The sequence below is a fragment of the Halichoerus grypus genome, chromosome 9 (assembly GCF_964656455.1).
Source record: "Halichoerus grypus chromosome 9, mHalGry1.hap1.1, whole genome shotgun sequence".
Taxonomy (NCBI): domain Eukaryota; kingdom Metazoa; phylum Chordata; class Mammalia; order Carnivora; family Phocidae; genus Halichoerus; species Halichoerus grypus.
In genome coordinates, this window is record NC_135720.1 from 27,223,716 (window position 1) to 27,510,892 (window position 287,177).

At 40.5% G+C, this 287,177-nt stretch overlaps 4 protein-coding genes, 2 long non-coding RNA genes and 1 other non-coding gene across 20 annotated transcripts; 4 read left to right on the top strand and 3 right to left on the bottom strand.

Moving 5' to 3' along the window:
* Positions 1-425: 425 nt before the first annotated feature.
* LOC118539361 (uncharacterized) lies at positions 426-64,294 on the bottom strand. 4 transcript variants are annotated; one of them, XR_013441086.1, is made up of 3 exons: positions 59,926-64,294; positions 59,459-59,778; positions 426-917 (listed from the first exon to the last, which is right to left on the bottom strand). It is a non-coding gene; the product is annotated as an uncharacterized LOC118539361 (long non-coding RNA). The 4 variants fall into 4 exon arrangements; XR_013441084.1 differs by lacking the exon at positions 426-917 and having other exon boundaries at positions 54,550-59,778; positions 59,926-63,970; positions 64,051-64,294; XR_013441085.1 differs by lacking the exon at positions 426-917 and adding an exon at positions 54,550-56,013.
* Positions 64,295-64,390: 96 nt separating this feature from the next.
* On the top strand, positions 64,391-86,338 carry IFNGR1 (interferon gamma receptor 1). The gene is given in 8 exon segments (XM_036097857.2): positions 64,391-64,572; positions 74,394-74,508; positions 75,652-75,815; positions 77,338-77,507; positions 79,007-79,196; positions 83,149-83,276; positions 84,984-85,505; positions 85,508-86,338. Coding segments are annotated over 8 exon segments (1,407 nt in total). The 5' UTR covers positions 64,391-64,487; the 3' UTR covers positions 85,541-86,338.
* Positions 86,339-98,850: 12,512 nt separating this feature from the next.
* Positions 98,851-122,636, top strand: IL22RA2 (interleukin 22 receptor subunit alpha 2). Of its 3 annotated transcripts, none has more exons than XM_036097860.2 (5): positions 98,851-99,678; positions 102,912-103,047; positions 104,723-104,901; positions 120,269-120,438; positions 121,862-122,636. In XM_036097860.2, exons 1-5 carry the CDS (start codon positions 99,618-99,620, stop codon positions 122,009-122,011), a joined length of 696 nt encoding a protein of 231 aa, XP_035953753.2. In that variant the 5' UTR covers positions 98,851-99,617; the 3' UTR covers positions 122,012-122,636. The 3 variants fall into 3 exon arrangements, with proteins under 3 accessions (XP_035953753.2, XP_035953752.2, XP_077910798.1); XM_078054672.1 differs by lacking the exon at positions 98,851-99,678 and adding an exon at positions 99,728-102,336; XM_036097859.2 differs by lacking the exon at positions 98,851-99,678 and having other exon boundaries at positions 99,727-103,047.
* LOC118539363 (uncharacterized) lies at positions 110,063-185,074 on the bottom strand. 7 transcript variants are annotated; one of them, XR_013441083.1, is made up of 9 exons: positions 184,930-185,074; positions 177,990-178,049; positions 177,835-177,891; positions 124,911-124,983; positions 123,495-123,569; positions 119,619-119,771; positions 111,627-111,708; positions 111,312-111,377; positions 110,063-110,277 (listed from the first exon to the last, which is right to left on the bottom strand). XR_013441083.1 is itself a non-coding variant. In XM_078054677.1 (8 exons), exons 3-7 carry the CDS (start codon positions 177,853-177,855, stop codon positions 111,345-111,347), a joined length of 351 nt encoding a protein of 116 aa, XP_077910803.1. In that variant the 5' UTR covers positions 177,856-177,891; positions 177,990-178,049; positions 184,930-185,074; the 3' UTR covers positions 110,063-110,277; positions 111,312-111,344. The 7 variants fall into 7 exon arrangements, 6 of the variants coding, with proteins under 6 accessions (XP_077910803.1, XP_077910802.1, XP_077910804.1 ...); XM_078054677.1 differs by lacking the exon at positions 111,627-111,708 and having other exon boundaries at positions 111,312-111,373; XM_078054676.1 differs by lacking the exon at positions 111,627-111,708.
* Positions 119,611-119,774, top strand: LOC118539392 (U1 spliceosomal RNA). The gene has a single exon (XR_004919152.1). It is a non-coding gene; the product is annotated as a U1 spliceosomal RNA (small nuclear RNA).
* Positions 185,075-185,123: 49 nt separating the features above from the next.
* Positions 185,124-219,714, top strand: IL20RA (interleukin 20 receptor subunit alpha). 3 transcript variants are annotated; one of them, XM_078054671.1, is made up of 8 exons: positions 185,290-185,388; positions 187,811-187,974; positions 205,156-205,291; positions 210,708-210,886; positions 211,918-212,093; positions 212,635-212,779; positions 216,488-216,627; positions 218,823-219,714. In XM_078054671.1, exons 3-8 carry the CDS (start codon positions 205,215-205,217, stop codon positions 219,612-219,614), a joined length of 1,509 nt encoding a protein of 502 aa, XP_077910797.1. In that variant the 5' UTR covers positions 185,290-185,388; positions 187,811-187,974; positions 205,156-205,214; the 3' UTR covers positions 219,615-219,714. The 3 variants fall into 3 exon arrangements, with proteins under 3 accessions (XP_035953748.1, XP_077910797.1, XP_035953749.1); XM_036097855.2 differs by lacking the exon at positions 187,811-187,974 and having other exon boundaries at positions 185,124-185,388; XM_036097856.2 differs by lacking the exons at positions 185,290-185,388; positions 187,811-187,974 and adding an exon at positions 195,333-195,375.
* A 32,371-nt stretch (positions 219,715-252,085) lies between these two features.
* LOC144378951 (uncharacterized) lies at positions 252,086-262,432 on the bottom strand. The gene is made up of 3 exons (XR_013440892.1): positions 262,168-262,432; positions 256,137-256,195; positions 252,086-252,833 (listed from the first exon to the last, which is right to left on the bottom strand). It is a non-coding gene; the product is annotated as an uncharacterized LOC144378951 (long non-coding RNA).
* Between the last annotated feature and the right edge of the window lie 24,745 nt (positions 262,433-287,177).

A 287,177-nucleotide genomic window follows, 5' to 3' on the forward strand; every position in this document is an offset into this window, starting at 1 on the left:
GTCTTTTACTGTCAGATAGGAAAGCAATTTGTCTGGCAAATTGATCTAAAATACAGAAATGTCACGAAACACTAAATGTCACTAAACACGGTTATTACTTTTTTAATTTTCATGTAGATTATCTTGAATTTATTATCTAGACAAATATATTGTCTAAATATAGGAATAGTTGTATTTTCCTGTCTACTTCTTACACCCCTTATTACTTTTTCTTGTCTTATAACATTGGCCAGGAATAGAAGTGATGATACCGGCCATCTTTCTCTTGTTCCTAGCTTTAAAAGTAATCATTTATTTGATCTTTCTTTAGCTTTTGATCTTACAGGTTACTAGGAATCAATGTGTATTCTTACTATGAACCCTTTCAATCAACATTTCTTCCAAAGTTATTAAGCATTATATAAATTAACGTGCACGAAACAGCCTCATAGCAAATGAGATTTTAATTTCAAATAAAGCAAAACTGATGCATACTATGAGTTACCATCCTAATTCCTCCTCTGTTAAAAATTCATTTAGACAACCAGTTAAATTGATAAATGCACTCCAAATCTGTCAAAGGGTAACATAAGAATCATCTTCAAAGATGAAGACACATCACAATAAATTTTCCACTAGATTATAGAGCATCAAAGCAAATGGAAAAGCACATTATGATGCAATTGAAACCTTGTGTCAAATTTTGAAAATTGAAAGCATAATCTCTTTCTTCTTTCATTCTAAGTCATGTTTAGCTTGTTTTTTATTTGGGATTATCTGCTGTAAACTTTCCTTCTGGCTGACATTCCTGCCTCCCACTGGCATTGGTGGTACGGTGAGCCTCTTTCCTCCCATCATTTGTGATGATCAGCACATGCTCTTGTGGCTTCACGTTGTTCCACCATAACTCTTCACAAAACTACTTGCAGTGGCTACCCCTATTGAAAGACGACAAGAAATTAGAACACAACTCTAACAGACCAGTATTAAGATTGAATTAATGTTTTCTCTTCCCTAATAAAAATGTTTACATATAGTCTTTGTTTTAGGCTTTCCATTTTTGCATTCAAAAGAGTGAGGATGTTCCTCCCCAAAACAGGAAAAATGGATTCCATGATCACTGCTGGTTTCTTTGAGTCAGGATTGTATGATAAGGCATCCACTGGTACTGCATACCATTTGGAAACAGTAAAAAAATCTAAGGCAATTTTTAGCTAAGCTAGAAAATCGTGAACTTGCCAGAAACCTGTTTTCCTTCCCAAGTGCCATTCTTTCCACTAGACCTACGTGCCCAACAAAGCTTCAAGCCTGATTCAATTTGGGATCTGCGTCTCAGTGCCCACACCCAGACTGCATCTGTAGTTGCAGGAAATCTCAAAATTGAGGTGCTCAGAGATCCGGTTGTGGCTTCTGATGCTTCTCAAGGGACTTTCAGCTTCCTGTCCCACTTACAAGTACTTCACAGAAAAAATAAGAGCACATCCAGCCAGAATGTCTCAACATTTCCCCCCGAAGCTTCTCTGCATGTCTCCATTTCTACCACTCCTCCCTTCTGGCCGCAGGAGAGGAGATGCCTCTGAGTTGAATAACCTTCTCCTGACACCGTGAACCCCAATCCCCTGGAGACCTCCCTCACTGTATCTCCTTCAACACCCCTCTCCACCCATCCAGCATGTGCTCTTGTCCCTCAACCTGCAAGATTGTGTGAGCATCTTCCCATATTTTAAGAAGTCCTTCAGCAATCAATATGGCTCTCTCCTTCCCATTACAGTCAAATGTGACTCTGTTTTACAATCTCTTTTGCAGGCTCTTCTTCTTTCAACAAACCCTCTGGTGGCCTCCAGGTCCTGATCTTGGCCCTCCTATCAGTCTCTGCACTTCCGCCAGATCATCTTGTGTTCATCATGGCTTCCATCTCAAAGACTCAACACTATAACCCTACTACACACTTACCCTGACCCGCATATACTGCAAGCCAGCCCCACTCGAACTCTCCCAATTCAACACTTTCAAAGTGGACTCATGCTCTGCCCTGTACATCTGCTCTGCCTCTTGTACTTTTCCATGTTAGTGAGGGTCACCATCATCCTCCCTGGGCGCCCAAACCAGAAGTAGAAGTTGTCTGAACTGCCTCATTGCTCAATACCTGCTGAAGTTCTCCTGCTACAGCACCTCAGGGAGTCTCACTGGTCTTTACCCACTTCCTTCCTATTCATCTGGTTGCTCTATCACACTGTCTCCAGTTATTTGTCATTTCTAATGAACTTTATGCCTGATTCTCCTCCCTGTGTAACAAAGTCAAGTGTCAAGAAATGTAATTTTCTTCAGCCTCTATAAACTTAATTTCAATCAGTGTCAATTCCAGACAGCCTTGGTTATTTCAGCCTCCCTGACCCTGCCTCCCCCACCCAACTTTCCATAAGAAAATAAAGATATGCAGAAGAGAGTGTGCACTCTGGGGAGCATGGGGAATATGTGATCTCTCCCTCTACCAGACAGGATGTAGAGAAATTCCTGATGCTATCCTACCTGTCTATTCTTGCAACCCTCTCTAGTTTTCCCACTCCACACATGTTCAATAGAGGGAAATTCTACATGGCTTACCCCCCTCTCTGGGCTCTACCCAAGGGCACTGTGCTTGTGGGCTGCTCCTATCTCTCCAGGGCCACAGTTATGTATCCATCCCACCTTGAGGGACTCAGCGTGGGGCAAAACAGGGTGGTATTTGAGAAGTCAGAGAGCACAGCTCCTTCTGGACACACCCAACATCCATTAGTCCCCTTCTTACACTTTTTCTTCCTTAGCCCAAATATTCTTAACTACATCTGTGCAACAAGACTATTTTGGTCATCACTCACTAATCTAAATCTAATGTTTGTAAATAAACTTGATGTCCAGGGATATTTTAGGTTTATACTTTTGAGAGTCAAGAGCTTTCAGAGTTTAAAAGCCTTATTTCAGCTGTATCATTCATCCCCTGAGACAACAGACACCACTCACAATGGAGGAAGGGCAACATGTACAAGGAGGGAGGGAAGCAGGGACTAAAACCCCCTCTAATGTTTCCTGGCACATGATTCCATTGCTGGGTGCTGGGTTCTGTGTCTCTAGGAGCTCTAGCTCTTTGTTCAAGGACCAGGCCTGCTATCTCACATTCTACTTGACCTGGAAATTTCCAGAAATGGTACCCTTAGCACCTCCTCTACTTCACTCAGTACCCTTCCTGCTTCACCTCATCTCTCAAATTGCCTCCTCACCTTCATTTCAACAGTTACAGTCTTAGATCAACTAATTCACCAAGAAGGATTCCTAACTTCCTCCATTTTGCCCCCAACTTCCCATCCTGCATAAGACAAAACTGGAATTTCCAACCACAAATCTCATCACGTCCCTTTCTTGCTTAAATCCATCAGTGGCCTCATCACCTTCAGGGCAATTTGGGGGAACTCCTCAGTGCACCACAGAAGGCTAGGCAGTGGCTTAGTGTGGACCTCAGCTCCGGCACACTCTACCTGAGACACACAGCTGCTCTCAGTAGGGTCTTTAACTCTGTCTTCTCTGCATCATTTTATATCTCATTCCCCTTCTCGGTAAGTGCATAACCTCCCCCACCACCTGCCTCAGCACTTCACCACCTTCTGAACGCAGGAGAGAAGTCACTAAGAGCAATCAAATGATGATGTTTTTGATAAGCAGCCTTCCAAAGGGAACTGGTTTTATTTAGTCTATCAAAAAGTGGCAGAATAATCTTTTGTTTCCTTGTATTTTGTTTCATTCCCAGCTCTTCTCTTTTTACTTAGCTTAAGATGGCCACATTTTTTACAGCTTTCTAGAAGGGATGACATGGCCTATGTTTGGCTTTGGAGCCTTCCATACTCAGGTTCTGAAGAGACTCTAGGAGGATTACTGAGTTGAGAAAAGGGAGTGACACCAGGGAGCATGAGTGATCTTAGCCGATGGTGAGCCCTGAGTGTTCCACCCTTGGCTAGGTTTGGAAATTCTAAAATCAGGAGGACTGTGCCTTCCCTTAGTGGAGCTCAGCGGTCAAGCATCAGGCCCAGGATTCCCATGACCAGAAAAGTGCAAAAACAGAAAAAAGACCTGTGCAGCAAGTCAAGAGATCAACGCTAAAGCTGCTGCATTTCCCCCAGGCCCAGCGTGGCATGAGTGGGGCCACCGAAAGGCAAGAGAGGGCTTCCTGCTTCTAGAACGCTGAGGGAGTAGGGGATGTTTTCTTTGTGCCCTGAAGAAAATCAAGATGTGGCACACAATAAAGGAAGTTGGGGACACCCTAAATTGACTGACTTTACTTTCTACTACCCAAAGGAATGAGGCATTTTCAATGAAATCCATTTCCGTTGTAGATAAGGTAACTACCTGCCTGTTGTAAACCGAGATTCATACCTACACTTCCCCCTCCTCCAAATATAAACTGAGAAGCACTGTATCACAAATTTTTGGATTTGGGAGGGGCATAATATGCGTGATCTGATGGATTTGCCCTTGGGACCAGGCAAGAAGAAATGGGTTTAAAATGAGGCAAGAAGTGTTCCAGTTGGACTTGAGAGAGATTTTTGAGAGCATAGAGACACCACCAGAGAAAGGATGTGATAATGTTATTTTTAAAAGAGAAGACTGGCCTATAATCTTCCTAAGGTTGTAGTTCATATTTGCTTTATGATTAATAATGTACACAATGTGTGCTTTACTTTGGAGAATGAGGTTTGGGCCAACCCCACCCTGGGTCACCCCCACTTCACCCCCAACTCCGGCTGCTCCAAAGACCCAGTAATCTAACAACCAACCCCTCACTTGTGCATAGCCACAATTCCTTTGCTTGAGTCATTGGATGCAGAGAACACAAGGATTCTCTGCAAGTTCAAGTTTGTATACATGTCTGAGTAAAAGACTAAAGGATTTTCTCTTTCCCAGTGAGAGGGAGCTCTACAGTCATGATTATCCTTGCATTTGACCTGAGAAAAAGTTTTGGCTCTTCTCAAATTATCAACTCTTCAGTTTCTAAAAATATTTGACCGAGAGTAATTACTATTTTGATGATTTCAAGTCTGGGCTGGGTATTAAGCCCTTCTTGACAAACATCCCAGGGAGGCAAGGCTGGTGAAAAATTATTTATCAGTTCAGTTGCCTATGTCTCTGTTGGACAGCACGGAACAGAAAGGCCTTCTGTTTTTTAACTTTCCAGATACAGTATATTGCCACATTTTTATTCTGGAATGATGACGGTCTCCAACTGGAGTGAGCCTGGTGCCATGCTTCACATAGAATCACAGCTTGTTTCAGAAAAGTCCAACTTCCTTACTCTCCATTTAAAGAAAGCAAAGCAAAAGTTGCACTCTTTTTAACTGCTGGGTGTCAGAATGTGAAAGATCCAGGACTGTTGTAAGTTGCAGGAAGTGGGGAGAAAATCCAAAGAACATAGTCACGCGTGCGCGTGCGTGCGCGCGCACACGCACACGCACACACACACACACACACTGATTTTATGAGAGGTGGTGGTTACCAGGGGGCAGTATTTATAGCTCTGAGTAATTTATAGCTTTTAAATGTAATGTTATAATGCAAATAAAGTTTTTTTCTGCCCTAGTGATGAGCTCATGAATAAACCTGAAAAGGATGCGAGGCTGGCGGCTGAGATGGGAAGAGCAGGCTGGGAATGAATCAGCATGCGCCTGCTTTCTCCAGCAACTGTCACTACAACCATGGGATCAGTGCACCGCTCAGCATGAGGACTCGGGGCACGGCTATGTGTGACATGGCGATGAACAATTCCCATCCGAGGCAACAGACCAGGAATGCTGCTCAGCCCACCGTGCAACAAAAATGTATGAAATCGCATTAGCAGAAAAACAAGATTTCTGGGTCTTATCACAGAAAGGCTTTTTTCCCCTCCTAGATGAATGTTCACCTCTAATTGAACAACTGTTACCCTCTTTATTTCTACCTGAAAGTGGCTTTTACAACTCATAATTAAGGGCAGGATCTTTATAATCCCATCATGATGGAATGTCTTTTTAGTGCTTGAATACAGTTCATTAACAGGATATTTAGGGCTGTTTTTTTTCAGTGGTTAATTGGACTACAATTCATTTTCATGTCCTGAACATGCATTTTAAGTCTATACAAGAAGTCCATTTAGCTACTTTTTAAAACACATTCTGGAAGGCTGGAGTCCACGATCCTTGTAAAACAAACACTACATGAGACTCCATTTGTACTTGAGAGGAAAATCACAGCAGGGAAAATAGCTAACATCTAATCAGGTGTTCTCTGAATTGATACAATAAAATTGTTTTTACGAAAGAAAGATACTATACAGTATAATAATTTCCAAAAGTTGATGCTTTTTCGTTAAAAATGGTATAAAAGTTCTGCAAGAGTGAAAATGTAGAGTTTTCTCCAAGGGAACAGTGCGTATTACAGAAGCAGTGGGGGACAATACTCCTGAATATTCACAATAGACTTTTGGGGGATGTGGGGAGGCTTACGGGTTAATTTGTTTAAAATTCATGGCTGATTTTATGGGGGAAACAGTCTCTATTCTAGCCACAGGCTGTTACATTTGGAAGATTACAGATAGAAAAGTCAAATTAATGGAACCAAAACTCCTAGTTCTTCAGTATACTGAAACAAACCCGATCAGAAAGGTATCAAATGATACAAAGTTGCAATATAAACACGTCTTTCAATCCAAACAGATACTCAAGTTTTGTATACCCCACTTTTTTAGATTGCTACCCACTTACACCAACAGGCTCAGATCAGTCTTCCAGATAGAATTATGCTTGTTTTTCCCACAAAGACTCTAAAAGATCTTTTTAATCAAAATCCTTGCTCATATGAACGCTTAAGTAAATTAGTCCCCAGGTTAGCCCAGCACTATCTACCCTTCTCTCTCTCCCTGTCTTTCACAGTAACTCTCAAGCCCCCAGAAAATCTTCCCATCCATGGATAATTCCAGAGCTCCAGGATCTTTTATGGACTAGGTCGATAAACTAGGCTGGTCACAGGCCTTCCAATTGTAAAATCCTTCAAACTTCTTTTAAGAATAAATACAGACCTTCAGCTAAAAGACATGTTCCTGAATTGGATATTTATTTCAAAATTCTCAATAAAAGAAAAAATGATGATACTAGCTCAGTGTTATGATTTCTTTTAAGGGCAAAAAAGTCAATAAATCTAAAATTTGTAAAACTGTAGATAGATGTTATTTTAATAATTGTTTATCATCATATATGTATGAAAATGTATACGAATATATTTGAAAATACACTGGGACTCAGATTAAGTGATTTATCCAGTCTCTCAGTCAGACTAGAACTCAGATCTGTTCCGAAGGGTAGAGCTCTTTCTATAGCACTACTCTGCATCTGATGTTTTTTTATTTAACTTATTAAATTTCATATACTGTTATAAATTCAGCTGTAAGTAGAGTTCACTAAACTTCTAATAACCCCTTGAGTCAAACTGCTTACAAATGATGAACAAAAACACAAACAAAAAAAGCAAGCAAACAAACAAAACCCTATAAAATGAGTTTAATGGAATATAAAAAATAAAATTTTAAAGAATTTTTGAAGTTCATGAGCTATAGATTAAGAGCATGTTGATTTAAAAATAACTTACTTATGTTATTCTATTTACAACCCATTATGAATATAATTAGCTATAAAAATTTTTCATAGTAATTTAAACCTTTTGAAAATAAATTTTAAATAGAGTGGTATGCATTGCGAAGGTATACAGTGTGAATTTAAAGTCTGTGGTTTGAATGTGAAATCCATGGTATGAATTTCATGTAATTGAAGGAGTTTTGTTTGGTTTTACCTCTTGAATGTATTTTAATTAAAATAAGAATTCTGGCTATTTACCTACATAATTGGAGTATTTCTTTGTGTTAGTTATTTATATTTTAAGATAAATTTTATCTCACTATATCTTAATGTATGTTACTATTATTATATGTTACATGTTATATATAAAATATGTATTAATATATAGAGTATCCAAAATGAAAATCACTTAAAATTACCTATTTTATGCTGATAATAATCGTTGCAATGATTTAGTGTGAAATGTAGCACCACTGGTTTTATCTATGAGATTTACAGTTTTGTGAAGTATCTCTAAACTGAACTCAAATTAATTGACTCTGTGTCTTTGTGCAAATAAGCACATAGTTTTGTTTTATTGAGAGGATGACAAATGCAGAGTTGTGGTTTTTTTATTATTTTATTTTTAACCCTAGTAAATTAATAGTGATCTCCGCATCCAAAACTCCAATGACCAAAAAAATGGAAATCAGATACTTTATTAAAAATGTAAAAAATATATTTTGTGCCAGAGAATGCACAAATATATAAATGTTTACAAATTCTATTTTCAGTAAACAGCAATACATTTTTTTGTAAGTAATCAGAAGGATAAGAATCAAGCTATATCATTTTTACATTATTGAAGCATGTAGAAATCTTAATTCTGAAATCATATTCATGGATCAAATAAAATTTAATTTCATATAAATGCATCTAGAATTATTTTCATTTTACCATTTTATTCAAGATCTCAATCTTACATAGTTCATCAAGAAATAATACAAAATGATTTATGTTCCCTTTTACAGGGATTTATTTAAGAATCTCTCTGAATGCTGTTCATTCAGAGTTTTCTTTGAGTGCTTGACAAATTTATTTATTCTCAGTCAATGTACTCTAGGAATCTGCCCTTCGAATAATATTAATTAAATGTGACTTAATATTTTATCATTTTTGGTAGAAAATATCAATTTTGCACAATAATACAAATTTAAGTATGAATATGTATTAAAAAGAAATTTTAAATTGATCTAGTAAATGATCTATGATTAAATATATCAAACTATTGTTTTTTAAAAAGCAAATTTATTACAAAAGTCACCTTGAAGCATGTTTCATTTTGATTATAAATTTATCAAGATAGATTTTTTCCACATGCTTCTAAAATAAACCTAACTTCACTATATAAAACAGAGATAATTTGTTTTATTTCACAGTGGTTTTTTTTCTTAGATTATTTTAACTCAAAATGCATTCATAGTATTGATGCTGTGGGAAGTTCATGTTTACGCTATTAAGAACATTTCTGTCCGAGTAAGATACATGGATTATGTTGTCAAAGATTTTATATGAAGAATAATTGTTTACTTTAAAAAATTAGTTAACAATGATATTCTTAACTAAATGCAGGATTAATTTATATTTTATTTGTAGAAGACCATGATAATGCTGAATACGATCACAATTTATTTTATTCGTAATTTTAGTCTTATTGTGTTGAATAAAATATTTAAAATAACATTTCTAGTGCTTTGGGTATCAAAAATATATACATAACTACACTTTACTCTTAAAAAATTCCAGGTTTCTTAATCTACTTTAGTCATATTCAAGGAAAAAGTATTATATAAGAATAAAATTATTTTATTAACACTTACTCTAAAATATAAAATGAAAAACTAGTGAATAATAATTTTTTAGTGAAGAAATTCCAATCATGTTTTGATTATATTGTTAAAATGCACCTTAACAGGCTTTAATAATCTACATAGATTATCATTCTTTGCATATAATATGGTTATATACCCAGATCATAAAACAAAACAAAACAAACAACAACCCTTAGAGTTCACTTAGAGACATGAATGGATATAAAATAATATATTTTATTCACTTAGAGACGTGAATGGATATAAAATAAACATACAAATATCAATAGCCATGGGATGACATACAATGCCTAGAAATAACCCTACAAGATATAAGCAGGACCTATTTACAGAAAACTATAAACTTTTATAGAGCAATAATAAAAGGTAAGCTGAAAATGTGAGAAACACTTCATATTTATGGATAGAATAATGCAAGACTATAATTCCTCCTCAATTAATTCTTATATATTAATGAAACCAAATAAAAATAACATGGCAATGGGATTTTATCTGAAATGGGTGACAGTTTCCAAAATGATTCTGGAAGAATTAATAAACAAGAATAGCCTAATAATACTTGAACCAAAACAAGAAAAAAGCAATGTGTTTAAAAGTTTTATAATATTTCAATATAAGTGGGATGATATTATAAAGAATTAAGACATAGGTTAACAGAGCAAAACAGTTTGAAAAAATCCTAACATGTAACAAATAGGTGTATTGTGAAGAAGCATCATAAACAAATGCAAAAGAGATAGATAACTGATTCAGCAAAGACTTTTGGAAAATTACCTAATGAAGAATAACTGAGCATTTAACTTACACAATACTATGGATTTATTCAAGATCTTAGTGTAAACAATGAAACTCTAAAATACTAGGTGAAAACAGATGTGTCTTCTTAACTGGTATGAGGGTAAAAAGGGATTTTCTAAGATAAAGGCAGTGAAAGGGCTCATAAAGGAAAAAATGATGTAATAAAATTAAAACCTATGTGCATTATAAAAAAACAAGCACAAAACTACAAACAAAATGTAAAAGCAAATATTTAGTTGGATAAAAATAATTTTGACAAGAGGTAGCCTATCCTTAGTGCACAATAAAAGGTTCTAAAAATCACTACTTTCTAATAAAAAAGAACATGAATAGATAATTCTTGATTGAAAAAACATTAATTACAACAAATATATAAAGAATCACCAAACTCATTGCTACAGAAACATGCAATAGAGTCACAAGATATAATTTATAATCTGTACAATTGACAAAATATACTTTAAATGTTAATTCTCAATACTCACTAAAAAGGTACTCATGCATTATTTGTGAGAATGTAAATTAATATTAAATTTAAGAAAGCAAACTTACAATTATCTCAAAAATATTCATAGTCCTTAAATCAATAATTCTACTTCTAGTGAAATAAATCAGAGCTAGGTTCACAGATGTATTTGCAAAGATGTTTATTGCAATGTTATTTATAATAGTGAAAAGTAGAAATAATCAAAATGTCCAACTGTAGGTAAATAGTAAAATAAATCATGATTTATAATTCATGAATTTGATAGAATATTATGCAGCCATTATAATGATGCTTCCAAGGTGTATTTAAAGACTTGGAAATTTTTCATGATACAATGTTAAATGAAAATTCAGACACCCAAAAACCAATTTTGGGGGGACATCTTGGGGCCTGACTATAAAATCTTTATTTTAGTAACTTTCCTCCCTGTGTAAGTTACTATTAATGGTGTGTGGTACAACGTCATTCTCTAGAATACTAAGTGGAAGTAGATGCTCCCTACTTTTCATGTGAAAGTAGACCAATGTCTATAAAGAGTGACAAGTAAAGTTAATAATGATTCCAAAAAAAAGAAAGAAAGAAAAATCAGGACTCAAACTTGTATTTGTATAGTTACTTAAATAAATAAACATTACAAATGGAAATAAGCCAAAATATTGGTAAGCTTAAGTATAATTTTTATTTTCTTCTTTGTGTTTTCCAAATATCCTGTAATGAACTATACTCCTTTTATAGTTATAAAATTTCTTTAAATTTTTTTAAAGATATGACAACTTCATACATTGAAGTTATTGGGGTAAAAATTAAGGTGATATACCTAGACAGAAGATAAACAGATATAGACAGATACGTTGCTATTAGAGATACATATCCATATATCTCACAATATTGCAATAAACAGTTACATTAAATCAAGTTTAAATAACATTCATTCAGATGTTCATATTAATTTTCTGTTGTAAGGTAATGTGGTAGCTGCAGATGGCCATTGCTTTTCCCTTATGAAATGAGTTTTCATAAAATTTAACATGGGTTTAGTTCTCTACTAACTTCCTCCCCACCATTCATTTTTTTAGTTCATCTTTAAAAAAACAAGATATAAGAGATACATAACATTATGTAAGTTTAAGGTATACAACTTGTTGATTTGATACACTTATTTATTGCAATATGATTATCACCCTAGCTTAGCTAACACCTCTGTGATGTCACATAGTTATCAGTTTCCTTTCTGGGGAGAGAACATCTGAGATGCAGCTTCTTAGCAACTTTCAAGTATATAACACAGTATCCTTGACTATAATTGCAATGCTGTGCATTTGATCTCCGGAATGTATTCATCTTCCTGCAAGTTCGTACCCTTTGACCAACATCTCCCCAATTAAGCCCCCCCACCCCGCAGCCTCAGGAAACACCATTCTGCTCTCTGTTTCTTTTTCTTCATCTTTTGATTCTTCAAACTCTTTGCAAGCAAGTAGGGTATAAATAAATACAAACACTACTGTCATTTTCACACAGACTTGTCCCTGGGCTTCACTGTAATTTTCACTGTAAACGAACTTTTATTAGGCCTCGTGTACCCCCTCAGGAGTAGCTTCTGCGCGGAGTTGCCAACAGCGGACCTGGACACTCTGCCCGCCACCGTGGACTCTGCCCTCGCCGCTGCTCTGCCCGGGCCTGCCTCTGGGGTTGCGTTCTCCCAAAAACGTAACCGTTCGCACCACAGAGAAGCCTTTGTAAACCATTCCAAGGAGGAGGAATTTCCCAGGGAAGGAAATCAATAAACCATATGTATCTCTCCTTTCTGTGTTAAGGCTGGAGATGGTCGATATCACAGTTGGTCATTTTGTTAAATTGGTGACTATTTTAATAATGACTTCACCAAGAAAAGAATGTAAGATACAGAGTTAGATTTGTTGAAGTAGATAGAAAATACTCCCAGTGAATGTAGATTACTATTCAGAACCTACCTGGAAATAAATCATTCTAAATTGAAGACTTTCTTATCAGCAATTTATTTATAACCGAGATTGCAACAGAAACTTAAATGGTTCAGGCAATAAATGCAAAATGAATCATTTATTTATCAAGTTACCTCAATTTATTTGCCTCACCTTCTATTGCAACCCTGATCATTGCTGGTTTAGGGAACTGAGAAACGACTAGTATTATTCTTTCTAAGGTGTTTTTCCCAGTTTTCACAATTCCTGGTTAGAAAAAGCTTCATGCCTTGTGTGTATACATACGTGCGCGAGTGTTAACTCGAAATTCAAACATGTTGAGCTTATTATTTCTAATGGTACACAAGCAAAAGGCAGAATTTTTAAAAACTAAGTAACTATAACACCAGTAATTTTCTCACCGTGCTACACTTCAAGATTTAATGAAAACAACAACCTTTTCCAACATTCTGAATTAAACATGGCATCATTCTATATTTTAAAAACTTTTTTATTATCATCCTTTTTTGCAAGGGGATGGGAAATAGCTGTTTATTTCTATCTGCCAAATAACTATGAATTTATCATAAGGGATTAAAAAAATCTGCCATGGAGCAGATTATTAAATTAATAATTTAATAAATAATTTCACACTTAGTATATGATTTAACTCTAAACATTATACTGTACGGTAAGACCATTATCTCTGGTCCTATTGAACATTATTTTCTTAAGCAGACCAAATTTTAAATGTTATTTAGTGACCGAATAATTTGTTTTCAGTCGTTTATGCCATTTGCTTATCGAATAGGACATAATCTACAAGTGTTGATTTTGGAAGCGGGACTGAACTTTTAAACTTAATGAGAAGATGCCACCTCTGAAAAATATTAACTCCAGTACAGTTATGCTTATAGTCTTTGAGGAGAAGAGAGGTATTTGCCGTCTTGTTTTAAACAAGAGTATTTTACATTGAACTTTTAATGAAAATAGATAACATAAATAACACTTACTCTTACTATCATTCCCCTGATTTTAAGTCCAGGATCTAAAAGGTGGACGTGACCCAAAGTAGGTTGCTATGTTGCACTGACATCTGGTGGAGTAAAGCCGTTATTACAAGGTGGAAGAAGGCTCTCAACCTTTAGTTCCAACAATGTTAAAGCGGAACGACAAGGTAAAGATCGTCTCTACTCTAAGCCTGTAATTTCTCAGCTATGAAAACTGAGGCAAAGAGCAAGTAAATTTGTCAGAAACATTTCACAGCCTATGAAAATATGTGAAGTAAATACAGCCGTTTTCATGGTAAATAGAAATTCCATGTAAGAAACAGAAAACAAATACTAAAACAGAATACATAGAGTGATAAGGTATGCAGTATTCCCCCTTTTTGGCAGGAATATGGCTCTTCGTTACACTGCTCTCTCTATGTTTGAAATAAAAGGATTTTTTTTAAGGAAATGCAAAAATTGTTGAGTTAAAAAAATATGTTTCTTCCTATGATGAAGAACTTTGGTTTTTTAGTTTACCCCAATGTAAAAAGAAATGAGGGAGGAAAAGAAAAGGAACACTACCATTGCTTCTCGTCTATACGTATTTTAGCTGTCCTCTGAGATGGCATTTCTTAAGGAGGATATCACACTGAGTCAGACACTTCCTTCAGTTCAGATACTTTGTCTCTTAAAATAGTTCCTTCCTCAAAGAAACTTAAACATGGCATCACAGAAAAGAACAATCTTTTGTGTGGTTGTGCAGACATTGTCTCCCCCTGCCCACAGGACCTTTCTTCTCCCTGGAATGCACATCCCAGATGCTTGTGCTTCTCAGCTATGCTCTCCCCTGTCAAATAGCAGAAGTCCAACCGAGTAAATTTTAAAGATCTGATTTGCTTTATTGAATGACTCATCACATCTAGCAAGTAGAAAGAAGCTCTAAGAGGCTACAGAAAAAAAGAAAAAGAAATGAAGGAAGGAAGAGAAAGAAAGAAGAAAGAAAGAAAGCAAGAAAGAAAGAAAGAAAGAGAAAGAAAAGAAAGAAAGAAAAAGAAGGAGACTTTTAAACAGGACAAAGAAGCCATAAATCAAAAAAAAAAAAAAAAAAGGATTATTTCAGGTGAAAGGTCTATGTGGTAGATTACATCACTGGTACTGACCAGAAAATCCAGACTGACCAGTTAAAAGACTACATTCCCGAGGAAGGTTGAAATGGCAATTAGGTTAGGTATTAAGCCTCAGTTTGGTGAAGTGGGCTTAGCAAAAGTGACTCAGTTTTGGGCTTGTGTCTTTTCAACACTCCCCAGTGCTGATTCCTTCTTAGAAGCTCCTCCAAAGAGTCTTCCCTGCACTCTTCTCTGTCCTTAGTTCCTTTCATTCTCTCCCTATACCACTGACATATCATCTTCAATGTGTTTGTTTCTTTCCTAGACTGTAGGCAGGAACTCAGCCTATAACCATCTCTTTCCAGCCTAATGACTTCTGGCACATAGGAGGTGATCAATGACTGCCTACCAAATACACGTGGGCTCTGGTACGACCCCCACAAGCCTTGCTAACGTTTACAATGCTTCCATCACCTGGTATTAATTTCCCTTATTAAAATTATGCTTTGAAAGATTCGGTCTAGCAGAAAGCCTATATTTCTGAAGTAATAATAATTCCTTGGGCCAATTTTGTTGATCAAAAGACTACAGAGTTTCCAAGGCTCCCTGCCCCACTTAGGAGTTCCATCTGGAATGTATCCAGGAAATTCCAGTTAAGCACAAGTTTGTTATCATCTGGCCCAGGGATCTGGAGAATTAACAAGTCATAGGAATTTTCAGTAAAGGGGTTCTAGAAATTGAAGTAACTGCATCATTTGCATTACTGTCAGTTTTCTTAAAGTCTTTGCGTAATATCTTGATCAAGATATGTCACATACCATACAATTCGTAAGTATTTTTGAATATATGATTACATAAAGTATACAATTGAATATTTTAAAATATATCCTCAGATTTGTACAACCATCTTCACAATCTAACTTTGGAACATTTTCATCAACTCCTCCCCAAACCCACTATACTCATTAGCAGTCACTCTCCATTTCCCCCTCTCTCCCCAGCTTGGCCCTAGGAATCAATTAATTTCTTTTCTGTCTCTATAGATTTTCCTACTCTGGACATTCCATATTCGGGCATACCTTGGAGATATTGCAGGTTCAGTTCCAGACCACTACAATAAAGCAAAGATTGCAATAAATCAAGTCAAATTAATGTTCTGGTTTCTAGTGCATATAAAAGTTATGCTTAGGGGCGCCTGGGTGGTTCAGTTGGTTAAGCGGCTGCCTTCGACTCAGGTCATGATCCCAGCGTCCTGGAATCGAGCCCCACATCGGGCTCTCTGCTCAGCGGGAAGCCTGCTTCTCCCTCTCCCTCTGCCTGCTGTTCTGCCTACTTGTGCGCTCTCTCTCTCTCTGTCAAATAAGTAAATAAATAAAATCTTCAAAAAAAAGCTATGCTTATACTATGCTGTAGTCTATTAGATGTGCAAAAGCATTATGTCTAAAGAAGAAATATGCATACCTTAATTTAAAAAAACTTTTTGTTACAAAATGCTAACATGCGTCTGAGCTTTCAGTGAGTCATAATTTTTCTGCCGATTGTTTTGCTTCCATGTTGATGGTTACTGACTGAGCATGGCAGAGGTTGCTGAGGGGGCTGTCGCAATTAAAATAAGACAACAATGAAGTTTGTTACATCAGTTGACCCTTCCTGTCACGAATTATTTCTCTGTAGCATGTGATGCAGTTTCATAGCATTTTACCCTCAATAGAATTTCTTTCAAAATTGGAGTCAATCCTCTCAAACCCTGCAGCTGCTTTATCAGCTAAATTTATGTCACATTCTAAATCCTTTGTTGTCACTTCAACAATCTTCAAGGTATCTTCACAAGGAGTAGATTTCATCTCAAGAAACTATTTTCTTTGCTCATCCGTAAGAAGCGACTTTCCATTCATTCAAGTTTGATCGGGAGATCGCAGCAATTCAGCCCCATCTTTAGGCCTCACTTCTAATTCTAGTTCTCTTGCTATTCCCACCACTGTGGTTACTTCCTCCACTGAAGTCCTGAACCCCTCAAAGTCACCCATGAGGGGTGGAATCAGCTTCTTCCAAACTCCTGTTCATGTGGACATTTTGACCTTTTTTCATGAATCATAAATGTTCTTAATGGCATCTAGAATAGTGAATTCTTTCCAGAGGTTTTAAAATTTACCTTGGCCAGACCCATCAGAGGAATCACTAGGTATGGCAGTTACAGCCTTACAAAGTGTGTTTCTTAAGTAATAAGACTTGAAAGTCAAAATGACTCCATGACTCCTTACTCCACAGGCTGCAGAATGACTGCTGTGTTAGCAGGCATGAAAACAGCATCAGTCTCATTATACATCTCCATCCGAGCTCTTGGGTGACCAGGTGCATTGTCAATGAGCAGTAATATTTTGAAAGGAATCTTTTTTTTTTTTCTGAGCAGCAGGTCTCAACAGTGGGCCTAAAATATTCAGTAAACCATGTTGTAAACAGATGTGCTGTCATCCAGGCTTTGCTCTTTCACAGAGTTGATTTAGCATAATTCTTAAGGGCTCTAGAATTTTCAGAATGGTAAATGAGCACTGGCTTCCACTTAAAGTCACCAGTATCTTTAGCCTTAAATAGAGAGTCAGCCTGTTCTTTGAAGCTTTGAAGCTAGGTATTGACTTCTCCTCTCTAGCTATGAAAGTTCTAGATGGCAACTTCTTCCAATATAAAGCTATTTCACCCACACTGAAAATCTGTCTAGCATAGCCACCTTCATGAGTGATCTTAGCTAGATCTTCTGGAGAACTTGCTGCTTCACCCTGAACTTTTCTGTTATGGAGATAGCTTCTTTCCTTGAACCAACCTCTGCGAGCTTGGAACTTTCTTATGCAGCTTCCTCACCTCTCCAGCCTTCACAGAATTGAAGAGAGTTAGGACCTTGCTCAGGATTAGGCTTTGGCTGAAGGGAATGTTGTGGCTGCTTTGGTCTTCTATCCAGACCACTCAAACTTTCTCCATATCAGCAGTAAGGCTATTTGGCTTTCTTGTCATTCATGTGTTCACTGGAGTAGCACTTTTAATTTCCTTCAAAAACTTTCCCTTTGCATTCCCAGCTTGGCTAACTGGCACTAAGGGCCTAGCTTTTAGCCTGTCTCAGCTTTTGACTTGTCTTCCTCACTAAGCTTAATCATTTCTAGCTTTTGAGTTAAAGTGAGAGACATATGACTCTTCACTTGAACACTTAGAGGCCACTGTAGGATTATTAGCTGGCCTAACTTCAATATTGTTGTGTCTCAGGAATAGGGAGGCCCAAGGAGAGGGAGAGACAGAGGGATAGCCAGTTGGCACAGCGGTAAGAACACACACAACTTATCAATTAAGTTTGTGATCATGGGCATGGTTAGTGCCATCCCCAAACAATTACAATAGCAACACCAAAGATCACTGATCACAGATAACCATCACAAATATAAAAATAATGCAAAAGTTTGAAATACTGCAAGAGTTACCAAAATATGACACAGAGACACAGAGTGAGCAAATGTTGTTGAAAAAAATGGCACCAATAGACTTGCTTAATGCAGAGCTGCCATAAACTTTCAATTTGTAAAAGACTTAATATCTGCAAAGCTCAATAAAGCAAAGTGCAATAAAATGAGGTATTCCTAGAAATGATATCATATAATAGGTAGTCCTTAGTACCAGTTTCTTTTGTTTAACATGATTTTAAGGTTTATCCACACTGTGGCATGTACCAGTACTGTATTCTGTCTGTTTCCAGATACTATTCCACTATATAGACACACCACATTTTATTTATCCATTCATCTATCAGTTGATAAATATTTCGGCTGTTTCCAATTTGGGCTATTATAAATAATGCTGCTTCGATCACCAATATACAAATATTTATGTGGACATATGTTTCCATTTCTCCTAGATATACATAGCTAAGAGTGGAATTTCTGGATAATATGGTAAGTCTATGTTTAACTTCATGAGAAACTGCCAAACTGTTTTCCAGAGCGGCTACATCATTTTATAATCCCACCAGTAATGTATGAAGTTTCCAATTTCCCCACATCTTGTTATTGTCTTTTTTTAAAAGCCATCCTAGTAGATGTGGTTTTATTATTTCCCTAATGATTAATAATGTTGAGCATCTTTTCGTGTGTTTCTTAGTCATTTGTACATCTTCTTTAGAAATACTTATTCAAATCGTTTGATCTTTTTAAATTGGGTTGTCTTTTTATTGTTAAGTTATTAGAGTTCTTTGTATATTCTGGATAAGGTCTTTTATCAGCTATATGACTTACAAATATTTTCTCCATTCTGCAGGCTGTCTTCACCTTTTGATGGTATCATTTGCAGCACAAAATGATAAACCTCATTTTTGACAACTTCTTCTTTTTTCATGTTAGTAAAACCACCACTTTGCCTTGAGCTATATGCTTATTCAAAACTAAAGTATATTCAGGCAAGTTTATGATTCACCTTGTCTCTGGAGAAATCTTAAAACTTTTTCGGGGAAGTGGTCAATTATTTTCATAGAACTGAAAAGTCCTTGCCTCTCATCATTTGAAACACAAGACTTTCTTTTCTTTTAAGATTGCCCAAGCCACATTGCAAACCTGTAATAGCAGCTTTATATTTTAGAATTTGAATTTATGAAATGTTTGGGAAAGAGAACAGACTTGACTTCTTGGGGCTGAATTCCTTTTTGCCCATCTCTTCCTTTTACACAAGAATTAAATTAATACTCTTAACTCTAGGAAACAAACCAAGGGGTGCTGGAGGGGAGGTGGGCGGGGGATAGGGTAACTGGGTGATGGGCACTAAGGAGGGCACTTGATGTAATGAATACTGGGTGTTATATGCAAATGATGAATCACTAAATTCTACCCCTGAAACTAACACTGTATGTTAAGTAAGTTGAATTTAAATAAAAATCTTTTTTAAAAAGAATTTTATTAATAAATAATTTCCAACAGTATTGTGAGAAAAACTAATAAAAGTAATTTAAGCAAAGTGTATCTGTACTCCATTCTATTTCAGTAATAAATAAGCCTCCTGCCCATCCCATTTGAAAACACTACTCTGAACTTGGCCGTAGATGCTTCCTGAGTTACACGAGTGGAAACTTTGCCAAGAACAAACAAAACAATGGAGTTCAAAACCAGAGAATGTCCCGATTATTTCCAAAACCATCAGAACTCTGAATTTCATCATCACATGGAAGTACAAGAGCAGAAGTTCAAATTTTGAAGTTAAACAGACCTGGGTTAGAATTCCACTAAGCAGCCCTGTTACCTTGGACAACATGTGAGAACAGACCTATAGTGTGGGTCTTAGCTTCCTCATCTACGCTTGTAACTGCCTTCATCCAGGCCTCACCAGCTGCACCTGCAGAGGAGGTCACATTAGCAGTAAGGATACGTACTTCCTTGGCAGTTCCCTCCAGCTCATGCAGGATTTCTGGTTCACTGGAAAGTTCATTTTCCTCCAGTGCTTCACATGTGCTTACTTGGAAAAAAAAATTAGTTCCACTCGTAGGTCAAGAGCACTGTCTCTACTCCACTTCGCACTGTGGGCGCGCTCCTGTTCTGCTCCCTTGGGTCCACAACAGGCCTGGCGGACGCTTCCCCAGTGAATACGAGATTGCCTATCAGGTCGAGGACTGCCAGGTGCTCGAAAGTATCCTGGTACTTGATTCTCAAAATCCCTACCCTGATCTGAGTTTCTATCTTGTTCTAAGGGCAGGAAGTCTAGAGATGTGGGTTTCCAAAGTGCATAAAAATCACCTGGTGAATTGTTGAAAATGTACACTACTGAACCCCACCTAGGTCTCTCAATTGAATTTCTGTGTTGAAGGTCCACAGGCCACCTGGAAAACACCTCTCTTGCGTAGGGCTGATCTGAAGGATGTCAGTCCCTCTGAAGCATCCACAATATGCCCCAGAGCCATTTCTGCCCTTCCCTCCCACAGCAGGGTGCTGTCCACACTCCAGCTTAGCCTGTGAATGGTCAGTCTGTAAGCAGTAGCCCACCTAGCTCAGGCTCTCAATTGATTAGCCATGATAAAAATGTCCCTAGGTAGTGAGTACTTTGAGGTGTCAATGGATGGGGTCCTGGATTATCATCATTTTCTTTTTTTTTTTTCTCTTCCTATATTCCCTGGACCCATCTATTCACTCATTCTCTTGTAGCAGAAAACTAGCAGTTCAGAGAGACTTCTTTCTCTTTCTTATTCCCAATATACAGTTGTTCACAGTAGTCTGTCTAATCTCCTTCTTGAGTCCCCTAGAGATCTGCCTCTGCTCTCCACTGCTGCTTCAGCAACTGCTTTGTTCAGGCAGCACCATCTCTTGTCCAGACTATTAAGGCCAACCCTTTATTCTTCTCTCTGCCTTTAGTCCCTTCCTTACATTCAAAATCCAGCCTCTAGCTAGAGTGATCTATCAGAAATGCAAATCTGTCACCCCATTTCTCACCATCCCTTAAAGCAGTCACCCCTCTCATACTGTATACAAAATCCCAATATATTTTTTAAAGATTATTTATTTATTTATATATTTGAGAGACAGAGAAAGAGTGCACAAGTGGGGGGGAGGGGCAGAGGGGAAAGAAGAAGCAGACTCCGCGCTGAGCAGGGAGCCCAAAACAGGGCTCAATCCCAGAACCCTGAGATCATGACCTGAGCCAAAGGCAGACGCTTAACCAACTGAGCCACCCAGGCACCCTCTCCCCATTACCCCAGAATCCCAATATATTAAACTGTTAAAGCTGGAGCTGCTCAACTGAGGGAGACACATAAGATGGGTTGATAGTAAGAGGAGGAGGAGCAAGCCTCCATGTACCCACTCCGCCTTCCTGGATCTGCCCCACGTCTACCTACAACCCTGGCAGCAGCTCTGGGTGACCTCCAGAGAACCACTGGTCTCCATGGAACACAATTTGAAAAACCCATCTCTAAGAATAAACTTATAATTTCCTGTGTAGCAAAAAAGGACTCCAGTAACCTAATCTCCACTCACTGACCAGCCCCATCTCCTCCCATTATTCTCTGAGAGATACCCTATGCTCTGCAGCTGTGCTGATGATATGGTAATTACTAGTCACATGTGATTCTTTAAATTCAGGTTAAGTAAAATTAAATTAAATAGAAAATTTAGTCCTGCCATCAGTTAGCTACATCTCAAGTGTCAAGAGCCACATGTGGCCAGTGGTGGCCATGATGGACATCACAGAATAGAACATCTCCGCCCTTGCAGAAAGTTGGATTAGATGGTGCTGCTCTAGGGATACCAAATGAATTTCAGTTCCCCAAGCCATACACATTTTCTCACAGTCTAGCACTTTTGTACATGTTGTTCTCTTTATCTAACATCTTCTCCTCTCTCGTCTATCTGGTAAATTCCACACATTTTCGTCAAGATTCTGTCTAAAGAAGCTTCCCCTAAGGTACCTTCCCCTACCTTTCTAATTTCCTGTCTCATTCAGGGGCAACTTGACAAGGTTTTCTCGCTGATCCCTTGGTACTCTGAAATTCTTTTAATATAACACATTCCCATGGCTTTGTGATTATTTGCTTGGCTGTGTATATTTTATATTAGACCATGAACAGTGATATTTTAACTAATTTTTGTAACCAAAGCAATCAATATAATGAATGAGTTGTTAAAGGATGGAGAATGATCAGACTGTTATATGCAATCTGGGTGAAAAATGGGGGCCGTGGTAGGCAGCATAAGTCCCCTCCCCACTAAGAAAAGTCCACATCCTGAAGTCATGAATATGTTACATGGCAAAGGGGATTTTGCAGATGTTGACAAAGTTAAGGACCTAGAGATAGGGAGATTAGTATGGATTATTCAGGTGGGCCAATGTAATCATGACATAATCCTTAAAAGTGGAAGAGGGAGGGAGAAGAGTTCGAGTAATACAATGTGAGAAGGATTCACCTGCATTTGCTCCCTTTGAAAAGGAGGAAGAAGGCCATGCACCAAGGACTATGAGTGGCTGCTAGAAGCTGAAAAAGCAAGGGAACTAATTCTCCCCTAGAGCCCCCAGAAAGGAACAGGGCCTACCTGTACCCCCTGCTTTTAACCTATTGAAACCCATTTTAGACTTCTGACCTCCAGGACTATAATAAATTTGTGTTGTTTTAAGCTGCTCTGTTTGTAGTAATTTGTTAGAACACCAAAAGGAAATGAATACAGTGGAGTTCAGAAAGGAAGGGTGTTAGTCCAGAAAGAAAACATGTTTCACTGGGGGACTTCTCAGCCCTGGGACCCTGGAGACCCTGGAGAGAGAAGGGCCCACTGCAGCAGAGCAAGGACATCATCACTGACCCCAAGGCAGAGAGGATGTGTCCTGGGCTCTGGCTTTTGTCTGAGGAGAACGGTCAGGTGTGAGGATGGTTTTAATGCGGACTCAGAGTTGGTGATTTAGTACAGGCAGGAAGATACAATCTCTAGACAGGCCTGATGGTGATAACATCTAGTCTAGACTTTATCATCTTTGAGAGTGTAGAAAATGACAAATTTTTTTTAATCCCTGTGGCTTATTTATTTTGTAACTGGAAGTTTGAATCTTTTAATCTCTTTCACTTATACTTCACCAAATACTTTTTTAAAGCCCACAAGTGTCTAGCCTATTGCATAAATTAAATAAAAATTTACAGAATGACATATAAAAGACACTGTAGAGCTTCACAAGCAGAGTGGAAATTTTATTTTATACAGTGTAAACAGAGTAAGTTCTGTTATAACTGTATCTTCACATGCAATGGAGAACCTTCTATTCAGAGAAACTATAAATATTTACTATCTATTTCACAATCAGAGTTTCGATATGAATTGAAGTTTTCAGTGATTTTATTTCATTTTTGAAAAAGCACTTATCTAACAAATATCATTATTCTAGGAAGCATTCCTTTGGACACAGGAATGAAAAACCTGGTCACAGTCTAGCAGTGAGGACAAGGCCGTAAAGTACTAGCAGTGTCTTGAAGTGTTGAGGGCATGATGGTCACCATGTCATGCCTACCCTTGGAGAGAGGTTCACAAAAGGAGGTGATGATTAAACCATACCTTGAAGGATAAGGTAGTATCTGCCAGGCAGAGAAAGTGGGGTGGGGGTGGCTCTGGGAATATGAAGGAGGAGGGTGGCATTGAGGGCAGATATTACCCTGAGCCATGATTCTGGGCGTGGCTAACTCAGGAAACTACAGTCATTCCACTCTGAAGGGTCACATTGTGAATGCAGGGAGAGAGGGAGGTGAGGAGAATACCCTAGAAGGAAAGCGAAGGGCAAGTCCGGGAGGGGTCTTCTATCTCATGCTGCAATCAGGACCTCCAAATGGTTTTAAGCAAGGAAGCAACACATCTAGAGTTGCACCTTAGAAAAGACAAGCTGACAGCCATGCACCCAAGAGAAGGCTGGGTGGTATGATGAGGACACTGTGTCAATGGTGCCGGAATTCACAACAGATGGAAGGAAGAAGTCATATGCTTGAGAGGTTAACGAGTCGTAGGTAGATGGGTAAAAGCTCCAGAACCTGTTTATCAGTTTGCTTAGGGAGAGTAAGGGAAAGGTTTTCTGTCTGAATAAGAGAAGCATAGGGATGCCACTGAGGTAGGAGAAGCTTGATGGTAGGCAGGTTGAGCCACAGAGAGGTTGGTCCCTGTGTACCTGGCAGAGCATACCACTGGCAGTCAGATAGCTGTGCCGGACGCTCAGCAGAGAGCCCTGAATTAGAGCTATTGACTGGGGAGGTGCCAGTAAAAAGGCATCGTTGAAGCTATGTGCTGTATAATAACTTCTTTATGTTCATTAAGCTTAATCTTTGTAACAGTCATGTGACATGCATGCTGCTATCACATTTTACAGCTAAGAAATCTAATGTTTAGTGAGTTTGAATAACTTAGTTTACCCAAGTCACAATGCTTGCAAATGATAGAGCTGGAATTCAAGTCTAGAAGTGTATTCACTTTAATATTAGACAATATTCTTTATTATTAATCATCATTATTATTATCGTGTTAAAGGTGTATATTCTTTGTTTTTTTTAAATTCATCCAAAATTCAGATTTCAAATTAGAAAATTAAACATTGGAAGTAAATTGTCCAGAGAGCATGGACAATGAAAAACGTAACGGGCCATGATAGTAACAGAAGAATAAAATAGTGAAGAGGAAGAAGATGAGCTTACAAAAGATTCTGAGAATGAACAGTTAGAGACACAAGAAAAGAGCAGAGACATCCCTCCAAGTCTGATACACTCCTAAACTTACTCCATTAAAAAATCCGAAGTTAAAATTATATTAGACTATGTGAGGTGAGGATTCCATCTGCTCACTTGAATTTTTTCTTTCTGGGAGATTACTCATGCACTGTGCAGTTATATCACAATGAAAGGACTTAAATACCATGGAAAAATGACAAGATAAGATGAAAGAAAACAAGTCCTGGGGATGTAATATACAAAATGGTTACTATAGTTAATATTTTATTGTATATTTGAATGTTGTTAAGAGAGTCGATCTTAAAAGTTCTCATCACAAGAAAAAACATGGTAACTGTGTAATGATGGATGTTATCTAGACCTTATTGTGGTGATCCTTTTGCAATATATACAAATATCGAATTATTATATTGTACACTTGAAACTAATATAATGTTCTATGTCAGTTATATCTCAATTTAAAGAAAAAACTGACCTTGCACCTAATGCAAATGCCGTCCTAGATAATTGACAGTAGCGTTGTCAAAAGCAGATTTTGAAATACATCTTTCAGACATACTGAGCTCAAAGCTTCATCCCTAAATTTTCTCTAATCCCACCATCTGAAAGCCATTTCTCTCCTAGACAATGTCTGAATTTCCAAAACCGTATGTGTAATGTCCAGCTACGTATTGCATTTCTTTTTCTCCTTACTATACAGTAAACTAAGTCCGAGGATTTTTTTCATAGGTTCTTTAAGCTTGCCATAGTGTCTATCACAAAGCACCTAGTAGGTGCTCAATAAATATGAGTTCATTTATTCATTCATTCAACAAATAGAGGTTAAAGTGCCCCCCCCCCATGTGCGGCACTACATAAAACAGCAGAAATACAACTGCAGGCCAAATATTCATGAACCCCACCCTCCTGGAATTTCCTGGTCACTGGCAGCACAGACATTACTCAAAACATCACAGATACAAATAGAATTACAGTGTGATTTGTAATCAAAAGGCAAGGTGTGGCATTATGAGAATAAAAAATAGTACAAGTTATGACATTGTTCACATCCCAAGTGTACTACCTAATAGCCATGTTATCTTGAGCAAATGACTTAACCTTTAGGATCCACATTTTCTGAATATAATAAGATCTATCCTGCAGAGTTGTAAGAAAAATATATATAAAGTGCCTGACTCACAAAAGTTGTTAGTACAACTAAAATCCACTATTTTAATACTGTGATGGGTCCTACATCCTCTTTTTAAGAGAAATTATAAAACAACATACAAGAGACTCAAGAGAAATGAAACTTTTTCAGAGTTTTTTCAAAGATGGTAACAAATTTTCTTCCAAATATGCAAATTATTCATTAGTGTCACTAACTTAAGACACACCTAGTTAGGTAGGAAATCGTACTTAGTAAGCATTTGCCCTTTTGCTGACAGACCATTGAACTTGAAAACTTGGGAGGCCTTTTTCTCATCAAATAAGGGGTAAAAAGAGAGAAAAGAATTACTATCAATAGGGAATTTATATCTGCAATTTAATAATTTTTGTTTGTTTTAGCTTCCATTCTAAGAGACATTGTCATTAAGCTTAAGGAAACAGAATGCAGGAAGTAAACCCATTAACATGGCAGGCTGTGGGAATGCTCACTTCAGAGAGTTTTGTTATTAATTCAGTGCAGTTTTAGAAAAATTGCATAAGAGAAATAATTTTCCCCAATGTTTTATCCATATAGGTCCTGGCCTTGAAATTCCATGCAAGTATAAACCCACTGTCTTTTCTGAATAATTGACATTATACGGCTTTGTCTTCTATGATAGATGAAATTGGGTTTTTGAAGACATAGTCTTTGTTCACTGCAAAAAAAATGGTCAAACTTATTTTAAATTTTTATATTTTAATTTTTACTTATCTATTTATCTTTTAAAGATTTTATTTATTTATTTGAAAGAGAGAGAGAGCACAAGCAGGGGGAGCGGGAAAGGGAGAAGCAGGCTCCCTGCAGGCACCTTATTTTACATTTTTAAATCTAAATATTTAAACCCAAAATTTTCATTTCTTTATTTCATTGCTTTTACTAAAGTTTTAAAAATATCATATTATTTATTCCACCTCCATTTCTGGCCAAATGGCACATTACCTACTGTAGAAGAGGAGGAATAATTTTCCCTCTACCCTCTTAAGTTCTTGGCTGAGACACTCCGGTAGTAAAAGACAGATTAATAGGAGAAAAACAAGCAGAAATTTAATCGCATGTATACAGGAAAAAACTGAATAACTCCCCCAAATGTCCCAAGCCATCATCACCTTAAATACCATCTCCAGCTAGAGACAAAAGAAGATTAGAGGGTGGGAGGTGAGCGGTGAACAAGTAATGGGAGGTTATCAGGAAAAGTTCAATAAACAAGGGTATGGTTGTTAAGCAGTTTTAAGTTCCTGCCTTCTCATTCATAAGATTTTCTAGACTTGTTAATCATCTGTTCTCTTCCTGGTACAGAGAGGAAGACACTCTTACAAATGGAAATTTCCCTTATAAATGCAAATTTCTCTTACAAAAAGGTAACTTGTGTTTGTTTTTCAGAGCTTCTCCTGTTTCTGCTTTTTCTTAAAAATAACCATGAGATACTAAGATAATCCTTATGCCAAAGAGGTGTATTGGGGGGTGGCATATTCTGGTCCCTTTTACATTATAGAAGAAAAAAAAATCCCAGTGAAAAATAATTACATTAAAATTACATAACAAACATCTTTTTAGGGGCGCTTGGGTGGCTCAGTCAGTTAAGCGTCTGCCTTCGGCTCAGGTCATGATTTCAGGGTCATGGGATCAAGCCCTGCATCAGGCTCCCCGCTCAATGGGGAGCCTGCTTCTCCTTCTCCCTCTAAACTACGCTCCCCGCTCCCCCCGACTTGTGCTCATGCATGCTCTCTCTCAAATAAATAAATAAAATCTTTTTTTTTAATCTTTTTAAATGAATGGTTGGACATGTAGGACAGGTAAACAGTCCTTAGAGCCCCCAAGCAACAGAGTTAAGGTGGTATTTATGCTGAGAGTATATTGCTAATCCTGGTGGCCCAGGGCATCTAGTCTGGGGTTCAAATTAATCGGATTGAAAACCCCTGCATAAAGCAGAAAGGGAGGCTAAGTAGGGGCAAAAAACATTCTGCAGAGCTAGGTGCTAGGGCTAGTTGCCAATTGTAGCTGTGGAGCAGGAAGGAAAAAGAAAGAAGGAAGTAAAAAAGGGAGGAAGGAGGGCTAGAGAGAGTTTAAAGATACAGGAAAAGAAAGAAGGTAAAGAGAAACAAAGAAATGAAGGGAAAGGAAGGGAGAAGAGAAGAGAAGGGACAGGAAAAGAAAGAAGAAACAGTCTTTTCGGAAAAGTCCTACCCTAAACTGATGCTTACATGAGTTTGAGAATTAAAATTCAAGTAAATATTCTGTGTTTCCAGTAATCCAAACTGAAAACTTAGTTAAAAATCTCTAGGTTGGTAGAATGCTAAGGTTCTTCGCAGAACTAAGGGTATATATGCTCTCAGAGAATGCACTTTAAATCCAGATATCAAGGAATTCCCACAAAAAACTTTCCAGTGGGCATCGAGAAACCAAGCTACTATACACAAGAGTCGGCAGGAATAACAAACTTCAGAATAATACACAGAATGTCTGCTAATAATGGCATTATTGAATACAGGATATCAAATAAGTATGTTCAGTATGTTTTAAGGAAATAATAGAAGGAATTGAAAATAAGATGAAGAAATAAGAGGCTATGAAAAATGACCAAGCAGATTTGTGCATACAAGTGAGAGATTTCATTAAAGTGAAAGTGATGTAGTTTTTTTGGAGTAGTGTTGTTGGGGTCCAGAGCCCATGGCCATCTTGAGATGTCTTTGGTGCAAACAATGTGGTTTTATTAAAGCCTGGGGACAGGACCATGGTCAGAAAGAGCTGCCGCAGAGGCAGCCTGTGGCCTCCTGCCACCTCCTGCTGCCCCCGGGGGATTGTGAGGAGCAACTGATTGTATACCTTGGGGTTGGGGGAAATAAAGATAAGGGAAGTTGCAAAAGGACTTTCATATGCTAAAGAAGACTCACAGCATCCCAGAGGAATGTTATAATCTGCCTATCTCAAGTATTTGTCAATGAGCTGCAGGTTATAAGGACATTTAATTTTTTTTAAAGATTTTATTTATTTATTTGTCAGAGGGAGAGAGAGAGAGAGAGCACAAGCAGGGGGAGGGGCAGAAGGAGAAGCAGACTCCCCACTGAGCAGGGAGCCTGATGCAGGACTCAATCCCAGGGCCCCAGGATTATGACCCGAGCAGAAGGCAGACACTTTAACCAACTGAGCCACCCAGGCATCCCAAGACATTTAATTTTATCTACATTTCCTTCTGTCTTTGTTTCCCACATCCAAAGTACATTCTTGAGATGTGAGAGCGGGTGAGTTCAAGAAAGAGAGTTGTGGCCTTGTGGTGTGGGTTTCTGTCTTTTATTGACAGTTGTTATCTAAGGAGTAGAATGTTCATTACTTGGGGTGGGGATTTCTTGGAAGCAGGGTTTTGTGCTTTGCTTCCTTATTTGATCAGGGATTTCCTGTCTGGGCATCCCCCATGTTGGGTTTGTTTATTTTGATTTGGCTTCACGCGGAGTGCTGCCTGGACAGGCCTCTGTCTTTTCCAATAGCTGGTCATGACTTCCTTGTTGTTGGCCTCTGGGTATCCTGTTAGAACCTAACTAACTTCAATTTCACAAGAAAGATCTCAGATGGAAGACGGAATGGTGAGTGAAGAAAATGATAGGTAGCTAAATCTAGAGACTCATTGATTACATAAAATAATAATATCAACAATGTCTACTTTTTGCAAGTATAAAAATAGGACAGAACCAAAATACTGGATAAAAATAGCATTGAAGTTGGGAAAGTGGTAATCAGGGGACAAGCATTCTACGATGCTGGTGTTTAAAAGGAAGGTAAAGGTCTAAGTTGATATTTGTTAAGTTAAATATGAATGTTAAAATTTCTAGACAAGCTACCAAACATATAAAAATAGAATGTATAAAAAAGAAACTTTTTCAAACTGGAGGACATATGTTAAGTCCCATCAATACTTAATACCTAAGGAGGGCACATGATGTAATGAGCACTGGGTGTTATATGCAATGGATGAATCACTGAACTCTACCTCTGAAACTAATGATACACTATATGTTAATTATTTGAATTTAAATATAATAAAATTTAAGAAAATACTTAATTCCTAACCTAATTGCACTTTCAGCCTCTTCCAATAGTGGAATTTTAAATCAACCAATCGGAATTTCTTATGAGCCCTAGTGAAATAGTCTGCCTGAGAAGATCCCCTGCAATTTCCCCCAAGGAAAGTGACCTTGCCTGTAACAATCCTCCCTTTTCTTTTCTTTTTTTGCTAATAACTTTCTTGTCCCACCCCATTTCTGCCTATAAAATTATTCAATTTTGTGCAACTCCTTGGAGTTTCTATCTACTTGCTAGGAAGTATGCTGCCTGATCCATAAACTGTTGAATAAATCCAATTAGACCTTTTAAATTTACTCAGCTGAATTTTGTTTGACAAATGTATGATTTCCGAATTAGCACAGAGCAAAAATGGAACGTCGTAGGGGGAGACCTTAAATCAATGCATTTACAGAAGTTAAAAAGGCAAAACTAAACAATATGTTTTAGCATACATATTTGGTGAAACTGCATTTTTAAAAAACAAGAGAATGATGAACACAGAGTTGGTTGGGTCCTTAAAGGAAACATGACACACTCAAATTAATTTGAGGGGAATTTACTAATGGGATTACTTAGAAGGTAGGGGCAGTGAATAGAAAAATTTAATGCAGTATCCCATTGGCCGACACCAGCCGAAAACTGTAAGGCAATGGAGACTAGGTTGAGGCCATGCAAGTCAGTTAGAGCACAGAGCATGTGGGGCAGAGTGAACCAAGGAGGTCAAGGTGAAGGGCAAATTGAAGATATCTACATAACAAGGCTTTTTTCATTCTCCTTTTAAATCAGTAAATGTATGTTATTTATACCAGTTTATATACATAATATATTTTACAGCTTAAAAATGGGGAAAAATACAATAAAAATAATGTGGTTTTTTTTTTTTTTCATCGAAAGATTACTTTAAAAATGTTTCAAAAGTAGAAATGGGGGCGTCTGGGTGGCTCAGTTGGTTAATCATCAGACTCGATTTCCGCTTGGGTCATGATCTCAGGGTCCTGGGAGAGAGCCCGGCCTCAGGCTCTGTGCTCAGCGTGGAGTTGGCTTGAGATTCTTTCCCCCTCTCCTTCTGCCTCTCCCCAAAAAAATAAGTAAATGCAATCTTTAAAAAAAAAAAAAGAGTAGAAATGAAGAGCAAGGAAAGTAAGAAACATTGAAGTGACTAGCAATAGGCATTATTTTGCCTTTGCTGTTAGCTAGCTCCTTTACTTCTGTTTTTCCTCATTTGTAAAGAAGACAGCAAAATATTTTAAGTTGTCACGATCTCATTTATGAGATCATCTGGCCAAGAAATAAAGGTAATTTCCAAGTTTCTTACTGGGAAAAGTCAGGGATAACGCTTTTCATTTTCAGGGAGGGCAGTGTGCTGGCTCAAAAGTGGCAGATTGGGAATAAATTAGATCCCATTTACTGTGAAAATGACACAGAACATAGATAAAAATTAAATAAACAGAAAGAGACATTTTAAACATAAAGAAGTTCAGCCATCATAGAGAAAGTGCTTTTCAATTTTTATTTTAGTTTCAGCTGTCTGACTATTCTATTATAAAATTATATGCAAAAACATAATTCAGCAATAGTAATAACCAACAATTAGTGTGTATTCTTTGTCAGGGAGTGTTATAAATGCTGTGCACATATTAAGTCATTCAATCATTACTGAAAACCCACAAGGTAGGATTATTAGTCCCATTTTACAGATGAGGATACTGATTAAAAAAAAAAAGGGTTTTTTTGATTAAAAAAATCAAATCACCAGACAGTGGAGTTGAGCTCATGTTCTTTATGTCTGTGTCCCGGGAGCTGCCCCAGTTGAGCTGTGGGGGTGCCCGGCCTAAGTTCCATCCTTTCTGTCTTCTCTCCCAGCATCAGGGCACCCTTTGCAAGGGCCTATAGAACTCCAAGTACTACAGAGAATACAGTTTGAAACCTACCAACTTAAAGAGTGGGAAGCACATAAGAATGTTTGAGGGTATGTTAGAATTGAGGGTTTCATTTGATACTAGGTTTCCTTAAAGTCAAGAAAAACTGGGACATAACAAAGCTTATCCTGGGAGTTCTTAGCCTGTGGTTCATTGAAAGCTCTGACATCAAAGGTTAACTCTTGCACCTGCATGTCATCTAAATGTCCTAGACATCTGACCTATGAAATCAAGTTTCCCTTTAGCATCCAAGTCAGGAATAGTTGAGTCCCCAGCATGCTTGGTTGCAAAATCCAGTCTTTTTCTAGCTCCCTAGCAAAAGCATTCTCGGAATTTCCAGGCAAGCTTACAGGTGCCACAGATCATCCTAATCGTACCTTGCCACCTCAAGCAAACTCCTAGCTCTAGAGTGTAGCTCATTCCATCTGCAGATCATCTCTTGCCAATTTATAAGGATAACTGATTCCTGGAATCCCTGCCTTAGGAAGACTGAGAAGCATAATAATATTGCAAAAACATAGGTTAAGGTCTCAGACTTCAAGATCAAACAGGCCTGGGTTTGAATCCTGTGTGCTGTGGACAAGTTGTTTAAGTTGGCCTTTGTTTCCTCATCTATACAAGGAGGATTATAATATCCACTTAGCAAGTTTATAGTGAGAATTAAATTCACTAAAGCATGCACCTAGAACATACAATGTACTCTCTGAATGGTAGCTCTTGCTAGATTCTTAACCCCTTGCAACAGACACTTCTAAAAGGTTACAGAAAGCCTAATTCCACAGGACCATTTCTCATATCAACATTCAAGAATGCCAAAGACAGCAATATTAAGTTACATTAGTAAAGGCAGTTTTATAGAGAGTTACAGTAATTCAGACCCGATAATTTAATTTATAGTGATCTAATTGGAAAAAGGGCTAGAACTGAAATCTTACAAAGGATAAATGGTTAATATTTTATTTAAACTGATATGTTCTTGGGGCTCCTGGGTGGCTCAGTTGTTAAGCGTCTGCCTTCGGCTCGGGTCATGGTCCCGGGGTCCTGGGATCAAGCCCCACATCGAGGTCCCTGCTCAGCAGGAAGCCTGCTTCTCCCTCTCCCACTCCCCCTGCTTGTGCTCCTGTCTCTGTCAAATAAATAAATAAAATCTTTAAAATAAATAAATAAACAAACAAACAAACTGATACGTTCTCATGTATCAGGTACCTGAATGGCACTTTTTTTTTTTAAGATTTATTTATTTATTTATTTATTGGGGGCGGTGAGGGGGAGAGGGAGAGAGAAAATCAAGCAGACTCTGAGCTGTGCATAGAGCCCGAGGCAGGGCTTGATCTCAAGATCCTGACCCAAAACCAAGAGTCAGATGCTTAATGGACTGGGCCACCCAGGGACTCCCTGAATGGCACTTGTTACATGAGTTAACTAGGTCAACTCAAAACTGAGTTTTCTGGTGAATTCATAGGACACAGACATTCTTTGTTCTTACCTGAGACTAAATCCATAGTCTTAAGGTTTCAGATGTGTATGTGGCAAACTTTACTCCTTATTTGGAAATTATGGAGTACATTTTGCTTGCCAAGTAAATGAGGGCTTGATCCACTCTCGAAAGGAGGTAGAAAACAAGGGTAAAGAAAATTCACTCGCAAAGAGCACTTCTCCTTTTTCTTCCTAGAATATCACCAAGAAGGGCACGTGAATTTTCTTTAAAACAGGGTGACAGTTTTTGCCCCTTGATCAAAACTTCTGCATTCAATTTTACAAAGCTCGCTCACAAACAATCGGCATATTTTGGTCAAAATTGAGAAGTTAAAATGTTTTTGAAATAACAAATCCCAAACTACAACTAAGTGTGTTCAAGGATTTGGTCAAAATTCACCTGAAGTGATCCTTTTTTCTCTCTGAACAAAGCGTAACAGCTCTAGTACGAGGAAATAACGCTGTAATTACGGCATGCAAACTACTCGTGTCACTCATCTGAATCAATATTTATTTAGTGGTTATTTACTAAGTAGTTATGTGCTAAATTATACTAATTTAGGTACACGTATTATATTTTTCTATTTATGTTTTTAAAGCATACTTGTTCCTCGTCATGAACTTGGGAGTTAGGTGAGACAGGGCAGGTCAATGTTGCTACAAACGTATCTTAAGCAGCTTCCACCTGTAAGGAAGCAAAAACACATAAGGAATTCTAGTTCCTCAGAAGACGATGAATTAGTGTGAATGCCATCACTCCACCCAAGATTGAGCCCCGAAAGGCCATTGTGAAAAGAGAAAGGATAGATGAGAACAGCAAGACTTGGAGAAGCCCCAGGCAAGCCAAAAGGGGCAGGATCCTAGTGCTGGAGCAGAAGAAACCAGGGGACAGGCTGCTGAGACCTTTCCTGTGGCCTCTACTCTCTGCCCTTCGATCCTTGGCTGGATCATTACCAGCCAGGGTCCACAGCACTTGTCACATGAGGACAGCAGAGGAACCAGTTGCCATGGGGACAAATGGCAGCAGGCATAGGCAGACCAGCTGCCTCCAGGTCATTTATCCTGCAGCCCTGTCCCAACACTCCTGGGGGACAGGAGATGACAGTCCAGGCGAGGCGGCTTTGGGGAAAGGGCAGTGCTGGGCTGAGGCTGGGGGAAGTCCCCTGAAAGATGGGGTAATGGGAGTTGGGGACACAATAAACGGGACCTCACATCCGAGCTCTCCAGGCTGAGGAAAGTGAGCGTGGGGGCGTTCCTTCTTTAAATGCACTTGGAAGGGCAAAAGCTAGGAGCTGAGCCTTTGTCCCCTCCCCCAGTACACCAACCAGCTAAGGGCAATGCCATTAGCTTCCTGGGCAAATAATGAGACCGTAAGTTGTAAGCACTTCTCCCAAACTGATCCATTGTTCCTTTATATATCTTGACACTAATTTGATTGATGCATGTATAGTTGTCACATCTTGATCTAAGTTTCCTTTTTCCCCATATTAGTGCCTCTCTGACCTTTAGGACGTCTGTTGTCCTAAATTCTGTCTTAACCTAAAATTCTTATCTCAGCTTCCTTTAAGTTCATGTTTTCTGGGTATCTCTTTCCATTCACTCCTTTCAACTTTTCTATATGCTTATTTGCCACAAAATCTGTGGGCTTAGATCAGTAAGTTTGAGTCTTTTAAATATATTGTACTTTATTGTGCTAGAACTTTTTCTGTGGTCATATTTCATACTTTCTATTGGCCATACTTTTTCTTTCTTTTTTTTTTCTTTTATGCTTTTTACTAGATAGTTCAAACTTCTTGTTCAGAAATTTACACATTTTTTTGTCTCTCCAGGAAGCACCCCTTATTTTCTAAGATGTATATTTGTGTTTATGTTTATTTTTCCCTGTTCAATTTTCTTATCAAGATCCATTTGTTTCCCTTGAACAAGGTACTTTTATCTTTTTCTGCTTCTACTCCTACATCCTACTACTTCCCACTGCCTTGGTTTTACTTAACATTTGAATCAAGGATTGTTAGAGATTTATTTGTCCAGGGAAGGGGGTCCCTCTTTGTTGTTTTCTTTTAAGACCTCAGGCATCTTTAATTGGATTAATCATGATATATTCTCATCACTCTACATGACCGTCTTCAGTTTTTTAAAATGTGTGTGTATATATATATATATATGCATATATATATAAATGTGTACATATGTATGTGTATATATGTATATATATAAGTGTGTATATATATGTATGTATATATACATATATACGTGTATACATACATACATATATGTATATATACGTGTATATATGCATATATACACATTTTTTAAAATATAATGAATACCCATGAACCATCACCCACAAATTAGAACATTGTAAATAATCTATGTCTTTCTGTTTGCTCTTGCCATATCTTATCTCTATCTTCCCTCAGGGGGAATAGCTATCCTGAACTTTATGTTCATGCTTCCCTTGCTTTGCCTGTCTTACATTAATATATGTGAACTAAAAGCATAGAGATGCATGAATATTATGCTATGTAATTTTAGTTATTTTTGAACTTTATACAAAGGGCACTATAATATGTGTTGTCTTTTTGGCTTTGAACTGTTAATTCAACACTATATTCTTCAAATTCATTCATATTGTTACATGCAGTTGTACTTGATTCATTTCTAGTGTAATGTACTAATCTATTGTGAAAACATATCACAGTTTATTTATCCATTGTCTAGCAGATGAACATTTGATTTGTTTACAAATTATTTGCTATTATAACCCAAGGTTCTAGTAATGTTTTTTGTTTTCTCCCCAGATTCATAGCTACTGAAGTTTCTTATGTGCATACAAGTAGGAGTGAAATGGCTAGAATAGGTTATATAAATGTGTAACTTTACATGATAAAGCTACATTGTTTTCCAAACCATCACAAAAATAAGACATAACCCAACCATAATTACAATAAATGAAAACAGCTTAAACTCACTTATCAAAAATGGAATATCTCAAATTCAAGAAGCTGGGAGGGAGAAAAGTGAGTACAAATGAAAGAAAAACGAATAAAAGAACCATAGACATATTTAGAAAATCACAAAATACAGCAAAAAGGCAACAAAATATTAACAAAACAAAAGTTAATGTTTTTTGTCTTTTTTTTTTTTTTTAAGGAATGCATAAGACCACATCCCACAAAGACAGGCAAAGCAAGGGAAGCATGAACATAAAGTTCAGGATAGCTATTCCCCCTGAGGGAAGATAGAGATAAGATATGGCAAGAGCAAACAGAAAGACGTAGATTATTTACAATGTTCTTTCGGAAAAACTCGCACACAGGCAGGTGCCTAGCGGACCTGCTCAAGGATGTACCACAGAGAACTGTTCTTGGTGTTGTGGAGTCAGTCAGCCCAGGTGTCTGTTCCTGGTGGAACAGCTGGATGAAATATGCGGGAGGAATGCGATGTAAGGTTACGCAGCAGAGGCCAAATAGACGCATCTTGAACATTCAACACCTACTTATTATTTTTAAAAATCTCAAAAAACGAAGAATATAGAGCATTTCCTTAAGTGAGAAAATACCATCTTGCAAGAACCTCTAACATATACCCTACTTAATGGAGAAACTTTGGATGCTTTCATGTTAAGATCAGGAGCAACACCTCTATCATAGCTTCTATTGGGCTCAGGACCGAAGGCCTTAGCCAAGGTATCAAGATAAGGAACCCTGGTTTGAGGACTGGATCGGAAGAGGTGAAACCGTTATTGCTTGCAAGTGATATCACATTAAAAAAACAAAAAATCCTACCTAGTGAACAGATGGACGCTAGGAAATGACAAGATTTAGTAAGGTTGCCAGAAATGAGGTCAACTTGCATTCCTTTACCTGAGCTACTACCAAAGAGAAATGTAATTGAAAATAATATAGCAATAAAAAGGGCAAAAGAAGTTACATCTGGAGAAAAATGTAGAATTCTATTAAAGGACATCACAGATAAGCCAATTTAACATTATTAAGACGTCCTTTCTCCTCAAACGGATGGATCTAATGCAATTCCAATCAAAGTTCCAGCTGGATATTCTTGAAGGATGTAACAAACGGATTTCTCTTTTTTTTTTAAGATTTTATTTTTATTTATTTGAGAGAGAGAGAGAGAGAGCACAAGTGGGGGGGGCGGGGAGGCAGAGGGAGAGGGAGAAGCAGACTCTTCACTGAGCAGGGAGCCCAACGTGGGACTCAATCCCAAGACCCTGGGATCATGACCTGAGCTGAAGGCAGATGCTTAGCTGACTGAGCCACTCAAGTCCCCATACAACAAACTGATTTCAAAAAATATATATGAAAGAATAAAAGATTGTGCCCATCTAAAGCAGTTTTGAAAAAGTAGAGCAAAGTGAGGGACTTCTCTCTAAGAGATAATAAGCATACTACAAAACCATGGCAATGACTTTTTAAAAAGAGCACAGCAGCCGAATAGAAAGCTCAGGAACAGACCTTCTTATATATTTAAATATAATCAGTACAGAAATGATGGATCATTTAGTAGACAATGTTGGTAAAATTGGGTTTTTACAAGAAGAAAAATAGATTCCTACTGTACATCTGACATAAGGTTAGCTCCACATGTTTTAAAGAAATAACTATGAAAGGAAAACTATAAAGGGAACAGAAAAAATATAGGAGAATATTTTTGCAGACTTAAAGTCAGAAAAAATATTTTAAATGAGACCCACATACTGTAAGTCATAAGATAAAATTAAAAAAATGGATAGATTAACTTATATTAAAACTGAGGATTTCTTTCCAACAGTGAGTACCACAGAGGAGATAAACTCATTGGTGATAGAAAGGGAGAAAATATCTACGATACCTAAAGCCTAAAAGGGATTTATGTCTAGAATAGAGAAGGAATCTGTACAAATCAACAAGACAGGAAACAAAATAACTGACAAAGGATATGAAGCAATTTACCGAAGGGGAAATTCAAGAGGCTAACAAGTATATAGAAGACAAATCCTATTATTCCTTGTGGACATGCAAACTAAATGAGATCAAGCGCTAGGTAAATTTAGACAAATAAACTAAACATCAGATAGACAAAAATCAGGTAATCAAAAAATGTTGAGTTTTAGTAAAAACAGGGGGAAACAGGAATGATTATGCATCACAGGTGGGAATGTACTGTTGTAGCCATTCAGGAGAGCACACAGTAGTACTCAGCAGACCCCATGAACAGGCAGTCCTACTCCTGGGTATAGTCCTACAGGAGCCTCCACACAGGCCCACAGACACGGGGCTTGCATGCCGGGACACCTCTACAGAGCAGAAAGTGAAAAGCATTAAAGATGTCCAATACTGGGGGAACAGATGACTGAAATCTGTTATGTTTTTGTTATGAATGTCATGCTACAGTGAGATGGAATATGGAATATTGAGTTTTAAATGTAAGGAAAAAAGATCACTAGCATAATACTATTTAAATAAATTTTAAAAAACAGATCTATATGCAATCAGCAAGATATTTTGCAGGAAAGATATATCTACACATTTATATTTGTGTGTTAAAAAAAAAAAAAAACACCAAGCCTTTAGGACTAGCGAACCTAACTTGAGCTGCTACAAGTAAGAATCATGGTCTCACATCCAGCTCCCAGATCTGAGCCAGTTATAGATAAGGAGTCCCTTCAATGAAGAGGTGATAGAGTTCCCTTGAGGAATACCTTTTATCACTGCCATAATTATGCACTATCTTCAACAAAGAAGCATGTTGTCCTTTACCAGGGTGACTAAGCCCTGGGAAATTGGAACCCATTATTAGGCTGGATCTGAGCTGACCCCAATCACTATGTAACCAGAATCCCTCTCTGGTCCATCCGTCCAAGAGGTCAAAGAGGCAGATGAAAATGAAGTCTTGGCCTGGTTCGGTCTCAAATAGTCTGCAAACTCAAACTGTGATGGTTTCTCCAGGTCCCAAGTACCTAGTTCAAAGAGTTGTATCACATCCTCCAACCATGGAGTAAGGGATATTATGGTAGAAAAGACTAAACTAAGCGGAAACCCCTCTGACTGCCTCTTCCTTGGGAAATAACAACAGAAAACAATAGCATACCCCTAAGGAAATTACAGCAATCAGTTCCACTCACCATCAAAGGCTTGGAAAATGTAGGGTTGGAGCATGACTCTATGACACCCTCACTTGATTCGCTTGCCTGGCTTGTATAGGAGATACCCGGGTCCTGGAGAATGACTATTAAGTATAAATGTAATCACATGTGGAATGACTCTAAGTTAAGGTATTTTTACAAATGCGGTCTCCTTCCTGGAGCACATCAACTCAACTCAGCCCCTACCAATCACTGGGAGGCAGAGAGCAACTATCAGGATTTTCATATTCAGTGACAAATTTTGTGGAAGACTAGAACAACTCAATAGAGATAAGACCACTAAAGGCTCAGTCCCCCTAGGAACAATGGTAAAAAAAAACTCAACCAAATAAAAAAATCATTCAACCATACAAAGAATTCCAACCAGCTAAGGTGCTGGCTAAAGGCAAAGGGAACATGAGTGGGTAGAGGATGAAGAAAAGTATAAATATCAACTAACCTTATGATAATTTGCAGAAAGAAGTGTTAGACTACTCAGAATGTACTAGTTGCATGGTTGAGGAGGAGACTATTTCTCAACTCTGAGCATCAGTTATTTGATCTATAGGATGTAGGTTGAGGATAATCATACCTACTATGCAAGGCTGTTCTCAGGATTGCAATCACTATATTGGTATTTTGTACTTGGTAGGAATTGAGCACATGGTGGTCATCTTTTAGAGAGGCAGTCAGGTCTAGTGTAAGGTGATTAAGAACAGAGACTTTGGGGTCCAAACATCTGGAATCCCAGATGTTTACAGATCTAGGGCATGTTGATTAAGTTTTCAAAGTTCTAAATTTCCCTTTCTACAAAATGGAGTTAGATATGCCTATTGAATGGTTTTCTCAAAAATATTCAATTAGGTAGATAGGACACTTAATAATACTAAAAAATAATAGTTATTATTTTTATGAAGTAGAGTCCATTTTTCTTAAATCTAGTGGGAAAAACATACATAAGTAGATATGTTCAAGATAATGTGGTAGGTGGGGAGAGACATAGATGTATGATGAGGGGGCAGTGAGAACAAGCCAAAGTGAAGACAATGGAGATATTTAATGCAGTCTGGTAGACACTGTTAATGGATCTAAGTCCAGAAGGATAAAAGTAAATTTGCTCATGGTCCTAGACATAAGGAAAAAACTGGGCCTAAAAACCAGAACTTCTAACTCTTGCAAAAATGTATTTTTTTTTTAAGATTTTATTTATTTATTCGCCAGTCCAGAAAAGACACACACAAAAAAATCTTCCAAGAAACCAACATAGGTCTAGGATTTGTTCCCTCAAATATTTGAGAGTGCATACTAGGCATTGTAAGAATAAACAGTCCCGCACTGTCATCTCCAGCTAGATGTGAAGATCTTTCATAGCCAGTTTCCATCCACATTCCTATCAGCCTCTTCTAAGGGTGGTCAGTTTTCACAAGGATTACCGAGAAAAAGGTTGGGTTAGTGAACATTCTTCTTCTTCTCCTCCCCCCCTTTTTTTTAGATCATGACCACAAAAACAACTCATATCCTAGGAATAATGAGTCAATAATAAAGACTTCTTGGGGTGCCTGGGTGGCTCGGGTGGTTAAATGTCTAATTCTTGCTTTCAGTTCAGGTCAGGATCTAGAGTCCTGAGATCTGCCGAGCGGGACTCTGTGGTCAACACGGAGCCTGCTTGAGGTTCTCTCTTTCCCTGTCCCTCTGCCCCTCCCCCCACTCTCTCTCCCTCTCAAATAAATAAATAGTTTTTTTTAGAGACTTCTTTAGTAGCCGACAGAAAATTTATGTTGGATATCTTTCCAAAATCTGCACCTCATATCTTCTGAAATGAAAAGTTTCAAGAAGATTGAATAGGAGCATTTATACCCTCTGTTTCTTGACAACCATGGCTAATTAAAAAAAAAAAGTTCTCCCTATATAGGTCTCTCTATCAAATAATAGATAACAAAACAATTCTCCAGTTTTTAATAAAGGAACGTCCAGTGTCAGGATTAGAGGCCTCACTTTAGAAGCAAAGGAGACAAGAAAAATTGCCTGTCCTAGTCTCTGAAATCAGAGGAATGGGCTGCCGACCCAAAGTATTTCTCATTCAATTCTAAAGAAAAAGAACAGCTCAACAACAATTCAGAAACATGATAACTCTTCTCAATGCCCAGAAATTCCCGTTTTTAACCCATGCTTTAGGTTATTCAGAAACGTTTGACTCCTCATAACAACTTAGAAATTTCTTAAATGGTCAGCACAAATAAAGTATGTTGTGCAACTTCCCCTCAAACCACAATTATAGGATAAACAGTCATATCCTTAAAGGAGCAACTAATAGATTCGATTTTGAGGCTATGGAAAAGGGACACTACTTCTGAAATGTAGCTTTATGTATTTTTTTGATAAGGAATACTTTCTGTAAGTTACAGAAATAATAACTTATTTACTATGTGCAAGATGTTGTACCATTTTACATGGGTTATTTCACAATTCTTCACACAATTCTATGAAAAAGTTTATTATTATTATTATTATTATTATTTATTATTATCCCCTTTTTACAGGTGAGGAAAATAAGGCTTCTGGAGCAGGTGACTCAGCCCATGATGGTAGCAGTAGAAGCAGACAGAAATGGTCAGGTTCTGGGCATATTTTAAAGGGAAAGCCAAAAGCATATGCTGGTGAATATGATGTAGATATGAGAGGAAGAGAAGTCAAGGCTGATCTCATGATTTGGGGCCTGAGCATTTGGAATAAAAAAGGACAAGAGCAGGAGACACGGGTTGGGGATTATAAAGACCAGGAGTCTGGCTGTGGCTATGCGAAGTTTGAGGTGCCTGTTAGACAGCAGAACAGAGGTGTTCAGTAGGTAGGTAGATATGCGAGTCAGGTCCAAGGAAAAAGTGCAGGTCAAGATGTAAATATTCAGAGGTGGAGGCAATGAGGAGGAACCAACAAAGGAGAACCGAAGGAGCAGGCAGTGTTACAGAAGACCCAACAGGGAGTGGCATCCCAAGGTTAAGAAAAGAACAAAGGGACATCTGGTATGTCAATTGATCTATGTCTATTTTTGTAGTAAGTCAGTGAAATGCATCTGGAGAACTGCCTGACCATTGGATTTAGCAAGACGGGGACTTTGTGAAATGTGGTTTCATTTTGCTATTGGGATCCTTCTCCTTATCATTTAAATGTAAAACATCAAGCACATCAACTCATTTATATGCCCTCACACCAATTGTCAGCTACGAATTTAGCTTATCCTTTTGTCGTATTCATAATCATTCCTTTTTTGGTGGGTTTTGTTTTGTTTTGTTTTGTTTTGGTCATACTTTACCAAGACTACAACCTACCTCAGACCTCTGTTAGCTCAGGGCTGAATTACTGTGTACCCCCCAAATCTGTCTCCTGGTTTCTGGTCTCCTCTTCAGCAACGCATCTTAATTAGTCATCCTGGAACAAAGCTTTTCTCAGGGATTCCTCAGGCCCTTTGGTTCTTATCAGAAGCATACTAATGAGAAGCTTCTCTCACCTGCCTCTCCAGCTCAATGCATGAGTATGCCCTCCTAAAACATAGCATACCCCTATGTGTATCTGAACAGCAAAGCTCTGCCTAAACTCCACAGAAGAGAACCCACAATGAGAACCACTAGTCAGGATGATTGGGCTCCTCTATTTGTCATAATCTGATGGACTGATTTGGTCTCTTTCAATCTAAGAGGAAGTGTGGGAGACTGAAAAATACCAACACTAATTAACTGAGCAAAAGACTGGTGCTTTCCAATACTATTTAAGCCCACACACCTATTAGAGTGGTTAAAGTAAAATTAAAAAAACAAAGAAACTTCCACTGGCAAGGGCACTGGTGGGAAATAGGAGCAGCTGGAGCACTCAGTCATTGTTGGTGGGAATACAAAATCGTTTGGCTGACTCAGAAAATAGTTTGGCACTTTCTTACAAAGTTAAACAAATACTTAACATAGGACCAGCAGTCCCATTCTTAGGTGCTTACCCCAAAAAAACTACAACATATGTCCATACAAAATAACCTGTCAGTGGTGTTGACAGCATCTTTATTCATAATAACCCCAAACTGGAAACAACATAAATGACCATCAAATGGCAAACAGATAAACACATTATGGTACATCCCTGAAATGGAATCCTACTCAGGAATAAAAAGGACAAATTCCTGATACCCGCAACAACATGGGTGAATCTCAAAACATTATGCTAAGTGAAAAAACCAAACACAAAATGCTACCTACTAAATGGTTGCATTTATATGGTATCCAGGAAGAAGCTAAACTGTAGAGACAGAAAACAGATCAGTGTTTACCAATGGCTGGGGGTGGGGAGAGGGTATGAGTATATAGGGGCTTTTGATTTTGATGATGGAAAATATAATTTGATTGTGGCGGTAGTTACATAATTGTATAGGTTTGTCAAAATCATAGAACTGTACACCTGAAAGTGGCAGATTTTACTGCATATAAATGATACTTCAATCAACCTGATTTTAGAAAGAAAGTTCCATGGGGGCATGTACTTTGTTTTTATTTTTGTTTTTTTTTAGCAGTTTCTTTAAAAAAAAGAAAAAAAGATTTTTATTTATTTATTTGAGAGAGAGAGAGCACTAGCGGGGGTAAGGGGTAGAGGGAGAGGGAGAAGCAGACTGTCCGCTGAGCAGGGAGCCCGATGTGGGACTCAATGCCAGGACCCTGAGATCATGACCTGAGCCGAAGGCAGATGCTTAACCAACTGCGCCACCCAGGTGCCCCTGTATTTTTTTTTTTTTTTTAAGATTTATTTATTTATTTGAGAGAGAGAGAGGGCCCAAGTTGGGGGGGTGCAGAGGGAAAGAAGCTTGAAAGAATCTTGAAGCAGACTCCCCGCTGAGTGCAGAGCCCAATGTGGGGCTTGATTCCATGACCCTGAGATCATGACCTGAGGCAAAACTAAGGGGGGGATGCTTAACCTAGTGAGCCACCCAGGTGCCATTGGTTTTATTGATTGCTTTATCCCTAGCCGCCAGAACAGTAACTGGCACATAGTAAGTGTGTATGGGAAGGAAGGAAAGAAGGAAGAAAGAAGAAAGGGAGGGAGGGAAGAAGGGAGGAAGGGACAGAGGGATGGAGGAGAGAGAGAAAGAGGGAAAGAGGGAAAGAAAAGAGAAAGGACAGAAAGAGAGGGGGGGAAAGGAAGATCTAATTCTGAATTTTAGTCTGAACGTTCTTTAGATTCTCTAATGCAAATACCCTGGAAGTAATAGGTAACCCAACCTAAGAGCGCCAATTTATTAAACATTGGATTTCAAATTTCTTTTATAGCCTGAAGTAGAGGGTAAAGATTTATGACTTGAATTTTGAAACCCATATAGCCCTCTTTCCAATGTCTAAAATACAAATAAGGATTAAGAAACTACATACATTTCTGGATGAGATAATACAGATATAAAGCAAAAGAAGAAAATTTGCAATAAAACATTTTAAAAATTAATTTGGCATCAAAAAGAACACAGGACAAATTTACCTTTGCATATAACTGTAGAATTTTCTATTCCGATTGTTTAAGCGAGGAGTTCAAAACCAGTCATTTCAAGTTAGAATTCTCTGTACAGAATCATCAAAACAAACATGAATGAGTTCCAGGGGCAAAAAATAAAATCTGAATGAGAACCTACTTTAACCTCCTTTAATCAATCAGCGTGCTACGTGTCAAATTTCTGGTATAGGAAATTGAAGTGCAAAAGCAGGTTCTGTGTGGCCCCCAAGGTATAATATATGGAGGACACCTCAATTAGTAACAGGCTTAAAGAATAATAGCAGCCAAGCTTGCCTGACATAAGAGAAAGAACACACTGACAGGTGCTAGCAGCTTAATACTCTAAATAGCAATAAATGCCTTTAGAAATGATACCTTCCAAGATGTAGGTTATATCACTATAGAGTAAATCTTTGGTTTAAAATGGTGTTCACTTCCTCTGATTCACTTCTTTTGGGTATCTTAGGATTTCTGAATGCCCCATCTTAGAATCACTTGTTACTACCAGCCTTAGTATTTCAACGTCGGCTACGGATCGTCACTATGAAGTCTAGCCACCTCCCTTCCCTAGAAGTTACTTATTGTCTCCTATGTCAGACCCTTTCCCTCAGTCTCTGAGTAGAGACAGCAACCCCCTCCTTTCTAAGATGAAGTAGTAAGAAATAATACAAATACACTAATCATGGTTAACAAATCATACCATGGGACAAAGGAAATGTATTGATTCTGCAACAGAAAAAAAACACAAATGGCAAGTGAACAGGTGAGAAAATATTCAACCTCACTTGAAGGTTGAATGGATTCAATTTTGTTTTCCCATTAAGCCAGAAACCTTTCTTAGTGATATAAGAAGCACTATTAATAAGGATGCACAGAAAAGGCACTTTCATATGTTGCTTCTAGAAGTATAAGCTGATACAGTATTCCTGAAAATATTTTGGAAAATATTTATCAGGTACATCTAGAGCATTCAGATGGTTTGGCAAGTAACTTTACATCTAGATACCCACCTATAGTCAGAAGTGCAGGAAAAGAACCATGTATTAAAATGTCAACTGCCACATTCATTGGTTGGCAATTAAAAACAATCTTAAGATTCCCTCAGGAGACTGAGTAAGCACATGATGGTTCACTTATGGAATAAGAATACCTAGTCTTTAAAAATGATATTTATGAAGAGTCATTAATGAAAAAAATGCTAAAATACAATATTAAGCCAAAATAAGGTAGAATACAAAGTTGAATACTCAGCACTTCTTAGCTATGTAAATTTTTAGCACATTCTAGCTAAGATACAGATTTTTAAAACATTCCATATAAAAAGGATTAGAAAGAATAGCCAAAGTCTTTTTTTTTTAAGTTTTTATTTATTTATTTGTCAGAGAGAGAGAGCGGGCACAAGCAGGGGGAGTGGCAGGCAGAGGGAGAAGCAGACTCCCCTCTGAGCAAGGAGCCCACTGCCAGGCTCGATCCCAGGACCCTGGGATCATGACCTGAGCCGAAGGCAGCCACTTAACCGACTGAGCCACCCAGGCATCCCAAGAATGGCCAAAAGTCTTAATAGTAGTTCTCTATAGATGGCAAAATTATGCTTGTTATTTTTGTTTCTTTATGCTTCTCTGTACATTTTACGCTTTCTACATAAGAATGCATTGAAAATAACATCAAAAAACACTTCTTAAAATGATTGATGTTAGTGAAAGAAGCTAGACACAAAAGAGTATATACAGTCCAATTCCATTTATGTGAAGTACAAACACAGACATCTCTTGGTGTCAGAAGTTAGGACAGTGGTTCTTCTTGGGCTAGAGAGAGGGAAGATTGAGACCCAGTCTGTGGGAAGGGGTTTGGCATAGGAGGTAATGAGTAACTGCTAGGGAACAGAGGTGGCTAGACTTCACTGTGACAATCTATAGCTGACTTTTAAAAACAATTTTACTTATTTGAGAGAGAAAGAGAATGAGTGGGTGGAGGGGCAGAGGGAGAGGGACAAGCAGACTTCCCATTCAGCAAGGAGCCCGATGCGGGGTTCCATCCCAGGACCCTGAGATCATGAACTGCAGACGCTTAACCGACTGAACCACCCAGCTGCCCCATATATAACTGACATTTTAAAACTAAGACTGGTAATAACAAGTGATTCCAAGATTGATCATTTAGAAATTCCAATATACCTAAAACATGTGGAAGATAAGTCAATCAGGGGAAGTGAACACCATTATTAACCAAAGATTTAATCTATAATTATATAACCTTTTACATCTTGGAAGCTCCCATTTCTAAGCTCATTTCTAAACCATTTTTTTTTCTTTCTCTTTTAGGCAGGGAGCATGAGGGGAATTTGAGGGTGCAGGGAGCATGAGGGGAATTCGAGGGTGCTGTAACATTCCCTTTCTTCTGGGTCCTGGTTACTTAGTATGTTTGGTTTTTGAAAATGAATAATATTTTCTTATGTATGCTTTTCTGTGTGTATAATTCATTGAAAGTTTTTTTTTTTTTAAGTATTATAGTTCTCTTCCAGAAAGAGGCAAAATTGGATATTTTAAAGATCCTAGAAACCTTCATAAAGGTATGCCCAAACGTAACATTGTCCAATTAATCTATTTTCTCAGTAGAGATCTTAATTCATCCCACTACAACAAACAACCAAGTAAAACATTAACAGTTCAGACTGTGTGGAGTGAGAGTGAATGGAGGTGTCCATCCTTCGATTTCCCGGGAGATTTATTGTGGGGATCCTCACTCTAAAAAGGGAGGCAGAAGGAGAGTAGCAAGCACAAAGCAGTTTATCGAAGGGAACATAACCTCTCAAGGTGGGAGAGCAGGTAGGTTCCGAGGTAGAAGCAGCCTCTGGGTTGTTTGGGGATTGGATATTATTGGGTCTCTCTGAGCTGGGAGACGCTGGGAGGAGCAGTGGGGTGGTCTCTAATGGAGGCTGCTTCCAGTCATCTGGGGAACTCCTCCCACAGATTGGGAGGGGGAGTTTTTGACTCTACAGTGTTTGTATTGGAACCATCATGGCTGCCTTTCTCAATGTGGGGAGGGGGCTGTGCCCACAATGCAAATGTATTGTAATGAGTCTAGAGGTTACCCTGGGGCAGACATGGATGAGGAGAGTGCATGTTCTGCACCTGTGACTCTTAATCTGTCAGGGCCAAGGTCTTGGAAGCCACAAGGTCAGGATAGTGTGCTCCCAGAGCTTTTAACGTATAGCATATTTATCTATGTCCTTGCCTCCAGCTCATGTCTCCATCATTTCCCTTTGAGGACTTGGGACTCTGCCAGGGGTGGTCCTTCCGCTGTTCATATCTAGCTTCTCCCTAACAAGACCTTAATACTAACTAGTTCTCCAGATTCTTACAGATAGTACTAAGTACCCCCCAAAACATTTAAAGGCTAGCAAGAAAATGTTTAAGGGGCATACATGCACAGAAAAGAGTTATGCTATGAATTTGACTCATCTGTGTGTGTCTACTGGTGAGAAAATTCATTGCTCTTTCCTTCCGGGCCAGCTGATAAGGATGCCTTTTAGAACTCTTTCTTGCAAGTGGGTAGAATACTGAAGAAGAATAAAAACAGCCAAGCAGAAAAGGAAGACAAAAGTGATAAACCTCAGTGAGGTTTATTCAGTTAAGGCAAGACCTGAATGTTGGTAGGTAAGGACTAAAAAAATTGCCTTGTGAAGCATGTGTACGAGCACCTCTCGAGAGGTAGTCAATGAAGGGTGTGTATGGAAAGGAAACTACAACTCTGGGCATTTTTGGCTCAGTCAGTTAGGCCTCGGAGGCCTTTGGCTCGGGTCATGATCTCAGGGTCCTGGGATCGAGCCCCACATCAGGCTCCCTGTTCAGGGGGGAGCCTGCTTCTCCCTCTCCCTCTGCCTGCCCCTCCCCCTGCTTGTGCTCTCTCTCTCTCTCTCTCTCTCTCTCTGTCAAGTGGATAAATAAGACCTTAAAAAAAAAAAAAAGAACGTGCCTCAAGAAGAAGAAGGGAAAATCAAAACTTGAGGTCTGTTTTCCTCCCTTCCTTTGCCTATTTGTTTTTAACGTCAAGAAACTCATATCCTGGGGCGCCTGGGTGGCTCAGTTGGTTAAGCGACTGCCTTCGGCTCAGGTCATGATCCTGGAGTCTCCGGATCGAGTCCCGCATCGGGCTCCCTGCTCAGCAGGGAGTCTGCTTCTCCCTCTGACCCTCCCCCCTCTCATGTGCTCTCTCTCGCTCTCTCATTCTCTCTCTCAAATAAATAAATAAAATCTTTAAAAAAAAAAAAAAAGAAACTCATATCCTCCCGAAAAGTCCCCAAGATACAAATCTTTGCTTCCTCAGTCTTGAAACAATGACTCATCTGTTTAGTACAGTTCACCACTTTCCTACTCCTGCTTCCAAAGCCCTTTGATGAAAAGCAGACAAGGTTATCTGACAACATTTAAAGATAGGCCTTCTGCAAAGTGAGAGCCAAGGGGGTTTTCCTGAGAAAAGAGAGTAGCCGGAAGCATGCAAGAGTGCAAAGCATCCTAGACCCATGGTCAAGAGCCTAGCCTTCTGGATAAGTCAACAAATCACCTGGCTTGGGACCTTGGGAAAGTCAGGAGGTCTGCACTGCACTTACCGTGTCTACAGAATAAAACAAACAATACTGGTGCTAACTACAGCTGGTGGTTGGGAGAATTCAGTAATATAATGGCTGTTTAAAAGGGCTTCCTAAACTGTAAGGCAAGCAAGTTCCTGTTACTATTGTCATATGAGTCAGTACTGAGAGATGGCCCTTATGCGCAGGCCGATGGCAATGTGAAAAATTAAAAGGGTTATTAGATACAGTGCTAGACCAGGGCCCCAAGCTAGGCTTCTCCACGTTAGAATCAGACTGTAACAGGTGTCATTCTACCTGTAGCTGAAAGGCCTCATGGGTAAAAATCAGAAGCCATTGAGTGGCCTCTTCAACCACGTGCATGGAAATGGAAGAACAGTGAAATAACCCTCCCGAGTAGCCCAGGGTGCTCTCCTTGTCCCTGCTTCCTTTCTCCAGGCCCAGTCTTTGGACTTCCTGAGATGCCCTGGTATCCTTCCCAACAAATTCTACTTTTTGGACGGAAGTAATAAATAATTCCAAAGCTTCATGGTGTTGCAAAGAAGAGCAGGCCGAAGACCTGAAACCTCACACTTAGCCCAATGGAGTCATCATCAGTCTCAAGCACAGCAGGGACAGGCTGACTGAGGAAGATCTGAGCAGGGAGGACTGCTGAAAGAGTGAGGGAGGAATAACGTGGTGACAGAGGGCAGGCTGTTGCAGGATCCAAGCTGGAGAGCCTGAGACCAACATGGTGACCCCAGGTATGCAGAGAAGATGGCAGAAGTGAAGGATATCATCGTTTAGTCCCATAGATTTTAATATGAGCCATGTCTGTGATTTTAAATCTTCCAATAGCCACATTAAGTAAGTATAAGAAGGTATAAAGAAACAGGTGTAATCCATTTTGATAACATATTTTATTTAAATATATCCAAAATATTGTCCTTCAACATCTAATCAATACTGTAAAAATATTAATGATAGGTTTTACTTTTCTCTTTTGTACGGAGTCTTCCACAACCAGAACGGGTTTCCTCTTACAGCCTATCTCTGTTCGGACTAGCCACATTACAAATGCTCGGTAGCCACATGCAGCTATTGGCAAGTCTAGACTCTAAAAACATCTTATGATGTTTTACTCTTTATCTCGTTTCATAACCACAAAACTGGACTGGGTTTACAGATTTTTAAATCCAAATCCTCATCTCTTAAAAATAGATCGTATGCCCAGTCCATTTTTTTTTCAGATTCCTATACTTAAAAGAAGAGTCTGTTGACAGTAATTTGGACTAAAGCAATGCGATGATGCTTTCAACTATTCTAGCTAAACTACAGTTGCGGTTGTTCAGCAAACTCCCCAGCTCCTCTTCACTGCTGACTAATTAACACACACATTTTAAACCACAGAGTTGAGAAAACAAATCTTTTGAAGTTATGATGAAGTAATGATTAGAATTTAACACCTTCTAGAAAGGAAATTCATCGCAATTAGCTGTTTAAACTTCCAGGCTCTGATTTAAAACCTCCCCAATTTTTTCCACAGAGAAAGTGAGAGCCATTTTTACCATCAAAAGATTGTTATCACTGTACTTTCATTCCTTTTCCTGAAAGAAATACAAAAACAAATTTAATATCATCATCATGACAATAACCATTTTATAATGAAACTACTGACTTGCTGAAAATTTTGAGGCAATGGTAAGAGATAAATTCGAAATCTATTTCCCATGAGCTTGAGCACCACTAACAAGGGCCTAAGGCCTGGAGTGGGGAGGGGAGGTTTTCTCTTCATCCTCACTCAGTCGGAAAGGGGGCCCATTCACCTCCTGAATGTCCCCACTGATTTCCAGTTTTCCTGAGGTACTGTGCCTAGAATGTGTGCAAAAACTGTGCTGGACTCCATCTTCTTCCTGAAGTGGATTTTACTAAATTTTTGTGCTAGTCCCTACCTCCTTCCTTAGCCTACTCAGAGACAAGTACCCCCAAATGGCAATAGCAATAGGAAGACCCAGTTCTGCCCATATCATAAGCCAAGACCTGAGTGAGTGGGAAAAACCTATGTGCCAGTGGATGGTATTATCCTGAGAAAGTGCTCAGTCTATCTTCATATTTAGTACCTGTTTTGTCAAACAGTGGTCATCTTTTTCGAAGAGAGTAGTTGAGGTGGTTAATTTGATATATTAAATTGGTTGGGCCACAGTGCTCAGATAGTTGGTTAAACATTATTCTGGATGTTTCTGTGAGGATGTTTTGGGATGAGATTTCCATTTAAATTGGTGGACTTTGAGTAAAGCATATTGCCCTAGATGGGCAATAGGTGGGCCTAGAGTGAGGGGTGGGCTCTACTCTACCCAAAGCCCATGAATGCTATGCAGCAGAGGAGGGCCAGTATGGATGTTGCAAGAGACAACCATAATGTTCAGAGCAGGTCCTCACACTCTCCTAGCTTGGTCAGGAAGGCTAGCAGTATGGTCTATGAAATCACAAACTAAGCTTGGGAAACACTAAGCATGATTGTATAAATCAGGATTCTCCAGTAAAACAAAACCAGGAAGATGTGTGTGTGTGTGTTTGTGTACGTGTGTATATACACAACATATGTATATATAATATATGACATATTATGTTCATATACATATTATGTATACATGGAGAGAGGGAGAGACTTATTTTAAGAAACTGGCTCACATGATTATGGAGGCTGACAGGTGTAAACTCTGCGGGGTGGGCTGGCAGCCTGCGGTCCCAAAGAAGAACTGATGTTGCAGTTCAAGTCCAAAGGCCGACTGCCAGCAGAATTCCTTCTTGCAAGGGGAGGTCAGTCATTGTCCTATGAGGACTTGCAGCTGATTGAATGAGGCTCTCACTCATGGCCCAGCCCAGCTGCCTATCGTGGTTTCTCACACCATACTTCCCCCTCAGAGAGGTGTTCTCCCAGAGGTCTACTGCTTCTCCCTGTAACACCTCATATCAGTGTCTGTGTTTCTGAGTCCCAATGTCAGGCAGGGCTCAGGTCATCAAGAGGTTCCTAGTACTACATAAATCAGAGATGTGGCTCACCTGTTAAGGTTCCTCAACATTTCATGACAGTCAGCAAGTCCCCCATGTTGTGTGACCATCCTCAGCTTATTTGTTCCGTACCCTCTGAGGAGCTGTAGTGTGCGGCTTCACCTAAAACCACCAGCCAGGGTCTCAGCTTCTGCCCCACTACATAACCAAAGTCAGTGTCAGGAATGTCGGGATGGAGTGGGCTTGTGCATAGAGCGTACTGGGACTGAAGGCCAGAGAAAAGAGGAGGAAAACTGTTGATGCTGGGAAAAGAGAAAGGTGGCCTGTGATGTCTCACACACCGTCTCTGGGCCAAGCACCGCGCTACCCTGTCACACACATTTGCTGAATTCCCACATCTGCCCTGTTGAGGTGAGTATGACTATTAGCCACAATTCACCAATGAGGAAAACGAGGCACAAAGAGGCATACTAACTTGCCCAAGGTTCCAGAGCTATTAGATGGGACTGGGATTTGAACCCAGGCAGTCTGGTTTCCCACTCCTGTTTTCTCCAGCAAAGGGACTGAACATGAGCATGATCCTCTCTCTCTCCAGGATTCTACTGGAGACACACTGAATAATTTTGCCTCCCAGAACTCTTATGATTTTTCTGTTTCCATCATAACCATTCTTCTTCTTTTGATGTGATTTTTTAAAAAATATGCTAATGTCTCCATTTAGGTCATGATTAAATTGTTCCTCCATCTTTTGGCTTAAGGGATAGTGTTGGCTTCATTATATTTTAATTTTAATAAGCAAGCTCCTTCATATATGCAGACAACAGATCGGTAGTTGTGGGGGGCGTGGGGTGGGCAGAGGAAGTGAAATGGGTGAAGGGGTTCAAAGAGTACAAACTTCCGGCTATAAAATAAATGTCATGGGGATGTAATATACAGCATGGTGATGACAGTTAATAATATTGTATCTGAAAGTTGCTGACAGAGTAGATCTTAAAAGTTCTTGTAAGAAAAAAACTGTAACTAGGTATGGTGACAAATGTTAGCTACATTTATTGGGGTGATTATTTCACAATATACACAAATATGGAATCATTATGCTATACAACTGAAACTAGTAAAATGTTGTATATCAATTATACCTCAATTTAAAAAAAAAAAAAGCAAACTTTTGTTATGATCTTTTATCAACCTGCTGATGTACTTAAACCTGACACGAATGACTAAGGAATGGGGTGTGGTGGAGGTGCAGAGTTTGTGGGTCTGAGTGTGTTGGAGCTATAAAGGCAAAAACAGGGGAAACGCAAGCTGATGATGCTTACAGATTTGTTATTTGCATTCACTGAAATCTAAGCACTTTTTGTCAAAGATATCATCATTTTCTATTAGTCTATAGGAAAATAATACTTGTTAGGAAGGAAGAATTTCTTGTCCCCTTCAAGGTCCTTCCAGCCAGACTAAGAATCAAATTGACACAAGGGTGCCTGGGTGGCTCAGTTCGGCTCAGGTCATGATCCCGGAGTCCTGGGATCGAGTCCCGCATCGGGCTGCCGGCTCAGAGGGGAGCCTGCTTCTCCCTCTGACCCTCTCCCCTCTCATGCTGTTTCTCTCTCTCTCTCTCTCTCAAATAAATAAATAAATAAAATCTTTAAAAAAAAAAAAAAGAATCAAATTGACACGAGACAGATTAACAGGAGAAAATCAAATTTAATTTCGTACATATGAGGAATCCACATGGACATAAAAATTCCAAAGACATGGGGTGCCCGGGAGGCTCAGTCTGTGAAGCCTCTGACTCTTGATTTCAGCTCAGATTGTGATCTCAGGGTCATGAGATCGAGCTCCTGGTTGGGCTCTGCACTGAGCATGGAGTTTGTTTAGTTTCTCTCTCTCTCCTTCTCCCTCTGCACTCCACCCTGCCAACGCACACACACGCACACACACACGTGCACTCTCTCTCTCTCAAAAAAAAAAAAAAAATTCCAAAGGCAGTCAGGCAAAATGAGGTATGTATGTCATTCTGAAGTAAGGAAAAGGAGGTAGGATCTGGGACTTCAAATGGAAGGAATTCAATCCAGGAAAATGAAAGAGAGTAAATGGTAAACAAATGTTTGCTGGGCCTCTCAGAAACAACAGGACACGAAGGACTTTAATCAAACAGGTCCCTCCCTGTCTGCCACACCTAGTTCATGTCCTGGCATAGTTATTTATGCTGACAACTCTCTTCCTGAAACAGATCCTCTATCTAAATTCTTGTAGGCAGTTGTTCGGAGGAAAAGAGCTTTTCCTGACTCTGCTGGGTTTTGATTGCTTTTTAACTCAAAATAGTCTTCATGCCAAAGTGGCACATCTTGGGACGTCCTACCTTTGGCCCCCACATACTGTTAAAAATTTCTGTTTTATTTTCTCCACCACTAGTTTTTGGTTGCTGGATCCCAAGATGAGAATAGAAACTGGTTTTAAGATTTAGTTCAAAGGTTCCCTCCTCTTGTAAGGAATTTCCAGGTCACTCTCCACCTCTTTGAATAGAACTAACATCCCTTCTGTGTTCTCACCACAAACTTCTATTACAAGACAAAGCTGTACTACCATGTTTAAAAAAATTTTTATTTATTCATTTGCCAGAGAGTAAGAGAGAGCACAAGCAGGGGGAGCAACAGGCTCCCCGCTGAGCAGGGAGCCCGATGTGGGGCTCGATCCCAGGACCCTGAGATCATGACCTGAGCCGAAGGCAGCCGCTTAATAGACTGAGCCACCCAGGTGTCTGTGTAATGCCATTTTTGTTTATAATCCTCTGTCTCATAGCATAAGTTCTGTCAGGAATTAATCGTAGCTTATTCTTTAAATCACTGTGGCAGGGGATATCCAGAATATACACAGCTAATGTTTATCTACTTACCTGTCAGGCATGGGGCTAACCACTGTTCACAATGATCTCATTTAACCTTCACAATAATTCTATGTGGAATACATTATTCTATCTCTGCTTCACAGGTAATGAAAGTGAGGCACAGAGAGGTTAAGTAACTTGCCCATGGTCACATGGCTAATTAAAGGTGATGGAAGCATTGAACCCAGGTAGCCCAGCTTCAGAGGCTTCATGCTTGGTCGTTGCACTATGCAGTTTCTCTTCAAAACGTCTGATGATGGCCTGACTCAAGAAAAGACAACAGTCTTGATCACTCTTAAGGAGCAGCTAGGATTCTGTAACAAGATTAACGCTTTTCTACATGATAAATTTCCATGTAGATGAAATTGTTCCCTACACAATTTGAAGTGTCTTAGTCTGTTCCAGCTGCAATAACAGAATACCATAAATGGAGGGGCTTGTAAACAACAGAAATTTATTATGCACAGTTTGGGAAGCTGGGAAGTCCCGGGTCAAGGCACCAGCAGACAGCAGTCTGATGAAAGCCAGCTTGCTGGTCCATAGACAGCCATCTTCTTGCTGTGTCCTCACAAGGTGGATGGGGCAAGGGAGCTCTCTGGGGTCTCTTCTATAAGGGCACTAATTCCATTCAAGAGGGCTCCACCCCTATGACCTAATCACCTCCCAAAGGCCCCACCTCCAAATATCATCAAAATGGATTAGGATTTAACATATGGGTGTGTGAGTGTGGGGGCAGTAAATTATGTTCTTGGCCCTAATTAGGGCCCTTAATTAGGTTTCCTTGTGTAGAGGGGTGCTTCCCAACACCAAGCAATTCTGTCAGTAGCAGGGTATGACAGTTCAATTAATTGATTCCATTTGGGGGCTGAGGTTTTAACAACCAATATATATTTTTTATAAATTGCAATATTGCAGGGCGAAACATTCAGTTCATAGCAAGTAGTAAGAAATTATCCTTTCATTGGTTTGGTTTCTAATCCAAAAAATCATATTATAAATTCTTCATTTATACAAGCTTTCAATTCTCTTTTTAGAGGTCTAGATGATAGCACTTATACATTCTTTGATCAAACTACTAATTATGAGAGCTTGGCAAGGTATCGTTCAAGGTTAATTAAATTAGAAATGATACGAGGTAGAGGTTCCAAGATGGAGTTGCTTATGCTAGGCCAAGTCACCAACCTGGGGCTTAATACCTAACCTAACTGCAGTTTCAGCCTCCCCCAGAAATGTAATTTTACCAATCAGTTGGCAATTTTCTGGTCAGTACCAATCTTTCACACGGGCTCTCTCCATCCCTCCCCCCACCACCCCCAAGGAGGAAGAGAGAATCCATCTAATAAGACCCCCTGTCCTTTCCCCTAAGGGAATTTGACCTTGCCTGAAACAATCCTTTCTTTTCTTTTGCTAGTAACTTCCTTGTCCACTCTCCTTCCTATAAAAACCTTCCATTTCATACAATTCCTTGGAGCTCCTCTCTGCTTGCTTGATGTGGTGCTGCCCAATTCATGAATCGCTTAATAGAGCCAATTAGCTCTTCACATTTACTGAGTCAAATGTGAGGTAATTAAGACAGTGGGCCTGTGGTTCAACAGCAGAACAGCAGGCTGTAGAGAAAATTTGTATGTTTCTGTAGTTAATTTTCTGAGCAAATTTTATTGACCTTTGAGGTCTGAGCTAAAACAAGTCTGGAAGTGAGCTTATGAATGTTTACCTAATGAGTATTCCAGAGAGATTTACCTCCCCAGAGCTTTTTTTTTTTTTTTTTTTTTTTAATGTCAAAGAACAATAAACCCCTTCCAGGACCATGGAGACATCTCCTGGGAAGTAATGCTGGAGACTCCGATTTTATCCTCCCTGTGGAGGAATTTATTTATATCCCAAAGGGTGAGAACCCAGGATCCTTTTCCTTTGTGTTCTAAGAGAGACTTAGTTCATAATGGGAAGCAAAAGATTTCTTTTTGGGGCACCTGGGTGGTTCAGTAGGTTAAGCATCTGACTCTTGATTTCGGCTCAGGTCCTGATCTCAGGGTCATGAGATAGAGCCCGGTGTCAGCGGCAGACTCCTTGCTCAGCAGGGAGTCTGCTAGAGATTCTCTCCCTCTATCCCTGCCCCCTCCCCTCTACTCATGCTCTCTCTCTCTCTCTCTCCCAAATAAATATAAATATTCCCCTTCTTTATCCCTCAGAAGGGGAAGGATGTGCAGATTCATTTTGCAGGGAAAGCTGCCTTCCCCGCAGTAGTCACTGTTATGACATCTGGTTCTCATCACATTGCTCCAGGGGGAAGAATTAAGACAAAGGAGAGATGGGATGACTATTTGCTCTATGTAAATTATAATCTGCTCTGCTCTAGAAACTCTGCATTGGCATACAGGATAATATTAATAAAAACAGATATTAAAAACTTAAAAGGAATATATACTTTGCCTAGAACCAATACAAATAAAACACTGCTGACCAAACAAAACAGGTCTACTGGCTGAATTCAGTCCATGAGCTGCTAGTTTGCAGAAACTAGCATCAAGTGTGCACTGTGTTTGGGGCGATGAAAATAAAAAAAGGGAACCTCATTTAACATGGAGTCACAAAGCCCTGAAGGAAGAGCTCTCAGGAAACTGAAGAACCAGTAGGAAAAAAAAAAAAAAGATAAGAATTATTTTGACAAGGGAAGACATTTTTCACATAGCTATTTTATGTCCTGCTTTTAAGAGAAAGAAGGAAGATCCCTCCCTGCTCAGCAACAATGCACCAACCACCACTTGCAGCCAATGAGAAACCAACACAACCTTGAACTCTTGTTCTTCTCCAGTGAACTTTTGTTCAAAACCCTCACCAATTTCCTCCTAAATCCTAATAAAAGCTGCCCTTCCCTTTGTCTCTTTGGACTTGCCTATGGTTCACCAGAGCTCGCAATTGCAATTCCTTTGCTATTCCCAAATAAACCCGTTCTGCTAGTAAAATAACTGGCTATTTTATTTTTAAGGTTGATGGGAAAATATGCTGTTATATCATAATTTGAAAGGTACCCAAAAGATCCCTTTTCCCAGAGCAAATATTGTACTCTCTATGTACTTGTCAAGACCTCAAGACCTCCAACGTCACTGTTGCAAATACATTGTTTTGCTAGTTAGGAACTGTTACAATGCTAAAATATCTAAGGGTGCTAATCCTAAAAAGAGTTATCAAATGCTGATATCTCTAAATTAAGCTGCTCATCCATCTTTACCCAAAGGAGCTAAGAGCATCTGCCTGTGGATTATCCAACGGTTTACCTAAATGTTAGTCAAAGATCAAGGTAGAGAGAAGCCTTAGGCTGAAGCCTTATGAACCAGGGCAGTTCTAGGTAATTCTCAGCATGGGAGGTCTCTTAGTATGGAAAGAGCAGCAAGAGGGCACTGGGCATTGGTGTGGTGAGGGAAAGCACTTCAAGAGGAGGAAGCACTGAAAGAGGAAGCGGGAGGAGGCCCTGGAGACAAATTGCATGCTTCTTTAAGTCACTTGTTTTTTGTGTTTTTTTTTGTGTGTGGGTTTTTTGTTGTTGTTGTTTTTCCAGCCTCAGTTATGCAGCTAGTGTTTTGTATGATATGGAGAAATGTTTTCTAAAAGAATATGGTAGCTGTCCTTTAAGAGGCTGGCCACACATGGCTGGGAATTATGTTAAGTGAGCTTTTTAGGTTGACAGGGACAGAGACACTCAGATTACCTTTAGTGACGAGGGATTGTGGTGAAGATGTGCAGCCAAGTCAGAAGAGGAAACAGTGAGCCGTGAGCCAGTCCTCAGGGGCCACAGTAAGGGGACAGTGTTCAGGGGACACAGCCGTGCTAGCTGCTGCTGCCACCCTCAGATCAGGGCTTCTTGTTCTCCCCTCAAGGAGGGATCGTCCTTGCTTAGTAGTCTCAAGTTCGATTTTCTGTCCTTGAGTTTGTTGCTTTTTTTCATTTTTTTTATTTCTCCTTACCCCAGCCATTCTCCCTGCCATTGTGGTGTACATTCCAGCTCTCTCAAAAGAGATTCAGGTTGGCCTGACAGAGAGTGAGAAAAAAATCTCAGGTCAATTAACAGAAAACCAAACTGGCAGTAGCTTAAACCAATAGCGCTTTAATTTTCTCCTGTAACAAGCGTCCAGAGGTAGGCGGTTGCAGATATCAGTTCAGCTGCTCAATGCTTACATCGACTCCTCAGGGCTTTCTATCTTTCTAGTCTTCCATTTTTAGCTGTTGGCTTCTTATCTTCAATCATGTTGCCTCATGGTGGCAAGGTGACTGCTGTTATCATGTGTCTACATAGAAGGCAGGAAGATCGGGGGAGGGGCAAGGCTCGCAAGTTCTCCTGCGTCATCTATCACATGCTCTCTCACACACACACACACACACACACACACGCACATACTTCTGCTTGTGTCTTATTGACCAGAAATGTGTCATATGATGACATGTGGCTGCCAGGAAGGTTGGGAAAGTGAGTATTGAGCTTTGACAGCCTCTATCGTGGGAAGGCAGCAAGGCAGAAGGATATTGAGAAAGGTTATCAGCCATCAGGTAGTGAACAAGGTCGGCCACAGTCGACATCTTGCATGTGGCATCTATGGTAGGCAATGCTCCGAGACAAGCCATCTGCTAAAGGACTCTGCAGTCAATGATAACTGTCTTGGAGTAAGAGGTTGATCTGATATGATCAGATGTCAGCACGACAGCTTTCCTTGCACACAGCAGGGCAAGAACTAATAGTCCTCTGGTACCAGTATGATATACAAACGTCTAAATTCTCATCAGTGACCCAATTATAGCTTAGTCAACCATAAATTTAACTGTGTCTGCCACAACCCCACATCTATTCACAAGCTTGCTTTGTTCATTCATATATTTATTCAATAAATAATAGTGTAATGATGGGTGCTTATCTAGGTACAGGGGATATGGCAGTGAAGAAAATAAGGAGTTTACTTCCTAGTGGAAGAGAGAGAGAACTCATGCTCCAGTAACCTCATTGTTCTCTTTGGTAATGATTAGCACAATTTAGTACTTATATATTTGTGGAGAGAGATACATATATCTCTGCATATAGATGGTAATAAGTGCTATGGTGAAAACATAAATAAGTAAGAGGCAGTGTAGAGGCATGGGTAAAGTGTGAGAGGGTAAGGGAGCATTAGGTATAATTTATAGAATAACTAGAATTCAGAACTAAATGCTTTAGCCACAAACTTTTCAATCTGCTGCCTTTAAAGGAAAATGAGCAGACATTTCTGCTCTAGTGAAAAAAAGAAGGAAATACACAGAGCCAGGAGCCAAAAGTGCATAGTTTGTACTACACACTCAGTCTCTGTTCTCATTAGATCATAGTCTAATATCTTAAGTTATTTTATCTGGCCTATTAATTTCCTGTGCTGAGTGCGGCCTTACGAAATGCAGCCTTAGCTCCTGAGTGGCACTTCAGTTTATACTTGGCTTTGGAATTATCCACCTCTTACTCTACGTTGGTTTTTTGTTTTGTTTTGTTTTGTTTTGTTTTGTTTTGTTTTGTTTTAAAAACTCACCAGAGGATATAGAGGGACCACCATATATTTGGATATCCTCCAGCCCTTAGGCACAAGATTTTTACCAAGGCAATTGCCATTGCTCATTCGCCTTCTGTGTGGCTCTATAAGATTTATATATTGGAGTTTAAAGTATATTTTATTGATCATCCTCCTACCCTCTTACTAGCTTGTGAGCCCCAATGCCTCAGTTTTGTCCAAACTAATTCCTTCTTATTCTTCAGGTCATGGTATAATTATAACTGCCTTAAGAAAGAATTTCCTTAAAACTTAGACTACACTAAGTTTCTGTTTACTCTCCTATAAATCCATTGTTCTCCTTGATAAGGATTACCACAATTTCAGTATTTATTTATGTAACAGTTTGATTAAAACTTGTTTAATCCCTCATAGACTGTAAGCACCATGAAGGCAGGGGCCATATCTCTCTTACTCAGCTCCGTATCTCAATGTGTACAGGGTTATATATACAGAGTGGTGGCACCCAATAATATTTAGCAAATTAATAAATATCCTTAGTCTCCAAGTGACTAGAAAGGTGCCTCAGGACAGGTACTATCGTGAATCCTGATTATGAAGTTCTGCCCACAATCCCTTTTAAGAACTGATTTAGCCTCATTCCCCTCTTTGCTGTTGGGAGTACTGCTGGTAAAAACCCTTAACTATCAGCATTCTTTGGATAATGCCTCAGTTAAAGTAATGGAGAAGCCCAAATCATGTCCCCTTTCAGGGGTGGTTTGTATCCAATGACAAATCAATGTTGGGAGTTGAAGGGCCATCCACTCATACCAACTCATGATACCTCTAAAAGACTATCCCAGTTCCAAGGGGTCAGCTGAAGCCTTTGTTAGGATGACATCACAGATCAGTCTCTCCCTCTGCTCAATTCTATTTCTTCCACCTCCTTTCACAGAGGTTGATCCCAAGAGCACATAACAGCATGTCTTATGTGCTAACCGCCCCTGCAGAGTCGACCTCATGGGTAACCCACCCTGTGATGGCTACTAAAAAATGTTTACTTAACTGAATTCAATTTATTTATTCATTTATTTATTTGACAGAGAGAGACAGCCAGAGAGGGAACACAAGCAGGAGGAGCGGGAGAGGAAGAAGCAGGCTTCCCGCTGAGCAGGGAGCCCGATGTGGGGCTCGATCCCAGGACCCTGGGATCATGACCTGAGCCGAAGGCAGACGCTTAACGACTGAGCCACCCAGGAGCCCCTACTGAACTGAATTAAATATTATGTTCTGTCCTACTCCAGCAAAGATCAGTTCTTATTCATCCTGGCATTCTTGCAATGACTAGGTGCCTTTCATGTATGAGTGCTATTGTTTGAATGTTTGTGTCCCCCCAAAATTCATATGTTGAAATTCTAACTCCCAAAGGGGATGGTATTAGGAAATGTGGCCTTTGGGAAATGCTTAAGTCTTGATGGAAACGTCATGAATTGGATTAGCACCCTTGTAAAAGAGGCTCCAGAGAGCTCACTCCCTCTCCCATCATGTGAGGGCACAACTAGAAGTCTTCAACCCAGAAGACAGCCCTCACCTGATAATGCTGGCACTTTGATCTTTGACTTCAAGCCTCCAGACTTCGGGAAATGAAATTCTGTTGCTTATAAGCTACTCAGTCTGTGGTATTTTGTTAAAGCAGCCTGAACAAAGACAGTGGGCGTCATAAATACCAAGGTATTCCCCAAAACTTGGTCTAGATAGAGGTAAAGCATCCCTATTCAAAGTGTGGTCTTAGAGCCAATGGCACTGGCCTTCTCTGTATATTGTTACAAATGCAGAGTCTCAAGGCCCAACTGAATCAGACCAATTGAATTAGAATCTGCATTTTAACAAGATCCTCAAGTGGTTCATATGGTCATTGAAGTTTCAGAAGTACTGAGGTAAGAGATTTATTAATATAAAAAAAAGATCCTGTTAATAATTCCTTTCTAGTTTGTACAGCATCTTAACTTTTTTCTCCTTAAAATTTTGCTTAATGCTAGCATAATCATGCATTCCTTTATTCAACAAATACCAACCAAGTGCCAAAGATTTCAGGGTGATGGAGCTTACATTCCAGAAGGAGGAGAAAATAAACATCGATAGGCGCGTTATCAGAGCGTGTGGGATAAGGAAAGTGCCATGAAAAATTAGTAGGGCAGGATAAGGTAAGGTGAGAGAAGCTGGGTTGTGATTTCAAATTTCTGCAGAGCCATGATAAGAAGATACTTGAGGCAGGTGAGGTAGTTAGCCGTATACATATCTGAGCACAAGCCTGGAGTGCTCTAGGAAGGCAGAGGCCATTTGGCTGAATAGGAATGTGAGAAATGCAGAGTAATATGGTCAGGGAGGAAAGAGGGCAGATCACAGGATGAGAGGCTGCTTAATAAATCGCTACGTGATCCTTAATCACTGAAAAGATAACACAAGTTGCTTTTCCTCCAAGGATGAAGTAGTTCTTGGCCAAGCCAGTTCTATGTAGGCTGTGGAAGTCTGCACAAACCGTTTCACCACTGAAGCTTTAGTGTCCTCAAACACAAATGCAGGATTAGAGAAGGCATTTAGGGTTCTTCCTGTTCTAAACTCTCAGGCTTCCAGACGCCTTGATGGCGAAGTCTAACAGGGTTAAAGTAAGGATCGTGGCTCGGTTGCGGCCTCAGGAAAAGTTCTGCAACCCCTGAACACTGTAAAAACAGAAGAAGAATCGCGGAAGGTGTTGCCAAATCGAAAGAACCTAACCTTTGGATCCAAGTTCCTCATATACCTGTGAGCCCTTGTCATGACCACCGACTTTCACGCTCTTAACGCCTCCAGGAGCCCTTGAAGCCGGCCTCTCCTGGCCTTCCCGTCCTAGTCTTGCCTCCCAGCCAACGCCCGGTTTGGCAGTCCCTGTTCCCGTCTGCCCGCTCACGTCCCGGTTCCCAGCCGCTCACGTCCCGGTTCCCAGCCTCCAGCTCCGGGATCATGCCCTGACCACGCCTAACGGCTCTGTCCCCGCCTCCCCGTCCTGGCCCCGCCTCACGGCTCTGGCCCCACCTCCCTGCCCTGGCCCCGCCTCCCCGCCCTGGCCCCGCCACTGCGTGCACACCCGGCCTCCCCTTGGAGCGCTGGTTCGCTGGTCCGGAAGTGACGCGAGGCTCCGGCTCCAGGCTGGACGCCCGCATTCTCTCAGGGCCGCACCCTGAGTCAACCCCGGGCAGCATGGCTCTGCAACTTCTGCTCCTCCTCGTCTTGCAGGCGGGGAGCTGGGCTGAGATGAGCCCCGCGGATCTGGAGCTGTCTTCGGGTACGTCGCTCGTAGGGGGGCGGCGGCCGGCTGGGGATGGGACTGGGGAGGGAGTCGCCCGGGTCTGGAAGCACGGCCCCGCGGCGTCGCGTCCTCGTTGACCCGGGACCTAGCGCGGGGTTCCCGGAGCCCGCGGGACGTCTGCGTGGGCGGCCGCGGGGAAGGACACTCCTGGCGTCCGCGGTCAGCGGACTTCAGTTCCCTTTCTCTCGGCTCTTCCGTTGTTGCCGAAACGACAAAACAGCCTCTCGGTCTTCCAGTTCTTTTAATTCATTTTTAACTAAGTGAGTTTCTCGGTCAGCATTTGGACAGTGTGGCCAGCGCTCGTGACTTAAATATTTTTAGGGTAAACCCAAAATCCTTAAGAGAGAAGTTGTTCTCCCCCCATTATGAGAATCCTTAAGTGGCAGGGATTGGTCATCTTACGTCTAAGTCTGGCAGCCGTGCGGCGTGCACTCGGGAGCAGGTTTGTCAGGCTCTACATCTCTTAGCTTAGTTCCTCGGAGCTTGTTAGTTCCGCCTGCTCACTGAGATTTCCCCGGAAATAAATGCAGGGAATACGGTTTCCAAAGCTCGGTTGTCATGGTGATTAGGAGCCCCAGTGAAATCCGTGAATCTCTTCTGCAAGAGGGTTAAACCTAAAGCATCAGAAACCCCTCCGTCTTGAGTGCTCAGTATCCACAGTTAGCAGTTGCCTGGCAGGGGTCGGGGAGGCCCCGCCTTCTGCATCCTTGGCAAAATCTGGGTCCGAACGTCTATATTATGACTTCGTCTGTGTGCTCCAGTTAGGGGTGCTGCATTCATATCCACCTGTCCTTTGGCTTGCTCTTTAAGAGGCAAGCAGACAGATACTTAGTCTTTCCTTGGGACAGACATTGTTCCAGATGTTGAGAATACAAAAATGGTAGTTACTCAGTTTCTGCTTTCAAGGATCACGATTATATAGCTAACAGTTACTAAGCCCTAGGCACCGCTGTTAACTTATCACATCTCATTTTCGCAACAACCGGTATCTCCATTAATGGATGAGAAATCGAGGCACAAGGAGGTCTGCCCCGTTCGTAGAGCAGTCATTGCTACTCAGTAAGGGAGCCTGCAGTTGGGCTCCAAAGTTCAGGTTAACCGCTCTGCAGACTGCCATTACCTAGAGCAAGTTAGTCATCTACAAGGGCAATTGCAGTACATTGTGATAAGAGCCTGGACTTTCGCATAGGCTACTGGAAAAGCAAGATAGAGGTCCCTGGGTATGACCAGGGGAATCAGGAAGGACTTCACAGAGAAAGGTAATAACCCCAGAGTTGGAGCTAGAGGTACAGAGAGACTTGTGTGAGCAGAGGGAGAGGTGTGAAACAGCATGTTGAATTAGTGGAATACTCAGGGTTTCATTGTAGAATATGTGTGTGAGGATACAAGGGGAGATAAGATAGGTAGAGAGGTAGGAACCCAGTAAATGAAGTGCCTTGTCATGTGTAACAAACAGCAAAGGACAGCAACATAACATTAGCCAATATAGGCAAATTGGGGGATTTATTGGCTTAGAGAATCCAAGCAAGAGTTAGAAAGGTAGAGATACCACCTGGGCCTCAGAAAGCTGAACCAGTCACTCAAAAGTGCAAAGACTATTTCTTATTACCGACTCTGGGTGTGGACAGCTTTTCCTACTTGGCAGGAATCATGGATGTGGACAGCTTTTGGGCTTTGCATCTTGCAGCTTCCGCCATGCTAACAAAACCCCAGGAGAGGGCTCTGATTGGCACCCCTGGGTCAGGCACCAGCTTGCTGGGGAAGGACCATGTTGCGGGAGGTGGCGGTAGGGGAGTTTCCAGAAGAGAACTATTCCTGAAGGAAGTACAGGTGCTAGGCCACCGAAGTAAGGATGTTCACTCTACCTTGCTCTGCTTGGTGGGTGGTCAGTGGATTATTTGAAGAGGAGAAATGATTTTATGCGGGATCGGTTAGGCCATTTAGAAAGACCATTCATTCATCTTACACAATAGTTTGGGGGTAGACTCGAAGGAAGGAGGCCAGTTAAGTTAACTGCTTAAGTTGGGATGAGTCAATGAAAATGGCAGTTTAAATGCAGAAGAGAGGACAGTTTGAAGAACATTTAAAAGGCAGAGTCAGCAGGAGTTAGTGACTGGGTGTGGGAAGAGGATGGCTCAGATTCCTAGTTTAGGTAGAGCATTAGAACCATGTGCCATGCCCTTCTGAGTGCAGACAGGGTCCTCCTAAGCCAGGTACCCCTAGCTTGATTTCCAGCAGCCTGTGCAGAAGTCCAGGTTCTTACCACAATGTGCTGCAATTGGCCTTGTAGATGACTAACTTGCTCTAGGTAATGGCAGTCTGCAGAGCGGTCAAGAACTTGGACTCCGGAGCCCAGCTTCCGGCTCCCTACTGAGTAGCAGTGACCTCTGTACAAACTGGGCAGACCTCTTTGTGCCCCGATTTCTCATCCATTAATGGAGATCCTGGCTGTTGTGAAAATGAGATGTGATAAGTCAACAGCGGTGCCTAGGGCTTAGTAACTTAGCTACATAATCCTGATCCCTGAAAGCAGAAATGTTTGTATTGCCAACACCTAGAACAATGTGGGGCCTCTTGGGATTACACAGTTTGCACATCCTTGAAGCCAGCTCTGGGAGTAGTGCCTGTCTGCTCCCATGGGAACATCTACTGTGGCCTTTTGTACTCCAGCATTTTGTGAACACAAGTGCCAGTGACCCCCCCCCCGCCTTTTTTCAGTGCATTTTCAATACATTTGTCTAGACTTTTCAGTGTATTTCTCTAGCTTGTGTTGTGTTCCCTATGCTTTTAAAGTTAGTTTAAAGTATAAAGTCTCCTTGAGGGAACACCCTCAAGGACAACCTGCTTCTGGCCCTTGGCTGGCTTCCTTGTCTCGCTAGTGCCTGACATCGACTAGGCCCTCGGTGTGTTAGTTCTTACAGTGCTGGCTTTCACTGTGTGCTTGATCATTCATCTTAGATGAGGGAACCTGGTGGGAACAGGGAAGCAGGCAAGAGAACATAGTCAGTCTCTGCAAAGTCCGAGTGGTTGGGAATGTATCGTGCCACAGTGATGGGCTTTTGTTAGTATTTCTTAGTGAATGGATAGGGAAAATAAACCCATGTGTGCTGTCTAATAATCGGATATTTCGCTTTTCATCCAGTTTTACCTATAAAAGCAATATATATATATTTTTAAGTGAAGCAGTGTCTGCCTTCTTGCTGTTTGCTCTTCCACTCTGGGCATTAGTAATACTCAAGAGCACACTGTACTTTCTCACATAGACGTGGGGCTCTCAAGTTGCCTTGTCCACTGATAAAGTGGAGAAAGTCTCTTTTCCGATAGCCATTTCAGTCATGTCCATTCCAAAGAAATGATTTCCTTTAATGCATTGTTCAGATTTTGAAGAGGTCATCATATAATTGTGATAGTATAATAAATCAGGCAAAACTACTTGAATTAGATGCTTGTGAAGTCATCAGAAAATAATCATTTCCAATTCCTATTAATATATGGAGGTCATTTTCTTATTTTGTTGAACTATCACAAAAATGATGCCTAAGTAGCTTTTCTTAACTAAAACCAACAAACCTTTATAGACTGCCGAGTCTTTAAATAGCTTCTCTAAGCCTTTGTTCGTTCATCGGTAAAGATATGTATAATAATATCACCTCCCTCCTAGAATGGTTTGTGTTGGTTCGTTGGGGCATTACGTAACAATGGAGCACATTGCTTGTCTTGTAGTAAATGTTTAATCTACACATTAGTGATCACCATTCAATGATGTTCATTGTTACTTATTTTAACAAATATATTTTAAAATATTAAATTGTTGTGGTTGTATATGAGAGATTGTGGTGCCTTTAAAAAAAAAAACTCTAACATAACAATAAAAAAATTAAAAAAACAAAAAAACAAAAACAAAAACAAAAAAAGACTCAGGTTAATCTACAGGCTGACCAAGGTTCAATAAAACATCTTTAGTAAAAAAAAAAAAAAAAAAAAACTCATCCAAATCAGTATGAGAAATTTAAAATAGATTCAGCAACTAACTTGTTCTTCTACCTTTCCCCTGTTTTTCATAGACTGAAAAAGACTCTAGTTTTTCGGTTCCTATTTCTCAACCATTTCTCAACTTGGAGTGAATTAGTCCAAATGGGAATTAGTCTTGAGAAATGACTTCTCTCAGGGACTAGGTGGGTCTGGTCCCAACTAGATAAAATTGAATAAATAGGAGCACATATAAAAATCCTGCATTTTAGGTCAGAAAGTAGCTAAGCAGATGTTTATTGGATAAGCTCTAACTTGGTGGTTTGAGTAAAAGATCTGGGGGGATTTTAGTTAATTACAAATTCAGCATAAGCCACTATTTGATATGTCCATCTCTTTAAAAAAAGAGGAAGGAAAATATTTCATTCATGTCTGTTATATTCTGGGCTCCACAACTTAAGAGAGTGAGTGATAAAATCAGAATAAATCCTGAAGACAAACAGGAAGAAGAGAAGACTGCAGACATAGTAACAGTTTTGACCCAGCTAAGGAACTACTTTATGGAAAGTAATAATTTACTATTTTATTATTTATGATAATTTATTATTTGAACCCTTAGCTCTGAATCTCTTCTAAAGGTATAAGAAAATAATAGAAGTAGAAAATAGATTTTTGTATTCATCTCACAAAGTGATGGACGATTGAAAGCTGGAAAATATTGAAGTGTTTTAATGAAAAAACTTGTATGAACATTTGAAACATGTACAAGAATTCTCAAAATGTCTTTATTCATCTTAAATCTAGAAGACACCGCTGCTTGCTAAGAGAAAAATTTGGAAGGCATTAAGAAAATAACTATTTTATCAACACTATAAAACCATTACAGGAGGTGTAGATTGTGATCATAAATCTATTCAGAAAAAAAAATTGCAGAAGTCTTGGTTTGGTATTTCCCCCTTTTCCTCCCTGGATTTCTCATGCCATTTCTCAGTTTGCAATGAAAGAAGAAACCTTTGTAAACATACCCATGGCCCTACCTGCATCTTTCACTAGGGGAAAGGTGTTAGAGCTTTTCTCTGAGTTGTTCATTCACAAAAGGGTCTGAATGCTTTAATTTGGAGCATTTCTTTTTGAGCTGTAGTGTCAGATGGCTTAGAATGCCCTGACACAATTTGATTGCTGGCCCCTTTTATCCTTAGTCCTTTCCCATAGAGAGGTGGGTAAGCAGATTGTCGGATGGTGTCTGCAGACCCCAGAGCTCTGCTCTGGTAGATGTACCTATCTTTTATACAGCCTTTGTAGGCGATTATGTTAAAATTGGGGAAGAACTTCTGTGGCTGTCCCTTTTGTAGTAGAGGCACAGGTGCCCTTGGTGGTTATGGGATGGAGGACACGGGGCAGCCCGTACCCCGGTCATCATCCATGCAGAGGAAATCTGGAGATGTCTGTAGTTCCTTGCTTCACCAGCAGTTACAACAGAGCTGTTCTTTCTGGCTGAGGTTTGCTTCCTCACCTCACATACTGATCTTCATCAGTTTTTCTGTCCTCTTCCTTGCTCTTTTTTCATATCCTGTCTCTCCCAGTTTATCAAGAGGAAACGGTTGTAACCAGAACTCTCCTTCCCACCCCCCACCCCCCCGCATTGTAGAGTGTTATAAAAAACTGATTGTTCTTTACTGTGTTTGGTTTTGTTAAAGCCTCAGCTGTTCTAGAGACATTCTGAGAAGCAGATTTGAAAAGTGAATGTTTATTCTAGGTAGCATGCACCAAATAACGGAACTCATTTCCAAAACAACATGAGTTACAGAAAACTATCTGTATCATTTTCAAGAGATGGAGAAATCTGTAAGATTATTTGATTTGATGAGATACTCTAGTAGGATCTTTCCTTAAACTCCACAGATAATCCTTTCTCGCTATTCTACACATATTTTTATTGACATAGGTAAATTTATTTTGGATGGAAGTTTTCTGTAAGCCTTAATTATTTTAATTTGAGTATAAAACAATTTAAACTTTAGGTCACAAAATTCTGAAACAGTAGAAAATTACTCCTGTCTATTTATCATGTGAGTTTTGCAAAAAGTGACAAAGGTAGATGTGTAATAACCACATGGTTTCTCTTCTGGTAGTAGTAAAACCACAGGCTACATCCTTTGGTGTATATATTCAAAGTTTCTCCTTTAATAGAACGGTAAAGTCTGTTAGTATCCATTGAAACCTCCTCCTCCCACGACCTGTCTTGATTGCTTTGAAAGCTGTGATTTAAGCCCTAGTTCTAATCTAACCAGGTCAAGCTTTAACTTAAATTATGGGAAACATCATTTGATTCACATTAAAAACTAATCTAATGTGCACGTCTACTTTGTGGTTTTATAACTATGATTCAGTAACCTCTTCTTAAATGTAAATGCACTTTATTTAATATTCTATATGCCTTTTCCTCAAATACAGGAATCTCAGCCCGAGTCTATACAATTAAAAAGTCATTCCTTTTGGGAATAATTTTTTTTTTTAAAGAGACTTAAAAGGCAGTGAAGAACTCCTCATTACTGGAAACTGGAAGAAGGCAGGTCCTTGTTACCAGAGGCAGTAAGTTTAGCAACACTGTTGCCTTTGGTAACAGGAAGAGTAGGAAATGTGCCTGGTGAGCTTCTAGACCTAGCCCGGGAGGTTGCCAAGCAGTGCTGAAGGTGCCACGTGGTTTCTTCTTGCTTCTTGTAGTTAAAATTCAAGACTAGAAAGAGTAACCAAGAGAAGGACTGTTAAACAAAAAGGAACTAGGACCAGAAGGTTTGAAAATTCTCAGCCTCTGGAGAGGCAAAAGATGCTAAAGTTAAGAGATGGCTTTTGAGAGAAGTTCGCATTCATTGTGAGTTTTCTTAGCATCAGGTTCCTCTCATCTGGTTGAAAATAATGTTTATCTGTGTGAATATTATTATTTTTTACTAAAGATTTTATCTGAGAGAGAGAGAGCACACACACGCAAGCAAGCATGAGCAGGGGATGGGGCAGGGGGCCATAGGGATTGATCCCAGGACCTTGGGATCATGACCTGAGCCGAAGGTCAGATGCTTAACTGACTGAGCCACCCAGGTGCCCCTATGTGAATGTTATTTGATATTGATGTTGACTTGAACCTGGGGGATGAGGGTGGTGCCTTGTATTTCCTCCTCACAGACTATAAGCTGTTTGAGAGTAGGTCGTTTCATGAAGTTGAGGTGCAGACAGACGAAAACATATCTAAAGAAACCTAGAAGAAGGAAGCCTCAGTACACCCTGCTAAGTAAGGCTATGGGAACTCTACCAAAACCAAAAGAGAAGAATCAGGGCTAAATCTGCCAAGACCAGTGGTTTCTGGCTCACCTGCAAGGAAATTGCTTAGAGAACCAAAGATGCTAGGTCCCAACAGCTATCAGCAGTATTTCAGGAACAGTAAATAGAAAACTTGTAGGTGTCTGATCACTGGCTGCAGAAAGAGCATATTATAAGCATGTAGCATTTGAATCTGTGAGACATCCTCCCAGCTTCATAATCTCAACCTTTTGGCACCAATTGTCACATTGCTTTGATAAGTAGTTACAGAAGTTAGACAGTCGGGCAGTATCCAAAGCTATGTGGAAAAGCTATGAAATATATTGGTTTATCAAAAAAAAAAAAAAATCTGTTTTTAAGTCAGTTTTTCCTCCTAAATAATAATAAAAAATTCCTAAAGTCGTGAACATATGAAGCAGGGTTCCTCACCTTTAGTGCTGTTGGCATTTTGGGCTGCCAAAATGTGGAGAGCTGTCCTGTGCATTTATTAGAATACTTAGCAACCTTGGCCTCTATTCTGGAGATGCCAGCAGCAGCCTACCACCATCACCCAGTTGTGAGAACCAAAAATGTCTCTAGACAGTGCCAAATGTCCCCTGCAAGACAAAAATCGCTTCCTATTGAAAACCACTGATACAAAGGAAAAAAGTAACCAGAAAAGGGAGGAAAAAGGCAGTAGAATTTAATTGTCCACAAGTTCATATTTTTTCCCTAAATAATTCTGAATCTGTGTTCTGCCTTAAAAAGATAATACGAGTGTTAAATAATTGTAAATTAAAGCAATGCACCAGTTTGGGTTTGAATATTGGAGTTTTTGCTTTGGGAGAAAATATAGTAGGTGTTTCCTTCAACAGTAAGCAAATACCGTATGTATGTGAAATTAACACCTCACATATCAGATTAGGAAATCTGAAATGACTAATCGTATAGTCAGGAAAGAACCCACATTTCTTAATCTCCAACCCAGGGAATGTTTTTCTTCTTAGAGCAGTCCAGTTTATATAATCCCAAGTAATCATCATTATCAGCTGGGGAACTTTTATTTTTTTTACTTTTATATTTTTTAAAATATTTATTTGAGAGAGAGAGAGAGCACTAGGGACAAGTGCAAAGGGAGAAAGAGAATCTCAAGCAGACTCCCCGCTGAGCACAGAGCGTAGAGCCAGATGTGGGGCTCGATCCCAGGACCCTGAGATCATGACCTGAGCCTAAATCAAGAGCCGGATGCCTAACCAACTGAGCCACCCAGGTGCCCTGTGCTGGGGAACTTAAAAAAAAAAACCCACAGCTTTTGGCTCTCTCAGAGTTTTTGAGGCTGATGATATGTTTGCAAGTCACTGTACCTGACCGCATTGCCATTCATTCATTTATTTTCATTGTAATTGTAAATTACGTTTAATGGTTTTCAGATAGGTAGGATTGAATAATCTTGAAGTTGGGGTCATATCGCCAACTCTATATCTTCATGTGCATTCATAAACAAGGGAAGGAAGGGATGGAAAGAAGGAGGGAGAGAGAGAGAAAAGGAGAAATGGAGATGTATGTGTGTGAGTGTTTCCCAAGGGGTGGTGGACAGCAGCCTTTGCCCCTAAGCGGGGGAGTAAATGGCCACTTTTAATAACTGTTACAAGATGTTAAAGTGACTTCTGCCCATTCTCTCGTGTGACTCACAGCTCAGTAGACGTTTTCTTTTTTTTTTTTTTAAGATTTTATTTATTTACTTATTTGACAGAGAGAGACACAGTGAGAGAAGGAACACAAGCAGGGGGAGTGGGAGAGGGAGAAGCAGGCTTCCCACTGAGCAGGGAGCCCGATGTGGGACTCGATCCCAGGACCCTGGGATCATGACCTGAGCCAAAGGCAGACGCTTAACAACTGAGCCACCCAGGCACCCTCAGTAGATGGTTTCTGAAATGGTTTAAAAGAGCAAAGGCAAGAATATTGAGTGTGTTTTGTAAAAAGCCCTGCACACTCCAGAGAGCAAAATGTTAATGAAACTGACAAGGTGGTCGGCTTAGGCTTCTATTCCTGTGTTACAGAAAAGGTGCTGAGGTGTGTGATGATACCAGGCAGAGGGCTTCCAGCCTATAGGGTATTTTAGAATGAAATTGACCATCGCTAGGGGGTAGCCAGTTCTCCACTAGCCTTTGAAGGCGATCTGTGGTATCAAATACAGGAAATTCTAGTGATTAAATGAATTGAGCATGATTATTACAACAGGTAGCGAATTTATTTATAAAAACCCCTAAAACATAATAGGAATTGATTGCCTCTACTATATTTGTATTTCTCTCATACTACAATGTTGTTTCAGGAATTTAAAATGGGTCAGAACACTATACATTTTCCAATAAAATTAATTTTTATAAATCTCAATTTAAATAATTATGGTATTTGTCCTGGTGAATTCTACTTCAAAATACATATTTGGCTAACTAGGCTCCTTATAAAGTTTTCTAATATTAATATGAGTTTCTTACAATTGTCCATTTTACTTTTTGAATCTCTTACAGTGCCGATACCAACCAATATTAAATTTGAGGCCTATAACTTTAATACTGTCGTATTTTGGGACTACCCAACCATGCCACAGACCCCTGTTTTTACTGTACAGGTAAAGAACTATGGGTAAGTGTTACTCTCTCATCTTTTTTATTCTGTTTTTGTCTAGGTCTCTGTACTTTCCATAACTTTGTGTTTTTTCCCATCGTCTTTCTTTCCCATGTGGCAGAACTTCTTAAACTGCTTGTAGACTTCCAGAAGTGCTAAGGATGCAAATTATTTATTTTCAGAGTACTTCCTGCCTCTTAGTTCTTCTTCCCGTCAAAATTGAAGTAGAGGAGTCTAACTTTCAAGACCTTTTAAAAGATTTATTTATTTGAGAGAGAGGGAATGAGCGTGTGTGCATGCTATTAGGGGGCAGGGAGGGGGAGAGAGAGAGAGAGAGATTCCTCCAGCAGACTCCCCGCTGAGCAGGGAGCTCAACATGGGACTCAGTCCCAGGACCCTGAGATCATGACCTGCCCCCAAATCAAGAGTCAGACACTGAACCGACTGAGCCACCCAGGCACACCAGGAATTAGAGATTTTTGAAAGGCATGACAAATAAAACTTACAGTTCTGTATTAAAAGTAATGATGTCGGAGCGCCTGGATGGCTCAGTTGGTTGGGCATCCAACTCTTGGTTTCAGCTCAGGTCGTGGTCTCGGGGTCCTGGGATCCAGCCCCACGTTGGGCTCTACTCTCAGCATGGAGTTTGCTTGTCCTTCTTCTACTGTTCCTACACTCACACTCTCTCTCTTTCTCTCTCTCTCTCCCTCATAACTAAATAAAATCTTAAAAAAAAATAATGATGTCCTCTTACTTTCCATAGTGAATGTATTGTTGAATAGAAAGATAAAAATTTCAAAAAAATTTTCGACAAATGTCAGGAGTCTTTGTAATGCGTTAGATTCTGCAGTCAAGTAATGATTATTTATGTTAATAGAATCTAGAGTTATTTAAAGATCAGATTTTTAAAAATCGTATGTGGAATGTACTTTGTTCAGGTGTTGTATTTTGAATTGAGCCTCTTTATTGTAAAGGAATTTATAGTACTTCTAACCAGAGTTAGGACTTCCTACTTTGTCTGGCTTCTCCATCCTATTCTTGTTCAGCTCTTTCTCCCAGCTCCATGCTGTAAATGAAAAGCAAAGCAGAGACAGAGATGATCAAGTTTATATATTAACAGTAAAAGTTACGGTTGTGCTTCTTTATCCCTCTTTGTTTTAGGGAAGCGATATGGATCGATGCCTGCAATACTTCTCATCATTACTGTAATATCTTCTCTGTAATCAATGATCCATCGCTTTCTCTCTGGGCCAGAATTAAAGCTAGGCTTGGACAAAAAGAATCAGCCTATGTAGAGTCAAAAGAATTTATTTTATGTAAACAAGGTGAGTAGAACTTTTAAATTTGAAATGTTAACTTTGAAAATACTTACCCATGTCTTCTGTACGTATTTGCTTTTATTAGCACTTGCTAAGAGTTATCACAATGCCAAAGGCATTTCTTCCTCTTTCCCCAAGCCCCACAAAATAGGGCTAAGAGGTACCCCATCACTTTGCCACTTCTAGACCATTACAGTTCCACTCCCCGCAAGCACGGATCAGTGCTGCCCAGGTGGACTCTGTGGTGGCCTTCTCCCCGCTCTCCTCGCAACACTCCCTGCTGAGTTACACTCACTGAGGACAGCTCTCCCTCTTCCACCCTGTGCCTCGTCCCCAAGGCCTCTGGGAATTTTATATACCAACTTAATACATTAACTAATTTTAGATTTCTAGAATCTCCTCAACCCCAGTGATTTTTTTTAGCCCTTTCTCCTGCCAGCAGCGCATTCCTGTGGTATACCTGATCTTAGTTATCACCTCAAGCTCCAAAATCTTCATTGCCAATCCCCCTTCTCTAACTGAAATCCTACCCTGTAGCTCTCACACCCTCACTCGTGGGTAAAGAAGCAATTAGTCACTTGACTCCTCCCTCGTGTTCTCGGCCTTGTGCCTTGCCCTCCACCTTCACTTCCTTCCTTGTTCAGCCTCCACGCTTGGTTTCAGCCACCACGGCCTTGCTTCTGCTCCTGCTTTTCGGATTGTGCCTACTTACAGGCCCTTCCTCTACTTGGCTTGAAATAATTTTATGTCCCCGAGTCCATGCCTGTCATCTGTTAACTATACCAGCTATATATCAGATTGTTCCCATACAGATTTATCACGGGCATCCTGTGTGCTAGAAAGTATACCAGGCCCTGAGGATAAATTAGCAAATAAACATAGACCTGACTGGCACATAGTAAGTGTGCAATAAATACGTGAAGAGTAGGTAAATGGCTCACCAACAAAGTCTCGAGCATCGGTGACACATAATAAATATTTGTTGAATGAATGTCTAGTTTTGATTTGCACCATAAAAATTCATTGTATTTGGCAAACTTTCCTCAGAGCCTTCCTTCATGCCAGACATCCATTGGTATTGGCGATACAGAGAGTTTCAGTGAGTGTTCAAAAGTAACTAAAATGCCTTTTCTGAAACATTTTTTAGAGAATAGGTTTTCTTTCTAATCTGCAGACCCACAGAAAAAGGAAGAATTACTTAAGAGAGCTTCTGTTAGGTCAACGTTTTTTAACAGGATTCGTGACCCAACTGTTTACCTTTAGCACGAGAAGTGCATTGAAGCTGTTAAAGAGGAGTTTAGATAAAAATACTTCCTGCTTGAGATTAATTTAATATTTCTTTATTAAGGACATTTAGAATATCGTCTAGATCTTTGTGGAATGGTTTAAACACGGTTCTGCTTTAGAACAACCAAGCGAGTACGTTGATGGATTGATTTTGGAAGTTTTCTGGAACGTGCTATAAATTTCCAGGGGCAGTACTAATTCTGCTTCTTTTGGGTCCCTTCTCCCCTTCCCCCCCTCCCAGGGAACATCGGACCACCTGCAGTGGGTATCAGAAAGATGGAAAACCAAATCATCATTGACATATTTCACCCTTTAACTAATATAAGTGGAAGAGAGCCAGTACCCATCTATGATGAAAATAATTGTCACATATTCATGTACACGGTGGATTTGAGAATAAATGGAAGTAAGGTCGGTGTTTCTATTTCCTTCGTTCTGTTTTTCTGTTGCTAGCATAAGTTTTCTCTATATGTAGTGTAATGAAAATACAATGCTTATGAACACTCAGGCAGGACTTATGGATCATAGATTTTGCCTATAAATAAATGTTGTTGAGGGGAGTTGGGATTGGAGTTAATCACTAATGCTGGGCAGGTGAATACATTTAAGTTTTGTCTTGGCCTCATTTAACAGCATGGCCCTATTTTAGGATTTTAAACCTGTTTATTCCTATTTCTCCACTGGTAAGACAAAGATCATTTCAATCTTTTCTTCCTCATGGGTAGTGGTGTAAAATAATAGGAAGCTATGATTGGAATCCTTGTTTTTGAAAGAGAAAGTTAGCGGTTCTGCTGTGGGGATATACTTACATTCTGCACTGGTGTGCAGACCACACTTGGATTGGAATGATTCTGGTCCATCCGTTCTCCACAGCGCCACCATTGCTTTATTTAATCGTATTTGTCAGGCGCGTGCTCTGTGTGTTCCTGGCACCAGCAGGTAGCAGTGAACAGTACAGACCCCGCTCCGGTGCTTCGTGGATGGAGCAAAACAGAGCAGGGAGGGGGCGTGGGCAGCGGGGTTGGGGGCAGTAGTGATCTTCAGTAGGGTGGTCAGAGCAGGGAAGGTGTTACTGGACCAGGTCTGGAGGAGGGCAGGAGGTGACCTTCATGGATCTGGATGGGGAGAGTGTTTCAGACAAAGAATCTGGCAGAAGCACACTGGGCAGAGTGCAGGCGCAGATGAGGTCAGAGGTCACGGGGGGCCACATCTCTTGGGGCACAGGAGAGATTTGACGTTACTCTCATGAAGGCGTTACGTCTCTGGAACGATTTTAGCAGGAAGAGTAGCATCTGACTTAGATTTTAAAACATCACTCTGGATGCTTAGTGGAGTTGTCCTTCTGAAGTGCACATCTAACCTTCTTCCTTCACTCCTTAAAATCCCTTCACAAATCCCTATGAGCTACAAAATAATATCTAAATCCCCTTTCACGGCGTGGCCTCCCAGGCCTTCGTGATTTGGCCGCTTGTGTCCTTTCCAGCTTCCTGTCTCCCTCTTCTTTCCAACCTAAGTTTTATTTGTGCAGCGGTGAACTGCTTTTAGTTCTTCGTTCCCTGAAGGTGCCGTGCTGTTTCCCAGAACACCCTCTCCACCTTCTCTACTTGGGCAACTTTCTGCTCATTCTTCAGTATTCCGCTGGCATTTCATCTCCACTTTGAGTTCTCTTCTCACACCATCCACTGTTGGCACCTCTGTGGTTCGATCATTCCTGGTTCCGTGTAATAGTCCCTTCGCAGGACTCGTGGCTCACATTTCTTTCTGCTCTGGGGGACATTGCTGGAGGTCTGGCACCACTGTCCTACCTTCGTGTGTTCAGGGGCTCCGTGGCACAGGCGACGCATGTCCTTTGGCTGGTTGGATGGATGCTAAAATGCATTTTCAATGTTGTTGTTGTTTTCCCCATACAGACCACGTATAAAATGAAAGTAGAGAATGAAAATGATTGCAATGAGACTCAGTGCCACCTTGTTATCCCGGTGTCCTCCCTGAATTCTGACTACTGTATTTCAGCAGAAGGGGAATCAAAAGATTGGTCTGTTAAAACTGAGATGTCCAAAGAACTTTGTATTACCACTTCTGATGATAACCGCATGGAAGGCAAGTTTCTGCTGTTTTTTCCTAAATACAGGGAGGGATAACTGAAATAGGGTAATTGAAAAGAGGCAGTTTCAGTAAATCCCTGTTCTTTTAAAAATATTAAGTGGTTCCATTTCTCAGAGAAGTCCAAAGGTAAAAATAAGCTCATTTCTCAGGTATTAAGAGATCTAAAACAACCGATTTGGAAAGCTGTGTGATGATCTTTTAACCCAGGGAAGAAAGAAAACATAATACCTAAAACGCTATGCCTAAATGTCTGCATTTCAGGATTACACGTAGTGATATAAAGCAGTTTATTATTTCCTTATAGTAAGATGTTGTGTATCCATTAGAATGTTCTCTGTGGGGATGGTAAGTTTAAAAATTGAATAGCAGAAATATTCATTGGCATGTGTGACATGAACTGGACAAACACTGAAAATTAGTATCCAAAATAAATGTTGATAGGTTATGGGTTATTTTTATAACACTTAAAAATAATTTTGTTTCACTTTCTTTTCTTTGTGTGTGTAGGGGGGGATACATATGATAGAACTTTAGAACTGATATTCTCAAGTGGCAGGTACCTTAACAAAAATTTGGCCTGTTCTCTGCACTTACAAAATTTAAATGTTAATTATAGATAATTTATAAAATATAAAAAGCCAAAAGACATCAAAATTATCTGTAGTTCTGTCATCCAAATACTTAGTTACAGTTTGGGGTTTTTTTCCTCATCCCATTCTCTTTTTCTATATAGCCACAATCGTATTGTATAGTACATAAAATTTTATGTACTGCTTTAAGTATGTATTATAAATATCTTTACATTTTAATTCATATACTTTATTAATATTATTTTTTAATCTCTGTAGACTGTTTCATCATGTAGAATTTGTATTCTGTTTAATGTTTCCCAATTTGGGACTTCCAGATTATTTATGACTTTCTCTATGATAACATGCTTTGATAACTGTGTATATATATCTTTTCCAATTATGAGGCTGTTTTTAGAATATATTTTTTATTTATTTTAAAGATTTATTTATTTTAGAGAGAAGAGAGCACAAGTGGGAGGGGCAGAGGGAGAGAGAATCTCAAGCCGACTCCACGCTGAGCACGGAGCCTGAAGTGAGGCTCTGTCTCACAACCCTGAGATCACAACCTGAGCTAAAACCACGAGTCGGACACTTAGCCGACTGGACCACCCAGGCGCCCCCCAAAATTTTATGATACAAATATCTCCCTTTTTTGTTTTGTTGTTGTTGTTGTTTTTAAAGATTTTATTTGTTTGTCAGAGAGAGAGCACAAGCAGGGCGGGAGCGGCAGGCAGAGGGGGAAGCAGGCTCCCCCGCTGAGCAGGGAGCCCGATGCGGGACTCCATCCCAGGGCCCTGGGATCATGACCTGATCCATAGGTAGAGGCCTAACCGACTGAGCCACCCAGGCGTCCCGACAAATATCCTCTTGAGGAACGGGAATCTAGGCTGAAGAATTAGACCAAAATGTCTGAAACTTAATAACTTTTAGGCTATTATAACGAGGGTTTCAAGTAGTGTGTGACTTAAAATAATGCAGTGCATTATTATGCCATTTTTATGCCATTATTATGCCAATATCCCATTATGCCAACTTGCATTGTGTTATTTTGAAAAAATAAAATCCTAATTAATACACAAAATTTGAAATAATGCAAATGCCTCAGATTTATTTTTTTTTTTAAAGTCTGAATTATAAACTGGGCAGGTACTGTGGCCACATGGTGGCAGCACTGTGGCCCAGAAGCAGTATTCCCTGCCCACCTGTGCCCTGTTCTAAACACAGTGCTGTTGCGGACATTGCTGCTATGAACGTTGGGGTGCATATGGCCCTTTTTTCCACTACATCTGTGTCTTTGGGGTAAATACCCAGTAGTGCAATTGCTGGGCCATAGGGTAGCTCTATTTTTAAATTTTTGAGGAACCTCCACACTGTTTTCCAAAGTGGCTGTACCAACTTGCATTCCCACCAACAGTGTAAGAGGGTTCCCCTTTCTCCACAACCTCTCCAACATTTGTTGTTTCTCTCCCTGTCCATTTTGGCCATTCTAACTGGTGTAAGGTGGTATCTCAGTGTGGTTTTGATTTGGATTTCCCTGATCGCTAATGATGATGAACATTTTTTCATGTGTCTGTTAGCCATTTGTATGTCTTCTTCAGAGAAGTGTCTTTTCATATCTTCTGCCCACTTTTTGACTTGATTATTTGTTTCTTGGGTGTTGAGTTTGAGAAGTTCTTTACAGATCTTGGATACCAGCCTTTTATCTGTAGTGTCATTTGCAAATATCTTCTCCCATTCTGTGGGTTGCCTCTTTGTTTTGTTGACTGTTTCCTTTGCTGTGCAGAAGCTTTTTATATTGATGAAGTCCCAGAAGTTCAGTTTTGCTTTTGTTTCACTAGCTTTTGGAAATGTGTCTTGAAAGAAGTTGCTGTGGCCGATGTCAAAGAGGTTACTGCCTATGTTCTCCTCTAGGATTTTGATGGATTCCTGTCTCACATTGAGGTCTTTCATCCACTTTGAGTTTATCTTTGTGAATGGTGTTAGAGAATGGTCGAGTTTCATTCTTCTTCATGTGGCTGTCCAATTTTCCCAGCACCATTCATTGAAGAGACTGTCTTTTTTCCTGCTTTGTCAAAGATTATTTGACCATAGAGTTGAGGGTCCATATCTTGGGACTGGAGGAGATTATGCTAAGTGAAATAAGTCAAGCAGAGAAAGTCAATTATCATATGGTTTCACTTATTTGTGGAACATAAGGAATAGAATGGAGGACATTAGGAGAAGGAAGGGAAAAATTGGGGGGGGAATTGGAGGGAAAGATGAACCATGAGAGACTATGGACTCTGAGAAACAAACTGAGGGTTCTAGAGGGGAGGGGGATAGGGGGATGGGTTAGCCTGGTGATGGGTATTAAGGAGGGCACGTTCTGCATGGAGCACTGGGTGTTATACGCAAACAATGGATCGTGGATCACCACATCAAAAACCAATGATGTATGGTGACTAACATAACATAATAAAATTAAAAAAAATAAAAATAAACAGTGCTGGCCTCAGTTAGGGAGTGATTTTATCTTTGCTGTTGTAATAACTTCATTTTTTCCATATCCTGTAATAGGTGTTATACACGTGTTCATTTAGTCGTCATTTCCAGAGTGACTATTCCAAAAAAGTAACTTTGGAATAGAAATTAAAGGTAATAAAATGCCAGTAAAGAGGCCAAACACCACCATGATACGTAGAGTAGTGTTAATTTAGAAGAGAGGACTGTGAAAATAGAATACTGAAGATTGTGCTTTGAAAATAAAAAGCAGCATTAGAGCGAAATACACAATAGTGATGATAGATGTATGTGCTCTGAAACAGATCTTTCTTATTTTAAGTTATAATGTCTGGTTTGCATTTAAGGGCACCTAACTGCTGTGCAGCTTTCCTGTCCGTACGTGCTGTGTGTCTGTCTGTGTATCTTCACAAGTATTTGCAATCTTCAAATAAATATAAAATGGAACAAAATCCTGAGGAGTGGGATTAAACTATTTTAAGAGTTATAGTCATTGTCAGAATTTATTTCTGAAGGGGTGGATTTTTTAAAATTTTCTTTTGCCTTTTTAACGGAGAGGAAAGTGCAACCCTGGAAGCACCCTATGTTGGGGGTTTTAAGGAAATTGTTATGAAAGTCTGTTTTAGCCACTTTGTATCACGGAGGGATAGGTGCAGAAGGTAGAGAATGGCAGAGCTGGGAAGAGCCCTTTTAGTGTCTAGGACAGGTGTACCTAAGCTCTTTTCATCTTGCCCAACTTCTGTGGCAAGTGTTCTTTGCAACCCTGATCATACTAATTACCCAGTGAGCAAATCTGTTAAAGACTTCATGCTATTTCATGGATATAGCAGTATTTCCATCTTAATTCTAACTTGCGATTTTTCCCTTTTTTTTAGATTCTGTTTGGATTCCAATTGTTGCTGTTCTCCTACTTTTTCTAGTACTTATCCTGGTATTTGTCTGTTGTTACACTAAGAAGATGAATCCGTGTAAGAAGGAGAGCATCATGTTACCCAAGTCCTTGGTAACATATTTAAATATTTTTCTTTAATTATATACACTAAAGTGTTTATTTGGACCTTTTTGATAATTTTCTTAAATTTTTTTTAGGTAGAATGATGTTCATCAGCATGTCACCTATCCTAAATCACTCAATCTACCACACATCCAAAACCACATAATTTTTACTACACATCGTGTACTTTTTTATGCACGAAACAAGAGCATAATTGGATAAGTCTGTTAAGGAGCTTAAAGTTTAGTGGGAGAAGAAAAGTATTCAGTGGGTGTACAATGTTCAAACACAGAGGTTTACATCCATGCCAATGAGGACTTTGTCCACCTTTGGGGGATGGGGCTTCATTGTGGCCTTTCCAGAGGCAGTGATGTTTGAGCGTCTAGAGGGCAGACAGGAGTTTATCCAGGTACTAAGGGACAGTATGTGCTAAAGCCCAGCATCAAGAAAGCATGGCTTTTGAAAATCCTAAAATACAGAAACACCATTATGGTTGGAGCGTAGAAGGAAAGATGGCCACAAGTGAGACCAGAAATTTGGCATTTTTTTAAAAAGATTTATTTATTTATTTGAGAGAGGGAGAGAGAGAGAGACAGCATAAGCAGGGGGAGGAGCAGAGGGAGAGGGAGAGAAATCCTCAAGCAGATTCCCCGCTGAGCACGGAACCTGATGCTGGGCTCGATCCCAGGACCCCACGATCATGACCTGAGCCAAAATCAAGAGTCGGATGCTTAACTGACTGAGTCATGCAGGCGCCCCAGCAATTTGACCTTTTAATGTCAACATTTAAAAGCCTTTGTATGATGAAAAGAACATATACAGCTAACAGGATGGTAATTGTTTGAATGAAATAGGATAGGAATAATATCTATAACATGCAAAGGACACATTTCAATTTGTTTTGAAAACACTACCTTTGGTGAAGTGAATAAAAACTATCAGTAGTAGATAATTCATGTATGAAGTATAGTATTTGTCCTTACTAATTAAGGATAAGTAAGCAAGCACAAAGCAGCCTTGCAGTATGCAACTTTATACCTACTAGAGAAGGAAAAATAAACCTGAATATCCAGTAGTACCGGTAGTAGTAAAACTGGTGTATACTGGTAAAAGTAATACAGCCCTGGCGGGAAGGGAAGCATTTAATGGGTATAGAGTGTAGTAGTGCCGTAAATAAAGCCACAGCCTGTGACTTAGTAATTTTACTTTTAAGAATTTATTCTTTAAAAAAAAATCTTCATAAGTAAAAAGATACTCACTTCAACATGTTCTATATATAGTAAAAATTTGAAAGACTTCAAAATGTACTGTTGGAGAAATTACTTTAATCATCAGTATAAAGAAATTATATGAGGCAGTGAAAATTCTAATAAAAATTATAATTATGAAGGCGAATGGTGAAAATATTATATAAGTAGGTATACTCCCGTTACAAATGTAACGTGCATACGTGTGGAGGTAATGGAGAAAAAGCAACACATACTAATTAGATGGGGGATGACTTTTTAAAAATCCTAAAAACACTTGCACTTAATATAGTATATTTTCATTAAAAAGCAAGAAGAGGCAACCACCAGGTGCTATTATATTGTTACCATAAATCTGCCATTTAGTGGTATATTTCATTGTCCATTACCCTTGGACCATGTCTTCTTAAGGATGTGCACTTAAGTTTAATAATTTATTATTTTTAATCATTGGTTTCTCTTCCCTTAGCTATCTGTGGTAAAAAATGCCTCTTCAGAGACAAAATCTGAATCAAAATGTATATCACCCATCACCTACCAACCGATTGCCCCAGAAAATGAGCAGTTGTCTCCAGCAACACTTGGTACGCCCACTGAAGACAACCTAGGAAAAACGGAACACCGAGAAGACGTTTCCAGTGAAATAGAAGTGGTGACCACTGAAGAAAATACTTCTGACGTGGCTCCTGGTAGTCCTCTGACCCCAGGAATGAGAGAGAATTCTGTCCATCCAAATAGTAACCAGTCTGAATCCTGTGTCGTCACCTTAAACTCCTATCACTCCAGAAATGGTTCTGATAGTGGCGTTGTGGAATCCGACAGCTTCTTATCTGACTCAGAATTTCCCCCAAATAATAAAACCGAAATAAAGACCGAAGGACAGGAGTGCATGGTGCTGAGAAACACTACCACCTCCTTTGGTTACGACAAGCCGCATGTGTTAGTGGATCTGCTTGTGGACGAAAGTGCTAAGGAATCCTTGATTGGTTATCTAGACTGACGGCAGATTCCAAAGAGTTTTCCTAAGGGCAACGAAGACATGCCAACTTTGAAGGATCGGCTTTTCCCAAACAGGTTTTCCGCTTTGATTTCACGAAAGGATCATTCTTTCAGAAATTGTGTCTGTGTCGATATTAACCAAGTAAGAGTATCTAGGTTTACATAAATTGCCAAGAGGCTCCTTGGCACTGTGACATTTGGTCTGAAAACTGCAAAGGCTTTTGAAATTTTCCGTCTAGGTGGGCTGTTAGTTAACAGTGAAAACTCTTTTAAGAATCCTGCTTCTTATGATAGTAGGTGAGATACCCCAGGGTCCTTTCTAATCACTTCCAAGACCTAGAATAGACTTTTTTTCTTTTCTGTGTCTCAGCTTGGTATTTGTTTTTGGAACTCTACAGTATATAAATATATATATACATATATATTTATATATTTTTTAATAGAGCATGAGAGCATGAGTGGGGGAATGAGGGGCAGAGGGAGAGCGAGAGAGAATCTTAAGCAGGCTCCACACCCAGCACGGAATTTGATGCGGGGCTTGATTTCATGATCCTGAAGCCATAACCTGAGCCAAAATCAAGAGCTGGATGCTTAACTGACTGAGCCATTCAGGCGCCCCTATGTATATAGTATTTTTTTTTTTTTATATATATAGTATTTTTAAATGCTCACTTTCAGAAGAAATCCTGAAAGCTTTCCAAAATTGAATTTAAAATCTAATTCAAATCAATAGACTTAATAAGGAATATGTAAATAGAAACATGTAAATATTTTTCATGGAACATTTCATTTAGAGACTTGTAAATAAAGTATATTTAAAATTCATTTTTGTACTCATTCATTCAAGCACTCAGGCTGTTAACCTAGTATTTTTTATGCATTTGCCTGTTTCCATGCATTGAGACTATAGAATTATTTTCTAATTATTCATATCTAGTCTTTAAAACAGTCCTAAAGACAATGTAATCTTTAAAAATGGTCCTTTTATGTCTGTATTTTAATATTTAGCACTCAGTGTACAGAACACTGTTCCAAGCTGTTTGGGGAGGGGGAAAAAGAGCAGATTTTCTGTAGAGCTTGAGGATTGAGGGGTCCTCTAGCATAAAGACAGTGGTCAAAGCCATTAGAGTAGGTGGGAGCCCTGAGAAGCATGTGGTGTGAAGAGAGAGTCCCCAAAGAGAGGCAAGCCAAGAGTTAATTTCTATATTACACAAGGAATTCTTGGGAATTACTAAGAGGATAGTAATTTTAAGATTCAAATGAATTAATTGACCAAAGAATTTTTTTAAAAATACAACTTCTATGAGTAAGTTAACCAGGGAGAAACATTTCCCTTCACTTAAAAGTACAGATTAAAATGAGGTGCTATTTTATTCTATTAGTGGGGGAAAAAATGTAGTAGTAAATACTAGTGAGATTTGGTGAAACTAGTATACTCACTTATTTGGGAAACAGTGTCTTCATGGCTTTTTTAACTAATATATGAGTATATATATTTCATAAAAAAAAATTCTTTTCAGAATTTAATCTACTGTATGAAAATTATAAAAAATAAGACAAAAGCATACAAGTTAGAAAAGGAAAAAGCAAAAATATGAAAATAATTGAAATAGACAAGTTACTCCTCTCCAAAAGGATTGTGCTAATAATAGATACTCCAGCCACATGTGAATAGAGTACATGGTTTTTGTGCCCTAGCTAATTAGGATAACAGTCGTTTTAATTTCCACCAGTTGTATAGGTAAGCCATTTTAATACTTCTGTTTGCATTTCTTTAAAAATTAGTGAAATTGAGCATGTTTTATATATTAGGTATTTATATTTAAGTGCCTAATCTTGTCCTTTGTGCATTTCTTTGGGGGCTGTTTATTTATTTTTTTGACTGTATCCTTTGTCTGCCATGAATTACACATTTATTTTATAATTTCTTACCTCTTACCCTGCAGATGTTTAAAATGTTATTTTTTGTTTTTTAATGTTTATAAAGTCAAATTTATTCATCTTTTCCTTCCATTTTAAAGAAACTCCCTAGAAGATGCAAACTTCTATCCACATTTTCTTGTGTTATTTGGGGGTCATTGTTTATTTCATTTCTACATTTAATTCTTTTATCCCTCTAGTTTTTTCTTTTTGTATAAGCAGTAAGGTAGGGATCCAGCTTTATTATTATTTTGGTTTCTAGAGGTGCCATAATAAATTACCACAAACTTGAGCGGCTTAAAACGATGGAAGTGTACACCCTCACCATTCAGAGGCAGGGCTAGATTATATTGGAAAGCTCTAGAGGGATCCTTCCTTGCCTATTCCTAGCCTCTGGTGGTAACTGGCAACCCTCAGCTTTCCTTGAATTTTAGCTGTGTCATTCCAGCCGCTGCCTCTTGTCACATGGCATTCTGTCCTGTGTGTCTCCGTGTCCAAATCTTTGTCTCTATAAAGACACTAGTCATTGGATTGGAGCCTACTCTAGTTCAGTATGACTTCATCTTAATTTGATTGGATCTGCAAAGACACTATTTCCAAATAAGATCACATTCATAGGCACCAGGGATTAGGACTTTATATCTTCTTGGAGGACACAATTCAACTCATATTTTCCGTAATAAATTAGCCATCCCAATACTATTAAATCATCTAACTTCTGTGCTGATTTCAAATATCACATGTATCATATGCCAAATTCTCAGTACTTCTGGGACTTCCATTCTGTCTTTTCTTGTATTTATATCCTATTATTTATTTATCTATCTATCTTTCTTTCTTTATTCCTTTCTTTTTTTTTAAAGATTTTTATCTTTAAGTAATCTCTACACCCAACCTGGGGCTCGAACTTAGAATCCTAAATCAATAGTTGCATGCTCTACCGACTGAGCCAGCCAGGTGGCCCTACATCCTACTATTTTAATCATTCGAGCTTTATACTGGCATATTTTAACTTTCGAGGTCCTCCTTAATACTTTAGGTCAATGCTTATTGCTCATGTTTCTCCTCGACAATTGTTCTTTGAGGTGAACTATAAGAACGTTCGCCTAGTTTCTCCCCAAGTTTTGAAGTCCTTTGGGAGTTGTATTGGCATTGCATTTGCCCTATACAATGTTTAGGAGCACCTTATGTTTTACGAAGTTAATGTTCTTCTGCAAGAATGGGGACTATGTCTCTATTCAAGTCTTACATCCCTCATGAGAGTGTTATACTAAAGGGGGTAGGGCATTTCTTACTAAGTTTATTCCTTGGTATTTGATGTTAACAGTTTCTAAATGGCTGTTTGTAAAAAGCAAAAACAAAAACGTATTGTTACAGATTCTTTTTGGTACAGCCAACATCTAAACTTTCTGAGTTTTCAGTTGACTGGTGGTGCCGGTTTACACCTGTATCCTCTATACATAAGGATAATCTTGCCTTGCTGCTAATATTATACTTCATATTTTATTTCCTTGTCTTCAAACGTTGATGAGTTGGTATGGTCTATTTCCTTACAGCATTATACCTACTAAATTTTAGGTCAAAAGCTGGTGACTGTGAGTAAATCACTTAGCCTCGTGGGAGTCGGATTAAATTCTCTCCACCTTTTGGCTCCAAGAGTAAGTTTCTACTTACATTAACTGGTAAGGGGATCCTCTTCCCGCCACAGTTCTGCTTAAATTAATTTTTCTCCTGAATTATTAGTAGTCACCCAACACTCATTGCATCATTTCATGCCAAGTTAAAGTGTCTAAGACTGCTGGCTGTGTCACATTAAGATACTGGTTTGTTTTTTTTTTTTTAAAGATTTTATTTATTTATTTGTTAGAGAGAGAGAATGAGAGAGAGCACATGAGAGGGGGGAGGGTCAGAGGGAGAAGCAGACTCCCTGCCGAGCAGGGAGCCCGATGCGGGACTCGATCCAGGGACTCCAGGATCGTGACCTGAGCCGAAGGCAGTCGCTTAACCAACTGAGCCACCCAGGCGCCCAAGATACTGGTTTTTATACCCGAGAATATGAAAGGATGACTTAGATCATAAATTCCAGTTTAATAGGGTGATAAATAGCTTCATTTATGAGGTGAGATACTTGCTCTCTATATTTGCTCCTTCTCTGCCTCTAGATTCTGGAGTCAGACTCTTGGCCGTTTTCTAACTAGAGCTGCTAATCAAGAGTGAAGGGAGGAATGAATGAACAAAAGAACAAGTGTATAATTATTGAACTGCTTGTAAAAATACCCCACCACATTTCATTTTGCAGCACCCTGTGAGGAGGAATTGCTGTCCCCATTGAAGATGAGAAAGCATGACAGCACGGTTAGTGACTCGCCCAGTGACCGGTGGGATGAAGATTCTGCCTCCCGTGCATTTTCCAGGAAATCTCTGCCTGCTAGTGGTTGTTTGCAAGCGTGGTGGTAGAGAGATCTTAGAGTAGGAAATGTTTCCCAGGATGCTTAAGCTGTGTTAAGAGGCGATAAAGGAACGCCCATTAAAAACTAACGGGCTGAGGAGGAATTAAGCAGCTAGAAAGAAAGCTAGAAATAGACATCCGATAACTTACATGTGCCAAAGAGATGGCAAAAGGGTGGCCGGCTTGCGTTGAGTCTCCCATTAAAGATTAATGCTTCAGTTTAGGGGATGTTTTAGATTCTCCAGAAACCTCTGTAACCTAGGAACCACTGCGATTGAGTCCTCACTGTGTGCCCGGCACCCTGCTGAGTGCTTCCCTTGGGCGGCCTCATTGCTAAAATCCCATGTTACCCGTATTTCTAAGTGAAGAAACGAACGCTTGAAGAGGAAGAGTAGCCTCTCTGTCACATAGCTACCACATGCAAAGCCATTTTTTTCAGAATAAGGAGAGTGAGAATGGGATTGCCAGACTAGAGGCTCCGGGAAGGAGAGGGAGGGATCTAGAGCACCACTGAGGAAAGGGTTGAATGGCCCTTCTCTCCTGCTGGGAAAAGACTGAGAATGGCCTGGTACCCACAGTGGGCGGGGTGAAGTGCGTGGGCCCGAGCAACAGGTGTCCCTGACACTAACCCGCCCTGAGCTAGAAATTATGGCTGGAGAAGGGCGCTCTAAGTTCAAATCTCAAAGATGGATCAACTTCGAATGAGGATGTGGTCTAAGAAAAGTCTTCTTCCGGTCAATGTTTTTTCACCTACTGAGAGCCAAGGACGTACCGGTAGCCTCTAGTATCAAATATGTATGGGGTAGTGTTCCATTAAGAGCAGGGGCTCTGAAGTCAGACCCTTGAGTTAGAGCCCCAGCTCTGCTACTCACCACGTGCTTTGGAGCAAGTCACTTGGCTTCTCTTTGCCTTGGCTTACCCTGAAGCGGGGATAACAGCAGTACTTAGCACACACATGGTTATGAGATTAGCTCCTACAGCCCTTAGCGCAGTCCTTGCAAGGGCCCTATGCAAGCACTTAATAAAGATCGGCTCCCCAAGTGTGGGAGGGAACCAACATATCATCACATCCTCAATTACAAACAAACTGACGAGTATAATGAAGGAAAAGCCCAGGGTGCAGCGGCAGCATAACAAGGGGACCTAGCTGAGCCTGGGGATCAGCCTCTTGAGTGAGTGACATTTAAGCATAAATTGGGTGGTGGGTGCAGGGGAGAGCTAGTTGGGAAGAAACTACCAAACCTAAGAAACAATGAATGTAGGATCCTGAGCTGCAAATTTTATTATTTTTTTTCCATATTTTAACGTGCATAAGGATAGTATTTTAATTCAGCTTCCTTCCCGTTTCAAAATGTCCTCTCCTCCTCATAGCTGAGCAGTGCCATCAAGCAGAACCAGGACTCTCCCCAGGAAAGATAAATGGCTTTGTGTTGCACTGACCCAGATAAGGAACAACCAGAACAGGGGTGTCAGAGCTCCCCCCATCTTATGTTCCCAATCCACTACTTCAACATCGACATTTTATTATTAGTCTCATTTCAAGTTCTGTGGTTGAAACCTTCCAGTGGCTTCCCCTTCTCTCAGAAAGCATCCAGAATCCTTGCCATGGCTCCCAAGGCCTTTTGCCCCAATCACTGGGTGCCCCTGATCTCATCGCCAATACTCTGGCCCTTGCTCCTTCCTCTCCAACCACATGGCCTCTCGCTCTTTCCTCTGGACTTTGTTGTCCCTCTCTCAAATTGTGCTTCCCCCCTGTCTGCCTGGCTCCCTGCCTCCCCCAGCTCAGACCTCTGTTTACACAGCACCTGGTCAGCGCGGCCTTCCCTGCCCCACTCTCTGCAGCGGCATCTGCCCGGCAGTCTTGCTCCCCGCACCCTGCTTTGTCTCCACAGCACCGATCGCCACTGACGGAATAGTCGTGTGCCTGTTCACTGTCCGGCTCCCACACACACACTTTCTAGAATGTCAGCTCTGTGTGCACCCGCACTTGCCTGACCCAACGTATAGTTCCAGAATTTAAGACCGTGCCTGACACAGAGCAAGTTCTCAATGATATTTGTTGACTCTCAGAATTGTCTAATTCTCTATGCAGCCACTCCTATCTGGCTTATCATCATGCCCAAATCAGTGTTATTCTCAGTGTGCGTGTGTGTGTGTGTGTGTGTGTGTGTGCGTGTGTGTGTGTGTGGAGAGGAAGAGAGAGTATGTCTGTTACTGACATTCCAGAAAATTTGAAAACTTGTACAGAATTGCAGAAATTCTTGCAAACCAGAGCTGACTCAACCAAATATATGGAATAAATGGAATAAAGGTGTGGGATTATGGTCAGATGATAAAAATTAGACAAGTTGCAAAAAACCCCCAAACCCAGCTCTGATTTTGAAGGGTGTTAACCTCCCTGTCCTGTAACAGCTTGCCAAATGCAGTGACCTGGTTTTACTCAATGCTTCTCCCCGTGTTATGCCATCGATAGAACTGTTCCCATCATTTCCATAGTGCTCAGGTAGGGCCAGCATGGAAACCGACCTGAGTCCCTCCCTCTCCGGACCTGTGACACGCAGCATCTCCTCTCCACACAGCAGGATTCCTGCTTCACTCCTGCTTGACAGTTTGGGGAACATTATGGCACCTGTCCCAACTCACCAAGCCTGGAAGGAGGACTGATATTTATCATGGCTCCACTACAGGCGGATGTTTGGCAAATTTCTCTTACTGACCCTCCTCGACATCTGGTGAGGCAGGTATTACACAGTTTTTTCCAAGTGAGGAAACAAGGGCACAGGAAAGTGGTTTGTTTGTTTGTTTGTAAACTAGAAACCAAAGGGATATATCTTGAGAGTACAACACAGTAGGAACTCAGAATGTACATAAAACACGGAGGATGGCAGGGCTGGGGCCATGGGGAGCCACAGAGGCTGGGAAAAGGTGCACCTGAGAGGCTAAAGAGTCAGCCAAGAGCTGTGACATGGGAATCTGGACCCTGCAGCCTCGCCCAGGAGCCTCTGCTGGAGTTGTGTTTGGCTGACAGAAGGACACGGGTGGGGAGAAGGTAAGCACCCTCTGCGGTATTAAGGTGGGGCCCCCACCTTGGGGAATATGGGATTTTAGAAAATTGAAATGAAATTGACATACAACATTATATTAGTTTGAGGTATGCAACAGAATGATTTGCTGTTTGTACATGTTATGTAATAATCACCACAGTAAGTCTAGTTAACATTCCTCACCACACATAGTTACAAGTTTTTTTTTTCTTGTCATGAGAACTTTTAAGAGTTCTTAAGCAACTTTCAGTTATACAGTACGGTATCATTAACGCTAGGCACCATGCTATACATGACATCCCCCTTATCTCTAACCTTGAAGTTTGTACCTTTTGAATATGGGATGTTTAAATGGGTCCAGGTAAAGAATCCAGAGATCCCAGAAATCAGATGAACTTAGTCTGTGCTCTAGGTTTGTCTGGGCATTTGGGGGGATAAGAACCGGGCCTTTGAGTACCAGGATGGGAAACCCATGGCACGTGGATGAAGCTGAGACAGATCTAGTTTGAGGGATTCAAACTCAAGCTTTATCTATCTCCAAAGTGCAGGCTCTTCCCGGTTGTTTTTGAATATAAGTCATGCTTTAACTTTGATAACCAGGCAGCTCCCTCCAGAAATAGCCTTAGGTGAAGCTGCAAATACACTCTAATACTAATAAGTCATTTATGGTGGTTACTCACAATGCTACAGTAAAATAAGACAAGAATTCATTACTTCAAAATGCAAAAAGTACTTTCCTTACTCTGAGGTTCATGAGGATTTCTAAATTTTGTTTAGGAGCTCAGTGTACATCTTGTTGAATGGATATTACACCTAAACAGTTGTGTGGCCATATTTTATCTTTGTTCATGAATAATAAATGAATACTAATCCATCCTTCTGCCCTTCAATTCCCAGAAAGCAAAGCAATAAGAGGGGATTTCCAGCTGCACATAGTTGCGTAAGTCAGCATCTTCTTCTCTGGAAATCATGAAAAAACAATGAGAATTAAAATTAAAAAGTTTTATGCATGGCTCAGAAAAAGTGATCTAAATTGAGAATTGTTAAAGAAAAAAATAAGGAAAATATTCCACTTCAGAGCAAAAGACAGATCCCCTGGGATATATTTCAGAGTAAATTTCTAGTGTAAATTACTTGTATTGATATAAAATAAAGAATGAAACAAATATAATTGTACTTCAATAATAAATTTTTTTTTTTTAAAGCAGAAAAAGTGATCATGTGCATAAATGTCCACTGAAACCTTTATAACCCTATTCAAATGTTAGGGTTTTTGTTACTAAAGTTTTTGGGTCTTTCAAAAAAAAAAAGGAATAAAACAAATAAACATCTGACTCCCGGAGTTCTTATAAAAATAAACAACAAATGAAATAGAAGACAGTAGGAAGGAATTTTAAAAGGCAAAAGAAGATATGAATGAAACATGAAATCTTTTTAAAAAGTAGGAGGTGCAACTAATTACAAAATCTGGTTCCTTGAAAAAATTTTGAAGATAAATAACTAGCTGACTTAACTAAGAATAAAATTTTAGAAAAGGGAGAAAATATCATCACTCAAAATAGGAAATTATAAAAGAGAAATCACAGAAACAAGGGAAATCGAATATGGATATCATTAGGGAATAATTTGCATAACTATGCATATAAATTTAAAAGCATGAATGAAATGGACATTCTTCTAAAGAAAATACCATCTGTAGAAACTGAATCTAAAAGAGATAGAACATCTGAACAGACTAATCAGGAGAATTCAAATTAGAAAACTGCCAAAGAAATGCACCCCCCCAGTACGAACCCCATTTCCCACCCAGAGAAGCACCCAGATGATTGGTCAGGGAAATCTCTGCAACTGTCAAGAAGCAGCTACATCCCAAGTCACACAGATTACTGGTCCGGCTGGAGAGTTGGTAGTGGTGCCACGTGGTGTGGCAAAGCCCAAATTGTGTGTGTGTGTCTGAAGGAACCACAGTGACCTCGCAGATCCGACAGTCTCAGCCCCGTCTCATCAGGACTCGCACCCCAGACCATAAGAAGCAGAGAAGCATCTTCATGTTCTTGTGGCTTAAATCTTGTAAATTCCGGCCAGTTGCTAAAACACATTCCTTTTCATGGATTCACTAGCTATGCCGCAAGTGCTTACTATGTGCCCAGCACTGTTCATAGTGGAACAGTGAACAACACATACAATGTCAGGAGGTCACTCCTGGAGTTTCTATTCTAGTGGGGAAGATAGACAGCAAGAATAAAATAAACTGTCTATCAAATGATGATAGATGTTATGCAGAAAAATTAAGCGGACAAAGGAGATGGCGGCCAGATGGCAGCGGGGAGAAGTGCAGCCATGCTGGGTGGCCATGGAAGAATTCACTGGTAAGGTAATATCTGAGTAGACACATAAAGGAGGTGACCGGTGAGGCTCAGCATCTCAGAAAGAGCATGCAAGCAGAGGGGACAGGGAGTAAAAGATCTTAGCATGGGGATGAGCCTGGCATGCCCGAGAAACGGCAAAAAGGCCATTAGGGCCGGAGCACTGTGGGTTAGGAGAAGTGGAAGAGGTGAAGTAAGAGGTAATGGGGCCAGAAGGTCCACAGCCTTGTAGGTGAGTAGAAAAATATTGACTTTTATTTTGAAAGAGATGTGAAGGTATTAGAAGGCCATGAGCAAAGGCTCTGATCGAACATTTTGAAGAAACACTCCTGCTGATGCAGAGGACAAAGGCAGCAGTGGGGAGAATGGACAGGAGGCTACGGCCACAGACCGGGGAACAGATAGTAGTGGTGGGGACCCGAGTGGTTGCAGTGGAGGGGGTGACAACTGGGTGGATTCTGGTTATGCCATGGAAATCTTTCCAGAGTTGAAACAATGTCCAGGCATATGCTAGTGGATGGACATAATGATTGGATATATCCAGTAGGGTTTTCAGGGTCAGTAAAAGACCTTGGTCAAGAACAGTCAAAACAAAATCAGTAACATCTTTTAACCAGACCAATAGGCATGAAGAGCGGAAAGTTACCCTAAGGAAGCCCTCAGTCTTATGAATAGAGATTTTAAATAATGTATTAGTGTTCGTGGTCCAAAAATTAATAAAAACTAAACTTGATCAGATTGGTCATTGTGTTTATTGCATGTATTTGAACAATGAAGTTCCTTTTTTTTTTTTTTCTGGATTCAAGTCCATAAACTATTTTGAAATGCATGCCAATTATTTCCAGAATGCAGAACTGCTTAAAGGTCATGAGTATTATTCAGAGTTATTGAGGGCCTAGCGCATAACAAAGAACAAATAGTTTCCCAGTTATTGGTACTACGAGTATATGGTTCTCTCTAGGTCTGAGGAGGAGAAGAGTGGATTTCAAGTTATCATTGTGCTCTGTTAAATTAACTTTAGAAGGAGGCCTCCTGTTTACCAAATCATAGAATGAGGGAAAGAACCTGGAGCAGAAACCCAGTCCATCTTAGATATACTCTACTGAGGCAGTTTTTAAACACTTTTCTGAAGGAGAATAAGGAACATGTGGCCCTTCACTACCAAGACGTGGCTGAAGAAAAGGAAGCTGGCCCGATCAGGACCGGCTCTGCCCTCTGGTTCATCACTGCATCCCTAACACAGTGCCCGGGGATACAGCACATGCTCAGTAAACATTCATTTGAGTGAATCAACAATTAAAGGAATGAATGGCCAAATCTTCATTGACATTGTTCTATCCCTTTATGGAATAAATATTACAAGTGAAGAATAACACATAGTGATTTTATAATAGACCCCTTAGGTCAGCCAGACCTGACTTCACCCATTGCTTTGTCACTACATGCCGTAGAGCTGGTTAGGTTCTTTGAGCTTATGTCTCATTTTCTTCATCTGTAATATCAGGATAATTATACTGACCTCCTGGGCTTGTCCTGAGGATTAACTAAAATAACACATAAAAAGGATTTAACACAGTCCCCCATAGTTGTTAGTTCCTGTTACCAACACTAAAATGGCATTTAAATTACCAAAAGAAGTTTTATAAAGATGTCATCTTGTAGATAAACTTTTAAAGTCCTTTTCCTTTTGTTATGAAGAAGCTCAAATATATATAAAAGTAGAAAGTATAATGAGTATCCTTGTACCCAATACCCAGTTTCAATAATTATCAGCTTGTGGCCGGCTGGTCACCCTCTTCCTGACCCTTTGGATTATTTTAAAGCAAATCCCAGACATCGTGTCATGTTATCTGTAATATTTCAATATGTATTTCTAACAATAATAATAATGATAACCAAAATCCCATATCACACTTAAAAATAATTAATAATGATTTCTTGGTTAGGTGAATTGTTGGTCTCCGGTAAGCCACAGGGAAAAAGAAGAGAATCAGGTCTGTCCAAGGCAGGGGCTTAGGCAAGTTCTCTCCAGACCCAACACGAGGGAGGCACTCCTGTCACTGTCAAGGTGGACTCTTCCTGCTGATGAGTTAGAGGGGGGAGGGCAGGGGAGGAAGGTGGGTAATGAGTTGGAAGCCAGCATTTCATGCTTGAAGCAAAGTAGAGCAGACATCTCCAGTTATCTGTAATTTTCTTCCTTCCCAAAGCAAATGTATTTTCACTGGAAATAATTCTGTTCAAATTCTTCTGCTTCCAAATTGGTAGGATTTTAGGATTTAATTTTACCTTCTCATCTACCTGAGGCATCGTGGCAGAATTGGCTTTTAGGCAGATTATGATATCACACAACCAGAGAGCTCATTGAATGGTTACAGGACTGGTTTGGTTTCTGCAATTTAACATAGCACAAAAGTTCACACATCTTTGAGAGAATTCAGTTCTTAGTATATTCTGTGATCTTCTCCCTTCCCCTCTAATTGTCCCTTATTTGTTCTACAAAAGTCAGTAACCCAGTGGAAACCCTGATCTCATTGTCGGCTGCACTACTTATTAAACCTTGAATTAAAGTATTTTTCTTTTTTTCTTAACTGGAATTTGGGGTAATTGGGTTGCTTTGAAACAAGAGCTATTTGTGCAGAAGATATGGAACATCAGTAGTTCAAACACAGGTTATCACCCCTCTGCCCCCATTTAAAAGCCAAGGTTAATATGGGGCTCCTAGGTGGCTCAGTCAATTGGGTGTCCGACTCTTGATCTCAGCTCAGGTTTTGATCACAGGGTCGTGAGTTCAAGCCTCGCATTGGGCTCCTTGCTGGGCGTGGAGTCTACTTAAAAAAAAAAAAAAACACCAAAAAAAAAAAACCAAACCCAGGTGAATGCAAAGTTTAGAGCTCGCTGGGTAAAGTCAGTGAGTAAGTAGGTGTTGCTGAGACGTCTAGAAAACAAGGAGCACCAGAGGGTACAAAGGGAGCCTAAGATCTGTTGCATGTTTCTTCCTTGAAAGCCTTCGTTCGCTTCTGAGCAATGGAAATCCCACCTGGAGGAGATGAGGGGTCCGGTTCCAAAGTCGGACACAGCATGGCGGCACTGGAAAGCCTGGCGTTATCTTCACAAACCCCTCCATACCGCTCTGGCAGTCACGTCTACTTCCCTTTACAAGTGGGCTTTGGAAGGCAGGGGCAAAGTCTATCTTACTCGCTGCCGCACCCTTGGTGCTGAGACTAATCAGGCAGCAAATGTCTGTTCCATGTTACTGAGGGAAGGAATGAATGAGAACTGCTTCGCGGCCCTCCCTAGTACTTACTACAGAGGCTATTCTACCGAGGACTTAAAAGAGACTACAGAGGTATTTCCTCTTTTGACCTAAAAATCCTCACTAAAAAAAATTATGGCTTTCTTCTTGGGCTTTAATGTACAATTTTAGTGCCTCTACAAACATGTGGTTAAAAAAATGGTAAGAAAAATGAATATAATGAATCATAGGCAAAGAACAGATGACCTAGTTTGATCAGATTTCAAAGAAGATATGAAAAAGATAGAATGTAGCTCAAAATGATTGTCCTCCATATTCAACCTTTTAAGGACTCATGTAGTTTCACAGCTCAGAATCTTTCTCAGATGGCCGGAAACGGAGGGTGGGAATGGAAAAGGAAGAGCATTGGTTGAGTGGGGCCCCGGGGCCCACCATGGACTGGGAAGACAGATGAGTGGGGCAGGGAAGCCCTGTGGGGAGCCAGAGGGTGTGGAGGGTCTGAGGTATACCCAGGAAGTTAGTCAGAGAGCTTCCAAGAAGGGAGGAAAAGGAAGAACCAACCAGAGACCCTACCAGCTTGAACCACGGTCAGGAGCCCGGGTAGCGGTAACTGCCAAGAACGTTTCTCAGAGTCACTGTGCCAGCCACACGCTGGTGGCCGGCAGCACCTCTGCCTCCCAGGGCTAGATTCCCTGAGGGCCTCACGAGCTGTTGGATTCCCTCACCTTCGAGTGCCTTGCACAGTTCCTGCCCTACCCTGCCCTGCAGTCTGCCAATCCTCAGTGTTCTGCCTTTTCAGAGCTGACAAAGTCCCAGTCCCAACAAAAACAAGCTTCCACATTGAAGTGACTTACGGCAAATATTTTTTGAAGTGATTTCTATACTTTTATAATAACCCTAAAATAATAAACAACATAGTGTCTTGACAAAGTGAAATCGTAGTGGCTTCAAGGAACCATGGTTAAGCCCACGAGGGGATGTCCAGCATGAGGATTCTTCAGTTTCCTCTTCCGTCCAGAGCTATGCTCTCAGTGAGGGGACCACTGGTTGTCTGACCAGTCGCGCTCCAACCATGACGCCTAAACATTGCTTTCTAGGCTTCCTCATCAGTTTCTTCCCGACTGGTGTCGTAGGTAAGTGCTTCACTTCTTTTTAATTGCTCACGACTTTGTCATCTGAGTCAGCTCAAGGGACTGTTGGAAATGGCTCTAGTGCTTTTCTCGGCTTTGTCCAATTGTCAGCTTTCTTCTGACATGAAATGGTCAGAAGAGACATGGGGTCAGTCTCTCTCTGCAGCCTGCATAACTCCAGGTGGACTTAATAAGTAGCTACTAAAGAGGAGACACTCAAGAAACTTCATATTTCTTTTGCCTTCAGGGGACACTATAGCACAGTGGTTTTGAGCAGGCTCCTCAGCCAGACGACCTGAGTCTGGATCCCAACTCTGCCATTTACCATCTAGGAAACCTTGGGCAATTGACTCTACCCCCGCTGTGCCTTAATTTCCTCATCTGTAGGATGGGGATTATAAGTCACTGTGAGGATCACATGAGTTAATATATACTCAGTGCTTAGAACAGTGCCTGACAGAATAGAGACCATAAACTGCATGTGAGAATTTGCTGTTGGTCTTCACAGAGAACTTTTTAAGAGCAGAGAAGAACTTGTCACCCCAAGATACCTCTGATCAAAGCCATTAACCTCCCCCCCGTCCCCAGTTAAAGATAGGTACCTCTCAGTGTAAATGACTCGAGTAATGTTCCCAAGACAATACAGTTGCTCAGGGACTGATAACATAAAAGCAATTCAAGCCCTCATTGTTCAGAAATGGGTGTGGATTTGAGTAGACTCTACCTTTGGTCCTTGGCAATAGAAAGGACTCGTTTGGCAAACTATGGCGGGAATCCCAGTGCTGCCAAAATGATTCGGGGCTCTACATGTTACCGGGCCTGTAACTTGGGGCAAGAGCCACGATGTCCTTAAGCCTCAACTTCCCCATCTGTAAAACGTGCTACCTTATTTGGTGGTTGTGAATATGGGATAAGACGGAAGGCTTTCAGCACAGTGCCTGATACTTGTTTAATGTTCCTATATGTTCAATGGTCGGTGAATGCCACCCAGAAGGAGGAGGCGGGCACGAGGGGGAGAAAGAATATCCTCAGGCCCTCAGTGTTTTTCCCCACCATTAGCTCCCCTCTCTGAGGCTTTGCTCTTGGCTTCTGTGGTGGGTGACAGGCAAGCTCTGCAGTCAGATGCCTGGGTACAAAAGCAGCGTCAGCAATTTTGTCTGGAAGAGGGACACTGCAATGGTCCCTTTTTTGTCGAACAGCTGGGCAGATTGAGTTAAGGCAGGTACAGGGCCGCAGCACCTGGTACACGGTGATCTGGTCTTATTGTCAGAGGGAGCAGCGGTGCTGGTACAAAAGTGAGACAAGAAATTCAGAGACAGAGGCGCTAAAGGACATTGAGCTGACTATCTTCAGGGGTGGCAAATCAACTCTAGGCGCAGGCTCCAGGAGATAGTGTTCCTCACATCCTGACACTTCTGGACTTTTTCTGTACTACAAGGACTGATCTGGTCGTGATTTGGGTGAGCAAAATCAACGGCGGCAGTAGGCTCTTTCCAAGGACACGCCACCATTTGACACACTGAAGGAGTTCCAAAAAATAAAAATAAAAGCAAACAAAAACCAACCAGCCCCCTTCCTTAGAACATAACAAATCTTGAATGTTCAGAGCTGAGATCATAGGCTCAGAAATAAGTTCTTGCATCTCAATGATTTTTTGAACAAAGGCTTAAAGGAGGTGAAGAAAGGAGGTGTGCGGAGTTCCGGGGGGGAGCAGGGCCAGTGCAGGGACACACCTGGCGGGAGCACCCCCAGCACGGCGGGGCAGGAGACAGGAGAGCATCCTGGAGAAGGGGGGAGTCTGGTAGGAGATGAAGTCGGGGGGAAAAGACGAGGTTGTTTCCTGACGCCCTCTCCTTCTGCCCAACTTCCTATCCCTGATCGGAAAGGTCACACTTGTTGGTGAGGAAAACTTCACCTCTGCCCCATCTTAGGCTCTCAGCCTAAGTTAACAAAAAGGCAGGTTAACAAGAGAAAAACAAATTGTTCATTAACACGTGCAGTGTGTGTCGAGAGTGAGGAACGTAAGCGAAGAGTGACCCAGATGGCGGCTTAGTATTCCAGCTCATCTGGCATCTTCAACAAAGAGCAATACATTCACATAGAGCTGACGGGACACAGGAAGGCAGGTTTAGGCTCCCGAGGGTGGCAAACTGTGGTATGGTCAACATACGGGAGGAAACTGACGGAAGGTTTGTTGGCAGACTCCTCTGGTGCCCTCCTGGGCCGAGAAGCCTGTCTCCAATAAAAGGAGAATTTATATCTTGCCTTTAGGCAGAAAAGGGGGAGGGTATGGAGACTTTTCCTGTGTTTGTTGCTTCTTCATTGCCTTCAGCTCACAATATTTTTTTTTTTTATGTCTAAGAGGCCTATTTTAGAGTGACATGGTCTAGTTTCCTTCAGATTCTAGAATACAATTTTGTCAGAGTCTCTTGCCGCCACGGGACTGAATGCAGGTGAGACTGATCACCCACTCAGTGAATGAAGGAACGAAGCACAAGCCACGGACAGTACACACTTAGCCCTCTCCTGCCGCCATTAGACTCAAGATTCTTTTCAGGAACAGTGGGCCCCACCACAGGGCCTTGGGCGGTCTCCCCTGATAGCGTGGACGGGCTCATCTCAGCAATTATGCTTGAGTTCTTGGAGCCAGGATGCAAGCTGGTAAGTGCAGCCATTCAGGACCCAGGCAACAAAGGCTGATCACCTGGAATAAAGCCAGGTCAGCTGGGAGAGGTTGGGGGCCAGCAAGGCAAGACCCAGCAGTTGAGCAAGATCCTGAGAAAAGAGAAACCGAGCGCTGGGCTGAGGGCCTGGAACCAAAACGGATCCCAGGCAGAATTTTGCCTCAGTGTAGCAGTCATAGAATGGCTCCTAGGAAAGTGGGTGAGTGGCCTTGGTGTGGGCTTTTCATCTTGGTCATTACATTCCATCACCATCACGGAAGGGACAGAGAACACTGTCCCTTTCACTGCTATTTATTCCCTCTGGAGCTTGTGAATGGGGTGGGAGGATATCACGTTTTTACAGCCGGGAACACAGTCGTTCTGCAACTTGAGCGTGCATAAAAATCCTCACATTCAAGATTCAAAATGTTGACTGCTGGCTCCAGCTCTCCCATCTGCACTTCTAGCAACTACTTTAAGAACTCCTTATGCAAGCATCACACTGCAAAGTATTGCTAAGAACAATGGTGCCCGCGTTCATGTTCAAAGTTTTTCCTTCTCTTTTTATTTTAGAAACTCAGTCAGCCCACGAGTGTCTGAAGCCTCAGAGAGTACATTTCCAGTCTCGAAATTTTCACAACATTTTGCACTGGCAGCCTGGGAGGGCTTGCACCAGCACCAGCAGCATCTATTTCGTGCAGTATAAAACGTAAGCAGTTTGAGCTTCCTCCAGCTGACCGAGGCGGCCCCTGGAACTACATGCTCTAGAATGCAGTGGAGTGTTAGATCTTTTTTCAGTTTCAGGGGGGTTAAGAAGAAGCAGAGGCAGGGACAGGAGTGCCTTGTCTCCTTGAAGGCTGCCTGGGGACACAAAACGCACGATGATGTGCAGTCTGTGGGGGAGACGCTTCATCCCTCGGAGACCCGGCGCCGAGACCTTCCCAGCTGAGCCTCTGGCTCCACGGTGGAGCCCGGCACACGGTGGGCTCTCTACATATTTATCTAGTGAATGTTGGGAGCAAATTGCTTGGCACGTAGTAGGTACTCAACCAAGCTGATGCTACTGACCGCGGAAGAAGCAGCTATGGGACACATGGAGAGGAGTGTACAAAAGATCTTTTTAATTCAAAAGTCATTTTTGAAAACTTAGAAAATTCTTTTCAAAAACAAACGGCGCCCGTACCGTGCTGCGGCGTGCGCCTCGGGCTGCTTCTGGTGCGTCACGGCCAGATGCAGACGTGAGCGGCTCCTTTCCTGGATCGAGGCCTGGAAACAGAAGCTCCCGGTTTGCCAATGGCGGCTTTTCCCACTCATACATTTCTGGGGGTTTTTGGAGGCTCCTCCTTCTCTTCCACAGTTTGAGATGCTGGCTGAGAGATACTGACTGAGACAGAGATAGGACAGTTTTGCGTTCACGACTTTTCATTCGAAATTCAGAAAATCAGATGTAGCTGTGGACCAAAATAGCAATTCTTATTCCATACCCTCATCCATGTCTCTCTAGCACAGGGGTAGGTTCAAGGTCAGATTTGCCCATTTATTAACCTCTTGTTAATGTCACGAGAACTATTTCCAGAAGTTTTTCAGTCTTTAACTCCTGCTGCTTTTCTCAACATATTTTGCATAGCAACTGCGAAGTTTATGCATCTTTCTTTATACATTAAAATTTATGCAACCCCCTCTCCATTTTCAACAAAAAGATTGACAAGATGTGTTGTGTAAGCAATACCTGAGACGAAAAGTGGTAGCAACTTCTCAGAATCAGCCGCATTACTCAACAGCAGGCTGATGAGAAGTGAAGAAAACCACAGGGTTGAAACCTCAGAAGCATTAAGGATGTGGGAAGCTAGTACTCAAAAGTGGAAGTTGGTTCAGACACCAGAAGAAAATTTTCACTAAGTATTAAAAACCCCAAAACCCTTTTGCTACTGACGCAGAAGGTGTCAGGCTTGAGTTTATCTTTCAGCAAGGTAACGCTTTGATTAACAAGAATAAAATTAAAAAAAAAAAATTTTTAAGATTTTAAAAAATTTATTCATTTGACAGAGAGAGTGAGCACAAGAAGGGGAACAGCAGAGGGAGGGGGAGAAACAGGTTTCCTGCTGAGCAGGGAGCCCGATGCAGGACTGGATCCCAGGACCCTGGCATCATGACCTGAGCCGAAGGCAGACGCTTAACGGACTGAGCCACCCAGGCGCCCCAAGAATAAAAAATTTTTAAAAGATACTTGAGTGCAGCCGGAAGCTTTCACAGTGTTACTGATGTTGGAGGACAAAAATCCCAACTAGTCTAAAAAATTAATAGACTGAAAAAATGGAAGGCTCCTTCAATGGGAAACAAAACAAAACAACAACCCTCAGATCTTTGCCTTTTCTCTTCTATAGGTATGGACAGAGACAATGGAAAAATAAGGAAGACTGTTGGGGTATTCTAGAATTCTTTTGCGACCTTACTAACGAAACATCAGATATACAGGAACCTTACTATGGACGGGTGAGGACCACCTCGGCTGGGATCCACTCGGGCTGGACCATGACGCAACGTTTCACTCCCTGGTGGGAAAGTGAGTTCATGGAGTTTCTTTGCATTTGCTCTTCATGCCCCTGAGTAGCCCCACAGAGCAGGCCCTGTGCTTCGCTGAGCTTTATGGCATCATCTCGTTTGACCTAATTCTCAGAACAACCCTAGAAGATGGCTGTTACTATCCTTATTTTATAGCCCATGAAATCAAGGCACCGAGGCTCCAGTGCTTGGCCAGTTCTCGTGGCTTGCACGCCTCAAGTCAGGATTCACATTCTGCTGCATCTGACTGCAGAGCCCACAATCTAGCCTGCTACCAGACTGCTACCTCTTAGGAAGAAAAGTAGTTTCAGACAGCGGAAAAGGAGTCCTAAAGCTCTATTTCTTTCCTGAGCATGGGAGTGAAGTTCCTGACAATACACTTCAGAAGGATTTTTTGTTGAGGAAATTAAGACTTTTTGTCATCCCCCCAAATGGGAGACCAGAAGTTTGCTCTTATATTCATTTCTCAATGACATATTTTTTTTTCTAATTTAGTCATAATCCTAGAATAATATAATCTAAAATGTCAATTATAAAATAAACCATTACCATGTAAAAGAGTAGACAAAAGAGGAAGAGAAAAAGAAAAATGTTTAATATATATAATATATATATATATATATATATATATATATATATATATATATATATATAAAGACACGCATACCAAAGCAAGAAAGAAAATATGGATATTTACTGCAGTCCTCATAATCACCACTAGTCATGAAGGTAGTTAATATCTATAACTTCTCTCACTATTAACTCAATGTTTGCTTTCTTTCCAGTCAGTACCTCAGCTCTTCACTCTCATGGAATTGGGTTCTTTTTGGTCTTTCCTATATTCGTTTAACATAACCTTACATTAATTGTTATCATTGAATATAAGAGCTCTAAGAGGCACCCCAGAGGATACTAAGCATACTTCTACCTGGTCCTGTTGTATATATAGCAACTCTGCTTCCCCTTGATATTTGGAACCAGTTGCCCCAGACAACACATAAGGACCTCATTTTCTCCTTGTTGGTTAAATGGCATGAAGAGCTCCAGTCAGGAGGCAGCTTCAACTTCCAATTCTTTGAAACCATTGTTATAACCAAGTGTATGGGAAACAAACCATTCAGGAGTCGTTCACCATGTTTAGTAGTGAGGATTATATCTTCCCACTTCCACTTCTTATATCCTAGGCCAGTGAATGCTGTCTATGAAAGAAATAGCACCATATATTGGTCACAAGATTAGAGCATATACCAGTTCATAGACCACCTCACAAGGTCCTGTCTCACAAACTGAGTTTTCAATTAGCCACTTTACCTTCCTATGAAGCCAGGGGTTTCTAAGTGATGGGCTATATTGGAAGGCCAAATATTCCTGTGGGTATGAGACTGACTTCATCTCTTCCACATGAACTTGGTTCTTCTCTCATAAGCAATGTATGGTCAAATATTATGCTCATGAATAAGACAGTCGCTACATTCACTCTAGGGTGGTCAAGGGGACTGCTGATAAAAGCATTGAAGCAGAGAAGACAAATCTATCATCAGAAAAGTGTCCATTCCACTGTCTCTTATCCCCTCACCGTTAGAAGGGATTAAAAAAAATCTACTATATACGGTGAACTATACTAGGGGTTCAGCATTGGTTCTCCTTACGGGGAAGTTGGACTCTCAGTAGTGTCAGACTAGCCTTGGCCAAAGGAAGTCCATATTGTTGAGTCTATATATAGTCTCCATCCCTTTCACACAGCCATTTTGTTCATGAGCCTAAGGAGTAAGTATGAGACACTGGGGAAATAGGCTTTCACTGCCTCCATGTAGAGTTTTTTAAACAACTTTTTTGAGACATAATTGACACCCCTTTCAATTACCTATATAATGTGTACAATTCAGTGGTTTTTAGTATAGTAATAGATATTACAACCATCACCTACAGCCAATTTTAGAACATTTTCATTACCTCAAAAAGAAACGCCATACCCCTTGGCTATCACCCTCTTACTCTCTCATTTCTCCAGCCCCTTAGTCCAAGGCAACCACTAATCTAGTTTCTGTATCTATAGAGTTAGGGAACTCTAACATTCTTGACATTTCACATGAATGGAATCATGTAATATGTGGTCTTTTGTGACTGGCCGCTTCCACTTAGCAAAATGTTTTTTAAGGTTCATTCACATAGCATGTATCAGTACTTCTTGTGGCTGAATAATATTTCAGTACATGAATATATAACATTTTGTTTATCCATTCCTCAGTTGATGGACATTTGATTTGTTTTTACATTTTGGCTATTGTAAATAGTGCTCCTATAAACATTCATGTACAATAAAACAAATGTTTTCATTTCTCTTAGGTATATACATAGAAGTGAAATCCCTAGGTCTCCTGGTAACTCTATGTTTAATCATTTGAGGAACTGCCAGACTATTTTCCAAAGCAGCTGCACCATTGTATATTCCCTTCAGCAGTGTATGAGGGTTCCTATTTCTCCACATCCTTAACAATACCTACCTGACTTTTTGATTATAGCTGTCTTAGTCGGTATGAAGTGGTTTCTTGTGGGTTTTTTTGGTTTTGTTTTTTTTGTTGTTGTTTGAGAGAGAGAACACAAGAGCAGACAGAGAGGAAGAAGCAGACTCCACGTTAAGCAGGGAGGACAATGTAGGGCTTGATCTCTGGACTCCGGGGTCATGACCTGAAACAAAGGCAGACACTTATCCGACTGAGCCATCTCAGCGCCCCCCCCATGTGGTTTTGATTTGCATTTCCCCGATGATTAATGGTGTTGAGTATCTTTTCATGTGTTTATTGGCCATTTGTGTCTCTCTCGGAGAATAATCTATTTCGATCCTTTGTCCATTTTTAATTTGGATTATTTGTCTTTTTATTATTAAGTTGTAAGAGTTCTTTTTTTTTTTTAAGATTTTATTTCTTTATTTGACAGAGAGAGACACAGCGAGAGAGGGAACACAAACAGGGGGAGTGGGAGAGGGAGAAGCAGGCTTCCCATGGAGCAGGGAGCCCAATGAGGGGCTCGATCCCAGGACCCTGGGATCATGACCTGAGCCAAAGGCAGACACTTAACGACTGAGCCACCCAGGCACCCCAAGAGTTCTTGATATATTATGGATACCAGACCTTAGTCAGATATATGATTTTCAAATATTTTCTCCCATTCTGTGGTTTGTCTTTTCGCTTTCTTGATGGAGTGATTTGAAGCACAAAATTTTTTAATTTTGATGAACTGTTTTTTCCCTGTTGTTCATGCTTTTGGTAATATCTAAAAATCTTTTGCCAAATCTAAGGCTATGGAGGTTTATCTTAAGTTTTCTTAAAAAGAGTTTTATAGTTTTAGCTCTTACATTTAGGTCTTTGATCCATTTTGAGTTCATTTTTGTGTGTGGTGTGAGGTAAGGGTCCACTTTTGTTCTTTCATAAATGTCTATCCAGTTGTCCAGTGTCATTTTGTTGAAAAGGCTATTCTTTAACCCTTGAATGATCTTGGTGCTCTTGGTGAAAATAAGTTAATCGTAGACCTGTGGGTTTATTTCTAAATTTTCAATTTGATTCTAATGATCTATATGTCTTTCCTTGTTCCAGTACCAAGGAATTTTTTTAAGAGTTTATCTATTCACTTGAGAGAGAGAGAGAACGAGTCAGGGGGAGTGGCAGAGGGAGAGAGAGAGACTTCCCGCTGAGCTGGGAGCCCGATGCCGGGCTCGATCCCAGGACCCCAGGATCATGACCTGAGTCGAACGCAGACACTTAACTGACTGAGCCACCCAGACACCCCCACACTGTCTTGATTACTGTTGCTTTGTAGCAAATTTTGAAATTGGAGGGTGTGAGCCCTCCTACTTTGTTTTTCTTTTTCAAGATGGTTTTGGCTGTTCTGGGTCCCTTGCAATTCTATATCCACCTAGATTTTTGAAAGCTTCCTTTTGGTAGGTGTATTTTGCTTTGCATTCACATGGACACAGAAATATTTGCTTAGGGGTCCATCCATATACTTCTTATCCAGACCTCCTGCCACCAGCTGAGTGTGTTTAACACTATAGAAGTCCACTTCTGGCCAGTACCATCATGTCATGCAGAGCCTTCTGGGAACAGGCTTCTTTTTTTTTTTTTTTTCTTCTTACGTTAAGTGGTCTTAAGGGACTCTTCAAGATGCCATAACTGTAGAGGAGGAAAAAGTGATAAGGCAGTAGATATAGTTGCACTGAGAGGATGAACCACCTACTTTCACAAACTAATTTGATGGTAAGACCTACTAGAGGCTGGACTCCTATAATCCATTTCCACTTAATATTGGCATGTTTTTGAGCACTTTATGATGTTCTGTATCAGAGGACACCCAGTTCATGATAGGAAATTCAGGTCACATGTTTCCCTAATATCCCTTGAGTCAAGTGTTCAGTTTTTATCAGGGCTCAGGGAGTCTGGAACTTTTTCTCAAAAGAAAAATAGTTATTTTCTAAAGAGGGTATGACTTTGTTCCAAAAACCCAAGGACTTAGAATTGCCATAGTCTCTAAATAGCATCCTGATCTGCCACAGATAATTTGAAGATTGTTGGATTTCCTGGATCATAAAAGACAAGTGGCAGAGCTGCTTGTTTGCAACATGACCTAGTTGAGAAGTCTGTCATTTAGTCTGGGTCCTTCTCAAAGCTGAAAATCTTATGGGTTACTTTGCAAATGGGTAACACAACCAAATGCAGTATGTATTCCCTACAAAATGCATAGAGACCAAACAAACCCAGTGAATCTTTCTTAGCAGTAGAGGATGCAAAGTGAAGCAACTTGCCTTTTACTTGAGAGGAAATGTCTCAACAAACCCCAGAGGAAATTTAACTCCAACACTCTGCTTCAGTGTATCTTACTAAAGCATCTACAGTGTGTAGGACTTAAGGTATATCAAGTTCAATCAGTACCATGAGCTCTTTAGTGGACCAACATGATATCTGGTGGTACAAAGATCAAAGACCCTGTAGATTATATGTGACAGAGATCTAGATGACAATGAAAGCCAAGTGAAAGGAAATTGTTCTGATGCTTTCTAATTATTGGACAAAGGAAGGAAAAAATTCTCCCATCAATAACTATATTGATTGGCTCCAGAACAGAGATACTATAACTGAATAGCAATCACACCATGGTCACCACCTGAGTACATTTACAATTATCCTTTTTATTATTCAAGATCCATCTTTTTGGAAGAGGAGGGTATAATTCAAATAAATGAGTCAAGTGGGGAAGTGATACATCTCACCACCCCTGCATTTTTCAAGATGTTTTTGATGCACAAATTTTGTTCAAAAGAGGAACTCCGTTGGCTTCCACTTGCTTGCATCCCATAATAACTTCTGTGCCACAGATCAGGGAACTGGAATGGAAATGAATTCTATCAGTTGTTGTGTATATCTCATTAAATTTACTTTTATTACCTGACTCACTATTAAGAACGTACTATAAGAGGCATTCTGAGTCCACAGAGATTATCATCAACTCAGAATCAGGGTCCCATTACTGGCCAGAGTCTGTACTTACCTTTCTCTAATTCACAATTATCCTCTAGGGAAGGATGAAAGAAGATTTATCATAAAACTGGTAGCATTATTACTTCACTTGCCTTCCAAATCTCACCCTAGTGATCTAACTAGTGCAATGTCCAATTAAACCCAAACTAATTAGATCATGTCCAGAATGCTAGATGCATTGGAATTTAGAAAAAGGCATCTTTAGTTTTCCAAGTGTTCAACTAGTAGAAGAGTGGAATGGGAATTGAGCAAACTATCAATGGCATCCAGCACAGTATTTCTTGGAATAACTCGAGATTCAAGCCCAATACACTCCACCACCAATTCTCTGGTTGAGGAAAAGGACACTATATGACTAAGCTGGTAGACAGCAAAGAGGGAGTTTGCGGAATAGTTTAATTACTATATTCAAGCCTAGAAAAGGGGTCAAGTTCAAATTTGTTCCTCAAACAAAGCTTTCTTGAGTGTGATCCATTAGGTTAGTTGATACGATTAGCCAAAGACATTGGCCAAGATGAGCTTCAACTCAATTATATTTTAATTTAGATAGTGTTGCATTAAGAAGAGTTTGTGTTCTCTCTGTATGACTATCCCATGAAGGAAAAAAACCCAAAAACTAAAAAAGCCTTCTGCCAGGACCTCTTAAAAAGAATAAAAAAGCAGTGTGTAACATAGTCAAAACTGGAGCTACTCTTGTTGAAGAGATAATGAGAGCCCTGCTCACTTGCCTGTTTCCTTACCTCCAGCTTTGGCTCTCCTGCCACAGGGCCTGAGGCTTTCTGAAAATAATGTTTTGAAAAACACGTTGCTAGGCTATTAGGACAGCACGTTCCTAGAGTCTGTGACAGGCCTAATGAATCAACTGGCTGCATTGACTCACCTGAGACCTGTTTCTGAACATTGGGGTGTAGTTTTAGGTTAAGGGATTCTGGCTCCTGGTATCTATCTAGGAACAAAGCAACATTAAAAAAAAAACAAAACCAACAACAATAACAACAACAACAAAAAACTTCTTAAGTTAAAGCAGCATTTGAGGCTCAGTATGATTTCAGTATTTTTTAAAACCATATTTTCTTGAATTAAAAATAGCTGTGGAGTTTTGGAGTAGGCCTGATTTTCTAATGGAGTGACCTAAATTCAGATTAAATAATCACCTTGGCTCCATTCATTCCGCAAGTATTTATGAAGCACTTACTATGTTCTGGACATTATACTAGGTCCTGGGGAGAAAATAGCAAGCACAGCAGATAAAGAAGTTTCTTTCTTCATAGAGATTTCTGTTTAATGGAGAGGACAGACTTTAATAAAATAGTAATACAAACAAACATAACATGATACCAATGGCAGGTGGTACAAAAGAGATCCACAGTGCTATCAGAGCCTAGTCAAGGAGGGACCTGATCAGGGATGTCAGGAAAAGCATCTCTGGGGAAATGACACTTGAGCTGACATCTAAAGATGAATGGAGGTTAACTAGACAAAAAATGTTGGAGGATTTCCAGGCAAAGGGAATAGCATTGGCAAGGCCCTCTGGCAGGAGGAAGCAGGTCAAGGACAAGAGACTGAAAGATAGATGCATGGTGAAGAAGAGTGGGCAGGAGGAATGTGAAATAAGAGGGGACCACTGGAGAGATAGACGAATGAAAATTTTCTATTAAGGAGTTATGACTTCTTCCAGAAAAATATAAAGTAATTTTTTTAAGATTTATTTATTTATATTAGAGAGAGAGCTCATGGGGCAGGGTAGGGGCCAAGGGAGAGAATCTCAAGCAGACTCCCCACTGAGCATGGAGACTGACATGGGGCTGGATCTCACCACCCAGAGACCATGATGTGAGCTGAAATCAAGAGTCAAACACTTAATCGACTGAGCCACCCAGGTGCCCCTGGAAAAATATAAAGTAATTTTAATCAGGGATCACATGATCAGATTTGTGTATTGAAAAGATCACTTTGGCTATATTCAGAAGTACAGATCAGAAAAAGAAGAGATTGGATACAGGTAAGTGAGTTAGTGAGTTCTTTTTTTTATTAACATATAATGTATTATTTGTTTCAGGGGTACAGGTCTGTGATTCATCGGTCTTACACAATTCACAGCACTCACCATAGTACATACCCTCCCCAATGTCCATCACCTACCCACCCCATCCCTCCCACCCCCGTCCACTCCAGCAACCCTCAGTTTGTCTCCTGAGATTAAGAGTCTCTTACAGTTTGTCTCCCTCTCTGGTTTTGTCTTGTTTCATTTTTCCCTCCCTTCCCCTATGATCCTCTGTCTTGTTTCTCAAAATCTTCATATCAGTGAGATTATATGATATTTATCTTTCTCTGATTGACTTATTTTACTTAGCATAATACCCTCTAGTTCCAATTTTGGCATCCATGTTCATCAGGGATATTGGTCTGTAGTTCTCCTTTTTGATGGAGTCTTTGTCTGGTTTTGGGATCAAGGTAATGCTGGCCTCATAAAATGAGTTTGGAAGTTTTCCTTCCATTTTTATTTTTTGGAACAGCTTCAGAAGGATAGGTATTAATTCTTCTTTGATTGTTTGGTAGAATTCCCCTGGTAATTGCTCTAGCTAGCACAGGCATTTTCACAATATTTCACAAGAGCCCTGGGCTCTTGTTTGTTGAGAGATTTTTAATAACTGCTTCAATTTCCTTAGTGGTTATGGGTCTGTTCAGGTTTTCTATTTCTTCCTGGTTCGGTTTTGGTAGTTTATACATCTCTAGGAATGTATCCATTTCTTCCAGATTATCTAATTTGCTGGCATAGAGTTGCTCATAATATGTTCTTATAATTGTTTGTATTTCTTTGGTATTGGTTGTGATCTCTCCTCTTTCATTCATGATTTTATTTATTTGGGTTCTTCCTCTTTTCTTTTTGGTAAGTTTGGCCAGGGGTTTATCAATCTTATTAATTCTTTCAAAGAACAAGCTCCTAGTTTCATTGATCTGTTCTACTGTTCTTTTGGTTTCTATTTCATTGATTTCTGCTCTGATCTTTATTATTTCTCTTCTCCTGCTGGGTTTAGGCTTCATTTGCTGTTCTTTCTCCAGCTCCTTTAGGTGTAGGATTAGGCTGTGTATTTGAGACCTTTCTTGTTTCTTGAGAAAGGCTTGTATTGCTATATACTTTCCTCTTAGGACCGCCTAAGAGGTGGTCTGCATCCCAAAGATTTTGAACAGTTGTGTTTTAATTTTCATTTGTTTCCATGAATTTTTTTAATTCTTTAATTTCCTGGTTGACCCATTCATTCTTTAGTAGGATGCTCTTTAGCCTCCATGTATTTGAGTTCTTTCTGACTTTCTCTTGTGATTGAGTTCTAGTTTCAAAGCATTATGGTCTGAAAATATGCAGGAATAATCCCAATCTTTTGGTACCAGTTGAGACCTGATTTGTGATCAAGGATGTGATCTATTCTGGAGAATGTTCCATGGGCACTAGAGAAGGATGTGTATTCTGTTGCTTTGGGATGTAATGTTCTGAATATATCTGTGAAGTCCATCTGGTCCAGTGTGTCGTTTAAAGCCTTTATTTCCTTGTTGATCTTTTGCTTAGATGATCTGTCCATTTCAGTGAGGGGGGTGTTAAAGTCCCCTACTATTATTGTATTATTGTCGATGTGTTTCTTTGATTTTGTTATTAATTGGCTTATGTAATTGGCTGCTCCCATGTTAGGGGCATAGATATTTACAATTGTTAGATCTTCTTGTTGGATAGACCCTTTAAGTATTATGTAATGTCCTTCCTCATCTCTTATTATAGTCTTTGGTTTAAAATCTAATTTGTCTGGTATAAAGATTGCCACCCCAGCTTTCTTTTGATGTCCATTAGCATGGTAAATAGTTTTCCACCCCCTCACTTTAAATCTGGAGGTGTCTTTGCATCTAAAATGAGTTTCTTACAGACAGCATATCGATGGGTCTTGTTTTTTTATCCAATCTGGTAGCCTGTGTCTTTTGATTGGGGTATTTAGCCCATTTACATTCAGGGTAACTACTGAAAGATATGAATTTAGTGCCATTGTGTTGCATGTAAGATGACTGTTACTGTATATTGTCTCTATTCCTTTCTGGTCTATGTTACTTTTAGGCTCTCTCTTTGCTTAGAGGACCCCTTTAAATATTTCTTGTAGGGCTGGTTTGTTGATTGCAAATTCTTTTAGTTTTTGTTTGTCCTGGAAGGTTTTTATCTCTCCTTCTATTTTCAATGTGTATTCTGTTGCTTTGGGATGTAATGTTCTGAATATATCTGACAGCCTAGCTAGATATAGTATTCTTGGCTGCATATTCTTCTCGTTTAGTGCTCTGAATATATCATGCCAGTTCTTTCTGGCCTGCCAGGTCTCTGTGGTTAGGTCTCCTGCCAGTCTAATGCTTCTACCATTGTAGGTTACAGACCTCTTGTCCCAAGCTGCTTTCAGGATTTTCTCTTTGTCTCTAAAACTTGTGAGTTCTACTATTAGATGTCGGGGTGTTGACCTATTTTTATTGATTTTGAGGGGGGTTCTCTGTACCTCCTGGATTTTGCTGCCCGTTTCCTTCCCCAAATTAGGGAAGTTCTCTGCTATAATTTGCTCCAATATACCTTCTGCCCCTCTCTTTCTTTCTTCTTCTTCTAGGATCCCAATTATTCTAATGTTTTGCTTTATGGTATCATTTATCTCTAGAATTCTCCCCTCGTGACCCAGGAGTTGTTCCTCTCTCTTTTTCTCAGCTTCTTTATTCTCCATCATTTAGTATTCTATATCACTAATTCTCTCTTCTGCCTCATTTATCCTAGCAGTTAGAGCCTCCATTTTTTATTGCACCTCATTAATAGCCTTTTTGATTTTGACTTGGTTAGATTTTAGTTCTTTTATTTCTCCAGAATGGGATTCTTTAGTGTCTGCTATGCTTTTTTCAAGCCTAGCTAGTATCTCTATAATCATCATCCTGAACTCTAGTTCCAACATCTTACTAATGTCTGTATTGATTTAGGTCCCTGGCAGTTGGTACTGCCTCTTGTTCTTTTTTTTGAGGTGAGTTTTCCATCTTGTCATTTTGTCCAGAGGAGAATAGATGAATGAGAGAATAAAATGCTAACAGGATAACAACAACCCCAGAAAAATATATATTAAATAAATCAGAAGAGACGTTCCAGAAAGTGGTTGCTTTTCTGTTCAGAGAGTTGCTGCTATTATTTTCTTTGATCTCCTATTGAGTTTGTAGGTGTTCTGAATGGTTTGATAACTATCTACCTGAATTCCTGGTACCAGAAGAAACTTAGGTCTCCTACTCCTCTGCCATGTTGCACCTCCCCCACGAGTTAGTGAGTTCTTGTAATAGTCTGTAAGAGTCAGGATTTGGCTTGAATTAGGAAATGGAAAGGACTATAAAAAATTTATCATTGAAGAGACATTTGGTAGGAAAAATTGGCAGGGCATGGTGATGGGTTGCATATAGAAATAAGGAAGAAGGACATGTCAAAGATGACCTCTAAGCTTCCAGCTTGCATAATTGGATGAGATTTTTTTTATGAGGTTTGATGGAAAAAGACCAATTTGATGGGGTACAGAGTATTGGAGATCATAAGTCAGTTTTGAATATGTTGAGTTTAATATGCTTTTCAGATATCCAAGGGAAATATCTATGCAGATCCAGAACTCTATTAGACACATTTGCATATAAATTTGCATATAGTACAATGGGCATTGATAGGACTGCTGAAGCAGGAAGAAGTATTGAGAAGGAGTGTAGAGTAAGGCCAGGTATTGAAAGAATCTCAACAAAAGATCCTGAGTAGGGAAGACATATCTCAAAAGGAGACTGAGAAGAAATAGCCAACAAGGTAGGAGGAACCCAGTGGACTGTTATATTTGTGAATGGTCTGGGAAGAGAATATTTCAAGGAGAGAGCAGTTGAGTAAAATGGACTTGTGAGGTCAAGTAATCTTAAACTGTCCACTGTAACACAATCACGATTCAGTGCATAGGTCAAGAATGGTCACTCAGTTACAAAGCTCAGCATCCTAGATCACACACCAGAAGCTCCTGTGATGTCTGCAGCCAGGCTCACTGGTATTCTAGGCCAATACTTGAAATATATATTTCACCTGTATTTAAGATTAAGTATCACATTAAACAAACAAATCTAAGATAATGAAGGTATACATTCAAAGGATAGGTTCTACATGCATATGATTAAAAGAAAATTCTTCAATAATAATAACTTGGGCCAGAAGGGGCAAGGATTGGTCAGCTTACACATAAATATTAAAAAGTGAAAAGAAAAATACACAGTAGTATTTAATCTTGCCACTATTCATCCTTAACTAATGTCTACCAATTGAAGTAAGTCTAAACTCTGAGTCACATTATTTAAAAAGGACTGGAGTTTTTGGTTTTTGTTTTTTTGGTGCTAGATATGTGATAAGAATGTTAGAAATATGTTTTTTATCTAGGAGAAAATTAAACATACATCAAACTAGCCTACAAAACTAAGAAATAACTCATTCTTCTCATCTTGCAAGGGATAGACAAGGGGTCTGTGGTCACTAGAATTTGGATCATGGAAATCACAAAGAGGATTAAATACCAACCACTTCAGAAACTTAAAGTATAAACAAAGGGGAAATCCTTCACCAAGCAATTATGCAAAATTTCTGACATTCGAAAAGTGAATTAACAACTTTTGGTTTCAGATTAAATGGCGTGGGGTAGGAAGTTGCAAGGGTAGAAACTGTCTTCTTCTAAAATGCTCACAAAGTCTGGATAAAACATTACACATTCTTTTAACTCTACAGAGGAACATGAAAGAAAGGAAATCTCCAGGGTCCAAAACAAAGTAGCTGGAAACCAGAGAATAAACAAAGTGAAGCCTTATTATCCTGTGGACATTTTCCCAACTTGGTAACTAGACCCTGAGTGGTAAAAGCCATTCCTGGGGCAGAAGACTAGGTTGTAGACCACACAAGGTGGGGAGTTACAACTAGTACCCTCACAAAATTTTGGACGCTTGGAGGCCTCCTATAAATAAAAGAGCAGACTAGGAAAAACCCTTCCAAGAAAGAGGAAACAAAGGAGGGCCTAGTTTCAGTATTGACTCTGTTAGCAATCAGGTGTTTCCTAAATTCATAAAGACTTGAGTTTCAAATATATCCAACTTTTGTGTTTCAGAAAACACCATCTTGAGGTTGAACCAGGTTGATGGTGCCACAGGACAGCTTGCAGACACAAAACCAAATACCAGAGTTCAGAAGCAATGCAACACATCTAGGGTCATTTGATTGGTGTCCACTGTGTAGTTCAGTGGAGTCACTATGGTCTAAATGAGACTAAATAAAACGATAAATCTTGTCCCCCTACATTGCCCATTTATAAAATCAGGTCTGGCTGGCTGAAAACAATAAAACTCAGCAGCTGTAGCTTGTTGGCCAAAGTGCCTGCTTCTATTTTTGTAAATAAAATTATATTGTAACATAATCACACCCATTCATTTACATTTTGCTTGTAATGGCTTTCATACTGCAAGCAATGGCAAAGTGGAGTAGTTACAGAAGACACACGTACCGCCCAAAACCCTGAAGGATTTATTATCGGGCCCTTTACAGAAAATGTTTGCTGACTACCATTCCATAAGATAACATGGGAGAATATTTTTCATAACTTTGGGATAGGCAGATCCCCAAAAGTACTAATGCTGAAGGAAATAACTGATAAATTGGGCTACACTAAAATTAAGAATTTCTATTTATCAAAATATACTATTAAAATGATGAAAATGCAAGTCACAGAATATATTTACAATGTCCTTCATATAGGACTATGTTCAGAATGTACAGCGAACTCTTGCAAATTAAGAAGAAGAAGACCAGACAATCAATTAAAAAGTGAGCAAAAGACTTGAACAGCTCTTTGCAAAAGAGGACATCCAAATAAATGGCCAATAGACACATGAAATTCCATTAGTCCTCAGGAAAATGCAACTCAGAAACACAATGAATTGGTACTACACACTTACCAGAATGGCCAAAATTAAAATTTGTAAAAATAATGTCAAGTGTTACAATGTGAAAAATAGGAACTTTCATATACCACTTAAGGGAATATAAATTGGTGTGTCCACTGAAACATGGAAATATCTATAAAAGCTAAATCTATATAAAATAACCTAAACCTGTGAATAAATTGTGATATTCATACAATTAAATACTACATAGCAATCAAAAGAACAAACTCTTGATACATGCAACAACATGGATGAATATATATATTTGCCTATTTGCTAGGGCTGCCACGGAATACCACAGATCGCTTGCTTAAACAAGAGAAATTTACTTTCCCACAGTTCTGAGGCTAGAAGACCAAGGCCAAAGTGCCAGCAGGTTTAGTTTCTTCCAAGGCCTCTCTCCTTGGCTTTCTCTCTGTGTCCTCACATAGTCATCTCTCTGTGCTCATGCATGTCGATGTCTTCTTAGAAGGACACCAGTCATATTGGATTAGGGCCCACCCATATCACCCATGAAGTCAGTATGACTTTATTTTACCTTAATTACCTCTTTAAAGGGCCTATCTCTCCAAATACAGTCATATTCTGTGGTACTAGGGATTAGAGCTTCATCCTATGAATTCTCAGGGGATACAATTCAGCCCATATATATATATGTATAATGAAAGAAGCCAGACACACAAAAAAAGTGTATATTGTATGATTTCAAACACTAAAGTATATGGGCCAGGGTGCCTCATTCGGTTAAGCATCCAACTCTTGATTTTGGCTCAGGTCATGATCTTGGGGCCATGGGATCAAGCCCCACACTGGGCTCCACACTCAATGTGGAGTCTGCTTGAGATTCTCTCTCTCTCTCTGCCCCTCCCCTGCTCAGGTGCGCATGCTTTCTCTCTCTCAACAAATGAATAAAATCTTAAAAAAAAAAAACCAAAAAACTAATGTATATGATGATAGAAGTCAGGACAATTGTGGTTATCTTCTGGGGCTAAGTAATGGGAGAGAAAATGAAGGAAGTTTCTGGGGTGCTAATAATGTTCTGTTTTTAATCTGGATAATAGCTATTCAGGAGTGTTTATTTGTAAAGATTTGTTGAGCCATATGATTTATTTATTTATGATTTATTTTATCTGTCAATATCTAACTTACAGGTCAATAAAAGTTTATTTAAAATTTAAAAATTCATACTTACCTGGTGGGAGAGATAGCATGATCATGAAGGTGGTTCTCTCAGGGTGAGCCTCATCCAGCGCACTCAGATCATTCTGACCCCTGCAATTTCCCCAAGCACGGGAAATTCGGCTGTACAGTTTCTCTTGGTAGAGGACTGTGTTCACACTATCCTCTGATTTAAAAAAAAAAAAAAAATTAAAAATTAAATTTAAAAAACTCAAAGGTAACAAAAAAGAAAGTATCAACTTTAGACATGCGCTCACAATAAAAACACAAGGGAACAGATCAGTATAAGCAAGTTTGGAACAAACAGTCATCTACCGGATTAGCCTTTCAAGTATTTGTAATAGTGGAAGCAGATAGCAAAGTAAATAAAGACATAATAGAGGAAATAAAAGCATAACCAAAGTTCAAAATATTATTTTTAAGGACCAAATAGATTGAAAAAGACCCAAATAGAGCTCATCTGATAAAGGTATCAGTCTTTGCAAAGAAAAAATTATCTTTAAAGAACTTCTCAGACATTCATATTTTAGGTGTCAACAGTATCTCTTTATAATGATTTCTGCCAGATCTCTGATTTTAATCTTGACTTGTTATCTAGAGTGTGTTCATGTGAAATATTATATTTTTTGAATGATTTGTCAAATTTTCCTATTCTTTCTCCAGCAAAAATAGATCCTCCCGTCATGAATATAACCCAAGTTAATGGATCTTTGTTGGTGATTCTCCATGCTCCAAATTTACCATATAGAGACCAAAAAGGAAAAAATGTATCAATAGAAAATTACTATGAGCTAGTATACCGAGTCTTTATAATTAAGAATTCACTGGAAAAGGTAAGTTCAGGTGAATAGATAAGTTTGGTATTTTTCTTTTGTTCGCTTAAGTAACATTTTAGCTCTAAAGTATGTCCTCTCTTTTGCCACACAATCCCCTCTTACTTTTCTTAACCTTTTTTTAAATTCTTTCTCACTTCCACCCTCATTGATAAACAATTAGCAGTTGGCATCACCATTACAACTCTTGTGTATGTGTATCTTTGTGCCTTTGTTCAGCTGGTGTCCACTTAATCTTGCTTGCATATCTAAAGATTGGTGTTAATGATATTTAATTCCATACTCATTTTTATGGATTTTACACAAACTTTTTTTTTTATTTTTAGTGTTCAACGATTCATTAGTTGCATATAACACCAAGTGCTCATCACAACATGTGCCCTCCTTAATACCCATCACCTGGTTACCCCATCCCCCCACCCCCTCCTCCCTTCTGTAACCCTCAGTTTGCTTCCTGGAGTCCAGAGTCTCTCATGGTTTGTCTCCCTCTCTGATTTCTTCCCATTCAGTTTTCCCTCCCTTCCCCTGTGGTCCTCCGAGCTATTCCTTATGTTCCACATATGAGAGAAACCATATGATAATTGTCTTTCTCTACTTGACTTATTTCACTTAGCATAATCCCCTCCAGTTCCATCCATGTCGATGCAAATGGTAGGTATTCATCCTTTCTGATGACTGAGTAGTATTCCATTGTATATATGAACCACATCTTCTTTATCCAATCATCTGTTGAAGGACATCTTGGCTCTTTCCACAGTTTGGCTCTTGTGGACATTGCTGCTATGAACATTGGGGCACACTTTTTAAGTGGCTTTTGGATCACAGCATTATGTCTTTATGCCAATTTTGCTATAATATTTTAATCCACCATCAGTGCCTTTATCTTGTATGATGCTTAATTGAATGTTCCTTTTCAGTGTCCATCTAAGGCAGGGTTCTTTTGGTTCTAAGGAACAGAAACCTATTTGAACTGGTTCACATAGAAAAGGGGAGGGGGAGGGGAGTTTTATTAGGAGGTAACAAGTGATCTTAGGGACAGGCAGACGCAGGAAAGATAGTGCTGCCAGGCTTTGAAGTGACTAGGAAGGACAAATGGAGAAGCAGGTCTTAAAGGATGTGAGTTCATCTCTCTAGCCACATGTCGTACAGTGTCTACAGTGGTCTCCACGTCTCCCCCATTCTCCTCACTGTACAGTCCACTGGGTCAGCCAGTCAGCAGCCCTCATGTTGCATGTACATAGCCATGACCTGTCCCTTTATCAGGCTCTGAATAAAGACTCTGGAGGAGGATGTGTCTGGGAAGAAAGCCTATAACCTAACTACTACTGAGACCATGGACAACTTACTAATTTTATCACAAATAGGGCAAGTTGGTGACTAACCAAAAACCATTTACAATCTTATTTTTCCCCTTTACGTATAGGAGCAAAAGGTATATGAAGGAGCCAGCAGAGTTGTTGAAATTGGAGCTCTGGCACCTCACTCTGGTTACTGTGTGGTGGCTGAAATGTACCAGCCCATGCTAGACAGAAGAAGTCAGAGAAGTGAAGAGAGATGTGTGGAACTTCCTTGAAGGAGTATGGAGTGCTCCACAACATGGAAATCGAAAGCTCTCTGAGAATGGGATGGCTCATGGTTGAAGGATCTCACTGAAAGTTGTGTTTATATTTTCTTGATGAAGCATTCACCATTACACCTTGGGGAACACTTTGTTTATCCATTCTTTCTTCCTTTACATTGTACTTGTAAACTAATTTAAGCAACACTGCTCAAAACATTGGAATTTAAAGAGGAGGCAGAGAATAAAGGGCTCTCTGAAATGCAGAACTTTAGTTCTCAATGTAATATCCCAACAACAATCTGCATTTGCTCTAAGACAGCTAAATAAACATTTGAGAGCCCAGGTAAGAGTAGGCATTTAACAAAATATTGTTGGATTAATTTTCTTTAAGATAACAATTCAGACAGAAGCAATCCTGAAGCAATCCTTTTTCACTCTCTATTGAGACAGTTAACTTGACATAGATAGGCCAAGTTTTGCATAAATGAACTTTTACCTGAATGAATATTTTCCCATACATTTCCTATTTCATATGAATATACTGTTTCATACATTTCTATTATAAAATATTTCTACTTAATGAACTAATATTTTCTTTTCAATTCTATGTAAATAAAAATAGTATTTGAAAAAACTTCTCATGATCTCTGGATTAATATCTAGATTAATATTGACAATAACATCTAAATACCAAAGGAATCCTATGCAACACAATTTCTCTCATTTACTCATATTAAGGTTTTCTTTTCTGTGTTTGTTTTGTTTTTTAATATTGCCATAAAATAATTTATCCTTATTCTCAAAATCAAGTAAATATCTTTTAGCAACAAAGTAAAAAGAAGCTTTGACTCCAATTTATGCCATACTTACTATTCAACCCTCCTGGGCAAAGGGTCTCTTGCTGGTGGAACCTTCATATTCTCTATATACAAGGATGTTATGAATGACATTTTGACATTTTGATTGGGGGATGTGGGGGATGGTTGGAGACCAAGTAGAGAAGTTGGCTTGGAGCTGAAAGCACACAGTGGGTGGTAGGTTTATTTGGGAGAGGGACTGAAGTGGACAGAGATTATAGGGCCAAAGAAAAAACATCAATGACCTCCCAGCAGCTCCACTGCCCCCTGAGCAAAGGTCTGTGGCCTAAGGCTGTGTAGGCAAAAAAAAAACAAACTGCTTTCTCCACTTTGGGCATTGTCTTGTATGTGTGTTTAAGGTTGTCTTTCTTGTGAAGAGATACATATCAGATAATATTTGTACAGTTCCTCATGAATACTGCTCCAAAATGTGATAAAAATACAGTAAATGCTTCTGGTTACATACAATTACACACAATAATAGATGGATTAAAAATTACCCAGAATTGCATGGAGGGAGAGAGTAAGAGACAGAGCAAGAGCTAGAGAATTAGTTACATTGCTTTCCCATATGGTCAGAAAAAAATGAATTTAAGGATAGATCTAGAGACAATCTCAGCCCAATAACAAGAACTGACCATAAAAATGGATGATGGGATGGTCATTTCTCCGGGCACATCCCTCAGCAGGTCCAGGCTCCAGTCCATATAAGTCTGCATTTGCACATACATTAATCATATCTTTAACCCTCACAACTGCTCACAAGACAGTCATGATTATCATGAAATAGATGGTCACTTACTTTACAGGTGAGCCTCCGAGAAGTTGTGATTTGACAAGGTCAGAGACCATATCTATCTGCTTCAAAGCTTAAGCACTTTTATCAGACCCTCTAGAAATTCCTCTGGGATTTTGTACAGATATCCCTTTAGTTTCCTAGTTAAAATTCCTTTTTTTAAAAAAAGATTATATATTTGAGAGAAAGAGAGAGTGTGAGTGGGGGAGGGACAGAGGGAGAGAATCTTCAAGCGCACTCCTTACTGAGTGGCTAGCCCAACTTGGGGCTCGATCCCATAACCCATGAGATCAAGACCTGAGCTGCAACCAAGAGTTGGATGCTTAACTGACTGAGCCACCCAGGACCCCTAAAATTCCTTTTTTAAATGTCAATTTCACTCTGTTGAACTTTAGGAGTTCTTTTTTTTTTTTCTTTGATGTCAGTTGGTATACTGAAGGGCAAGTATTGACTTTTAAGTCAAGAAAGCAATGGGGGCAGGAAGATCTGATGGGACAGCTGGGCAGCTGGTGGGTAGCCATCTGCTTTCAGGGACAAATAGAGCAGCACCAATAATACCTGTTTGTCCTGGATGGTTGGAAGGTATGTATTCACTGGAAAGATCTCTTAAGTCTATATAGTTATTAGCAAACATTCCCTAGTTGGCATATTCTATCTCCAAGTTGCCTTGAAGTCTAGTATCAATAATTTCTATGGTATCTTGATTTTCAAGAAGAAATTCAGAAATTTATTTTGTAGCAGAAGACCCAAAGTTTTCAAGGCAAAAAACAAATCCAAAAAAACCAAAAACCAAAACCAACAACAATAGCAACAAAACAACCTGATGAGTTGAAAAGCTGATACAAAATGAACTCTAGACAAGCCTTTTAAAATTATAACCATAGAAATTCTTACACCAAACTGTATGATTCCCTTTAATTATATGCCATTTACCCAGAGACATAAGTGACCTTGGAGAATAGAACATTTTTTATTGTTTCAGTGGATTTTCCCTTGTTTATTTTATCATGCTGGTTGGGACCACATTCTCCAGAAAGGAAAGTGGGCCTCTGTGTCTTAACAATAATAAAACTCACTACATAGCCCAGTGCTTGGTGTTGCTCAGAGTGAACAACCATAATTGATCTCTACAGAAGAGGAGTGATCCTGAGAGAGGGACCTTGACCCCAATGCCCCAAAGATGTCATTTTTTTTTTTTTAAAGCTAAGACCTCAATCCCTTTCAGTACTTCAGTGATAGCTGGCCTCTCTTTACTTACCTCTCTGCTGTGGGCAGGGGCTGGCCCATTGGACATTCTTTCCCCTGTCTGGGCCTTCATCCTTTGTGACCCCCTGTTGATGACAGAAGGCAACCATGAGCCAGTTCTGCCAGATGTTTGCATTGGGGCTTTTTATCTATCAAAGATTAATCTGGAGCCATATACTTTGCCTTGAGTAAAACTAATTCCAGATATACTATGCAACTGGAAATATATATTTTAGGCAGAAAGGCCCTGTTCCCTGTCCTTGAAATCATACCAAGGCTGATGATCCTGGAGATGGGTCTGTTTAATCCCGTTCAAGGTCTAGGAAGGTGGGAGATGGTGAGAAGAGACAGCACAGCACCTAGGTCGATCATTGCAGAGCTGATATTTTCTTCCCAGTCACCCCTCATGTCATCCACTGACCCCAAGATTACCGCATGACAGCCCCCATAGCTCTGCTTTTCTTTTTTGTCCCTGTTTGTCACTTTATCAAGGGAGTTTCCACACCCGCCACGTGCACAGCACCTCCACCTAGTGGGATCTGACTTAGGTAGGTCAGTCAGGGTTCTTCTCAAATACTGAGAGCAGAGGAGAGAAGCCTGCTCTTTCCTCTGGGATCATGCGCTCTGAGGATCAGCTAAATGTGGAGCCCCCACGGGCCAACTTGCCCACTGGATAGAGAAGCCCATTAGGGACTGAAGTGAACACAAAGGAAAACAGAGCAGAGATGGAGAGAGAGATTTCTGATGGTATTCAAGTAAATCCGGTTGAACTTTGACTTGAGTGAGCAAGTAATTTGCTTTTACCCCTTACTTTACTTTCACTAAATTTCTATCACTTTCAACCCAGAGATCCTTGACTAGTATAATAAAATAACAAGTTGTGTATGGTAGGAACTGTGTGCTGTATTAACAAAAGTAAACTTTTTCTATGTCTACTATACGCTTTAAATACTGAGAGGAACATTGCTAGAAAGTGTGTCTTTCTACAGAGGATAAAATTAATGCAGTTTGGGTTTGGGAAAGGCCTACAACTGTGTATTATTCTGGTCAGGGCTTTATCAAAGATGGGGTCAGCCACGGCCTTATGTGTTCAGCAAATTCTCAATTTGGTTATACCACTTGGTTCAATTTGCCACTACCTTGGGACTCGATACATGTGATTTTCATTTCTACTCATTTTTATAACAGCAAATCAAGGTCTCAAGTGATATTCTTCAGAAATCATATGGCTATATGAATACTAAAACCAAAGGGCCAGTATCTCCCCATTGCTCTATTAATATAATCTTCAAGGTCAAAAGGTCCTTTTAGAATGCTCCACTTTCAGGCCACAAATATTTATTGATGTCCTAGTATATGCCCCTCGCAGTACTAGTGACTCTATTCCATGTACCACACCTACAATGTCTTCAATACTTGTTTCAAATGCTTACAGCTCTCTTGTTCTCTATCTTTCACACACACACACACATACACACGGCAGCTGCCATTATAGTCTCCTACCATGTCATCTCTACTGGTTTGAGAACAGGGCTTTGTAACTCTGTCTAAATTCCAGCCAAGACCTGGCTTCACCTCTATCTTCCATATCTGCATGGAGAATAATATTTTGGGTTGTTTAAAATTAATCTGCTCTTTTTTGTTTTCTCAAAATAACTTTAGCAAAGAAGAATGTTTCCGGAAACATTGTTTGTCAACTCCTTAGCAGAACTCCAGCTTACAAGTATATTTCTGTTCTTATATTTGGTGTTGTATGGTACCCCAGGGCACAATCCTAGGCATCGATAGTTTTGCCACAGTGGCAAGAATGGAGCTATGGAGATAAGACACTAACAGTTTGCCAAGACCTCCACAAGCTGGGACCCACTGCCATCAGTATATAGTGTTCCAGTGGTTCAACTTCATTATCAAAAGTAATAAATCTCATTCTTTTAAGGAAAATGTAGTTGAGTTCATTACTCTTCATAAACCTATAAAAAGAAAAGTGAGCTCACATTGTTCTGGAAGGAAAAGATCTACTACTAGGATCTGAACTTAATATCTCAACACCTTCACCCTGAATGGGTGTGAATTCCTTTCCTCTCCCACAAATAAGGGAGGAAAAATAATCTAATAGGAAAGCAGCCCAAGGATTTCCTTCGCTAACACAATAGCTAGGACAACAGAGGCACACTTGAAGTGTTTGTTGACTAATTGAATTACGTCACCTGCACAGACTTTGGTTATTCTTTTAGGATGCTTCATATTGGAACTACTGTCTTATGTTTGAGGAATCCCCCCCCCCCCCGCCAGTTTATGAAATAGTAGCAGGTGCTTTCTCTCCACACTTCCCTTGCAACTAAGAGGCAAGTACTGAGGTTCTGCCAATCTGACAGCCCGGCCCCAGGCTTTGAATCCCAAAATGGGTTTCAAATGAGCAGTCTGGTGCAGAATCCATGCTGGCCAGAGTGGTGAGAGAGTGGCACAGAGACAGCCGTGGCTGTGGTTTTGGTGGCAGCACCTGATGGCTAGTGTTTGAGCTTTAAGTGGTGGGAGTTGCACGTGCTGTGCCCGCTGCGGCACAGGAGGCTTTAATGGGCCAGTCTGCAACACAACTTGGACATTGTTCTTGGCTGTGCGGCCTCCAAATCAGGTCCTCTTCCTTGCCCCACTCCCACCCTCCAGAGCCTGTGGGTTATCCAAAATACATTTATTTCTTTCTATTAAAATTAAGTTATAACTTATATGCCAAAAAGAACACAAGTGTTAAGGATATAGGTAAGTAATTCTTACATAGGTATTCTGTATGTATTTCAGACCAAGATATAGGATATTTCCAACATGCCAAAGGCTTCTTTGCATAGCCCTCCCACTTAGTATCCCCAGGGGGTACCTACATTCTGATTTCTATCTCAGAGACAAGCTTTTTCTGTTTTTGAACTTCATATAAATAGAATCATACAGTATGTAGTATTCTGCGTCTGCTTTCATTTAATGTTAGCTATGTAAAATCCATCATGTTGTAGCATGTGTCAATAGTTCATCTCTTTACATTAATGCATAGATTTCCATTGTATATTTAAAACACAATTTATCTATTCTATTCGTGGACAGAGTTGCTTCTAGTTTGGGACTATCACAAAGTTTCTATAAATTTTCTTATGTATGTTTCTGGTAGACATACTCATGGATTTCTGTTGCATATACATATACCCAGGAGTAGGTCATTAGGTGTAAGTATGTTTAGCTTTAGTGGATACTAACAAACCCATTTTTTCTTTTTTTTTTTTTCTTTATTTTTTTTTTTTTATTTTTTTTTTTTAAAGATTTTATTTATTTATTTGAGACAGAGAGAATGAGAGAGGGAAAGAGAGCACATGAGACGGGGGAGGGTCAGAGGGAGAAGCAGGCTCCCTGCCGAGCAGGGAGCCCGATGCGGGACTCGATCCAGGGACTCCAGGATCATGACCTGAGCCGAAGGCAGTCGCTTAACCAACTGAGCCACCCAGGCGCCCCTAAACCCATTTTTTCAAAGTAATTATTTTAATTTGTATTCCCACCAGCAATACAAGAGAATTTGAGTTGTTCTATATTCTTGTAAATATTTGGTATTGTTAATATTTTAAATTTTAGCCATACTGGTTGATATTTACTCATATTTCAGTGGTGTGTGTGTGTCTTTAAATGAGTGTGTATTAGAGATTTAACTCATGAATGAGAGTACCAGAAGAATGGTAAAGCTTATTCAAAGGACTACAGGAGACAGAGAAGTACTTATAGTCATTGAAAGAAAGAATGTTAGACAAAAATCTGGTTAATATCCTGGAGGTCAATGAAACTATAACCTTTAGGGTTATCTTCTGAAAATCACATATATCTCTACAGGAAGAAAAATGAAGATAAAATCCCTTTTATCCTTTATTAATGGTTCCTTCATTGCTGTCATCATAATCTTGTATTTCAGCCTGACACACTTATATAGAATCAACAAGAACTATTATTTAACATTTAGAAGCCAACTTGTGGTATAATCAGCAAATCTAGAGCTGCACCTACTTAAGCATTGACTAAGACCAGAAGATTAACTTCCATCTCAAAATTTTGCAGAAATTGTATTTTCAATAATTTCCATCTCTCCAAAGATGTTTTTTCAATTGTTCTTCTATTCCAAGTTTAGAAAACTAAACCCAAGAAATTCATCTCCACCAGATTTTTCCTGCAGTTACTATAAATGTGAGTGAGTTCCTCTCTTTTCAAGGTCCCCAAAATATTTTAAAACACCAAGCCTAGGGCTCCTGGCTGGCTCAGTCAGTAGAACATGCCCTGAAGGTAAGAATGGCTTGTGGATAGCAGGGCATTCACAAATTTCCAGGACCTTCCAATCTATCCTGTAAAGTTGTCTATGCTCTGAAACACATTTATCAGCAATACATTATCAACACAGAATTAACCTACAAAAGCTTGAGCCTCTCCTTTATTTGATAGTTTTTCCCATGCAGCTCTTATAACAGTGTTGAACTAACTAAAAATATGGGCCACACCAAAGCTAATTATTTTTAGCATCCTTCTTTAATAAAGTTAAATACATACATATATACATTCACACTTAGATCTTTTGCCTGGAGGACCTCCAGGAAACCACAGTTTGTAATAGGTTATTTGTAAAACATCTTGAAAAAATCTTTTTATGCATCCAAGATCTGACCTTGGAAAGACAAAACCAATAGAATTAACACAGGAGATCACTTGACTCAATAACGTAGGTACTAGTGATCAATGATCAGAGAATGACCATAGTAAGGAGTCTGGCCACCTATTGATAAGAGTGATCAGATAGCATTTAAAAATCAACATAGCAAAAGGTAACAAAATTGCAAGAAAACTTAATTCATCCAGAAGTAATTTTATGACTGATGTTCTTATAAAACTAGGGAAAATTAGACACAGACACAGAGAAGGTAGCCATATGAAGATGGAAGCAGAGTTTGGAGTTATGAAGCCACGAAACAAAGAATGCTTAGGGTTGCCAGCAATCACCAAAAGCTTGAAGTGGCAGGGAAGAATCTTCCCCAAGGCCTTCAGAGAGAGTATCCCTCCCAAAGCCTCGATTTCAGACATCAGAGTTCTTGTCTGGACACAGATTTTCAGACTGACATAGTTCCTGCCTTGTAGGTTTGACCCACTTTTCCTCATTTGAATGGCAGGTACCTCGAAGCTACCTGAAAAAAAAAAATCAGGTCAGGTAGGATGTCAGCACCCGGAATGTGTTCTTTATTGGAGACTTCTCTTTGAGGAGTCTTGACAGGCTTTCGAGAAAGGCTCTGAGCATTGGTTTATCTCTACAGTTTGGGATGTAGAATCCGTTGGCTTTTCAAACATGATAAGCCTCCCCTTTCTGGATGCTATTTTCTTCCATCTGTGCTCACGAACTTACCAATTCTTACCTTCATTCATTGCTTTTTAAAAAGCCTTTTTACAAACAGCAAAAAACAGTGAACACGATTAACATTCTGACTCTTTCTAAGAGCTTCCTCTGCAGAAACAGAGGAAGGAATCTGCTTTCCCCATTATTGCAGATGATCATTTTTCCAAATGTGTATGTCAACTGGAACAAGGGTCATCAGCCTTTGAGCCTGAAATGCCGTATGGACCCCATCACCTGCCACTCTCCCATTATACCAATGCCACATTTTATGTTTTAACTATGACCACACCATTTTCCATTTCTATTGGAAATGGAAAATTTTAAGCTGCTCTAAAGAGAATCCAAAACATCCTGGTTGAAGTATGATAGCTCTTAATTTCTTTCTCACATTACAGTGCAGGGTTGAAAAGTAGGTTCTGTCCCAGGAAATCATTCAGGGACCCATTGGAATGAAGTGGGGGGGCTGTAATCTCTAACACATAGCTTTCTAAGGCTGCCACAGAAATAGAAGAAGGAAGAGTGATTCAAAGGAAACATCTTTAAGAGAATGAACTGGCAATTATACACATCAATTGCATTCATTTCCCATCCGTGAGGACTTAGGCACATGGCTACACCCAGTTGCAAGGGAATTGGACGAATGTCCCAAAGAGGGCGCCCACATTCAATAAAAAGGGAGATAATGATTTAGGAGGATAATCAACAGTCTGCCATGGTCAGCATACTGATGTGCTTTATTCTTCATAATGTTTTATAGTATAAGATGGAACAGACAGGGGCACCTGGGCGGCTCAGTTGGTTAAGCGTCTGCCTCCAGCTTAGGTCCTGATCTCAGGGTCCTGGGATCAAGCCCGCTTCAGGCTCCCTGCTCAGTGGGAGTCTGCTTCTCCCTCTCCCTCTGCCTCTCTCCCCACTTGTGTGTGCGCTCTCTCTCTAATAAATAAATAAATAAAATTTGGAAAAAAAAAAAGGCATACCAAAATTTTTCAACCATGTCCTTCTTGGTGGATTTTTAAATGGTTCTCAATTTATTGCTATTGTAAACCTTCTTTATACATAATTTTGATAGCTGTGCTTCAGCTGTCTTCTGAAGATGGACTAATTTATCCTCCTACTAAGGGCATTGAGTATACCTGCTCTCCCACAGCCTGACAAAAGTGCATCTTATCTAATCTTTTAGGGTTTGCTAATTTAGCAGGTAAAAGTGGTATTCTGTTTCATTTTGCATTTCTTTAATTATTGCTTATATTGCTTTTTCCCTTTCTTTATAAAATCATTTTATTTCTTTTTCTTTTCTTTTCTTTTCTTTTTTTTTTTTTTTTGCCAATTTTCTATTGGGTTTTGGGTATTGTTTTTTTTTTTACAAATTTTTATGAGCACTTTATAAAGACATAGTTCTTTTCCAAATACAGTATACTTGGGCCATGCTCTCCATCAGAGATGGGCAAAAAATAGGCTCGTGGACCCAATCCGCCCTGGAACTGAAGCTTTATTGGGATACAGTAGTGCTCACTTTCTCACATACTGTCTCTGGCTGGTTTGCACTGGAACGGCCCTGTTAAATAGTTGTGATTGTTGGGGAGGAAAACTGCACCTCTGCCCCATCTTAGGCTCTCAGCCTAAGTTAACAAAAAGGCAGGTTAACGAGAGAAAAACAAATCGTTCATTAACACGTGCAGCACGTATCAAGAGGGAGGAACGTGAGCGAAGAGTGACCCAGATGGCGGCTTAGTATTCCAGCTCATCTGGCATCTTCAACAAAGAGCAATACATTCACACAGAGCTGACGGGACCCAGGAAGGCAGGTTTAGGCTCCCGAGGGTGGCAAACTGTGGTATGGTCAACATACGGGAGGAAACTGATGGAAGGTTTGTTGGCAGACTCCTCTGGTGCCCTCCTGGGCCGAGAATTCCTGTCTCCAATAAAAGGAGAATTTATATCTTGCCTTTAGGCAGAAAAGGGGGAGGGTACCAAGACTTTTCCTGTGTTTGTGGCTTCTTCATTGCCTTCAGCTAACAATGTTTTTTTATGTCTAAGAGGCCTATTTTGGAGTGACATAGTCTAGTTTCCTTCATGACAAATTATTATATGGCCTAGAGCCTAAAATATTTACTTTCCAAGCCTTTACAGAAAAAGTTTGTCAATCCCTGCCCTAGACTCACTGAAAGAATCTCCAGTGTTGGGGGCTATACCCATGTATTTTAGAAAAGCTTCTCATGGAATTTTAAGTTCACCAAAATTTGAGAAACATGAGTTAGTTAGTAGTAGAATACAGAAAGGCATAGTTTCTGAGCAGACTTCTTTTAACCTCTTCTGCATTCCATTTCCTTTTCCCTCCACATTCAACTCTTCACAAACCAAAGTATTAAGAGAAACATACTGGGATTTCCAAGCACGTACAACTGATAATATCCTATGTCTGGTCATTGAGGCAGTGTAAAATTCTTTCAAAGTATTAAAACTTTATTTTAAATAGTTAAATTTTGGGGAAAAGCAAAAAATGAAGATTTCTTAAATGTCAAAGAAGAAAACAATTGTCTTTAGAAAACAATTCTGATATGCAAGGGTACCTGTATGTATACGCATAGATATACATGTATTCACATATGGGTTAGTTTATGGTTTAGAATGATGTGAAGTGTGTGTGTATATATGTGTACATATAGATCAGAAGTGCCACTTTGGATCAACCCATGATTCAGCCAACCCAGTGTTTTGTTCCTTTTTTTTTTTTTTTTTTTATTTTAGAGAGAGAAAGAGAGCACAGTGGGGAGAGGCAGAGGGAGAGAGACTCTTTCAAGCAGACTCTGAACACAGAGCTTAACATGGGACTCGATCCCATGACGCTGAAACCAAGAGTCAGATGCTTAACCAACGACGCCACCCAAGCACCCCAGTATTTTGTTTCTGTGTGTCCCAAAGAACAAGGCCACTTGAAAACCTTTTTTAAACAATGGAAATAATCCCTCAGACAAGTGAAGCTTTCACCTTGTTGTCATTCTTAACATTGAAAGATAACCTGACTTGTCTTTTTTTTTTTTTTTTAAGATTTTATTTATTTATTTATTTATTAGAGAGCGAGCGAGAGAGAAACGGCATGAGAGGGGGGAGGGTCAGAGGGAGAAGCAGGCTCCCCGCCGAGCCGGGAGCCCGATGTGGGGCTCGATCCCAGGACTCCGGGATCATGACCTGAGCCGAAGGCAGTCGCTCAACCGACTGAGCCACCCAGGCGCCCGATAACCTGACTTATCTTAACTTTCTTTTAGTATTCCATTTGACTCTGTTATCCATGACTTTATTGGATCTTCTTGGGAAGATATTTTCATTTTTGTCCTACCCTCACTTCACCTCACAAAACATTCTGCAATAAGGTTCTTCTCCTAAAAACAGAAAACACTTTGGGTGATGGTGTTCAATTATTTCATAAGGCACTAAGATCAGCATTTATTTTCTGTGTTCTTTTCTCTTTTATTACAAGTAATCTGTTTCAGTACCACACTGAATTTTAGGCAAATGCTAACATGAATAAAAGTTTCCTCCTTAAAAATAAGAATTTCCTCTCAATGAGGAAAGAAATCCTTACATGCTACATCTACGGCTTTGAACCTTCTTATGTTTCAGTTGTTGTAAATTGGAATTCCAAACTGCTTCATGACTTATAAAAATAGAATTAAAACATACCAAAAAATGTATATCTATTGCATCTACACCTTGGGCTTGGGGTTTGAAATTGGTATTTATTTTTAGATGGCACTTTTAGTGCCAAAGTTTTAAGGGACTAAATAGTATTTAATAAGGGCTGTGTTAGAAATGGTACTTTGGATTATGGAATTAATGTATTTTTCCCGGAAAGGAAGTATTGTTTTGTTGTCATTATTCAGAAAAAGAAATTAGGCTCTCCATAAGATTTCTGGACTCTGAACACATCATATGTGGAAGTTAATGGCCTGGTCATGGCCTCCTCTGTTCCAAATAGCCTAAATTCACTGTGTAGGAGTTAGCTACTCAATGCCCAGTTTCAAAAGGGCCTGGGACCAATGTGCAGAGCCAGAGATGACCCAAATGAAGACATCCATTAAAAACAATATGAGCACTTAGCACATTTGGATTTTATGAAATGTATATTAGTTAGCATCTTTTAAATCTTTAAGATTTTAAGATTCACATTACTCATTCAGTTCAATATAGATTTAGTTCGTCCGGTCATGCCATCCTTAGGTTTGAACAACTTTCATTTTATCACTGATAACTGTTTTCTCTTAGTGTCTCTTTCTTTGTTCATGTATATCATGTAGATCAAATGTTGGTAAACTATTGTCCAAAGGCTAAATCTAGTCCTTGTCCTGAATTTTGTATTTTTGTGCAACCCACGAGCTGAGTGTATTTACATTTGCTAAGAGTTTTTTCAAGACTGTACAATAGAGACCATATGTGGCCCACAAAGCCTAAAATATTATCTAGACCTTTACAGAAAAGATTGCCTACCTCTTCTCTATATCATAGGAAATACACACACATACAAACACCCACCTAGCTTGTTCCTGTTAGATTGAATGGGCTGACCTAATTGGGTCTGTCTCTCATCATCGCATCCATTCATGCTATGTTGAATTTCCCTTCCCTAACTCTTGGCATCTCAGTCAAACTAACTTTCCAGACAATTTCAGGTATTAGAAACTCCAGTCTAGGCTAAACCAAAACCATAATACCATACCTAATTCAAAGTTTCTCCTCTCCTGCCATTTACCACCCCTCTCCCCACCCTGGTTTGAGGATGAGCTGTCAGCTGGGGATATTGTCATCTCAAGGCTAATCTGAGGCTGGAGAATGTAGACAGAAACCCAAACTCATTCAGGTGGCTGTTGGCAGAAGGCCTCACTCAGGTCATTGCCATATGGATTTCTCCATAAGGTTGCTCATGACATGGCAGCTGACTTCCCCCAAAGCACATGATTGGACAGAAAAAGAGAGAGAGAGAGAGAAAGAAAGAGAAAAAAAGAGATGGAAGCAGCAGTGTCTTTTATAACTCAGTCTCAAAAGTGACATGCTCTCACTTCTGCCATGATGGTCAGGTCAGGTACAATCTGGGAGAGGACGACATGAGGCTGTAAATACCAGGATGCAGGGATCGTTGGGTGCCATTTTGAAATCTGACCACTACAACTGCTGATCTTTTATAAACCCCCTCAGTTTTCTGCAGACCACCCCATAGCATGTTACTCCTTGAGTCCTCTGCTGTTAGGTTCCAAGACAGCTCAAACCCAGTTATCCTACTTGTCTCTGGGAAAATCACCATCCTTGACATACTGAATGGGAGAAATGCACTTCTACTACTCCTTCCCTCCTGCCTTGAGCAGCCATTCAAATCTACTCTAGCCAGCTTCCTGCTATCAGAATTCTTCAGGAGGAAGGCAGGCACCAGTATGTATGTTCACAAATCTGAGGAACACACTTATTTCTCCTGTAAGTCAAGAACTCTCAGCCACCATGTTCCCCACCAGAGCTCTCTCATCAGCCTTCTCTCTGGAACACTCGGGGGAGCCTGTAAGTGGTGGCAGGTCAGCAAGCACCAGATGGGGGTGAGACGCCAGTCTCCCCTTGAAGCAGGATTTGTCCTCTTGGACTTCCCCTCAGATGTCAATGGGGGGAAAGCACCAAGTCTCCTATGAATTCCTCTTTTTTCTTTTCTTTTCTTTTTTTTTTTTAAGATTTTATTTATTTATTTGACAGAGATAGAGAATGAAAGAGCACAAGCAGGGGGAGCCACAGAGGGAGAGGGAGAAGCAGACTCCCCTCTGAGCAGGGAGCCAGACCTGGGGCTCGATCCCAGGATCCTGGGATCATGACCTGAGCCGAAGGCAGACAATTAACTGACTGAGCCACCCAGGAGCCCCTGAATTCCTCTCTTTTCAATAAACTTTTATCATTGCTTATATAAACTGGCAGAGGGAATAGGAATGAGGATTGAAGGACCAGTTTGGCCTCCACTTTGCATTTCAGGAGAAAAATAACTGACAGGAATTGGCGGTACTCTAGCTTTTGCAGGTAGTCACCCCATGTGGGCCTCAGCTCTGTGCATTCGCAGCAATTCTAAGATGAAGGGAGAAGTCCCTTTCACTTCCTGTTAGGTATGTGGTAGGGGGAGAAGTGAGGCCAGCCTCAGGGAGGTCCTGTGTGTTGGAGGCCCAATCCTTTGTGAAGAGCAGAACTATTCCCAGCATTTACAGGGACTAAGGGAAGAGCGGAAATAAATGAGGCTCACATTTCAGAAACTATGTGTTTAAAAGCAAACAAGCTGTTAAAATACATCCTCTCCTGCAATCTTGACAAATGTGCCTTTATAAGCATAAAATTGAGAAGTGTGGAAAACTATGGTTTTTATGTGACTTAAAGTTGCTCAAATATCCACGATGACTGAATTTAGTTATTATTACAATGTCTGGATGGCCAGTGACATTCAGATGAATAACAAACTAAAGAGGTATGTGATTTATACATTATCTATTTATTATTATCATTATCTATTTACTTCATAATATTATTCATGCCTTCACTTCTATTCACGTCATTTTACAATGACTAATTATGTTGTTTGAATCAAGATTTTCACATATCTTATGTTCCGCTGGCAGTAACGCGAAGTAAACAACCTTCCTACAGACACTGTAGTTCTGATATCGTTTTTACTGATTTCACTTTGGAGAAATTTTCCTCTACAAGGCCCACAGACTGTTTTGGAAAAGTGAAATAGCCAAACTTAGGTTGGTTTTGTTGTCTATATTTTATTTTTGGAAAGCTTTGCTTATTTTATTAATAGTGAATAATGCTTCACAGCAAACAACTGTAGAGAACAAAAATTCAAAATTAGTTTGATATTCCACCAAAGACCATGATTTTCTTTTTGGAGAACAGCTGTTCCATGCTACTCTTTCAAGGCATCTTGTATCTTGCCTGAATTAAAAACCAACTCATTTAACAGCAATTATTCAGCATGCTCATCCTTTGAGAGGGTTTGTAAGGTCAAATTAATTAATTAATTAATTTATTTATTTGACAGCAAATATGAGTGGGGGGGCAGACTCCCCACTGAGCAGGGAGCCAAATGCGGGGCTCGATCCCAGGACTCCAGGATCATGACATGAGCTGAAGGCAGACACTTAACTGACTGAGCCACTCAGGCGCCCTTGTAAGGTCAAATTTTATATGTGCTTCATCAAACTGCTTCATCTTTAGGCAGAGGAAAATATGTATATAATCTCTGCGCTGTTCCAAAGAATTTCATTACTATCAGCCTTTTCTCTTGGTAACAAATTCTAACTATACTATACATGGCCTAAAGAATGCTTCTGGATTTGGGGCCAAATTCTGGGTATATACCATTTTCATTACCAACCATGTTAATGCCATTATCATGGGTTTGCTTTGGATAATCTTTTAAATCAATGACTAAAATTTCAAGATTAAAGTTGTTGTTGTTGTTGTTTTTTCAGTTCAGACCTGTACTTTTTAAAATTAGGTATAAGATAGTGAGGTAATCATTAATTTCAACTTCCTTGTTTCCTTTTTATGTTAGCTCAGCAATATGTATGATAAATATTTGTTGTTAAAACATTGACCTTTGTCCTTGCTCTAGGTAAACTTAAAATGTTTGCCTTTTCGATTTTTATGTATGATTCATTCTTTCTTTTCATTACATATTTAGTGAATGATCTCAGTTTGAATTCTCTATCCTAGAAAGGGACTCTTTTTGCATTTAAAAAGTCTTACATGTTGGCCCATTATTGAGTCAAATTTCAGAATAATTTCTACAGAACCTAGAAATTTCACATTGCTTTCCTTAACTATTTTGCTGTTATTACCGGAAAAGCATCATTATGCTTGGTTAAATATCGGACATATAGTATTATTCTATATAAACATGACATCAGTGTTTTCTGCTGGTGTTAATTTGCCTTGCTCAAATACTGTTGATTGTTTGCTATCTATTCCCTCTTTCTTTCCAGCTGGATGATTACATCTGTGCTTTTTGTGTGTACAATTTTATGATCTGTAATTAAATCTTCGTTTAATAAAGAATATAAAGTCACAGAGACTCCATCTGAAATGATTGAACCATGTATTTCAGAGTGATTTTCTTGTTCGTTTTCATTGTGTTGACCAGTAATTAAAATTTCATTAAATAGTTTGTGAAGTCTAGTTTCTATCATTGTTTCCAGATTTTAAGTTAAGCCGGCCATTTATTTCAAGATTTTCTCTATCTTTTTCTTTTCACCTTTTTTTCATGATGTATGTTTCACCAAACTGTTCCATCTATAAGCAGATGAACAAATTATATTATGTTCTATCATGAAATTCAGTTCCTACCACCTTCTTGACTTATGGCTATTCTTTATGATTTAGGATTAAAAATAAAATATAATTTATATGGACTTGAACTTGATTATATTTTTAAAATAAATGTTAAGGTAAAACATAAATATTTTTATTGTATTGTTTTCAAAAAACTATTTTCCATTAAAATATCTAGGATATCTTCTTTTAAAAAGGCAAAATAGGGGTGCCTGTGTGGCTTAGCTGGTTAAGCATCTGACTTTTGATTTCAGCTCAGGTTCTGATCTTAGGGTTGTTAGATTGAGCCCCATGTCAGGCTCCATGCCCAGCTTGAGATTCTCTCTCCCTCTCCCTCTGCTCCTCCTTTCCTCTCTCTCCCTCTCTAAAACAAAAATTAAAATTAAAAAAGCAAAAAAAGCAAAATAAAAGGATAATTAATGACCACTTTATAATTAATAAAATTATATCTATAACTAATGAGATTTCAATATCAAAGCTATTTAAGTTGAAAATGTAATGTTTTGAGATTTCAATGAAATCATATTATATATTTTATAATAACTCACAATTCTAAGGTACCATCTCCTTCTGATTGTCTAGAGAAGCAATAGTATCACCTTTCATGACATTCCATCTACACCTACGAGATACAATAGAAAAAAAGAAGTGTTCAGTCCTGCAAAATATGTCTTAGCTACTACTACATGCAACTGCTGTGTATGCAACACTAATGTGTGAACACTTCTGGAAAGATGTTTTGGAGCACGAACAGAGCAAGAAAATGGATGATTTTGGAAAAGATGCCTTGGATGCAAACATTTATTAGTTTAATTCATGTAATGGAAGGAAGAGTGGCAAATCAATTTGTCTTTTCTCTTACTGAGCAGGTCTACTTTTCAAGTCCTCCTAATGTAATCTGAAGCTGTTTGCTCTGGCATCTTGAGAACAGAACTTACCACTCCACACACTATCTTGTTTCCAGACATAGAGCAGGAAACAGGAATCAGTGCCATCCCATGGTCTAAATGGTGTCTGTCAAGAGAGCAGATGTTTAGGGCTGTGAGTGGGACTGTGTCAGCACACTGGGTGTGTGGTGCGCAGAATATTTTCAGTATACTTGTATTGAACCAAAGAACCCGTGGTTAGTTAGGTCACCTTAGCAGAGCGGATCTTGTGCTGCTGAGGCCACAGAACCCAGAGCAGAAAGGGATGGACAGATGCTTTAATGTTCGACGGGTTTTAGCCTATGAAGGAAATGTGTTCTTAATAGTAGCACATCGTCTAGTGCTCCATTTATAAATCTGTTTAACTTATTAACCAAGTGACATTCTTTAAAAAAGCATTTCCCTAATTAACCATATATTATGTACACAAGTAATCAAAAAATGAATATAACCAATTAGATTTATCCAAACATTTAAACACTTAATAAAAATTTAATCAAAGACCTTTTAAAATTTAAAGACTCAGAAATGTTCTAATTCCCTTAAGAAACATAAAGAAGACAAACTATTGCGAAGTTTATAAAACCGATTAAAACTATTGTACCAAAATGATTATATAGCACAAATTTTTTATTCTTATCCTTCACATTCCCAGGCTTTCATTTATCTTTTAAAGATTTTATTTATGTATTTATTTATGTATTTATTTATTTGAGAGAGCAGAGGGAGAGGAATAAGCAGACACTGCGCTGAGCACAGAGTCCTATGTGGGGCCCGATGTCAGGACCCTAAGATCATGACCCAAGCTGAAGTCAAAAGTCTGAGGCTTTCATTTTTTACATTTTCTTGGGGTTTCAATAATCTTGCCAACTACGGTTTTATGACTTACTTAGGATTTTAGTAGTCCTACTGGACCTAAAGAAAACAAAGGGATGGAGCACTTGGGTGGTACAGTCAGTTAAGCAATGAATTCTTGTTTTTGGCTCAAGTAGACATCTCAGGGGCTTGAGATGGAGCCCCGTGGTGGGCTCCGTGCTTAGCGAGGAATCCGCTTAAGACTTTCTCACTCTCCTGCCCCTCCGCCCAGTGCATGCACACTCTTTCTCGCGTGCCCTCTCTCTCTACACAAATAAATCTAAAAAAGAAAAAGAAAGAAAGAAAGAAAGAAGGAAGGAAGGAAGGAAGGAAGGAAGGAAGGAAGGAAAGAAGGAAGGAAGGAAGGAAGGAAGGAAGGAAGGAAGGAAGGAAGGAAGGAAAGGAAGGAAGGAAGGAAGGAAGAAAGAAAGAAAGAAAGAAAGAAAGAAAGAAAGAAAGAAAGAAAGAAAGAAAGAAAAAGAAAGAAAGAAAGAAAGAAAGAAAGAAAGAAAGAAAGAAAGAAAGAAAGAAAAAGAAAGAAAGAAAGAAAGAAAGAAAGAAAGAAGAAAGAAAGAAAGAAAGAAAAAGCATCGCAGACCAGCTGATCCTGCAGATTCTGGGGTAGAGCCCACAAATTTTTGGGTTACACAGTCCACAGCCATTTAAACTTGAGTTTTGATCACAAGCTGAGTACACTTAATAAAGCCATTTTCACTCATATCCCTGCCTCTTACGAAGATTCTCCATTTTTGAGACATCATGGCAGTGCAACAAGTCCTTGGGGATCCAGGCTCATTTTGTTCTTCCACTTTGCCATCCTTCTGCCTGTCAGCTTTTGTCCGCATTCTTGCTGCCTCATGGTTCCAAGACACTTTCTGCACTTCCAAGGCTCCTATCCACTCAGCCATCAGGAACAAGGAAGCAGAAGCAAGGGCAAAAGCTGTGGTAGTCTTTATTTAATAACGTAATTAAAAGTCTTCTTGAAAGTTCCATCCAGCATGGATGGTAAGAATGGAGAGAAGTAGATGAATTTAAGAAATGTCTAGAAGGCAAACATGAGATTAGATATGAAGGATGAAAGAGGAGGAGGTGCCAAGCATGACACTGAGGCTTCCGGTTTGGGTACCCAGGTAGCTGGCAGTGCCATTCACTCAGAAACTGGCCCACGAGCACTGGGCTGTGGTTGAGAAGATCATGAGTTCCGGTTTGGATATGTTGAGCATGAAGTTCCTTTAAAACATCACCAAAGAGATGCCAAGTAAATAGTTGGATATATTTGCCCTACTTCTTTTCCTATGAAGAGACTACTTTCTGAGAAGCAATGTTGTGTGACAGAACATAATGGACAATAAGATACTCAGTAAGTCCACAGATGCTGCACCAAACAGAAGCATGGTGGGCAAGAAAAGCAAACCTAAATCTAGATGTGCCTACACCAATGGGGACAAATCACCGCCCCCTCTAAGATATGTTAACATACAAGGTGTTCATAGGTTGCTTGCTGCTGTTTCCAATCGGGGCATTCAAAAGGGCAGAAGCAGGCCAGCTTCAGTGAGAGGAAGCTCGTGCTTTTGAGCTGTGTATCATAGCCTCCATCTCTACTGCATGGACATTTGCTCATGAGCATACCAAGAAAGCTGGTGTATCTGGGAAAGAGGTGGAGTAGGTCACATAGTCACAGAATGGGTCATCTTACCTGTTGATTCTCAAGGTCCTGCAGTTTATTTGTGCTCTAAGAACATGTTTGGGTCCAGTCTTGATTATGCCCCCCCTGCCTTCCAGCTTGATGGTCCCTGAGAACACCCATTAATGATGGGAAGCTTAGGTGACATGGTCATACACCTACACTTGGTCAGGCTTTTGGCCTCCCTAAGGGCCTGGTAACAAGCCAAGAGCTGTTTTCCTGAACCAGACTAGTTATTTCCTGAATAGGGTAAAATCTTCTCCAAAACCCTAGAAGTCTCGGCTGTGTGTCTACTATCAAGTTCACTTGCCACTTCCTTTCCGGTCTTCTATTTAGAGTTGCCTCCTCCCATCTAATTTTCATGTGATAGCCAGAATAACTTTTCTAAAACGAAAATCTGATCATGGCTTTCTCTTGTTTAAAATCATTAATTAGTTCAATCACAATGCCTTAACACATGTTTAATGAGCACAAATCATATGCCTGCTCTAGGTCATGAGGATTCAGGAGAGATCAAGATAAGAGGACTTTGCGCTATCCTTTGAATCTGCAAAATAAGTCCCTGCCTCATAATATGACTTGAGGAATGTTAATCCCACACTGGTGCCCAAATTCCACCATTAGAGATTCATTCTTTGGATTAAAGCTCTTTATCATATGCTAAATGCCCTTAAGGCAGTAAAGCTTTTCATTCGTGTCCATAAACACTCTGGGTAAGTTCATATGATAGTTACCCAATGTGAGACAGTCCAGTAGAGCATTATCTATAGAAGTTTTATGGCATCCTTCATGCGAGAAAATTTACTCTGGGAATGTTGTGATGTTTTTAAATAAATATTTTAATTTATGGAAACTACAAATTCAAATCCCTTGATATTCCTTGAGTTTTTCAGTTCAACTCATAAACCTTATTACTCTTTATAAATCTGGCAACTTTTAACAATCACTTTGTAAGAGGGCTTTCACAACTTAATTGAATTATTATTTTTTTTAAGATTTTATTTATTTGGGAGAGAGAATGTGTGGGGAGGAACAGAGGGGGAAGGAGAGGGAGAAAGAATCTGAAGCAGACTCTGCACTGAGTGCAGAGCCCTATTAGGGGCTTGATCCCATGACTGCCAGATCATGACCTGAGCTGAAACCAAGAGTTGGATGCTCAACTGACTGAGTCACCCAGGCGCCCCACTTCAATTGTACAACAAACTGTCGGGAACTTTAAGAGATCTGGTATTGTAAGATAACAAGTTAGCTTGTCAAAGTTTCTTTGATGCTGACAGTAGACAGGAGACTCTTGGGTCAGAGACAAAGGGCTTTTATATTCACAGCAAAAGCAGTAGCCAGAGTAGCATCATTTCGCATTAGTTAGCTGTTCAATAGGTCTCAGTTAAAAGCCAAATATGAGTAATAAATTTAATTTACTGATATCCTAGATGGAATCAAGAAACAGAAAAAGGGCACTAGGTAAAACCTAAGAAAATCTGGAATAAGGTATGGACTCTAATAATAATAATGCGTCAATATTAATTCATTAATTATGACAAATATACTCTACAAATATAAGATGTTAATGATAGGGGAAACTGAATGAGGGGCATATATATGGGAGAATCTCTGTACTATTTTCATAAATCTTTTGGAAATTTAAAACTATTCTAAAATAGCTTTTAAGTAGAATAAATGAAAAATATTAAATAAATAATAACACATATTGTACCTGAACATTGAAAACATTGTGAAAATTGTAGTCAATGACGGAAGTCTGTGAACACTTGTTTTGAGTATATGAGATGTCTGAATACTCATTATTTCAGTGTGACAGGGGAAGATGTGTAATTAAACCACATCAATAGTTGCCTATAGTTTACAATTTCAGATGTTCTTCTGCAGCACTAATTAGAAGAGTCTTTCATCAACCACTCTGAGAATAAACAGAGACTAACCACCGAAAGCACAGCTGAAACTTCACGAAGAGTGAAACATGTCTTTTTCTGTAAGGAACTGGGGCTTCTTGGTGTCTGGGCTCTCAGGGGATTTCTTTGGTGGGGAGTCACTATTAACACCCAGCCTCTGGTCTACCACAGGGGTGTGGCTCTTCAGAAACCTGTGTCTTTTAGCAGTTCCTTGGCAAACATGAGTTTTTATCTACATATACAAGACCCCTCACTCTGGGAGCAGGGAGACAAATTGGAGGGTCATGCCCATCTTCAATAACCACCTACCATCTGTCTTCTACCCTGTTCCCAATCATCTGGGGATTATAGGTCCCTCTCTCAACACCCAAGATCCCAAAGTGAGAGAAGAGCATGTCAACATTCCTAATCTATAAAATGGACGACAAGAAAAAAGGGTTGGTCCAAATCAGTGGTCTGGAACTTTAGCTTACATGAGAATCATCTAGAGGGTCTGTTACAACACAGGTCACTTCCCTCCACCACCACCCCCAGACTTCCTACCCAATATAGCACCAATAATTTGCATTTCTAACAAGTCCCTAGGTGATGTTGATGCTGCTGGTTGGAAAGCCATACTTTAATAACCACTGGTTGAAAAGATCTGGAAGGCATATTTCTTCTCTCAAATTTATTAAATCCATATATCTCAGACTCATGTGATCATAAAAATCACCCAGGAACTTGGTTAAATATGTAGATCAGCAGACCCTATTTCAAATCTACTGACTCAGAATCATGAGGAGAGCACCCCTGGTGATTCTTATGATCAGAGGATTTGGGGAAACTTTATTATATCAAACACAGAGCACCATCAGTGTTTATGGATGTAGGCTGGATCAGGACATGGTGGGGAGATCACAGGCATTCAAGGACAGTATACATGCCCCAAGAGAAATGGGTAAAGCTGAAGGAGGGAGTGAGAAGGGATCATCAGGGTCACAGTTTCCTTTGACCTTTACCCATTGTGTGCAAAGCACTGCAGAAATCATCTCAACCACTTGGCTTGCTTCTTTACTGTTCTATCAACACTATTGGATGGAGAGGGCAAGAGGCTCCTGGGAGTACAAATGGCCAAGGTGATGCTGGGTCAAAAGGCAACATTGGAGGATCATCACATATAACATCGTTGAGTTTTTGAATGTGCTCAGTTTCCCCTAACACATAACAAATCAGTGGAAAGGCCTTTTATTTATTTATTTTTCTATCCTCTCTTATGTGTATAGTGTCCAGGGACAAAGCTGGTCTTTTTTTTTTTTTTAAGATTTTATTTATTTATTTATTTAATTGACAGAGAAAGAGAGAGGGAGACAGTGTGAGAGGGAACACAAGCAGGGGGAGTGGGAGAGGGAGAAGCAGGCTTCCAGCCAAGCAGGGAGCCCGATGCGGGGCTCGATCCCAAGACCCTGGGATCGTGACCTGAGCCAAAGGCAGTCACTTAACCAACTGAGCCACCCAGGTGCCCCAACAAAGTTAGTCTTATGAGTAATTAGAGCATATGACTTCTAGAGCCTCTTATGGCCAAGGAGACCATATGTCCAGATTTTCCCAGGACAGTTTACTATTATCACAGCTTCCTGTGCAGTTCTCACCCCCATTCTGTTCCAAAGTATATTGGTTTGGATGATAAATTATATTAGTTATATAAATTAGAAGAATTCAGGTAGTTCTAATATTCCACATGTCCACGGATTTAATCATAGTCACTTCTATTTGTCTCATCTCTTTTACCTTAAAAGGTATTTTTGTAAAATGAATTGGAGTACTTATTATTCCCATTGTTAAGTTCTGGAAACACAGCCTCAGAGAGCCTGACAGTACCAACATCACAATACTAGGAGGGGCAGAACTAAAGACTCTTCTAAGCCCTAGACCAATGAGTTTCTTCCAAAATAGTCTTATTTGAAGGTAAAGTATTCCTTCTCTTTAAACTATATTATCTATGTGTTCCCCAAAAACCAAAATTCCATCATTAAGATGTTCATTTCTTTGAATCTTTTAATACCAGTGGTAGAAGTCCCTTTTGAAATAAAAACATTCTAAGGTTCCGTCACCTATGATATCAGTGAGGTGGAACAAAGAGGCAGTGGAAAGCTGAACCTCCTCTAGTAGGTAACGAAGGGCATGCCACCACCACCACAACCCCACCCTGCCCTGGCAAGAAGCAGAAAGAAAAATGGTAACAGAAGGAAAGAACAGTGAGTAGGGAGATAGTCCCTCTCAAAGGCTTTTTGGGTTTTTTTGGGGGGGCTTGTATTTTTTTGTTTTTTGAAATGAGTTGTATGGTGAGAAGGACGTCTTGGCTCTTACCTCCCAATTTTGCCTGTGTAGTCTCCTGGACTGCTAGTTGATCCAAATTAAACAGAAAGAGATACTTACTCTGACTGGAAGCAATGTGAGGCTCTAATTTGGCCTCAATTCTCCTCTTATTGATTAAGGGGTAGAGAGAAATTTCTCCTTATAATGACCCAGCCCAATGATGGCAGCCCAAGATGCTCCATTTAAAACCATTTTCAAAATGCCATTGGATAATAAAGAAATCTTACTGAGAATAAGACCAAGACTCTTTCTGGAGGTATTTTTCCCTTTCTTCTCTGAAAGGCAGATTCAGGGCCATCTCATTTTTCCCTGCTGGTAACCCCTGCCTTCTTCCCCGCAGCATGGGGGAGCTGCTCGATTAAACAAGAGACTCAAGGAGAAGGCCGTTAGAAAATTGGAAAGAGTGGCAGCTAGAGAACAGATGCTCCTGCTTATAAATTAGGAGAAGATTATGCATGGCCAGCTGTACCATAAAAATGCCCGGTTTTTATACCACACCATGACCCTCTGTGTTTATCATATGGTCCAGCATCTGGTCAATTCCATCCCAGCCCCCATATATCTATTCAAATCAAGCATTGGCTGGGGATTTATTTATGTATATGCTTCAATCTCAATCAGGATACCCTCCTGAGGTCTCAACTTGCAGCGTGGCAAAGAATTAATCCAGCAAGTCCTTTGTACCACAACTACAAGTTCTCATTCACCTGGAGGATCATTTCATTTTCACGAGGTTTAGGAGGTGAGTAGTGGCCACATGAGGAATGTATGCATGTATGTACATAGATAGACGTAGACATAGAGATATAGAAGACTCAACATTTTTATATAGCAAGAGAAACAGATATGTGTACTCTAGAATAAGGGAAAAGCAATGCTTTGTATGCCTTGAATAATTAATATGAAAAGAAATTTTTCTTGTGTTTTAAAAATCCTGGGCTAAACCTGAGCTTACATAACGGTTTTCTAAGTTTCTTTCTTTTGTAAAGATAGTTTTCCAAGAAAAAAAAATCCATTAATTGATTTTTTTGGCTTTGGGTGTTTTGCTTTAGATGTCTTTGTTCATTTAATTTTAATGGGGCCCAAGTTATGTGGGCCTATCTTTGTGATACAGTGGAAAAAAATACTTTGATATTTTTCCCACACCACACATCAAAACAAATTCTAAACCAGAGAATTAAATTGAAAAAACTCGAACCAAAAATAAACTTAGAAGAAAACCCTTCAACATTTTTTTCTGATCTCTGGAAGGTGAAAAGTTTTAGATTATAAAAACAGTGGAAGAAGGTTTAATAGAAAAAGATTGATAGATTTTTTTTACCCCATAAAACCTCAAATTATAATAAATCTTAAAATTTAACATAAGCTGAAGTAAAAAACAAACAGCAAGGTGTGGGCGTTTTGTTTTTGTTTTGTTTTTTAACAGATAATGAACAAAGAGTTTCTCTTAATATATGAAGAACTCTTAGGGATCAATAAGAAAAACATCAAAACATAAATAAATAGGAAAAAGACATAAATAAACAGTTATCAATAGAAGAAATACAAATTGCCAGTAAATATTTTTATTATTCAATTCATTAGTAATGTTAAAATGTTAAAGTAAAACAAAGTACCATTCTACAACCATCAACCAGAAGAAGATTAAATTATAATAGCAAGGATGGGATGAGACTGATAAATTAGGGTAACCACTTGGAAAGCAAATTTGCCTTAAATTGTTCATATCCCTTGACTCAGTAATTATATTTCTGGGCCTGTGTACTAAGGGTGAAAAATTCAAAATGCAAATATAAATTCAGGCACAGTAATATTCATTGCTATGTAAGTTTTAATAACAAAACAAAGAGTAGAAACAATCTAAATGCTCTTCAACTATAGGGAAATGGTGAAGTATATTAAGATGTGTCCATTAGGCTATTATGTCTACTATGTAAAAATTTCTTACAAAAATTTATAATGACATAGAAAGAGGGAATAAATTCCCATTTCTCTGGCCTAATCAACGTGGCACCTTTTCCATGTGCACTTCATCTGCATGAATTATCAAGTCAATGTAAAGCTCTCAGTACGATACTGAAGGGATCAGGGTATGCCACCCCAAAATATGCCACTTCAGCATAAAGATTATTTTTTTTAAGATTTATTTATTTATTTGAGAGAGAGAGAGAGGGAGAGAGAGACTCAAGCAGGCTCCATGCTGAGCGTGGAGCCCAATGCAGGGCTCGATCTCAGGACCCTGAGATAAGGGCCTGAGCCAAAACCAAGAGTTGGATGTTTAACCAGCTGCGCCACCCAGGCACCCAGCATAAAGATTATTTTCAACTAAAGGCTATTAAGAATCAACAGATACAGGAAAGAGTTCTCTGCCCTCCCCTTTCCCGCCTACGTGCAAGGCATGCATTTCCCTTTGTAAAGCTGGAATAAGATTTCCCCACCCTCCCGTACTAGGATGAAGAAAGCAACCTGTATTGCAAGAGACAGAGAGTCAGCACCAAAATGAGTCTGCATAAACAAAGCTTACCAAAATAACCTTTCATTAGTTCTGCCATGTATTTCCTTGTTACTTCTCCACAATTTATAGTTCCTTGAACCCTAAACCCTCTTTCTTTTGCTAAAATGGTATATAAGATCCCAAGTCTAACCACTCCTGTGGGTTTCACTTCTTCTCTGTGAATTCCTGTGCGTGCAAACATATTAATAAATTTGTATTCTTTCTCTCATTTTATTTTTTTATTTTTTTGTTTATTTATTTTTTATTATTATGTTATGTTAATCACCATACATTACATCATTAGTAATGGATCACTACATGGAACACTACATGGAACATGGAACCTTCTCTCATTTTATTTTATTTTATTTTTTAAAGATTTTATTTATTTGTTTGACAGAGAGAGAGATAGCGAGAGCAGGAACACAAGCAAGGGGAGTGGGAGAGGGAGAAGCAGGCTTCCTGCCGAGCTGGGAGCCCAAGTGAGACTCGATCCCAGGACCCTGGGATTATGACCTGAGCCGAAGGCAGACACTTAACGACTAAGCCACCCAGGCGCCCACCTTCTCTCATTTTAATCTGTATTTTTTCAGTTAAATTCACAGGCCCCCCAGACAAGGAACCTGAGGGTAGAGGAAAAGTGTTTTCCTCCCCAACAGTTTCTAGCACATAGAAATTCCTTCATGAATCTTAACTATTATTGTCATTCTCATTCAGTCCTTGAAACAACTCTGTAAAGTTGGCAATATTTTACCCATTTCAACAAAGAGTGAAGCAAGGCTCAGTGAGGGCAAGTGCAGAGGTTCTAACTGAATAGCTATATGAACACAGATCAGTCAGCCTCCACAGACCATGTGTGTTTTGTTTTTTCAAAATATTATGCTCCAAAGACTGGAGAATTCAACAAGACTCATCATAAGATTCAACATTCCATGTTAAAAAGTTTTCAATTGTTTGGAGGATTACATTTTTGTACTCCAGGGTAGGTATGGAAAGAGGCTACTAAGTATGACTCTGGTAGGAAGGGGAAAGGTTTAAGATCTTAAGATGATTCAAAACAAAAGCAATTCAAGAAAAACCTATCATACTAATGATAGTACTCCCATTAAGAGTTTTAAAAGATATGCAGTAACATGATCTACCTTCTCCTCAATGATTTTATCCAATTTAAAATTGTCTTCTGATATCTGGAGGCAAGTATGCCTGTAAATTGCAAATCTGAAATTCTAAACCTGGACTCTGAAGCCTGTTATTAAGTGGAATGTTATAAATGGGACCCAGTTGTTAACTTTGCACACTGCAAACAGAGGTGTCTCAAAATGGCTCATCGAGTGACTTATCAGTATCAGTGATGCTGAAAATGTAACTTGGTTCTTTCTACAATACCATGCTGTTACATGCATTCTCCTTATTGGATTTGGTTACCTACATTTTTCTTTTGTTTATTCTTGAAAGGGAACATCCCTTTTACCATTTTGCAGACATACGTTAGTACGTTGGTTTGCATGTTAAAGTTGGTGAGAGAAGGGGCTATGCGAAGTAGGTCTCTGCGCGGCACAAAAAGTAGTCATTGAAGACTTGAACATGATTTTGAAAATATTTAAGGATTAGAGGGAAAGGACCATCATGCCGAAAGCATTAGTTAAAGAGAAGGTTTGTAAAAAGCAAAAGAAGTGAGGAAAATGAGTTTCTATGATTTTACCTCCTTTTTTAGGTACTCTGGATGCAGAGATGCCTGTAGACATTACACATTTGAAATAACACATCTTGAATCAGAAGCATCTTTTTCAATAAATTCCTATAAATGTGATCACAGATGTTTGCTCACATGCTTCCAAACATAGGTGTCCCAACATGGCTCACCAAGTGGCTTTTAAATATCGATCATGCAAGGAAAATTAACTTGGTTTTATGTAATTGGGCCCTATCGAGATTTTGTAAGGCTTCAGATTTTACTGCTGGTAAAAGCTATAAATTGAGTCTTCCCTTACCACCACTGTCTTTATCTTGGATCTTCCCCCAAACCCTACTTTTCCAACATGATAAACGATTGAACCCCCGCATAATTAACCAATTTTGTAAGATGGTATTATCAACCAACCTAGAATATAAATGATACAAATGTCTTTCCATATTATGGGATCGCAAACCTATTTTCCTCAGACATTTCTGAAGAGCTCATTCTATCTGACCTCTTCATTCCCAGGGTAAGAGGGGATGGGAGCGGGGGCGGGGGGGCAGCAAGGGAGAAAGAGAAAAAATTCACCCCTCCAAGTGCATTAAAAGCATTTAAACCAAACATTATACATTTCCCACGAGAAAGAAAGAGAAAAAGAGGAGAAAGGGAGAGAGAGGAAGGGAAGCAGGAAGGAAGAAAACGAAAGTACTGTCAAGAAAATTGTCTTGGTGAGTTTTCATGTCAGGTGATAAGCACAGTTTGGAGAGACAAATAGCATTTTGCAGGGTTTGGGGTTTATTTTGTTTTGTTGGTTTATTTTTAGTTACCAGCTTACAATCACAATGAAAATTTAAAAGACAGATGACATTTAACTTTAAAAACTGAACAAATGATACTCAATATCATCTGAAGGGAAAATACTTACCTTCTGACACAATGGCTGGTGGCCATATGGTATTGTTACGTGACTTAAACACAGGAGTCTATGTTTTAATACAGAAGCATGTCTGCACACACATGCGTACACAATGTTTCTGCTGCTCTCTTACCAGTGGATTTCAGAGGCATTTCCATTTAGTCTCCTTGAGGTCTGGGGGGGATTGGAAATGAGACAGAAAGTCACTGGTTCCAATATGAAACTGAGCTTGGGTGCAGCCTCTTAAACAGGAAGAAGGAGAAGCCACTCAGGACCCAGGTAACTCATCTAGACAGTCCGGGATGGTGAATACCCACAGCAATTCTCAGACACTGGCTAACAACTTCTTGGCTTATAACCACTATGTGGTTGAAAACCTGCTTTTGGTGCCTAGAAAATATTATTTATATTGGAATATCAAGACACCACCCTTTTTCTGAATAATCTTGGTTTTCTGTAACAATCAACTGTATTGTGGAGTAAAACTCAGGAGAAACTCAACCATCCACCAGCCATAATCCTTTAACTAGTAATTTTGCACATTTACTATAAAATTAAAGTTGAAGCTTGCACTGTTCAGTGATTTAGGTTGCAAACAACAAGCAGATTTTCCGGCTAATTTAAATAAAAAATGAATTTGTTTGAAAGATAGAAATCAGTTCCCCGGATCGCTGGGGGAGCTGGGTTTAGGCAGAAACTATTGTGGGCAAAGCCCAGCCAACACCCTGCTGGGCTCTGCTGGTCCTGGGTCCTTGCTGCACTGCCACCAGCATCCCAGCTGCCACCACAAATAATATCTACGTGGCCCTGAGCCTTTGAATGCTCCCAGTGGGAGCCTCTGATTGGTCACCCTTTGGCCACCCATCCATGCTCTAGCAGCCAAGGGTCAAGAGTAGAAAAAGAATCTGCCTCCCTTTGATTTCCACTGGGGTAAGCCAAGCCCTGTCTACCATCAAATTTTGGATTCTCCCCAAATAGGAAGAACGCTAGGCACCCAGAACCACAAATTTTAGGGCTTTATAATAGGCCCTTCACCTACACTGTCTCATTTAATTACTATACTAACTGTATCATCACCATTTTAAAGATGAAGAATTGAGGCTCGAAAAAGAAATGTAAGGATCCATAATGACAAAATCCAAGATACTGAAGTGCTGTCCCAAATATCAAAGAAATCTGAAATTATGCTTACTCTAATTCTATTATAGATGTGTTTGAGTCTCCTCTCTTTGAAAAGTTGTGATCTAAATGTGATACATGTGGTAACACCCTTAACTCAAACATGGGTTTAATAAAAATACCATTTCTTCGAATACTTCAAGCACATGAATCTTTAAGAAGAGGTTAATGCCTATTCTATTTTATAAGCTGCAAACATGCTTTCTTCAAGCTAACCTGTCAATTTATATAAAAGGAATAAGAAACTCCTAGTTTGGAATAAGGAACTTAGGAATTAAAGATAGCAGAGGGGGCTGAGTTTTTTGCCTCTTTGTAGACCCACAGCACACCACTGATCCCCTGTGGCTGTATTTCAAGGTGCCCTCTTCAACTTAAAACCAGCTCCAAGTGTCCAAGTGACTGCAGGAGAGGTCCCCTGAGTAGGGTGATCCCTGTGCTCCTGTATCGTCCTTGGGGAACAGTCTGTCATTGTACTCCAATGTGGAATTATCTTTGTTTATTTGTTTATATTCATGGAGAACCTATTATGCTTGGGGTATCTGACAGGCACTTTAGCTACATTGTCTCATTTAATCATTGCAATAATTGTGGTTTTCCCATATTACAAATGAGACGTTGAAGTTCGAAGATCAGTAATTTTTCCCCAAATCTGAAACATAAAATTCCTCTTTGAAAAAAGGATTCAAATCTTCCTCCCTGTCTTCAAAGTCTGCTAACATCTCCACGAAGGCCCCCATGACTACCCAGCATACAGAACTATCACCCCCGCAGGACCTCCGTACTTGGCATATTCTGCTTTGTATTATTTTTATGTGTGCTGGTAAAAACTTTGGGTGGTGACGGGCTGGGAGGGGGTGTAGACTTGTGAATCCAGAACAGAAACTCTTTGCAGCTCAAAATCTGCACACGCAGCAGGAGAGAACAACAGTGATAGTGACACTTCACAATTGCTCACTGTGTCAGGGAGCGGGCGTCTCAAAGTGCTTCATGTGTTATGATGATGGAATCTTTATATCAACCCCAAGATGTAGGGATTATTAATATCCCTGTTTTACAGGCAGAGAAACTAAGGCACTGAGAAGTTAAAGAAGTTGTCATGAATTGCATTGCATCTCCTGAAAATTCATATGCTGAAGTCCTAATTCCCAGTACCTCAGAATGTGATCTTATTAGTAAAGAGGGCCATTGCAGATGCAATTAGTTAAGATAGGATCGTACTGCAGAAGGGTGGGCCCCTAATCCAGGATGACGACGTCCTTTTAAAAAGAGACATACACACACACAGGGAGAAGGCCAAGTAAAGAGTAGAGTTCTCCTGCCTCAAGCCAAAGGCCAAAGATTGCTAGCAAACCACCAGAAGCTAGAGGAGAGGCCTGGAACAGAACCCCTCTCCCAGCCCTCAGAAGAAACCAATCTGCTCACACTTGATTTTGGACCTGTAGCTTCTAGAACTGTGAGATAATACATTTCTGTTGTGCCAAGCACCCCCATTTGTGTTATTTTGTTAGGTAGCCTAAGAAAATGATACAGTTGTCTAAGGCCACACAGCTACTAACTAGTGAAGCCTGAACGTGAACCTGGGCAGTGGGCCTTGGGAGTCTGTGCACAGTTCTGGAGAGGGGTGGGGAAGAGGAAGAAAGTAAGTGATGACAGAAGTTCCTCCAGGCCCTTGGGAGTGTGGCCAGCATGTAGGACCAGCTGGGAAAGAGGGACTTGGTATAGAATTCCCACAGTGCAGAAGCAGTAACTCTGTCCTCGGTCTCTCATTTGCACTTCGTATCACCCAGGATGCCCACGTGGTCCAGGGAGCCACACCATCAGCAAACATCAGTGGCAACCATGATGGCTGCCCACACCACCTTTGATCTTTAAGTGAGGCCTGCTTACCAGCTGTCAGACACCTACCACGGTGAACAGAGTATCCCCAAAATGTTAGCCAGGATTTTTAAACTTAATAGTTTTATTGACATATAATTGATATACTGTACATATTTACAGTACACAATTTACAGTACATATTTACAACTGTACATATTTACAGTACACAATTTGATACCTTATGACAAAAGCATACATCCACAAAGCCATCACCACAATCAAGTTACTGAGCACATCCATCTCTGCAAAGGTCTCGTCTCATCCTGCCCCTTCATGTTATCCCCCCACCCCTCCCGTCCCATCTCTGTCTACCGGCAATCTGCTCTGCTGTCTTTCACTATACATTAGCTTGCATTGTATAGAATTTTTATATAAATAAAATCCTATAGCATATACTATTTTTGTCTGGCTTCTTTCACTAAGCACGATTATTCTTCCACAGAATTGTGTGTATCAGTAGACCATTTTTGTTGACCATGGAGTAGAATTCCATTGCATGGGTATACCACAATTTGTTTATCCATTCACCTGGATTCTTTTCCCAATTTTCTTTTCATTGGGATAAAACAAACATAAGATCAAGTTTACGATCTTAACCATTTCTAAGTGTCTAGTTTAGTGGTATTAAATGCGTTCATATGTTGTGCAACCATCACCACCATCCATCTTCATAACACTTTTATTTTATAACACTGAAACTCTATACCCACTAAAACAATAGCCTTCCATTTCCGCCTTCCCCCAGCCCCTGACAGTGTTCTGTCTTTATGATTTTGACTAAGTACCTCACATAAGTGGAGTCATACAGTATTTGTCTTTTTGTGACTGGCTTATTTCACTTAGCATAACATTCTCAAGGTTTATCTATGTGGTATATGTGCAGAATTTACTTCCTTTTTAAAGCTGAATAATATTCTATTGTATGTATGTACCATATTTTGCTTATCCACAGATGGACACATGGGTTGCTTCCAGGTGTACCTAGCATGAATAATGCTGCTCAGAACATGGGTTTACAAATATTTATTTGAGATGCTGCTTTCAGTTCTTTTGGGTATATACTCAGAAGTGAAATTGCTGGATCACATGGTAATTCTATTTTTAATTTTTTGAGGAACTGCCGTACTGTTTTTCACACTGGCTATACCATTTTACATCCCCATTAGTGGGGCACAACATTTCCAATGTCTCCAAATCCTCACCAATATTTGCTACTTTCTGATTTTTTTATACCAACCATCCTAATGGCTGCGAGGTGGTATCTTATTGTGGTTTTGATTTGCATGTCCCTAATTATCAGTGATGTTGAGCATCTTTTCAAGTCCTTATTGGCCATTTGTATATCTTCTTTGAAGAAATATTTATTCAAGTCCTTTGTCCATTTTTGAATTGGGTTGTACTTTTTTTTTTTTAAGATTTTATTTATTTGAGACCGACAGAGAGAGAAAGAGAGAGCACAAGCAGGAGAGGGGTAGAGGGAGAGGGAGAAGCAGGCTACCCACCGACCAGGGAGCCTGACGCGGGGCTCGATCCCAAGACCCTGAGATCATGACTCAAGTCAAAGGCAGACGCTCAACCAGCTGAGCCACCCAGGTGCCCCTACATTTTTGTTTTTATTGAGTCTGAGAAGTTCTCTATATATTCTGGACATTAATACGTTATAAGAGATGATTTGCAAATATTTTCTCCTATTCTGTTAAAATTGTCTTCTGATGCACAAAATTTTAAAATTTTCATGAAGTTCAATTTGTCTTTTTTCTTCTGTTACCTAGGCCTTTGATGTCATATCCAAGAAATCATTGCTATAGCTTTTACCCTATGTTTTCTTCTAAGAGTGCTATAGTTTTAGGTCTTACATTTAGGTCTTTGCTCCATTTTTAGTTAATTATTGTATATGGTGTTAGGTAAGGGTCCCATTTCATTCTTTAGCATGTGAATATCCAGTTTTCCCAGAACCATTTGTTGAAAAAACTGTGCTTTCTCCATTGAATGGTTGTCAAAAATCATTTGGCCATATATGTAAAGTTTTATTTCTGTGTTCTCTATTCTATTCTATTGGTTTATATGTCTTTTTTTATGCCCTAACACACTGTTTTGGTCACCGAGCTTTGTCGTAAATTTTGAAATCAGCAAGTGCAAGTCCTCCAGCTTTGTGCTTCTTTTTCAATATTGTTTTGACTATTCAGGGTCCCTTGAGATTCCGTATGAATTTTAAGATGGATTTTCTATTTCTACAAAAAACATCATTGGGGTTTTGATAGGTATTGCATTGAATCTGTAGATCACTTCAGTATTAACATCTTAGCAATATTAATTGTTCCAACCCACAAACATGGGCTATGTTTCCATTTATTTTTTTTTTTATTTCTTTCAGCCATGTTTTGCAGTTCTCATTGTATAAATCATTCACCTCCTTGGTTAATTCCTAAGTATTTTTTTTATGCTATTGTATATGCAACTCTTTTTTAACTACCTTTTCAGATTGTTCATTGTTAGTGTAGAGATGTAAAACTGATTTTTTGTCTGTTGACCGTATCTTACTACTTTGCTGAATTTATTTATTAGTTTTACCAATTTTTTGTGGAATCCCTAGGGTTTTGTACATATATATGATCATATCTGTAACAGAAATCATTTTACTTTTTCTTTCCAATTTGGATAACTTTTCTTTCTTTTTATTGGCTGATTTATCTGACTAGAACTTCCAGTCCTATGTTGAATAAAAATGGTGAGGATGGGCATCCTTGTCTTGTTCTTGATCTTAGAGAAAAACCTTTCAGTCTTTTACTATTGAGTATAATGTAGGCTATGGGTTTTTTCATGTATGGCTTTTATTATGTTGAGGTAGTTTCCTTCTACTTCTAGTTTGTTGAGTGATTTTATCATTAAAGGTTGTTGAATTTTGTCAAATGACTTTACTGCTTTAATTGAGAGGATCATATGGGTTTTTTTCTTCATCTGTTAATTTGGTGTATCATATTGATAAATTTTCATATATTGAAACATCCTTGCATTTCAGAATAAATCCCACTTGGTCATGTTGTTTAATCCTTGTAATATGCTGCTGAATTCAGTTTACTAGTATTTTGTCGAGGATTTTTGCACCAATGTTCATAAAAGATATTAGTCCATAGTTTTCTTTCTTGGAGTATCTTTGACTTTTTAATTACGGTATTACTGGCCTCATAGAATGAGTTAGTAAGTTTTCCCACCTCTTCAGTTTTTGGAAAAGTATGAGAAGGACTGATCTTCCTTCTTTAAATGTTTGGTGGAATTCATCAGTGAAGTCATCAGGCTCAGGGCTTTTTGATAAATGTTTGTAATTCTTTCTATATTTTAGCCATTCCAGTAGATGTGTAGTGGTATCTCCTGGTTTTAATTTGCATCTCCCTAGTGATTAATGATCTGGAGCACATTTTTCCATGCTTATTTGCCATATCTTCTTTGATACGTCTGTTTATCTCTGATCTATCAATTGCATTTAATTTTGTGACCCTCTGAACATCTTTTCTGGATTTTTTCCATGATTCTTGCCTTTTTGATGTGGATTTAGGCTCTACTTCTTACCTTGATGTTTTCTGTCCACTGTCTATATGGTATTGAGAAGTAGGGTATCTAGGAGAGGCAGTGAGTCTGGAAGAAACCTTTGAAGTGCTCCCCTTGCTCTCCCCACATTGTCCTGTGACAATTCCTGCCTGCCTCTTTGCTGTGCAACTAACTGCAGCTGGTCTCCAGTATTGGCCTCCAAGGAGTTCTATCTGGGCAGCACAGAAGCACAGCTCAAGTGAAATATTGATGAGAACAGGGACAGACTGCCCCCCATACCCCTAAGGTTTCTGATGATTCCTGGAGAGTGTGCCTCCTTCCAAGGCATTTTCTCCCTCAAAGATGGAGACACTGCTGGTCTGCAGCTGCCTGGTTCAAAGGCAGCAGGTGGGCATGGGGACTGCTTCTTTCGCCCTCCCAATGTTTACTTTCTGTGAAGGTCTATAACTCCAGGTTGCTCTCCATCCCTTTAACTAGGCAGCCATTCTCACCCCTGCTCTGGCTTCTTCCTCTGGGGAGTGAGCTAGGTCCAAAGAGCAGGAGCTTTTCTCTCCTAGCACACTGCCTCAGTCCCGCGCTGCTGGGCAGGTGAGTAAGTTGGCCTGCCATCATCCAGAATAAGTCCATGTGGCTCTCATGTGAAGCTATATTCTTTACTTTAGACTCCCATCAGTAATAAAGGTGTTACTTTTGCTTCAATATTTACCTTTTTGTTTCATTTTCCAACTAGTTTAAAACTTATACAAAAAGAGGGGCATTATCTCTTGAGGACCTCACCTGGCAGCTGGGATTGCATCTGCAGTCAATCAACAGAGGCTCAAAAACTCTTTTCCTCCATTAAATACTACATAGCCTCTACCTTTACTCAGAGTGTGGTCTGCAGAAGAGTATTGGGTATTACCTGGGTGATTGTGAGAAATGTGCTATCTACAGGGCTCCACCCTACACTTCCTGCAATGGGTTCTGCATTTTAACAGGATCCCAAGATGATTCATATATACATTAAAGTTTGAGTAGCAAGATTCCAGAGAGCCAGTAGCAAATATTAAGAAGAGTAATTATTGCTCTCTCTCAACTCAATTGTACACCATGAGCTTAATTTCTACTTATTTTATCTATTTTTTTAATCATTTTAATTATCTTATTATGTTTAGGATGGCTTCTTACAACAAATTTCTTCACAAACTTTTGCAATAGTGGTAAAATTATATCAATATAAAACCACTTTTGCAAGTACATAACACAACTAACATTTTAAAAGGATAAATAAAATATTTTTATAAAACTTATATTTCACATAATAGAAAAATAAATGAACTATACTGAACAGATACATGTTTCTTTTCTACCATAGTAGAGTTCAATACCTTGGTTTCTAGTCAATAGGCTAGTTTTACTATAACACAGAGTGTCCTCAGAGCTCCTCTAAGTGGAATAAAAACTTTCAAATGAGTCTTTGTGACAGTCTCATTTACATTTTCGGCCAGTGATTCATCACTTTTGACATAAGAGGGTGAGAGGCAAAGGAAAATGTGACTCATTTATTTCTTCTTTTCTAGAGAATGTCAGCCTGAGTCTTAATCACACACATTTCAAGATCTTACTGTTGTAAGATAATAATACCTTATGTTTGTGTGATGTACTACCATTAGAAAAGTACCTTCCCATCCATTATCTTGTCTCCTCCTCCCACTAACTGGCAAGGCGGGTGATGTTAAGCTCTTTATGCAGTTGAGTAGAGCCAGCCATCCTGAGGTTGGCTTCCCTGAGATGCAAAGCAGTAAAGAATGGGACAGGATGCATAGTCTATTCTTCTGACTCCAAGCCCAAAGTTATCTCCACATGGGACCTAGAGGGGATTTATCTGAATGTGTTCTGTTCCACAGAGTTAGAATCTGGATATGAATATATGAAGACTAACACTGATAGAATAACTAGCATGTGTTGGCATTGCTTTAAATGTTTTACCTTTGAAAGCTTACTGAATATTTACCAGTATTAGCATATTTAATTCTCACAACAACTCAGTAATGTAGTTAATTGTATTACTCCCTTTATATAGATGATTTCTATCTATATATGCCCTTGGCTTTGGGTTCTATGAAAATTTATCAGTATCATGTCAAAAAAAAAAGCTTCTATGAAATTAAAACACTCAAATCTCTTTATTACTAGAATAAGTACATCAGCTTGGGTTATAAATGACTTCAGACATCAAATGATGTATATTTAGCGGTGTACTGGTAAATGTCTCAAAACCAGCTTTCTGGGGAGAAAAGGCCCCAAATTGTAAATCTTGCCAATTTCTATGGTGGAATTACTTCCATTGTGGCCATTTCAAGCTACCAGGTTGATTTGGAGCTGGGAACAGATGTGCACAATCAGCTCTTGCAAGCTGGTTCTGACACATTACTGGTCCAGGGCCAGGTGTAACCCATTTTTAAGCTGCTATTCTTCATACTCTCAAGTAAGCCCAAACTGTTTTGGTTTTAAGAATATGTTACAAGAATTTTGACAAGTTTTTGAATTACTATTAATTTTTCCAAATGTTTTTTCAGAGTGGTTCATACTAATAGTCTCTAGAAAGCATGAAGATCCATGTATAAGCCACTAAGCCAAAAGCTGGCAAACCTTTTAAATAAAGGGTCAGTGCTATATGGTCTGAATGTTTATGTGCTCTCTAAAATTCATATGTTGAAATTATAATGCCCAAGGTCATGTTATTAGGAGGTGGGACATTTGGAAGGATTCATGGAATCCTCATGTATGAGATTAGTGCCCTTATAAAAAGGCTCTGAGAGCTAGCTTGCCACTTCCATCCTGTGAGGACACAGGAGACGTCTGTGACTGAAAAAAGAGCCTTCACCTGAGTGTGCTGGCACCCTGATCTTGGACTTCCAGCCTCCAGCACTGTGAGAAATAAATCTCTCTTGTTTATAAGCTACCCAGTCTGTGGTATGTTGTTGTGGCAGCCTGAGTGGACTAAGATAGCCAGATAGTGAATAGTTTTGGTTTTGCCAGCCACATACTGTCTCCATTGCATATTTTTCTCTTTTTTTAAAAGATACATTTATTTATTTGAGAGAGAGAGAGTGAGCTGGGTGGGGTGGTACGCAGAGGGAGAGGGAGAATCTCATGCAGACTCCCTGCTGAGCCTGGAGCTTGATGCAGGGCTCGATCCCAGGACCCTGAGACCATGACCTGAGGTGAAATCAAGAGTCAGACACTTAACTAACTGAGCCACCCAGACGCCCAATTCTTCTTTATTTTTACAATCCTTTTATTATTCTTAGTGCTTGGGCTATTCAAAAACAGTTGGATTTGGCCCAAAGACTACATGTGGTCCACAGGCTATAGTTTGCTAACCCCTTCTCTAAGCCTTGGGAAGGCAAGTTGGGGAAAGAAATGAGAACAGTCATGTAGTCAGACTCGCCTGATCTTTACTTCAAATGTGATATTGACAGGTCACAGCCTTCTACCTTACAGAATTATAATGGTTAAATTAATTAATTCCTATGAGAGCTCTTCCTGAAGTATAATGTTTCCTTAACTATAGGAAATTGTTAGCATTATCCTCAATCACCCATGAACTACTGCAACTACAATCCCAGTTGAATTAAAACCTCTACCCAGACCATAAAGCACCAGCTCTTTAAATACCTGGAAGCCTCAACCTCAGGGGAGAACTAAAACAGGTTTGGGCCCTTATTATAAAAACCCTCTATCTGTTCCAAGTCACTCCTGAGGCAATGTCTAGGCTTCCTAGCACTGGAGAGCGATTTCAACGTCGGCTTGACTTCAGATTTTTCAGGGATCTGACCTTGCAAGTGTATTTCCTGGCATACAGTGGATGCTCAATCTATACTGAATGAATAACTGAACGAATGAATGATCATATCCAACTAGCTGAGCTCTCACCTTGTGTGAACCTTAGCCCTCCTAAGCCACAGTCCTTAAACCAGGTGCTCAATCAGCCTCCTGCTCATCCCAACATCAAGAGGATACCCTCCCTATGTGCTGAGGTGTTTCCCTGGCTCAGGTGATAGAAGAAAAATAAAGATAACACTGTGGATATCAGATATCCAACCACCCACAATTGTTGAAGAAGTGTCTGGCTTTCTTCACATCTTAAAAATCAGTATGTTATAATTGTATCATGATGATAGATAATTATTTAAAAAAAAACAGAAAGGAAAGAAAGACATCCCACTTTCAAACTGACTGAAATCCAATCTGACAATAAGGAGGGTCCCATGAGCTGGACTGATAGGAGGACATCCTAGAGCAGAGGTGATCTTAAGTTCCACTTCTCTCCCATCATTATTTAATGTTAGACAATGTCTCATTATGTGCAAATGCATTATAACAATTTATTAACCTGGTACACTTTCTGAGCAAAGATTTTAGAGCATTTTATTTTTTGAAAAAAGATTTCTATTTTAACACACTGGTGGAATTTAAAATTTTGATGTCTAAATCAAAACCCATTCCTCAAATCCATTGCCTCAGAAACTCCCACCTTCACACTGGAGTGTAAGCTGGGATCCTCTTTTTAACCTCAAATAGGGACAGTTCCAGCTAGCTGAAATATGTTTCTACTTTATCTGTTAAGTTTCTTACTATATGGCCAATGAATTAAAGGATGATAAAGAAAGATAGATTTAAGAATCTAGTTTCAGAAAAGAAGGCAAACTTTTTTTTTCAGACACCAGAGAGCAAAAAGCACAACTGTAGTTTTTACCTCTATCAAATAAATTAGGAAATGAAATTTGGAATTTAGAATCCAAAGAGACACCATAAAGTCCCACTGAACGCAAGAGCTAGAGTAATGAGGAAAGCTGGTATTGAAATAAACAGAAAGAGATCTTCATAGACCAATTCAAACTGGTCGATATGTTTTTACAGAGTTATGAAATCATGCAGCATTCAGTTATGTTTGCCCTTTATTCATCTCCAGTGAAGCCATATCCTAACGAGGAAATTCATTTCCAGTAAAGAAGAATGGAAATACCACAAACCAGTGCTACTTAAATCAAATGAGTGAATCTAGAATTTTAAAAAATCAACTCTGGTGGATTGAAAGAAATGAAATAAAAATGATTCTAACCTTACATAATTGATCCTGAAGTACCTAGGAACAATTTGCTATTGCCATATTTCACAGTATATATAAAAATTACACTAGTGGGGCGCCTGGGTCGCTCAGGCGGTTAAGCGACCGACTCTTGGTTTGGGCTCAGGACCCTGAGATCAAGCCCTGTATAGGACTCCACCATCAGCATGGAGTCAGCTTGAGTTTCTCTCTCCTTCTCCCTCTGCTCCTCCCTGCCCCGGCTCATGCACGCACACATGCTCTCTCTAAAATAAATAAATCTTTTTTTAAAGATTTTATTTATGTATTTGACAGAGAGAGAGAGCAGGGGGAGCAGCAGAGGGAGAGGGAGAAGCAGGCTCCCTGCTGATCAAGGAGCCCAATGTGGGACTCAATCCCAGGACTCTAGGATCATGACCTGAGCGGAAGGCAGACTCTTAATTGACTGAGCCACCCAGGTGCCCCAATAAATAAATCTTTTTAAAGATTTTTAAAATTTTTTAAAATTACACTAGTGCCCATCTTCATCATTCCTTTATGAAATTAAATCATAGTAACTCTCAATCCTGAATGATTTTATCCCTGTGAATTAGCCATTTTGTAAATTATAACAACACTTTAAGCCCAGACTTATTTTATTCTCTACTCTTCTATATGTTATGAAAGATCTTCCTTGCCATCCACTGGTATGCTCAAGAGAACAAATTCATTCAGAACGTAATCTAAGCCTGTATTTCCCAAACTTCATTCCAAGCAATGCTATTCTTTCCAGATGTTTTGTAAAAATGAGGTTCATCATCAAATAAATTTGAATATACACTGCCTACGGTTCCTTTCTTGATAGTTCACAATGTGCCTTGGATTTTAAAATTTCTGAGAAGTCTGGCAGTAAAACTTATTTGACCATGGACAGGTTTATTATTTTGTTTTTTGTTTGTTTTTTCCCATGTTAACATTTGTTAACATCTCATGGAATAAGTATTCACAGACACATTTTGGGAAAACTTCTGTAAATAAACCAAGAAGGAGATAAAACAACTGATAATAAATTCCATAGCTATACTTCAAAGCCACACTTTAGAGAACCAGAATCACACACACAGCTCTGGGGCCTAGGGTTTGCACCAACCCATTTCCTACTTTTATGTGCTCTATCCAAACACCGTAACTCCCCTCCCTTCAGTTCCCACCACGCCACCCTAGTTATCTATCAGCATTGTTTTAAGGGCAAAACTCTTTGAAGTTCTTTGAGCTTCAGTAAAAAACAGACCTCTGTCTTTAGACGGAAGCTAGCAATATTTGAAAAAATACACGTACCCAAGTAGGACAATGTTAGGGACATGTCTAAGAAAAATAGAATAAAAACATAAAAAGTGATTTTTAAATAGTCATTTTCAGAGGTATGTAATGGCGTTTGGGCTATGCAAAGGTATTAGAACTATGACTATTTTCTCATGAAATTGCATTAGCTCAAAACACCAACAGGCAATTGTTGGGCATGATCAAGAAGTAGAGAGAAGAATAGAAAAGAAAGTGATGAGAAATGGCCTGTTGAATTCCAGAATGTTTCTTCTTGACAGCAAAATAATGAAGAAAATAATCTCACTTCAGAAAATACTACATGTGGTGATGGATGTTAACTAGACCTATAGTGATGATAATTTTGCAATATATACATATATCAAATCATTATGTTGTACACTTGAAACTAATCTATTGGTACATGTCAATGATACTTCAATTTCAAAAAGTAAAAGAAAATATTAATAAAAAATAAAATACTAATACTACATTTTCCCCCAGAGCATCCAGGAATTTCCAGACATAGCACTTTCCATAATTGTAATGCCAAGGGTTGTGGTGAAGTGATCTGTTTAATGTCTGTCTCACCCACTAGAGTGGGATCTTCTTAAAGAAAAGTACTGTGTCTGCTTGTCCATCTCTGTGTCCTCAAGAGTAGTACAGCACCAGCACTTAGAATATATCAATAAAATATTTGTGGAAGTTAAGAAAGGAGGAGGAAGTGAGAGGGAGGGCAGGAGGGAAGGAGAGAAGAAGAATGAGATCTTTTTGAGGTTTGATTGCTTTCCCAGAGTGATCATGGGTTTACACTATTTTGCCTGGTTCTTTCAGTGGCCCCAAGGTTAAGTGTATAATCTATGGCCATGAAATAAGAGATAATGAACCCACATAGGCATTAAATCATGACATCACTTTTTTTATTTTATTTTGTGTATTTATTTCTTTTTAAGACTTTATTCATTTGACAGAGAGAGAGAGAGGCAGGCAGAGGGAGAGGGAGAAGCAGACTCCCTGTTGAGCAGGGAGCCCGATGCAGGGCTTGATCCCGGGACCCTGGGATCATGACCTGAGCCGAAGGCAGATGCTTAACTGACTGAGCCACCCAAGCACCCCAATGACATCACTTTCATGTGTACTTGTATTTTGATCAGTCTTTGCAATAGTAGGAAAAAATGATAATAGAATAATAGAAAAAAATGTAGTTCTCATACTAAATGGATTCTATCTGGATTTTATACCTGGATAGAGTCATATGATCTATATGAGATCATATGAAGAAAGCAATGGGATGAGGGGAGTTGAAATGTAGTGTTTTTATATTGTTTGCATGCAACTAAGAAATGAGTATTTGATCATTATGATTTTCACAGAAATCACATTATGGTGTTCATGATCATGACACTCTTTAGGTCCTATAAACTCTTCGCTAGGTTGTGCTGGGTGTTTCCTGTCAGCTACCATTCAGCTAGCAATGTGCTTAAAAAGTTAATATTTGATTATCAGAGATGAAGGGAAAAAAAAGAGAATGTGGTCATTCTGTGTCACATTTTTCCTTTTTTCCACTAAAACTATGACTAGGTGACCCAACAGAGCTGCCATATATTTTTCCCTGTGATTTAGCTAAATCTGCAAATGGAAATTAGGTGGACACCTTTACAGAATACAAGGCAGCAAGCATTTGAATATCACTAATTTATAGGCATGCCGTATGAGATCACTGATATATTCTCATAAAAATACAAGGGGGGAATATAACTTTATTTTCCTGCTCTAATCAATGTGAAACAAGAAAAATCACAAATTAACACACTTTTTACTATTATGTTGGGCAGAGTAAAAAGAAAAAAAATAGTGCTGCTTCAACAAAACAAAAAGACTGAGGTATTCTCATAATTCTTTTCTGAGCCTAGATTTGAGCGGGGCCATTCCATCTGATTGTAATTCCTGTAGGTAAGCAGATGGCCAGGCAGCATACCAAGAATTATAATAATCTATGTGGGATGTTCCTAAGACATGAGTTAATGCTTTCAGACCCATAAAGCTTGGGATTTTATGGAGATGAACCACATTATAGACCCACATGCAAGCATGGTGCTCATCAAAATTACTTCAACTGAATCAACAGCTCAGCTCATTTGCACCTCCTGACCTTCTGGAACTGACCTGTGAGATGCATCCTCAAACCAGTTTCTTCCCTCTAAGGACTGAAATTAGAAAAAGAAAGATCCACATAACTAGCAGTGATAACATGCATGTTCAGGTTCAGATTTCTTGATCTAAAGACAAATATGAGAAACAAGGTAAGGTGCAATGCCAAAAGCAAGAGATTTTAAACCATAAACCACTGCCTCCCTAAGATTTCAAGGGCCACTACCAAAGATGACTAGGAAAGAGATGGGAGGGAAATGGGAAAATTCACAACAGCAAACCGGTCTCCACAGATTATACACAATTAATTAAAAGCCAGCTTAAGTGAAGGGAACAGAAGGCAGGGCTTGGAATCCAAAAGAAGTAAGTGTTAATCACGGCTCAGATACTTACTAGTTAGTGGCCTTAAGAGGTTATTTTATTCTCAATGCCTCAGTGTCCTCATCCTTAAGATGGGGATAGTAACACCTGCCTCGTAGCATAGCTCTGAAATAGCCTGTAGAAAGTTCCTGGAACACAGTACACAGCCAATTAATGTGTTTGACATTTCTTTCAGTAATAATGCTTTCATTTTAAAAACATCTCACTGCTTTCAAAGCTCTTCTACACAGACTTTCTTAACTGACCTCAGAGCAGTATCTGACAGAAACAGGAGCTCTTTTTCACATATGAGAACACGGAGCCTCATTCTAGAACCCACACTAGATTCTAGTCACCCAGGCTACTTCTCAGCCTGTGCTAATCCCACCAGATTGAATATTGGAAGAGATGAATCATATGAAAACACAGCTGAAAATAGTGAACAGACTCTAAGACCAAAATATAATGATCAAAGGTTTTTAAGGCTATTAAGTCAGTAGACAAAAGAATATTATGATGACCCAGATGATATACATTTCAGTTTTCACTACATAGTTGGGACTACAGCGGGCTGGAAATAAGTATTTCATTAAGAATTATAGAATGCACGGTATAGGATTTAGCACACTTGTGGAGAGCTGTGGAATAATTCATTTAAAAATCCATTCTTGTTTGCAATGATTGTTTGCAGAAATCTACAGATAAAATACATACATCAATGTAAAAGGCAGTTATTAGAAGTTTTTGCTCTAGCAAAGTTCATGTTAAATAGTAAGGCTGCATCAGTTTTAGCAACTGCGAAGATAATAAAGTAACTCATAATATAGTTAAGTATACTGGTAAAATATCTTTTTTCACTTTTTGTCTATTTTTCATTTTATTACTGTAACTAGCATACACACTACCCCTGGAAGTCTTCATTTAAAAATGAAATTTTGGAACAACTTTATGAAAATCTCAGAAATAAAATGGTGAAACAAAGAGGTAATTTTAGAGTTCAAATTTTGGAAGAAAATACAAATAAAGCTTAGTATTTGAAAAGAGGACATACATAAAGTACCCAGCACTGTGTCTGGTGGAAAGCTTTTTGGTCAAGTTTTCCTTTTCTGCCAGGGGAACATGTGCTCTAGGTTCAAAAGAATAAAAGGCAGAGATAATGTGTCAACAAAGACGAAATCTGAAAGCAGAGAGAGTAGCAAAGTAGGATCAGTTCAGCGTAGCGGCAGGTTCATGTTTTATAGAAATAGAAGAGCCCATTAATAATTTCTCGAAGTCCCATGTGTGCACAGCCTGTCTGGGTTGCCATAACGGATACTGAACTATACCAACCAGGTCCCCGCTTCAGACTGACGTAATCCTTTTCCAGCCCTCTAAGTGTTGACTGATACAGGTATGTCCTTCCCTGGGAACTGCCCCTGGCTGAAGGGAGCTGCCTCACCCAAGTTTATGCTCCCCTCTCCTGGAGCAACTGGCCCCCAGTGACTGAGGGATGCAGGGTTATAAGGCCCAGCAACCCCTTGCCTCAATTGAGGCAACTCTATTGCCCCCCACCCCTTATGCGACTGGCTGAAGCTTCTGTTACAGCTACATCACAGCTCAACCTCACTCTACCAATATGATTCCCTCAGTCCATCACCTATGTTGATCCTTGGAGCACTCACCAATAAACAACGGACGATAAATTCCATTTCAGAGCTGTTTCCAGGGGACCCAGCCAATGACACTTGGTTACAGAACTGACCCTAGGAAGTAGACTCTAATACGGGATTTTGGAGATGGATTGCCCACTGGCCAACTGGCCATGAGGCGGGAAGCACGAAACTGATATCCTGGCACACCGCAGGGGTCCACTGTCCAGCTGATGTTGAACTGGGACGGGATGACAGGAAAGGCACTGCACGGGCTCAGGCGTCTGAGAGGTGCAGGGGGCATCACCATTGTCAGGACAACGGAATAGGGGAAACCTGATTAATCAGGGAGAAAGATTTCACTGCAGAAGTGCTTGGAGTTCAAGCCAACACTAAAGGGTGAGTGCATGTGAGGGGAAGGAATGATTACAAAAGAGCCTCCCCCCCCCCCCCACCAAAGGGACTAGCATCGACAGAAACTTTGATACAGAAAAGTGTCTGACAATGAGAGGAGCTGAGAGTGAGGGACAAATCTCTGGAGAGTGGAAATGAAAGAGGGGAAGAAGGGTGCCTCCTGAGGCTGGTGGAATAGGCAGGGGCCAAATCACAGCATGGGAGAGATTGTTGTTGTTCTCTTCACAGCCATGATGAATCACTGAAGGGTTTGGAGCAAGAAAGCTACACGATAAGATTTGCCTTAAGAAAGATCTCTTCGGCTATTTCCGAACTGATGGAAGAAAACAAAAATGTACACAAGGAAAGCCTTTCTGCATTGCTCAGAAACAAGAATCAATGTTACGAAGGAATACTAAGTGATCCCATACTGAAGAGGCCTGGGCCGGTGAGTCTGTGCCCTCTTACAGGCTGTTGGAGTGGCCCATACTGGGAGGCGGTGACTCTCACTGGAGCCTGGTTTACTCACTGAGCTCTCAAACGCCGTCTCGGTGATGGGAAGGCCAGTGCATCACCACTTACTGGCTGACGTCTACAGAAGCAATCTGGGCCATCTCCCTAAGATTTTAATCTCTATTTGACTAGAATGTGGGCTCCACTGTTAACAGGGACTTTATCTGTTATGTCACTGCTGTGTCCCCAGCTCTTAAAAGGGTGCTCAGTACTTAGAAGGTGGTACTCAATAAATAGTTGTTGAAAATTGAATAAATGACTTTTAAAGGAAATATTCCTAATGAGAGGGTAGCAAATTCCTACATCTATACCTTGATATGAATGATAAACGTGAGCACAGGCTTAAAGGGGTGGGAGAGAAGCAATGGGTAAGGGGGCTGTAGCAACTTGCCTACTTTATTATATTTATAGGTGTGGACAAGTATGGGAGGCAAACAGGTAATGCCTGTAGGTTGAAAATCTTAATGGGACTGGCTGAAGATACACTTCTGAGTCAAGCTGTAACCTTGTGCTATGAAGAAGTTCTCTCAACATGAGAGCAACCATCATGTTTCGACATAAACTGGTCATTCAGCCTTGCTTTTCATTTCCTGTTTTGTTTTCATGGAAGGATTTTAGTGTTATCTTCGAAGGTAATCTCACCTAGCTGTGAAACCCAAAGGACGTCTAGTCCTTGCTTCCAAGACTGGGCCTGTAGAAGAATCCATCACTCTGGACTGCAAGAGAAAATGGCAGCTCTGTTCCTTCTGGCCCCTGTGTCTTCTGAGCGTTGTTTTAGGGCTGAGCCTGAGGCTGAGAGCCGCACTTGAGATCACTCCTGTCTTCTAAACCTTTCTGTGCAGCTCAGAACCGAAAATCAATTTTATGTAGGAACAGTAAGTGGTCCCATATTGAGGAGGCCTGTACAGGTGAGTCTGTGCCCTCTGTCGTGGTTGTAAACCAGGACATTGCATATTCATACACGGAGACACTGGCTAGGACACCCAGACTCAGGAGCGTGAGAGAAGAGTGACATCCAGTGGCCAGCTGGGTGCATTTCTGATGTGCGGTGCACACAGACCGTGAAGGATGAAGCTCACTATTTGCTCTAGATGCTGACTTCTGCTTTGTCTTTCCAACTTGGCAACCCTGGGACACTCCAGGGAGATCCTGATGTCAGACCAACCAGGTTCTACCAGTAATATTTATCCTTCCACATTTCTGGGGTTTTCTTTCAGAGTAATCATTTATCTCTCTCCAGAGTTGCCATGTTTTAAATTGCATCAAAAATTTAATAACTGTTAATATTCAACACTTGAGAAAATGTAAAATTCCAAAATTACATTTGTTCTTAGTTTTGAAAATAAGGTTTGCCATTCATTCAACAGATGTTTATTGTGCACCCACTAGGTGACAAGCAGTGAGCAAAAGAAGAATTCTTATCCTCTTGGAGATTATATTCTTACTGAGGAAGACAGACAGTAATATACATAAACTATACATACACACATATAGACATGTCTGATCATGGTACATGCTAAAAAAAGAAAGAAAAAGAAACAAGGTAAAAACATAGAATCTGACAAGGAGATTGGTGCTGTTTGGGATGGTGATCATACAAGGTCTCTCTGAGCACATTTGAAATGAAGGGTCAGATAATGTCTATCTCAGAGGAAGAGCATTCTAAACATAGAAAAAAGTAAATGATAAAAATGACTGTCATATGAAATCAAGATTCTAGAGAAAATTAAAATGAGATCATCAGTGTCAAAAATAATTATACATAAAAGCCTAAGCTATGAGCCTAAACTCAACTTTCATACTTCAGAAAGAAGAGTGCAAAAGTTAATTACAGTCAATCTTTGAATTAGGAATTCAGACCTAAAGTAAAACAGTGCCCTAAAATAACAAAATGTCACTATTTACAAACACTTTATTTCAATGAAAAGGCAAAGGGTTGGAAATGTAGATAGACACCTGCTTCCTTCAGTCCCTTCCCTACCCAAGTACACCCAAAAGGAACCTAACAACACAAGCCACCCAGTGGTAGCTAAGGGCACTACCTCTGTCTCTCTGTCTCTCTGTCTCTCTGTCTCTCTCTGTCTCTGTCTCTCTCTCACACACACACATACACACAATGGAGAAAGTTTCACTTTCATCATGGTATATAGTAAAGATACAGCTTTGGGAAAGATGTTTCTTTTCCCTCTTTTTGAGGTATGATATACACATATCTTTAAGGGTACAACTGGCTTAATTTTTACATCCATTCATATGTATAAATTTAACTGCCACCCAGATTAATATCTCAAACATTCCCAGCTCCTCAGCCTCTCTTTTACCCTCCTTCCCACAACCCCCAAGAGGTAATCATTATTCTGACTCTGTCACTATGCATTTATTTAGTTTAGTCTGTTCTTTGAACTTACAAATGAAATCACAGAGTATATATTCTTTTTATATCTGGGTTCTTTGGTTCAACATCACATCTGTCAGATTCATTCATGTTGCTATATGTAGCAATAATCTGTTTTCATTGCTGTCTAGTATTCTAGTATAAATATATACATATTCAGTTGATATGTTGCACTGTTGAGAAACTTTTGGGTTATTTCTTGATTGGGGTTATTATGAATAAATCTGTTATTAGCATTTTTGTACATGTCTTTGGCAAAAATAAGCATTCATCTTTGTTGAGTATGTCTCCAGGACTAAAATTACTGATTTGTAAACTGGACCAGCTACGTAATTTGCAAGGCCCAGTGCAAAATGAAAATGCAAGTCCTCTTGCTTAAAAAGTAAGGGAAAAGTGTCACCCACAATACTAAAATATAAAACTCTTTCCTTTTTTCCATGATCGCTCTCAACTTGTCAGAGTGTTCACTTGCTATTCAATGTCACTTTAAAAAAAAATTAAAATGTTTAGATATTAGCATGAATTTCACCATTCATCTTTATATTGTACATTGACAGGGTTGTTTTTTTTTTTAAGATTTATTTATTTATTATTTGAGTGGCAGGAGGGGCAGAGGGAGAAAGAGAATCTCAAGCAGAGATTCCCAGCTGAGTGCGGAGCCCCACGTGGGGCTCAATCCCACCACCTGAGATCATGACTTGAGCTGAAACCAAGAGTCAGTGGCTCAACCAACTGAGCCACCGAGGCACTGGGCAGTGGTAGTTTTAAATGCAAATATAAGGGCATTTAATCTGTATGCAGAATCACTGCAATTACACAATTTGTATTTCATAGCTTGTACATGCATGTTCCTTTTTTTTTAAAGGTTTATTTATTTATTCATTTGAGAGGGCGGGGGGCAGAGGGAAAGAATCTCAAACCAACTCCCCACTGAGCAGGGGCCCAAGGTGGAGAGGTAGGGCTCCATCCCAAGATCCCAACCTGAGCCAAAGTCAAGAGTCAGCACTCAACCCACCAAGCCCCCCGGGTGCCCCACGGATTCCTTTCTTAACAGAACAGTGAAAATGCTGCACTGAACTAAATCAAATATTTTTATTTTGTTTCCTGGTACATGCACATTATACCAATGCTTCCTACCCTCAGCTTACCAGTGAGAAAGAAGGACTAAAAGGAGAAAGAACTGGAGATTGCCCTCTCTTTTCCTTTCCTTCCATGTTCTCATTTCGAGCACATGTGTTTGGCTAACGCAGGGAAGTAACATAAGTAAGAAATGATAGGATAGGATTCTTTGGTTTTTCACATTTCTTAAAACAGCACTGCCCTCTTTCTCCATTCAATGCAAGTGCTGGTTTGAATGGAAACGAGGCTGCTCAGAGATGTCCGTGCCCTCACGCACCTTGTACTCCTCTGAGTCTCACTGACCTCTGAGGCAGGAGGTTGCACAGAATTTGGTGCTGTGGTCATGGCACATGCTGTACATGAATGGGGCAGCAGAGAACAGGGGCAGGCTCACAAGTTGCTCCTGCCTCCCAGCTCGAGCCCCTGCTCCACGCTCTCAACAAGACTGCACTTACAAAAAGCAGTCAACAAAACTAAGAGGCAATCCACGAAATGGGAGAAGATATTTGCAAATTATATTTTGGATAAAGGGCTGATATCCAAGATCTATAAAGAACTTACCAAACTCAACACCCAAAATAACAAATAATCCAGTCAAGAACTGGGCAGAAGACATGAACAGACACTTCTCCAATGAAGACATACAAATGGCCAATAGACACATGAAAAAATGTTCAACATCACTAGCCATCAGGGAAATACAAATCAAAACCACAATGAGATACCATCTTACACCAGTTAGAATGGCCAAAATTAACAAGACAGGAAACAGCAAGTGTTGGCGAGGTTGTGGAGAAAGGAGAACCCTCTTACACTGTTGGTGGGAATGCAAGCTGGCACAGCCGCTCTGGAAAACAGTGTGGACTTTCCTCAAGACGTTAAAAATAGAGCTACTCTACTACCCAGCAATTGCACTACTCAGTATTTACCCTAAAGACACAGATGTAATGAAAGGAAGGGGCACATGCACCCCAATGTTCATAGCAGCAATGTCCACAATAGCCAAACTGTGGAAGGAACTGAGATGCCCTTCAACAGATGAATGGATAAAGAAGATGTGGTCCATATATACAATGGAATATTACTCAGCCATCAAAAAGAATGAATACCCAACTTTTGCATCAACATGGGTGGAACTGAAGGGGATTATGCTAAGTGAAATAAGTCAAGCAGAGAAAGACAATTATTATATGGTTTCTCTCATATGTGGAACGTAAGGAATAGCTCGGAGGACCACAGGGGAAGGGAGGGAAAACTGAATGGGAAGAAATCAGAGAGGGAGATGAGAGACTCTGGACTCCGGGAAACAAACTGGGGGTTACAGAAGGGAAGGGGAGATGGGGTAACCGGGTGATGGGTATTAAGGAAGGCACGTGTTGTGATGAGCACTGGGTGTTATATGCAACTAATGAATCGTTGAACACTACAACAAAAACTTACGATGGACTATATCCTGGCTAACTGAACATAATTTAAAAAAAACATGTTTAAAGAGAAAATCATTAAGAATTTCAAGATGTGGCTGGCTGAGCATTAGGCCATGCACAGAGCCCTGCTGAGTTTCAGGCCCTGAGTGACTACACAGGTCATCTCTCTCTGAATCGGGCCCTGTTTGCAAGCAGTTTTGTTAAACAGTTTTCCAAGGCAGTTTTCCCAGTCTAACACTTCCACCAGCAGGATATGACAGTTCTGGTCACTCTTACTTCTCACCAACACTTGGTATCATTTTACCATCATATTGGGAGTGGATTAGTAGCTCATGGTGGTTTTATTTTTTTTTATTTTTTTTTATTTTTTTATTTTTTTAAAGATTTTATTTATTTGACAGAGAGAGACACAGCGAGAGAGGGAACACAAGCAAGTGGAGTGGGAGAGGGAGAAGCAGGCTTCCTGCGGAGCAGGGAGCCCGATGCGGGGCTCGATCCCAGGACCCTGGGATCATGACCTGAGCCGAAGGCAGCCGCCCAACCGACTGAGCCACCCAGGCGCCCCTAGCTCATGGTGGTTTTAGTTTGCATTTCCCTGATGATTAACGATGCTGCTGTGGTGAGGCCTGTCCTCCACTTGGATAGCTTCTCTTGCTAATGTACCTGTTAAAACTTTTGCCCCTTTTCATATTGGGTTGTCTATCTTTTTCTCATCGATTTATAAGGGTTATTCATATTTTCTGCATTCTTTCCATGTGCATATATATTGCAAATATCCTCTGCTCTGTACTCTTTCACTCTCTTAACAGTATTTTTTGATAAACAGCAGTTGTTAATTTTAATGAATTCTAATTTATCAATTTATAGCTTTATAGTAAGCTTTGATATCTTGGTCTCAGCTGTCCAATTTCGTTCTTCTTCACTATTATCATGGCTATTCCTTTTGAAATAAAAACTCTGTAATGCCCTATGTGCCAACCTGGCATTTTCAAAAGTCTTTAGATCTAAATTCCTTAAATTACAACCAAGTAAAGCCAGACTACCTCTGGATTTGGACCAATGCAAATTATTAATGTTATGCTTTGTCTTTCCATGCCAGAAACGAGGACTCTTTAGTTTCTTTTCACATACTCTAGCTAATTAGCATTCCCAGCAGGTGCAACCACCAGCTGACTTATTATACCAACAGTTGTTGCATTGAGAACTTTCTGGTGATCATGAATGCCAAGGTCATTCAATATTTGCAAGGATTTTCATCTTCTTTATTGCCACCATTCTTTATGGTACTGACTAATGTAACTTCTGTGGCTGTTTATAAACCCTTCCAGAAGCCATTGTTTCTGCTAGAGTACTGTTCAATTTTCCACAGTAATTCTGAACCTCAAAATAGAAATGACCAAAACAACATCACAAATCCCTTAGTTAAAAATATTCTTTGAAATTAAATGAAAATTGCCAAGTATCCAGAAATATATATATGTGTATATATATACATATATATCCAAAAGATATGTATATATGACATAATATTCTGCATAATTTATGTTATATATGGTGAACCTATAGTCTTTCAATTTGTGGCTTGTCTCAACTCTCCTTTATTGTCTTTGGATGTGCAGAAATTCTTACTTTTCATCAATCTTTTATGGTTAGTGCTTTTATGCTTAAGAAATGCTTTCCTACCCAAAGTTCATACGGATATTCTACTATATTGTCTTCTAAAATTTTCCTGGCTTTGCCTTCAAAATTAGCTCTTGGATTGGTTTGCTAAGGCTGCCGTAAAAAAGGTGGTCTAACTGGCATCAATTGTTGTCTCACAGTTCTGGAGGCTAAAAATCTGAAATCAAGGTATTCGCAGGGCTCGTTCCTTCTGAGACCTGTGAGGGGGAGTCTGTTCCAGGCCTTTCCCCTAAGCTTCTGGTGGCTTACCAGTAACCATTGGTATTTCTTGGCTTGTAGGTGCATGACCCCAATCTTTGACTTTATGTTCACATGGCATTCTCCTTGTGTGCATTTTTGCATCCAAAATTCTTTTTATAAAGACACTGGTTACATTGGATTAAGGGACCATCCTACTCCAGTGTGACCTCATCTGAATTTAACTTTTCTGAGAACTGGAGGGAGGACATCATTTAACCCATAACAGCCCTTTAATCCACATTAAATTATTTTTGTATGTGATGTGGCAAAAGGTAAACACCCAATTTTCCCAGAAGCATTCACTGAAAATCCTATTCTTTCCCCACTCATCTAAAATACGCTCTTTTTCATTTATCAAATGTCTGTAAATGTTGGACGCTATATACAGTTTCATGGATCTTTTTATTCTACCACATGGTCTTACTGTACCTTTATAATAACTCCTGAAATGTGGAAGGGAAAGTCCTCCCATCTGAACTTTTTACTATTTTTTATTTTTTTTTAATATTTTATTTATTTATTTTAGAGAGAGAGAGCATGTGAGCGAGGGCGGTGGGGAGGAGCAGAGGGAGAGGGACAAGCAGCCTCCATGCTGAGCACAGAGCCTTATACTGGACTCGATCCCATGACCCTGAGAGCATGACCTGAGCTGAAATCAAGAGTCAGATGCTTAACCAACTGAGCCACCCAGGCACCACTCCATCTGAACTTTTTAAAAGATATCTTGATTATTTCTGGACCTTTGAAATTCCACATGAATTGTATAATCACCATGCCAAGAATTTTATAATCACCTTTCACAAATATCTGTTAAAATTTTCATTGGAATTGTATTTTTTTCTAAAACATTTTTCCTTTCTTTCTCTCTCTTTTTTAAGATTTTTATTTATTTAACAGAGAGAGAGAGAGAGAGCACAAGCAGAGGGGAGCAGCAGGCAGAGGGAGAGGGAGAAGCAGGCTCCCCACTGAGCAGGGAGCCTGATGCGGGGCTCAATCCCAGGACGCCAGGATCATGACCTGAGCCAAAGGCAGACATTTAATCCACTGAGCCACCCAGACACCCCATCATTGGAATTGTATTATATTTATGACCTAATTTTAACAGCTACTGAGTTCTCAATCCATAACCACAATCCATATTTCCCCATCTAAAAAAAAATATTCTTCAACGTCACTTGCTGGGATTTGATACTTTTTCCCATAAAGGTTTCATATGTCCTAGGTATCTTTCATGCTATTACAAATGATTCTTTTCTTTCATTTTCCACTAGTTTAATATTGATGTGTAGACATGCAATTGTGTTTTGAAGATTGAATTCTTGCCTAGAAGCTCTGCTAGACTCTCATGATAATATTTTAAATTTATCCATGGATTTTTTTTGCTCTACAGGATACGTGGCCAATACTCTTTAAGACTATCAAGGTCATGAAAAATACAGAAAAATTGAGAAAGTATCACAGACCAGAGGAGACTGAAGACACATGGGAACGACCGGTAGTCTGGTACCCTCGATTGGATCCTGGAACAGAAATGGAAAAACTAGAGAAATCTAAATACAGTCTGAAGTTTACTTAACAATAATATGCCAGTGTAACTTGCATAGTTTAGAACACTTACCGTGCTAATGGAACTGAGTGAGGAGTATGCAGAAACTCTCTGCACTGCCTTTGCAATTTTCTGTAAAAAGTACACAAATAAAAAACAAACATGTTTATTTTCTATTATGTGGTATTGGTGCAAAAATAAACAAATAGACCAATGAGAAGAATGAGATCCAAAAATAGACTCATGCATATATGGTCAATATATTTCTAACAAAGTGGCTAACATAATTTCATGTAGACTGAAAATCTTTCCAAAAAATGGCACAGAAACAATAGGACAGCTGCCTGAGAAAAAGCATTCATCTCTACTTTTTCCTCATACCAGGCATCAAAATTAACTTACAATGTATTATAGATTTAATTGTAAAAGGTAGAACTATAAAATTTCTAGAAGAAAACATTTTCAACTTTGGAATGCATGAAGATTTCTGAAGATGAGACACCAAAACATAAACATCGGGGGGGGGGAATGGAAAAAATAGATTTTATCAAAATTAAAAACTTTTGCTCTTGCAGATATTATTGTAAAAATTAAAGGGCAAGCCATGAACTGGGAGAAAGTATTTGCAACACTGTAAATCTGACAAAGTATTTGCATCCACAACACATGAAGGACTCTTACAACTCAGTAACAAGTAATAACCCAAATGTCCATCAACAGGAGAATGGATAAATCAAAGGTTATATACATTCATATAATAGAATGTCAGGGAAACAATGCTCCATGAATATTTTCATGTTTCTGGACAGTCTGCCTTCTTAAGCAAAGGAAATTGGCACATCACAGACTAGCTCTTCTTCCCGGACTTATCTGCTCCTCACATTGCAAGAGGGTTAGACCTGGAGCCCTGTGTTCTCATTCAAAAGATAATAAAACTTACCTCCCCCAGAGCCAGGTGTTTGCAGTCCAGGGTAGGGACTTTCCCCTTTGCCTTCCTGAGAGCATTCATTTACTTTCCAAAGTATTTGTTTATTAGAGAGAGAGAGTTTCTCTCCCTCTCTCAGAAAGATAGAGCAGCAGCTAAGGGTGTGTAGCCTATCTAAACTTCTAGATTTATAATTTTGGGTTTCCTTTCCTGTGGTGCATGCACAGGATCCACCTGGCTCTCTTCACGTCACCCCAAAAGAGAGAGAGGAATGGAAGCCAGAGAACCGATGAAGTTATTGTGGGTAATCCTAAGAAACTGATCTCTGTCCAGGGAACCTCATATTTGCTTTTGGCATAAAAATGAACAGATATTTAAAACTTATCATGGAACACTCCCAGCAATAATAATAAAAAAAAAAGGTAAAAACTACTCATCCATGGAACAACATGAATGAACCTCAAAGATATTATTATGTTGAAGAAAAGAAGCTAGACACAGAAGAGTACCTACAGTATAGTTCCACCAATAAGAAGGTCAAGAAGAGTCAGAACTAATCAGATGATAACGGAAGTCAGAACAATGAGTTCCTCTGGTAGAGGTATATGAGAAGCATGAGGGAATCTTCTAGAGGGATGGAAATATCCTATATTTTGATCTGAGGTTGGTAACATGGTTGTGTATATATGAAAAAAGTTAAGATTACTGTGCTTTAGGCACCTTATTTTATGTATGGTATGACTTAATAAAAAAAAAAAACTTTAAAAAAACGTCAGCCAGTTGTTTTGTGGGAACTCACAAGTGATTCTAAAATTCATGTGGAAATACAAGGGGCAAAATTAGCCAAGGCACTCAAATAAGAACAAAGTAGAGGGACTTGGTTTACCAGCAAAAAGAAAGGAACTAAAATAGTGTGAGATTTTGCAAAATAATAGACAAAGAGACCAACGGAACAGAGCATAATCTATAAACAGACCCATTAATAAAAGACATTTAGTTTATGAAGAAGATGGAGCTTTAGGGAAAAGATGATTTTTCCAATAAACAGTGCTGAATTGGTCAGACTCACATAAAAAATAAAAGTTGAACCCCTAGTTTATCATATAAAAATCAGTTCAAGGCAGATCATAATTTTACATGTGAAAAATAAAGCAATAAAGTTTTCAGAAGAGAACTTAGAAGAGTATCTTCATGATCTTAGGGTGGGATAACATTTTTTAAACAGGACACAAAAAAAACAATGACCATAGGAGAAATAATTGGTAAATTAAACTATATTACATTTAGGAACGTCTTTTATTACTCTATTGAGAGAGTAGAAAGGCAAGCTACAATAAAGGGAGAATATTGGCAGCATACACAACTGCCAAAGGCTTCATATTCAACATATGTAACAAATTTCTTCAAACAAAAATAAAATAAAAAGACGACCTAATAGAAAAAACAGGCAAGAAATGGGAGCAGATCCTTGACACAAGGGTATATCCAAATGGCTCATAAACTTATGAAAAAGTTCTCAATGCATTGCAGCTGATGGGAATGTAAATTGTTATAACCACGTTGGAAAACAGGTTTGGCATTATTTACTTAAGCAGAAATATGTCTGTCCTATGACCCAGTAATTATACTTCTGGGTATGTACCTGGCAGAAATATGTGCACCTAGGCAAGAGACATGAACTAGAATGTTCCAAGAAGCACTACTGCTAATAGCTCCAAACTGGAAACAATCTAAATGTCATCAAAATAGAATGTATAAATAAACTGTAGCATAGTCACATAATGGATAACTTTACAGTGTTGCACTAAATCTATAGGCAGAAAGACAGATGATTCTCAGCATAATGTTGAGTATGAGAAGCCAGATACAATGGAATACACACTCAATGATTGATTTTGTGGGGAAGGAAAGGGGCAAGAGGACAGCCTCTGTAGGTTTAGCATTGTTCTATTTCTTGACTTGGGTGATACTTGCCAACGCATTCCCTTAGTGATAACTCATTGAGCTGTAACATCTGTATTGGTGCATTTTTCTGTATGTATATTATACTTAACAATTACAAAATTTTTTAAATGCATGGGCTGCTTCTCAAAAAAAAAATTTGGAAGAGTTGGAGAAAGATCTGATGAGATAGGATTCCATAAGATTTTAATTATTTGATATTATTTAGATTTGAGCAGACAGCATAATGTAAACACTGTTAGTGGTCCCAAATATCCACAACGAATGGCAGAGTAGACTAAAAGGATTTCAGAAATCTCCTAAATACTGGATGCTTATTATCTCCCCAGGACTCTTTCCTTTCTTCCTTTTTCCCCAACTATCATCTGCTCTCTAACCTTCAGGTTTACTTTTGGAAACCTAGTATATTCTGAACCTGCCCCTGACTATAACTGTGTGTCCAGGAATGTTCCCATGTTTGCATTCACGTTGTAGTTTACAATATGGAAATCACACCAATGTTGCATTTTTCATAAATTAATAAGTATACATCTTCATATGTGCGTTATTTTGCAGTTCACCCCATAAATGTATTTGCTTCATTTTTCTTAAGCACAGAGGCATATAAGGAAGTCATTATGAGCATAGACTCTGGAATTAGATTAACCAGGCTTCACATCCCAGTGCTGTCACTTATTAAGTGAACAACCTAACCTAGCATGTTTCTTCATTTTGTCATTTGGGAAAATGTGACTAACTCACAGAATTGTTGTAAGGACCTAAGAAGGTGGTAAGTGTAACCTTCTTAGCATAGTGCCTAGCTCAAAGTCAGAATTCAGTAACCTCACATGATGGTGATGATGGTGATGATCATGATGATGTGTCATTCCTGGAAACTATTTAGGAGTTCAACTGGAATAGGAAAAGTTTGTATTGTTTTGTTTGTAGTGTTAGTGCTGGGACTGAGGATGGAAGGTATTGGTTACAGCCTTGCTGATCAAAAAGCTCAAAATTCCACAAAATTAAGATCTCAGCAGGTGGTAAATCATGGCAAGAAGGATTGCCATCTAGACATTTCTCCAAAGAAGACATACAGATGGCCAACATACACATGAAAAGATGTTCAATATCATTTGTCATCAGGGAAATGCCTATTAAAACTACAGTGAGATAGCACCTCATACCTGTCAGAATGGCTAAGATCAAAAACACAAGAAATAACAAGTGTTGACGAGAATGTGGAGAAAAGGGAACCCTCGTGCACTGTTGGTGGGAATGCAAACTGTGGCAGCCACTGTGGAAAACAGTATGGAGGTTCCTCAAAAAGTTAAAAATAGAACTACCATACAGTCTGGTAATCATACTACTGGATATTTGCCAAAAAATACAAAAACACTAATTAAAAGGGATACATGCATGCTCTATGTTTATAGCAGCATTATTTACAATAGCCAAATTATAGAAGCAGCCCAAGTGTCCATGGATAGATGAATAGATAAAGAAGATGTGGTATATATAAATACAATGGAATATTATTAGGCCATAAAAAGAATGAAATCTTGCCATTTGCAACAACATGGATGGATCTAGAGGGTATAATGCTAAGCAATATAAGTCAGTCAGAGAAAGACAAGTACCATATGATTTCACTCATATGTGGAATTTAAGAAACAAAACAAAGGAGCAAAGGAAGAAAAGAGAGAGACAAACTGTGAAACTGACTCTTAACTGTAGAGAACAAACTGGTGGTCACCAGAGAGCAGGTGGGTGGGGGATGGGTGAAATAGGTAAAGGGGATTAAGAGTACACTTATCCTGATGAACACTGAGTAGAATTGCTGAATCACTGTATCGTACACCTGAAACTAAAATAACACTGTATATTACCTATACTGGAATTAAAATTAAAAACTTTTTTAAAAAAAATTTTCTTGATTTATTTGACAGAGCGACAGAGAGCACAAGCAGGGGGAGCTGCAGTCAGAGGGAGAGGGAGAAGCAGGCTCCCCGCTCAGCAGAGAGCCAGACGTGGGATTCAATCCCAGAACCCTGGGATCATGACCTGAGCCTAAGGCAGATTGCTTAATCGACTAAGCCACCCAGGTGCCCTGAAATTAAAAGCTTAATAGAAAAATAAAGCACCAATCAGGAAAAAAAAAAAAAGGTTGTAATTTTCATGACAGAATACATCAGTTTGAATGTGTTGAGTCATTTCAAAAATCTTCTGAAGGATATACTAGGATTTATTTTGACTGGGAAAGTTTAGACTGGGAGGGAACTGGACTGCTTCTTCCTGAAGTTCACAGGGTGGGTAAGATGGTAGAATTTAAAGGTACAAAGGAAACTCCCTAAGGTGAGTTCCAGGTCACAGGTAAAAACAAAAGAAGTCATGACTACACTCTTGAATTTAATGCATGGGAAACATCAACTGAACACTTAGCAATATTTTAGGTCCCACTCCTCCTATGAGAACCACAGGCATCTATTGAGGACAGAGCGGTGAATTTGTTACCAGGTATAAGACCAGTGAAATTCTGACGTGCTGTCTGACAAGAGCGAAGGGGAACTTGAGGAGGACAGAGGGAAGACGGGTGTGCCGAAGTAACAGAACTGTTACTGCTCAAGTTAAGAAGGGTAGGGAATAAGGGAAGGAGGGCTATGTACCTGTCTGCTTTAGCCCCTTTGGGGACACGAATGATTCCTGTTTGAACAGAAATGCATATAAGTCCTAAAGTTTAGATACCAAAGATGATTGGCCCCAAATACATTTGTGGCAAATATACATCACATTTAACCCACTAGACTTAAAATGATAAGGATGAAGCCCTACTAATAAAATTTACAGTCAGTAAAGACAACAGTGACTCACCACAATGCTGATGATGAGCTGCTAACATAGAGTCCTTCCTAAAATGTTCAGTCCTTCCTACATCTTCCTGAATCAGTAAGACCCCAGCCAGGAAAACAGAAACCATACCAGTTCTTTCAACAGAAAGAATTTGCTAGGTAGAATTGATTAAATAGACGCTGGAGAACTAAAAATGTGAAAAGGGGATTTTTCAGACTGAGGCCCTGGAAGTAACTACGGGAAGCAACTCTCAGCCCCCAGGGCTGAAGGAACAAAGGGAAGATGTGGGGGTTACATCCTGGCAGAGGAACCCCCGGAAGCTGAACTCTGGCCTCTGAGAATGGGCCCGGCCAGCCCAGTGCTGGTGTCTCTGAGGGGGCGCAATGAAGCTGACTCTGGGCGTATGGCACCAGCTCCTCCCGCCAGGGTGAGGAGCCACTGGGCGGCACCGCGAAGAACAGCAGGTAGGAAGGCCAGTCCCCTCGCAGCTCCTCCGGCGCTCAGCGTTCACCCAGCGCCCCCTAGCGATGCAACCTAAAGGACCCGGCTGACAAACGTTTGTAGAGTCCTAGGTTCCGCGTCCCAACACGGAGCTCAGCCAAAGGGACAACCCGAGCTGGATTTATTCTCTGTTTCCAAGTCTTTCTGGGGAGAAGGATGTAGCATACTTAGGGGACTCTTGAAAATCCTGCCAGTCCTCTCACTCCCTCCCAGCAAAAAGACTTCTTTCTTTTCAATTACTTCAGATTCTTTTTTCTAAGATGAAGGTAGCTGACCTAATTTTGTACACTTAGGTTTTCTGTGAGGGAAAGAGGGAACATACCCGAGGTGAATCGTTTATTTCTCTATTTTAAGGCGGTGCCCAGCCTTTGTAACTCCCTCTCAAGGACCGGAGCCGAGACAGGCCCTCGGGTTTTCTTTATGCTATTTTAATGATTTCAACACAGTTCTTCACTTCCACCCCCGCCGTCCCGTTATGAAGAGCCTGGGACCTAGAAGCGGGCCCGTGTGGAAATCCGCAGGCCCCTCCCTGCTCACAAGCTCGGGGGACTTCATTCAAGCAGATACCTTGACTTTCTGAGTTTCCCTTTTCTGACCAATGGGACAATACCTGGTTGCAGGTGGCGAGGACTGCACGAAATCAAATGCAATGCATGGCAGAGTGCCTGGCGGTATGTTGAGAAATAAATACCCATTTCATTCTTTCATTCATTCTTCCGGCACTGAACTCTGACATTTCAAAGTTTAGAGGAGCGACTCTCAGGCCTGAATACCAGACTCACTTTTCCGTGTGCTCACCTCACTCTCTCCTCCGCGGAGTGCAGGCTTTTACCTGCACCGGTGACCTCGCAACAGGTCGGGGCGGTGGAAACTCGCCCAGACTCTCGGAACTGCGTGGCCGGGGACCAGGAATCGCGGGGTCCCTCCCCTCGGCGCCGGCATCCAGCTGGGCTGCCGCGGGACGCGGGTGGGGCGCAGCCGGGGTACCGCCTCCCCGGGCTCCCGGCCGCGGACAGCGCCGCGCGACGCCCTAGCGGAGGGCCCGGGGCGCCGCGGAAGGGCGCGCGGCTCGAAGGGGCGGGACGCGGCGGGACGCCCTCCGAGATGTGACCCGACCCCCGCAGCCCATGTGGGCCTGGCGACCCCCCGCGGGAGCGGCGGCCAGAGCGGCCCAGGCGCCCGGCCGCCGGGCCCTGCGGCTGCTGCCGCTGCCGCCGCTGCTGCTGCTGCTGGCGGCCGCGCCGTCGGGACGCGCAGGTAGGTGGGTGGCGGCCGCGCCGCCTGGTGCGGGACGGGGACGTGACGGGGCCCGGCCCGCCGACTGCCCAGCGCCGCCGGGGTCCGTCCCGCGGGTTTCGGGGTCGTGCGCCGAGCGGGAGGCGCGGGGGTCGGCGCCGGGAGCCCCGGGAGAAACTTCAGCGCGCCTGTCGCCTCTCGCGCGCCTGCGGCTGCGTCAAGCTCGCAGGACCGAGAGCTTCACTCTTCCCACTGCGGGGCGTGCAGTGAGGTAGAGGAAGGGTGACAGGGGTCGCTCTGAGTGGAACCGGCAGCTCGGCACTTGCGGTTGGCGACAGTGACCGTGCGCGGCGCCCTCGCCCGCACCGACCCGCCGCCCTTTAACAGGGACCAACCCGCGGCGGGCGGTGACGGTTGCGCTTGCTTGAAAATACCGGACTCCGGGGGAAGGGTCTGCTCGGAAAGAACAGGGTCCAGAAAGAGGCGGCGTTTCTAAACTAAGATCGCCTCTCTTGAGCACGTCATTCTTTTTCCTTTGCAATTAAGACCGTGTACAGATACATGCTCTTTGATTTTTCGGAAATAAAACTTTTAACTGATTTATGACATAAGGTAACTGAAATTTGCTTTGCTCTGTTAAGTTTAAATTCTACCAACTGGCATCCAGTAAGCCAGGATGATTCATTAACCTGATTTCTTTTTTTCTTCTGCATTTTCTGGTATATGAGAAAAAGATTTTTTTTTTTTTTTAAAAAGCAAGATATCGGGGATTTTTTCAAAAAACTAAAACCAGCAAAGCTTCCCAGAATACTGTATTTTGTAGGGACGTGGTTCAGGCTTTTATGACTTTTAACCCAGAGCTGAACAACAGTGAATACAGAAAGAAAGTTGTCCTCTAAAATGCAGTGTTCTTAGTAGTCAAAGAAAAAGTTGTTTAAGTTTGATAGAGTTAGTATGGAAGCAACCCCAGTGCCCATGATAGATGAGTGGATAAACAAGATGCGATACCCACGCTCACACCCCGGACAGGAATACTACTCAGCCGTAGAAAAGAATGGGATCTCGCCATTTGCCATATGGGTGGACCTAGAGAGTATTATGCTAAGTGAAATAAGTCAGGCAGAAAAAGACAAATACCATATGATTTCACTTTCACTTATGGAATCTAAAAAAGAAAACAAATGAATAAACAAACGAAAAGCAGAAACAGATCCATAAATAGTGAGACCAAACTCATGGTTGCCAGAGGGAGAAGGGTGGGAAATGGGCAAGCCATTGAAGGGGAGTGGGAGAGACTTCTTAATAGAGAGTGATTTCTATCCCGATGGGTCAGCCACACTATCTGCTAAACAATGTGGGCTTTCTAAGGGTTAGATGGCATTGCCACTCTTGGGTAGGGTACTACTTTAATTTTTCGAACGTTTTAGCACAAATATTCAGTCACCAAACTTAGTATTTGGATCAGGCTGTATAAACCAAACATTCAAAGAGAAGGGAAAAACAAAACTCAACGTAGCATCAACATTCTAGGAAAATATTGATATTTAATTTCAGGTAAGCTTTTAACGTTATTCAGAACATCTGTGATGTTCCCTCAAGACGGGCATGACACCCACATTCACTTTCATTCTCTAAACTCTCCCGGGACAGAAGTTTCACCAGCAAGTTTATCCCTGTTGCGTATCAAACTCTGCCCTGTTGGCCCATTTCCATGCTTATTCTTCAATGAAGATAAGGAACAGTGGTCAGCATTAGATAAACAAGCATCCAAAGCCAGTAAGAGAGAGTGGGAGAAGATGACTTCCCAAGGTCATGTTCTCCTCTCCTCAAGCCTTTCAGAGGTATCCATTGCTGTAAAATAATTCTGAACTCGCCTGCAAGGTTTTTTGTGGACCACAGTCTAAATATTACTACTACATCTATGCTTATTAGAACTAATTTACTATAATTAACACAGTGAAGGTATTTGTTCAAATGTCTCTTCTTTGATATCAACACAGCAGCGTTTGGGTATTCTATTTCACTGAGTAATTATTTGTACACACACAGATGGTTCCAGTGAACTAATTAAGTTACCTTCATTATTTCTTTAAATTAATTTTGAAATAATTTGAAGCTTACAGAAAAGTTTCAGGAACTGTAGGCTTTCCTTTCACTGAGTAATTATTTGTACACACACAGATGGTTCCAGTGAACTAATTAAGTTACCTTCATTCTTTCTTTAACTTTTAATTTTGAAATAATTTGAAGCTTACAGAAAAGTTTCAGGAACTGTAGGCTTTCCGTAAATCCCTTAGCTGGTTTCTCCCAAGTTTAACATCTTACATAACTATTGTACAATGTTCAGAACCAGGGCATTAACATTGGTATAATACACTCACCAAACTATAGACCTTGCTCAGATTTCAGCCATTTTCCCACTAAGGCTCTTTTTCTGTTCCAGGATCCCACTTTACATTTAGCTGTCATGCCTCCCTCGTCTCCACCAATCTATGACAGTGCCTCAGCCTGTTTTTGCTTCATGTCCTTGACCCTTTGGAGTGTCATCTCTTCTTAGAATGTCCCTCAGTTTGGGTTCATTTGATGTTTCTTCATGATGAGAGTGAGGTAATTCCTTTTGAGCAAACTATGTTGTCTTTCTCAGTGCATCATAGCAAAGGATTTATGATATCAATATGTCTTGTACATGCTGATGTTAACCTTGATCGCTTGGTTAAGGTGGTGTCTGCAGGGATTTTCATTGTGTAGTTACTGTTACTTTGGAGCAGACACAAGGTCATTTCTTGTACATTTGCATGGCTTCCACATTTATCAGCTAGAGGCGCATCCTCAGCCTGTCTAGAGAGCATCATGTATCCCAGATCCAACCGTGTGGCATAGGATCACCAGCCTCTCTCTTCAGAATGTGTGTACCTACTGCCTGTAATAATTATTTATTGAGCTTCCTATAGAACAAGCCTAGGAAAGGCAGTATTCACTCTCCAACTAAGGAGATTCGTTACCTCTGGGAGGTGGCGTGGTATAGGAACAATGAGGTAGGGCTGAGGAGGGACTGACAGTTCTCTGTACCTTTGGTACGGCTCTGACTGGTAGAGCCTTAGGTAAGACATATATTTCCCATTTAAGCATAAACTTTGGACAAAGGAATAGGCAGATGGAATGATTCATGTTATAAAATGAATATGTTAGGATAAGCATTTCAACATAAAACATTAACTATTTTTATAATATTTTATTTTTTTAAAGATTTTTAAATTTATTTCAGAGAGAGAGCATGGGAGCAGGGACGGGGTGGGGGGAGCAGAGGGAGAGGGACAAGCTGACTCTGCGCTGAACCCGGGGCTCGATGTGGGGCTCGATTCCACGACCCTGAGATCATGACCTGAGCCGAAATCAAGAGTCAGACGCTAAGCTGACTGAGCCACCCAGGTGCCCCTATAGTATTTTAAATAAATAAAACTGCATATCCATGTGTTGCCTTTGTTAGTGCTTGGCATAGTACTTTTCACAAAATATTACTCAGTAAATTTGCAGGTTTTTGCTTAAAAACACCTTTCATTACACATGTGATGTTTTTATTTTATTTTATTTTATTTTTTAAAGATTTTATTTATTTATTTGAGACAGAGAGAATGAGAGAGAGAGCACATGAGAGGGGGGAGGGTCAGAGGGAGAAGCAGGCTCCTTGCTGAGCAGGGAGCCTGATGCGGGACTCGATCCAGGGACTCCAGGATCATGACCTGAGCCGAAGGCAGTCGCTTAACCAACTGAGCCACCCAGGCGCCCACATGTGATGTTTTTAAAATGATTTTCTATTTGCATCTTTTTCTTCTTTGTACAGTTTTACCAGGTATCATTGACACATTTATCTCCATGATAATTTAAAAAAATAGACATCTGAGAATCCGCTGCAGCTTAATGTAGCATATATTTTAATGAGTAAAATCATTTTATCCATCTTATTAACATTACACTTATGCTATGAGTGTGATATTCTGAAAGAGTTCTGATTTTTCTTGGTCCATATTTATGATTATTTGACACAAAAGCTGATACCAGAAAAATGAATTAAATCTTTATAATCAATTCCAAGATATGTCAATTACTTATAAAATTGGAGAACAAGAAAATTTTAGGGAAAAATTGCCAACTGGAGACATTAAAATTAAATACATCCTCTACTTTAGTTTTCAGAATTCCTTTGGCAATAGAAACCTGGGGTTGACAGGACATTATTAAAGTCCCATCCAAGTGCTTCTCGTATGAATCTCCTCCGAAGCATTACTTCCAGATCATTACCTGTCTGTTTGAGCACCTGTCATCACGAGACACTCACTGCCTGGCACCCAAGGCAGGATGTCCTGTCATTGCAGACTTCCAGCTATTACAGTGTCCTTCCACGTAATGCGCTAAGGTCTTACTCTCTTGCATCTTCACCCACAGTTGGTCCCAACCCTATGCTGCCGAAGCCACGCAGAACAGGCGATGCAGATAACCAAACGCACCATCTGTGTCTTCTCCTCTCTCAGCTAACCACCTTCCCAGTTATGTCATGTCAGCCTCTCGCTCCTGGTCTTTCTAGCATGTGTGTGTTCCAGTTTGTCTGCAAGCTCCCACGCTGCCTCCCTGTAGGTCATGATGAGATGGCTGGTCTACTAACATTTCAAGCACTACACCTGGCCTGTTTGTCCTTAAATGATTCAGCGTCAAGTTCTCAGTGAACCTAGGGTCCCTGATGCCTGAAAGCACTGCCCTCCTTTTCTTTGTTGTCCTCTCCTAAGAGACACAGACTCTGGACCCTCATTTCAACTCAGGCTTTCATATTAAGACAATTTCACTTTGTGGAGGTAGTTTTCTTTCTGTTTGCTTCTCGAAGGATAAAGGATGGAAGTATGGCATAATGTTTTATCTAGAGCTTGGGTCTGTGATGCAATTAAGGATACTCTTTTCTGGAAAAAAAATTTTACTGATTATCTATTCAACGCTAGTTCTGTTTTTGGACTGTGGCGGTCACTGTGCTGCACCCTGAGCCACAGAATGGCTCCCGTACAGCGACTGCTCTGCCTTCAGCCACACGGAACTGGCATACTTCTTCCCATACAGACTTGTCAGTAAGTTGTCCTCATGCTTCTCGATCTCAACATGTATGCTCTTCAGCCAGGGTCCTCAAAGTTCCAGCCCATACAGTTGCGTTTGTATTTTGGGGATAGGAGTTTTTTTGGGCAACTTCATTGTCCTAGTTAAAGCATTTGTTTACATTATTTCCCCCATTTAAATTTTCTCCTTCTCAACTTTGCAGATATTTTGCCTCTTGCGTCAATCCCTTCATCTTTACTTTCTGGAGATTCGGCAGCCTTTAAAGCATTCATTGTTCTCCTCAGTAAACACCGTGTTCATTTTTGAGGAAAGATACAAGCAAGCAAAAGACACCTCCTGTGTCAGTTTTCTGAGGCCGCCGTAACAAAGTAGCACGAACTGGGTAGCTTAAAAATAACATCAATTTATTATCTCACGGTTCTGGAAGCTAGAAGCCTGAAATTAAGATATTGGCAGGGTTGACTCCTTTTTTTTTTTTTTTAAGATTTTATTTATTTATTTGAGAGAGAGAGCATGAGAAGGGAGAAGGTCAGAGGGAGAAGCAGACTCCCCGCCAAGCAGGGAGCCCGATGCGGGCGGGACTCGATCCCAGGACTCCGGGATCATGACCTGAGCCGAAGGCAGTCGCTTAACCACTGAGCCACCCAGGTGCCCCCAGGGTTCACTCCTTTTGAGGGCTGTGAGGGAGCATCTGTGCATGCCTCTCTCCTAGCTTCTGGTGGTTGCTGGCAATCTTTGGCATCCCTTGGCTTGTTGATCTTCATTCCAATTCTCTGCCTTCACATGGTGCTCTCCCTGTTTCTTCACATTATCTTCCCTCTGTGCATGTCTCTCTTTGTGTCTAAATTTCCCCCTTTTATAAGGACGTCGGTCATATTGGATTAGGACCCACCCTAGTGACCTCTTTTTAACTGATTACCTCTCTAAAGACTCTATACCTAATTAAGGTTACTTTATGAGGTACTGGGGGTTAGGATTTCAACATACTTCTTTTGGGAGGCACAATTGAATTCATAACACCTACCATACCCTCACAGGCTCATAGGGCAGGATCCATGAGCTTGGCTTCTAAAGTGGAGAAAAGCTACCTTTTCAGCCCCATGTGGTGGCTCTCCTCCTCAGCATGTTTATAGTCTATGTCCATTGTCAAAGGGCAACTTTCATAGAAGTGTCGTGCCTGAAAGTCTCTCCTGAGAATGTTGAGGGCGGAGATGAGGTCTTCTCTTGAAATTTCCATAACATGAACATAAGAGAGAGACACCATTTGGTAATATATTGAAATATGGAATTACTATTTTGTAAACCTAAAACTCATATAATGTTATAGGTCAATTCTAGCTCAATAAAAAAAGGCGGGGGGAGAGCCATCAATGGTGTGTAATAAAGACAGTACAGTTTAAATTTCTTCAGCAGAGGGGCTCACTCTCCTCAGACCCCTACCTCCTGCCTCGGCTTATATGAGGGGCACTTTCACTGCAAAATCCTTGCTCTTGCTCCAACAAGGACCATTTTCATCATTAAGGCTAACTATCATTCTAATTCTAAGCCAGCCTTCCTCCTCCATTTTAGATTAAAATATATGTGTTGCAAAAAGTCCACTAAATTATCTACTAAATGCTCTACTTCGTTATTTTAAAAATTAGCTCATAATTTCTAAGTGTAAAATAGAATATCACATGCATTTCAGGAGCAAATAACTTAGGGGAATAAGGTATTCGAGGTGATCAGATTTCATGAAGAAGAATTACCTTGACACACCATGCATCCATTTTGAGTTTTCAGAAGTTAACATATACCTCGACACAATGTGATTTGAGCACTTTTCATTCATTCAATGTCATTCACTCATATCCATCAGGAACAGTTGTAGGTATTGAGGTGAACATGAAAACAAGGTCTCTTTCTTCACAGAGCTTTTAGTCACAGACAGGTAATTACGTTAGAGTATAAATGCTAGAACTGAGAAAAACACGCTTCTTTAGAAGCACAGAACAAGGTAACCAATCAAATCTAGAAGGCAGGCAGGGCTTCCTATAAAAAGGGTCCTCTAAACTGAGACTCATAAGAGTTGCTGGTATGTGTGTGTGTGTATATATATATATATAATTTGATATTAGATATATATAAAATTATATATATATCACTTCACATTCTCCCTATTTGAGGAGAAAAGATGCATTATACAAGCAATGAGGTATCGAAGTTAAATGTCTTGCTATGAATAAATACTTCCAATGCTTTTAGGAAAAAAACATAAATTTAATAAATAGTTACAGGTAGGCTGTCATCCATATTATGTAAAACAATTATAACTTAATATAAATTCAGCTCTTTTTCATTTCAAATATTAGCAGAAAAATACAGGCATACTTCGTTTTATTGCACTTTGTCAACATGGCATTTGTCACAAATTGCAGATTTGTGGCAAGGCTGCGTCAGGCAGCTAGGTCTGTCAGCGCCACTGTCCCCAGCAGCATTTGCTCACTTTCTGTCTTTGTACCACAGTTCGGTAATTCTCGCAATATTTCAAACTTTTTCATCATTATTATATTTGTTCTGCTTATCAGTGATCTGTGATCGGTGATTATGAACTTGCAGAAGGCTCAGAGGATGGTTAGCAGTTTTTAGCAATAAAGTATTTTTCAATTAAGTTATGTGCATTGGTTTCTCAGACATAATGCTGTTGCACAGTTAGCGGACAACAGTATAATGTAGACATAACTTTTGTGTTCACTGGGAAACCACAACATTCATCCGACTCACTTTGTTGTGATGGTGACTTAAGTGCAGTGGCCGGGGACCGAGCCTGCAGTGTCACCAAGGTACACCTGTGAGGCCAAATCCTGCTCTAAGCACATTCTCTCTATAAATTACCAGGTAGTTAATATTCCTTTTTCACACCTACAGGTCTTTCTTATAAAACTACAAATCAGCAAACAAAATGTGGGCAGGAGTAAGGAGCTTGGTAGCTATAGGGCAGCCTGACTTCATGGTCATCGGCAGCCTCAAATCACTGTGGTCTGCGGCTTTTTGCAATACGGAATCAAACCACACACACGGTTATCAAAAGGCACAGTTGTTACAGCTGTGGTTTTGCAGGATAAGGCTGGTGTCCTAGGTGCTATTTCCCACTTCCTTAATCAACACAGCCCTTTGAAGGCTCTGTTGGCTTTAGTGAGCAAGAGCAAAGGGAATGTCTTAATTGATCCATTCTCTCGGTTGTCCCTGGAGAAGTTCCAAGGCTGGTGCAATGCCCATTGCCCAGCACAGCAATGCCCTTGACTCGTCTTTGTGCGTGGCCTCTTCATTGTTGCTCTGCTTTTCTAATGACCCGTGCTTTTTTACATCTTTGTGGCAGTTAAGGACCTAAAAGAGCTGATCTTCAGTGTGGCCCAGGCAGAATGTGGGACTTCTGTTCATCTTATTGCATGCAGTTACCCAACGTCATCAAGGCATAGTTCAGCCCCAGAGAGGTCTGATCGTAGTCCTGGTCACCCTCAAAAACATCAAAGCTTCTGCTTTCACTATAGAGGAGAGTTAGCCCACTGAAAATCACATTTACCTTTCTGACAGTGTTTTTGATGGCTACTCTACACTTCCATTTTGGTCTTGTCCAACTGGAAAATCTGAGATTATAACGGTGATCTGGAAAATCTGAGATTATAACGGTGATCACACCATCAACTTCCTTTACCTCAAAATGCCAGTCCACAATGAACAAGAAGCAAATACTATTAATGACTTCCAGATCGCCCCTAAATAATTACTTCCCAGTTCCTTTCCACTAAATAATTATTTTTAAAACTCTCTTACTTTTTCTATTAATTATTTTCTCACATTTTTGTTTTGTTAACTTTCTCTCTGAAAATTTCAAGTGATAGAGATATGAATAAAAGAATGGCTTTGCGGGGCGCCTGGGTGGCTCAGTCATTAAGCGTCTGACCTTCTGCTCGGGTCATGATCCCAGGGTCCTGGGATCGAGCCCTGCTTCGGGCTCCCTGCTTCACGGGAAGCCTGCTTCTCCCTCTCCCACTCCCCCTGCTTGTGTTCCCTCTCTCGCTGTCTCTCTCTCTGTCAAATAAATAAAAATAAAAATAAAAAAAAGAATGAGGGTAGAATAAACTATTAAAAAAAAAAAAAAAAAAAAGAATGGCTTTGCTCCGTAAGGATAAAGAAGAACTAGTTGTGAAAATGATTTGAAAAATAGATGATATTTATTTATTTATTTATTTATTTATTTATTTTTTGCATTCAGCCTTTACTGACTTTCATGCTTCCACTGTGCTCATCATCAAGAGCCTTGGAGATGACACTCACAGGGTCTTTCCTCTTCTGGGAGGTCAGCTTATGCAAACAAATGGGCTATGGACCAACTCTGTGACCTTGAGCAGATGAAAAATAGATGATATTTAATTAATACCTGTTGATTGAACTTGGAATTCCCAACAGCTATTCTTTTCAATACCTTAGTGGTCCCAAATGGGTTGCCCTTAACTCTTTTCTTACTTTCATCTTTTCCTTTCTAAGGCAAGTTATCAAGTAGTAGAGGCTCCAACCCACACTCGAATCTACTTCTTCACAGTTACTATGATGTTCATTATTACAAATCAAGATACTTTAGAGATCACAAAATGTAGAGAAAATCAAATTCCTGTCCACAAAAGGCTAATTTCTAAAAGGGAAAGGAAGACATTTATATAAGATATGACATAAGGTAGTACAACTGATTTTCTAACAGTGGGGCTGACATATACAAGTTAATAATGGTGTCTTCAAAATAGGCCTTTTAGAAGGTGATGCACAAAAATCTCACCGTGATGTATTTCTTAAACTCCTTTTTTCAGAGTTCCAAATAGAGCCTGCACATGTTGGTCAGAATAGCCCATTAAGCGGCAAACCTTCATCTTGGAGGTATGATTTAATTTTCAAAGTATTCCAAGCCATTTCCAACAAACTTGGGTAATCAAGCTGGGAAATCAGGCTATGGTTGGGCAAAAACAAGGTGTGGCTGTAAAAAAAAATGAGATGGAATTTCTTGCATGTTTATAAGCTACCTCTGATAACAATTATAGCTGAAAGGAAGCATGCCCCAAATGCCATGAGCTGAGCAGTACCATAGGAATAATTATAAACCCTCCCCTGGGAACCACATGGAAGATGCACCCTCTCTTTGATGGGTAAACTCCAATATATTTCTTTTAAAAAGTAGTCTCGACTTTAAGGTCTTGCTTGCTACTAGGTACCAACAGCAATAGTCAAAAACATGTTTAAGCACATAAATTTATTTGTTGAGGTGTGGCTATAAAGAAATAGCGCTGCTTTTTCTGTATGACTCATGCATCACTCATCCACATAAATGTTCACATTGCTGGCAGGGAAAGCATATATTGATGGATTGTGTCCCAGGTTCAAACAATATCTGCTGGCTCCATGAGAGCAGCAGAGCCTTCTGTGTGTTTCTGGCTTCTGCTGCCCCCTAGTGCCCATCAGTTTCTATTTCTAGCACACAGTAGGTGCCCAGTAACTATGTTGAAGGAATGACGTGGCTGTGTACAGTTCCACCAGGAAAAGCTTCAGTGAAGAAGAAATACTTGGGTTTTCCTCATTGCATTTCTTCTATCTCTCCTTAGAATCAATCATCTATCACATGCAAAATTTATAATGATCATACAATCCCTTCTTCCCACAACAGTGTTCTTTGGAGCATTTCCTAAAGGCGGTAGGTGAGTATCCTACCGTAGGAGCCCTGTCAATAGTCAGAACACTTGGCCTCAGTCAGGTATCCTCCAAATGGTTGAATAACCATGGCCAAGTCATGCAGCTTCTCTGGGGCTCTATCGATTCATCTGTAAAGTGAGAATAGTAACTATGGAGGAGAACACTAAGTGAACAATGATTGAGCTCTTCCTTTGTGCCAGGCACTGTTCCAGGAGGTCTACGTAAAGAATCTTATTTAATCATCCCATCAATCCTATGAAGCACGTCGTATTGTTTTATTTTACAAAGAAGAAATTGAGGTACAAAGGTTAAGTAACCGACTTGAGGGCACATGGCTGTGCTAAGTGGTAGGGCAGGGAGTGGGCTCCAGTGTGGCTCTGGAACTCTTGTTCTTAGAGCTTCTCTCTGACCTACTCACATAAACAATTACTAGAAGCCAGAGAGGGAGGGCAGGTGGCAGCCCTGTGTGAGGGACAGTATTATTAGAGAGAACATCGAGGCAGCCCACACATCCAGCAGTGAGTGGGCCAAGAGAGAGTAGAGAAATAACTGTGGAGATGGAGGTTCGGAGAAGACCATCGAGTTTACAGGAACTAATGTTAATGCCAACCCATGCTCTCTCCTTTATAGAACACAGCTGTGTATCTTTTCTTAGGTAAATAGTTCCTGAATAACATTGTAAGGACTGTTTTTAGATGACTAGTTTTTAAGGGTCCTTGATATATAATTAGAGAAAAGAGGAGAAAGAGGAGTTAATATTTTTCAAGAGAACTAGTTTACAACTTGAGACAAAAGAAAATCTGCTTTTCCTTTCAGCATGATGAAGTTAGAACAAGACCAGAGATAATCGGTCTAAAGGCAGCAATACCATTTGGCTCTCATTTGGTGGTTACGATGAGTTGTGTACAGCTCGTGCTTTCTGAAATTGGTTCATCACCCTCTGGTGCTTTTTGTTAACTCTTTTAACCTCCCTCCCCACAATAAAGAGCTGATACAATCATATTAAGGTATTTTCCTATTTCAAAAGACACTTGGCAATATGTAGCAGCCACTTGCCATGCATGGGCTACTGTTCCTTCATTAAAAAGCATCTGTTGAGTGTCTTTTGACTGTGTCAATCCCCTGTGTACAATGTAAGTTGACCAAGGTGGTTTCAAGATACCAAGATTTGGCAGTTTAGGCAGTTCTCACCCCCATTCAATCTTCATGTATCTGGATCCTGCCCTGCCTTCATGATTTATGTGAGCCCCACCAGCCCCTGGTTAGTTCAGTTCAAAAGCATTTATTTGCCTCGTGCTGGGGATACAAAGACTATAAAACATGGAGCCCAATGTCCAACGGCTCAGAACCTGGTGATTCCTTAACTCTGCTCTAGCTTCAGAAAGACAGAAGGGGCAAGGGGCTGGAAACGTTCTCTGGGTAAGGCTGGGCAGGGTTTCCTCTATGCCAAGGTTCCCTAGTTAGTCATGAGCTTGAGAAACTTGAATGGCCCCACAGGGGAAGTCACGAGACGTGGACACATTTGACTGTTGAGCCTCTTACAGCCTGGTTGTTTTCCTCACTGGTGGATGAACATACAGTCCATAATAGGAAAATCAAATTGCCTCAGCACTCAAAGACAGAGATTTGGGTAACCTCAAGACTGATTACCCTGACCCTTCGTGAGTTCACTCTGAAAACCTCACCACTTTTTATGGGCGTACATTAGGCACTAATTTATCCATGAGCTTTTCCCACAGTGTAATGAAATGGAAATGTCTTTGACTGTCAGGCATATAAGTAAAACTGCAACATTCTTAGGGGATGTAGTATTAGCTTTGAGGCCACTAGGAAAATGTTGCACACCGTTTTGCTACACCTGGAGATCTATATTTATGCAAGGTAACTCTTGGGATGAATGTAGTAGCCACATTTTATAATATTCCACCAATGAAGTTGTTACAGATTTACCCATTTCAAATGTCATTTATCTATTCTCTTCCTACTAAAAAGACCCAAGAACAGAGACAGAACTTTCTCCTTATGGTGTATAACATAAATGAGGTTGAGCTAGAAACTTCCCCAAAGGCCAAGATATTACAAAAGGAAAATAAACACTGAGAGCACACACAAATCTGAATGATGTGGCTTACAGATAGAGCTAACCAATCATTAGTTGGAAGTTCATTAAGTAGACACCTCCTTACTGACCTTTCACAGCTTTGATAATGCAGAGGCCATCTTAAATAACCACAATTCAAGGGGCACCATTAAGTATCCCTCCATTGCTCAAAGTCCATACCTGGTCAGGGAAGCTGAAAAGGAGCCCAGAGTTCCCACCCCTTTTTGAGGTCTGCTGAGTTCCATTTTCTCCTCAAAGACCAGCCTCTTATCCAGATGACTGTCATCAAGAATGCCCCCCACCCCACACTTTAGTGGAGACCTTGCATACCCTACGTAACATCACAGCATCATCACGTCATTAAAATAGTCCAAGCCAGTATTCACACATGGATACACACACGGAGGAATGAGGGGTCTTTTAGTTCCAAAAGATGCTTTAGGAGGAGGGCACCAAAATCGTAAAGGCACAGAACAGTGGAACAAGTTAGGGTATCACAGGTAGTTTGGTGTGTCTGGTGAATATGGTGCATTTGGCAGAATTGCAAAAGGAAAGGTCAGACCAGACCATGAAGAATCTTGTGTTCCAAACTAAAGTTGTAATCCTACAGCATTCCCAGAAATAAAACTCTGTGTGCCAATCCAACAGCTCTATGATTTAGGATGTGAAATGGATGGACTACCAGAGAATCAGAGCTGTCCTTACAGGCCATAAATCTATGGGAACAAAAATGCTTTTGTTACTCATAAGTTAACACATGACTCCTGACATCGATGTGGGTGTGACATACTTCAGTGTTGAATAAATTATCTTATCAGTACTGGCAGGTTAGAAAAATGACTTATCTCAATTTAAATGTTTACTCAGGAGTGTCTTCTTTTATGTTTTCCAAACTTGAAACAAACATAATACCTAAAACCTTCACAAAGGTTTAAGAAACACGAGGAAATACTAGTTATCAACTGTCTTTAAGTGTGCTATTTCTTCTCCTTAAAAAAAAGTGCTAATTCTATTTTTTAATACTCCTTTGCATCATCAAAACAGATAAAAGGGCGAGTATTCCTTGATAAATCTTCCTCTGTTAGCTTTCATAACATAGGAATTCTGCTGCTGAGACTCTTGCTTTGCCTCATCAGGAGGCCCTGTTGTTTCTACTTTGAAAACAGAGCTGCGAGCTGCCCACCCATCTCCATATCCACAGCCAGCATCGGGGTGCAAGCCCATCCTTCCTCGCTAGGACTGCTGTAATTATGGTCCTGCTGGTCTCTGCAGTTCTATTTCTGCCCCCATCCAATCTTTCTCCCCTCAGTAATGAATTAATCTATTCGAAATATAAATAGGCTCATGGCATCTCCTATTTAAAGGTCTTCAATACTTTCGCACTGAATTTCAAATGGAATCCAGATTCCCTCCCAGGGCTTATAGAGATGGGGACTCCAGCTCTATGTACTTCTTCAATTTCTTCTTGGCCACTCTCCTCTTCGTCACTTTTTTTTTTTTTTTCCAAACACACTGGCCTTTTGACAGTTCCAAGGAAATGTCTTTTTGGATGAGATTTTTTTTTTCCATCTCAGGGGTCTTTGCCTGGAACACTGCCCTCCCACCCCAAGCTGACGCCTAACACCCTATCTGAGTAGGTTCTGTGGCCCACTGCTCCACCCTTATTCCCTTTCATAGCCTAATCACCAAATTTATAAGTACATGTTTGTTTATTTTTTTACTTGTTAACGATGTCCCTCTTCCTGCTGGTCTGGGAACTCCAGAAGGGCAGGAACTCAGCTGTATTCACCATTAGGTATCTATATAGCAGCACCTACATTCATTTCCTGGAGCTGCCTTCACAAAGTACCACAGGCTGAGTGGCTTAAAGCAACAGAAATTTATTTTCTTCTAGTTCTGGAGGCTGGAAGTACAAAATCCAAGTGTTGGCAGGACTGTGCTCCCTCTGAAGCCTCTAGAGGAGCTACTTCCTTGCTTCTTCCAACTTCTGGGAGTCCCAGGCATTCCTTGGCTTGTAGGGAATCCAATCCCCCATTTTCAAATAGCATTTTTCCTGTGTCACTGTGTCTTCATCTGGCCATCTTCTTAAAAGGACACCAGTCATATTGGATTAGAAGTCCTCTTTACTCCAGTATGATCTCCTCTTAACTACTTATATTTGCAACAACCCCACTTCCAAATAAGGAACCATTTTGAGGTACTAGGGATTAGAACTTCAATATATCTTTTTTGGGGAGGGCACAATTCAACTCATAATAGCACCTAACAAATATTAGTTGAATGGATAAATAAGATGACTCTTGAACTGATGTTTCTCATTAATATAAATGGGATTGACTGTAGTGCATTCTGTAGGGGAGACCAAGAGCTAAAGCCCAAGGCCAAGGCAAAATATATTATTTCTACATCTTTAAGTTTTGCTATGGTTTCAAATTGATAGAAGGCATGTACTCAGCAACTAAAAAAGACACCAGAATAGACTCAAACACATCCTTTTAAAAATCCCTGTTTTTCTAGTCACCATACATTGTCTGAGGATTGTGTCAAAGCAGAAATAGAGTTCCTACTTGCATTCTCCAGGATCAGATATGGGCCAAAATAAAAGAAAATACTCTGAAAGGAAAAGGAAAAGGGTTTCCTAATACAGGGTGTGGTGGGATCTAAAGAAAGGTACTGATGACATCAATATCTAATATTTATTAATACTTAAATGATTTTATATATGAATATCTAGGATAATATGCGTTTCCTCATCAGTCTTGTCTTTGTTTAAATTCAGATAAGGATTAGTTTGCGAGGGTAGCAGGTGAGTGAGGAGTTTAACAGTGTGGGTTCTGAACCCAACTCCTCTGCTCACTAGCTGTGTGAACTTGTGCAACTTCTCTGTGCCTCAGTTTCCTCATCTGTATAATGGAGATGATAATGGAGGTACCTTCCAGAGGGCTGTTATGGAAATTGTATGATTTAGTTGTATACAGCACATAGACTTGAGTCAGCTACATGGTAAGGATTCAATAAATGTTAGCTACTCTTTTCATTATATGCTAGCCATTTGCCTCACTTCAACTAAATATGGTAACATGTAAAGGTTTTCACAATATTTATTATATTTTTAAAGTCTTATGCAAGTTGGCTTTTATTCATATACTGTATCTACTATTAAAATAAAATCTCTTAGCCTGTCATGAATGGCATAATTTTTAATCATGCCGAAAGACCTTCCATATCCTACTGAAACCAGAACTAACCCAAGGGAGCAGGCAGTCCATATAACTCTTCTTTGCAGAAAGGTCAAACCTCACCGTACTAAGAAACATCTATTTCCATTGATCAAAGATAAATCATTAAAATTCCAAAATTAACCACTATTATAAATGATAAAAGTAAATAAATTACTATCAACCCCCCCAATTGATGAATATCCATTTCTAGAAATACAAGCAGAGAGACAAGAGGTGAAGAAAGATTACATGGCTTAATTTGCTCTGATGAGAAATGGTTCAGAAATAGCAAACTATGTCATAACAAGGGATATTTTGTGTGCTGGGGTGACAGACCTGGGCTGATACCAGAACATGCCCTCCTTTTTCATGGTAGGGAAGCTCCTTGATAATACTTTGATTTATTGACAAGGGAATGATCCCAAACTGATATCTTTTCTGCCTATATATTCAGATAAATAATGTCAATCCAAGAAGAAGACTCTGCAGGACTAAAAGCTAGAATATTCTTTCCCCAGAAATAGTGTACCAAACCATAATATCCATTTTTAAATGTATTTCTATTAAAGGTGTTTACTACTCTGAATCCTTGTCAGCGTATTTACAATGAGTTTAACTAAGCATTTATCTTTTTAAAAAACATCCAAAAAGTTGTCACTGCAATCCCCACTTGCTATTAAAAGGCTAATAAGTTCCCAGTCTTCTCACTGGGTTTTTAATTTTTTTTATAAAGATAAAATCAAACTATTAAAACTTAGAGACCAACCCAGATACAATGTGGGAGAGGATATGCAGGCTGGGAATGCCAGGAGGAGGAGATTATTGAGAGCCATCTTGGAGGCTGGCTACCCAAATTGTGGAGATACACATGATTTACCCATAACGTAGACTTTTGGAGGAGGTAGCATATGCATTTCACGTTTCCAATGAAATATATCTTCTTTTCAAAAAATAGAATGACATGAGAAAAAAATGTTTAATGTTTTAGTGTTATTGTCACACTGTTTTCTTTAACCTATTTTGATAATTGACATAACATTTCTAGAGGATCATTTAAACAATTATAAAACATGAAGCAAGATGTCTGTTGAACCAATGAACATTAAAGATTGACAGCACATTCCAGAGCATGGTTCATTTCAGAATAGCAAAATTGCTTTATTTCCTCCTAACAATGACCAAGAAAATTAAATTACCTTAACTTGAAATGAGCAATCCATTTTTTTTTTTTTATTCCAGGTTATTTCTTAAAACTGTTTTAGGTATGTTTTAGGCATCTTGAGAATTTTGTCAACTGTTTACTTCCATTAAAAAATAAGTAGAAGGGGAACCTGGGTGGCTCAGTTGTTTAAGCAACCTACTCTTGGTTTCAGCTCAGATCATGATCTCAGGCTCTTGACATAGAGCCCCCACTCCCCATCAGGCTCCGCCCTCAGTGTGGAGTCAGCCTGAAATTCTTTCCCCTCTTCCCTCTCTCTCCCCCTTCTACTCCTCCGCAATGAGCACACTACCATGCTCTCTTTCTGTCTCTCAAAAAAATAAATAAATAAAGTCTTTTTAAAAAAATGAACAGAAATCAGAGGTGTTGAAGATAAAGATTTTTATAGATTAAACATTGGAACATATGTCTGGACTACAATATCTAACAAAGCTTGTGTTTTGTATCTCCAAACTTAAGTTGCCACACACTGGAATATTCTAGTTTCTTATCAGTTAGTTCTGTGGAGCCATGTTTTGGTAATATCTTCCATCTGTGATATTATAATACACAGTCTATTTTAATTTTCATTCTTACAAGATGCTAACCACTCTTCACATGCATGTGTCATATAAACATGTAAAACCGCAGGTTTTAGATCTGAAAAGACCCTTGGAACTTTTTATGTTAAAAGTGTTCCTCACTTTTGAAGGGTTGGAAAACACAGTGCTTCATGGCTCTGCCTCCCCCATGTTCTCAGTTTCATCCTCAAAACTCTCATTAAAAATCAGAACCTATTGATAGCACAGAGCAATATTAAATCACTAATAATTATTCATAGCATATGATCTCCAGAAAAAAAGACCCATACCAGTTGATACACGATGGTTCCAGAGAGCTAGAGGGATAAAAATCAAAGACAGACATTGGGCAGGCTGTGTCTTTTTGAGATCTCTGCCCCTACCAGACACATACCCACACAGTGATCAGCTGATAGTGCTTCTCCTTGAGTATTTAACTTTCTTCTTAAAAATAAAACTGAGGTATTAAAAAAAATGATCAAGGTTAAAAGTAGGAGCCATCACAAATATAGCATATGCACACATACCCAAACACACACTCAGCAACCTATATTTTGGTTACTCTGCTGCATGTTAAAGAGCTTATTTTGGCTTGGAATTAGGGTTGCATTACAAAGTTTAATTCTAAAGCGAAGAATTGTTTTCTCTCTTTTCATTTGTTTTGTGGAATTACAATACATTGTATAGAGCTAATCTTAGCCAAGGATTACCCCAAGGATAAAACTAATTTCTTTCTCCGACGTTAGCCCCAGCCAATTCACACAAGAATTATGGGACTGTAGCTGAAATTAGACCAGTCTTTGGTGACTTAGCTAAATTTCATTTCCTAAGTTTGGTTTGCAGTATCAAAATTTTTTATTTTCCAAGTTCATTGACTAAAATATGTGTCTTTATGATGAGATCTGTTCTTCATAAAATCTGATTGTTTATAAACCCAGGACTTTGTGGTCTCGCCGATATTTTAACATTTTGATTCTTACATGTTACCAATGATTTTTAAAATTTATTTTAATTCAAGGATCATCCTTGTTTTCTTTTATAAGAAACTGTCCTCCACTTTCCTTTTGTCCTTTTCTAATTTGTTGGTAGTGTCTCAATTCTTTCATTTCTCTACAGAAGTTTCCTACAAATTAATCCTCTAGGATACATTTTCTTAGAGCACAGTTACATGAACATATCAGCATTTGATTACATATGTTGTCTTCTTTCACTGGTTTCTTTTCTAATTATTGCTTTATTATATACTTTAGTAAAGCTCACTCTAACACCAATCTCCAAAACTTGAGCCTTTCAGGGCCATTTATCCTAAATTTTATTTCTGTATCTAATAAGGGGATCGTTTCAGTTATCTGCTGGTGCATTAACAAACTACCCAAAAATGGTTTAAAACAATCACTTTATTATTTCTCACAAATCTGAGGGTTAACTGGGGCTCAGCTGGATGGTTCTTCCTCTGGTCTCATTTGGAGTCTCTCATGCAGCTTCAGTCTATGGCAGATGGGGCTGGAGTGTGCACAGTGGCTTCATTCCGGCCTCCTGCTTGGAAGGCTGGGCTCAGCTAGGACAACTGAACATTTCCCTCTTTGTGTGGCCTCCAGCAGAGTGGCCCAGGTTTTTACCCTGCAGCTCAGGACTTTCAAAAGGGCAAAAGTAGAAATTGCCAGACCTTCTTAAGACTTAGTCCCAGAGTTACTTCTGCCACATTCCATTGGTTGAAGTGAGTCATTGGGTCAGCTCAGGTTTAGGAGGAAATAGGACATGAGTACAGGAAGGTGCGGCTAATTGGGGCCATGTCTGAAGACTGTCTACCAGAGGGGTTGTGTTTTCCTTTTTCTCCATTAAGACCTTGATTCTTCTCTACTCCTTCTTCAGTTCTCTGCATCTCTGGTGGTTTACCCAAGCCTACAAATATTACCTTCTTATCCATAAACATGAGGAATATCCTACAGTGGAGTCCACCCGAGGGCCTACAAGGAGCTGAAGTTACTTATACTGTGCAGTATTTCATGTAAGTTGATTCTTTTCCTTTTGGCTAATTTAAAAACACAAGACTCAAACACCTAGTAACTGTGCAAAGATAAACCATCTATTGTACTAACTAAATGGAAAAAAGAGAAGTTTTAGATATTCCCTGCTAAATTTTCTTGGAATGTTCTGTCAGATTAAATTAGAAAACCGTTTCTTGGTGAAGACAGAAGCATTGGGTTCTTAGGTGAGGGAAGGTTAATTAAGTGGGGAAAAGAAGTTGGTCAAAATGTTATTCTGTGGCCGAGAAAACAAGGAGGTCCATCACCTCTGAAATATCCAAACTTATTGGAATAACAGGCATTTTTAAGGGAAACTGAGTGCAGAATTCTGTGCCACCAGCTCTTCCTATTAAAGATAGTAGTGAATGGACATTTTCACATTTCACCTGTCCCTCAAAACTCATTGCAAGCAAGAAAGAATGCAGAACATGCAGATGATGCCCATGTTCAAGGAAACAGAGCAAACGGCTAAACCCCAAGCCACAAGCTAAGGAGCGTACAAGCAAAATACTGTGAAATCTCAAGGAAAACAACTGCAGAAACTGAAAGCGAATCTATACTTTCTTAGAAACACCAACAGTAGAAATTTAATTTTACGAGAATAAATGTCACAGTATTAAGAGGCTTACGTAACAACCTAAGGGTATGGAATCTAAGGATTTCTGCCACCAGAAATTGAGGAAATGTCCCCATGAGCCCCAGTTTGGTGCCACAGAATGTCAGAACAGGAGGTGCTGAAAGAGAAATCATGTTCAAGTGACACATTCACTGCAGAGGCCCAGTCGCCCCGGTGAGGAGGGTGCAGGAGGGAGGGGAAGCGATGATGGCTGGGACTAGGGGGACTATGACCTTACCGATGTGTCTTATGGCACATCAGGCTCCTGCCATTCCCAAATGTGAGGGTGGGCAGGCTCTCCAGCAAAGGGATAATATGACTTGGAGAGGAGGTGTGTGACATACCCTCACTCCTATACCCATTCGCCCAATATTCAATAAATAACTGGCCCTGTTCAAAGAGTAATAGTCCCAAAGAATCTGGCATAGCACCTCTCCATTATTACTGGAAGGGAGGAAGACATACACACACACACACACACACACACACGTGAAAAGTTCCCGAAAAGCTTTCTCATGGGAATAGAAAAATGCAGACAAATAACTGTTCATAGTTTGAGTCCATACACAACATGATCTCTAATGGTAAATAGGAAGAAAAGAAGAAAGAAAGGGAAAGGAAGGAAGAAGGAAGGAAGGAAGGAAAGTAGGAAGGAAGGAAGGGAGGCAGGGGAGAGAGAAAGCAAACAAGCAAGCATTTAAAGAAAAAATTCTAAGACACGGGGAAGAATTTTTAAGCAAGTGGGCAGACTTAGGGAAGAGATGGAAAATAAAAATGTTATATGAGATGAAAACCCTATGGCTAACTGATAGTACTTGAGCAAGTGGTAATGACTCTCTGGAGCTGCACATCACAGGTGCGTGCTCAGTCTGGGAAAATGTAATAAAAACAGTAGGAAGACCTACCCTGGTGAGTTTACTGAACTTTGAGAAGATAAGGTACTTTGTGACTGTCATAGCAAGAGCAGGGCTCAAGGAGGGCAGGAGGAGGGGGATGATTTCTGTGTGGCAACACGCAACAGAAGACAGTGATACATCCTCTGAGGGAAAAATGGGTGTGATCTAGGATTCTTAACAAGTTCAACAGATGTATTTTCAAGCAAGTGAGATGTCAGGAGAGCCCTCCCCTGACATCTTCTTGATGGGGAGAAAATCACTAACTAAAGATGATATCTGGCTGACAGAGGTAAAGATGAACCTGAAGGAAGAGCTTAGTACTGACGAGATTATTTGTCATTGTGAAAAGACTGGTGCATGCATTGAGACCATCTAAGTGAAGAACTGAGACTAAATAGTGATGGGAAATGTGGTTATCGAACTTTCTTATAAATGTTTGAAACCTAAACAATAATATAACAAATTAAAAGGTGGGGAAAGTGTATAAGTATACCAAGTTTCCTAGCAAGAAGCCATTACATGTGATCTAAAATGAAAATATTTCATCATCTTGATAACCAAACATTCAATATTTTTCATAAGCCATTTTCTTACTTTAAAAGATCTTTTAGGAACTAATATCTCTTGTGGTGATGAAACACTTGAACTACAACAATTCCTTTAATTTCATTTCAATTTCTTTTTCTATTAAAGTTCAAATCAGGGGATGGCTGGGTGGTTGAGTCGGTCAGTCATCTGACTCTTGATTTTGGCCCAGGTCATGATCTCCGGTTCTTGAGATTGAGCCTGGGGTTGGGTTCCGAGCTCAGCGTGGAGTCTGCTTGGGATCCTCTCTCTCCCCACTTGCACTAAATAAATAAATAAATAAAATCTTAAATAAAGTTCAAATCAGGCTAAATTTGCAACTTTGATTAAAACCATATGTATCGTATAATCTAGTTATTGTCTGTGTATGCAGCCATCTAATCATTCCTGTGTGAACAGAGAAGCATAATGAGATGTCCAAAATCATGTATGCCAAATGTTTCAGGTAATAGGTTTTAGAGTGATTTCTTTCTGTTGATTACACATTTCTGATTGTTCAAGTTAAAAAAAAAAAAAAGTACCCTATTAACAACAACAACAAAAAGGACAAAGTCATTTTTCTCTCTGAAGAAAATATTCTGACCACTAAAGGCAGTGAAATACTTCAGTGGCTATTTACAATGACTTCATTTATCTAGAACCTCATTTTCATTTTCGAGGAGTTTTTCTGGAAGCTGGTGTTTTAGGAAAGAAGACATCACTCTGCAAAGAAAAATGGCTCTTGAATATGCCCTGGCCTCCTTTTCCATTAGGTGAAGCAAAGAGCTTGCAGTGTCCTCTACATGTTTATTTGATTCTGAAAAGGATAACAAAAAAGTACAGTCATCACTGCTCTGTGAAAGCAAATAATTTATATGGTACAAATTTCCAAAATGAATAAAGAAACTTGGCACATCAGAGGTCTTACATGCTTGTGCATGTCCAAGATGGATGGAAATATGGAGCTGTGTTTGTCACTGACAGGGCTCCAAGCTCAGCTCCAAGGCCAAACAGTCCTTGGTTTGCAGCCAGCCTGTGAACCTAGCCAGGTAACCTTGGGCAACTTACATAGTATGTTTTTACACTTTGGAGTGAAGTTTGTTTCCAAGTAAAAGATGAAATTTTAACAACAGTTTAAATTCTACCTGCCAAAAGAATTTAGTGCAGAAAATATATAGTGCAATACTGAAACCACAAGCTTTGTCACAAGCTTTGGAAAAGTGGTTCAGAATCCGGGAAAGAGTATTTTCTCCTCCATCAACCTCTGTCATGGGAAGCTGTCCTGCCCTTGGCAGGAGTGAGGGAGGTGGAGGAAAGGGGATCAAATGGGTGATGGCAGTATTTTCCAAACCATAAGTCAAGACCGGTTGATGGACAATGAAATCAATTTTGAGGGACATAGCTAGCATTATTTTTAATGCAAAGGACTGGAATGGTGTGAAGTGGATTGGAATGGAAAATAACTGAATTGATGGTGTGTACTAAAGTTTAAAAAGCATCTTATGAAACCTTTGTTTTAATATGTTAAATATATGTATGTTTCTGTGAGCTGGGTCACAATGTAAAATGGGTTTCTTCTTGTGGCTCACAGACAAAAAAAGTATGAAAGCTCTTAGGCAGTGGTGACCACTTGATGGAGAAGTTGGTCAACAAGATCTTAATTGTATTTCTAACGTCTTCTGGCAGGTATGGTTCTTATGAAACAGGCGACATTAGCTTTCAGAAATCTGTTGCCATATTCTGAAAAGAGGAGATACCCTTAAGCTTTGAGAACACTTGATAAAGTCCACATTTCCTCATTCTCAAGACATGCTCTTGCCTTGACTTACATGATGCCTGTTTCTCCTTCTCCCAGTCTAGCTGCTCTTTCTTTTCTTTTCTTTTTTATTTTTTAGGTAGGCTCCATTCCTAGTGAGGAGCCCAGTGCAGGGCTTGAACTCACAACCCTGAGATCAAGACCTAAGCTGAGACCAAGAGTCAGACGCTCAACTGACTGAGCCCCCCGGGTGCCCCTTTAGCTGCTATTCCTAACTGTACTTTATACCAACTTTTAAATCTTGATGATCCTGGAATTTTACCCTAGGCTTTGCTTTGGCTTCATGATAATTCCATTCACACCTATGCTTTAAATGAACAGTTCTGTGCCCTTGATTTCAAAATCACTGCCTCCCACTCACCCCTCTCTCCTGAGCCCCAGTGCCTACTGGGCATCCACAGCTGGATATTTTTCACATACCTGAGGTTCAACACGTGAAAAACTGAACTTGTTATCTTTCCTTCCTCTCACCCCTCCTCCCCATTTCCCAAACCTATTCCTCGGTATTCCTTCTTTTGGGGAATGTTACACTGTCCCAGACAGAAAGAGACATCATCCTGAACACCTTCATCTGCCTCATCTCTTACCTCCACTCAATCACCAAGTCCTGTCTCCCCTAATATTTCTTCCTTTTGTCCTGTCATTTATTCCACGGCCACCATCCTTGTCCAAGCCACCGACATCTTCCAGCTGGACCACTGCAGTATCCCCTCAAGTGCTCCCCAGGCTGCCACTCCCAGCCCACTGTGTTCTCCATGCTGCACCAGTTAGCTTTCTAAAACCCCACCACGCCTGCTTTAATGCCTTCCTAGCCTCCCATGCAACCCTGTCTCTCTCACTGGCTCAGCCTGTGGCCCTTCAACTCTCCCTACCTCAGTCTCTCCCACCTGAAAAGTGTTAAAAATATTCCTCCCCCCACCTGCTATGGGTGTTGTGTCTTTAATAAAGGAAAGGAGAAATCAATATCAACAACCTAGTCACTATCATCACCATCACTATAATTACTGTGGCATGCACTCCAACTTGTGAATTTTCCCTAGACCCTTCATAGCAAGTAGATTTTTAAATTTTATGAGAATGTCAAGGTAATTTTTCTTCCGAGAAAAAAATGACTAATATTTCTTCAAATAGCCCATCAAATTGACCTTCATAGGCATAGTGGACTAAAATCTTACATAATTACTAGAAGAATTGATCACATGTTTTGTAACATTTTTACTGAAGCTCAAGAATAATAATAAAAAAAAAACATGCTTTCAAAACGTATTATCCACATTATAATTCATAGAAAGGAGAGGTGATTGCAGAAACTCAGACTCATGCTCCTGAGGTAATGAAAAAAATTGCCAGCAGCAAATGTGGATTCTTTTTTATCTCAATGACAGGCACTTTTGTTGTTCTGAAGTGAAGGGTCTGAGCTTCCATTGAGTTTTCTATAATGACTTTTTTTCCTATTGGAAAGCACAGAGGGTACATCATTATTAATTCAGTTTCTTTCTCAGCAGATATGGGCAAAAGAAGTGGCTGAATAAATCCGAATGCAGAAATATCAATAGGACCTGCTGTGATCTCTCTGTGGAAACTTCTGATTACGAACATCAATATTATGCCAAAGTGAAGGCCATTTGGGAAACGAATTGTTCCAAATGGGCAGAAACTGGACGATTCTATCCATTCTTAGAAAGTAAGTAACACAGTTGTCTGTAAACACAGATAATATCAAGTTCTCCTGACAATCAAGTGTACTGTCTCAGCCTCACCTTCCCGAGAGACCTGTGCTCTGGGGGCTCTGTTCTGCACTCTGTCCCTCAGCTGCTCAAGTGACCAGCCCACGGTGCTCCACCTCACTGGATCTCAGAGTTTCATCTTTACCATGAGCAGTTTTGCTCATTGCCAAACTCAGTGTCTTCTTGTTCTGAACTTGGTAGTGTGATGATGTATTTCTAGGTGTAACTCAGAGTTCAGGCAACATCTTCTTGATGTTTGCTTTTTAAATTTTTCCATCTCTTGTTCTGTGGCTGACTCAGCTGTAGAAGATCCATTCAGAGCTGCCATAATGAAGTTTACAAGTATTTCTCCGGTCCTAGAGCCAGAACCTATCCTCTGGTGCCCTTCTAGGTCAGATGTCATCAAATTATGTGCTCAGACCAAATGCAGCTCGGCCCCCTTTCCATTTTTCTACAGGCCAAGAGCTAAGAATGATTTTACATTTATATGAATAAGAGTTGCAGCAGAGATCATACGGGCTGTAAAGCCTAAAATACTTCCTGTCTGGACCTTTATGGTAAAAGTTTGTGAACCTCTGTTCTAGATCATTCTACTCACATCTTCAAAGTTATTTAACAGTGCTTCATTCCTCCATGGCTGATTTCCACCACATATCAAATCATATTAATGTTATTTATCACTAACTATTCAAGTCACAGGAGTGTTGTAAACACTTTTAGTTGTATTTACCATCTGTTTATCCATGGGATTAAGCACTAAGTAAATACAACACTTGAACTTTCTGTTTTCATAATGTGTAAGGGAGTGTGAAATGAGTGTTTCAAGATGTGGCATGACTTGGGCTAACCTTAGAGCAATCTGAGTCATCTCAACTAAGGGGGTCGGGGGGGGCTTTAGGGCTTTGATTCCAGTAGGATTATATTGTAGTTTTATCCACGGTGATTTTTACATCCGAACATGATAACTCCCTCTCCCCTCCCTTTTAAGCACAAATTGGCCCACCAGGGATTGCTTTGACGACAGATGAGAAATCCATTTCCATTGTTCTGACGGCTCCAGAGAAGTGGAAGAGAAATCCAGAAGACAGTTCTCTTTCCATGCAACAGATATACTCTAATCTGAAGTACAATGTGTCCATATATAATACTAAATCTAATAAAACGGTAAGCCTGGAATGGAAGGGGGCCTATAATCTGTGTCTCTTTCTGCAGCCCAGATGCAGGGGAATCTGGAAAGATGTGATATTCAAAGACATGTTAGACAAGATACAGTGGAAGCTGATACGTAGACCTCTCAACAACATCCTTCGGATTTCCCTTACAGACACTCTTTGTCAGTGGGGTCTGATGTTGCTATTGGGTGTAGAACCATTGTCCACCTCACTTTGATGGAGAGCTTCGACTTGCATAACATCTGTCAGTCACTCTCCAAGAAAGAAAAAAATGTCAGCAAGGACACAGGGCAAGGCTGAGCAGGAAATCTGTCCTTATGTTGTTATTTAGACTTGTTCCCAGAATGGTTCCATTTCCTGACCATGCTCTGCTGAGCTAAAGGAAAAGGGTATTTAAAAAAAAAAAAAAAAGCTTGTAGTAATAATGAAGGATTTACTAGTATCTCAGTGTTTTATTTCCTCCTAGAGCTATCTGTCTGGGGTGGTGCTGGAATTCTTTGACTCTAACTGCTGTTTGCTATCCCCCACCCTAGTGGTCCCAGTGTGTGACCAACCACACGCTGGTGCTGAGCTGGCTGGAGCCAGACACTCTGTACTGCGTCCACGTGGAGTCCCTCGTCCCAGGGCCTCCTCGCCTTGCTCAGCCTTCTGAGAAGCAGTGTGTCCGGACTTTGAAAGGTAAGCTTAAAAAGTTTCAACTGGTCTGAGGAAGGAACTCTGAAGAAAGTAGGAGAAGTCTGGCAGGTATAAACAAGGTTTTGCATCGACATGGATGTAACTGGAGAGGGTTATGCTAAGTGAAATAAGTCAAGCAGAGAAAGTCAATTATCATATGGTTTCACTTATATGTGGAACATAAGGAATAGCATGGAGGACATTAGGAGAAGGAAGGGAAAAATGAAGGGGGGAAGGGAGTCAGAGGGGGAGACGAACCATGAGAGACTATGGACTCTGGGAAACAAACTGAGGGTTTTAGAGGGAGGGGGGTGGGAGGATGGGTTAGCCCGGTGATGGGTATTAAGGAAGGCCCATACTGCATGGAGCACTGGGTGTTATACGCAAACAGTGAATCATGGAACACCCATCAGAAACTAATGATGTACTGTATGGTGACTAACATAAGATAATAAAATAAATAAATAAATAATAAATTAATTTTAAAAAATAAATAAACAAGGTTTGAATAAATCCATGTCTACCAGAAACAGGTTGAGACAAAGGTAGAAACAACCGTCACCAGAAATGCACTGAGCAGCCTGGGACTCTGCCATTGAACTTGGCCAGGATTAGAGTACGTTTGCATCCTCCCAGGGAACTCTCAGCACCTATCCTGATATCTGCTGCCAACAGGCCTCTTCCATGGGAAAAAACAATTAAGAATTTTTACACACATCTTTTCATTTTTTAATTGTAGTCCCTTTCATGAAGAGAAGTTCTGTGGTCTTCAAGAACATCAAGAACATCAAATGTTAGTGCTAGAAACAAAACATTTTCCTAAAAACACTTGAAGACAGCAGCCTTTGCTCACCCTCAAGAATAAAATTACAGGCTCTGCAAGTTGCCCTCAGATATCGGTCACTGGCTACACGAATGTCTGGGATCAGCGAATCCACAGTTACTTACATTGCTTTTCTCTCCTTCCTTTTGTCTTCTTCTCATGTTTCCTGAACTTGGCTGAAGATTCTCACTCCTGTTCGGAGACATAGGGTTAGTAGCTTGGCATTCGCTCATTTGTATTTCCCCAAGGGTCAGAGGACCTTGAACTCAAAACCTGAACATTAAAAATTAACCCTAAAGTTGGCCTTCCTCGAATGGCCCCTCATCTATTATTCTTCCATCTCCCTCTTCCAAACACACTGGCCTAGGACAAATGTCACCCCTTTTCCCCCAGCCCAGTTCCATCGCCAGCTATGGGATGGCCATGGTGATAGGAGCCCTGCTTTCTTGTTCCCTCACCCCGCACACAGCACAAGATGAAACTGTCCTAAGGAATCTAAAGGGGATATTGTGATATTTGAAAGTGAAACACTGTATTTTTCAAACTCTGTCCTTTTATACCTTCCCCTAAAACGAAGGATTCTCTGCCATATGTCAAATAAAACTGAAATGCAGAGCAAGCAAAAGGCAAAACAAAGCAGATTGAAGAAATCGTTTCTGTATTTGGAAAAAGTGCTCTGTTTACTAACAGCTTGATCAGCAGCCAAGTGGTAGGAATGAATTTCCAGTGGAGATCATTTAAGCAGTTGGCAGATTTAAAGCAACTCAAGTACAGATTCCATTAAATACTTCCTGGTAAGAGATGCAGCCAACTTTCTCACTAGTCTAGGACAGGTGACAAAATAAGGAAGTATCTTTTCGGGGTCTGCCCTTTTCCATGATATCCCAGCTGGACTACCTCTTTTGGGACCCTCTTTGAAAAATACTTCTGCTCTCCACAGTCCCCATCCCTAAAATATAATTACAGTTTATTAAGTTTATTGTGGCAAACGTGTCCTGCTGTATACTGAGTGCCATCGGTCATTGTTGTCATGGCACGTTTTAATTAGGGCAAGTTCGGTCCAGAGACCAGAGATCGCATTCAGAGGACTAGGCTGCATCGTGGCCTACTCACGGGGTAGGGAGTACTCAGCCACCTGGGCCATCTGCACTGTGCTGTTGCCACCCTTCCGTGTGGAACCTGATGACAGATGTGCTCCTCAGGAGCTCTTCGAGTGCAAGAGGCTGCGCTTGGACCCCTGTACCTAGACTTCTCCCCCTGGCTCTTGTGGACCTCCCTCATTGTCCATGACACTTCCACTCTTTCCCTAGATAGTTAGCTGGAGAGTGACTTTATTGCTTTGTCTCGGGCCTAGGCATCAAGAGTATCCAAACAACTGTACAGATGAAAGAGCTGCCATGACACTCTCACTGAATTCATCAGTATGTAAAGAATATGCTAGAACTTTCGCCATGTGTGCTAAAGCTCTTCCTTTTTCTACTGCTGTATTGGTCAATATTCTCCAGAGAACAGAACCAACATATATATATGGAGAGAGACAGAGAGATTTATTTTAAGGAGATGGCTCACATGACTGGAGGCTGATGAGCTCAAAATATTGGACAGTCCAGTAAGCTGGATATCCAAGGAAGAGTTACAGTTCTTGTCTGAAGGTAATCTGCTGGCAGAATTCTCTCTTTCTTGAGGTGGTCACCATTTTTTCTACTAAAGCCTTCAACTGATTGGATGAAGCAACCCATATTATAAAAAGTAATCTGCTTTACGCAAGTCTACTCATTTAAATGCTAATCTCGGGGCGCCTGGGTGGCTCAGATGGTTAAGCATCTGCCTTCAGCTCAGGTCATGATCCCAGAGTCCTGGGATCGAGCCCCACATCGGGCTCCTGGCTCAGCGGGGAGCCTGCTTCTCCTTCTCCCTCTGCCTCTCTCCCCTGCTCATGCTGTCTCTCTCTCTCTCTATCTCTGTGTCTCAAATGAATAAATAAAATCTTTTAAAAAATAATAAATAAATGCTAATCTCATCTAAAAATGCCTTCTCAGAAACATCTAGAATCATGTTTCACCCAATATCTGGGTACCATGGCCTAGCCAAATTGGCACAGATAATTAACTATCACAACTTCCAGGATCCTATAGGAGCCCAACAAATAGAAATCAGTCACATTGAGTCCTATTCACAACTGTATAGTCTGATCAATGGCGGGCCAGCACTGCTTTCTTAAAAGCTGTTCACCAGGTCTTTTCATTCCTCTGTGGACTTTTACTTGTCACGAACCTACAGCACAGCAGCACCTGGAAGGAAGTCACTGCCGTTCTCAGCACACACCAGCTCAGCCACCTCCCTACACACATCCCAAGCTCCAGGCCTACCCAGAAGGTCTAGCCGACCCACTCAGGGATGGTTCTGTCAGCCACATAGAAGGTGACGCCACACATTCCCGACTTCTACTGAATATTTGGAAATGGTTGAGTCAAATGAGTGTATGGAAAAGTCAGGGCAGCTTAATAGAATCGTATCAACAGGGCTTTTTTTTTGCTTGGTTTAAAGTGTATTAAGTTGCTGGAATATTAGACACACTTAGCTTCAAATATAAGAACCTGAATGAATCTCACAGCCAGACATAAAATGTTGGAATATCTGCTGATTGGGTTGTTGATGCATCTACACTGTAAGGTTTGCGACAAGTCCAGATGAGTCCCGAAGACCAGCTCTTGTCAGAGAATAAGAATTCTGAGACCCTGTATCACTTTTCCTTCAAGCTTCTCAATTTATAAATGAAAAGCTGAGCTCCTAATTGTAAGTGGTCAGCCCAAAGCCGCCTGACATTGCCAATGTTTTCCCACCACACCGAATCAAAAACTCTCTATCGCTGTCCTTTTTTTTTACAGACCAAACATCAGCATTGAAGGTTAAAATCATCTTCTGGTATGTTTTGCCCATATCTGTTACCGTGTTTCTTTTTTCTGTGATGGGCTACTCCATGTACAGATATATCCATGTTGGCAAAGAGAAACACCCAGCAAATTTGGTGAGTGTTTAGTGTGGCAGGAATCATTATAAACCCTCCCTTCCAGGCCAGTACAAAAGGAAGCTCAGACACAGGTCCCTTGTACAGGCAGCGTGGGTGTAAAGAGTGGATGAATTAGAAAACACTTCTGTTACTAGATTGTCTCAGTAACATAACCGAAGAGAAAGAATCCTCAGCTTTGAAAAGATTTCACGTGTCATGAGCAGATTAGACTAGGTCTTGAGGTACACAAATAAATTTAAGTCGGGATCCATGCTCTTCCAGATGTTCAAGTTAAGTTGGTACGAGAATTTCAAAATGATACATGAAGGCTCTGAGGAAAGCAAGCAGCGAGGACTGTGGAGGTACAGGGAGTTACAGGGAGAGCTTGGAAACCCCGAGTAGGGGACCAGGAGAAGTTTTACGTCTGGCCTCGCTTAAGAAAGGGGAGAAAGAAGTAGAGCACCTACTGCTGGCAGAAAACCCAGCAGGGACCAAGGTGCATAGATGTTTGGAAAACCACATGATATTGCTGGATCATAGGTTGTTGATGAGGACTACAGAAGTAAGACCGGAGAGCGGCTGTTAGGGCCAGGTAATGGGAGAGTCGGGTGTTACTCTAAGGAGTTTGGGCTTTATATTTTCTTGGTAAAGAGAAATCTCTGTAGGGCTTTGAGTAGGCGGCGTCAAGGTCAATATCGTGTTTTAGATCCAGTTGGATGGTGGGTCTAAGACAATGTTGGAGGGAGTAAGACTAGAAGCAATAAAAGGAGCTAGGAGACTGTCCCGGGAAAGAAGGGGAGAATCTAAAAGAGGAGAGTGGGATGTAGAGCTTGAGACAGGCATGGAATGGGAGCACTTTTAGGAGGAAAATGGACAGGACAAGTATTCACAGCAAGGAGAGCAGGAAAATATTAAGAAGGAATAAATATGCTTCTGGAGGGTTTAGAATGCCTGGGCATATTTTAACCATAAGAATGATTTATTTGCAAATTATTAAAACATGTTCACATAAACATGATGCATGCATGTATTCCTCTTAGTTCGGTTTTAAATGTTTCTCTTATTCTGCCTCCTTTTAGACTTTATTTTTTTTTAAGATTTTTATTTATTTATTTGAGAGAGAGGTAGTGACAGAGATAGCAAGAGAGAGTACGAGCAGGGAGGAGGGGGAGAAGCAGGCTCCCCACTGAGCAGGGAGCCTGATGCAGGACTCAATCCCAGGACCCCGGGATCATGACCTGAGCCGAAGGCAGATGCTTAACCAAGTGAGCCACCCAGGAGGCTTCCTTTTAGACTTTAGAGGGAGCTTCCTAATGGCACAGGGAGACGTTCCTGCGAGAAACATTGAGAGGAGAATTGAGCACATGAGACTTTCTGAAACCAAAATATTATAAAAGAATGAGGCTGAAGAATGAAGCCTATTTTGTAAATATTAAATGAAATCACATCATGGGGTGGACAATGAGGATTCAAACATAAGTCATGACTGGCCTTCTCAACAGACACCTTCCACATATCCCCAGCACCATTTTAATCTCAAACCAGTTTTCCTGACATGATTTAGAGTTTCTCTACCAGCCATAAACAGGCAGATGGATTTCCCTTTTTGGCCTCATTATAGTGGGATTAGAAAGGTATATGGGGAAGTAAGTGAAACCATCCCTACTCCTGTGCCTCTTTCCTTCTTTACCTCCAGTTTTCACGCCCATCCACATTTCATGTCCAGAGTATGTCCTAACCAGGCCTGGGAACCCAGGTAACCACTGCTAGTTGACAAATACGTAGTCAACAATAATTAACAAAGCAATTTCCAAACTGTCTCACTCAGCCCTCGCCACTTCTCACGTGGCAGAAATTCTAATTTTACACAATTAAAAACTGAGGCTCAAGAAATTAAAAAACTGCCCTGCATTCCATGGGCCAGGGAGGGGGTAGTCTACCCTGATCCTTGGAGGGATACACACCCCCCAGGGACCACTGTTCATTTCCATAAGCCTTTGTGTGTGTGTGTGTGTGTGTGTGTGTGTGTCTTGGGTCTCTTGCCTCCATGTGAATGAGACTTTCTGTTTATCCCAAGAATAACTGTCACTTCCATGAGTTGGTAAGAATAGGTCTTTAGAACTAGGTGATGACAGTATAAGTTCTACTTAACAGCTGTTTTTCTTATCTCTCTCAAGTGAAAAGGTGAAAACCATTCTCTTCTCTCTTTATAGATTTTGATTTATGGAAATGAATTTGACAAAAGATTCTTTGTACCTGCTGAAAAAATTGTGCTTAATTTTATCACCCTCAATATTTTGGAGGATTCTAACACTTCTCATAAGGATGTAAGTGTAGGGGAAAAAAGCAATGATGTATGGGACCTGAATGAGCCCCTCGAGGACCAGGAGCCACATCAGGAGGAAATGGAGGTGAAACACTTAGGGTATGCTTTACATTTGATGGACATTTTCTGTGACTCTGAGGAAAGCACCAAGGGTATGTCCCTAACCCAGCAAGAGTCAAGGGGCAGAACAATGCCCACAGATAAAGCTGTCGTTGAATACGAATATGCTGTAAGAACTGCTGACGTCTGTGTGGGGCCTGGAGATCAAGAGCTCAATCTGCAGGAGCAGGCGTCCCTCCAAGGACAGTTCTTTAAGCAACAGGCAGCTTTGGCAGACCTGGGCTCCCAAACACCACTGCATTCCTATGCCCCTCAGCTGCGAGACTTGGACCAGCTGCTGCAGGAGCACGTGGACACGGCAGAGGAACCAGACGAAGAGTCATCGACCACACTGGTGGATTGGGACCCTCGGACCGGCAGGCTGTGCATACCGTCATTCCCTAGCTTTGAACATGACTCAGAGGGATGTGAGCAGCCTGAGTACAAGGAGCTCACGGAGGAAGGCCTCTTGTCTAAACTCTATGAAGAGCAGGTTCCAGATGAGCCATCGGAAGGAAACGAAGCCTATCTCATGAAATTCATGGAGGAATGGGGATTATATGTGCAAATGGAGGACTAACCCCTGAACTTCCCTTTGCCATACCCCTGCTGTTAAAAGGCACATGAGTTCAAACATAGGAGTGACCAAAAAATAAAGGACGTGGGATGAAAAAAGTTTACTCAGATTTTCTGTGTCCATGAGAATTACTTATTTCTTCTCTATTCTCATAACACTACTTGTTTCATTCTGCCTTATGTGGGGGGTTGGTTTATGCATGTGTGTCTCTCACGATGATGATGGGCACCTGGAATGCAGAGGCTGACCCACTGTTTTGTAGGCATTCAAAAAGGTTTGCCAAATTGGATGAAGAATTTATTCAGGTGAGCGTGTATGACCTCTTGGTTGATTATTTTCAAACAAACCTACTTCTGCATTTATTTTCTGGGCACTTACCAAGTGTATAGCACTGTAAAAAAATATTTCATGAAGACCACCCATTTTATAAATACTCCTTTGTTTAGAATTTGGTTGATTGTCAGAGCGATGAGATACTTAAAACATACAAATACCACTAAATTAGTGGTAAGTTGGTGACATTTAAACCCAACCCACTATTCAAACACAATAATCCAAGTTCAGAATGAATAAATCAGGCACAGATCTTGATATTACACATTTTTGGCTACTTAAAGTGGCCATATTAATATGGGAATTATGAGAACTTCTGGAGTGTTAACATAAATGTTATTATTATTTTGTAGTCAGAAAATGTCCTCTCAATAACTTAGTAGGCACTTTTAGTAGGGAACTAACCTGAAAGAAAATGCCATCTTTTATGCTACATAGTACATTTATTTCTGGAAATGTGTCTTTATTTTTTTTAAGATTTTATTTAATTATTTGAGAGAGAGAGAGAGAGAGTCAGTGCAAGAGAGCACAAGCACAGGGATCAGCAGAGGGAGAGGGAGAATCAGACTCCCCGCCGAGCAGGAGCCCGATGCGGGACTCGATCCCAGAACCCTGGGATCATGACCTGAGCTGAAGGCAGTTGCTTAACCAACTGAGCCACCCAGGTACCCCTGGAAATATATCTTTAAAAAGATATTTACATTGTCTGTAAACTGGAATGTGTTTAGCAGGTGAAGCACTATGTCACTATTGTAATATCAAACATTCTATTTCAATGAGCAATACTTCAAAGACCCCTTGGAGTGTGTATGATGAATATCCCCTACCTACAGAATCTTAAAGTCAATAAACAAACAACGATATACAAACAAGGATATACAAAATATATACACTCAAGGATATACAAACAAGGATATACAAAATATACAAACAATACACAAAATATGCAAACAATATACAAACAAGAATATAGAAAAGAAAAAGTTAAATGAATAGAATATATAAGGGAGAATGTATTAAAATTCGCCACAATTTACTGTGGGAACTGAAGTGTACCATAAACAATACCATCCTAGTTAATTTCCAGGAACTAGTCCCATCTCCTTCACCATTCACCTAGAAAGTTCAACTTTGTAGTGACTGCATTAATATATGACAGAATCGATAAAGTTGGCCCATATAAAATTACTGATATTTGACAGTTTTTGACCTGCAGAAGCAGCAATATCGTATTATTTGACCTTAATACATATTTGTTTTAATCATGAACTCATGATCCATCCATGCTCTTGCAGGAAAAAGATAACATCCATATTTCCTCGTTTATATTTTGTCACAAGCAGAGAATCCTGGTAGGACAGATGGATTCTGGAGTCATGGTCTGCAGAGATTGTCCACAAGTCCAAACCATTTCTGATCTAATGATTTAATTTAGACTATAATTACATTAACCAGAGTGTTCTGTTCCTCTCCATCTTGGTAGGCATGATTCTGCTGGTTTTGAAGAACAAATTTATAATACTAACTGTAAAAGACATTGAAGAGTGGGAAAGAGCGAGTCGTTATTAAGAGCAGAGAGAAAACAAAGTGGTGATAGTTTGGTTTATTTGTTTCCGTCACAAAATATTTACTTGAGCACCTGCTTAGTGTATCTTAGTGTCCTCATCTATGAAATAGAGATGACAACTCACTCAGGGCTGCTTGGACATGAACAGAGTTGGAATACAGAAGGCACTTAGAACAGTGCCTGGCCCGTAGTGAGCGCCATGTGTTTACTGTTATTAACTGCCAGAGCATGTGCTTAGTGCCAGAAAGACAAGCCATTTGGACACGACTATTTCAACTCAAAGCCCGAGTGTGCCTCACCTGGTTTTTCTTACCCAAAAGTGCCATCGTACTTTGCTTCCTACTTTATGCCTTCAGATTGAAATCGTCAGTGGTTTTGTAAAAGGGAATCTAATTCTGAGTTGCTTTTACATCATTCTAAGCATGTCAGGAGTATTGAGCATTTCAAAAATTTTGTTGCTTCTACATCTTCCACATTATGTAGGTTCTCCTCATGAAAACATCAATTCATGGCCCTATTTCCAGAACCTATGAATTCTATGTTGGGGGAATGAAAATACACCCACTACACAGTGAGTGAAGCCCATGTACATGGGAAGGAGGGATGTGGAAAGGGACACTGACCCCTCAGCCTGCAACATGGGAAAGATCTGGTGCCCCCAGGCTCAGCTAACTCCCAGAGAAATAGTTTTTCTCTGCAAGAGAAAAACTATTTGTACAGCCCAGAGCACAAATCTACCCAGCATGGTAAATTTAATGAGAACATTAAATAGAGGGCTGCATCAGCACAGATCAGTGCACCTGGATCATAAATCACATGCTTTCTGGCCCACACATTACCACCCTCACATCTTGAGGGGAATTTTTGCTAACCTATTTTGGAAGAACTGGTTTTCTCTATTTTCTTTGTGGTTCCCTTCATGGTATCTTCTATAAATCTTCTATCTACAGTTTTGGGTTTTTTTTTTTGTAAAGACTGTGCAAAAGCACGTGCCTATTGTTTGTTTACCAAAGAGTGCTATGGTTGTAGGTATTTTAATGGTTCTTATTTTTCACTACAGGAGATAAACGTAGACATACTCATTGTAGAGTAACTAGGAGTGAAGGGAAGGGGGATAAAAATTACCTGTCAAACCCCCTCCCAGTTTTAACCACTGTAAACCTATTAGGTAGAGAAATGCTTCTCATCTGGGAGTGATTTTTAGCCCCAGTGGACATTTGGCAACGGCTGGAGACATTTTTGATGGTCATGACTCAGAGGAAAGGTGCTGCTCATGTGGGGCCTGGAGGGAGGGGCCGGGAATACTATTAGACATACCAGCACAGGGCAGCCCCTCACAAGAAGGAGTTCTCCTCTCCAAAGTATCAGTAGTGCCTAGCTTGATTACCTTGGTGTAGAATTTTCCAGACACTTTCAATGTATATATGTGTATATTTTTCCCAAAAAGAGGAATCATACTGAACTCTTTTATAACTTGCTCTTTTCACTCAAAAAATGCAACAAACTATCTTATTTTAACTATACTTAGATTAACTTTATGAAGTCTCAGTCTTACACTAGAACTATTGAAATGGCAGATTATGAATTATTTTTTTCTAAATCTAATGATTTAAAATGTTTTTAGTCGAACAGCCACCAAAAGTTGGAGTTATTAAGAGCAAAGAGCTGTGAGTCCTTTACAGATAACTGAACCTCTCCAAAATGTTATTTTCTGAATTCACTACCTCTGCGGAGCGGCCGGCTGATTGTTAGGTGGTCATTTATCTGTCCTTTGAGGTATCGGCCTCCCCTGTGTTTCGTTCCTACTACTCCCCTCCTGCAGTCTTTGGGATCTTCAGTGCCAGGTGCTGGAAGGCAACCTTGGCTTTCACTATAAATCCTGGATAAACATTCATGTTTATCACTGATATTCCTCCAGACTCCTTTCCCTGCAGTAGCTGCAAGATTTCTTTCTTACTTTGTTAGTTTGAGTCTTTAACAGATTTTCCAGTTGGTGTTCATTTCTGAATGCCAGTAAAGATGCCAGGTTAATGTTCCTATTGCTACATCCAAGGCTCTCTTCAGAAAGAGGTGAAAGCTGGTGTGTTATGCAGATAGAGGGAAGCTCCTTCTGTTCTCAGGAATGGCTGCCTGTCCGTGTTTTTACCTAAAACTTGTCTCTGGTGCTTTGCTAAATTTGCAAGCAGATGAGGTATTTTCTCCCTTACTTCCTCAACAGATTTCTTTTGATTTCTCAATCTCTCATTCTCTGGATTAGGTGGTACTTGGAGGTTTCCCACCAACTCAGAAAAATGGACATATGACTCATGTTTCTGTTTTCATATACAAGCCACTGAGACAATGAACACTGATGGGGATAAATACTATCCACCATTTGTCTGTCCCTGGAACTGACATCCATGGGACATACGAATTAGCCACTGTTCTTAAAAGGTTCATATAGTTAAGATAGTTTACATAATAGTCTCTCTTCTCTTGAATTGCATTCCTCCCCATTCTGAAATTGATTCAAAATGCAGATATTTCAGAATATCTGACGTAAGGGGGGGGAGAAATCATGAGAATTTTAATCCTAATCCCCAAAAAGGAGGCATGGGATATTGGATCTTTATTAGATTTATTGGCTTTGTGCTTCTAAAAGAATTTATTAACAGAATTAACTAACAATTGACTAACTTACTAACAATTTGACTAACAAAGGTATATACGGACAAATTAGAAAAAGGCCCTAGAACTTTTCAAATTGACTGAGTGATTGATTAGCAGAGGAATCAGTATGGTATACTGACTGAAAGTACAAACTGAAGCTAAGAAGCTTGGTTCAAAGTCCAGCTCTGTCTCTTCTTAGGCTTGTCTCCTAGGCAATTTACTTAACCTCTTTGAACCAAATTCCCTCATCTGTGAAATGGGGATAATAATTATACCTACCTCATAGGGCTGTGGGAGGTTTAAATGAATCAATACATTTAAAGTGATTAGAGGAGTACCTGGCAGAAAATGAGATCTGATTAATGTCAGCAATGGAAAAAGCACCAGGAGGCATATATAAGAGTTTTCACAGAAACATTATTCATTGAAAAAAAGAAACCTTGAAAAGCACTAATATCTATCAGCAGGAGAAGGCTGTGAAAATGAATAAAGTACACCTATATGTGAAACATGAATGAATCTCATAAACATGTTGAGCAAAAAGAGTGGTTCCTTGAAGAATATAGAGGATAATCCCATTTACATAAAGATCCAAAACTTACAAAATTAAACACTATTCAAAATATGTGGTAAAAACTATAACAATTTGAAAAGCAAGGGAGGGGAACCTAGCTGACTCAGTTGGTAGAGCATGGGACTCTTGATCTCAGGGTTGTCCCAGGTTGAGCAAAGAGCTTACTTTAAAAAGAAGAAGAAGAAGAAGAAGAAGAAGAAGAAGAAGAAGAAGAAGAAGAAGAAGAAGAAGAAAGGGAAGGGAAGGGTGGGGAGGGGAAGGGAGGGCAAGAAAAGGAAAAGGAAAAGAAAAAGAAAAAGAAAAAGAAAAAGAAAAAAAGAAAGGCAAGGAAATGATTAACATGAAGGTTCAGGATCGTGGTTCCCCGAGGACTAGAGGATATGGGAGCACATGGGGCTCGCAGGGGCTTTGGTTCAACGTGCTCTTTAAACATGGGAGAAACTGGATATTCCCTTTTGATTATTCTTCTTTAAAATGAGTATGTATATTATACAAGCCCTAAATATGTTTATTTAGTTAAAAAAAAAACAATAACTGAGCCCCAGAGCCCCCGAATTTTACGTCATTCCCATGGGTTCCATAATCAGTATCAGCTTCATACCATTGGTCAAGGCATTTGGAATCAGAGAGCTGTTAGACATTATCCCTTGGAAGTCAGAAACAGGTACACTTACAGTCATTTTCTGTTTACAAAGCTTCTTAGTTTCCAATATTTTGATTATGTCCAAAATCCAAAGCTGGAAAGAACCATTGACAAATTGTTTAATTGGGTTTGCACGGTGAGGGGCATGTGCTGCAAACCTTGGCTTTGCTGAGAACCGCCATTATTCAAAGATGAATACTTGAGACCTGGCAAGAAGTGAGGAGACCTGGCAGGAAGTGAGGAGACCTGGCAGGAAGTGAGGAAGACATGGGATTCACACAAACTTTAGAAATGCTAGCACCTTCTCCTACTCATGGGGGAATCATGAATTAATAAGTAATAAGCTCGCAGGCAGGCAGTCCCAATGACAAAAATTACATAGTGTAAACAAATCCCTTCCTTATGTAGCAGCTAATAATTGATCTCTGCTAACTGACTTTAGCATGCAAGGAGGAAGTTTAGGATTTCTAAATGCTCTGCCTTTACCCTTGAGCTAACTGTTCCTTTCTCTAATAAGCTTACCTTGGTTACAAATGCTTAGTGATCATTAGCAAATAGAATGTGTTTGCTTTTCCTAAGTCCCATATTTCCTGCCAGCTTGCTGCCAACCAGTTTCGAAAATGAAAGATTTAGGAAATTACAGATTTAAACAACACTTTCAAGTGGAAACACCTTTAATTCAGGCATAATGATGAACTTTAAACATTTAACTCTACTCCACAAAAAAGTACAAACAGAAGTACAATAAAGACATTTGTTGATCTTTCTTCCTAGCAACCTACCTCATTTGAACCCTCAAAAATCTGGAACGGTTGTTCATTCTGAGCATTGTGTTTTAACAAAGGCTTTAACCAACAGAAAACACCTCAAAGAGGGCCTGGTAGGCAGGACATAAGGGGAAGTGTGGGTAGAATCCAGGCCTCAGTGAAGCCCAGAGAGCTACCATATGCAGAGGACTTCCTATGAATGAGGACATTAGACAGGTATTTGTTGCTTCAGAGAATGGAATTAAAACACCTATCTGGGATTTGTTAGAAGGCAGAGCTTGGCTCAGTGCTTTCTATAATTAATGGGCAGCTCTTAATTCTTGACCATATGAAGCACTTATTTCCCTATATCAAGAAGTGTTCAAACACAAGCTGGTTTCTGCTGAGGCTTCTGCAGAAGGGATTCCTCCATGGGCCTGAGGGATTGGAATAGATGGTCCCTAAGGTCTCTTCCACCTCCAAATGTCTTCTACAAAAAAACAATATTTAGAATCGTCTTTATTTGCCCCCCTTTTTCCTCCTTTTTCTTCCAGGTAGTTCACTAGCTAGTAACTCGTTCTGTTTTTCAAAAACCGCCATACATCTACCCTTTCTGTGTAGCTAAGGGGAGCCAAGCCTTTGCTTCAATGTGATAAAAGGAGGTTAGAAATTCTCAGCTAGACAGACGGTTCTGAGCCCTCACCCTTCCCCCAAATTAGATTGAGCCTAGAAATGTTATCGTTTTTTTAATTTTCCATTTTCACTGCTATCCTGCTTAGCAAGTCTCTTTTATTATTTTTTTTTCTTAAGTTTTTGGTTGTCAAAAGAAAGAATATTGCACACAAGGCTCAGAAGACAACTTGTTTCTGTAAGTCTCTTTCTGACTCCTGGACCAGGACCAGATATTACTAGGACAAATATATATGTGTGAAATACAAATAAGTGATAGAGAAAGAGCAATTCACATTTTGGAAACATTGTCTAGGGCGCCTGGGTGACTCAGTCGGTTAAGCATCTGCCTTTGGCTCAGGTCATGATCCTAGGATCCCGGAATAGAGTCCCGGTCTGAGCCCCTGCTCAGCAGGGAGTCTGCTTCTCCCTCTCTCTCTGCCCCTCCCCCCGTTCATGCTCTCTCTCTCTCTCACGCTCTCCCTCAAATAAATAAATAAAATCTTAAAAAAAAATAAAATCTTAAAAAAATATCATCCTTCAATCTGAATAAATATTATCTGTTCTCTTCCAAGTTACCCAGAAAACCCCAAGGCCATTAACATTGGAATGGAGTTTATGTGCTGGAGTATCAGCATGAGCTGTGAAGTAGAACATAGCCTGTGTCTCACTTCTTACCGCACTCAAGATCCCATATATGCCTCAATCCAAAAATTATATTACAGTCGATCCTTGAACAACACAGGCTTGAACTGTATGGGTCCACTTATATGCACATTTTTTCAATAAACATAGTACAGTCGTGTAAAAGTATTCTCCTTATGATAGTAACAACATTTTCTTTCCTCTAGCTTACTTTCTTATAAGAATACAGCATACAATACATACAATGGACAACTATGTGCTCATCGACTGTGTGTGTTATCGGCAAGCCCTCCGGTCAGCAGTAGGCTATTCGCAGTTAAGTGTTGCGGAATCAAAAGTTATACGTGGATTTTCGACTGTGCGGGGTGGTGCCTCTAACCTTCGCACAGTATTGTGCTTTTCCAACGAATAGAAAAAGTGAACACAGAATAAAAGGTGGCAGGGAAGGGAACATCTTCAAATTCCCAGCACTTTGCAAAGTGAGCAGCACTCAGCTCAAACTTGTGATGAACAAACGCTTTGAAAAACATGAGCAAAGACACAGGAATTTTTTTTTATTTTATTTTATTATGTTATGTTAATCACCACACATTACATCATTAGTTTTTGATGTCGTGTTCCATGATTCATTGTTTGCGTATAACACCCAGTGCTCCATGCAGAACGTGCCCTCTTTAATACCCATCACCAGGCTAACCCATCCCCCCACCCCCCTCCCCTCTAAAACCCTCAGTTTGTTTCTCAGAGTCCATAGTCTCTCATGGTTCTTCTCACCCTCCGATTTCCCCCAGCTTCATTTTTCCCTTCTTACTATCTTTTTTTTTTTTAACATATAATGTATTATTTGTTTCAGAGGTACAGGTCCATGATTCATCGGTCTTACACAATTCACAGCGCTCACCATAGCACATACCCTCCCCACTATCACCCAGCCACCCCATCCCTCCCACCCCCCTCCACTCCAGCAACCCTCAGTTTGTCTCCTGAGATTAAGAGTCTCTTATGGTTTGTCTCCCTCTCTGGTTTCATCTTATTTCATTTTTTCCTCCCTTCCCCTATCGTCCTCTGTCTCGTTTCTCAAATCCCTCATATCAATGAGATCATATCAAGACACAGGAATTTAAGTGCATGCTATACTTAGTTGGGAAAGAAATGTGAAGAACTCTAAAAACATTCTCATATGTTATATATTACTTGACTTCTAGAATATAAACTCCACGAAGGCAGGGATTTTTTTTTTTGAAGGCAGGGATTTTTTTTTTTAACTGATATGCTTCCGGCACCTAAACCAGTATGTGTGTGTCTGTGTGTGTCTGTGTTTGTGTGTGTGTGTATAGTAGTTAATAAATATTTGCTGATGGAATGTATGAATCTTAAAAATGATATGAATTAGTGCCCAGAAATAGACCCATTCAAATATATTAACTGATCTTTGATCAAGACATGAAGGCCATTAATGGAGAAAGGATGGAGAAAAGATAATATATTCAACAAATGGTGTTGGAACAATTGGATATTTATATGCAAAAAAAAAGATTCTAGACAAAGACCTTCATAAAAATTAACTTAAAATGCATCATAGACCTAAATTTAAAATGCAAAACTATAAAATTTCCAGAAGAAAACATATAGTAGAATAGGTGATCTTGGGTTTGGCAATGAGCTTTTAGTTATAACACCAATGGCACAGTCCAGAAAAGAGTTCTTGGCTGAGGCAAGGGTTAAGTCTCTGAGATGTACATGCACTTGCACTTGAAGGGAAGGTCAGAAAGAAGGCAGCCAAGGCATAGTGAACCAGGAGGAGCCTGGAAGGAGATGAGGGTGGGGACAGGAAAGACCAGGCCTCATGGTAGCTGTAAGGTATTTGGGCTACACTTTAATGTCAGTGGGAAGCCACTAGAGAGTTTTAAGCGGGAGACTGATATGATTTGATGCCATCAATAAATGTCAATTGATTGAATCTGGACGACCGTGTGATGGTGAATAAGGGGCACCTTTACTTTAAAAGAGAGAGCAAGGAAGGAGAAAGGGAGTTGTTTGGGTTTGGGGAGGTGTTGCTTTTATTTTTTATTTTCGTGCTTGTTTTTGTTTTGCTGGGAGTTTGGAGTAAAACATGAGTGTAGTCTGGGGAATACTAACTTAGAGACACCTGCAGACGTGGAGATGCCAAGGTGGTGGTTGGGAGTATATGATGAAGAATTGGGGGAAAGAATAGCACTCAAAAATTAACCATTCTCATAAATTAGAATCAGATGGAGAATTGGTTGAGGGGGTGTATGGACTACAAAGGGAAGCCAAGGACAGAATCTTGGGAAATGCGGGCATTTAAAGAGAGAGCAGAGGAACAATGTTGACAGATAGGAGGGAACAGAGAAATTTTAAATATAACTTTGACCAAGCTCCATATAATCTCTGGCAAAGAAATAAAAAACCCCAAATGAGAAATTTCTGGAGATAAGCAACTAAAATGAAGACTTAAGGTCAAGGAACTAATAGGAAGAATCCAGTAGAGGTAATACTATCTTCTGTGTTGGCAAAATCAGGTCCCATTGAAGGGGGGCAAGTTAAGGCCATGAGTAGGGCTATGGTCAAAAAGAAAATTTATCTTACAAAAATATTTGAGCAAATGCACAAGAATATAAGGTATTCATTTACCACAGAAAATGATTTTAAATAATTTGAATCTCCAACAATAAAAGATTAATTACATTAATTTTATTATATCCATACAAGGCAAAATCAGGCAGCCATTAGAATAAAGAAACATGTTCATGTTATAGTAAACAGGAAAATATTAAAGTGATGAAATGTATCACATTTTTACAAAGATACATGTACATTCTCATAAATATATCTTTATAAATACATAAAAATGCATAGGTTTTCTTTCTCCTTACATGTTTTCTCATTTTCATCATGGACATGTATTGCTTGTGACATTTTAAGAAGAAAAGTGTGGAAATTTTATTATGAGCACATTTGCTCTCTCTGTTATCAGCACCATCCTCAGGAACAGAGAGGCCTGGAGGCTATTGAATTTTTAAAGACAAAGTCTTGTAGAAAAAGTAATTAGTACGGAATGGTGAGAATTAAATGAATGATATCTTTCCAATAATGTTATAAGGACAAGCACAGTATATAAGCTCAGACAGGAACATTCAAAAATATATTTGTATTTGAAATAAGGGAGTAAAACCAGGTGAATATTGCTGAAGATGAATAGTCCCCTGAGATGTCTATCAGCCTGAAATTAGGAAATAGTAGTCTATGACTATAGAATTATGATAGCTCTTCAACTCAGTTACACACACACAAAAAACACCAGTATACAACCTTGTGAACCTTTATATTTTAAATGTTTAAAAGACCCAAAGTAAACTCTAATTGTAAGTGGGATGAATTTTCTGAATATTTTAATCCTGCTAGGTATAGAACGATGCTTCCTTACAAAAACCATGTTTGGTTTGTAGAGAATCTGCAATAAGAATTACAATTGTATAAGCAAGTGTCCTAACCTTCAACAAGTCTGCCTTTTAAATACATCTGAGGCTAAGTAGGAGATATGATAGACAAGAATTATTAAAGTTTCCAAGTTTATAAGGATTTATAGCAAAGACCCCACATAATCTGATGGGGGTAGTTGGTAAACATAAATAGCTCCGTGTTGGGTCTGTATTTCCAAAGAAAGTATAGAAGGCAGTGCCTCAGGATTAAACTTTGAGGCGTGTTCCCTTTCCCCAGCCACATTTCCAAGAAGCCCAGAATTTATCCCAGAACGCATAAACTCAGTGTGTCCTTGACAGAGAAGGCTCCTGGCTTTAGCTGATAGGCCGCCCTCAATTCCAGACCTGCCTGAGCAGTCTTCACAGCCGTGGCAGATGGTCTCCCCTCGGCCTGCTTCAGTTCCACTCTGCTGTCCTGGTCAGGGCTCCAGAAAGTCAGAGACGCCTGCTGAGAGAGTGGGAAAGAACCAGCAGGTACAACCCCCGCTTCCTCTCCCTCCGCTCAAGTCTGTGATCGGCGGCTAGGAAGGTGGGCGGCTCGGTGCGGGAAGACGGGGGAGGGAGGCAGCACGCAGCAATTATGTCTTCCGTGAACTAATGCAGGCGAAGCCACTGACATTTATATCCAAAAATGGCTTGTTCTGATCCCACAGGCTTCCCAGAGGAAAGTCTGGCATGTCTTCACCCCCCTCCACTAAGGGCAAGGATTGTTCCTACCAGGAGAGTGCATTATCAGTGACCCCTCACGTTGCATTCAGAAATGCAATAAGGCTCGTCACTGTGCCCAGGGCTGCCACCCATATCCTGCTGCCCCCCACAGATCTCCTTCGCCTGCCTATTTCCAGATGACCCCTGTTCCCAGGGTTGGCTTTGGGTTGACCACGACTTCTCACAGTGGCCTGGCTCCTGGTTGGGGGCAGCGAGTCCAGGGAAAGGTGACAAGCGTCCCAACCCTCCACAGGGTCCCTCTGCCCCCAGGAGATAGGCTGGCCCCCCTCCCAGCTAAATGTGTTCAGAATGATCTCCCCACAAAGATGGAGTTGGAGTGGGAAAGCCTCACCTCGGAGTCGGCTCTCCAGGCAACTAGCCAATAACACTTACTGAACAACTTTCAGGTTTGCCGAAAATCATGGCTGCTTTAGGATTCAGAAGAAATTTTTTAAAAACATGCCTTCTCTGATTACTTCCTCTGATTGACTTATTTTGCTCAGCATAATACCTTCCAGTTCCATCCACATCGATGTAAATGACAAGTATTCATCCTTTCTGATGGCTAATATTCCATTGTAATCAGAGAGGGAGAAAAACCATGAGAGACTCTTAACTACAGGAAACAAACTGAGGGTTGCTGGAGGGGATGTGGGTGGAGGGATGGGGTAATTGGGTGATGGGCATCAAGGAGGGCACGTGATGTGATGAGCACTGGGTGTTATCTGCAACTGATGAATCATTGAACTCTACATCTGAAACTAATGTATATAAATAAAAAACAAAAATAAAAAATAAAAACATGCCTTCTACAACCAAGAGACCTAAAATGACCAAGAACACCAAGGGCCCAGTGTAGTTTTCGTTTAAATACAAGTACCCTTGCAACAGGATGCTTATCCCACCAGAGATTTTATAATGACAAAATCTGCTATTTAAATTCACAAATTTGGCAATCTGATACAATGTTATATTCTGTTCGCAAGGATGAGCATTCTTGGGAGTGTTTTTGGAAGCTGGTTTTCCTTTTGCAATTTGGTTCTTGTTTTATTTTGCTTTTGTTCCTGCTTCAAAGCCAACTGAGATTTTATAGCTGATTTTTCAGACATATCGACCATGACTCACAGCTATTTGATAAAGGGTAAAAATGCTTCTATTTCTCAAGCTCAGCTTTCAAAATTAAACATTCAAATGAAAAAAATAACATTGCTCCAGTAGATGTCAGTGATTAAAATCATGAAAACAGTTCTTTTCCAGAGAAGCTCCATAATGCATCTGGACTATTTCTTGCCTTCATCCAAACCTGACCTAATTCTGAGCTTTTCATTTGAGTGCATCTTGACTTCGTTGTTTACAAAGTTGGACCTCAGAGATGAGCTTCTTTTCTGAATAGAAACCCCTGTGGAAGCTTCTAAGGGGTCAGGAGAGTTCCAGGGGACATTTTGTTCTCTGAGGCCGGTGGAATGAGGCCTCCTTTCATTTAGGGAATAACAGGCTTCTCCTGCACACCCATCCCTGGGCCTGGAAGCATACATGCCTGTGGGTACACAGGGCATTCCCCGTGCCCTGAGGTGCCACGGATTTCCTCCCTCCGTACCCCACAGCGTCAGCGTCAGGGAGCCAGCTAGTGTCCATGACTTTCGTAAAAGCTCGGAAACCTGAGGAGATGGGAAGGCTGCTTGTCAGGCTTTTCAGAAGATCCAATCCAGTAAGACAACACAGACCTTTTGATTCCCGTAAGGAAAATTCTATCTCAAAGAGAAATATGTCTGGAGCCAAGAGCTATCTGCTCAAGGACAAAAGACATCTATAAATTTCCTCAGACTTCTCTTACTCCCTAAAGGAAGCTAATTAGAAAAGGTCAAAGTGATTTTAATTGGTTTCTATAAGTCAAACAAATAAATTACTCTTCAGCATCCACCATATTTGGGCACTGGGGACACAAGGAGAAATAGCATGTGCCCTGCCCTCAAGGAACTTACAAGGACTTCTCCGTCTTCCCATTCATTTAGAATGGGCTGTTTTATTCCCCAACAGAGGAAATCGCTACTAAATGGATTTCACACTTCTCTGACCTTTTGTCAGTGATTCCCAAGTCTTCTTTAAAATGTCAGCCCCAGTAAGATGATGCCCTCTGGAGAGACGGGAGCCTCTGTTTCTTCACACCAGCCAGAAATCTGAGAGACAGCCTTGACTTTTCTTTCCTTCTCACCCCTCACATCCAATCAGTCATCCCGAACTGGAAATTCTACCTTCTTGATCTCTCATGTCTTACTCATTTCTGCATTTCCATTGCCGCTGTCTTAATTAGGACTTCATTCCATCTCGCCTGGAATGTTTTAAATGCATTCTGGCTCATCACCCCCAGCTTCAGTCTCACCTAGCATTCTCCATGACTATATCATAACTGCCTTTTTATTTGTCCACCTTTCTGCTAGATCATAAACCCTTGAGGGCAGGGGCTGAGTTTTCAATCTCTGTCTCCTGGGCGCCTAGCACAGCAACAAGCTAAGAGCAGGCCTTCGGCCCGCGCTTATTAAATGATGTATGTGAGAATGGTAGATGGAATATGTGTGCATTGAATGTCTCCAAACTAGTGGGATTTTACAGTTTCTCCTTTTCAGTTTCTTCTCTGATGTCAATAATCACTTTGTATATTTTGGCAGCATACCTGCTTTTCATTCACTTATTTCCTCTACCCTAATAAGTTGGTTTTAATCTGCTGTGGGCTGGCAAACGAGATCATCAGAGTTATTTAGAAAGTGTATCAAGTAAGCTGAATAGGCTCTGACTGGGTCCCTCTTCCACAATTAAAGCAAATGAGCTTCATTGCACTGATTTTGTGGAGCTGTTTCAGCTCCTCAGGGAACCTTGTTCCATTGCTGTGTTCCAGATTGTAGAAGTTGTGAATAAGCCTGAATTCCAGGTAACTAAGGTGTTCCTGCATGATTTTTTTTTTTTTTTTTGTAATCAGGGATTTTAATTTGTCCTCTTATTTCAACAGGAATCTTTCAAGTTTGCTTCTGAAAATGTATGGCAACTCTTGATGTTACTATATTTTTTAATGATAAATATGAATCTTACAAAAATTGTTATTGAAATTTATCTCACTGGAAAATATTTATGTTGCTGCTTTTACTTATATATTTGCTGTTTGACCCTTCCAAATGCAATTTAGTGTTAAATGAGATAGCAAAAAAAAACCAAAAAACCCATGTTAAAATGATTTTAGAGTATCCTCAACTGAAAATGCGTGGGCACTGCATTATTCTGTTGAAAATCTCAACCCAATCCTATTTTTTAAAATATTTTATTTATTTATTTGACAGAGAGACAACACAAGCAGGGGGAGTGGGAGAGGGAGAAGCAGGCTTTCTTGCTGAGCAGGGAGCCTGAGGCGGGGCTGGATCCCAGGATAATGAGCTTAAGGCAGAGCTTAACGACTGAGCCACCCAGGTGCCCCCCCCAACCCCCAACCAATCCTATTCTTAATGTGTTCTTTGTCATGGAGAGTTGAGCCACACAGCCCTGAAATACTCCTCAGCACTGAGCACTGGTTTTTGCTTTTCCTTTTTAAACTGTGGTTGGTTATATTTAGGAGTAGAGATGCTGAACACCCTTGGAAAAAGAATTTGAGCTTGGAATTGAGGCCAAGTTAACTTCCGTGTAAGCATTTTAATTGCCTCCATTGAGAACACAAGCCCAGCCCACAGCACCTCCTTGGAAATCACCTGCCACCTAAGCCCCTGCAATGTAGGCCTGGCCAGCTGGGTGCACATGTGTGACCCTAGCCAGTTGGGGCAAACGGACATCCAATACAGGACCAACAAACCCATAGGCTGGGCTAAGCCGATTACATTTTTTCTCCCAAAAATGGAAAGTCAGGGCTCTGAGGCAGAATGAATGGGATGATGTTGAACACTTGACAAAAGGGTCATGTAGTCAGGATGAAAATGGCCTTGTTAGGCTATACGCAACCAGGAAAAGCTGATAGAGAGAGAGGAAAGAGAAGAACCATTTGAAACCCTAGGAGAGGCACAGAGTGTGACCTCAACTCAGAGAAAAGCCAGCTATATAATTCAGGGCCCAGTGCAAAATGAAAATGCGGAGCCCTTTGTTCAGAAGCAAGGGGGAAATGCCATTAAAGGGACTAGAATATGAAGACTTTTCCTTTAAAAATATTTTACTATTTATAAAATCTATAGGGGTGTATTAGCTCAGGCTGCCATAACAGAATACTGCAGAGTGGGTGGCTTAAACAACAGAAATTTATTTTCTACCATTCTGGAGGCTAGAAGTCCAAGATCAAGGTACCATCAGGGCTCTGGTAAGACCTCTCTTCCTGGCTGACACACAGCTGCCTTCTTGCTATATCTCACATGAGCTCTCTTCTGTGCACACGTGTGTGCATGCACACAGACATGCACACACACAGATGTCTAGTGTCTTCTTCTTCTTCTTCTTTTTAAGATTTTATTTATTTATTTAATAGAGAGAGAGAGTGAGAGAGGGAACACAAGCAGGGGGAGTGGCAGAGGGAGACGCAGGCTTCCCGCCGAGCAGGGAACCCGATGCGGGGCGCGATGCGGGGCTCCATCCCAGGACCCTGGGATCATGACCTGAGCCCAAGGCAGACGCTTAAGGACTGAGCCACCCAGGTGCCCCTCCCTAATAGGTTTTATTGCAATGTCCATGTGTACGTTTTTATTTTGTAATAATTTTGCTGACAAAGTTTTACCACCTGAGCTCCAACAGTTCCTGGCCAAAGATTTAGGATCTGTGCCAATGCCCCACAGATGGGCTCTAGGCACAGACTGGCAAACCGGCCTCCAGCCAGGGATCCTGGCATTGGAGCCCCTCCTCTGTCCCGGGCTGTGGCCGCCGCCGCCACTGCTTCTGTTCTGTGACTGCCCTCACCATCGCCATCACCACCACCAATCCCGGCCCAGGTCCTAGCCGTGGCGTGTGCCGCCAACCCAACTGCGTGGTTATGCGGCACGCACACAGCCCACGGCTCCCCATTCCACGGGTCAATGTGGGCGCGTGCTTCTTCACGTATCTCCTCCGCGCATGCGCATGTTCCATTGTCCAATCAAACTGAACTTACAAAACACAAGCTCTTCATTGGCCAGTTCTGGCACCATCCCTGGGGTATTCAAGTGGTGCTTGTTTCTTGTCCTGAGATGCCCTTAAGATAGTCCGTTGTGTTTTTGCAAGCACAACAAACAAACAAAAATCCTCTATTGGATAGACACTGCTGGATGCCCAGTCATTACCCATTCTCTCTTCTTTACTGAAAGAAAAATTGTTCTTTTCAGGGGAACCATGTGTCACCTTCCCAGAATTCCTTACATCTACAGGTAATTATATAACTCAGAGCCAGTGAAAAATAATCAGGAGTCCGCTAAGGATTTCTGGGAACTGGTTGCTGGGAACTGGGAACTGATACACATTGAGCTTTCTTCTTTCCCTTCCTCTTCTTCTTCCTGCCAGGAATGCAAGCATGAGGCTGGACATGGAAGAGCCATCTGGCAATCATGAACCGACAAGAAGACAGAGTAGGAACACTCACCACTGATAACGTCAGGAAGCAGCTACGCCAATCCTGGACTGCCAACCTCGAAACTTTTTGTTATATTAGAAACATAAACTCCTTTGCTTAGGTACAGAGTCAGGCTTCTAATACATGCAGGCAAATGCAATCTTAATTGAGATATCCTTTTACTGAAGTTAGAGTCAGTTCTTGTTTCTTGCAATTTGCTGTTTGCCACCCATATTCTGTGGGATCATTTCCTGTACAAGGGCCTTCTATCAAGGGGCTTTCGTGCCTACCAACCAGTACCTGTAGCTCTTTGTTACAAGGCTGCCTCAGATTTCCCAGCCTGTTGGTCTTTTTTGTTGTTGTTATTTAAATTCAGTTAGCCAACATATAGTACATCATTAGTTTCAGATGTAGAATTCAGTAATTCATCAGTTGCATATAACACCCAGTGCTCATCACATTACCTGCCCTCCTTAATGCCCATCACCCAGTTACCCCATTCTCCCACCCACCTCCCCTCCAGCAACCGTCAATTTGTTTCCTATAGTTAAGAGTCTCTCATGGATTGTCTCCCTCTCTGATTTCTTCCCATTGAGTTTCCCCACCCCCAACCACTATGATCCTCTGCGCTACTTCTTATTTTCCACATATGACCAGCTTGTTGGTCTTAAGAGCCCTAACGACATAGGAATGTACATCCCCTGAGTGCTATTTTTAACCCTTGCCCTAATCAGAATGGTTTTACTACAGGATTGAGTAAGGGTTATGCCTGTGGGCCTTTGACATGACTCTCTTGCCTATCCCCATTCCCCCACCTGTTTCTCCTGGGAACATTTCCTAATAAACTACTTTCACATGACTCCTCATCTCAGGGTCCACTTCTGTGGCAATCCACAGATCCCCGTATAGAATAGGTATTACCATGTATGGGCTGAATGCCTGTGTCCTTCCAAATTCCTTTGTTGAAACCCTACCCCGCACCCCCCCAATTTGATGGTATGTGGAGGTAGGGCCTTTGAGAGGTAGTTAGGTCATAAGGATGGAAGTCCAAGATTGAATCAGTGTCCTTATTTTTTAAAAGGAAGGGAAATGCAGTCTTCTCTCCCCCCCCCCCCTTTTTGTGCATTTGCCAAGGAAAGGCCATGTGAGGACATAATTGGGAAGAGGGACCCTCACTAAGAACCTGGGCTTGCTGGCACCCTGATCTCAGACTTTCAGCCTCCAGAAGCATGAGAAATAAATGTTCATTGTTTAAGTCGCTCAGACTATAATAAGTTGGTATAGCAGCCCAAATTGACTAAGATATTAGGGATTTAAAAGTAATTTAAAAGCCAATCAGTTCTGACATTTGTGGTACAGAGAGTTCAAATATAATGTGATACTTCAAATAAACATACATCTATTAGTTTAAATGTAACACATATATAATCACCACAAGAAGAGAGCGCCACTGTCTTGATACCAAAAAGCTGAACAAAATACAAAATATATACCAGCCAGAGTGTCGATTTCGGGCTTTCTTTCATTTGTCCCATTAGTGGGAGGACCACTCCAGTATGGTGCTGGCTCCAGGGAGACCAGTTTGTCAACCTCCACCCCCTCATCACCTCCAACACTGAACTTCTCTAATCCTCGGGTCCTAATTAGCTTGCTGCTCTTTTCTGTTGGCCGTTTAAGACATGCATTTCAGAGTTTTGTTTTGTGTGTGAAAGAAAATTTAACAGCTTTATTCACAGCATGATTATCTTTTTATCTTGATGCTATGCGTCGTCTCCTTGATGTCAGCGGGGGTTGGGAATTATTTTTTAAAAGGCCTAAATCAATACTTTCAGTGAGAAAATTGGACCACGCTGGTTTGTAAGCTCAAGATGAAAAGCTGAAACCCTTTCCAATAGCTCACTTCTGAGGACTGAAATTAGGGCAGATGGCTCAGTGTCCCTTGATATGATTTGATTATGTGCCAGATGCCCAGTCTGAGGTACGTGAGGAGAAGCACAGACAGACAGCTATAGTTACCCTGTTTAGGAAGCAGAGGTACCCTTTCAATTCAATGATTGACAAGTAAAATGATCCTTCGGGTTTTAAGGAAATACAATGTTTTGAAAACGGGAAATGTCTTCCTGTCTTAAGAGGTCTGTCTCAACATAGTTCCTCTCAAACTTTGGTCTTAACTGAATCTTTGTCATTCTAGAGTTCTACCAAGCTAGATTTAGAAAATATCCCAATAAAAAGCACAATTAATTTCATAGACAAGTAGAACTATAGGGCTGGAAGGAAACTTCTGGATCATTTAGTGCAAAGTTCAACCCTTTTGGTTTTTAGGAGGTCAGTGACCTCCTGGCATTCTGGTACTACATAGTCATGAACTTCAACCCAGCAAGATGATGTGTACATGTTAGCTTTTGGTTGCATAAATAAAAAACCTCCAACTACCTTAAATAAAGGAGAACGTATATGATTGAAAGAACTCTGGAGGTTCTCACAGAATCCAGGGACAGAGAGTGTATCTAAGACCCATTGGAAATTTGAGAAACTCAAGAGCCCTCGGGAATCCACCCTATGCCTTCTACCTCTCCTGAATACTTGCTTCTTTATCCAGCACGTGACTCAACATACCTTCAGCTCACGTACCCACCACTGACTGACTCAATCTCTCAAGTCCCCCCAACAGGAAAGCCTCATTGGCCGTATTCACAGTCATGCCAGCATGGTCATTTGGGAGTATACTGAGGAAACTCTGACTAGGTGTCCAATTCTAGTGCAGTCATCTGATGCTTGGAATTGGGAAGGCAAGGTCACTTGCTCAGTTGTGGAAGAATCCCCAAGCAGAAAACAATTGGTATCACTAATAACATGACCTGATTTGTTCTCCTGAAAAGTACTGCCAAATTCAAAGAAATTATATCATGTCTAAGGAGAGTTTATGAAATACAAGTATAGTCCAATGTATGGTTTATCTTTATTGTTGCAATATATCACACCTATAGATTTTAAAATAAGGAAAATTCACAATAGGTATCAATAGACATTTCATAAAATTCAATAGCCATCCATAATTTTTACATTTAAAAAAATTGTTAAAACATCATTAAGAAGGCAAATGATAAACTAATTATAATATGTAATAGAAAAGGGATTAATATCTTTAGAAAGAGTTCTTATAAGAATTTTTTTAAATTAGCTCTTCAATAAAAAGAAATGAACAAAGAAGGTGAAAAGGCAATTCATACCCACAAAATACTCAGCTTCATGAGAGATTTAAAATACAAAATAAAACAGTAATAGAGTATTATTTTTACTCATCAAGTAGGCAAAGATTAAAATAGTGATTATACCTAAGGTTGTTCAGGGATTGGTAACATAACCAGTCTCATGCAATGTTTTTGGAAGCATTTATTGGTAAAACTTTCTGGATAACCTTCTGGCATTATTCATCAAAAGCCTTAAAACTGGTTATGCAATTTTAGTAGGAATTTATCAGATGTATTCTGATAGTTATGTAAGTAGATGCTTATCCTGGCACCCCTTAAAATATAGGACAACTATAAACATTTAAAATGTATAACAATTAGGAATTTTAATAATGCATGATACTATAAAAACAGAGATAACCTGAGAAGATAGAGAAGAATATACACAACAGAGATGTAAAAGCGGTGGCTTAGAGCTGTTTCTATACAGAAAATCAACTCAGAGTGTATGTGTTTTGTTTTTAACATTATGCTTTGCAAGTTCCATAATGTCACTAACAGTTAAAACATAAATGGAATGAGATAGAGAAACTTTTCCTCACCGAGATCAGCTCTGTGGAAGTGCTCTATTTTTCTTTGAAAGAAATATTTTGATAAACTGATTGGGATTGAGGATAGGACCTCAAGAGCATGCTTCCGGTGAGAAAAAATCCTAAATGGAGATTCAAGAAGCAAGTTGAGCAGTTTGTTTAGCTTCTGAGAAAGAAGGAAAAGAAAAGCGAAATGAGAGGCAGAGAGGGAATAAAAAGAGAGAGAGAGAGAAACTCCAGAATTCCATGCTCAGGTTAACTAACCAGGTAGACACAAAGAGAGGGTCTCCATGGTTGCATTGTCCAGTCTAGGAGAAATTCATCCCCCTGGAGGACTTTTAGAAAGGATTTTTATAACGTTTTGTGCAGTTCACTCATTTTCCAGAAGGACAAATGCCAGAGATGAATGCACAATTTCTTCTCATCTAGAAGCTTGTGAATCCACATGGTCATGTGCCCAGAAAAACTGATAAGGCCACGTGAGCTATGAAGCACTGGAATGAGAAGAGGTACGGGCTGAAGATATCCACTTCCAGATAGAGATGGCCAATACAGTTTGACTCAGCACTTGCCTAACTTTTTTGTTTTCAGTCTCCCAGAGAGACCTGCCTCTTTAGAGAAACTAAAACAAGTATGTGGACGCATACCCCATCAGTCCGGGGTATATGTGGCTTGCTCCTACACCCCGCTGTGTCAGTTTCTCCACCCCAGAATACTGACTTGATTTCAGAACACAGGCTTGGCTTCGGTCATTCCACTTTTCTTGCCATAACAGCAGGGCCAGTTGGGAAAAAAGAGCCCTGTTTATCAATTTATATTTAACAATGTATACGTGGGCAACTAGCCTAGCAATACCTTTGACTACGTTAATTATATTCCATCAACGCAAGAACTATGAAACTCATGGGACAAATATTAAGTAGACCATTTGCAAGTAAAATTAAGATCTGCCCCAAGTCAGTCACAAATCAGAGACTGCAAACTGAAGACGCAGGAAGCCCAGAGTGTATTTTATTGTACATGTCAGAAGGCATGGGGGTCAAGTTACTCCCAACTTGTAATATACAGGCATGCTTCACTACTTTTGGTCACTTCCCAAGGGTAGACACTGTGGTTCCAAGTGACAAGGTTCCAAGCATTACTTACCTATGGGTTTTGTAATTTTTTTTTTTTAAGAGAGGAAGGGAGGGGGTGGCAAAGGGGGAGGGAGAAAGAGAATCTTTAGCAGGCTCCTAAGCAGGCTCCATGCCCAGTGCAGAGCCCTACACAGGGCTCCATCCTGCAACCCAGAGTTCATGACCTGAGCGGAAATCAAGATTCAGATGCTTAACTGACTGAGCCACCCAGGCGCCCCTTACATTTTTTGAGGAGTAAAATCTGTACAACAGCAATGAAGATTATCAGAAATTTTTTTCACCTCAAAAAGAAAAATATTCTCTCCCCACCCTGTGTACAACAAACACACGCACAGCGTCACACAGCCAAATTCCTTAGCTCTCATTAAGATACTATCAGTGATCCACACCAGTGATGAGATGACTAGCTGCTTTGCTTTTAGACTCTAGCCAAAGGCACTGGAAAGGCAAGAACTGGAATTTGAAGAGAGGAAGAGAAATGCACCGTGAAGTATAGGAAAGGCACCCCGAGTTGGGGGATGTTATCTACAGGCCTAGTTCAGAATTCTGCACAGTGTCTCCGTCTACATATATTTGACGCTCATTCCCATGATCTGAGATTCTCAAAGGGAATCTGTCCTCGGGGAGCTGAGCCACTTAAAGATCCCATTTTAGGCATCAAAACTAATGCTGGTGTGCACTATTTTTGTGAAAAGGAAATTCAGAACACTGAGATATGCAAGAGAACAAAAAAAGATGATATTATACACATATATCTCCCACATATATACAGTCTCTCGAGCTGCCTTGTGCAATTTTGGACTTATGTTACATCCATTTAGGAAACTAATTTAGCATACCAGAGGCAGAAATCTACATGAAGCAAATTCAGTTTTAACAGTTTATATCTGCAAAAAAAATTGAAATGAGTAGGGTTGTTTTTTGGTTTGTTTTTTTTTTCATTTGAGAGAGAGAGAGAGCAAGTTGCAGGGGAGGAGCAGAAGGAAAGGGACAAACAGACCCCGTGCAGAGCCTGACTTGGGCCTCGATCCAAGGACCCTGAGATCATGACCTGAGCCGAAGGCTGATGCTTAACCGACTGAGCCACACAATGATCACCCTTCTGTACAACTTTTCCTCCCATCTCACTCAAAATATCTCCTTGTGATAGATTACTAGACATGTGTCCAAAGGATACATAACTATTCATGTTCTTAACACATATTTTCAAATTATTTTCCAAGTTAAACGTGATGCCGATTTATAATCCCTACTGGCAGCCCCTATCAGCACTGTTTATTAGCAATTTTTCAAACTTTAAATTTTGCCAATTTCATATGTGAAAATGTCTTGTTTTCATTATTCCTTTCAGTTAATATTTATCAAGTGCCACCATACACCAAGGATAGCTGTCAGCCCTGGACACACAGTAGTGAACAAAGTACCTCCCTTAAGGAGCTTTCATTCAAGGTGGGGCTAATAATCGAGTTTACATAATCTCAAGAAAGAAGAAGAGCTCTGAAGAAAAATACAGCAAGGTAAGGGAGAACAGTGAAGGGGTAGAGGTAAGGATGATATTTTAAATAAGGGATCAGAGAGAGCCTCTCTGATAAAATCACACGTGAGCAGAAACCCACTAAATGAAGAAGAAAAAATGGGGAGCAAGCATCCCAAACATCGAGGATAGAGGCCCAGAGGAGAGAACCAGCCTGTTTTGGTCAAAGAGCAGCAAGAGGGCCAATGTGGTAGTGTGAAGTCGGCGAGGGGAAGAGACGGGGTGGCCCAGGGCCAAGGCATGCAGGGCCTTGTAGACCATGTGGATTTTGTTCCAAGTGTAATGGGAAACCATTATAGAGTCTTAAGCGTTAGAGTAACTGATCTGATTTAGATTCTTAGCAGATCATTCTTTTAAAAAAAGCAAGATGTATACAGTATTATATACAGAATTCTGCCATCTGTGGAAAGAAATGAATATGTTGGTGAATACACGGGATAATGCTGGAAGGAAATGCAAGAAACTGGTTGCCTCCAGAGAAAAGAACTGAATGGGATTGGGGACCGGAGAGGGTGAGACTCAGCTTTCACATTATTTACTCTCTTTGGATAATTTTTAAATTGAAATTTTTTAATCTAATTTTTTTAATTTTCAATTTAAAAAAATTGTACCTTGTGTTTGTATTTCCTGTTGCAGAGAAACGACTTCCAGTTGCTCTATGAAGACTTACCTGAGGGGAACAAGATGAAGCAGGAAGACAAGATAGAAGGCTGTTCCCACAGCCCCAGAGAGAAGATGGAAGCCTGACCTGGGGTAAGGGTGGTGCAGGTGTGGAGAAGCGATCGGATTCAGGATATATTTTGAAGGCAGACGTCTTGCCAACAGACTGGATGTGCTGGTGCAGAAAGTAGAGAAGTCAGCAATGACCCCTAGGTTTGGGGCCAGAGCAAACCATGTGGAAGGTGGTGCCACGTAGAGGGAGAGGACAGATTTGAGAAGGATGAGGGATGGTGGGTGGCCAGGGTATAAACCAAGAGGGTACCGAGTTCCAGAATGCAAGTGAAGAGAATATTTCCAAAGAAGAGCATGGGATCAACATCAGATGCTGTAGATAGGTCAAGTGAGGTGAAGGCTGAGGACTGATTTAGCCCTGACGAAGGGCACTGGTCACTTTGACAAGAGCAGTGGAGAGCTGGAGACAAAAGTTTGATTGGAATATGTTAACTGTTCGTAATTTCATCCTCTTTTTTTCTATTGCTGCTTCAGTATTTTTTTCTTATTGAGTGTGAAGAATTCTGGATATGTTTGTCATATATATGGTAAATGTTTCCCTGGTTTATCATTTATTTTGACATTTTAATTTTTATCGTTTTTTGACAGATTTAGATGCTTACAAACATTTGATTACTTTTAGAGTTAAGAGTCTCTGACTCTATGATGCAGTGCATATACTGTTAAGGAACCTGGACTGGATCGCCCAACGGAAGAACCAAACAGCACTCGGAGATCTTGGAGGGTAGGTGGTTTATTTAACACTGGCGGGCTCAGAGGAGAGTGGTCTCCAAAGGTTTGAGCCCCGAGCACAAACAAAGGGAGTAATTTATACACTTCTACTTCCACATACTGGGCATTCTTGGCGCATGTGCGATGCGGGGCAGGGAGAGGAACCTGGATTGGCACACGCGGGAAGCAGAGCAGAGAGAAGAACCCGGAAGAGCCCCTGGGTAGGGGCTGGGACTCTCTTGCTGGCTTGGTCTGTCATCTTAGAACATCATTCCCCCCTTTGATGCCCCTTTAAACACCTAGTTTAGAGGGCATCATTTTCACTCTCTAAGGGGCAATAGTGAGTAAGGAGCAACTGGAGTCTGATCTTAGCAATTTGAGCAGTGACAAACCTATTAAGGGCATTAGGAATACAAGGACCAAATGCTGCTGTGAGGAGGAGCATTAGGAGGGGCTGATGAAGGGGGCGAGCCAGGGACCACGGTGAGCAGGTGTCTATCAGTCGGTGGGGTCTCGTTGAAGGTGAAGCTGGAGCGGGTTCGTGAGGTCTGGCTGGACTCTCCACTGGCGCAGCTCCTCGTCTGAACGATGAGCTTTCTTCACTCTTGAGTAGTAGACCCACGGGGTGACACCTGAGACCTTGAGGGCAGCAGGGGTGGTTAGAACAATAGTGTGGGGCCCTGTCCACTGTGGTTTGAGGGGGTCTTTCTTCCAATCTTTGACCCAGACTGAGTCCCCTGTCTGGAAGGAGTGTACCTGAGACCCTAAGGAGATTGGGGCCCTCTCAATGGTGTACTTTTGTAATTTATTCAGGGTGGCCCCCCAGGGCCTGAAGCTGCTCCTTTATTTTTTTTATCTCCAACCTGATGCAAGTTTCCTGGAAGGCTTCCCAAGCACAGGGGAGGCCATCCATATACTAATTCGAATGGGGAGAAGCCTGATGTCCCGGGCGTGCAGCGAGCACACAGGAGACTTAGGGGTAGCAGATCCAGCCATGCAAGGTTGGTCTCCTGACAAAACTTTGCTAAGGTTTCCTTGAGGGTGCAATTCATTTGCTCTACTTTCCCTGAACTTTGGGGCTGGTAAGTGGTGTGGAGTCTCCAGGTGATGTTGAGAGATTTGGTCAAGACCTGTACAATGTCTGCCACAAATGTGGGTCCATTGTCACTATGGATTGTTAATGGCATGCCGAACTGGGGCACGATCTCCCGCAAGAGGACTTTAGCTACTTCCCGGCTTGGCTCCGTCCTGGTCGGGAAGGCTTCGACCCATCCAGACTATGTGCATACTATTACTAGGAGATATCTGAACCCCCTGCTCAGCTGCACATCTGTGAAGTCTACCTCTAGATCTTCGAAGGGGGTTGCTCCCATCCTCTGGACACCTGGCGGGGGCCGTGGTGCAGACCGAGCATTATTTTTAGCACGTTATGCACCGTTCACTCGTTGCTCAGTGCCGGCAGCCGACTGATGTAGTAGTGCTTCTTGGTAATGCTTTAGCTTCTAGGACTTCAGTGGTTGTGGTTACTGCATACCCGCTTTCCAGGCACCTTCCTGTAGGTAACTGCTGCAGTCGGTGAACAGCGTGAGCTCTGGATCCTTTACGGCTTGATCCCGCAGATCTGGATGGCTCGCGTAGACTTCATCAGTCACCTCGGAGCAGTCACAGTCTAAAGTTTGCTGGATTTAATGTCCTTACTGTTTCGAAGGTGACCCATGGGTTTTTGCAGAGGAGGCCTTGGTCTTGTGCTAGCCGAGAGTGGGAAGGGTAGTGGTGTCCCTGTGCGTTCATGAGGGACACAACTGCATGAGGGACCTTGACATTAAGTTCTTGCCCCAGGGTAATTTTGTCCACCTCCTTGACAACTAGGACTGTGGCTGCCAGCGCCCTGAGGCACGGTGGCTGTCCCGCTGCCTCGGGGTCCAGCTTCTTTGACAGATATGCAACTGGCTGTTACTGGGGCCCAACAGTCTGGGTGAGTTCCCTGAGCACTATCTTTTCTTTTTCAGGTACAAAGAGATTGAAGGGTTTCTCTACATCTGGTAGGCCCAGGGCTGGAGCCTGCCCCAGGGTGGTCTTTATCTATGTGAAGGCGGCTTCTGATTCCTCAGTCCAGGCAGGGGGTTCTCGATCTGGTCCCCCTAAGAGATCATAGAGGGGTCTTGCTATTGCCGAGAACCCAGGGATCCAGATGCGGCAGAATCCTGCAGCCCCCAGGAATTCTCGTAGGCCCCTTTTTGTCTGGGTCTGTGGCAAGGAGATGATGACCTTTTTTCTCTCTGGCCCTAGTTCTCTCTTCCCTTGGGTGAGGAGGAAACCAAGGTATCGGACCTGTTGTTGGTAGATTTGTGCCTTCTTCCATGAGGCTCGGTATCCCGTCTGACAGGAGCTGTAGGAGGGCCTTTGTACCTTTTGTGCAGTCTTCTTGTGTGTCACTGGCGAGGAGAAGGTCATCCACATACTGGAGGATGGTGCATCATGTGGCCTCTCTTGGGCAGCTGGCGAGGTCCGTGGTCAGCACTTCCCCAAAGAGGACTAGTGAGTTTTAAACTCCTGCGGGAGGCACGTCCAAGTCAGTTGCATCTGGTGCCTGTATCAGGTTCAGACCATTCAAAGGCAAACAGTGGTGGGCTCTGGGGAGCTAAGCGGAGGCAGAAGAAGGCATCCTTCAAATCTAGGCAAGTGAACCATCTGGCTGAGCCTGGGATTTGGCCGAGGAGGGTGTATGGATTCGGGACCACTGGGTGCCAAGAGATGGTCACCTTGTTGATGGCCCACAGGTCTTAAACTGGTTGGTATCCCCCTCCTGGCTGCTTGACTGGCAGGAGTGGGGTATTCCAGGCCAACTGGTACTCAACTAGAATACCTGCTTCTTTGAGTTTGGCCAGATGTTCTTGGATGCCAATCTTAGCTTCTTGTGGGAGGGGGTATTGCCTTTGCCTCTGAGGTTGGGCTCCTGGGATCCATTCAACAACAATAGGGGCCCGATTCCGGGCTAGTCAAGGTGGGTTGTTTTCAGCCCATACTGAAGGGAAGGCAAGCCTGAACTCTGGCAGGCTGCTTAGTTGGGCCTGGGTGCAGAATAGCCTCCATTCTTCTTCCCTTGGCGTGGTAAATGCTAGAATTAGAGACCCCGTCTTCTCTTGCCTTGGGTTCAGTTGGAGGCTAGTGTGTCCAGGAGGTTATCTGAGCCCTAGGCTTGGAGAGTATGTCTCGGCCCAGGAGAGGGATGGGGCAATCAGGCAGATAAAGGAATTCATGTCGGACCTTGTGGCCCCCGAGTTCACACTGGTGAGCCCGGCAAAAGGGCTATTGTATCGCCCGCGTCCCGGTGGCCCCAAGGATGGTCACAGTCCTTTTGCTGAAAGGGGCCACTGGGGAGGTGACAACAGAGTGCTCGGCCCCAGTATCAATCGTAAAAGTCACTGGTTGGCCCCCCACCTTCATTCTGACCGTGGGCTCACGGGGGCCAAGGAGGAAAGAGCCCAGTCCCCCTCAGTCTGAGTCCATTCCCGCAAGGCCTGTGAGGTCCTCCTCTCAGGGTTCTTCCTTGCAGTGGCTGGGCTTTTGAGCCTTTCCCCGGTTGGGACATTCGTTTTTCCAATGCCCTTTCTCCTTACAGTAGGCACATTGATCCCTTGCCAAGGGGGTTCCGGGTCTCTCCCCTTTTGGTGGTCAGGGTATCCCTGCTTTTGTGTTGTCCTTTTCTTTCAGGGCATCAGTGAGGAGGCTGACTTTCTTTTTCATCTTTTTGTCAGCTTCCTGTTCAGCTGCTACCTCCCTGTTCATGTAGACCTTATTGGCAATCTCTATTAGCTGGGTGGTGTTCATCCTGGTGAAACCCTCTAGTTTCTGAACTTTTTTCCTGACGTCTGGGGCAGCCTGAGCCACGAAGGCGGTGTTTACCATCTGTTGGCTTTCTTGTGCCTCAGGGTCAAATGGAGTGTATATCCTGTAGGCTTCACATAGTCTTTCGTAGTAGTCCCCGGGGGACTCCCCTGGTTGTTGAGTGACCGAGGATACCTTAGTCATGTTCATGGGTTTCTTAGCTCCTGCCCAGATTCCCCAGAGGAGGGCCTCCTGGTAGCGGTGGATGTGGGCCTGTCCTTCGGTTGTGGTGAAGTCCCATGCTGGGTGCTCTTTGGGTGCGGCCGTATTAGCCCAGGCAGCAGGGTCCATGACTCCCACTGATGCATGCTCTTCCAGGTACTACCATGCTCCCTCAGTATTCTCCTCCTCTCTTCTGTGTTAAACAGGGTGCGGAGTAACTGTCAGGGAACCAAATGTTATGGAACCTGGACTGGATCGCCCAATGGAAGAACCAAGTGGCACTCGGAGATCTTGGAGGATGGGAGGTTTATTTAACCCCGGCGGGCTCAGAGGAGAGTGATCTCCAAAGGTCTGAGCCCCAAGCACAAACAAGGGGGTAATTTATACACTTCTACTTCCGCATACTGGGCACTCTTGGCATGTGCACAAAGTGGGGCAGGGAGAAGGACCCGGATTGGCACGCACGGGAAGCAGAGCAGGGAGAAGAACCCAGAAGAGCTCCGGGGCAGGGGCTGGGACTCCCTTGCTGGCTCAGTCGGCCTTCTTAGGACACAGATTTTTCCTTATCAATACACCTATATTTTTCTTCCGTTTTTCTTTTACTTGTTCATGTTTCATGTTTAACTTGAATCCATATTAAATTTATCTGGGGCTAAAGTATGAAGTATCCATCTAATTTTATTTTTTCCCCCAAGAGTTAACAAATTTTCATTTATTGAGCAATTATTTCTTTCCCTACTCTTTTATGATACCATATGTTATGGGTTGAAATGTGTCCCCCAGAAAGATATGTTGAAGTCCTAATCCCCAGGACCCCAGAATGAATTTATTTGGAAATAGGATCATTGCAGATGTAATTAGTTAAGATGAGATTATACTGGAGTAGGGTGGGCCCTTATCCAATACGACTTGTGTCCTTATAAGAAGAAAAGAAACAGACACCGAGAGAACTCCATCTGAAGACTGAGGAGCAAAGGGAGAAGGTGGCCATGTACAGCTAGAAATGGAGATGGAAGTCAGGCCGCCATAGACCACGGACCACCAGAGGTTGCTGGCAAGGCTGGATTCTTCCCCGGAATCTTCAGAGGGCACATTGTCCTGCTGACAACTTGATTTCAGACTTCTGGCCTCCAGAACTGTGGGAGAATCAGTGTCCGTTGTTTTAAGCCATGCAGGTGGTGGTACTTGGGCCAGCAGGCTTAGAAAGCTAATGCACCCTCTTTATCATATATAAAATCCTTGCATCAACTAAAATCTGCTTCTTGGTTCCATTGATTTATGTCTGTTATTATACCAATGTCATGCTATCTGTTAAGCTTTTGAAATTGATTTTAATTTAATACTTTCCCTCATTACTTATCTTTTCTGAATTGTCTTAGTAGTCCCCCAAATGATTCTTCACAGTGTTTTATGTTTAGAAGGAAAGTATTAAGTCCTGTTTCCTCCAAAACACAAGCCTAGTAATTTTTACATATACAGTGATTTATTACTTAGCAACAACAAATATTCACAATATGATTACATTAAATAAAATCTCCAGTTCATTTAAAATACCGTTTAGATTTTTAAAATTGATTTGCATTTAACAATGTACATTTATTCCAGAAAACTGGACCAATATGTGTTTTTAAAACAATTATTGATCTTAAAGAATAGTAAAAATTTTATATTCCATGTAGCTGAAGGAAACTGTATTTTTAATTAATAATGTTATGTTATTATCATTGATAATAATGCATGTGTCTTTGATTTCCACATTATTTAAAATGTTTAAAAATGTTTTCCTATCATTTACTTTAAGTAAATGATAGAACCAACATTCTGCCTCAAGGATCTCACCACCACATTCACCACCACCAGCCCAGTGCCCCAGCTCCAACCACAAATGTTTTCCCAAAATCCTTACCCACCTCATCCAAAGTCTTCCCCCTCCCTCGGTCAGGAATGGCTGGACCCCACCAATCCTTCAAGGCCCCCTCGAGTGTTACCGATACCTTGGAGCCTTGAAGCCCCTCAAGTCAGAAATAATTTCTTTCCCCCACTGAACTTGCCACTTTTTGTGTATAATTCATCTTGCACTTACCATGTATTGTGTAATAATGTTATCTGTTATCTATGTTCAAGATTTGAATTGTGATTTATTAAATTACATTCGTTTGAGCAGTATCTTATACTACATTGTGTCCTAAAAATTTTTTTTTTATCAGATGGGCTAATTCCATCTACTCCTCCTAAATTTGTACTTCCAAATTACCTGTTCTTTATGTAGAAACAAATGGTGAGAACTGGCCTCACCTAAGACATTTTTGTAAAGGGAAACACCCAGCATTTAAAATGTGTCTTTATGTAGGCCAGGGTTGGTCCCTACAGCTACTTTGCTCCATACAAGACATAGCATCAGAATTACAGTGGTGTTTTCCAACGTGCTTCCAACATCATTTCTCAGCGTGATGACAGAGGCACTGGGCAACGGGTCAGGAAGACAGGATTCACGTATGACTTCGTTCTTAATCTTTAACTTGTCTGGGCCCCAATTTCTTCATCATATTGTGATGTTATTGCACTAGATCACTGGGAGGTTTTGGTTTTGGTTTTGGTTTTGGCTTTGTTGTTTCTTTTGCTTGTTTTAATTGAGGCAGGAGTAAAGACTTCTTAAAAAACTAAAGTGGGAATAGGGGCCATACTAGATAAAAGGGAGCTGCCATGGAGGGAGTTGGAAGAATGGGCTTGAAGCTGGCCTCCCGACCCTCACAGCAGCCCCCCGAAGCTCTTCTGTGGCTTGAACCCCAGGATAGTTCCTGAGGACACACTTTGAAATGATTAAACTAGGTCAGGGTTTCTTAAGCATCAGGCATACACATACCAACTTAGGATTTTTTGCCAGCATCAGCATCCACTTCATGCTATTTATTCATTCATTCATCCACTCAACAAAGACTGAATAAGGCCCTACTTGGTGCTGGGGTTCTGCAAAAACAAAGCCCCTCTGTCGGGGGAGAGGTGGGGATGACACTCTATAGAGCCCTGTCTCAGGGGGTGAGGAATCCAGACTCTAAATTCACACAGATCTGGGTTTGTTGGGATTCAGACAGGTCTGCCCCGGTCAACTGTTTGAATTTGGGCAAGTTATGCAAATTTTCTTTGCTTTACTTTGGTTTCATGTAAAGTGGAATTCAACTCCTACAGTGGCTGTGAAGAGTAAACCAGGAACTACCTGGGAAGCCCTTAGTATGAGCCTCGGCACACAGCACTTGCTAACAGCCGTTATTTTTCTAATCTACTTCCCTTTCAATTTAAGTGATTTCTTTAGCCTCGTCCTAAGCAAACAAATTTGATATACTAATTAGACACTTCTAACACACTTAAGGATATATACATAACTCCCTTGGAAATGTTCTTCTTCACACCAAAAGTCATTTCGGTGCCCCTAGGGGACGTGTGATGCATTCGGGAAGCCTGGTTGCCCGATTCCTTCTGGTATCACCAGCTCATTCTCCGGGTGAATGCAGCGGAAGGACCTCATTTTCCTCTGTGTACCTGCTGCCACTCCTATCCATCTTACGATATGAGTCATCAGGTGCTTAATTATTGTGTGTGTTGTATCGAGGGAATGGCCTGCCCCCATTTCTTCATCCTCCAGATGATAATCCAAGCCACACAAGGTGTGATGAAACCACATTACCAGATCATGCAGGCACCCTGACAAAGACAAGAAACCAATATAGGGAGAGGTGGTAAAAATGTATATATCCTATACTGCTTATGAAGGATTTTGCACGAGTAGAGACAAGAACGGAGTTTGTGAAGTGGGCAAGAGGAGCTCCAAGTTCAGATCACAAGTAACCTGCTCCCCCCCCAAGGGCCGGGTGCTGCCTAGCGAAGTCTGCAGTGCTCTTCTCTTTCTCACCTCCCCCGAGGTGGGGCCTAGGGACTCTGCGAGGGCAGAGACGCTAGGGAATCCCAGGCCAGAGCCTCTGCTAGCCCCCAGTTGTGCCACCACGTACAAGCAGTCTTCCTAGAAGCCAGACTTTTCCTAGGGCCCGCCTGTCCAACCACACACAAACTTTCTGTTACCATGAGTTCCCTACCAATTATTGAGAAGCCTATGGCAACCACACAGAAGGAGAGAACCTTAGAAGTAAACCCAGAGGTCTTCTAGTGACTGGGCTGTGGCCAGCTCTCTGAGTGATTCAGGAACACTCTCTGTGGACATCCAGTTTCTGCTTCAACACTACACGGAGGCCACCACCCTCCCCTCCCCCCACCAGTAGAACCGCTTACAACCAATTGGTGACCATATTTGGGTATAGTCAAGGATCTGTGTTGTAGTCCTAGCTTTGTCTGTTACCAGCCAGTTGTGTGACACTGGGCAAGTGTCACCCTCTCAACCTTATTTTCCCCTTTTGGAAATTGAGGAGTGTGTTTGATTGGATTTCCAAGGTCCCTTCCATAGCTACGATTTAAGCAACCTATTCCAACTACCTTTTTTTTTCCATGACAGCCCTTCAAATATTGGACTGCAGTGTTCGCATCACTTCCTCCTTAGTAAATGTGTCCCTTCCACACGTCCCTGTCGCACCTGGTTTCCAGATCCCTCTCTGCACTGGTCACCCTCCTCTGGAAGGGGGCCAGCTCATCAGCTCCGTTCAGATAAGGGGCACAGCAGAGCCTGCCTGGGACTTCTTCCAGAGCACCTGCTCATTGCCAGAACCGAGACTATCTGCCTCAATTAGAATATCTGGTCCCCTAATACCCCTGTCCCCTAATCGTGTTGCAAAACCACTGGCTTCACAGACAGAAGGAGTTTTAGATTTAAAATATTTACTGTTAAGAAAAGACAGAAAATATACCCCCTAAGGCATAACCTCCTATTTTCCCAGACATTAATTTAAGAAAAGAGACCCATTAAGAAAACTCCTGTAATAAGTATTGTGAAGCTCCTAAGCTTCTCAGAGAGCAACTTGTCTCTAAAATACAAGCGGGGAGAAAACCATCTCTTCTGCCCTTGAAGAAAAAGCACCCACTAGGCTGGTGAACACAGCCAAGAAGATGCTGCTGCCACCTTGTGGCAGAAGCTTTTTATATCACACCTCTGTCTGTGAACAGGACTTAACTGATGAATCGCTGACTAAAATATATACTGGCTGGTTTTCCTAGTAGGAGTCCTGACACAGAGGAAATTAGTGAAGATAGCACACTTGACCAACTTCACCCAGATTCTCCATTCTTCTCATCTCTCAGACCACTCACCTTCCTCTCAGCCCTCCTGCATCCGGAAGCAGATGCGTGTGGACAAGCGCCCCCCCTCCCAAGCATGGTGTGCCCCCTTCGGTAGAGGGCGGCAGCATCTGTGACCACCCACCTTGGACTCCCAGAGTGTGGGGTGATTTCAGAACCACAGCAGCTTGTTCGCTTTCATTACCTTGCCCTGGCCTGAGGGACGGGTAAGCAATACCAGTTTTTCCCGTTATTCTCCACATTCTTCACCCTGGTCCTGTGCCTCAAATAACACTCCTTAGAGCAAATGTCTTTGTCCCCAGTCCTAAGTGCGGTAAGGAAACCTCTGAGGTCTGACTTCCATCTCTGCAGGGAAGATGAGCTGCCCCGCACCCTAGCATGATGGCCATGTGATCGGTATCATGTAGGGTCTGCATCCAGAACTCTACCTAGAGAGCTGCATGCTAGATGGGCACTCTGGGCCACACAGCCACATATTCCTAGGTTGAGCACTCCGGATGCCAAGCCCCACGTGCCTGTCTCCATGAGGATCAGCAACCCCAACTTCTCCCCTTACAAATGTGTCCCCTTTCCTCCCGAGTGTCCTACTGCAGGACCCCGGAGGGGCTGGAGAATCAGCGTACAGGGAGCAGGGATGACTGTGTATAGTGATAATCCCCCAGGGCTGATTTCAGGAAGTTTGGCAACCTCAAAATAACTTATTTTCCCCATCTCTAGCTCAAAAGTTCTATTAACTGAAGAAAAAGGTGCAAAACAATGAGGTAGTACATTAATCAGTAATAGGAAAGTGCTATATTAAACTTAATTTACAGCACAAAGTGATATTTACCAAAGTACCTTCTACAGAGAAAACTGTTGCTATCTTAAAGAGAGAAAGGGACCAAGTGTTCTGGTTAAAAGTGATGAGGAGAAATCATGTAAATAAGGGGAGGGAGGGAAACACAAACCAAATGGAACATACTGAATATTCGCGGCCTGGTCTGGAGCAGAAGATAGAACCACCTGCACATTATAAACCTGTAGTTTATGAGAAGAGGATTTGCCAACCAAGCAGAGCTGTTCAGCCACATGCAAGGTGCTGTCATGTGTCACAGGAGGTCATCCATGCAGTGGGGCCCTGCTCGAGGGCACTATATTGTTCCCTCCAGCATAGTGGGGCACAAAGAGCTGTTTGGAGTACCTAGAATAATATCTGGAACCATCCATGCCAAACTGTGATTCTGGTTACCTTTGGGGGGATGGGGGAATAGAGAGGGTGATTAATGGGAATATCAACTTGTAATATATTTTTATTTTTTGCAAAGAGAATGTATTCATTTATCACATGTATAATTTTTAAATGCATTAAAATATATTACAAAAATCCAGTAGAAGGAGCACCGGCCTAGGTTGCCCCACTGGGTTTAGGTATCAGCTCTATCGGCTTCTTCCTACTAGTGTCGTGCTTTGGGCAAGTCACTAAAACCCTTGAGCCTCAGGTTTCTTGTCTGTAAAATGGAAGTGTTAATACCTAACTCCCAGGGTTGTTGTGTTGACTGAGACTGTAATAGGAAGTACTTGAAATTCAGTTGGTCCTAAATAAATAATTAAGAAAATAGATTATCGCCCAGACCAGAGGTAATGTAGGCTTATGAGGATGGTGGCAAAGAAAATGAGAAGAAGAGAAAGATGGGAAGACATTTCAGAGACATGACAGATAATAAGATGATTTGCCAACAAAACTGAGGCTTATGCCCGGAAGCCTCCTTGTCTACACCTGCTCACCTTCCCTGGCTGTCTGCTTTCTCCTCTCAGGCTTCCAGAACTCGCTGCTATAGGAGAATCTGAAGGGAAAAGAGAGAAACAAATGGAACAGAATGAATTTAAAACCAGATAAAGTCCATGGTGATTCTTTTAAAGATTTCTGTGTTGCAATGGCTATTTTGTAAAGAATTTGCAAAGCCCCTGCTTCCTGTAAAGGAGTAGGTGTCCCCATCCTGGAGACATCCCACTCATAATATATCTCATTGCGATAGCCTCCTTCCATCTCTCCCTCTAAACTGTTCTCCAGGGCACATATCACTCCCAAGGAGGCAATAATTGCTTCTTGAGGAACAAAATATATATAGTACACACACAGATATAGAGTATATCTGTGGTATTAAATTTTCATGAAACAGCATTATAAAAATATATCTAAAAAGGTTCCTTAGAGGGGATGATAATAAAAAAAAAAGTTGGAAAGCCTGCTCTACACGGTAAGCACTTTGGGGACGAGGATTCTACACTTTACTGTGATATCCTCCATGCAGGGAAGAATGCCTGTGCATAATAAGGATTAATGACAATATACTGGAGGGAGGGAGGGGGGAGGAGGGGGGAGAAGAAGGGAGGGAGGGACGCACCTGCATTTCGCATCTGTCTTGAGCTACAAACAAGGGACAACATTCAATGGGCTTAAACAATCAACACCATTGGCCCACTTCACTGTTAGTTCGTTGATAGGTAGTGAGATGCTTCAGAAATCTCAGCCCTAACAAAATAATCTCAAAAGGGAGGGCATCTTCTAGAAACTCCTCCAGAGCCTTCAACAACATTCCCCTCTTGGCCAATTTGTCTGACTGAGTCACATGACTTTTCCAGAACCATCTCAGGCAAGGGGGTAGATTCCTCCTTAGCCCTGGAGCTGGTCGCCCCAACCCTTTCTTGCTCCCTCCAGTATATTATTAATCCAAAGGTGCAGAGGAGTGGCAAGAGTCTAAATAAAATCAGGATTCTGTGAGGAAGGAAGAAGGAACGGAAGGATGCTGGTTAGACAAACAATGGAGTCCACTTAATTACTGGCTCAAATGTTTCTGAGCAGTTTTATTAAGAGAAATGGGCTTCCACAGTGTTTCTTCCATATTTTAATCGATCTTAACAAAGCAAACCATTTTTTAAAAATTAATTATTTTGATCATATTTATTTTGGCTAGCTATTTAATTTAGACACATGACATATAGTTGTACCTTTTCACATAGTATGCACATTTTACAATATATTGTGGTCTCTTACTCAAGCCACCTTTTTTAAAGATTTTATTTATTTGAGAGAGAGAGTGAGCAAGCACGAGTGGGGGAGGGGCAGAGAGAGAGGGAGAAGCAGACTCCTTGCTTCTGCATCGGGCAGAGAGCCCGATGATGATGCTGGGCTGTATTCCAGGACACCAGCCAGCCGAGATCATGACCTGAGCCGAAGGCAGACACTTAACCAACTGAGCCACCCAGGTGCCCCTTATTTAAGCAACCTTAAGTAAATCTTGGGGTTTTTCTGTGGGAGGGTGTATGGTTTCAGAAAAGGAATGTGCATCTGAGAACCGAGGGACGAGGGTTGTAGTCTTACCTTTTCTAAGTGAGTGACACTGGGCAAGTCCTTTCCTATCTCTGAACTTTTGTTTTCTTGGAAATAAAGATTAGCAAAGTCTCTTCCATCTCTAAGATTCAGTGTCTTGGAATATACTTCTACTATATTATAGATTATCAAGGTTTGTGTGGTTTTACTTATATCAATGCTTTTGCTAAATATTTTGAGTCCTGTTTATAATTTTTTGACATTGGGAACAGAAGCAAGCTCTCAATTATAATGGTGTTGTAATAGGAAAATATAATCAATTTAGCCATAAACCATGTCACATCACGGCTTCCAAAAGGGAATATTTGTAGCAACAGAAGAAGCCAGCTGGATACAGTTTTAAATGACCACACTCAATTGTTTGGATGGATGGATGGATGGATGGATGGATAGATAGATAACTGAATGAACAAATGTTCTTGCTTTTTAATATTAGGTATAATTCACTGGTGACACTGAGGAAATGAAGTGCCAGGTATGTATCTTTCAGCATTAAAGGCACTGGATATTGCCCCTATTCTAATAATAGACCAATGGAGGGCTCTGCAGCCTGTGTCCACATTCATAGTACACTCTATTTGCCAGTTTCCCAAAGGGCCTACTGGCATTTTCATTAGACTCTCTGCTTTCTCTCCGCTAACACATCTCAACATGTGTTGCCCTTGTTGAGGGAAGCCAGTGACCACACTGAGGTCTATAATGGCCAGGAAAATCTCTGGTGGTAGTCACATTTCTCTGGTCACTTTCCCCATAAGGATTATGAGATTTGGGGGCTCTGGATGGCTCAGTCGGTTAAGTCTCCAACTCTTGATCTCAGCTCAGGTCTTGATCTCAGGGTCATGAGTTCAAGCTCCGTGTTAGACTCCACGCTGGGCAAGAAGCATACTTTAAAAAAAAAAAAAAAAAAAGGATTATGAGGTCTATAAGTTGCTACTAATGAGTGTGAGTGTGTTTTCTTTTTATGCACTTTCCCACATAAGAATAGTAAATAAATACACAAGCACAAACACCACACACACATTGAGCCACTTACAAAGTCAGTAAAAGTTTTAGATTACTAAGAGTAGTGACAAATTATCAATGTTTCTAACACGAAATTGCCATCTAGAAGGATTATTTTGAAAGCAGTTTTCCATTTTAGCCTAATAAATTAACATAATCAAGTATTTCCAGTTAATATATAAAGTCTAACTGACAAAAGCGAATTCTCACAGCTCAGGCTCAGAAACTCCAGGGCATAGGCTTCCTCGAGTCCCCATTCAGTTGGAGACCTCCACAGTCACCCCTACCCTGTGATTGTTGCTTTCGCCGCCACTTCCTGCTGCTGCCATCTGGCTGATTAGAAGGAGTGAAGGGCGCTGGTAACAAGCCCTCAGGGCACTACTCCAACCCTGTGGGAAACAGAAGGAAATGCTTAGGACTCTAATTAGAGACCCAGGAACCACTAATAAATAGTTCAAGCAGTCTCAAAGAGAAGAGGGTACAGGTCTGGAAGAAGAGATCCCTTCATGTGCCATACTCCACATTCTCCGTTAGTGTCCTCCTTTCATTTTAGGAGAGTCTCTAGCTTTTTTTGTTTGTTTTAATTACAAATCTGAGTGTCCAACCATGCCCCTATTATTAAGAACCTAAGAATATCTGCTTTGTGTCAGGCCTATGAGCTATTCAGGCATTCATCTATACGTGTCTGTTATGCACCAGGTGTGGAGTAAAATTCTGGGAATTTAAGACAAATAAGATAAAATTGTGCCTTGAAAGTACTTGAAACAGCTGATTTGATACTCCCTCCCCATGGCCCCGTGTTTATCTTTCTTTTTTTTCCCATCTGTTTATTTTGGAATTCTTGATCACTATAGCCTACAGAGTACAGGCTCTGAGCTCCGACCGGATTTGAATCCCAGCTCTATCTTTTATTTGTATGTGACTTGGACAAGTTACTTAATATTTCTGGGCCTCAGTTTCCTTATGTGCAAAGTGGGGGAAATGATAGCTCTGACTTTTAGAGGTGCTTAGAAGATGTTAAATGAATGGGACATGTTAGCTCTTCTTACTAATACACCATATTCTCTTGTGCCATCAACAATGGCATTATCTTGTATTTCATCTTCATTAAAAATGTATAACTGAGATCAAAAAGGCAACATTGGAACTGTCGTACAAATCAGAAGGTGGCTGAAACACATTAATTGGAATTCTGATCATTACTTCAATCAATAGAGAAGTTGAATGTTTCTTTACACATTTACTATCCCTTGTATCAGGGAAGATTTTCTGAGTCCTCCGATGTGGGTGTTTCTTAACCTACTTTTGCGGCTATCCACGCAACTTCATTTTGTCTTTTTTAGAGAAGAGGAAGCTTGTGCTTTCTTAAAAAATGGGATTACCTTCATTGTTCCCTCTGATTATAAGTCACTTTTGTTACAAATTTTTGGAAAATACATCAAAGTATATATAGCAAAGAAAAAATCACTCAAATCCCAACTGAAATAACAACTGGGAATATATTCATATATATATCTCTATGCATTTTTATGCATATATAATTAATAAAATAGTAAAATATAAGTTAAGAATGGTTGAGAACTTACCATGTGCCAGACACTATTCTAAGCACTATACATGTACTAACTTAATTTTCACAATACCCCGGTGAGATAGACTGCCAAGAGTAGCTCATTTTACTGCTGAGGAAACCAAGCCACAGAGATATTAAGGAATTTACTCATAGTCACACAGCTTTTTAGGGGCAGAGCCAGGAAAGGGTAAAGCCACGATTCGAAGCCAACCAGTCTGGCTTCTGAATTCACACACCAAACCACTATGCTATACTGTTTTTCCAAACTACAACAGGCTATTTTCACCTAAAAACGTAATGAAAAATTCTTTCCAGGTTCTTAATATATATCTGTAATTTAGTAATTTAATAAGCCTAGTAATATTCCATCATATATATGTACTCATATTTTTATTTACTTATTATAGAATAGTATTAATTATTTATACCTTTATAAATATATACTTACATATTTAACAGCCTCCCATTGTTGAACATTTAGGCCATTTACCATTATAAGCAGTGACCATCATCCTTATAAACACAGATATATCCACGACTAATTATTTCCTCAAGATAAATACCTATAAGTAAAATGCTAGATCAAAGAGTATTTGCTTTTTAATACTTTCAAAGGTTGGTGCCAAGTTGCTCTCCAGGAGACCTCTAGCCAGCCGAGTATGAGTGTCTGTTTCCCTCACACTTTTGCCAACAGTGATAAGATTTTCCTCAGGCTAAGTGAAAATATCATTGCTTTCCTATTTCTTTCACTAATAATGACTGTTTCTTTATTAGTGAATTACCATGAATAATTCTTTTGAAAATTGCCTTATCCTGCTTTTTTCTAACATATTTTGTGAATTTTTCTTATTGATTATAATTTGTAATTGTGTATCAATATTAACATTTGGTTTGTTATTAGATGTTGAAATATTCCTCAGTTGTTTGTTTGTTTTTAGGATTTTATTTATTTGACAGAGAGACACAGCAAGAGAGGGAACACAAGCAGGGGGAGTGGGAGAGGGAGAAGCAGGCTTCCCGCCCAGCAGGGAGCCCGACGCAGGTCTCGATCTCAGGACCCTGGGACCATGAGCTGAGCCGAAGGCAGACGCTTAACGACTGAGCGACCCAGGCGCCCCTATTTTCCTCAGTTTTAAAGAACTTATATTTTCACTTATATTTTCTTTTGGTCTTTTCAGGAAGAGGCTTTTTAAAAATTAAGATTTTCATGCAACCACTTAGGTGTGGCTAAGAAGAGCAGATACCGATTAAGGAAAGAAGGCATTCCTTAACCAAACCAGATCAAAATACTAAGTTGAAGGCCCAGAATGGTTGTTTTTTTAAAGATTTATTTATTTATTTCAGAGGGAGAGAGCACCAACAGGGGTAGGGACAGAGGGAGAGGGAGAGAAATCCTCAAGCAGACTCCCTGCTCAGCCAGGAGCTGGGGCTGGGGTTCCATCCCAGCACCCTGAGATCATGACCTGAGCAGAAATCAAGAGTCAGATGCTCAACTGACTGAGCCACCCAGGCGCCCCAAAGACCCACGTTTTATAATAATTTTAAAGGTAGGGAGAAAGCAAAATATCAGCTTGATAGAGGAACAATTTCCCAGACGAGGCACTGGAGGCTCAGAGTAACTGAGTGACTTGGCTAGAGTAACAGTATAATTAATTGATGAAATGAAACGGAACCGGGACCACCTGGCTTCAGAGTCTGAGCTCTACATCGCCCAACTTCTCTGAAAAACCAAGGCCAGGTCTTCGGTCCCCGCACCTCCATGGTGCTTGTCCTCACTGTTTGCCGCTTTGGCTTAAGATCTAGACGATTTCCTCATTGTCTCTCACGCTGGCTACGGAAACCGAACTCACCTGGGGAGGCCGGCCTCCTGGCAGTGTTTTGGTTGCTGGTTAAGTTATTTTACTTTGGGCTTTGTGAGGAGCAGTCGGCTCTGCTGGTTGTCTCCATGCCCTGGCTCAGGGCCAGCCGTCTAAGTTTCGGGGCCCAGTGCAAAATGAAAATGCGGGCCCCTTACTGAAGAAGGGGGGGTGAAAACTACAGGAAAAAAAAAAAGGCTTTTCCCTTTTCCTCACAGGTTCTCTGGTGCCCCTTCGTGGTGTTTTGTTTTGTTTTTTAAGTTTCTATTTAACGCCCCCCTCCCAGAGCACAGGGACACTCGCGGGGCGACTGCAGGCCCGGGGACCCTGCGGTGGACTCCACGCACGCACGGAGCATGCGCGCGCCCCCGCCTTCGCGGCTCCCAGGCCCCGCGCCGCGGGGCAGGGGGGCGCCCGGGCTGGGGGCGCCGGGCCCAGGCAGCTGGCAGGCGGCAGCTCCCGGAGGAGGCCGGGAGGAGGCGAGAGGCTCCACGGGCTCCCAGGCTATGACCCACTGTCCCATTGGAGTGCCCTTAAAAGACACAAATTCAAAGATAAATCAGAATTGCACGATGGGCCCGGCTCGTCGTTCTGTAGGAGCGCCTCCTTCCTCCCTGAGCACGGGTCTGCGTGCACTGTGCCACATTTATCTTTTTTCCTCCTCCCCTCGGCGCCCCAGCCCGTTACCACCAAGCTGCTCGAGATAAGCCCAGGCAGCCCGAAGGAAAGACACGCCTTTTGTGTGAGGTCGGCGAGAGGGCCGCAAGTGCATTCCACTTAATCACCAGGAGAAATTCTCTAGAACTGCTTTTCATACTATTCCTAGAACCGATTAGCCAGAACCTTTCATTTAGATGTAACTTAAAGACGCAAAAAACAAATAACTACGGTACTGTATTTTAGCAGCTTAAAGGGCTCCATTTGTTAAGCTTAAGCAGATGAATAGCTTGCCAGAAATACACCGAACAGCACTTGGGCCTGGTGAATGCATAACAATGACAGCTGCAAAGTCACAAAGGAAGTACCATTTAGGTGGCATTTGCTAATGAGTTGTATTTGGGGAGAGAAAGAAAAAAGTTGTTAGGTAATGACAGCCAAAGCCAAAAAAGAAACCTTCTCCCCATCTACTTTATGAATTAACAGCTGGATTATCAGTTTGGAATCTGATGTAGGTGGTGGTAGAAACCATATACACAGGATGCTTTTATAATTGCCTGACTGTAACATTTGCTTTTCCTTTCGGAAAGACGTGTTAACGAGATAAATACATATACTTAAGAGAAAACAGAATTTCTGCAGATAGGCAGATGAGTTTCACAATTCCAGGGACCACGGTTTAAAGCAGTGCTAAAAAATATGATACTAATTTTAAATGTTTTCTTCAGTTGTAAAGTTATGTGTCAGAATATGTTAACGAAAGAGTTTCATGCACTTTGAATTCAAGCAAAGATTTTAAAAATTAATTTTGACGTTTCTTCCTTTTCATCTGTTCATTCAAAGATGGTTTTTATTTATTTATTTTTTTTAAGATTTTATTTATTTATTTGACAATGAGAGAGAGCACAGCAGGGGCAGTGGCAGGCGGAGGGAGAGGGAGAAGCAGGCTTCCCGCTGAGCAAGGAGCCGATGTGGGACTCGATCCCAGGACCCTGGGATCATGACCTGAGCCGAAGGCAGTTGCTTAACCAACTGAGCCACCCCGACGCCCTCAAAGATGGTTTTTAAAAATTAGCTTCATTGGGGGCGCCTGGATGGCTTAGCATCTGACTCCTAATCTCAGCTCGGGTCTTGAACTCAATGTCAAGTGGTCAAGCCTAGTGTGGATTCTACTTTTAAATAAATAAATAAATAAAATAAAATTAGCTTAATTGTTTTTCCACCTAAAGAGCCTAATCTTAACATAGGTGATTTTGAATTGCATTGATAATACATAAGCTCCATAGCAAACGTGTCCCTGAATTCATACAGACCTGTCAATTTGCCAATGAATAGACTGATCAGAGAAGTGGCCTGTTGCTGAATGACACTTGAAATGTCCGTGTGTGTTACACACAAAATAAAACACCGAGCAGTTTTTGAAAGTGTCGAGACATCGTATGCTCTGGTTGAAAGATAACTGAACTGCGTTATTCCAGCTCTACGGACATTTTAATTTAATTTGAGACGAGTAAGCAACATCTGCTGCGGAAAGCAGTGCAAACAGAAACCAGGGACACAGAAGCAACGTGCCCAGTCTTTATCTTCAGTCCTTTCTCCTTCTTCCAATTTGTAGCCTTTCTATCTTCTAATCTTGACCAATTTTGTAAACCTCTCACTCTAATCTTAATCTTCATTCCTTTCTTGATTGAAACCCTGAATAAATCAGCCTGTCCAACACAAGACAAAAACACTAGGTTCTAAATGTTGTGTGGGTGAGGGTGAGTCAATGCCCAATGTATAATACAGTGGGGCTGGCTACTCTCAAAATGTGAATTAATTCTTTCGTGCCCTGTCAGTTCTCCCCTATTTTCCCACTTGACTGGTGCTGCCTTCCTCCCTCCACCCCCGCTGTCCTCCCTACATCCTACTTGAACATCCTACACCCACCCTTGCTCATTTCATCCTTCCAAAGCTTTCTTATGTTCATCATGCCCTATCCCAGTGGTTCTCAAAATGAGCACAGGTAGTATTGTTTGGGAATCAGTTCCCAGCTCTTCAGCATCCATATGGGCTTTTTATTAAAACCTTTCTACTGCAAAAAGAGCCTGTGGTCCAAGTGTCCTTCTGGTTTTCTGTTCCCATCTCCCTTTTACAGGCACCCTTCTCTCACCTAAAAGAATGAAGTCACACCTCTCCTCTGTTGGGACTCAATACAGTTGTGGGCTTAACACTCTCTGAGGCAAGAAAGACAAAATCAGTTTGAAATGGTAGCGTTGATGTTGAGACTCTAACGGCCGGCTAACATCCTTTTTGCACGTCAAGTGACTTCTGATTCTTTAAAAAAAAAAGCTGATAAATCATTAAAAATCATTTTCTCAACAGATCGTTCTGTGATTTTGTTAGAATACATCTTGGAGAAGCAAGTTACTTTCCTGCAACAAGACTCTTTCCATTACCATCTACTTATTCAATGACCAAAATTTCTCAGCACATCTATAAAAATAATAAATACGATGAGAATTGGAGTTGAACCCTATCTTTTTCTACCATAAGTGATTTTCGTCTATGAACATATGAAATAACTTTATAAGCACCCCACCTATCTCATTGAGATACAGTTCTAATAGCATCTTATCATTATATTTAGTAACTATTAATATAATGTAATTTGTAATATAATGATGTTGAGGACCTATTGAGTACTACTAATAATTATAATAACTCAACTGCAGAAGAAAATCTTTACACTTAGGGTCCCGTGGTCAAAAAATTAATTTCAATTTACGTACATACCTTTGTTTCAAAAATATATTTAAAACTTTAAAGCATAGAAATCACTAGGATGAAATTTCTATCAGGGAATAGAATAGAAATATGATTTCATAAGGATTAAGAAAAAAAAGGACGATATAAAATTTCCCTCACATATGCCCATGTCTTTCTTATCACCATGGAATTTGGGCTCAGTTAAGTACATTGAAAATTACATATCAAGTTTATTTCCAATAAAATAAAAGTGGAAATTACATTCTTTGCAACTATGTAAGCTTAAGTTGAAAGTTTTTAGATATCAACTTATACAGGTGCAAAGAACACATAGCCTTTGAAAATTCTCTTTGGGGATATAGAAGCAAAAAGTCCGAAGACCACTGGACTGCCCTACTCCAATCTATGAATGTTACCATCCAGAATGTTCTGCTTTCAGCTATGGTGCAGTGGTCAAGAGCACACATTCTGCAGTCAGGAAGACGTAAGCGTAAGTCCTGGGACACCCAGGGTGCAACACTTGAGATACTCACTCCCAGGTTCAAGTGAGTCAGCCTGCACTTGCACAAACCCGAGAGTTTGCCTCCTTCAAGTCTGCTCCCTGTGTGCCTCATTGCCTCACCTTAGTCCTTTCCACTTATTACTGAGTAATCACAGTAAATTATTTTGTTTCTCTGAGCCTCGGTGTTCCCAGTGACAAACAGTGAAAATAATGCTCTTTTACAGAGGTGCGCAGGGGTCTTAAAGTAGAGAATATGCAGAGTACTTGGCAAAGTGGTCAGCGATCGGATCTCCGGGGCTGTTTGCTGACACAGAGGCGGGCATCTGAGAAGCCAGTCCATAATAAGGCCGTAGTCACCAAAAGGCTTTAAGGATTCTCAGGCCCAGAGGTTTGATGTTAGAAGGCCCTTGGAGAGGCGGTGTTTTCACACACACGCATGCCGTCTAGCCTGCGTGCACAGACATGAACACACATGTGCAGGTGCACACAGCTGCGGTGGAGGCTTCCCCCCGTGCTCCCGTCTGTCCTCTCCCGCTTCCCTCTTGCCCCTGCTTACACTGAGCTGTGCCCTTTCTGTGCTCAAGAATGTCCCTATTTTTCAAAACCAATCTGAAAAGGGGAGGGAACTGGCCTTCTCATTGCAATAAGCATAGATATAAGCACTCAGTCCACATAATACTTCAAACATAGTACCACACAACCGAGCAGCATGTTCTCTACAAAGGCATCATTCATGAAAATATTAAAAGGTTCAGGAAGGCTGGCTTCCCCATGAGTGCGATGGATAATTCTATGAGAAACCTAGTGAGGGTTTGCTAAATCTCCTTTTCCTCCCCTGCCTGTCAGTCCACTGAGGTTGCTAAGGCAAAAATACCACAGACTGGGGGGCTTAAAAACAATAGAAATGTATTTCTCACAGTTCGGGAGGCTGGCAAGTCCCAGATCAAGGCACCAGTAGATTTGGTGTCTGCTGAGGACATGCTTCCTGGCTCGTCGATGGCTGTCTTCTTGCTGTCACCTCACACGGTGAAAGGAGACAAGAAAGCAGAAAGCTCTCTGTGGTCTCTTTTATGAGATCATTAATCTCGCTCATAAGGGCTCTACCCTTATGACCTAAACATCTCCCCAAACCTCCACCTCCTAATACCACCGCACGGGGCATTAGGTTTCGACATACAAATTCTGGGGGACACAAGCATTCAGATCAGAGCACTGCCCCCTGGTCGGGCCTGCCTGCAAGATTTGCTTCCACCCCTCAAGCACCCGCCTACTGACTGACACTGAGTGTGGGTTACACAGGGCACAGTTCTGTACAAGACGCAGACCTGAGTAAGCACAATGCTCACCTTCGGTTAGCTTAAAATTAAGAGAATATAGTTGCTTTCTTTTCTTTGCTGCTTATTTTCTCTAGTCTCACAACATCAAAACAGGAATTTTTCACAATAATGTCCTGAGCCATGCCCAGAGTCACAGAGATGCTAAATGTTCGGTCAACCCCGCTATATAAGAGAATTTTATTCACTTAAATATTCATCGTTAACAAATGTTTCGGAGTACCTCTCGTACGCCGGGCAACTATGTATATGCAGAGGATAAAGCAGAAGCCAAATAGGAAAAAAAGTCCCTGCTCTCATGATTTTTTTTGAGAGGTGGGAGTGGAGGAGGTATCTTTCTTAATAAAATTAAAACTCAAACCCTCAAAGCTTAGGCAGCCAGGGAGATCCCAGCCTGTCTCATAAGCTATTGGGTCTTATGCTTCTCTTCTGTTCCTTCAAGCACCATTTATCCTGACCTCAGGGATCTGTCATACCCCCTTTATCTATCTACAGCATCATAAGGCCAGTGAACCAAAGCCAGCCTGTTGCCTGTTTTTGTAAATAAAGTTTTATTGGAACCCAGCCACACTCATTCACTCATGTGTTGTCTGTGGTCGCTTTTGCACTAAAACAGCAGACTTGAGTAGTTGTGACAGAGAACATTTTTTTGACAGACCCACAAACCCTAAAATATTTACTATCTGATCCTTAGGAGAAAAGACCAACTTCTAGTATAGAGGAGTAACTCACGCCTGCACCTGCCCTTAGCTCCCCCTGGCATATCTGAAAAAGGCTCAGACTTTCAAAAAGATTTTACTAAATATTTTCAGAAAACAAAATGGAAATGAATACAGAGAATAGAATAATCATACAAACATTCTGACCCCGGACTTTGGTATCTGACCCTGTCATAGCTGACTTAACAGAGCATGTTTCTCATTTCCTTAGTCTCTATAGTCTAACTGAGGCCCAGAGGCAAACCCAGAACAGCAAACTCATGATTTCCTCTCCTCCCAGCCTGGTCTGTGTGGACACCGCCATCTTGCGATCCAACATTTGGGAGCTACTTCCTGGACATCTTGAGACCTGCCAGTCAAAACCCCAAAAACTCCCATTCCACAGTTTTTCTGGGACTATTTTCTCTCCACTTTCCATAAGCATTCACATGCTGCAGGTTTTCCTCTAATGACTGACCCAGTCAACAATCCCAATCCCTCAGAAACGGTGTTGTCTAGACTACAAAACCAATAGTATAAAAACTCAGGATAAATAAAATATCCCTATGCAAGGGCCACTTAAACTGGTAGAGAATGATGGTCAATCAAAGGATGATTTTATCCATTTCTCAACTCCCAACTTAAGAAACCCAATCTCCTAAAGAATATACAAACTACGTGAGGAAATCAAATCTATAGATGGGCAATAATCTGAGAACTCCATGAAAAAAGTCCATAAATAAGTGGAAGTATAAATAAAGTTGCTGAGAGCGTAGAACTAGAGCATGGTCAGGGGAATTGGAGGGAGAGGTGAAGAATGCCTCTTTGAAGGACTGGAACTCGGGCAAATGCAAAAGAACCGACAGGGAAGATCTGTTATTACCCATCCCCAATTCTCCTCTACATTACCTCCTCCCTGCTAAATTATCTCAACAGCAACAGCCACAGTGGCAGGTGACAGAGGGCCTGGTCACAGCAGCTGAGGCATTAATGGCCGTGTTTACTGAAAAGAGAGAGAGAGAATTCGAAGAGATCTTAACTCTCTAGAGAAAAGTGGGCTTTTGGCAATCTGCAGTAAAACACATCTTGCTCAAATAATCACCCTCTCATTCCCTTTTTATTAGTAAAACATCCACTAAAAATGGAGGAATTCTGGAACTCAGTAGTAACTCCCAGAGGCTTTCCCTCGTCTGGGTAAAATGAATTCTATAATGGTAAGGAAGCTGTTTACACATACCGATTGCCACAAAGGGTCCAGAATCTCCTCAGCCCTGCACGTTCCTCCACCGTTAGCTGTGTTTTCACTCAGTGAGTTCCTTTAGCACTGGCTCATGAAATAAAGATCATTTTCCTTGTAACTTAAATTGATCTAGGCTTTGATGTAAAACAACAATAAATAGACTTATGAATAAAGATAAGATTAAGTTTAGTCATTTGCTTTTGGATTTTTGTCTTCCATTCTATTTAGTATTTTGAAGGCAAAACAGATAAGGTCAACAATATATTATAACTAGTATTCAGTTTACTTCAAAGGAACAAAACTCTGTTTCTATGGGATTGTTGGGTCCCTGTTCAGCATCATTTCGTTCTAATGGACACTGTCTTCTGTTTTACAATTTACATTTCAATTCCAAATATTTTACTTTGATGCATTTCCGAAGGAAGATTCAGACGAGTTGTCTGTTTTATCTTTTAAGAGTAATATTAAATTCTCATTCTATGTCACTCCTTGAGGTGCCTCATTAAAATTTTTTAAAAAGTCATCACCTTTGTTCTATCCGTGGAGGTTTATTGAGGAGAGGGAGGTTGGAACAAGATGAAGGGGATGTTTTCACCAGAGGAGAATTGTTCCAGGATGAAAGAGCTCGCAGGAATATATAACATGTTTCAGAAAAATTTAGGAGGAAAAAGCAAAAGGTAGGAGGAATCTGATCCTGTGGGTGTCAGACCCACCAGAGAGACTGCTCACACATGACATGTTTCAGATCATTTGACACGGTCACGCAAGCAACAGAAAGTTATATGGTTTTTAGTCTTCAGGTAGCAGGGAAATGATAATGTGGGTGGATAAGGGGAAAAAAATGAACTCATTTTGTATTCAAATTACTTTTGAGCTAGTTCTAGACTGCAGAGGAGTTGATAAGCCACCCAGTTCACACACGCTCACACCTCCCTACTTCTCCACGGCTACACCGAAGTTTTCCACAGACTCAGACTGCATTCGAGGAGGGGTGGGTCTGTGTGGGCATCATGCTATATGCCCTGGGAAAACAGATGAAAGAACACATTTCCTGCCTCAGATGAAAAATTCAGACCTGTAGACAGACAATCACAACACAGGGCAGAATGCCTACAGATGCTATGAGCCAGGCACCCATCCCAGCTGGGGATGGGGCATGGAGCGGGAGGGAGACCTCCCCAGAGGAGGGGACAGCATTGTACAGGAAAGGGGAAGGACACTTCTGGCAATCCCAGCTGTCCCACCTCAGGACGGAAGACATGGAACGGAAAAGGTAAGTTCGGAAATGGAAACTGTCTTGGAGGCTATACTAAGATTTTGAATTTCATTCTGAAAGAGAAGGGAATCGAATAGTAGGATGGTTAAGAAGGGACTAATCATCAGATTTGCGCTCACGGCATCAGTGTTTTGCATAGGCTACCACCTCCTCTCTAAATGACTCAAATCAGGAAAACCAACTAGGATAAAAGGTACAGCTGAGTGTGAGAACAGAGAGACAGGTAAGATTCAAAAGTATTTATAAGCAAGGAGGATACCAAACATTTTCATGGATTGGATCCTGGAAGTGAGTGAGAGCTAAGGCAGGAGCAGAGATGCTGGGTGCAACTCAGGGCTCAAGAGTGGGGGGCTTCCTGGAGGAGGAGAAGGAGCCACAATGGCGGGCACGGGTGAAATGTGGCAAGCTTAATCACTGGAAACATCCCGTGGGCAACCGATCTAGAGCTAGAGCTCAAGAGACAGGGCAAGGTAGAAAGACACATTTGGCTGCCATTCAGCTGGTAGGAAAAGTCAGGCGGAGGTGAGATGGTTGGGGAGAGATAGGGAGCCCCGGAGAACACCTGCAGGTGAGGGGCGCTGAGGAGGAGACTGAGAAGAAGTGGGCAGATGGGCGGAAGGGAAACCAGGAGAGCCATATAAAAGCCAAGGGAAAGAGTATGTTTTAGAGAGAGAGTGACCAATAGGAACAAAAGGAGGGACTTGGCTTTTGTAAGCCTGCCATCTCTGAGGATCCTGGCAGAGCAGTCTCAGTGGAATGGTCTGGGTAGAACCCGGATCTCAACGACTGAACACTCAGTGGGGGAAGGGAAAGCAGAAACTGCAGTGCAGACTTGAATCTCAAGAGGCTTGACATCAAAACCACGTAGGAAGGAGGGACAGAAAATAGAAGGAGAGTTCAAAGGAGGAGTGTGGGTGTGTGTATATGTGTGTGTGTATATGTGTGTGTGTGTGTGAGAGAGAGAGAGAGAGAGAAGAGACTTGAACTTTGCTTCAAGAATGTGCCATCTCCTACTTCCTGCCTGATGAGAACTGTGGGAATAACCTAATCCAATTCTCAGGTTTTAAATAAAAAGAATGGTGTGTGTGGTATAGGAATTTATGGAATGCTTACTACACGTCAGAAATTTTGTGTTTTTTCTTGTATCACCCCAGAAGTTCCACAACATGGACACTAGTATATTTTCTCCCTTAGAACAACTGAGGAAACTGAGTCAAAAAGGTTCACTGGTTTGCCCACGACACACAGTACGTAAATGGTAGAGCTGGAATTTGGTTCCAGGTCTATCTGATCTGAAGCACCAAGCCTCTGGGAGTGAGAGAGTCAGCAACTCTCCAGTAATTTCACTTCTGGAGCCTGTTTCCTTCTCAGCAAAATGAAGGCTTTGGTTTGGGAGGTCACCGTGATGGCCTGCTTATCTTCTCCAGAGCGCCATGCAGTCAGGACCCAATGGTTCCAGTGAAGAAGCAAACCACTTGGTAAATAAGCCGTATGAAAATCCAACTACTTATCTCCCTGCCACTTTAACTCTCATCTACACACCTAAGCACACGATTCTGTTATTTTCAAACTCTAACTTAGGGCTAGGAGGCACTGAGTTCGTTTTAGCACCTTTGGTGGCTGGCTCAGCATGCCGAAGGCCCATGACACAAACGCCCTTCCTGGGTGGTTTCAGAAGAGCTAGTCTGGTAAGGAGATTTTTTTCATTGCCTTTATACCAGGTTTCTTCATATATATATTTTTAATTTTAACTTTATTGATATGCAACATACATTCACAATAGTGCATACACCTTAAATATTTAGCTTGGTGAATTTCATAAGATGAACCCATCCATAAAACCAGCACTCAAATGGTTGACTCCTTTTGAAAATTATTTGTTCTTTGTTTCCACAGTTATAAAGCTTACTTGGGAATTCAACTCTCTACCTCACAGTGAATATAGAAAGGCTAGCTAATTATAGCTTTAACTGTAAAACACTTTGACAAACTTGAAGTAGTTAAAGAGCTACTTAAATTGATTATAATGTCAAATGGTTTCTACTTAAATTATTTCACCTGAGAGAATGTCAAACTGTCCTCATTAACAGATCACGTAAGAGATGTGTTTGAAATTCAATTTAATGGAGACTTCTGAATTTTAAAACTGTTGGTGGCTTGTAACCTGAAATATTCCTGTTTAAGTTCTGAGTCAGCCTCATTCCCTTCCCTAAACTCTTTCTGCATTACTTTTCCTGTAACAATGGGAAATTTTGCGTTTGAAAGTCATAGTGGTCCCCCAAACCTCCATGTGTTACATGTTGGTCGTATGGTTCACTACCACTGGACCTCAGCCTCAGTTCTGGGTTTTCAGACATCCTTAATGATGTTTTATACAAAGCCACATTCAGATTCTAACTTTTTCCAGTCCTAGACCCCCTTTCAGAGACTGATCTTGTTCTAGGTCATTTCTAATCTGGAGGGGCATGGTTTGAAACAGCTCAGGTCATCTCATCTTAGGGTAGGAATGAGTGGGAAAGCAACTGGCCTCCTTTGAGGACTATGAGTCTACCTCCTCAAGAGGAAAGGGGGAGGGAGAACACTATGTGACTAGGATTAGGTGAAATCTAGAGAATCTCTGAGTGAACAGTAAGAAGAAAGTTTGACTAAACTGCGCAATATTTCGGTCCCAGAATGTCTATAGCACATCAGCCATTGTGGTTATTCCACAATGAGTTGAACCAATAATCATGCTTCTGGAAGCATGTGGAAAGGGGTCTCATTTATATTATTTATATTGACTCACACTTTGTAGCCAATCATTCCAGCATGACTGGGAATTGCTGCAATGATTTGTTCTCTTTCCAAGAGTTATTTTGATAAATCTGGTCATTATAAGTAATCTCTGGGAAATTAGTGTTTCTTCTACTTGCTACCTGCCTGAAAGATCTGGCTCAGAATCTAGATTTGTACTATCTGTAGACAGATAGTTCTCATTCCCAAATTATATGCCTCCAATCTTTTGAACTTAGAGACTTACTGAGGGAGTGAAATTAGCCCAGCTTTGGTAGTTACTAACTTTATCCTGCCTTGGAGCAAACATCTGTAGTGAGCAAATTAAGGGTCTGTACTGTTTCGTTTGCTTTTGATCCTGGCTTACGTACCATTTTGGATTGTTAGTTCACTTGCCATGTACAGATGGATTAGCTTCCCAAGGACGATGTTAGCTCCTTGAGAGCAGGAACTAAGTCTTACACTTCTTTATATGTCCGAAGCATCTTAAAACAACATACTGCGGAAGAAATATTTATTAACTGAAAGTTTGGTCCAAAAAAAGGGAAAAGCCTAGTAGACTATATTAATATTTTTTAAATTTAGGAATATACTACTTAATGTTGATCTGTCACAGTAGTTATATAAATCCAAAGAGCCTTTTTTTAAATCTTGTATATCCCTTAACAAATCACTGTATTTTCACCTATTTTTACTACTTTTGCATTTTAACCTTTATATTAGCTTTGTAAGTGATTAACTCACCACCTTTACAACAGTAGATTATTCTGAATTTTACTATAAATGTACCTAAATTTAAATAGTCTTTTGCGAATATAAACCACTATTGCAGACAATGAATGAATCAACCATTCAGTAAGGTTGAATTTCTCAGAGAGATCAACACCTTTCCCTTAATAATTCTACTAATAGCTTCAGATGAGGACCAGTCATAATCCATCTTTGAAAAGGTAAGACTTTTCCCCTTTGGGCAGCTAACAAAACCATCACAAACAAGCTAAATGCTTCTCTACAAAATATTTTAGATTATATTCTAATTCTCAGCTTTACCAATTTGTAATGTCTCAGAAAGACATCATTTTATATGACAATGAAAATCATTCTCTCAGCAAAGTGCAACACCCCTCTCAAGCAAACCCATAAGCATGACATGAATAGAAGTAATAAGAAATGTACTTTGGGATGCATGCAAATGAACAATGTAGGGATTTCATTGACCTTCTCAGAGAAGAAAGTCTTTCTACATCTTGAATAGTGGTATTATTAAGCATTTCAGATGCAAAATATGGATATATCTGTTTTGCTAATTGAGGTGTCTGTTCAACACAAGTATTGGCATCTCATTTAAATAATTATCTGGTAGGGTATACTGCAATTCCACGTTGTATATTCAGAGTGTTCAATCAGGAGAAATTCTAGCCTGCTTAGGAATGTTTGTTAATTAAAAGATTTGGAGATTTAAGTGGAGTACCTCCAGCTTTGGGAAAATCCTCAAAATTAAGCTAATAAAAATTACAGCTCTTATTGTTCATCCAGAACTAATAGCATGCTTTGGCAGGCATCTGAATGCATCCTTAGCCACATAGAAGTAGCTCCATCAAATAGGCCATTTTTAGAAAGCCACCTTTACTATCCTTCCATAGCTGGATTATCGGTACTTGTCCAGCTTGGCTAGTCTCCCCAAGGATCTTTTTCCGTTACTGAACCTAAAAACAAAAGAAAGATTTTTGTCCCTAAATGTCCAGTTTACATAACAATGACTTGCCCAGGTTTGAGGACAACATAACTTGTAAATAGATAAATGGCCAACTTCATAAAAAGAGAAGAATTAACTGGATGTCTGTGGTATAATTTGGCTTTGATATTTTGACAACAATACAATAGCAGGAAGTTCAGGAAGGATTTTCAGTGCATTACCTTTTTTCAAGGACTGCTATTAAACGGTCTGTGAATTTCTTCATTACAGGTGTTTCTCTGATTTTCATGATAAATGTGTTGTTGAAATTTAGTTTGGTTTAAACAAATAGTTGCAGGGTGCCTGGGTGGCTCAGTCGGTTAAGCGTCTGCCTTTGGTTCAGGTCATGATCCCAGAGTCCTGGTATTAAGCCCCCACATCAGGCTCCCTGCTCAGTGGAGAGCCTGCTTCTCCCTCTCCCTCTGCAGCTCCCCCTGCTTGTGCTCTCTCTCTCTGTCTCTCTGATAAATAAATAAAATCTTTTCACTGCACCAGAGGGGATTCATGCATTGAGCAAGCACTTACTAAATGCCCACTAGGTACTAGAAGTCATAGTCCCTAGAAATACAAAGACGAACAACCCCAAGCCTTGCTCTATGGCAGCTCTGTCTAGTGGGGACACAAACATAGATAAAAATACAACATAGGGTGAAAGTCCCATACAGGTGTGGAAGTAGACCCTACTAGGACAGGCTTGAGGCAGCTGGACAGGCTTTTCAGATACAGTAACTCTCCACCTAAAGAAACCATGTTCAGAACACTCCTATAAAACAAATCATTTATTTGTTTTGTTAGTCATGTTTTCATATATTAAGCTTTAAAAATTAACAGGGGTGTACTCATTATTCTTAAAACAACAAAACACCCTTATTCTGAAGCTCTTTGGGCATCCCACTTTTCAAAGAGGAAACTGAGGCCAACTTGGGTAATAACATGAACCTGCTGCAGGAACAGGCTCAGGGTTTGCAGTTCTTCACACAACTCCTTAAATTCCTGCTGACACACCTGGAGGACTTGGTAACCAGGTCTGGTTCCTATTTTAGCAATTAGTCAACTGTCTTCTAAAGGAAAAGATCTCCTTAATTTTTTTTATTGAAACATTAAACTTAAGAATCCTCCTGCACCAGGGCACCTGGGTGGCTCAGTTAGTTAAGTGTCTGCCTTCAGCTCAGGTCATGATCCCAGGGTCCTGGGATCGAGCCCCACGTTGGGCTCCCTGCTCAGTGGAGAGCCTGCTTCTCCCTCTCTCTCTGCAGCTTCCCCTGCTTGTGCTCTCATTCTCTCTCTCTGATAAATAAATAAAATTTTTAAAAAAATAAAATAAAATAAACAAATAGTTTCAATAAGCCAGAACATATTTTCACTGCACCAGAAGGGATTCATGCATTGAGCAAGCACTTACTAAATGCCCACTAGGTGCTAGAAATCATAGTCCCTAGAAATACAAAGACAAACAAACTCAAACCTTGCTCTATGGCAGCTCAGTCTAGTGGGGACACAAACATAGATAAAAATACAACATAGGGTGAAAGTCCCATACAGGTGTGGAAGTAGACCCTTCTAGGACAGGCTTGAGGCAGCTGGACAGGCTTTTCAGATACAGTAACTTTCTACCTAAAGAAACCATGTTAAGAACACTCCTATAAAGCAAATTATTTATTTGTTTTGTTAGTCATGTTTTCATATATTAAGCTTTAAAAAATTAACAGGGGTGTACTCATTATTCTTAAAACAAACAAAACAACCTTATTCTGAAGCTCTTTGGTCATCCCAATTTTCAAAGAGGAAACTGAGGCCAACTCTCCCTACACTCCCCCCATCTCATGCTCTCTCTCTTGCAAATAAACAAAATCTTAAAAAAAAAAAAAAAAAAAAAAAGGAATCTTCCTGCACCCAGAACTTCTCCTGGATTCTTAAATAACATCCTTAGCCATATGCACCTTTTCCCCTTGCATTTGAGTTAGTGACTACATATTTTTCTCTTTGTCATTGTATTTTAATCAGAGGTTCTCTTGGGTGTGACTTAGATTGTGTTAGCTCTGGAGACATGCCGCATAACACTGATACCCCTACTATGTATGTATCCTAGACGTCTTTGGGGGTCCCTGGTTCACTCCCAACCCAACAAAGTCTTCTGTGGTCCTTAAAAAAAAAGTCCTCCTTCTCAACAATAAGAAAACAACCCCATTAAAAAATAGACTAAAGACCTTGACAGACACCAAAGAAGATATGCAGATGGAAAATAAGCATATGAAAAGATACTCCTCATAATATGTCATCAGGGAAATGCATATTAAAACGAGATGCCACTACACACCTATTAGAATGGCCAAAATCTAGGACGCTGACAACACCAAGTGCTGGCAAGGTTGTGGATGACAGAAACATTCAAATATTGCTAGCGGAAATCCAAAATGCTACAGCCCCTTTGGAAGGTAATTCAGCAGTCTCTTATAAAAATAAACATACTCTTACCACACAATCCAGCAACTGCACTGCTTGGTATTTACCCAAAGAAGTTGAAAGCTTGTGTCCACACAAAAACCTACGCAAAGATGTTTATAACTGCTTTATTCATACTGCCAAAATTTAGAAACAACCAAGATGTCCTTCAGTAGGTGAGGGATAAACTGGTACATCCAGACAATGGAATATTATTCAGCACTAAAAAGAAATGAGCTATCAAGCCACGAAAAGACATGGAAACTTAAATGTATATAACTAAGTGAAAGAAGCCAATCTGCAGCGACTACATACTGTATGATTCCAATAATATGACATTCTGGAAAAGGTAAAACTAAGAGACAATTAAAAAGATCAGTGGTTGCCAGAGGTTGTGGGTTGGGAGGGAGAGGGATGGATAGAGAGAGCACAGAGGATTTTTAGGGCCATGAAAATACTCTGTATGATACCATAATGATGGACACCTGTCATTATATGTTTGTACAAACCCACAAAATGTTGAAGGACTAATAGTGAACCCCAGTGTAAACTATGGACTTTGGGTGATAATGATGTGTCAGTGTGGGATCATCAGTTATAACATCTGTATGACTGGTGGGGGTGTTGATAATGGGGAAGGCTGTGCCTGTCGGGATTCGAGGGGCTACTTAAGAAATCTCCATAACTTCCTCTCGGTTTCACTGTGAACCTAAAACTGTTCTAAAAAATAGTCTAAAAAGGGTTTTCTGCTCATTCACCCTCTTCTATTGCTCCTTCTTCCCTGATTCACTTGGTTCACTTTCTTGCTGTCTCTTTTCCTTAGTGTTACCCTTATCTGTTGCCTAGCTTCACTAAGATAACTCAGTGCTAACTTAGTAGCTGCTAACTGTTCGATTAAGACCCACATTTCTCCAAACTCAGTGTGACTAATATCCCAGGCTGTCTTCTATTATAAGACCCCATCAGGGAGACGGCTGGCCTCCAGTGGGCTTCATCTAGTCATTTGCTATTTATTAGTTATATTGATCACCACCCCCAGAGGGATGACAGAAATCCTGGCACAGATATTAACTCCACAATACAGAACAAATTTGTTCATCTGCCAAGAGCTCTTTCAAACACTGTTCAAAAGATTAAAGAAAGGGCAGGACAACTTCACCCTCCATTTTTTGTCTGACCTATTTCTACTTTCCCTGTGTGAATTAACAATGTTCTATATTATTTTTCAAGGCAAGCATCCTAGCCAAAAAAAAACACACAGAAGAAAGTTTCTTTATGAACATTTTTATTGGATTGAGCAGAGCAAGTCTCCTAAAACCTGACTGCATGGAGCCCGGAGGCACCAAGAGTGCCGCGTAAGAGCTCTTGTCCTAGGCCAGTAGACTTCCGAACAGCCTACACCCAGCCATCCGGCCTCTCTGCCTTTTATTCCTTATCTGGCAGATTCAATTTGCAGCATTTTATTTTCCAAGAAGGGCACTATAGGGAAATGAGGCTTACCTATCAGCCCATCTTAAAAGAAGCTTATAATCCACTGTAGTTTCCAATTGAATGAGAAAACTGAAGTTATACTTTGATTTCATGACCGATTCCTTCTGTCAGTCAGTCAAAAAGTATTTACTAAGTGCTAGTCCATGTTGCAGGTGCCATGTTGGGCAGAGGGAAGGAGGAGGACAGATAAGGCAGCAGAATGCCTACCTTTTGCAGTGAGCTATCTGGTCTACTGTCTCCCTTTCGGCAATCATCTCTCCCTATGGCTATGGAATTGAAGGGGATGGTACTTGCCCACAAAGTCAATTAAGCCAATGAAAGAGGTGGTGCCATCCTATGATTAAAGCAGCACTCAGGAAGGCTTAGGTAATATTAGGCAATGTGAATTTCCCTTATATCATTGCAATGACAGTAAATGCCTATGGAAATGGCCACTCACCAAGTTGGTAATAACACTTGTAAAATATATTGCAGATTTTGGAAGATAGCCACTAGGCGAATTGCAAAATATAAAACTTTTCCCTATTTGCCTACCCAATTCATTTGAAAATTGAATGCTATTCCTTAAAGAAAAATAGGGAACTGGCAATTTGAATTGGGTTGCTTATTATGGGCTGTTTAAGGGTAACTGGACCCAGAAATTATTGGTGAGAGAGAATGGTAGCCCTCCGGAGGATTGGGCAGTCAGTCTGAAAGCACTGTACAGACATCCAGGACTTCTGACTTGCAGTATGAGCTCCCACTAATCCAAGACAGGGGTGCTGTACAGCAGAGATTTATAACTGGTGGCATTTTATTGTATCACACAATAGATTAGCACTCTAGACTCACCATCATTACATGGAAAGCCAGCCCCAAAACCAAGAGTGCCTCTTATTCATTAAGAGATCTTTGATACAAGAAAACACACTCTCTCTATATATATAGATATAGATATATGGCTTTGTATATATATAAATATAAGCCAAATAACCAAACAAAAAGAAAAAAAAATGGTCCACTGTCCAGATAACTCTAAATTAGGTGCTCTACATCAAGGCACAAAAACATCAAGATGACTGGGTTTTTCAATTTTTCAACTGGGTGCCTTGGCATCAAATGAGTAAAGTCAAGCTTTCTCTCTCCTATCATACCAAAGAGAAGGTTGATCCAGGGGCAGGAGTGGATCAAACACATTTAGAATTCTATCATGTGGTGGGACAAAATCAACCACCTGCCCTTTGCTAGTAAGTAATTCTTCTTTTTATTGCATCAAGTTTATTTCATGAACTGTTTCCAGAACATATCACTGAGGTTAATCCATTGTTACATTTTGCAAGCCTCAAAGATCTACTGAATTAGTTTACAATATAAAGGAGGGATTTCATGAAAATGATGGCTTCTTTCCTTTTCCTTTCATGTTCTAAAATCTTTTCTCTAGTGCAATAAAAGAAACAAATGACAACTAGGCATTACTCAGATAGCTAGGAAAAAATTGTTTTTGCCCTTTTGAACATAGCTGATATTATAAATTGACTGTTGGCATAAACCACAAACAAATTTTTATTTGAGATCTGCTATAGAATAGTGTCCTCATGGAAACGCTCTCAGCTCTTAATGAAATCAATAAAAAAAATTGAATAGTGTAGTTTATTCTTATATACAGTTCTGTGCCTTCAGCAGTTCTGTAAATTAAGAGTGAAGTTACAGAGCAGGTGCAGGACATGTGGAATCCTGGGGCATCACTGGTTAGAAGCTGGTGTTGGTCAGGAGGAGGGAGGAAGAAGTGGAAGAAAGAGAGTGGGAAGAGGCCGTCAATCCTTGTCCCTTGTTTTTCAAAATCATTGTCTTTCTCCACGTGTGAAGTGAGGGGGCAATGTTTTGGTTAGAATACTGGCTAAGCTGCTAAACTACAAAGAACTCGGAGTACAAAAGCTCAACAAACAAGGGTAGTCTCTTGCACTAGTCTGAAAGCAAGGGAGGGCTGTGGTGGCAGAAAGCCTCACTCACAGTACTACTCAGTGCCCTCGTTCTCTTCTGCATGTGCCCTGACACCCCTGAGTTTTGTCATAGCTGGGTTAGTACCACATCCACAGTGGAGTCGTGAGGCTGGAAAGAGAGGAAGGAAAGGACAAACAGGTTTCTGTTTACTTTTTTAAAATAGCTTTTTTACGATATAATTCACATGCCATAAAATTCACCCATTTAGTGCACATCTCAATGGATTTTGGTATAATTCATTATTCATTATTAATGTTTAAAATCATGATAAACTATATTGCTATGAACTGAGATTGTCTTCCCAAAATTTATATGTTGAGATCTTAATCCCCAATGTAGTAATGTTTGGAGGTGGGATTTTTGGGAGGTGATTGGATTTGTCATGGGTGGAGGCCCCAAGTGGGATCAGTACCCATATACAGGAATGAAGAGCCCCTCTCTCTCTCGGCCTTGTAAGGACACAGTGAGAAGGTGACTGTCTACAGGCCAGCAAGTGGGTTTCATCTTGCTGGCACCTTGATCTGGGACTTGCAGCCTCCAGGACTGAGAAATAGATGTTTGCTATTTAAGCCACTGCCGTGGTATTTTGTTAGAGCAGCCTGAGCAGACTAAGACATGTATATGCAACATAAAACTTGCCATTTTATCAATTTTTAAGTAAAGTTCAATGGCACTAATCGCATTCACAATTTTGTGCAACCATCACTACAATCTACTCCAAAACTTTTTCATCAACAAGCAAGTTTCTTGTAACCAAGTGCTATGAGCATGGTCCACATCCATTCCCTTCACTTCCCATTGGCGGCAGCTGACTGCAGAGAGACAGGAGAGTAGTCCAAGGTCAGCAACAGGTGTGCAGCTAAAGCACAGGGCACTCCAGTACTGAGAGGAAGAAGGGAGAAGGGATGCCCGGGGAAAACTGCAGTTCCCACTGAAGATATATATCTAAAACTCCGTCTTAGTCTGCTTGGGCTGTCATAATGAAATACCACAGATTGGGTAGTTTACAAACAACAGAAAACTTTCACAATTCTGGAGGCTGGAAGTCCAAGATCAAGGTCGGCTGGCAGATCCAGTTGCTGGCATGAGCTCAATTCCTGGTTTGCAAATGGCCGTCACCTTTTTGTATCCTCACACCGCAGTGAGCAGAGGGAGGAGGCTAGCTCACTTGCCTCTTCTTATAAAGGCACTAATCCCACTTCTGAGGGCCTCACCCTCATGACCTAATTATTTCCCAAAAGTCCCAATCGCCCACCAACATCACATTGGGGGTTAGGATTTCATATGAATAGGGGCAGGGGGGACCCACACACATTTAGTCCATAGCAAGTGCTCTGTTCACTACAGAGGTCATAGCGACACGCCCATTCATGAGCCACCTGACACTGTGTCAGTTTCCCTACACCCTCATGACAACCGTATTTTCATTGCTCTTTAGTTTGTTTTTCTCCTATTTAAATGAGATTCAGGATCTTCTCATGCATAGAAGAGCCATTTGATCTCCTTTGCTAAAAACTTTCTTTTGATATCTTTTAACCATTTGTATGGGGTTACTGGTTCGTTTTTAAAATTTTGGTGACTATGGGAAGCATTGCCCAGTTTGGCCTATCAGGTAAACTTCAGAAGATAATCTTTAGGGTTTGTATTGCCCTTTCAAGGGATGTTCAAGGCGTCTTTATCACCAAACGAGCCCTTTTGGACGTAATTCTTCATGTATGTAAAACCACTAATTACATTTATTATACAGAAATATTAAAAAGAGGAAATAGACTGTTGAGAACTTGGTGTGTAATATATCCTTAACACATGTTTGTTGAGTCAATGCATAGATAATGGATAGATGGAGGGATGAAAATGGGAACAAAGAAGTCTATTTTCTTTTTGAAGCAAAATTAATTATCAAATTGATATTATATCAGTTGGGAAGCTTTTGATTGAAAGAAAAAGAATGTCCGACTAAAAGTGACTTTAGAATAGGAATTTTTTATCTCCTATAACAAGAAGTGTGGACATGAGCAGTTCCAGTGTTGTTAATTCAGCAGTAAAATGAAGGCATCAGTGAACAGGCTCTTTCCTCATTCTTTTTTTTTTCTTAAGATTTATTTATTTATTTTGGAGAGAGAGAGAGCACGTGGAGGGGGTAGGATAGAAGGAGAGAATCTTCAGGCAGACTCCCCACTGAGTGTGGAGCCCAACGCAGGACTTGATCCCAGGACTCTGAGATCATGACCTGAGCAGAAATCAAGAGTTGGGCACTTAACCGACTGAGCCACCCAGCTGCCCTTCTTTCCCTCATCTTGTTGTTTCCTCAGCATATTGCCCTTCATCCTTAAGACTGTGTCCTCTCTGGTTGCAAAATGACTACCTTTCAGACATTACATTTTCACCAACTGCATGAAAGGCAGGACAAAGGGAGTTTCATCCTATGGAGAACTTGCCCAGAACCCTTCGCTAGCACACTTACTTATTCATCTCATTCGCTAGCTGGGTCACAGGCCCACTCCTGAACCAGTGATTGGCAAAGAGATGTGAGTCCACCATGATGGTTTTAAAAAAATGATGATTAATCTGCTAGGGGGCTGGCCCACCTTCCCTGAGCACAATGCTGCTTTCATCCGAACAAATTTAGAGTTCTCTGTGAAGGAAGTCAACGGGGAAGGCAGGCAACCAACTTTGCATTAGTTATAAAGTTTTCCAGAATAACTTTCTCCCTCTCCCTCTCTCCCTGGAGTGGAACAGGAGAGGGAGGATGTTCTAATAACTGGCTTTTCTATGTTCTAAGAAGTGGTGAAGAATCATATGGGAGAGTGATTGCTTTTTTATTTTATAGAACAGTGTTATTGTGCTTCCGGTTACTTCTTGAGAAAAATATTGTGAAAACAAGGAACTGGGGGACTTAAGTCCTTTCCTCTGGGAAAAGGGGCTGTTCTGAGAAGGGAGGGCCCTGCCACAGCGCAGCAGGTAGCAGCCCCAGGAGAGAGAGGGACGCTCAGAGACTCCAAGAGCAGGGACCTCTGATAGTGACTTTCAAATGTTCCTTTTTACACTGAAATGCCCTTATGATAAGTAGCGTCAAGCATTCAGTAAATCTTGTCAACTGAATCTCAATGTCAACTTCATATTAGCCACACCTTGTGTAAAAACAGGAGCATGGGAGCTGGTGAAGAAAAGCAGTCTGAAGAAACACTCTCAGGCTAGCAAGAAGCACCCGTCCAGAACAGGCAAATCCACAGAGGCTGCAAGTAGATTTGGCATTGCCAGGGGCTGGAGGGGCCTGGGGAGGAATGGCTAGTGACTTCTAATGGGTACAGAATTTCTTTTTGGAATGATGAAAATGTTCTAATGGTAACAGTTGTACGATTCTAGAAACATACTAAAGACTATTGTGCACTTAAAATGAGCAAATTTTATGGTATGTAAATTATATTTCAATAAAGCTGTTTGCTTGGATTTTTTTAAAGTGATCCACACAGCAACTGGGAGCAAGAAGTAATCAGCCGCACTGAGCATGTTCAATGACTCCTCAGAAACACTACTGAAGGGCTTTACTTCCCACGGTTATATATAAGGTGAGGAATAAGTGATTTTATTTGAATATTAAGAGAGAAATTGATCCAAAAGGCTGGGTAGCCTGGGGATTCTTTGTTATAATAGCAATGGGGCCCCTTTCTTTACTTTGCTTTTCAGTGGCTCTCTGGGTCCCTTAGTGCTCACAAACAGAAAATGATTTATACATACACATATAGGTTGTTCTAGAAATAAAGTTGTATCTTTTTCCTTTTGGAGGACAGCAGGAAAGAATTAGGGATGGAGTCAGGATCCCCACTGAGCTGCAGGGTCAACTAACACTGTAGCTGCTCACCACCACTCCCAGCATGTCCAGCCTCGTGGTGTCAGACTGAGCACTTCTCACTGGGAAGAGCATGGCATGAAACTTATGGGCACTGGACCAGACTGCCTGGGTTCACATGCGAACCCAGATCTACAGGTTACCAGCTTTGAGATCAGGGCAAGTTACTCAGCATCTCCATTCCTCAGTTCACCCCTTTGTATGATTGGGATAATATTAATGTCAACCTCTAAGCATATTGTGCAAATTAAATGAATTAGTACTTGTAAACACTTAGAACCTCACCTAGCAAATAGTAAGTGCTATAATAAAGGCATCAAGTAGTAGTATTTATAACAGTATGCAGTACACGAATTCTTCCAATATCCAGTGAATTTGTGAAGCATGAATATGGGAATCAACTGAATTGTAAACTGAAGAGAAAGACTGGTGGATCTAACTAAGCATGGGTGGTTTAAGACCATGGGGGATATGCGCATGCTAGAGGGTCATTGCAAGAGATCATGGAGACATTTCTAATCCTTAGTGGAGTGCAGGGCATCATGGATTGTGTGGTGAAAAATCAAAAACAAAAACAAAACCAACCAACAAAAAACGTCTCTTGGTCCTTACTCTCTCTGTTGGCTGAGAACCGTTAATTTATGTTTGTGTCACTTGGGACTCTTTAGGTTGCAAGTGGCAAAAATCCCAACTTGAAATGACATAAGCAAATAATGACAACAACAAAAGGCTTTATTGCATGGAACCGACAATCTGAGGGATAGTGCTAACCTAAGTGAAACCTTAATTTCAGGGCCACGTGGGGTCACCAAAACTGTTTCTCTCTATCTCTTTCTACCTCTCCAGTCCACTTGGACTCTCTGTATTGTTTCCTTTCCATTGTATCTTTTCCTTGTGGTGAGATGGTAACAGCGCATCTGGCCCCATTCCACTCCATACTCCTAGCTTCAAGTCCAGTAAGAAAAAAACATACTTAAGTCTTGCCAAAAGTATCCTTGCACTTCATCAACTCTGACCAGGTCCCATGACCATCCTGAACTAATTGTGCTTCCAAGTGGAGGAAATGCTTTGGTTGGATTGGCTGGAGTCACACACTGAGGGTAGAAGGATGGGGTCAACACTATCTGAATTACATGAACCAGAAGCCAGGAGGGGATGGTTCCCCATGGGAGATTTGGGGGCTCATTTTATTAGCTGTGCATCCTGCTATTCTACGTTCTACTCTGTTCTGCTCACCGGCTTTCTTCCAAACCCTGCTATTTTCTCTCGGAAACAGGAGAGAACAGATTCAGAGAGGAATATACCGAGAATCAGAAGTACTTGTTATGTGTGTAAAGGGTGGTGAGGGGGGTGTGGCCAGGGAGAAGGTACCAGATGCTATAATGAAGTCTAGCCTGGCAGACCGACTGTGGTATCTAGAGATGGAGGTAACAAATGAGTCAGGTCAGCAATTATCCCTTGGAGGTTAACATGAGAGTTATGGGTTTCATAGTAGGAACATGGGAGAATAAAACCCAGAAGTGGAAGAAATTTCTGTTATGCAGAAGTGAAGAACACTAAGACTGTAGAACAATTTCCCTCCCCTACCATTTACCAGCACACCAACAAGTCTCCAGTATAATAAGGGTGAATTACAGCCAAAAGCTCTGAGAAGCATCAGAGTCTATCTTAGGAGGAAGCCCAAAGACAACAAGAAGATAAAAGCAAGGACACTAGAAGAATTTGAAGCCTCTGACACCCACGGTTTCAGCAAACATTAAACAGAGCACCTTGCAGATATATGAACATGAAATCTCACACTGGACGCTGATTGACCTCAGGTCCTCTTACCCCATACATCCTCTGGCTTTCAAAAAAAAAAAATTATAAGGCAAGTTAAACAGCCAAGGACAAAACCTGTCTCACTAGACAAAGCAAGCATCAGAATCAGACTCAGATACGACACAGGCTTTGGAATGATTAGACAGGGAATTTAAAATAACTATGATTAATGTGCTAATGGAGCTAATGGTAAAAGTAGACAACATGCGAGAGTAGATGGGTAAGTTAAGCAGAGAGATGGAAACTCTTAGAATCAAAAGGAAATTCTAGGAGTTTCAAAAAACCAAACATTGTGACAGAAATGAAGAATGAGGGGCACTTGGGTGGCTCAGTGGGTTAAGCGTCTGCCTTCGGCTCAGGTCATGATCCCAGGGTCCTGGGATCGAGCCCCGCATTGGGCTCCCTGCTCAGCGGGAAGCCTGCTTCTCCCTCTCCCACTCCCCCTGCTTGTGTTCCTT

Excerpts from the sequence above, each read along its gene's own strand:
- IL22RA2 (XM_036097859.2), top strand. The coding sequence starts at position 102,827 with ATGCAAGCATCACACTGCAAAGTATTGCTAAGAACAATGGTGCCCGCG. Across the intron at positions 104,902-120,268 it reads TTTCACTCCCTGGTGGGAAA|CAAAAATAGATCCTCCCGTC; the intron begins GTGAGTTCATGG and ends TTCTTTCTCCAG. Across the intron at positions 120,439-121,861 it reads TTAAGAATTCACTGGAAAAG|GAGCAAAAGGTATATGAAGG; the intron begins GTAAGTTCAGGT and ends CTTTACGTATAG.
- LOC118539363 (XM_078054673.1), bottom strand. The coding sequence starts at position 177,855 with ATGTGTCTTCAGTCTCCTCTG. Across the intron at positions 119,772-123,494 it reads TCCCATCATCCATTTTTATG|AGGATAGTGTGAACACAGTC; the intron begins GTCAGTTCTTGT and ends TTTTTAAATCAG. Across the intron at positions 111,378-119,618 it reads CATGCTATCTCTCCCACCAG|ATAGATACCAGGAGCCAGAA; the intron begins GTAAGTATGAAT and ends CTTTGTTCCTAG.
- IL20RA (XM_036097855.2), top strand. The coding sequence starts at position 185,259 with ATGTGGGCCTGGCGACCCCCCGCGGGAGCGGCGGCCAGAGCGGCCCAG. Across the intron at positions 212,780-216,487 it reads GTGTGTCCGGACTTTGAAAG|ACCAAACATCAGCATTGAAG; the intron begins GTAAGCTTAAAA and ends TTTTTTTTACAG. Across the intron at positions 216,628-218,822 it reads AGAAACACCCAGCAAATTTG|ATTTTGATTTATGGAAATGA; the intron begins GTGAGTGTTTAG and ends CTCTCTTTATAG.